Source organism: Leucopleurus acutus (assembly GCF_964270905.1).
Source record: "Leucopleurus acutus genome assembly, chromosome: 2".
NCBI classification, from domain to species: domain Eukaryota; kingdom Metazoa; phylum Chordata; class Mammalia; order Artiodactyla; family Delphinidae; genus Leucopleurus; species Leucopleurus acutus.
The window spans coordinates 129,749,327-130,037,684 of NC_139143.1; the positions used below are offsets into that span (position 1 = coordinate 129,749,327).

The 288,358-nt window shown below is 35.5% G+C and overlaps 1 long non-coding RNA gene across 1 annotated transcript; it reads left to right on the top strand.

Moving 5' to 3' along the window:
• Positions 1 to 6,710: 6,710 nt before the first annotated feature.
• On the top strand, positions 6,711 to 239,002 carry LOC309977361. The gene is made up of 2 exons (XR_014327048.1): positions 6,711 to 6,870; positions 238,614 to 239,002. It is a non-coding gene; the product is annotated as an uncharacterized lncRNA (long non-coding RNA).
• Positions 239,003 to 288,358: the final 49,356 nt, after the last annotated feature.

Consider the following 288,358-nt stretch of genomic DNA (forward strand, 5'->3'; position numbering starts at 1 on the left):
TGTGCTAAAATAAGTATGCACAATCCAGGACTGAGAAATTCCATAATATCCAGGCCCTCAGAACTTAAAGACCATAAAATAATGCATTTTTATAATAATTTAAAAAACAAAGTCACAGACTTTGCAAAGCTAGTTGATTTCCTGGAAGCTTATTAGCTAGCAATTATTTATAATTTAATCTAATTTCAAACATACTTCTGAGCTTTTTTTTTTTTTTTGGACAGGGGAGGTAGACACGTGAAGAGAGAGGAGGGACTGGAGTTATGCTGCCACAAACCAAGGAACACCAGGGGGTTTACCAGGAACTGGGGGAGGTGAGGACGGCTACTCCTTGAGCGACTTCAGGGGGATCATGGCCCTGCCAACATCTTGATTTCAGACTTCTAGCCTCCAGAACCATGAGACAATACATTTCTGTTTAGCCCTGGTTTGTGGGTACTTTGTTCTGGCAGTCCTAGGAAACTAATAACCCTCCCCTCTTCTCCTCTCCCCTCTCATCCCTCCTCCTCTTTTCCCTTCTTTTCTCTTTTCTTCCCTAATCCCTGGATAACAACATCCACCCCATGACTTCCATTATCACCTATATTCTGACAACTCTCAGGTCTCCTGAACTCCAAAACCAAATTTATAATTTCCTATTTATCTTCTTCATCTGGGTGTTCTGCCGATATTTGAAAGTCAACAAATTTAAAACGGAACTCATATTTGCTCTTTATTCTATGTTCTTGGGGCAGGTTGTATTTTCCTAAGATGACTGCACAATGTATCTCACTGTGACAGCGTAATGTGACATTGTAACTCTGTTCATCCAGAGTTGAGGGTCTCTGTTCCCTCCCTGAACCTGGGTGGACCTTTGTGACAAACTTGACCAGTGAAGTGACTAGTAGCAGAAGTGACTTCATGTAACTTTAAGACCAAGTCATAAAAATTCCATTCACTTCCACCTGATTTTCTTTTTTCCTTTTTTTTTTTTTACATCTTTATTGGAGTATAATTGCTTTACAATTGTGTTTTAGTTTCTGCTTTATAACAAAGTGAATCAGTTATACATATACATATGTTCCTATATCTCTTCCCTCTTGAGTCTCCCTCCCTCCCGCCCTCCCTATCCCATCCCTCCAGGCGGTCACAAAGTACAGAGCTGATCTCCCTGTGCTATGCGGCTGCTTCCCACTAGCTATCTACCTTACATTTGGTAGTGTATATATGTCCATGCCTTTCCCGTGCTTTGTCACAGCTTACCCTTCCCCCTTCCCATATCCTCAAGTCCATTCTGTAGAAGGTCTGTGTCTTTATCCCTGTCTTACCCCTAGGTTCTTCATGACATTTTTTTTTCTTAAATTCCATATATATGTGTTAGCATACAGTATTTCTCTTTCTCTTCCTCACTTACTTCACTCTGTATGACAGAGTCTAGGTCTATCCACCTCATTACAAATAGTTCAATTTCGTTTCTTTTTATGGCTGAGTAATATTCCATTGTATATATGTGCCACATCTTTATGCATTCATCTGGTGATGGACACTTAGGATGTTTACATCCCCGGGCTATTGTAAATAGAGCTGCAATGAATATTTTGGTACATGTCTCTTTTTGAATTATGGTTTTCTCAGGGTATATGACCAGTAGAGGGATTGCTGGGTCATATGGTAGTTCTATTTGTAGTTTTTAAGGAACTTCCATACTGTTCTCCACAGTGGCTGTATCAATTTACATTCACACCAACAGTGCAAGAAGGTTCCCTTTTCTCCACACTCTCTCCAGCATTTATTGTTTCTAGATTTTTTGATCATGGCCATTCTGACTGGTATGAGATGATATCTCATTGTAGTTTTGATTTGCATTTCTCTAATGATTAATGATGTTGAGCATTCTTTCATGTGTTTGTTGGCAGTCTGTATTTCTTCTTTGGAGAAATGTCTATTGAGGTTTTCTGCCCATTTTTGGATTGGGTTATTTGTTTTTTTGTTATTGAGCTGCATGAGCTGCTTATAAATTGTAGAGATTAATCCTTTGTCAGTTGCTTCATTTGCAAATATTTTCTCCCATTCTGAGGGTTGTCTTTTGGTCTTGTTTATGGTTTCCTTTGCTGTGCAAAAGCTTTGAAGTTTCATTAGATCTCATTTGTTTATTTTTATTTCCATTTCTCTAGGAGGTGGGTCAAAAGGATCTTGCTGTGATTTATGTCATAGAGTGTTCTGCCTATGTTTTCCTCTAAGAGTTTGATAGTTTCTGGCCTTACAATTAGGTCTTTAATCCATTTTGAGCCTATTTTTGTGTATGGTGTTAGGGAGTGATCTAATCTCATACTTTTACATATACCTGTCCAGTTTTCCCAGCACCACTTATTGAAGAGGCTGTCCTTTCTCCACTGTACATTCCTGCCTCCTTTATCAAAGATAAGGTGACCACATGTGCGTGGGTTTATCTCAGGGCTTTCTATCCTGTTCCATTGATCTATCTTTCTGTTTTTGTGCCAGTACCATACTGTCTTGATTACTGTAGCTTTGTAGTATAGTCTGAAGTCAGGGAGCCTGATTCCTCCAGCTCCATTTTTCGTTCTCAAGATTGCTTTGGCTATTCGGGGTCTTTTGTGTTTCCATACAAATTGTGAAATTTTTTGCTCTAGTTCTGTGAAAAATGCCAGTGGTAGTTTGATAGGGATTGCATTGAATCTGTAGATTGCTTTGGGTAGTAGAGTCATTTTCACAATGTTGATTCTTCCAATCCAAGAACATGGTATATATTTCCATCTATTTGTATCATCTTTAATTTCTTTCATCAGTGTCTTATAATTTTCTGCATACAGGTCTTTTGTCTCCTTAGGTAGGTTTATTCCTAGATATTTTATTCTTTTTGTTGCAATGGTAAATGGGAGTGTTTTCTTGATTTCACTTTCAGATTTTTCATCATTAGTGTATAGGAATGCCAGAGATTTCTGTGCATTAATTTTGTATTCTGCAACTTTACCGAATTCATTGATTAGCTCTAGTAGTTTTCTGGTAGCATCTTTAGGATTCTCGATGTATAGTATCATGTCATCTGCAAAGAGTGACAACTTTACTTCTTCTTTTCTGATTTGGATTCCTTTTATTTCCTTTTCTTCTCTGATTGCTGTGGCTAAGACTTCCAAAACTATGTTGAATAAGAGTGGTGAGAGTGGGCAACCTTGTCTTGTTCCTGATCTTAGTGGAAATGGTTTCAGTTTTTAACCATTTAGGATGATGTTGGCTGTGGGTTTGTCATATATGACCTTTATTATGTTGAGGAAAATTCCCTCTATGCCTACTTTCTGCAGGGTTTTTATCATAAATGGGTGTTGAATTTTGTTGAAAGCTTTCTCTGCATCTATTGAGAAGATCACACGGTTTTTCTCCTTCAATTTGTTAATATGGTGTATCATGTTGATTGATTTGTGTATATTGAAGAATCCTTGCATTCCTGGAATAAACCCCACTTGATCATGGTGTATGATCCTTTTAATGTGCTGTTGGTTTCTGTTTGCTAGTATTTTGTTGAGGATTTTTGCATCTATGTTCAACAGTGATATTGGCCTGTAGTTTTCTTTCTTTGTGACATCCTTGTCTGGTTTTGGTATCAAGGTGGTGGTGGCCTTGTAGAATGAGTTTGGGAGTGTTCCTCCCTCTGCTATATTTTGGAAGAGTTTGAGAAGGATAGATTTTAGCTCTTCTCTAAATGTTGATAGAATTCGTCTGTGAAGCCATCTGGTCCTGGGCTTTTGCTTGTTGGAAGATTTTTAATCACAGTTTCAATTTCAGTGCTTGTGATTGGTCTGTTCATATTTTCTATTTCTTCCTGATTCAGTCTTGGCAGGTTGTGCATTTCTAAGAATTTGTCCATTTCTTCCAAGTTGTCCATTTTATTGGCATAGAGTTGCTTGTAGTAATCTCTCATGATCCTTTGTATTTCTGCAGTGTCAGTTGCTACTTCTCCTTTTTCATTTCTAATTCTATCGATTTGAGTGTTCTCCCTTTTTTTCTTGATGAGTCTGGCTAACGGTTTATCTATTTTGTTTATCTTCTCAAAGAACCAGCTTTTAGTTTTATTGATCTTTGCTATCGTTTCCTTCATTTCTTTTTCCTTTATTTCTGATCTGATTTTTATGATTTCTTTCCGTCCGCTAACTTTGGGTTCTTTTTGTTCCTCTTTCTCTTATTGCTTTACGTGCAAGATTAGGTTGTTATTCGAGATGTTTCCTGTTTCTTAAGGTAGGATTGTATTGCTGTAAACTTCCCTCTTAGAACTGCTTTTGCAGCATCCCATAGATTTTGGGTCATCGTTTCTCCATTGTCATTTGTTTCAAGGGATTTATTTATTTCCTCTTTGATTTTTTCAGTGATCACTTCGTTATTAAGTAGTGTATTGTTTAGCTTCCATGTGTTTGTATTTTTTACAGGTCATATCCTGTAATTGATATCTAGTCTCATAGTGTTGGGGTTGGAAAAGATACTTGAAACAATTTCAATTTTCTTAATTTTACCAAGGCTTGACTTGTGACCCAAGATATGATCTGTCCTGGAGAATTTTGCATGAGCACTTGAGAAAAATGTGTATTCTGTTGTTTCTGGATGGAATGTCCTATAAATATCAATTAAGTCCATCTTGTTTAATGTATCATTTAAAGCTTGTGTTTCCTTATTTATTTTCATGTTGGATGATCTGTCCATTGTTGAAAGTGGGGTGTTAAAGTCCCCTACTATAAATATGTTACTGTTGATTTCCCCTTTTTATGCATTTCTTTTTTTTTTTTTTTTTTTTTTGTGGTACGTTGGCCTCTCACTGCTGTGTCCTCTCCCATTAAGGAGCACAGGCTCTGGACGTGCAGGCTCAGCAGCCATGGCTCACGGACCCAGCTGCTTCGTGGCATGTGGGATCTTCCAGGACTGGGGCATGAACCCATGTCCCCTGCATCGGCAGGCAGACTCTCAACCACTGTGCCACCAGGGAAACCTTCGATTTCCCCTTTTATGGCTGTTAGTATTTGCCTTATGTATTGAGGTGCTCCTATGTTGGGTGCATAAATATTTACAATTGTTATATCTTCTTCTTGGTTTGATCCCTTGATCATTATGTACTGTCCTTCTTTGTCTCTTCTAATAGTTTTATTTTAAAGTCTATTTTGTCTGATATGAGATTTGCTACTCCAGCTTTCTTTTGGTTTCCATTTGCATGAGATATCTTTTTCCATCCCTTCACTTTCAGTTTGTATGTGTCTGTAGGTCTGAAGTGGGTCTCTTGTAGACAGCAAATATATGGGTCTTGTTTTTGTATCCATTCAGCCAATCTGTGTCTTTTGGTGGGAGCATTTCGTCCATTTACATTTAAGGTAATTGTCATTATGTATGTCCCTATTCCCATTTTCTTAATTGTTTTGGGTTGTTATTGTAGGTCTTTTCCTTCTCTTGTGTTTCTTGTCTAGAGAAGTTCCTTTAGCATTTGTTGTAAAGCTGGTTTGGTGGTGCTGAACTCTCTCAGCTTTTGCTTGTCTGTAAAGGTTTTAATTTCTCTATCAAATCTGAATGAGATCCTTGCTGGGTAGAGTAATCTTGGTTGTAGGTTTTTCTCCTTCATCACTTTAAATACGTCCTGCCAGTCCCTTCTGGCTTGCAGAGTTTCTGCTGAGAGATCAGCTGTTAACCTTATGGGGATTCCCTTGTGTGTTATTTGTTGTTTTTCCCTTGCTGCTTTTAATATGTTTTCTTTGTATTTAATTTTTGACAGTTTGATTTATATATGTCTTGGCGTATTTCTCCTTGGATTTATCCTGTACGGGACTCTCTGTGCTTCCTGGACTTGATTAACTATTTCCTTTCCCATATTAGGGAATTTTTAAACTATAATCTCTTCAAATATTTTCTCAGTCCCTTTCTTTTTCTCTTCTCTGGAACCCCTATAATTCGAACATTGGTGTGTTTAATGTTGTCCCAGAGGTCTCTGAGATGGTCCTGAGTTCTTTTCATTCTTTTTTCTTTATTCTGCTCTGCAGTTGTTATTTCCACTATTTTATCTTCCAGGTCACTTATCTGTTCTTCTGCCTCAGTTATTCTGCTATTGATCCCATCTAGAGTATTTTTTATTTCATTTATTGTGTTGTTCATCATTGTTTGTTTCATCTTTAGTTCTTCTAGGTCCCTGTTAAATGTTTCTTGCATTTTGTCTATTCTATTTCCAAGATTTTGGATCATCTTTACTATCATTATTCTGAATTCTTTTTCAGGTAGACTACCTATTTCCTCTTCATTTGTTAGGTCTGGTGGGTTTTTATCTTGCTCCTTCATCTGCTCTGTGTTTTTCTGTCTTCGCATTTTGCTTATCTTACTGTGTTTGGGGTCTCCTTTTTGCAGGCAGCAGGTTTGTAGTTCCTGTTGCTTTTGGTGTCTATCCCCAGTGGCTAAGGTTGTTTCAGTGGGTTGTGTAGGCATCCTCGTGGAAGGGACTAGTGTCTGTGTTCTGGTGGATGAGGCTGGATCTTGTCTTTTTGGTGGGCAGGTCCAAGTCTGGAGGTGTGTTTTGGGGTGTCTGTGGACTTATTATGATTTTAGGCAGCCTCTCTGCTAATTGGTGGTGTTGTGTTCCTGTCTTGCTAGTTGTTTGGCATAGGACGTCCAGCACTGTAGCTTGCTGGTTGTTGAGTGAAGCTGGGTGCTGGTGTTAAGATGGAGATCTCTGGGAGATTTTCGCCATTTGATATTATGTGGAGCTGGGAGGCCTCTTGTGGACCAGTGTCCTGAAGTTTGCTCTCCCACCTCAGAGGCACAGCACTGACTCCTGGCTGCAACACCAAGAGCCTTTCATCCACACGTCTCAGAATAAAAGGGAGAAAAAGTAGAAAGAAAGAGGTAGTAGAAGTAGAAAGAAAGAAAGGAGGGAGAGAGGGAGGAAGGAAGGAAGGAGGGAAGGAAGGAAAAAATGAAAGAAAGAAGGTAATGTAAAATAAAAAAAGTAAGATAAAATATAATAAAGTTATTAAAATAAAAAAATAATTATTAGGAGAAAAAAAGAAACTAAATTAAAAAACAACAACAACAACATAAACGGATGAATAGAACCCTAGGACAAATGGTGGAAGCAAAGCTATACAGACAAAATCTCACACAGAGGCATACACATACACACTCACAAAAAGAGGAAAAGGGGAAAAAATCATAAATCTTGCTCTCAGAGTCCATCTCCTCAATTTGGGATGATTCGTTGTCTAAAGGAGGGAAAGAAGGAAAGAAAGCAAGAAAGAAGATAAAGTAAAATAAAATAAGGTTATTAAAATAAAAAATAATTATTAAGAAAAAAAAATTAAACAAACAAAAAAACAGACAGATAGAACCCTAAGACAAATGGTGGAAGCAAAGCTATACAGACGAAATCACACACAGAAGCATTCACATACACACTCACAAAAAGAGGAAAAAGGGAATAAATCTTGCTCTCAAAGTCCACCTTCTTAATTTGGGATGTTTCGTTGTCTATTCATGTATTCCACAGATGTAGGGTACATTAAGTTGATTGTGGCGCTTTAATCCGCTGCTTCTGAGGCTTCTGGGAGAGATTTCCCTTTCTCTTCTTTGTTCTCACAGCTCCCAGGGGCTCAGCTTTGGATTTGTCCCCGTCTCTGCGTGTAGGTCGTTGGAGGGCATCTGTTCTTCGCTCAGACAGGACGGGGTTAAAGAAGCCGCTGATTCCGGGGCTCTGGCTCACTCAGGCCGGGGAGAGGGAGGGGCACGGAGTGTGGGGCTAGCCTGCGGCGGCAGAGGCTGGCGTGACATTGCACCAGCTTGAAGCGTGCCGTGCGTTCACCCGGGGGAGTTGTCCCTGGATCCCGGGACCCCGGCAGTGGCGGGCGGCACAGGCTCCCCGGAAGGGGGGTGTGAATAGTGACCTGTGCTCGCACACAGGCTTCTTGGTGGTGGCAGCAGCAGCCTTATCGTCTGCCACCCGTCTCTGGGGTCCGTGCTTTTAGCTGCGGCTTGCACCCGTCTGTTGAGCTCCTTTAAGCAGCGCTCTTAATCCCCTCTCCTAGTGCACCAGGAAACAAAGAGGGAAGAAAAAGTCTCTTGCCTCTTCGGCAGGTCCAGACTTTTCCCCAGAATCCCTCCCGGCTAGCCGTGGTGCACTAAGCCCCTGCAGGATGTGTTCACGCCGCCAAGCCAGTCCTCTTCTGGCGCTCCGACCCAAGCCCGAGCCTCAGCTCCCAGCCCCGCCCGCCCCGGTGGGGAACAGACAAGCCTCTCGGGCTGGTGAGTGCTGGTCGGCCCTGATCCTCTGTGTGGGAATCTCTACGCTTTTCCCTCCGCACTCCTGTTGCTGTGCTCTCCTCCGCAGCTCCGGAGCTTTCCCCACTGCCACCCGTAGTCTCCGCCCGCGAAGGGGCTTCCTAGTGTATGGAAACCTTTCCTCCTTCACAGCTCCCTCCCACTGGTGCAGGTCCCGTCCCTATCCTTTTGTCTCTGTTTATTCTTTTTTCTTTTGCCCTACCCAGGTACGTGGGGAGTTTCTTGCCTTTTGGAAGGTCTGAGGTCTTCTGCCAGCGTTCAGTAGGTGTTCTGTAGGAGTTGTTCCACGTGTAGATGTATTTCTGACGTATCTGTGGGGAGGAAGGTGATCTCCGCGTCTTACTCTTCTGCCATCTTCCCGGAAGCCTCAACCAAGTCTTCTGAGAATTTTAAACGTATTAACTCAATGAATTCTCCCAACAACTCCATAAAAATAGTAATATAGTACCTCCATTTTACAGATAAAGAAACTGAAGCATATAAAGTTTACAAAACTTGTTCAAAGTCAGGAAGCTAATAAGTGACAGGGGTAGCTTTCATACCCAAGTAATGTGATTTCATACCTTATACTCTACTGTTGTTCAAGGAGATAAAATCTATCGTATGGAAAATATCTATGTTTGAAAGAAAAGGTATTGATGAACTTTAAAAAATGTGTATGTTCATATATATATATATATATATATATATATATATATATATGAATGATGATAACAAGCATATATGTAATGGTTACCATAGTTCTAACACCTGCTTATTTGGTCTTTAATAAGCCCAAGTCTTATAGTGGTACTTTTTCCAGACGGCTTACTAGGTCTGACCCTGAGTTTGTGGACACTGAAATCCTAAATTTTGATACATTTAATGCACAGTGGAAAAGAGAGATTGAGATGGAAAGTGGGTGGATGCCTGGGAAGTGTTGTAGATGCCTGCAGCTAGAATAAAGCAAGAATATAGCAACAGACTCTGGTTTGCTCTGGGAATGGGAGCCTTAACAGCAACAGAAGAGTTAGTGAGCAGAAGAAGTGGTGTTGGAAGCTACTCTCAATGTGGTCCTCTCATTTCTAAAGTGATTTTTAATAGGTTGTCTATGTCTATTTAGTACGTTGTTGCTCACTGGATGTGGTCTATTACCCATACTTCATTCATAAATATTAAGACAAAGTTTGAAGACATTCTTGCTTTCTGTTCATGCTGTTTTGCTCTTCTGTTCTCCCCATTTACATAACCTATATTCCAATTACCTGCTGGAATTTTACATCCTTGTGTTGCTCCTTTGCTTAGCCTACTGAAAAAAATAAGCAGCTTTAACTCAGTTAATATTAGTGAGCTTAGGGTGTGCCATATTTGCTTTCCAGATTTAGATACTTTTCACTGTACAGGGAAGATACTGTAACCTTTTATCCTGAGGCTCTGTCTGTATGAAGCAAGGCAACAGTAAATTGATTCTTTCAAAAACTGGTTAATTTAAGAAAGATAATACCTGCCATATAATTTTAGACTGAGTTTGCTTAAGCTTTTTCCACTTCATGCCAGTGGGCAGACTCTGTAGCTTTATAAATTCAGAAATATTAACAACATTCATTAAATGTTATTAATGAACATTATTATATAATGTTCATTATATAATAATTAAATAATATATTTAATTAATTTAATATATGTATTAATATATTGATTAAATGATATTTATTAGTGGTTTGCAATTTATCAGATACCATATTATGCTGAGATACGTTTCCCTTAAGGAGGTCCCAGGTTAATAGGAAATAAAGGTAATGCTCACTAGAATTTGTTTAGAGTGTATGTGCCATGCAAACTGCTGGGGACTTTACATGCATTATTTCATTTGGTCCTCTTAGCGAGGAAAAAATAATTTCCTCTACCCTTCCAGGTTCTTTTGGTTAGTTTAGTAATTAAATTGACATAAGAAAGATTAAAAGGAGAAAATCAGATTTTAATTGTGTATGTACAATGTGAGACTCAAAGAAATCACCCAAACAGGCAGCATTTATGCCTTTTAGTCAAAGATATAATAAATTTGTGAAGAACTGACAAGACAAATAAACTTAAGCTTGGGTACTAATTAGTGAAGAAATTTAGCAGAGTTTATTTACATAGTTTTCTCAACCCTGAATTCCCTATCTCTGGAGATAAGGTTGCCTCTCTACCTCCTCATGCAGAAAGGGTACCTTTCACATAAGAGACTTATTTCTTGCTTTCAGGGGGACAAAGGAGTGTCAGAGTGTCATTCTTGCACCAGCTTTTTCTCAAGTAACTTTAATTCAAAATAATCAATATGTGGCATATTTATGGGCAGCCTGCTTTAAACCCCATCTGTCCTCACAACAATTCCAGAGTTTGGGCATTATAATTAAAGATGGCTGACATCTATCTTGTGCCTCCCTGTGCATGCATGTAACTCCTGAATGAAAAATTGAGTCTTTTTTCCTCCAACCCCTTGAATCTGCCCTCATTTGTGACTGCTCTGCCAGTTCCAAGTCTAGCCTCTAAGAGCCTTGGCAGGTTTTGCTCCCTGCCTCTGGGAGACTTGAACACCATGTAAGCAGTCCAGGCTACACTACTGGAGATAGAAGCTGCTGGAGGGGTGTGTGGAACCAGACATGTTCAGGAAGAGGTCAACTTGGAATGCTGCTCAGTCTAGCCTTCAAATGATTCCAGTTTATTCCAGCCATTATCTAACCACAATCTCAGAAGAGACCCCAAACAAGAACCATCCTACTGAGCCAGTCAATTCACAGACTATAAGAGATAAATTATTTGAAAACCACTAAGTTTTGGATTGGTGGGCTACTTCACGGTAGATAACTGGGACCCACAGTTACTAACAGAAACTCCTCTCATAGGACTTTAAACTGTCACACGTCATCATTAGAAGTTTTGCATGCCCCCCCATTTATATTTAATTTGTGTCATAAGCAGTATTTTAGGGGATAAATGCAACAGCCCTCTATATACACTCCTCAACCCTTAGAATTTATCTTCAGTGAAGCAGTTAGAGTAGTGTTTTTAAAACATAACTTTCCGCTGAAAGCCCTACAATTGCTCCCCTTTTGACTCAAAGTGAAAATTCGTCTTTACCACACTCTTCCTCTTGTCATTCTCACATATTCCTCTTTACCTTCCTCATGCTGTTTCAGCCACTCTGACCTTGCTCTTCCTTGATCCCACCAGGTTCCTGACGTAGAGTCTCTGACTGACTGCTGCTTGTACCAGGAAAGCTTTGCCTGTGTATCACCGTGGCTGTCTCCCTCACCTTCTTCAATGGGGTCTATCTACCCTAATCACTGTGTTACACACCACTGCCATCCTTTACCCGGATCTGCGTTTTCTTTGTGTCAAAGCAATTATGGCATTGTAACATACTATATGTAATGATGTATTTATGTGTCATATGCTTGTTTTCCCCCTCTCTTTTCCAATATTACCACCATGAGGACAGGGATATTTTTGATTATCCCTCTACCTTAGGTACCTTAAAGATGCCTGATTCATATGATGCACTTGGTTATATTTGTCAAATGAAGGGCTAAATGAGTGGTTCAAGGGGAAAGTATGGATGATTTAAAGTGCTGTTTAAAATAAAAAATAAAAAGTCACCTAATAGAATGATGTCATCAGCTTTAAACTTCTCCTAAACAAATCAATGTACCCAAAGCTTTTCTAAATTTTACAAGAAGTAAAGATAGAATAAGTTGAATTTTCACTTAATCTTTGTGATAGCCTGCCAAATAGTTTGCAATCAAATATTTGGGAATATTGCATTTTATATTCTGTATGTTCATCGTAAAATATAATGAAACCCTCAATCTGAAATACAATGTTAAACATTTACATCTATTTTATGACACTTGAAATATTTTTAGTAATTGAAGATTATAAATATTGTATATTTGTATTTTTATCATACATTGCTGGCCATTTCTCTGGTTTATTTTATGATTACTAATCAGTAAGTAATTCCTTGCTCCTGATAGATTGGATATAAAGTATGGGAGAAAAGAGAGTAATCCTGGGTGAACCCCAGGTTTTTGACCAGAGCAACTGGGCAGATGAAATGGCCATCAGCTAAAATGCAGAAAAGCTATGGATGGGGAAATTTGAGGAGGTGGGTCATTAGGAACTTTGGGATATACTGATTTTGATATATCTACTTAACATCTAAGTTTATCTATCCAGACACTCCTGTTGCAGCGTCTAAATTCCTGAAGTCATCATTAGAAAAGCTAGCTGTGGATTGCTGGCAAATGCTGTTTGCAAAACTGTTTATCTTTTTTTTACTTCTAATATGAGAAGACAAATATCAACCTTTTAGGTTTGTTGTGAGGATTAAATATGCTATGAATATTAATATTCTATGCAAGGTACTTCACAAAGTACCTTGTGTAGAATAATATGTTAGTTTTTATTACATCATATGTAAAATGGACTTCTCCTAATAATTATTTCCTCATTATTCCAAAGTGCAGAGAATGGTAATTTTAACTAGATGTGATAACAAAATATCAGATGTCTTTGTTCAAGTGCATATAGTCTAATAATTTTAGATAGCACAGACATATTAAATCACAAACCAAGGAGACTCAAATGAGGATCATTTCCTTTATGCATGCATAAGCATTTCTTTCACTTTTCCAAAGCTTAGGAATGAGAGATAATGTTAGAAATTTGTGGAAAAATGGAAAGATTTAGGTCTGGTCACATACTGATCACAAACTTCTAGAAAACACAGTGTAAGGAATGGCCTTCTCTTGTTCTGGGGACCTAGTAATTGTGCAGACTTTTCTTCCATAACTTCTGTGAATACAAATGAAGTGTTCAGGTGAAATTTCCATAATAGGTAACTGCAGCTATCTTATCATGAACTTGACTTTTTTTTGCATAACTACACATTGCAAATTCCTTCAGTGCATAATATATATAAACTGGTAGATTTTATAATTTAGGTTTTGAAACAGCTTTCGACTAATTTCATCTAAAAACTGTCCTGACGGGCTTCCCTGGTGGCGCAGTGGTTGAGAGTCCGCCTGCCGATGCAGGGAACATGGGTTCGTGCCCCGGTCCGGGAAGATCCCACATGCCGCGGAGCGCATGGGCCTGTGAGCCATGGCCGCTGAGCCTGCGCGTCCGGAGCCTGTGCTCCGCAGCGGGAGAGGCCACAACAGTGAGAGGCCCGCATACGGCAAAAAACCAGAAACAAAACCAAAAACACAACAACAACAAAAAAACTGTCTTGACCCGTTAAAAGTAAATTTGTTTCATTTTTCTTCCCGTTGGTTGCTGCAGAACAGATGAATACTTTCAAATGATGGAGAATGCCCAGTGCTTTTAAATTTTATACTTAGAAAACTAATTTTGTGTCCAAAGGTAGTATTACTATGAGGTAGAGGTCACAAATATATTTTTAGCAAAATATGGACAATGTGTTCTAAATATTTGCTTTACCTCAACTCCAAGTATGTAACGGAGTCTGTAAGACTACTCACTTAGTCAAAGAGTAAAAGTTAAAGAAAATTTGTTGCTCTGTTAATTTCTCTAATTCAAGAGGAAAATACTGGAAAACCAACCTACTATGTTAATTATTTGCATTTGGGGCACAATATTCTACTTGCCCATTACAGTATCCCCTCTTATCAGTATTTGTCCATTCACTGCATTGATAGCCAAGATAAGGGCCCATGACATAGGCTTAGGACAATCTGAAATCCTGTACAGGAGTTTTGGCTTGGAGTGACAGATGTGGGTATGAAGAGTGGTTAGGATTCACATGTGTCATGGTGGTGGTGTGCTGATACCACATGTGCTGAAGCAGACTGTGGTGTCAGTAACAGCTGGTGGTGATATTAGAACCTTGGCTATGTTGCTCTTACATCCAGAAAAAAATTAGAATAAAAGCAAATAAGCAGAATAATTTTATGTAAGAATAAGTACTCTAAACAGAATTAAGTGATAAAAAGCCATGTGTATGTGATGGGAGTGTGATTTAAATAGAATGGTCAAAGAATAATTCCCTGAGAAAGTGTCTTTTGAGGTGATATTTGAATCACAAGATGATAAAAGCCATGAGAATAATTTGGGGTCAAGTGAATCAGATGGAAGATATGCCAAGTGCAAAGAGTCTAAGAAGGAAATGAGATTGGTGTGATCCAGAGAAGAAAAAAAAAAAAAAAAAGACCAATGCATAGTAAGAGTGAAGCTGAATGGCATGAAATAAGTTTTACTTGCTGTGTAGTGTAAGAAAAATTATTGTATTAACAACAGTCATCAGAATTGTTCTTAAAGAAAAGAAAATTCTCTTGATCTATTAAAATATCCATCAATCTTCTTGGAAAGGTTAGGTTAGAAGTTGAGAGTATATTTGGAGGAAGGCAAAGAAGAAACGACCAAAAATCTCGTCATGAGGAATAAACGTAAATTTGGAAGAAAAGGGAATAATAATAATATTATTATTATCATTATTAGTTTATTAGGGCATAATTGACAAACAACATCTTAATTTCAGGTGTAGGACATAATCATTTGATATTTGTATATATTGCAAAATGATCACCACTAATCATTTATTATTAAAGAAATTCTACTAAACTGTAGAGTCCAGAATCAGAAGGATAGAGCGTTGAATGGGGCTATTTGCTTTCACCTAACCATTACATCTTAGTTTCCATTAAAATTCTACTACATACAGCTGCCTGTGTGGGCATGGAGATAAGAAAAACAGCTGTAGGATATAAAATGGAGACTAAGAATTCCACAAAAGCCAGAAATGGAAGTGAGATAGAGTAAAGAAACACTGGCATTCACAGAAATCTTAGTTCCAGAAAATCTTGCAGATACCTTAAGAAGCAGGGGGGCAAAAAGACTCTCTCTGCTATTACACAATCTCCCCCTCCACCCCCATAAAATACCTCCTTTTATCCTAGAAACAATGAGAATTAAACTTTGTAAAATCAGACCCTCCCTACACTGATGATGTATTGGTATTGGCCAATCATTGACGATGACTGCTATTGGCATAGTTCACATGGGGCAATCCTAAAACAAACAAACAAACAAAAAGCTCTCCAAATCAAATTGAAGATCAGAAAAACACACTAAAAGTAATAATCTTGAAGAGATACTAAAGCCCTGTGAAATTACATGAGAATCAAAATTGCTGAGAACTCTGTTTACATATCTTTGCATTCGGGTGACTGCTAAAGATAAAATCAACTCTACGGTTATAAAAAATAATATCATTGCATGCACTGGCCTCTGGATAAAAAACAAAAATACAGAGTCAAGACTTGACTGGTATTTTTCATGAAAATGAATATATTGGTTCCTAATCTTAAAATCAGTTTGCTTGTTCTTAGGAGGTGGGAGCAGATAAAAACAAAGCTGTCAACTCCACACTATGTTGAAGGTGACATCTGCAAATTCAGGTTTCATTCTTCCATTGTCTGTCACTTTAATCGTTCATATTTGTAGCTGTTTGAGAGGATGCTTTATTCCCATCCTTTTCCTGGGGGCAGAGAAATGGAACTGTCTATTCATTTAGTCCACTTAGAAAAAGCCCAAACCATGTATTCCGAGATACTGAGCCTATCTTTTTGGAGTTGCAGCTGTTTTCTAGCACCGGTTCTTTTATGCTTCCAAGAAGGAAAAGAAATGGCTTTATTTATTGCTTAGACAAAATGAATCTTCTTGAATTTGCTGCAATTAGATTTCTAAAATTGAATGCATTGAACTTGTATCACTATGGGGTTAAGAAAAAATAAGGCATGTGTTTGATTACTGAAAAGGCTTTTTTTCCCCATATCTCATATATTTAAAATTTATTCAAGAATCATCATTATTATTTTCATCACTTTCATTCCCATTTGGTATTCCAGACACTGTAAGGTCAGCACAGTGGTTGTGGAGAGACTGTACTGTGCTCCCTGGGACCTGGCCATATTGTCTTGATTTCTCTCTTTTTAGTATGGAGCAAGTTGTAGATAGAAATATCCAATAAATGCTGTGGTGATTTCAAAAGGTATGAAGAACAAAAAAAATATTATACAGATGTTGTAGACAGATTTGTGACTTAATAGAGGGAAAGGCTATAGAACTGATTATAGAATTACCAAGAAGTCAGAGGCATTAGGTAAGCATCTGCATATATAATAAGGGGAACAATGGTAAACTGTCTTGCAGGCTCATTGGCTTCAGGAACTCTATGTGACAAAGTTATATCATATTTCTTGTGTCCTTGACATTCTTAGGACAGAAGATTGACAGGAAGAGTATGAAGGGATTTAAAGCAAACTTGTTGGGTGTGGGTAGTATGAGAGCACCCTTTCATTCGCTCCCGAAAAGAGGTGGCTTACAATTTACTAAACAATCATGAATATTTCATTGTAATCTTATATTCCTTGACTATCAATTCATTTATTTATTCATTCATTCATTCATTCATATTAAATGTTCACTACTAGCAGAACACCTAAGAAAGAGCAGAAATTACCAGAAGAAGCAAACATTGTAAGGAAAAGTACCATACCAATGTAATTAAGAATATGAAACACGGTTATTTTTCATAATCAACATCCTAAGTGGCTTCTAATGTTAGAAGAATTAGATATTAAAAATCATTAATTAACAGTTTTGTTGAATAATTGCTAAATGCCACGCTAACCAGTGTACTTGAACAGATTGAATTCAGTAAAGATATAAGTGTGAAATATTTTTATGTTTTGCCAATCAATGCTTTCATCCATATACTGCCAGACCTGTCTTCCTAGGCCATTAATGATACCTCAGGCAGATCTCATAGCTTCCCAGTCATTTTTAGTCATGTTTACTTTACTCTGGTTGGAAACTTCAATCATATATACAGTTTAGTGGTAACTTCATCCCATTCCCCAGACCAGCCCAGGTTTCCACTTGCGGGACTGGATGTAGTAAGCTAGTAAGAAAGCCTCAGTGAAGAAAATTTTCAGGGCTTCCAGCAAGGGTGAGCTTTCACTGCTGTGCAAAACACTTGAGACTAGGTACCTTCGTGGACCACTGAACTCCAGTCTTCTGTTATCATGGGAAGTGAGCTATGACTTTAGTTTTTCTCCCTTCCCTCTGGGCTCTTTTGCCCGCTGGTGCTTTGGGATGTGCTTCATCAGAGCTGTTTTTGTCCTCAGTTTGTTCTGCTGACATCTCCCAGACCTCTTTATAGCAAGCAACCAAATCCTCTGGGACACATGTGTGAGCTCTTTAAAATTTCGGGGGTCTCTGTACAATGTCTCAACTCAATGTCTTCAAGAGCCCACCCCAGTCAATCCACTCCACTTTCTCTAGCTGCCAGGGTCTTCTTTTTCAGGGGTGGAGTATTGACAAGATGGCTGAGTACTTTGCATGGTGTTTACTTGATGCATGTGAAACTCATGTGTCCATGTTATGCCAAACTGTGGGAGTGCAAGCTTCTCCACTGAGGACTCCCTCCGTCCACCTCCATATTATCTGCATTCTCATCTACCATTATTTATATAAATACAAAAGGTAGATCAGAGAGGATGCTACATAATCACACCTTTATTCAGTGTTTGAGATACCAGTCTTGCTATCTTATAGTCAACAGTCTTTATATGGAATTCTCCTGGAGCTCCCTTCACTTGGTTTGGCACTTCCCCACTGGACTGAAAATTTCCCCTGATCGCTTGTCCTCATGCATTTATATAACCTAGGGGTCAGATAGGGTCTGGGATGATGGTTGGGGTAATGTAGCCACACAAGACTTGAAACAATTTTCTTCCCAGCTTTAAGTTCAAGTAGCCATTTGCAGAACAACACAAAAAGTGCCACAGAACTTTCAAGGGTTTCAAAAAATAGTTTGTATTATTTCTATAATTAATCCAGCAGATAAAATAAGTAAGACCGTATTTGGCTCTATGCAGAGGTAGTGTAAAGTGTTAATCATATGGATGCTGTGTCAGAAATTTCTGTTGGAAGAATTCCTTTGCATTCACAAACTTTCTCCCTAACCTCTTGACCCAATATATACCCACTCTGACATAGTTTGCCAAGAGTGAGATTACGGGAGGTCACAGATCACAGCCAAGGTTTTCCTTTGGCGGACATCAAAGTTAAACATGAAGAAATTCACAAGTAATAAGCTAGCAGCAAATTTGCCCTGGAAGAAGGCAGCACAACATCTTTATTTTTACCATTATTTCTTCATTTATCAAATAGTTACTGAGCACTTACTTTGTGTCATGCACTGAGACACAACATTTATTTCGGGATATACATTTTCTACCCTCATGGAACAACATAAAATATATGTGTAGTCATAGTCTAAGGTTTTATGTGCTATGGTAAAAGTATGTTTCAATGAATTCCATGTTACAAAATTACTGTAAAAAGACAAAGAAGGACTTGAAGGTGGGGGCAGAAACATGGAGGCATTTGTGAGTTTGAGCAAGGGAGCAAGATGATTGTGTTTATGTTCTGCCATTTATAATTTGGAGAGCAATATGAAGGATGGGCAAGATGAGGTTTGAGAGTGAAATAAAAATCAGTTGGGAGGTTATGGCAAAGATTTGTTTTTTAAACACTTAGCATACCCCAAGGTAGTACTTTACTAACATATGGTTTTGGAGATATCAAGGTATAAGACATGATTCCTAACATGAAGGAGCCTGTACTCTTACGGTAAATAAGACGTGCGCGTGTGTGTGTCTGTGTGTGTGTGTGCCTATAAAGGAAATAGATGTCAAATGAAATGATTGACAATTTCTGGCTACTTAGCTGCATGGCCTGTAAATTCTTAATGTCATAGTGAGCTATGGGGAACAGTAGTTCTGGAGTATTTTCTACTTATTTTCATTCACTTAGCACTGAATTACATTTTTCCATCCATTATATGGCAGAAATAGTGTGAGGTAATACAATATAATAAATCATATTATATTGTGTATTTAAATTATAATTAAAAATTCAATATAGTGTCCAAAATAAATTAATATAAATTAAAATACCCTATTTGGGGACTTAAATTTTGCCTCACTCTATTGCCCTGAGGAAACAAACCACTTAACCTCAACCTTGGTTTCCTCAAACTGGGAGCTTACAATTATTTACTTACCTCATAAGAGTGTGAGGATTAATTAGTTAATGTTTATAAAGTGCTTTAAAGTGGAAGGAGCTGAATAAGTAGTGCTATTAATAGTACAGCCACTTAATTTGATTTTAGTGTTTGAGAACAATGCACGTCTAATTCAGCAGTTGCTACACACCCATGGTTGCTATGCCTTTAGAATGAATTCATCATACGTTCTTGATTTCTGAAAGAATAGTACCTTATAAAGCAACTACTATAATACTAAAATAATATGTCAAATATAATTTCAGAAGACTACTGGTTACATGGACCTAGAGACATGGAACTAAAGCCCAGAGAGCCTTCATTTAACAAAAATTGCATGGAGGATGGAAAGCATGGTACACAATTTCTATGTAAATGATAGCTAGCATTTATTCAGCTCTTGCCTCTTTGCAAGCACAGTTCTAACTGCCTTATATAGATTATCTCATGTAATCCTGACAACAACCCTATAAGGTAGGTACTCTATTTATTCCATTTTACATGTGGGGTATTGAGTTAAGTAATGATCTAAAATTCAAAGCTGTTTATTGATAGAGACAGGATTTAATCAAAGTCTGACATCTTTGTGGTTAACTATTGAGGTTGATTGCCTCCTAAGAATGAACATAGAAATTTAAAGAACTTTGTGGTTAGTCACATGCCCCAAACCCCCATAACAGGAATCTTATAGTTCCCCACTGTGGTGTCTCTTCATGTCCACATTTACCAGTAGAACCTCTGTATTTATGACTATCTCTTTCATCTTTAAGCATTGACCTCATTTCTCTCTCTTAAGGTAACTACAAACAGGTTGTAGAGACTCAGGTACATTGATAATGTAGGGATTAACCTACCACTAAGGTTCATAGTAGAGACTCCACACACTATGGCCAGACTTTAATATTTCTATGCCATCTCCTACCTTCTACACATCTGCCTTCTGTGCTCTATTTTGGGTTAGTGTATGGATTTACGAATTCAGTTTTCACTAACTCCAAGACCCTTCCAACTTCTCTCTCTGAGTCCTTTAATTCAACGTCCTTGCTCTCTGATAGTACTACATTTATTGTTTATCACCTCTTCTTCATCCAAAGTCTTGACTTCCTAATTTTCCAACCCAACAATTTCTGGTGTATTAAAAGTAATCAGTAAATATTTTCAGAAGTGAACAAAATTCTGTCTAGGAAACTTGACAACAACTCACAACTGCTTCCCTGGAGGAGTCACCTTCATGATCTCAACTAAGAACTTTAAGGGCTCTTTCCCTAATCCATCCAAAAGTACTTATGAAGAAGCGTCCAAGAATCGTGACTAACCATGCTTATGGGATCATTGTCACTCTACTAGATGAAAGTAACTCATTTAATTTGTAATGGAGTACTTTCAAGGCAGTAGCCGGAACTCTGAGGAGGGAATTTCAGATACCTCTATCTTTGGGATCCATGAGATTGGCATGTGACCATGGCCAACTGCAGAAACCAAGAGAATATATCCTAAATATATATAACAGATTTTTTTCAAATTAGAGACTGAAGTGATGATTTATTAGAAATATGCAAAGAATATTATGTAACATATAATTAAACTAGATGACATCTACTCCCTTCTAGTTTTAAAATTCTATGATTCTGTTTTCTATTGTTATAACAATGATAAGACCATACACATTTCAGAAATGCTTAATAGCTTAGGGTCATTGTGCCATGTGTTTTGTCATCCTTTAGATATGCTGTAAAACATTGATGTGGTAGTTATGTATTGCTCATTAACAACTTGTGGTAGACAAATGACATGTGAACTGAAGTGTTGTAAGCCTCTTAACTAGAGCACTTTCATATTTTACAGTGAAGGAAACCAGTGACAACAGAGCTTAAAATACCTATTTCAGGTTTTACAGTTATGACAATAGTACATTACAATTAGCAACAAAGTCGCTTACCACCATAATCACACATTTCTTTTCCTGTGTGCCTTTACCCTTTTTTACATCACCATCCTCTTCATAAAACAGCTCAAATGACTTATATGCAGATTTGCCACATAACGTTACAGGATGCTAGGACTGGAAGGGAACCTAAGGGTACTTTAATTTTACAGATGAGGAAATTGAAGATGAAATTTACACCAGTTTGAGCCCAAATGTCAGAGTCTGAGTCCAGTGACCTTTCACCACACCATCAAAGTAGTATTCTGGAGGAGAAAACTCAAACGTTTGAAAAAAATCTGATTTTATTAATGTTATAAAATGCAGTCAGTGTCTCGGTCTGCTAGAGTGTGTTTTTTAAGAGCTGCTGATCATGCTGCCTCATTTGGCTATATGATAACCAAACAGACAATTACAAAATAGGAAGCTAGAAAGTACCTTAAAGTAGAGTATGCCATGGCTTTGTACATTCTACATAAAGAAACCCAATGAGTAACTAACAGAAAACAAATATAGGCCAGAAGACTTAAAGCTAAAATTCACCTTTCTTCATTCTCACTGCTAAATACTTCTGGTGAGATAAGGAGTACAGGCTCATCTTTAGATTATATGAATTCCATTAAAAAGCTAATAATCACAGACATGCTTTAAACAATGAATTAGACAAGCATTTTAGACAAAAAATGCATAAGCTTTTTTCACTCACTTTCACAGATATCGAGTCATTAAAAATTCCAGCATTATACTTGATGGTTGATATTGCAATTTCTTGATTTTGTAATAATCTTTGTAACTTGATAATGAATCTTTTGCATGTTCTATATGTAACCTTGTCTTTTGAATGCTAATATAAATGTTTCCATCTCATTATTATCATTACCCTGCATTATGGGAGAATTTGCCTTGTAGATTGTTGTTTCCCATGTCCATTTCAATGAAGGTCTGTCAATGAACTTGGAATCAGGTGTTTATGTCTATCAGCTCACTGTCAAAGAGAAAATGCTAGGGGAAATGTAAAAGCACTGGCTGAAGAATTTGGCTAAGGTCACTTTGTTTTGTGTGCTACAAGCAGCTTACCAAAAAACCTACAATTTCCTTTGGGAATATGCTTGCTTAGAGTAGCTCACCTTCACATTTTCTCCTTCTTTTTCTGAAGATTTATATTTAAGTATTTTTCCTTCCTGTTTTGTAGAAGTCACTCTCTGAATTATGAAATGACTGATGAAGCCTTCATCACTGACTCTCTTTTGTCCTGCTGAGAGCATTTCTCTATTGCTCCCTTCTTCTGACCCTGTTATACTCTTCTTTTAAAAGTAGCTGTCATTTTTTGTTTTTGATAGGGAGGGTGGGAGGGAGGCTCAAGAGGGAGGGGATAAGGGGATATATGTATGCACATGGCTGATTCACTTTGTTGTACAACAGAAACTAACACAGCATTGTGAAGCAATTATACTCCAATAAAGATGTATCAAAACAAAACAAAAAACAAACAGAAAAACAAACAAACAAACAAAAAGTAGCTGTCATTTCTAATCATCTAATTGTATTTGGGATAATATTATGTTAACATTACGTTGGTTGAAGTAATGCAGCTCCAGGTGGGCTGTCAATTTGGGAAGATTATCAGAATGGTAGCTTTATCTATAGACTATATTATCATTATGATTTATTGGCTGCTTATATAAAGGTTAAAAAATACACTGGAAAGATGAAAGAAGGTTTTCCCAGGGGATATACAATTTATATCATATAAAAGGGCTAGATGCTAATGTTTGATGTTGTATTTTTATTTTTCCTGGCTTCTGTTGCATACCATCCCAAGAAACTTTCTTCTAATGGTTGTCTTTAGGTGTGGGGAAAGTAAAGTAAAGATTATGCCTTCTGTTTATGGATGCTGATTGAACTTTAAGAATCAGAAGTCAGGACCTTTAAATAAATTATGTAACAGTACAACAACTGACAAATATTCTCAATGGCCATAGCTGCCCAAGCAATGAAAAACAATAGAATGCTAGGTACAGAATATGAGACAAGGGACAGTCATGTCAAGATGAGTACACTGTGTCACTGCCTTTATCTTAAGGAAGATTAAGCCAAAATAAATCCAAAATGAAAATGTTTTTAAATGAAAAGCCTTGCCTCATTAGTCAAATCAGACATCTCAATTGGGAAAGGATAAATCCTGTCACATTTTGGACTTGTTAAATGTCTGGAAATCTTTTCAAATGAAAGATCTTTCTAAAATTCAATGCAACAATATGTCAGTCACTTTTATCTTTAATTTTAAAATACGGAGTAGTGTAGACATAAAACTTATTCCTATGTTTTCAGATTATTTTAAAGTCATCTGATTAAAACTTTGTTTCTGGGACATTTTCAAGTAGCTTTAAAAGGTTTCAAAATCAATTAAATAAACAGTGAATTTATTTTGAAAATTTTCTACCCAAGGCTACATCGGTCATCATGTATCCAACTGTTTCATTTTTCTTATGAATATTTATCTGAAGCTACCAATGACATGTGATGCAAACATTTTAGCATATGTTACAAAGTCAAATGAAGGATGTTATAGGACATACTCTTTTGTGATAATAAAAATTAAACAATCTGGTAACTGATAATGATCTTGCTAAAATACCAGGTATTTTATTTTTAATAATCCTGTTTGATGTAGTCTAATTGGGAAGGCAATTATTGATATTATCCATTGGAATATGTGATAAGGAAGATAGAGAAATTGATTAAGCATTTTTACATGCTAACAGCATTCTCAATTCTTTTAACATATTATAGCCCATTGATTTTTTTATTGAATGAAGCTTTATAATCCCTGTTTGTTCTTCTGGTGTACTGTGTTTAATTTTTATGTTTAAAATAGATTTTAATGATTACAAGCAAGTTTTTTGAGCCATATTTAGAATCTGGGTCTGCCTTTTAATGTAGTTATGTTGGTGGACATTCTTCCAGCGCTCTGGTATTTTTCATTCTGTCTTAGTTTCTATAATTTCTTTTTAGCTATTTATGATTTTTTTTTTTTGTATATGAGTGAGAAATTGGTAGTGCTTCAATAAGAGCTGCAAGATAACCTCATACTGTACCAGTAGTGTCGGAATATTCTTCTGGGACTTACTTGGGTACATTTGCAAGAACATGAAGAACTGAGAACTAATGTTGGGGAATGGCATGGGGCTTAGTATAATTAGAACAACATGTTTATACTCTGTAGAACTTATTTTTAATTTCAATATTTATGTTTTTAAACAGGAAAATTCACACAGTTGAACAATTAATATTTACACAGTTCAAAAACTGAGTTATGTAGTGAAGCATTCCCTCTTCACCATTGCCTCATCAACCCATTTTGTCACCTGATCATACAGGTAGCTCTTTGTTTTGATATCCTGAATATTCTTCCAAAGCTTTTAAAACATATATACAAGAAAATACAAAGATGCCTTTTTTACTCTTGCTTTCTTAACACAAACAGTTGTATACCTCTGTTTTAAAATTGGCTTCTCTACTTGGCAATTTTTGCATATTACATATAAAGAACTTTCTTATTCTTCATTTACTTTCATGAAACTTATTTAACCCACTTTATCTGATCAATGTCCATTTAAAAAGTTGTAAATATTTTTCTATTACAGACAATGCTTTAATGAATATACTTTACACTTGAATATGCATAAGTTTGTGCACTTACTAGAATATCTGAAGTATATATTCCTAGAAATGGAGTCACTGAGGCAAAGGGCACACAAATTTATAATTTGTATAGATCTTGCTAAACTTTCCTCTATAAGGATTGTATTTATATGTGTTCTTACTGGCCTTTAATGGGACTGTTTTCCCACACCCTTGACAATAAAGTTGCTATCAAACTGTCAGATCTTTACTGAACCCCTATATATTTGGATTTTGCTGTTCAGTTATTGTGCATATTTTCACATTTAAAAACCCTTTGTTTCTCCTTTACAATGAATTATTTATATCATTTGCCCATAATTTCTACTGGTCATATTCATACCCACTTACAGGCACACATATTAGGGAGATTAATCATTTTTTCTACTCAGTGAATTGTAAAATTTTTCCCACTTTGTCTTTTGCCTTTTGAGTTTATTTACCATAGTTTTTGCACTATGATTAGAGTTTAGATTGTGTGATATAATTTATAAATCTTTTATTCCAAATCTTTCGGAATTTGTGTCATGGTTAAAAACTTCCTCACTCTGAAATATAAAATAATATCCCTAAATTTTCTTCTAGTATTCTTTGTTTTTTTTTAACATCTTTATTGGAGTATAATTGCTTTACAATGGTGTGTTAATTTCTGCTTTATAAAAAAGTGAATCAGCTCTACATATACATATATCCCCATATCTCCTCCCCCTTTCGTTTCCCTCCCACATTCCCTATCCCACCACTCTAGGTGGTCACAAAGCTGATCTCCCTGTGCTATGTGGTTGCTTCCCACTACCTATCTATTTTACATTTGGTAAAGTATATATGTCCATGCCACCCTCTCACGTCATCCCAGATTACCCTTCCCACTCCCTGAGTCCTCAAGTCCATTCTCTACATCTGTGTCTTTATTCCTGTCTTGCCCCTGGGTTTTTCAGAACCATTCTCTCTTTTTCTTTTTAGATTCCGTATATATGTGTTAACATACGGTATTTGTTTTTCTCTTTCTGACTTACTTCACTCTGTATGACAGACTGTAGGTCCACCCACCTAACTACAAGAACACAATTTTGTTTCTTTTTATGGCTGAGTAATATTCCATTGTATATATGTGCCACATCTTCTTCATCCATTCATCTGTTGATGGACACTTAGGTTGCTTCCATGTCCTGGCTATTGTAAATAGAGCTGCAGTGAACATTGTGGTACATGAGTCTTCTTGTTTTTGTTTTTGTTTTGTTTGCGGTACGTGGGCCTCTCTTCCCTGCTGTGGCCTCTCCCGTCGCGGAGCACAGGCTCCGGACGCGCAGGCTCAGCGGCCATGGCTAACGGGCCCAGCCGCTCCGCGGCATGTAAGATCTTCCCGGACTGGGGCACGAACCCACATCCCCTGCATCGGCAGGCGGACTCTCAACCACTGCGCCACCAGGGAAGCCCTCATGATTCTTTTTGAATTATGATTTTCTCAGGGTATATGCCCAGTAGTGGGATTGCTGGGTCATATGGTAGTTTTATTTTTAGTTTTTAAATGAACCTCCATACTGTTCTTCATAGTGGCTATATCAGTTTACATTCCCACCCACAGTGCAAAAGTGTTCCCTTTACTCCACACCCTCTCCAGCATTTATGGTTTCTAGATTTTTTGATGATGGCCATTCTGACTGGTGCAAGGTGATACCTCACTGTAGTTTTGATGTGCATTTCTTTAATGATTAGTGACGTTGACCATCCTTGCATGTGTTTGTTGGCAATCTGTATATCTTCTTTGGTGAAATGTCTATTTAGGTCTTCTGCCCATTTTTGGATTGGGTTTTTATTGAGCTGAATAAGCTGCTTGTAAATTTTGGAGATTAATCCTTTGTCACTTGCATCATTTGCAAATATTTTCTCCCATTCTGAGGGTTCTATTTTCGTCTTGTTTATGGTTTCCTTTGCCATGCAAAAGCTTTTAAGTTTCATTAGGTCCAATTTGTTCAATTTTGTTTTTATTTCCATTTCTCTAGGAGGTGGGTCAAAAAGGATCTTGCTCTGATTTATGTCATAGAGTGTTCTGCCTATGTTTTCCTCTAAGAGTTTTCGAGTGTCTGGTCTTACATTTAGACTTTAATCCATTCTGAGTTTATTTTTGTCTATGGTGTTAGGAAGTGTTCTGATTTCATTCTTTTACATGTAGTTGTCCAGTTTTCTGGGCACCATTTATTGAAGAGGCTGTCTTTTCTCCATTGTATATTCTTTCTGCCTTTGTCAAAGATAAGGTGACCAGAGGTGCGTGGGTTTATCTCTGGGCTTTCTATTCTGTTCCATTGATCTGTATTTCTGTTTCTGTGCCAGTATCATACTGTCTTGATTACTGTAGCTTTATAGTATAGTCCTAAGTCTGGGAGCCTGATTCCTCCAGCTCCGTTTTTCTTTCTCAAGGTTGCTTTGGCTATTCAGGGTCTTTTGTGTTTCCATAGAAATTGTGAAAATTTTTGTTGTAGTCCTGTGAAAAATGCCAGTGGTAATTTGATAGGGATTGCATTGAATTTGTAGATTGCTTTGGGTAGTATAGTCAGTTTCACAATGTTGATTCTTCCAATCCAAGAACATGGTATATCTCTCCATCTGTTTGTAACATCTTTAATTTGTTTCATCAGTGTCTTACAGTTTTCTGCATACAGGTCTTTCATCTCCTTGGTAGGTTTATTCCCAGGTATTTTATTCTTTTTATTGCAATGGTAAATGGGAGTGTTTCCTTAATTTCTCTTTCAGATATTTCATCATGAGTGTATAGGAATGCAAGAGATTTCTGTGCATTAATTTTGTATCCTGCTACTTTACCAAATGCATTGATTAGCTCTAGTAGTTTTCTGGTAGCATCTTGAGGATTCTCTATTTATAGTATAATGTCATCTTCAAACACTGGCAGCTTTACTTCTTCTTTTCTGATTTGGAATCCTTGTATTTGTTTTTCTTCTCTGATTGCTGTGGCTAAAACTTCCAAAACTATGTTGAATAATAGTGGTCAGAGTGGGCAACCTTGTCTTCTTCCAGATCTTAGAGGAAATGGTTTCAGTTTTTCACCATTAAGAACAATGTTGGCTGTGGGTTTCTTATATATGGCCTTTATTATGTTGAGGTAAGTTCCTTCTATGCCTATTTTCTGGAGTGTTTTTATCATAAAGGGGTGTTGAAATTTGTCAAAAGTTTTTTTTTCGCATTTATTGAGATGATTATGTTGTATTTTCTACTTCAAGTGGTTAATATGCTTTATCACACTGATTGATTTGTATATATTGAAGAATCCTTCCATTCCTGGGATAAACCCCACTTGATCATGGTGTATGATCCTTTTAATGTGCTGTTGGATTCTGTTTGCTAGTATTTTGTTGAGGATTTTTAAATCTATGATCATCAGTGATATTGGCCTGTAGTTTTCTTTCTTTGTGACATCTTTGTCTGGTTTTGGTATCAGGGTGATGGTGGCCTCGTAGAATCAGTTTGGAAGAGTTCCTCCCTCTGCTAAATTTTGGAAGAGTTTGAGAGGAATAGGTGTTAGCTCTTCTCTAAATGTTTGATAGAATTCATCTGTGAAGCCGTCTGGTCCCGGGCTTTTGTTTTTTGGAAGATTTTTAATCGCAGTCTCAATTTCAGTGCTTATTATTGGTCTGTTCATAATTTTATATTTCTTCGTGATTCAGTCTCAGAAGGTTGTGCTTTTCTAAGAATTTGTCCATTCCTTCCAGGTTGTCCATTTTATTGGCATACAGTTACTTGTAGTAATCTCTCATGATCCTTTGTATTTCTGCAGTGTCATTTGTTACTTCACCTTTTTCATTTCTAATTCCACTGATTTGAATCTTCTCCCTATTTTGCTTGATGAGTCTGGCTAATGGTTTATCAATTTTGTTTATCTTCTCAAAGAAAAAGCTTTTAGTTTTATTGATTTTTGCTATCATTTCTTTAACTTCTTTTTCATTTATTTCTGATCTGACATTTATGACCTCTTTCCTTTTGCTAACTTTGGGGTATTTTTGTTCATCTTTCTCTAATTGCTTTAGGTGTAAGTGTAGATTTTTTATTTGAGATGTTTCTAGCTTCTTGAGGTAGGATTGTATTGCTATAAACTTCCCTCTTAGAACTGCCTTCACTGCATCCCATAGGTTTTGGGTCATCGTGTTTTCATTGTCATTTGTTTCTACATATTTATTGATTTCCTCTTTGATTTCTTCAGTGATATCTTGGTTATTTAGTAGTGTATTGTTTAGCCTCCATGTGTTTGTATTTTTTACAGATTTTTTTTCCTGTAGTTGATAGCTAGTCTCATAGCACTGTGGTCAGAAAAGATACTTGATATGATTTCAATTTTCTTAAATTTACCAAGGCTTGATTTGTACTCAAGATATGATCTATCCTGGAGAATGTTCCATGAGCACTTGAGAAGAAAGTGTATTCTGTTGTTTTTGGGTGGAATGTCATATAAATATCAATAAGTCCATCTTATTTAATGTATCATTTAAAGCTTGTGTTTCCTTATTTATTTTCATTTTGGATTATCTGTCCATTGGTAAAACTGGGGTGTTAAAGTCCCCTACTATGGTTGTTTAACTGTCTATCTCCCCTTTTATGGCTGTTAGCATTTGCCTTATGTATTGAGGTGCTCCTATGTTGGGTGCATAAATATATACAATTGTTATATCTTATTCTTGGATTGATCCCTTGATCATTATGTAGTGTCCTTCTTTTCCTCTTGTAAGAGTCTTTATTTTAAAGTCCACTTTGCCTGATATAAGAATTGCTACTCCAGCTTTCTTTTGATTTCCATTTGCATGGAATATCTTTTTTCCACCTCCTTGCTTTCAGTCTGTATGTGTCCCTAGGTCTGAAGTGGTCTCTTGTAGACAACATACATATGGGTTCTGTTTTTGTATCCATTCAGCCAGTCTATGTCTTTTGGTTGGAGCATTTAATCCATTTATCTTTAATGTAATTATCAATATGTATGTTCCTAATACCATTTTCTTAATTGTTTTGGGTTTGTTTTGTAGGTCTTTTTCTTGTCTTGTGTTTCCTGCCTAGAGCAGTCTTTTTTTTTTTTTTAATTTTCAAATTTTTCTTTATTTAGAATGACATTAAATAAAAAATAAAAGACACCAGAACAAGTTGAAAGAGACCATGGAAGAAAAGGGCACACATATTTTCATACCTTTAATAACACTTTTCCCCTACTCTTTTGAACAAGGAATCCTGCATTTTCATTTTGCACTGGGTCCCAAAATTTATGTAGCCAGACCTGCATAATACTTTCATTACTAGCTTGTAATTGTCTATTTACTAGCTTAGTTCCTACTAGATTGGCCCACTGATGAACACATAGTAGGCCAGAAGGAAATGTCAAACAAAAAGAGATCTGGACATAGGTAAGAAGAGACATTATTTAAAAGGATTCTTGTGACTGGAGGAAGGGCACTCTTGCAGTAGAGAATGCTCTGACCATAGGATCTGTAAGCATCTCAGTGGTCTTTATAAGAAGAGGAAATCTGGACACAAGCTTTTAGCATTTGTTGTAAAGCTGGTTTGGTAGTGCTGAATTCTCTTAGCTTTTGCTTGCCTGTAAAACTTTGATTTCTCCATCAAATCTGAATGAGATCCTTGCTGGTAGAGTAATCTTGGTTGTAGGTTTTCCCTTTCATCATTTTAAGTATACCCTGCCACTCCTTTCTGGCTTGCAGAGTTTCTGCTGAAAGATCAGCTGTTAACCTAATGAGGATTCCCTTGTATGTTACTTTTTGTTTTTCCTTTGCTGCTTTTAATTTTTTCCTTTGTATTTAATTTTTGATAGTTTGATTAATATGTGTCTTGGCGTGTTTCTCCTTGGATTTATCCTGTATGTGACTCTCTGCACTTCCAGGACTTGATTGACTATTTCCTTTCCATATTAGGGAAGTTTTCAACTATAATCTCTTCAAATATTTTCTCAGTCCCTTTCGTTTTCTCTTCTTCTTCTGGGACCCCTATAATTCGAATGTTGGTGTGTTTAATATTGTCCCAGAGGTCTCTGAGACTGTCCTCCATTCTTTTCATTCTTTTTCTTTATTCTGCTCTGTGGTAGTTATTTCCACTATTGAATCTTCCAGGTCACTTTTCCATTCTTCTACCTCAGTTATTGTGCTATTGATTCCTTCTAGAGAATTTTTAATTTCACTTATTGTGTTGTTCATCACTGTTTGTTTGCTCTTTAGTTTTTCTAGGTCCTTGTTAAACTTTTATTGTATTTTCTCCATTGTATTTCCAAGATTTTAGATCATATCTACTATCATTACTCTGAATTCTTTTTCAGGTAGACTGCCTATTTTCTCTTTGTTTGTTTGGTCGGGTGGGTTTTTACCTTGCTCCATCATCTGCTCTGTGTTTCTCTGTCTTCTCATTTTGCTTAACTTACTGTTTTTGGGGTCTCCTTTTCCCAGGCTTCAGGTTTGTAGTTCCTGTTGTTTTTGGTGTCTTCCCCCACCAGTGGCTAAGGTTGGTTTAGTGGGTTGTGCAGGCTTCCTGGTGGAGGGTACTGGTGCCTGTGTTCTGCTGAATGAGACTGGATCTTGTCTTTCTGGTGGGCAGGACCATGTCCGGTGGTGTGTTTTGGGGTGTCTGTGACTTTGTTATGATTTTAGGCAGCCTCTCTGCTAATGGGTGGGTTTGTGTTCCTGTCTTGCTGGTTGTTTGTCATAGGGTGTTCAGCACTGTAGCTTGCTGGTCGTTAACTGGAGGTGGGTCTTAGCGTTGAGATGGAGATCTCTGGGAGAGTTTTGCTTTTGTTATTACATGGATCCAGGAGGTCTCTGGTGGACCTATGTCCTGAACTCGGCTCTCCCACCTCAGAGGCACAGGCCTGACACCCAGCCAGAACACCAAGACCCTGTCAGCCACACAGGCTCAGAAGAAAAGGGAGAAAAAAGGAAAGAAAGAAAAAATAAATAAAATAAAATAAATTTATTAAAATAAAAAGTAAAAAAAAATATTAAAAAGAAAATTAAAACATAATTAAAAGAAATGGACAGACAGAACCCTAGGACAAATAGTAAAAGCAAAGCTATACTGACAAAGTCACACAAAGAAGCATACACATACACACTCACAAAAAGAGAAAAAGGAAACAAAAATGTTTATATATAAAAAAACAAAAGAAAGAGAGCAACCAAATCAATAAACAAATCAACCAATGATAATAAACTCTAAATAGTAAACTAATATAAACATAAAACCAGAAACAAATTAGATGCAGAAAGCAAACCCCATGTCTACAGTTGCTCCCAAAGCCCACTACCTCAATTTTGGGATGATTTGTTGTCTATTCAGGTATTCCAGAGATGCAAGATACATCAAGGTGATTGTGGAGATTTAATCCACTGCTCCTGAGGCTGCTGGGAGAGATTTCACTTTCTCTTCTTTGTTAGCAGAGCTCCTGGGATTCAGCTTTGGATTTGGCCCCGCCTCTGCGTGTAAGTCTACTGAAGGCATCTGTTCCCTGCTCAGACAAGACTGAGTTAAAGTAGCAGCTGATTAGGGGGCTCTGGCTCACTCAGGCTGGGCGGAGGGAAGGGTATGGAGTGCAGGGCGAGCCTGCGGCGGCAGAGGCACACATGACTTTGCATCAGCCTGAAGCAAGCTGTGTGTTCTCCCAGGGCAGTTGTCCCTGCATCACAGGACCCTGGCCATGCAGGCTGCACAGGCTCCCAGGAGGGGAGGTGTGGAGAGTGACCTGTGCTTGCACACAGGCTTCTTGGTGGCTGCAACAGCAGCCTTAGTGTTTCATGTCTGTCTCTGGTGTCCATGCTGATAGCCACGGCTAGCGCCCATCTCTGGAGCTCTTTTAGGCGGTGCTCTGAATCTCATCTCCTTGTACACCCTGAAACAATGGTCTCTTGCCTCTTCAGCAGCTCCAGACTTTTTTCTGGACTCCCTCCTGGCTAGCTGAGGTGCACTAGCCCCCTTCAGGCTCCATTCACGCAGCCAACCCCAGTCTTCTCCCTGGGATCTGACCTCTGAAGCCCGAGCCTCAGCTCCCAGCCCCCGCCCGCCCTGGCAGGTGAGCAGACAAGCCTCTCGAGCTGGTGAGTGCTGGTCAGCACCGATCCTCTGTGCGGGAATCTCTCCACTTTGCCCTCTGCAGCCCTGTTGCTGCGCTATCCTCTGTGGCTCTGAAGCTTCCCCTCCGCCACCACTCCCTCTCTGTCTCCACCAGTGAAGGGGCTTCCTACTGTGTGGATACTTTTCTTCCTTCACAGCTCCCTCCCAGAGGTGCAGGTCCCATCCTTATTCTTTTGTCTCTGTTTTTTCTTTTTTCTTTTGCCCTACCCAGGTACGTGGGGAGTTTCTTTTCTTTTGGGAAGTCTGAGGTCTTCTGCCAGCGTTCAGTAGGTGTTCTGTAGGAGTTGTTCCACATGTAGATGTATTTCTGATGTATTTGTGGGGAGGAAGGTGATCTCCAAGTCTTACTCCTCCGCCATCTTGAAGGTCTCCCTTGTATGATTTTTTTTTGTTCCATATTTATATCTTTGACTTTTAGATATTGTCATGTTATAAGGTGTAAAGTATAGATACAATTTTATTTTTCTGAAACAGCTGTGGTGCTGTTCCAATATCATTTATTTCTCTGTGATTTGAGATGCTGCCTTTTGTTTATTAACTCAGTTAATTCAACAAATAATTAACAAGCTCTGTGTCAGATATGGCTCTAGAAACTGGTAATTCATCAGGGCATAAAACATGCAAAACTCTGCCCTCAGAGAGCTTATATTTTAAAGGAGGAGATAGACCCCAAAATTGGAAAGTAACACATAATGTGAATTCTCAAACACTAAGGAGAAAATAAAACAAGAAAATAGGATAGATTTCTGAGGGAGAAGTGCTGGTGCCTTTTAAAATAGAGTGAAATATTTTGTGGCAAAATGGAATTTGAGAAACAAAAAACCTCAAGGAGTAAGAAAGTGAGGTTTGGGAGTTTAAGAGATAAGAGGAAACCCAGGAGGAAGAAACAGCAGAAAGCTCTGAACCTGGAGCTCACCAGGTACATTCTGTTCATTCTCTTTAATATAAGAAGACTTATATGACTGAAGCAGAATAAACAAAGGGAGAACAGTAGGAAATAACGTCTGACACTTGATTAGGTACCAGGTTGTGAGATCTCTGTGTAAGAATCTTGCATTTTACTGAGTGAGATGGGAAGTCAGAGAGGGTTTTGAGCAGATAAGTGAGATGATCAGACTTATATATATATATATTTTTTTTTCTCTCTTTGCGGTACACGGGCCTCTCACTGTTGTGGCCTCTCCCGCTGCGGAGCACAGGCTCCGGACGCGCAGCCTCAGCGGCCATGGCTCACGGGCCCAGCCGCTCCGCGGCATGTGGGATCTTCCTGGACCAGGGCACGAACCCGTGTCCCCTGCATCGGCAGGCAGACTCTCAACCACTGCGCCACCAGGGAAGCCCCAGACTTATATTTTAAAAGATCACACTGGATGCTGAATGGAGAATAGATTGTAAGAAAGCAAGGCAAAGCAGGGAGACAATTTAGGAAAATATTGCAATAATTTGGGTGAGAACTAATTTGGAATAGAGTTGTAGTTAGCTCTGAGTTCAGTGTTAAGAAATAACAGAGAAGATTCCAGGACTGAACTTATTTTGTTATTGTCTGTACTGCTTTCAAAGTTTCTTGCTGTAAGGACTTCCATGTAAATTTGACCATATGTCTGTTGACTTGACATAGAGGTTGTTATAGAATTCCAAGGAGTAAGATGTGTTGTCTGTAATAACCAAAGTGACTAATCAGGAGTTGGACCTCCTGAGTAGCTTTAACAGGTTGCCTTTAATATTCTTGGGTTATAGTTTAGCTAGCTCCCAAGGTAAACACTTGGGTGGTGGTGTCCTAGATTATGTCCTCCAACAAGGTCCGTTCATCTTTATTTAGTTGTATTTAGATAACATTCAATGCAATGTAAGCAGTTTTCTCAGCAGAGGCTGTTGTCATAAAGTCATCTTCATACGGATTGTACATCCACCTACAGTTCACATTTGTACTAGAATTTATCTAACTCATTGATACCCTGTAATAAAGGAAAATTGATTTTGTTTTCCTCTCCATAAGCATGTAAAAAAAGTCCAAGCCTCAGTGCTAAGTGTCAGTAGTGGTAGCACATTCAGTCACTGTTAACATGCCAGGTGAAAGAGAACAACAGAACTATTTTCTTTTTTAAGTCTCTATGGCCCACAGTAAGGCTCCAAGCACCAATGTCTTCCACTAGTCAGTCAGGATATTAAATTTAGAAATGACTTTGAGTAACACAACTGCCTGAACTAGCTATCCTCTGAGAAAACCAAGTAGTTTTTTATCTCTTAGTCTGAGTTATTGTTTCAACTGTACAATCTGGGTAACATACACACCACTTTTGGCCATGCATTCCATTGAATCCAAAGAATAACCATATCTAATCAACTTGTTCATGCATGTGGTAAACAGAATCCTAAGATGTCCTGAAGATTTCCAAATCTTAGGAATCTAAGAGGAGTACTAACACCACCTCTCAGTTACTCAGTCAAACATTAATCTAGGTACCTCTCTGGAGGGATTTTGAAGATGTAATTAAGGTGACAAACCAGTTGACCTTAAGATAGAGAGGTAATATCTGGGTGGGCCTGACCTAATCACATGAGCCTTTTTTTTTTTTTGAAGATGTTGGGGGTAGGAGTTTATTAATTAATTTATTTATTTTTGCTGTGTTGGGTCTTTGTTTCTGTGCGAAGGCTTTCTCCAGTTGTGGCAAGCGGGGACCACTCTTCATCACGGCGTGTGGGCCTCTCAGTATCGCAACGTCTCTTGTTGCAGAGCACAGGCTCCAGACGCGCAGGCTCAGTAGTTGTGGCTCACGGGCCTAGTTGCTCTGCGGCATGTGGGATCTTCCGAGACCAGGGCTGGAACCTGTGTCCCCTGAATTAGCAGGCAGATTCTCAACCACTGAGCCACCAGGGAAGCCCACCACATGAGCCTTTTAAAAGTAGAGAGTTTTTTCCTATCTGGTGGTAGAAGAAGTCAGAGATTTGAAACATGAAAAAAATTCTAAATAGGGGAATTCTCTTTGCTCACTTGGAAGTTGGAAGGGGCCGTGTGGATAGGGACTGAGAATGCCCTCTAAGAACTTGCTTGACAGTAAATAAGAGAACAGGGATTTGATCCTACATCTGCAAAGAACTGATGTCTGTCCACAGCCTGAATGAGCTTGGAAGAGGGCTCAGAGCTCCATATGAGAACATAACTTGCAGACACCTTGATTTCAGTCTTGTGAGACACTCAGAGGAGAATCCAGCCAGGCTGTGACTGAACTTCTGACTTATAGAACTTGGAGCTAATAAATGAGTGTTGTTTTAAGCTTCTATGTTTGTAGTAACTTTTATGCAACATTAGAAAACTAATATAGCACTCAAGTACTCAGAGCATCCTTATCAAAATGAAAGATCAGGGTGGCAAAAAGCTAGCAAGTATATTTCATACAGAAAAATAAAACATAATACTAGCCATGTAAACCAGTATCCAGCAAGTTCAAGAATGTTTGGAATGTTCACCTGGGAGAGGAGTGCAAGCTCAGGCCCCAGACCTGGTCCTTGTCCCTATTCTTCTCATCTTCTTAATGTTTTGAAATTCAGTGTAAGTTTTAGTATTGGCCCATGTTCTCTATTGCTATTAAGAGCATATCAGCTAGTCTCACTGGTCTTTGTAATTTTATCAGTTTCCCAGCCTTCAGAAATAATGCATATATGTTTTAGCATCTCCTCAAAGAACTTGGCCTCTTATTTTCCACCTATCAAAAGTATCACCATCTGGGTTTTTTATTTTGTGGTATATCCTCACGTCTTTTAGATAGTCTGCTTATGTGGGGGTTTTAGTCCCTTTCAGTTTCCAGCTATGGCTCCATCTCCTCTGGGTTGTGAAGCAGGTATCTCCAACATCTTGCTGCATCCTGGACCAATGAACAATCATGGCTGCTCATTCCTCTTCCGAGATCGAAACAAATGATGCCCCAGTAGCCACTCTAGAACATTCTGGGCTAATGGACACTATGGCCACTCTTGGGTCATTAGGCTTACTGATGAACATTTGTTTGTTGTCCCTAGGTAGAAAAGCTTTCAAACTCTGGGGTGGCCCAGTTAAATTCTATAACTCCATAAACATGAAACCCCACATTGTCCACAAACTCTCATGCAGATATAACAAAGGTCTTGTCAGGGAAAAACTTAGCTAGAGAAGTAGCAGAGTGCAGAATGTTCCTGAATTCTTGTTATTCCTCACCATAAATGTTCTTCATGCACCATGGCCAACTTAGCTACAGAGCAGAGTTTGCCTTTGCTAGTAGACAGGACTGGAATCAGAAGCCCACGTGAGCAAGAACATGCCCTGCATCCCTGCTGTGATTCATATTTATGGGTGAGCATAAGAGGGGCTAGGGAACACCATCATCATCATCCTCTTCTAAATAACAAGAAATTGATCAAGAGATCTCTGCATCCAGGGGCTTCATTAGAAAGAATGCAAACCAAGCACCAAGGGCAGCATACAGGGGGCCCTGAGAGCTGCCTTGTTTGTTAGGATTGATGACTTCACAGAAAGATGATGGTGCCTCTGCAGATGAACTCATTTCAGCTGTGCCAGTTCTTTGCTGAGCTATCGCCCAAACAGAAGTAAGAAGTATATTTCAGGGATAATTTGTCTTACTGAATTTCAGAGTTTGTGTATCCAGATATGTCTTTCATCACATTGATGCTCATGTGTAGTATGTGTATTCACATTATTTTCTAGATATTCTGTAACTTGTATTTGGTTTCACTCTTCTTAAAAAAGAGATGTTTAAAAAAGAGTTTTAAATTCCTGTTGGTAAAACTTTTTGTTTTATGTTTTAACCATTAATCTCTAGTTTTACTCCATTTTGTTTAGAGACTATTTTGTGTGTGTGTGTGTGTGTGTGTGTGTGTGTGCTATTTCTACTTTGGAAGATTTTCTTTGATACCTAGTAAATGAAAATTTTTAATATCTGTTACATAGAAAATTGAAAAGAAGGCCCATTTTATTTCAGGATATAGATTTCCTTTACTTGATTTTTCAGCTGAAAATGACTTTTAAATACTTAGTTTTATCAGGTAATGCAACCAGTTATCTTATTTTATCTCCCACCTTCTCTTCCCTTATCTTATCCATTTTTACTTATATAATTTCTACATTATTTCTACATTGTTAGGGCATATAACATTTACATTCTATCACTCTGATAAATTTGTTTACTCTTGAATTCAAGCGTTGAATACAGTGTTTACCACTAGTCTTTTTGCCTGTTTCTTATTTTAGATATTATATATGTGTTTGATCCTTCTTTATTAATCATCATTGAATGAATTGAGTTTTCATGACAGGAAATTAATTGGTAATAAATTTATGATGAGATTCGGGGAGGGGTGACGGGATAAGAAAGAGCCAGAATAGTATTCCAGACTAGTTGTCTCTTTTAACTCAAAGGTCCCTTCTGCTCTGCTGCCAGAGAAGCAGACTATTTCTTGCAAATATTTTTTGTGTGTGTGATTCTGAATTTACCTCCCCTGTTTCATTGAACCAAAGTGAACTGAAGAAAACTTCTGAAGCCAGCTGGTTCATCCACTTCCTAAAGTTGCCTTAAAAAGATTTAAAGGTATGCTTTACTCTTCAAGTGTGGTCCTCATCTTCAGGGGCTGTGAACCCTATAATTAGGTCTTTCTTATTATTATTTAGAACTGCATCCTAATGTACTACATCCTAATTAATGTTTTGCCTATGTAACCTGTACTAGATTATGAGAACTTAGCTGTGACTTAAAATCTCCCATTTCAAGTTTGTTTTGTTTATTTCTTCTCTAATTTTCTGTGTTTTCAGCTTTGCAAATGTTGCTATATTATAAAAAGTCATATATGTTGTTAACTCTTATGTCTTCATTTTGAGTTGCATCTTTTAGCATTTTAAGGTTCTCTGCTTTTCCCATGATGCTCTTTTGCACCGATTTCCACCATGTCCAAAAGTAATAATTGCCCTTGCTTTTCTCTGTGTTTGTGTATACTTTTGCCCATCTGTTTGTTTTCAAAACTTCTTGAACATTTTGACATAACATTTATTTATTACAAAGCTGTGGTATACTTTGTGATATAATCAGATATGTTTTTTAAAATGTGAGCTAAACTCATTTATATTTATTAATTTGAAAATGAATCAGGGCTTCCCTGGTGGCTCAGTGGTTGAGAGTCCGCCTGCCAATGCAGGGGACACGGGTTTGTGCCCCGGTCCGGGAAGATCCCACATGCCTCGGAGTGGCTGGGCCCGTGATCCATGGCCGCTGAGCCTGCGCGTCCGGAGCCTGTGCTCCGCAACGGGAGAGGCCGCGACAGTGAGAGGCCCGCGTACCGCAAAAAAATAAAATAAAATAAAATAAAAAAATCAATTGTTTCCCTTACCTTTATGAAGCATCCTGGTTGGTACTCTCTGAAATCTGCTGTTTTTGCCACTTGTGAAACCTCTTCCAAGGAGATGTCTGTCCTCTTCCTCTCACTTTGCTCCTGCCCCATTGGTAGCCCTTAACAATATATAGCAATTATAATTAGCTCCTAGTTTAATCAAAATGAAGTTTGTGTTTTGTTTTTACACAGGTTTGAACCTATTTTCTTTTATTTTAAAATAAGTGATATATGCATGTGATGGAAAATTCAAAAGTTTTACAACTTTTCACATTATTCCTTGCAGTCCTAATAGTACAGAGATTCCATATATCTTTTATCTAGTTTCTCCCAATGATAACATTTTCAAAACTATAGTATATCACAACCAGGATATTGACATGCATACAGTTCATATACAGAACATTTCCATCAATATATTTAACCCTTGAATTGCCATTTTATAGTCACACCTACTTCCCTCCCACCCCCCATCCCTGCTTAACCCCTGGAAATCACTAATCTGTTTTCCATTTCTAAAATTTTTTCAGTTCGAAAAGTCATTTAAATGGCATTATACAGTAATTGACCTGTTGAGATTGGCTTTTCTTCACTCAGCCAGTTCTTGCAGCATATTTCTCTGGAGATCTATCCCAGTTTTGCCTGTATCAATATTTTGTTGCTGAGTAATGTTCTTTGGTATGGGCATACCAAAGTTTCATGCTTTTTTTTTTTTTTTTTTTTTTTTTTCAGGCAAGGACTTGGGCCTCAGCCACACGTTTCATGCTTTTAGGGAAATCTGAGCTGTTTCCAGTTTGGGGCTGTTACAAATAAAGCTGCTATAAACATTTGTGTGCAACTTCTTCTGAACATGTCTTTATTTCTTTGGAATAAATGCCCAGGAGTGTAATCATTGGGTTGGACAGTAGTTACTTGTTTAATTCTTGATGAAGCTGTCAAACTGTTTCCCAGAATTGGCTGTACCACTTTATATTCTCACCAGCATTTCATGATTATCCAGTTTCTCTGCATCCTCCAGCATTGGTATTGCCACATTTTTTTTTTTTTTAGTCATTCTGGTAAGGGTATAGTGACATCTTATGTCTCTACTTACACCTCAGGGAGGAGGGTTTATTACTGGTTGATGAGAAAGAAAATTTTGGCTTTACTTGGAGTTCTCTGTTACCACCCAAGTGGAGATGTTGGATCACCTTGTTACAGCCTCTTGAAGTGCAAGTATAGGCTCTCTACTTTCCCTTGGCTAACAAAAGATGGGCTGGACCACAGTTTGTTTGTTTTCTGTGTGTTTTTTTTCTTGGGGGGGGGCGCTACACTTTAATGGCTATTGTCTAAAATATCTCTATCTTTCTGGGCTGCTCCTTAATGAGTTCTCTGCTATAGAGAACAATATTGGTTGTGTATTTTCTCTTCTGTTCCTATATGACTTTCAAGGATGCCACCTTATTCAGCTCCTAGTCTAAGATCTATGAGGCAAAAAGAAAACTCAGGAAAATCACCACCATGTCATTCCTTGGGTCCCAAGTTCATAGCCTGTCTATCTTCTCTTTGCCTTTCAGAGATTTTTTTGTTCGTTTTATAAATTTTATTCAATGTTTTATTTGTTTTTAATGGGAGAAATGAGGAGAAGTATATCTATTACATCTTCTGGTAGCACATCGATTTTTTAAATCGTTAAAATAACAAATTATATTTTATTATTTTTTTTATTAAATTGTATTTGATGTATAATATCATGTTAGTTTCAGGTGTACAACATAGTGATTCAACATTTAAATACATTAAAAAAATCACCATGATAAGTCTAGTTACCACTTGTCCTCATACAAAGTTACTACAATATTATTGACCATATTCCTTATGTTGTATATTACATCTCCATGACTTATTTATTTTATAACTCCCTCTGTACTGGGACCCAGAGTGTGTGAGATATTACATTCACTTTTTAGAGCAGAGGCTCTATTTCCTATAGCCCTCTTGTTCTCCTGAAATTAAACCCCACTGTTTTTCAAAGTCAGACATCACGGGGGCTCATTTCCTGGTACAGAACCCCAGGGCTGGGAAGCCCAATATGGGGCTCAGACTCCTTGCTCCTTGGGGAGGACCTCTACTGTTGTGATATTCCTCCCATTTGTGGGTTGCCGACCTGGGGGGTATGCATTCTGACTAGACTGTGTCTTCACCCCTCCTTCTGTTCTCACTGTGGCTCTTTCTTTATATCTTCTGTTGTGTAAAATCTTTTCTGCTAGTCTTCAAGTCATTCTCATAGACAGTTGCTCTGTAAGTAGTTGTAATTTTGGTGTCCCTGTGGGAGAAGATGAGTTCAGGTGCCATCTTGATTCCACCCCCCTATATATGTTTATTATTTCTGAAACAGATTCCTTTATGTATTTCTAGGTTTTACAGTTATCTATCTGGTATCATATCCCTAAGGAACTTTGTTATACATTTCTTGTTGTGCTGTTTTGATAGTGACAAATTCTCTTACCTTTTTATTTATCTGAAAATGTCTTTATTTTGCCTTTATATTTGAAAAGTAGTGTTACTGGGTAAGGAATATTAAGTTAACTTCCCCCCCACAGCAATGTGAAGGACTCGTTCATTTGTTTTAGCGTTTGTGTTGTCTTTGATAAGAAGTTAATGGGCATTCTTATTACTCTCTTCAATATGCAATGTTTCTTTTTATTCTTTGTCTCTTTTTAAAATTTTCTTTTTAAATTTGGTTTGAGCAATTGACTACATTACGCTTATGTGTGTTGTTCATTGTGTTGACCCCAGTTTTGTTTCATTCAAATTCTTAAGTATTTAGATTTATGGCTTCCATCAAATTTGTAAAATTTGGGGCTGTTATATATGTTTAAATATTTGTTTTGCCAAAATGTCTCTCTCTCATTCCTATCTTTCTAGAACTTCAGTTGTTAGTTATGCTGTTTGATATTATCCCTCAGATTACTGAGGTTCTTTCCAATTTATTTTCAGTCTTTATTTCTGTTTATGCCTCAGTTTGGATAAATTTTTTTTGCTTTGCCTTCTGTTAATTTATTTTTTGTTCTTTAGTGCTTATTCTTCTGTAAGCCCTTCCATTAATTTTTATTAAATATCAGATTTTATATCTTTCAAATGTAGAATTTCCATTTCATTACCTTTTTTGTATTGTTTTTCCATCTCTCTATTGAGATTAACTATCCATTCACTCATTATTTGAATGTATTGATAGCCCACAATTTAATGACTTTGATAATTTCCAACATTTGTGTTAGCTAGGAATGTTTTTATTTTTCTGAAGGAAAGAGTAAGACATAACTAGAACAGAGAAGTAAGCCTGTGACATCAAGATTAGTGTCTGGCCACAGTTAATTGAAGCTATACATATTTCTGTGTCTCCTTTTCTAAGTATCTCCCTGTTTTCTGTACTCTGCCTTGAAAATTCATGCCACCTCCACAGCACTGAGATCTAACCTTTGTTTTTTTCTAAATAGCAAGATCCATAATCCCTGAGCTCCATTTCTCTGTGCTTAGCTTGGAAAGTGCTGCCAGGCAGAAAGTCATTACACTTATGGGGCAAAACTCATGTGTTTTCTTCTTGCAAGGTTTATGGGATAAAAACTGTGCACAGTCTGTTATTAATTTCCTGAACACAATAGTTTCATATATTTTGTCCTGTGTTTAGTTGCTTATGAAAGAAGATAAATCAGATATCTATTAATTCACCATGACCAGAACAAAAAGGTGACCCCACTCTGGAGGTTGTAATTTAACTTTAAATCCATTTTAATCCATTTTATTTTATGATGATTTCCTGAAAGGGAATAAGGAAAATACAGATCTTTGCAAAAATATTTGTTCCAGAAGTCTTAGTAATTTCTTAATTTTTTAATTTAAAAATATTTATTGGGGCTTCCCTGGTGGCACAATGGTTGAGAGTCCACCTGCCGATGCAGGGGACACGGGTTCATGTCCCGGTCCAGGAAGATCCCACGTGCCGTGGAGCGGCTGGGCCCGTGAGCCATGGCCGCTGAGCCTGCGTGTCTGGAGACTGTGCTCCGCAACGGGAGAGGCCACAACAGTGAGAGGCCCACGTACCGCAAAAAATAAAATAAAATAAAAAATAAAATAAAAATTGGGTACTTGGCATGTTCCATCAATATCTCATGTGATGGAGAAGTAATGAAGAATAATCCAGTTATGTTCACCTCCCCATTGAGTTTTGGAAAATATCAAGAGATGTTGCTAGAAATATAGGCAAAAAATGAAATAATCTGTATGCTTTGGAAAGGCTATACTTAACAATCTTAAAGTTATAGATAGGCAATGGAGACATTTGAGACCATATTCACATGGGAGGGTGGAAAGTTCTATGGTCAATAGAAGACTGTATTGATACACATAAGTAGCAGGTATCATGTGTTTTCTTCCTTTTATCCTGTTTTGAAGAAATGGTTGGGCCTTGGGCAAAGCTAAAGGAACAGAGGGTAATTGGATAGTACCAAGGGGGTCCAGGTTCTGTGTACTGACATGGGATAGGACTGAGAGTATCTGTGCTATGGATAAAAATAAGAAATATAAATCAAGACCAGCTAAATTTAGAATGGGGGCCTGGATCTAGTAAATATGTGATCCTTATGCTGAGTCATTGATGCCAAGAAAGGTCCAGGGCTATGGGTATGCATATGGTGGGCCTGGAAATAAATTGGTAGGGGATCATACTAACTTAATTTAGTCATCACTCACTTATGATATTTTCCCCCATCTCTCTGCTCCTTACTCTTCTGTGAAGGTTGGGGCATGGCATAGCATGCTCATTTCAAGAGTGTGCATACTGTGGAATGGACTTTGACAATGGAATTATTAGTTGGACCTCCAGGGGTGGGACCATGGGAGTTAGGGGAAGGTTATGTAAGTGGCAGTGAAAGTATGATCATCTCATCCTGCTTACTCTTTTTTGCAAGATACCCAGGGATTATGTTCAAATCCAGAAAGGAGTGCCTGGGCAGGAAACCTTTGAAAGTAGTACAGATGAAAGATGTGCAGAAACAAGTAGTCATTTTCAAACTGGTGCAGAATTCCAAACAAACTATTGTGAAAGCTAAAGTAGGAATGGGGCAGAAGGGATATGGAGAACAAGAATGGCTTGGAGTATAAACTGAAAAGATGTGTTGAATGATTGAATTTGGAGAGTGATAAAGGAGTAGACACTCAAACTTGAACGTCTGACTGATGTAATTTATTAAAATTAACGTATATAGGCAAAAGCCAAAGTTTGGTACTAATATATGGAGTTCCATTTAGAACGTGTTTAGTGCAGTTGTGAGATAGTTAAATGAAAATGTTCAGAAAATGACATTGAAGAGAATCTCTTGATTTAGCAATAAAGATTTGAATGTCATCAGCATGTGTATGTCACAGACTTTAAGGAGAGGACCATGAATGAAATCCTGCAGGAAACTGATTTTCAAAAGTTAGGTGGAGGAAGATAACACTACATAGGAAATTTAGAGTAAGGTAATAAAGTGAGGCAAATATTTTAAGAACAAGAAAACAAAAGCTGAGGGAGTTCATCAACACTAAACCTGTCTTACAGAAATGTTGAAAGGAGCTCTTCTACCAGAAACAAAAAGGCCAAAATATACAAAACTATGAGTGAGGTGATAAGTAGACACAAACAGAAAATTGCAAATTTATATCAGAAAAGGTTTTTAAACACTTTATTACAGAATAAATGTTAAAGGGATAAATAAAAGAAAACAAAGTTACAGAATCAGAGAACAAACAGATGGCTGCCAGAGGGAAGGGGGTCAGAGGAGGAAAGAAATAGGTGAAGGAGATAAGAGCTACAAGCTTCCAGTTGCAAAATCCATGAGTCACGGGTATAAAATGTACAGTGTGGGGAATGTAGTCAATAACTCTGTAATATCTCTGTATGGTGACATATTATAACTAGACTTACGGTGGTGATCGTTTAAAACTGTACAGAAGTATCAAGTCACTATATTGTATAACACGAACTAGCATAGTGTTGTAGGTCAATTATACTTCAAAAACAAAGAGAAAGAAAACAGTTAACAATGTCAATATTGCAGAGGAATCAAATATGATGAGAACTTAAAAGTTTCCGTTATAATTTGTAATTAGTGTGTCACGTTTAACCCTGCTACAGCAGTTTCACTGATGGGTGGGAAAAAACAACCAGATTACAGTGAATTGAAGACTAAATGAATGGTAATAAAAAGGGTAAAGATGACTATAGACACTTTTGTCGTCTCACTTCATTATTAATTAGGTAATGGTTCTTTGCTGCTTTTTTAACTGGTGTTAATTTTTAACTGGTGTTAAGATCAAAGATACTTAAATGTGTTTATATCTTCAAGAATCAGTAGAGGGGAAGAATGTAAGGAAATAGGAAGACAGGTCTCTGAAAAGGTACATCCAGAGTGAAGAATAACACCTCTTTTACTGAAATAGGAGGAAAAATAAAATAGAGTGATTTTTTTTTTTTTTTTTTTTGCGGTACGCGGACCTCTCACTGTTGCGGCCTCTCCCGTTGCGGAGCACAGGCTCCGGACATGCAGGCTCAGCGACCATGGCTCACGGTCCCAGCCGCTCCGCGGCATGTGGGATCTTCCCGGACCAGGGCGTGAACCCGTGTCCCCTGCATCGGCAGGCGGACTCTCAACCACTGCGCCACCAGGGAAGCCCTAGAGTGATTTTTGATGTATATCAAAAAATATGTATGTATGCATGTATATATGTATGTGTGTGTGTGTGTGTGTATATATATATATATACATATATGTGGTAGAAAAAAAGATTGATGGGATTCTTGTCATCTTAGATGACAGAAAACTCACCTTTTTTTCTGAAGTAAAAGTTAAAGGTATCTGCTGAAAGTGAAACTGAGGTGTGAGTTTCTTAAGGAGACTGGGGAAAGTTTGGTATGGCTTCAGCAGGAATTAAAGAGGAAGCAGAACAGAGGTGCATGGACAGGATTGATGGTCATAACCAAGGTCCCAACTGAAGCTGGGGACTACAATCCTACAGAAGTTTTAATCCACTCAGTTGTCTTTTATTTTTTTCTCAATGTTCCTTATACTAGGTAAAGAAGGAAATAGGTAGGCAGTTGGTATGATAAAGGGTTTCGATTTTTGTTGTGGAAATTTGGGAAGGGATTAAAATGTGAAAAGATAATTTATGGAAATTCTTAATGATGTCAAATGCTACAGAAACATCATGGCACACGAGAGTTTGCAACAGCCTTTCTACTGACCCAACCCATGAGACTTTAAAACGTTCATGTTCCCCAAAATGACAGCAGAATCTTTATTATAGCATGCTGCTTACTGCCTGTCTTCCCAATAGCAATAACACAGTGTCTTTTTTTATATCTTTTTATTGATATTCATAACTAAAAATGGGAAATTACTTTCATTTAGACATTTTAGTCTGAAAATGAAAGAGAAATATTTTATATACTGTTATTAATCTTATCTTAGCTCTGGTTCTGATAATTTAAATTTAATCTTCATTTCTCTTTATATTTGTAAGTAACACTTACTTTATTATCTTGTTATTTTCACCTCAGCTGAATATGCTCACAAGGCTGTCTTAAAAACTATAAGATTTATGTTTTGATGGTCCACACTCTATATTGAAATTTTCACTTATGTTACTTAGTATGCTCATTACAACAGCTCTTAGAAGTATTTATTACTTTATGGATGGATAAGCAGTCTCACAGGCTTAATAACTTGTCTAGGATTGCAGCATTTTTAAATAATAATGGCAGTAATCAAGCCCAATCTTTTCGTTGCTGAAGTCAATGATCTTTCAACTGTATCTTACCCACTGCCCTTCATTTTGCATTGTCATCATGTATTATCTTTTAATAACAATAAGTGGTTTGGAAAATCCTTACCACATATTTCTCTCCAAGACTCTTCTTAACATTTGGTTTCTGTGTTGAGTGCTTCAGTCCTCCTGCATATGAATCACCCCCTTCCTAATTCCTATTCCCCAATTCCTGGTGGCAGGTATTGAGGCAACACCATTGAGACGCATAACTCTATAAACAAAAGTTTTAGAATACACTTTAGAATAAAAGTGATAATTTTTCACAAACATGTCAAAATTTGGGATTATAAACATTTACGACCATTTCACCTTAAAAATGCAATACATTTGAATTTTAAAGATTAAGTCATTTTAAAAAACAATTTGGATCTCCTTATTTGAAATTCTCTTCTAAGCCTCCAATACATAGTTTTAATTCCCTTCAGTGGTGGCATATCAGTATTTTTCTTTTAGGGGAGGGGTTATTTTTGAAAGGGTCACTCTTTCAGATATAATAGCTTATATTTATTGAGGTCATACTATTTGTCAAACAGAATGCTCAGCACTTGACATTTTTTGAACTTCAAAAAATTTAATCCTCACCACAATCTAGATATCAACACTATTACTGTGGACTTCCTTTTACAGTTCGACAACAGACATAGAGAGATTAAGTAATTTTTCACAAAGCTACTGACACAATGAAACTAGAACTTAAACTCAGGCCTCTCCAGTTAAAAACCCTAGACTTTTTGTTCATTCTGCATGCCATCTCTCAGAATGGAAATCTTTTAGAGCAGTCCCAAAATGTTTTCAGACTGATAACACTTTGAGATAAGTGCAGGTTCTGAAGTAACTACTCCAGAGAAGGATATATTCTTGTATGTAAATATTTCAGTGGATTTAAAAAAAAATATCGACATAGATCCTTTACAAAGATATTCATTTTGCTTTTAGTATTTACCAGCTATGAGAAGGCTTACAATTCCAAAGTTAATAAATCAAGAGCTAAGGAAATGAGTTGGATTTGATGGGTTTGGGGGATTGTGAGGGAGGTATTTATTTCTCCCCTTATTAGGTTACTAGCTGTGATAGGTTTATAACTGTACTACAATAGAAAAAAATACTTTATAAGAAATAATTGCCATTATTGAGGGATTAATCTATTTTAAAATATAAATTAGAATGTTTTCCAGAAAGGCCTGCTTTCTTTTGTTAAAAGGTTGAAAGGCTAACAAATATTTAGAAAATATCTATATTTGCAAATAATGTATTTGGTAAGCTTCACTCTTAAGCAATGGGAAGAAAAAAGTACCTGATGTAAGCTAAATAAGAATGTCCTATTACAGACAATTAATTATTTTCTCTAATCTTTAAGGTCAAAGGAAACAAAATTTAGATGGAAGGCTATTAAGTAAATTGCTTATAGTTAATTGATACAGCTGTCAAGGTAAATCATTTTAGTCTTTGTGTTATCATATTTTAAAAAGGTAGCTGTAATGGTTACATATTTTTATTTTAAAACAATACAATAAATCTTGATAATGTAAAAGTATAAGCAAAGGGACTCCATTAAAATTCTTTTCCGATTGGAGAATACTTAATTGGGCACTGTCTTTGCCTAAAAGCTTTGTGATAATTCTAAACACAAGATTTTATTATGATTATTTTTATTCTATAAGTGCCTGAAAGTGTAGTGGTTGCCAATGCAGAAACAGAGCTCTAAGATTACAAAGGAAAGCTATTTTTTTAAAAAAATTGTACTGGGGGAGGTAAATTTCGAATAGAAGAAAAATTACTGAATATGTCAATAAACGTCATTCTACAGTGAGCTCAAATGATAGCTTTAGCCATGCAGAAGGCAACCTGATGCCAAACTCAGTGTGCGATTTTTATTTGCAGTGTGCAATTATCTGGATTTTCCATCTCTGTCTTAACTGGAAATGATTGTATGTATAAAATATGTCACAGATTATGATGATTTAATTTTGTTTTTAAATTTTGTTAGAATAAATACTGTGTACTTTAGCTAATATAGAGTCATTCAAACTCCTTGAGGCATATAATACACATACCCTTAATGAAACAAAAAATGAAATTATAGGGCAACGTTTTCTTAAACATTTATGAAGGCTGTTTAAACAAAAATAACAAGTTGGTCTACTGTGGAGCTGTAGTTTGTATCTCCACATCTTAAACCATGAACAATCATTGTTAGATAGCAGTATTTGAAAGTTAGGGAAAAATTCTTATTTGTTTCTTTTGAATTTCTTTTCTTTAATGAGTTAGTAGTGTCTGCAGTACCCATGGCTGATGTAAACCTGACAGAATTCTCAACTCATTTAGATACTGTCTCAATAGGCAAACAATGCCTGCTGGGAGTGATGATTAAAAAGTAACAACAGAAGTGCAACAGACATGGACAAACCAAATTTATAATGGGAACTGTCCTGATGTTGGGCTCTTCTGTCCTTTCAGAGAACATAGTACTTTAATTATACTGTATCTTTGTTTGAGTGATAGCCTTACTAGAGAGGCAGCACAGATGAAGGAGTGGTGAACAAATCTCCCTCTCATCATGTGCCCACAGCAGCAACTGTAAGAGATACAGTCCTGAGAATGAATAGTATGAACCATGCCTCTCAAGCTGTTAGGTGTTATTTATAAGGAAAGAAGGAGGTGATTACCTCATATACACTGATAGGAAGTGGTACAGTGAAGGAGGAGAGTTATCCCTATAATACACAATTATTTTATGACTTTCAGATACCTAATTCCATGGATTTTGTAATCAATGAGAAAATTAAACCTGGGGTTGCCCCTGAGATAGAGTCTGTATTTTGGAATTCATCTCAGAAACAAAGAATTACTGATTTTATTTTTACTTCCCAAGATACATTGACATCAGAGCCATGATTTAAAAAATATATTACAGATAGAAAAAATAAATTTTCAGTTTGGGGCTGATTCCGTTATTCCAGAAGTGGACTGTCTGGAGTAACCAGCATTTCTGTTGAAAATCATCGAAGAATATATGGGTGTTTTTCCCAAGAAGAAAAAGAAAAATGAAGTTTTAGGATCAAAAACATGATTTACAAAGAGATCCTCACAATACATAGAAGACAAATAATAACTTTTGACTAAATGCACTTGAAGTGTGTGAATGTCAACATCTTTTCCTGAACATTGAGAAATACAAATTTATGAACATTTTAGAAAAAGCACTTTTCTTTTTTTCTGTGAAGCTTAGAATAACTACCTCTTTATTAAGATACTGTATCAATAAACTTTAACACAATTATACTATTATGTTTACCTTCCTGACCTTAGTAAATTCATAGTGATTTATATTAAGAAACATGTAAAATTTTTATAATATCAAAGGATATCTCTAATCTATTCAGCTCAAATTCAAACCCTCTCACTGAGTAAAGGATACACAGAGAAAATATGTAAAATAATGTCACTTCGACATGATTGAATTAGGTTTACAATTATAATCTGAGGATCAAAAAGCAAAATAAAACATGTACACCCTTTTTCATATGACAGAAACAGGTCTGTTCTTGCACAAACAAGACAAAAATGGTTTCTGTAGGAAAAAGACATCATGTGAAAGCTCTCAAAACAGATCCCCCTTCCAGAGAGTTTCTTTCTGAGCCTCTGTTTGTAGATAAGCTTTCATGGAAAATCAGCCATTGCCTCTCTCAAAGCTGACAGGTAAACTCAAGCAGGTAGAGAAAGATGCCAACAGGTAACAGCATATGCATCACTCAGGGATGCTTCTATGTCAGAAATGATTTGTGTCAATCTGTTCCCAAACTCAACAACCTTTAAGTACAATTGTACTTTAAAAAGAAAAAAAATGATGAAAAGAAAATATCTTTGAGCTTTGTCTTCAGCAATACATGTAAGACATGGGGTGGGGGAGGATTCTGAGACAAACACTCCTGAGTACTTATTTGAAAGGTTTTCACTAAAACAAAAGTAGGAAGGCTCTGCATGGTGGCTGACGACCATTGTGGGTGGCAGGAGTCTTTTGAGTGAAATAAAATCTAGCTGGTGGGATAAATGGGGATTTTATAGTTCCTTAACTGTAGGGAAGTTAGTGGACATTCGTCAAGCTAGGTTAATGGTTGGTGACTGGAAAATGGTTTAAGGTAATTTCCTAAATGGCAAGCTAAAGTAGGTGTAGATTTGTATAAATTACAAAATGAATTAAGGGGCTCCTTTTTGGGGCCATGTGCATATTTTCTCACGATTTGTTTCGAATCCCTTAGAAAATCAGTAGCTGCAAAATTATATCCATTCAGTGTGGACCCTGGGAAATACTTGGGAAGAGCAGTAGAATTAAATGGACTTCTGTAGTTAAGCTAGATTGGGCAGTGCCTTTATTTTCTCGTGTCTAATTTGTCTGTTTGCCATAAGGTCAAAAGCACAATACATTTGGGAAAAAAGATATATCAGAAATGACAGTAGAAGAGAAACAGTTTAAGGTAAAGTAAGGTGATGTGGTGTGGATTTAGATTAGATATACAGCATCCTATTTTATACTTGACATTAACTGATCTAAGAGAGCTATGAGGGTGGGGCTGGGGGTGGTAGAGTGCCAGGCAGTAAGAGAGGGTTTGATTGACATGCAGTCCCACATGCATGTACACTGCTGGATTTCAAATCAACAGCTCAACACAGTAGAAATAGGTATTATTTTGCTATCTACCAGAGAAAAATTATGACATTCAAACTAGCTAGGAGATATAACAATCATTAATATCCAATGTTAAATATTTTAAAAATAAATAGATCTGAATAATAGTTATTTATAAAATCACATATTCTTTTATCTTTCTATGTATGCCTGAAATCAATAGCAAGTGTCTTCTATTTATATATCAATTAGACTAATAGTGCTTCTACTGATAAAGGTAATACTATAAATATAATTGAGTCTTTATTAAATGTGAACTCCATTGGTATAGGTAATTTTTTTTTCTCTTTTTTCTTTACTTGCAGTTTCCTAAGCACCTACAAAAGGCCTGGTACAGGATGTTTCATTGAGTATTTACTAATTAATTAACTAGACATAAAACATGACTCTACACATTCCTGAAATAAGTGCTACTATCATTTTCATCTTGCATTTAGTATTGTTTCTTTCCTATTTCTACCACATGTAGAAATTTGTGTGACATGTGGCTGTGTAAGTATAGACAGCCTTCTGTGACTGGGTTTGGTTGTTGCTACTGTTATGTTCCCAAAGGCAGAGACAGGCATGGATTAACTTTTCTTTGGATCTCCAGTTTCTAATAAAGTATATCCTATAGTCAGCACTTAATAAACGAATGTATTGAGTATTACAAGTATGTATTTCTTTTTGTTTTTAAAATAAATTTATTTATTTATTTATTTTTGGTTGCGTTGGGTCTTCGTTGCTGAGTGCGGGCTTTCCCTAGTTGCGGTGAGCGGGGGCTGCTCTTCACTGCAGTGTGCGGGCTTCTCATTGCAGTGGCTTCTCTTGTTGCGGAGCACGGGCTCTAGGTGGGCAAGCTTCAGTAGCTGTGGCACGTGGGCTCAGTAGTTGTGGCACATGGGCTTAGTTGCTCCGTGGCATGTGGGATCTTTCCGGACCAGGGCTTGAACCATGTCCCCTGCGCTGGCAAGCGGATTCCCAAAAACTGTGCCACCAGGGAAGCCCCTACAAGTATGTATTTCTGATTCCAAAGTAGAATATAATCTTTTAGAATTCAGATGGTGTATATTAAAAAAAATAGTGGCTAAGAATATAGACTTTGAGGTCAAATGAGAGTATTCACAGTCAGGTTTTTGCCACTTAGTAGATGGGTAGCATTGAGCAAGTTAATTACACTATTAAGTCTTCATTTTTTAATCTAAATAATTGGATTATAATAATATCTATATAAAAATCTTGTAGAGGAATAAATAAGGTAATATATGTAAAATGCATAGGCTACTGCCTGGCAAGTAGTAAGTGTTCAATTCCTATTAGTTTACATAATACCTGTGCTCAGATGGATCTGGCATCAAATCTACAACATTACTTCTTATTAGTTGCATGAATTTAGAGAGGTTACTGAGCCCCTCTGAGCCTGTTTTCCCCTTTGTAAAATAATCAATAGTAAAGAAAAATTATCAGTAGTGAAGAAAATATTCTATTATATTTTAGGTCTGCAATGCATTGTAGCTGTCATGCTGAGTGCCTGTATCTCCTTTACTTTTCTCTTTGACCGTAGAGCATGCCAGTATTTTTTCCTGTTTGTTCTTGCTGCCTTCTTAGGACGAGATAACCTCAGAGAGCATTTCAGATTCTCAACTCAAAGGTGACCTTTGTGTTAGAGGTGTAACATGTTTGTCATTCAAGCTTCTACAGCTTTGTTGAATGCTGGGTTTATTGTTTTTTCCTATTCTTTTCCTTGTTTCGTTAAAGTCGAGAGTGTTGGTCATGTTTAGGATCAAACAAGGGAAGCCAAGTGAGGACTGCTAATTTAGTGTACACTGAACTGAGTACCTCAAACTACAGTTACTGCCCCAGCCAAAGAAACAAACAACAACAGTGCAGGTATTACTGAACTATATCAATGGTTAACAAATACACTATATATCAGAATATTTAAATAAATATTTTCATGTGGTTGATTAGTTCATGTGTTTGCATACCGCATAGGCCTAGAATATGTTAAAGGAACAAAGTACTCTCATGAATTTTCCTGCTTAATTAATTGATGGATGGATATGGTGGTATATGGTTGAGAATCTATTCCTTACAGTTATCATGCCTTCTCTTAGAGCCAAAACTACTGCTAAGATCATGATAGGACTCATTTCTTCATGATATTAGTGCCTGATATATTTTCATTATAAACCAAGTATTTCAAACATACCTGACCAGGAGTCAAGGTGTTGCCTGCTTGAGAAGATCATGGAGGATGTGCCTTCTCCCTTCCCCCAGTTATGTCTGGTTCCAGCAAGCATTCAAAGATCCATACTATTATTTTCATGGGTATAATTATTGAACACAGCTATACCAGGTTTCCAAAATCTCAAGTCACCCCTTGGTACAAAGATTTAGACTGGTTAACCTTTCAGAAACTTAAAGCATCAAAGAATCTTCTTAATGCAGCAATGGATGCTCAAAAGCAAACAGAGGGGAAAAATGTAGCAATGAGCAGCCCTGTAGGAAATTCACAGAGCGGAACATAAGCAATATTAGATATTGGTGACTCAAAGTAGAAGCATTCAGTCTCAAGTCATATCCTGAAAACAAACAAACCAGTAAAAACTAGCTTTAGCACATACATGAGGAGCAATTCAGAGAAGAAGGATTATTCGAAAATAAAATTAACATAAAACTTGGAAGAATCTGACTTCCCCATTTTACAGATCAAGTAACAGAGTTACCACTTCATGATTTTGTCAAAGGTTCAGATCTAATTTACCAGTGAGGATTTAACTAGATTTCAGTTCTTTTGTTACCTATATTCTTAGTGAATTAGGAAAAGGGAAAGAAACGGACAAGAGATTAACAGAATTATCACAAGGCCTGACTGCATTCAATAAGCTCTATCCCTTCTTAAATGTGTCAGTTCTTCCTTTTGACCATGGCCAGCTTGCAGAAACCCAGTTCACAGAAACTGTCTTTGAAGCAATTCATTCCACCTCACAGCTGGCGCACTAAACTGTTTTTCTTTAAGCAAAGTTTATTGATATAATTTATAATTGAGTGCCCTATTTCTCTAACTGCTTTGAAGTCAAAGACATAAAGGGACAAACAGATTCAGATTGCTTCTTAAGGACTGCTACTCAAATTTCTAGTTTATTCTTTGGCTCCCTTCTAGTGGATGACCACTTTTATGTATATATAGTCTTGTTAGGAAGAATCATTTGACTCTATTTTGTGGGAAAAGTATTTGCCTGCCTCATTTTTTATTGCTAGATTTTTATGTCCATTAAAGAGAAGCACAGTTTTGCTATAACCACAACCTCTTAAACAATACTTCAATTTAAATGTGCCAAGCTTAATTTTTAATGTTGTCTTTTAACATTCAGGAAAAGAAAAATTATGCTCTCACACATGCTTGTTTAAAAAATCATGATATTGTCTTAATTTTCAATTTTCTTCAGCGTTATTCATTTTCTGGTAAGACTGCTAATATTGCATCACTTTTGCATTCTGCTCTACATCTTATGAAGTTCCTTCATATAATATATGATTTAAGTTTTATAATGGTATGCCAAGGTAAACAGACAGCTGCCGTCATCCACATTGTAGTTAAAGAAACCAAATTTAAGAGTTGGGGCTTTCTAAAAGTCACATAGCCAATGAAAAGGATAAAGTGTTCAAAATTAGGTCTTTGGATTTTATGCCTTATTTATTTTAAGCACATAGTTCTAAAATAACAAAGGAGATGACACAGATGCCTTTTAAAAAAATCCTCCAATGGTTTATTTTTTAACCCTGTAGTTACCTTCTTAAGAAAACTGACATCATAACTGGTTATGTGTGATGTATCTTTGCTAAAGCTTGTCTTTTGATGTTATGGGGTTTCTTCCTCTAAAAGGAGAGGAGAGACTCATAAAATGTGGGTAATGCTCATTGTGGTTGAAAGGCAAAGTTTATAAATCAAATAAAAATAGCATGCAAAATTATCTTACATTGAGAATAATAAGGGATGAGCTTAACTGTTGCAGAATTACCACAACAGCAATAAATTGGAAAGATTATAGGAAGAACCAGTTTCCTGTTCTCATGAATAAATTGCTTTTTTGAATAGTTTGTTTGGTGCCTAGAAAGGAGTGTGGAAGCATCCAGTTAGTTTCATGATGTGTAATATTGAGTAATGGATGATAGCATGGTAGTTTTCACTGTGATTATGAAAGAAGAGATTTCTTCCACAGTGGAGTGCTATTCCATGAGGGAGGTGGATGAGTCATTTTCTTATACCTAGTGATGAACAACGGACTTAAAAATGAGACTCTTTGCTCTTAGAGGAATAATTAACAACAATATGAAGTACAGTTGAAGCAACTTTGGAAAAGAGAATCAGCCTCAGTTTATTCAACAACAGTGGATTAGAAGGTTTATATGTTATATTTATTAATGATTTGGAAGAGGGAGTAGATATTAAGTTGGTAAAATTTGCCCATTATACTAAGTTGTCTCTGAGAGTAAACACTTTGAATGATTGTGAGAAACTTCAGATGGAGTATTAGATAGCATGCTCCCAGAAAATATTAGATGGGCCGAAAATAATGTGTGTCATTAAAAAAATAGCCTCATTTATATATGCAGACACTTTCAACCTTCTGACCGTTCAATCAGTCCCTGTGGGAGCTAGAGTCAAGTAGGTGTTTAAAGTGTGACAATAATGAAAAACAACAATACTTTGTAAGAAATTTATAATTCAGATGACAGCTGCCATAATTCTATGATCTCACCTCTCAAAAGGAGTACCCTTTTTTATATGTGATTATTTCATCTGAGAAAAACCAGAGAGAGTAGGTGTTTCAAGTTAAGAGAAACACATAATGTTAAAAGGTGGTTGCAAGCCAATTATAAACCATTTGTAAATATCATACTCATTTGGTGATAGCAAATATTCTTGATTGAGATATTGTGTTCAATACTATAAAAAAACAATGTGAGCAAATTCTTATCATATTGTCCTTAATATTTAATCAAAGGACTACTTAATTCAAACTAAAATTAAATTATTAGACTAAAAAAACTGTCTCCTCTTACCATGAAATAAAATTTTGAGGGGGAATTGGCACCCCACAATGATGAACTACATTTATTTTTTAAACATTTAATCAGATGACCAACTGTTTGAAAGTATCAGTCAAAAGTGAGTTTAAGAAAGGTCTCTCTCATACACACAGAATTACAATTAGTACATTGACTCATTATATTTTCACTTGCCTGCCCTGTCTTAGGTTTTTAAACAATCTCGTCTGGATAGATTACCATTTAACTGTGTACACAGGTTTAGGTAAGGATGAATTCTACAAGCAGTATTGAGAATATGGTGTGTGTCAGAAACTGCTTTGTTCTCGGAATACAAGACTATGTCTTGCTCTCTGAGAAATCTTCAGACCATAAGATGCTAATCATATTTCAAGGTAATACAATAAGGACTCCAAGATACACAGATGTTTTAGGATACTTTGGGAACCCAGGGACGATACTACTTAACTCATTCTAAAGGAAGGTATGGGAAGATATTTGGAGAGAGTAAAAATGAAGTTAAAATTTGAAATATGGGTTGGATATTTCAAGTTAAATGTGGGTAAATATATTCTATGTGAACTTCATGAGGTGAAGAACAATGCAGTGTGTTATATAACTTCAAATGGAATTTATATTTATTTATATATTTATTATATTATGAGTGTATGTAATGTACATCTGTGTATGCATGTGTGCGTATTTTTAGATTTGTAGAGGTGTGAGTGGGTGTGTGATATATGAACTTGAGTGGGGATTGAGAGAGGCTTCTAAGATACATTTTTGTCATTTGTGAAGGGGAAAACACTTAAAATACTTTGGACCCTTCATGATAAATGTTCTCTCCTCTCAACACACTCTTGTAAATTTGAATCCAGAGAGCCTTTTTTTTTTTTAACATCTATTGGAGTATAATTGCTTTACAATGGTGTGTTAGTTTCTGCTTTATAACAAAGTGAATCAGTTATACATATGTTCCCATATATCTTCCCTCTTGCGTCTCCCTCCCTCCCGCCTCCCCTATCCCACCCCTCTAGGTGGTCACAAAGCACCGAGTTGACCTCCCTGTGCTATGCTGCTGCTTCCCACTAGCTATCTACCTTACGTTTGGTAGTGTATATAAGTCCATGCCTCTCTCTCGCTTTGTCACAGCTCACCCTTCCCCCTCCCCATATCCTCAAGTCTGTTCTCTAGTAGGTCTGTGTCTTTACTCCTGTCTTACCCCTAGGTTCTTTACAACATTTTTTTTTCTTAAATACAATATATATGTGTTAGCATACAGTATTCGTCATTCTCTTTCTGACTTACTTCACTCTGTATGACAGACTCTAGGTCTATCCACCTCATTATAAACAGCTCAATTCCATTTCTTTTTATGGCTGAGTAATATTCCACTGTATATATGTGCCACATCTTCTTTATCCATTCATCCGATGATGGACACTTAAGTTGTTTCCATCTCCGGGCTATTATAAATAGAGCTGCAATGAACACTTTGGTACATGACTCTTTTTGAATTATGGTCTTCTCAGGGTATATGCCCAGTAGTGGGATTGCTGGGTCATATGGTAGTTCTATTTGTAGTTTTTTAAGGAACCTCCATACTGTTCTCGGTAGTGGCTGTACCAATTCACATTCCCACCAGCAGTGCAAGAGGGTTCCCTTTTCTCCACACCCTCTCCAGCATTTATTGTTTCTAGATTTTTTGATGATGGCAATTCTGACTGGTGTGAGATGATATCTCATTATAGTTTTGATGTGCATTTCTCTAATGATTAGTGATGTTGAGCATTCTTTCATGTGTTTGTTGGCACTCTGTATATCTTCTTTGGAGAAATGTCTATTTAGTTCTTCTGCCCATTTTTGGATTGGGTTGTTTGTTTTTTTCTTACTGAGTTGCATGAGCTGCTTGTAAATTTTGGAAATTAATCCTCTGGCAGTTGCTTCATTTGCAAATATTTTCTCCCATTCTGAGGGTTGTCTTTTGGTCTTGTTTATGGTTTCCTTTGCTGAGCAAAAGCTTTGAAGTTTCATTAGGTCCCATTTGTTTATTTTTGTTTTTATTTCCTTTTCTCTAGGAGGTGGGTCAGAAAGGATCTTGCTGTGATTTATGTCATAGAGTGTTCTGCCTATGTTTTCCTCTAAAAGTTTGATAGTTTCTGGCCTTACATTTAGGTCTTTAATCCATTTTGAGCTTATTTTTGTGTATGGTGTTAAGGAGTGATCTAATCTCATACTTTTGCATGTAGCTGTCCAGTTTTCCCAGCACCACTTATTGAAGAGGCTGTCCTTTCTCCACTGTACATTCCTGCCTCCTTTATCAAAGATAAGGTGACGATATGTGCATGGGTTTATCTCTGGGCTTTCTATCCTGTTCCATTGATCTATATTTCTGTTTTTGTGCCAGTACCATACTGTCTTGATTACTGTAGCTTTGTAGTATAGTCTGAAGTCAGGGAGCCTGATTCCTCCAGCTCTGTTTTTCGTTCTCAAGATTGCTTTGGCTATTCGGGGTCTTTTGTTTATCCATACAAATTGTGAAATTTTTTGTTCTAGTTCTGTGAAAAATGCCATCAGTGATCTTGACCTGTAGTTTTCTTTCTTTGTGACATCCTTGTCTGGTTTTGGTATCAAGGTGGTGGTGGTCTCGTAGAATGAGTTTGGGACTGTTCCTCCTCTGATATATTTTGGAAGCGTTTGAGAAGGATAGGTGTTAGCTCTTCTCTAAGTGTTTGATACAATTCAACTGTGAAACCATCTGGTCCTTGGCTTTTGTTTGTTGGAAGATTTTTAATCACAGTTTCAATTTCAGTGCTTGTGATTGGTCTGTTCATATTTTCTATTTCTTCCTGATTCAGTCTTGGCAGGTTGTGCATTTCTAAGAGTTTGTCCATTTCTTCCAGGTTGTCCATTTTATTGGCATAGTGTTGCTTGTAGTAATTTCTCCTGATCTTTTGTATTTCTGCACTGTCAGTTGTTACTTCTCCTTTTTCATTTCTAATTCTATTGATTTGAATCTTCTCCCTTTTTTTCTTGATGAGTCTGGCTAATGGTTTATCAATTTTGTTTATCTTCTCAAAGAACCAGCTTTTAGATTTATTGATCTTTGCTATCATTTCCTTCATTTCTTTTTCCTTTATTTCTGATCTGATTTTTATGATTTCTTTCCTTCTGCTAACTTTGGGTTTTTTTGTTCTTCTTTCTCTAATTGCTTGAGGTGCAAGGTTAGGTTGTCTATTCGAGATGTTTCCTGTTTCTTAAGGTAGGATTGTATTGCTATAAATTTCCCTCTTAGAACTGCTTTTGCTGCATTCCATAGGTTTTGGGTCGTCGTGTCTCCATTGTCATATGTTTCTAGGTATTTTTTAATTTCCTCTTTGATTTCTTCTGTGATCACTTCGTTATTAAGTATTGTATTGTTTAGCCTCATGTGTTTGTATTTTTTCATATGTTTTCCTGTAATCAATGTCTAGTCTCATAACGTTGTGGTCGGAAAAGGTACTTGATACGATTTCAATTTTCTTAAATTTACCAAGGCTTGATTTGTGACCCAAGATATGATCTATCCTGGAGAATGTTCCATGAGCACTTGAGAAAAATGTGTATTCTGTTGTTATTGGTTGAAGTGTCCTATAAATATCAATCAAGTCCATCTTGTTTAATGTATCGTTTAAAATTTGTGTTTCCTTATTTATTTTCATGTTGGATGATCTGTCCATTGTTGAAAGTGGGGTGTTAAAGCCCCCTACTATGAATGTGTTACTGTCAATTTCCCCTTTTATGGATGTTAATATTTGCCTTATGTATTGAGGTGCTTCAATGTTGGGTGCATTAATATTTACAATTGTTATATCTCCTTCTTGGTTCATTATGTACTGTCCTTCTTTGTCTCTTCTAATAGTCTTTATTTTAAAGCCTATTTTGTCTGATATGAGAATAGCTACTCTAGCTTTCTTTTGGTTTCCATTTGCATGGAATATCTTTTTCCATCCCCTTATTTTCAGTCTGTATTTGTCTCTAGGTCTGAAGTGGGTCTCTTGTAGACAGCATATATATGGGTCTTGTTTTTGTATCCATTCAGCCAATCTGTGTCTTTTGGTGGAAGCATTTAGTCCATTTACATTTGTTTTATCTGATTTGACTGCTGTGAAATAGTCTCGGACCTGAAACATGGAATATATCAAAAAGCCTCTTTTGTTCATTTCAGGATGAACGTCACATCTGTATTAATTGCCCTTATAGTGAAGCCTTCCTAGAGGTCACCTGTTAGAACATCTGGAGCTTGTGTTACTGCTGCTTCCAAAACGGCACCATTTCCAGCTCTACCCTGACTTCAAAGATCTATCAAGGTTGATGGTAATGATCTGGGAAGGGACATGGCAGAGATTTACTGACCCAGGCTCAGTTCTCTCCTAGAATTCTAAAGTTACTTTTTCTGTTTCCGGACCTAGCAAAAGACAGGTCATTTAAATTTGATATTTTCCAAAATACCACAGATACTTACTAAAAAAAGAATATTAATAGATTTTCCAGGTTTCCCCTTAGGTTTTAGATTGAACATGAATCCAAATGATCTGTTTTACATATAAGTGAAGTAAACAGCATCACTTCAAGGATATCAATGCACATTTGGGTTAAGTTTGAATATTGTGACCTTCATCTTTTTTTGAATTAAAGGGAAGAAAAGAAATATTACATATAGGATGTCATTGGGCATTATCGGTCCCCATCCAGAATCCAAACTCAGACCTAGCAAGTGGAAGTATCTGGTGATATACCTGTGAGACTGAATCTCTCAGGGTTGGGTCACATTTTTATAGCTTTAATCTGTGGGGAACAACAGCTTAAGTTACTGACAAAGAAAAGGGTTTCAAAGTCACTACTGATATATTTTTCATTGGAGTTCCCCCAAAGGATTTAATTCCTTTCCTACTTGGTTAAACCTGCTATTCTTAATTCTTGTTTACTTATTTCAAACTTGTTGTGAACGCATGTGGTGTAGGGAAGAAGAATTAGTCATTGATGAAATAAGTGTGGAAAACAAGGGGTATTCAGGTTAAGAGGTTTCTTTGCATAAAGATTTCTCATAGTGTTTGATGTGTTAATACACAAAGAAAACCTTAAAGAGAGGTGTGGTTTGGAGGAATAGTTACTGATCATATTTTCTTACCCTATCTGATTTTTTATTTGTATTTTTTCTTTGTTTTTGTTTTCCAAAGCATTTCATAGAACATGCTTTAGGAAATGCTGGCCTAGGCTATGATATTCAAATAGATTATTTTCATATGGCTCTCAGTACCTGTTAGCATCCTGCTGGAGACAGCCTCATCAATGAGTCTACCTCCACACAAGACCAGTCCTGACCCCTTTTTGTGAACCCTATCTTGGCCCATATTTTTTCTTTTTTACAGCCTTGCCTAAACCCTGGACCAGCAGTCTGCCTGTGGTCTAAGTTTCTCACTGACTCAGGTATTCTACTTGTATTACATTGGGTGAGGAGACAGATAATAAATGGATAGAATAGTATGCTGAATTGTGATCACTGCTATAGAGAAAAAATAAAGAAGAGTAAGTAGTAAAAGAAATGAGGGATGAGTTATTATTTTATGTAAGGAGGCCAGAAATGGCTTCTCTATTTAGGTGATATTTGGACAGAGACCAACTAGGGGTACATAAGTGAACTGATGATAACAGTGAAAGTAGATTAGATGGGACTGATGGTAACTTTGAGTGCAACGTTTTTTTTTTGTTTGTTTGTTTGTTTTGTTTTTTCCAGAACCACCATTACTCTCCATTTGAAAATCCCTAGCAGTAAGGTATATCATTATTTTCATAGTTCAAGTTCATTTATTTGGAAAGGTATGGATATGTTTTTCCCTCTTTAAAAATGCATCAAGCCATTAAAAAAATGCTAGTTGGTATCATTCTGATTTTTTTCAATAGAGCTTTAAGTCTAAACTTAAGCTATTCATAAAAGGAAGAATTTCTTAGCTCAGTGTATGCTTTTCTAAGCACTCATAACTCTAAGAATAGTTGCAGTCCAATTGCATAGTTTCTATTACATAAAAGATTTCTTCTCTGAATCAGCATCACCTTTATATCTTGTGAACTGACATATGCATTCTTGAAGAAAATTTGATCTTCCCCTAGTTTTCCTCTTAAGAAAACCAGAGTCCACCTGTTTATTATTACTAATTTCTCCTATTTTGAACATTCTCATATCTTAAAATAATAATAATAACAGCTCAGTTTACAGGTCTCATTACAATTTTATGTAACGTTTCATAAAATTAACTTCTACAACAAGCTTATAATTAATATATTTTTGAACAATTACTCTGAGCTGGTGCTGTCCAAGGTGCTGAGTATACAGAGCAATGCAGCTAGGACTTTCAAGGTGTTTGCATCCTAGAGTAGAAAATAAGCAAACCACATGAGGTACTATTGATTTTTCTGTTCTATAGGTGAAGAGACTAAGGCAGGTTGAACTTAGGTTTACCTCACTTTAGATCCTGTGCTTTCCATAGTTGTCATTTCTGCATTTTATCAAGGGAAATAGGGAAACTCATCAATAAAGACAGTTCAATGAAGTATTGGTCCATATTTTGTGGCTGAAGGCATGATGCCAAATTCTGGAATCAACATTTCTCATTTCTCATAAGTTTACTCTCCAGCATTAGCTTGGAAAAAAAAACCACTTTGGGTACTGTTTAAAAGAAAGATTTTTCAACTCTGTCTTCAGACAGTAGGTCTGTGATAATCTGCATTTTTAACAATTTCTTGAGTGAGTCTATGCAGATGACTTGTGAGCCCAGCTTTGTGAAATGTATTTGATAGTAGTAAGGTCTGCAAAATGTTAAGGGAGACAGTCAGTAATTAAGCTAATGGGTCCATCAGATGAGACAGGAATGAACAGGGCCAAGAAAGTGCAGCATCAAAGAGAGCTCTTGATGAGTTAGAACACTGAAAAGGTAAGGATGCAACCTTGACCTTGACATTTTTTAAATCTCAGACAGTGCTAGTTGATTTGTGTCTGTTGATCTATGTCCAAAGTCCAGTCACTGGGCTCAGGACTCCATTGGATTTCATCACTCAGGGGAGCCTCAGTTCCCTGCTCATCAGAGGCACACTCATCATAAGCCTTGAACAAACCTCTTCCTAAACCTGGAGAAGAGGTCATGACCACATTACTTTTAATGTCAATGACCACAGACTAATTTTAAATAAAGTGTAAGCACCCTGTTTTTATCCAATTCTAAGGGTTAGAAATTTTCAAGCATCACAGGATTTGAAGAAGATGGAATACACAAAAATAAGAGAAACATTCAGGATTAAAAAAAAACATTATAATGATCTCTTTGAATTCACTTGAGACATAATCCATAAACCTAAATATAGTATTTAGTATATTATATTGAATGAAAATACTGTTTTTGCTTATCTTTGTTGACTTCATTCTAAATGGAAAAAGTCAGAAGAAAAAGTATTAAAAACAATTTGAAAGATTTGTGCTGCTCTAAAGTCTCTTTTGTAGATAAGTAGTAACTTATTCATAACTTCAAGGTTTTATATCAGGCCAGAGCAAATTCTTTGTGTAAATTTTAAATGACATTTAATTACACTGTTTTTTGGAGGCAAGTGGATTTTTAAATTCAAGAGTTTACTTTATTGGTCTTTTGTCTTTGTATAGTTTGAGGAAAAGGAGAGGTCCATTTTTTTTTTCCTGTCTCTTGAGAGGGAATGATTTCTAGAAACTATTTATTTCAAAGATCTTTCGTCATGCTTCTACTGCAGTTAAGTCTTGAGAACTCCTTTTAAAGACACCAGGGAAGAGTGTTGAAGAGGAATCTACTGACAATCCAAAAGCTCGCTGAAGTCACCTTTTCTAGCATCAATGTCTGAAGGGTCTGATCTAGCAACAAGTTAATTGAAATAAATGAATCCTGCTAGTGAATTAATGTGCTTTTAACTGGGATTCACTCGTTTTAAATAATGTTGCTGCTTCTGTGGCCTAATAACTTAAGTCAAATTATGAGAATTACAAATTTTGGCAGACCAGCAGGTGTTTTAGGGAAACCCCCAAATCTCATCCCATAGTTGAAATCTCATTTAACTTATGGCAAGATTAAGAAGTGATTTTGAATATGTCAGTGTGTCCACTGGTGTTTCTTAAGAGTTTTAGAAAAACTTAAGCATATATTTTCAGTGATTTATAGGGGAGGAATAAGTGCTCATAATTTCATTTCATCTCATCTATGATTCTCTTATTCTTTGAAAAAACAAAAAACAAGTATTTCTCCTATATTCTGGTAGTTATATGCTTAGTATTTTTCTCTCCTACTCTGTCTATCAATTATGAATTTCTTGGGGCTTTTGTCACAGTACTTACTTCATAGATGCTTAACAGATATTTGCTGAAGGGATTGATGGATGAATTAATAGGAAATTTAGTTTGTGATTGAATAGAAATAATTTGTCTATGGAAGGAAGGAGGCAAAGAGGAGAAATGCACAGTAAAGGACTTCTTGGGGGCTTCCCTGGTGGCGCAGTGGTTGGGAATCTGCCTGCCAATGCAGGGGACACGGATTTGAGCTCTGGTCTGGGAAGATCCCACATGCCACGGGGCAACTGGGTCCGTGAGCCAAAATTACTGAGCCTGCATGTCTGGAGCCTGTGCTCCGCAACAAGAGAGGCCACGATAGTGAGAGGCCCATGCACCACGATGAAGAGTGGCCCCTGCTTGCCACAACTAGAGAAAGCCCTCGCACAGAAATGAAGACCCAACACAGCCATATATAAATAAATAAATAAATAAATATATATATATATATATATATAAATAAATAAATAAAAAGACTTCTTGGGACACATAATCTGGAAACAGGGTGAAAGCACGTGTAATCACCAGCCCCTGCTTTCATCGCATGTGGAGTGGCCAGGTAGAAAAATCCCCCACATGTGCCATCATGAGGCCAGGGGTGCAGTTTGCAGGTCTTACACTTAATAACTGTTTGACCTTGGAAAAGACACTTTAATTCCTATTCCTCATTTTAAATATAGGTCTTTGTATAAAGTTACTTTCACAGACTCATGATAATGAAAGGCACGTACAATTCTGTTTGAACCTTTTAGTCCTTCTTCCCAAATAGCCAGCTGCCCTATATCCTGTGCTTTGGGAGGAGGGTAATGATTTTATTTTAAAACTTTGCAGACATATTTCCTGAGTATCTGTCTGGAAGGCCTGTGATTCACTCAGGCTTAACTTACAAAGTGGCAGATCTCTCCCTTCAGGGCAAACACATCCACTGGCTGCTGTGTTTACAAAAACAGTGAAGACATATTCCTCTTTCTCCTTTAAAGTTTATTCATGCCTCCATGTGCTCAAGGAGGCATGACTAAGCTGCATGGCATGAGGAAGTCTCAGGAAGTAGAAGTCTTTTAATAGCTATAGAGCCTAGTTCTAGCAATACAGATTGATTAAAGTAGCACAGCTCTTATCATTTACTTTGTGCATATAAAGGTAATTTTTACATATAAAAATGGAACCTCCCTCTATCAGGCAGCATCCAGGCACATTTTCACATTATTTAGCTGCATAAGTACTGAACTGAGAATCAGGAACTATGGGTTGGGTTTATGTCTCTGACTTGTTTTTTTGACTTTGACTTAGCCCGTGACTGACTATGAGGGAAAAAAAGCATAACAAAAACTCTGTATGCTTAATAGTGATCAAGTATGTACCACTTCCAATTCCATCAAAAATAAAAGAAAAAAAAATCCCACAATCTCTGAATTCATTTTACTCCTTTAGCAGTTTTTACTCAATTTAAAACTTCAAAAGCCAAAAGGGTAATATTTTTTAAACATAAATTTGACCATGCTTAAAAGTCTCTGATAATTCTGACACTGCATTGCCTATCGGAATAACTCCTAAACCCCATAGAATGGCATTCAAAGCCCTTCACAAATTTTGCCTCAGGCTACCTCAGAACTGAGCAAACATGGACAGAGCAGGGTCATTCTCTTTCTTCCCTCATCTCTTAACGCCCTGCCTTTCTCTCCTTTACCCTCTGTACTTGTTACGTTGAACTACTCCCTGTCCAGGAAACATTTCAAGCATTTCCTTCATACTTTCTTTGCTGATGCTGTTCCTTCAGCTTAGAATGTTCTTCCCTTTTATACCCCCTTTTTTACAGATGACCCAGAAAAACTCTTCCCTATAGCTTTCTCTTACATTTCTCTCCTTCCCCAGAAATACATACTCCCTCAGTCATTTGTAAGCTGCCATAATAGTGTGTATATAACTACATTGTTGTATTTAATGCACTTTAATGTAATTTTTACCTGTGTGTTTCCCTTGCTAGACTTTGAGATCTCTAAGATCAAGGAATATTTCTTGTTTATTTTTAATTTTCTTGTGCCTTCCAGAGTTCTTATTTGTACTAAGTGACCACTCAATATTTAATGGATGGTACTGAATTTCTGGTAATTATTTTAATGTTGTTTTTGTTTGTTTTTAGCAGAATTGAGACAATGGAACTGATTTGAGACAATCATGATTCCAGCAAAAAATCACAATTTAATTGGTACTTTTCAGTATGAGGTAAGCATAGTATTAATACTAAAAACTACCTTTCTTGAATGCTCACTATGTACTTGGCACTATGCTAATGATTTTAGTATTATTTAACTCAATCCATTTATTATATCTGAAAGTGAGTATTGTCTCAATTTATGGTTGAGGAAAATGAAGCTAAGAGGGGACAAATTGGTTGATCAAGATATCGGAGTTAATTAATGGTACAGCCTGGGTTGGAATTCAAGCTTTTTTGGTTCCAATCTGTATGAGTCCTCCTCAATTCCTCTCTGTTCTTTACTCTCCACATCCAATGCATTGGCAAGTCTTGTTGATACTACCTCTCCGGATAGAGTCCCAAGTCCATGTGTTTTTCCCCATCTCTATTTTAGTCCTAACTACCATCATTTCTTACCTGGACTATGGTAGTAACCTCATCACTCATCTACCTGTACTTACTCTTGCACCTTACTCCACACCTTATTCTTTACTCATTCCTACAGTCTTTAAAACACACACACACACACACACACACACACACACACACATTCCCATGTTACCTTCTGCTTAAAGCCTTCCAGTGGTTTTCTACTGATTACAATAAAATACAAGGCCTATGTAAACTGGCCCCAGCCTTTGTCCCTGACGTCATGTCTTGCTCTTACACAGAATTCTCCAGTTGCACGGGCCTCCTGCTCAAATCTTTGTTTCTCAGATATTTCAGCCGTGTTCTTATCTCAGGGCATTTGTATTTGCTGTGCCCTCTGCTTGCAAAGTTCTTCCTCTAGGAAACTCCATGGTTGGATCTTACTAATCATTTAGGTGTCAGAGAGGCTTCTCAGATAACGATTCTACAACCTCCATTACTTTCTGTCATGTTACTGTGTTTTCATCTTTTGGGCACTTATTGCTTTTTGAAATCATCTAATTTATTTACTCTTTCTTCCCATAAGAATCAAATCTCAGGATGGTAGAGATTTTGCTAGTACTCTTCACTGCTCTAACCCCAAACCTAGTCAACAAACATATTTCAAATTATTTCATGCCATTGATAGGTAGAGTTATAGAAAAACACACACGATTTCCAGTTGCAATTTTCAAGCTGATTTGGATGTCTGAATCATTTTCTTCTATCTATGCTATATTGGAAAAGGAAGTTAAACAGGCCTGATATAAAATTCTAGTTCCATCATTTACTGAGTTTGTGATGTTGGGATCTTTGACTCAATTTCTTTATCAGAAGACTTCCTAAAACACAGTATGACAATCTGACAAATGACTGTCATACTGTCTGGCACTCAATATTACAGAGCTATTTTTATGTGTAATATCACAAAAGAGATTCAAAGAAGTACCAAATCCTAGTCCTGGAAAGATAGCCAAGGAAGGCTCAGTGGTAAAGTAAAGGTACAAATTGGGTTGAAAGGATTTCTATAGAGAATAGAATAATAAATTTTAAGCAGTGAGAACTGTGCTATTAAGGACACATGTGTGGAAAATGAAAGACTTCTTTGGTGTATTAAGGGTAAAAAACTTTTAATAGATTAGAAGACTTTATTTAGAGTAGTGACTTAAAAGATATTTATGGGAAATATGGCAAAAAAAGAGACAGAAATCAGGGAGATTTTTAATTCTTATGCTAATCTACCTACAACTTGGAGTTTGCTAATATGCTTTATTTTATAAAAGATAATAATAACCTGAATTTTTCAAATTACTATATCCATATATTAATTTAGTTTCTGCATTCACCTGAATATACTAAATTGTATTATCATTGCCATGGTAGTAAATAACTAATTTTGTTATAAGTATTATAAATAAATTCTAATCACTAAAAAATATTATATATATCATATATAAAATATGTATTATGTGGTTGTTTGTATACATATACATGTATACTAGCCATGAATAAATGATGAGTTATAGTTGTTGGGGGAACATAAATCTTGAATCTGCAAATTCAAGACTGAATCTCTTGAATAAATATTCAGATTCAATTGTACTTAATTCATTGTTAACTGGAATATCAGTTCATACAGTTTCCATGGCTACTGTTTCATTTTTTGACTCAAATCAGGTACTGTTAAACACAATTTATGAATTGTTTATATTTTAAGGAAAAATTATTAATTAATAAGATCTGTTGCTTTATATTTTTATGTCTTTTTCCCCCTCCTTAAGAAATAGAATAGATACAACAATTTTAGTTGCAGTATTTTTAAAGAAAATATTTGATTAAATTTTTGTTAATCAGGTTGGGGAGTAGAGAAAGGGAAAAAAGGGATTAACTAGATTATAGGGTCTCTCTAGGTGCCAGATACTGTGCCAGGTATTTTCACACATTATTTTAATTCAGTTTTATAGCTCTGATGATATGAACACAATTATAAGCTTAAAAAGATAATGAGTGTCTGAATTCAGAGGCAAGGATCCATATAAGGCTTTCAGGCTGTGTTGTTTTGTTTTGTTTTGTTTTCCTGAATGATCATTTCAGGCAACGTACTAGTACTGTTTCATACAGTCTTAGAAAAAGACTTAGAAAACATTAGATATTGATACTGAGACAGGTGGTTATTCCAAATGTATCAGAGACATAAAAATATCTGGGTTTAAATATCCCTAGGAAAAAGACATTGAGGAGTGCTGAGGAATATAATCAGAATACCTGGAGATAACTGCTGATTCTGCCTCTGATGTTAGTCAAGTCACTGCATCGGAGGCTCAGTATCTTGATTTAGAATAAAGGTTTATTAGGTAGGATAATGGCTAAATTGCTGCAAAAGCACCTATAAATATAGTGGTTGCAGTGCAATAGAAATTTATTTCTCATCCTAAAAATTTTGCCAGGGACCTGCATTTCTTACACACTTTTGCTCCACTATCACCTAAGGGATTTTTCACACCTTCTTGGTTGTAGTTATGTTCTTATGTTGATACCATGTCTGAGCTCCAGCCTGTGAAACAAAAAGGGGGTGGGGGGAATGGAGTCAAGGGCAAACCATTTCCCTTTCAAGCATCTGAGGTGTCCTTTGCATTCATAATTTCTTTTTTCATTCCATTGGTGAGAACTTAGTCATTTGACCATACTGAGTTACTAAAGAGACTAGGAATTGTTAGACTAATTGGATGGTCATATGTCCCAATAAAACTTAATAGTTATAGAAGAAGGGACTAATTGACTTGGGGTGACAATATGCAGTCTACCACTACAGAGCTGATATTTCTTTCATTGACTTGTAAAGGCAAGGAATTTCTAGCAGGCACCAAGAACAAATGCCTAACTATTTCTTGCTTTTTAGGAGGCAAGACACTTCTGCCTCAAGACATTTCTGGGGTATATATATATATATATATATATACTATTTTAAAATCTCTTTTATTTTAGAAAAATCATTTCACTAAAAAGGATTTGTCCTCTTCGCCCTCTCTACATCCAAGGTCATACTTTACAGTTGTATGACTCCTGGTAGACAGTGTACTGCAATGGTTCTGTAGTATTTGCAGAGCTGTGGCAAATTTCCCCAACATTATCTGATATGTGTTGGCAACTGTCCTCATTCCTACCCCCAATTTCTTACACAGTGAAGTTACAGTTGGCTAATTACTTTCATTTAGCCAATTGTTTTTGTAAAGCCTGAGTTAGAGACATAAAACCTGTAGGTTTCCTCCTGATGGATAAAATTTTGCTTTTGATAATGCTTATTAATTATATTGAAAAACAATCTCAAATATTAAATATGACTTTATTCCAATTTCTGAAATTTTCTACTTATATAATAATTCTATCTAAGTAATCATACATAACACTAGTACATGTATTAGGCATGTACTCTGCAGTTTTTCAGCTTTCATAGTCATTTTATATGTGGTCAACTCTAAATTTTAGTGTAATCAAGTTTTCTTCTAAAATATATATTAAAATAAATGTGACACATGAAATTTAACCAATACAAATATAATGCAATGGAAAAGACTTTTGTTACCCCAGACTTCAGCAGTACAGCTCAAAGATAGATAAATTTAATAGTTTGGTGGTTTCCAATACAGAAATGTTTCATGCTTAGATATGCATTTCACTCATCTTCAAGGAACGTGGAGGAATATACCACTGGCATTGTTCCATACTTTGTTGCTTTTTTTCATTTAATCACACATATTCTAGTGCAACAAGATCTAATCCAGTTTACCTGAAGGGCTACATTATTTCATTGTATAGATGTACCATCATCTATGTAATTAGTCTGTATTAATATGCTTCTAGATTGTTTCCAGATGTTTGCTATTATGCATAGACCTACCATTTACATCCTTGTGCATAAATATTTTCTACATGTACAAATATACTTGTAGGAGAGATTCTTAGCAGATTTATTGTTACAAAGTTTCATTTTACTCTCTGAATTTTTGTTTTGTTTTGTTTTCGTTGTTTGCTTAAAATTTGAGAGGAGTGGTAAAAATACAAAGTAATATAATAAGATATAATACAACATTGCATGTGTGTGCAAATCTATTTATCTATGTAGGTATACCCATATTTACATAATTTTTATCGCTTTGTCTTTATCTACCTCCTGTAAATTCTAGTACAGAGGGTTTCTACCACCACCTCACCCCTAACTTGGTAAACCATTGCTTATGGCTGATTGCTCCCAGGTGGATAGTTTCCATCTAGGAATTCCTTTATGCAGTCACCCATTCCTGAAACACTCAACTGTTTACATTTTTCTCTGCCTGCCCCAGGACCTAGCCTCACTCTTCAAGTTTGGCTGGGTTAGCAACCTTTTAACGGTCCTCTTCATTCTCCAAGATATTCTTCTCTTTTAAATAAGAGAGAGAATGAGAATAAGTCCTTTATAATTCTTCAGTATGATCCTATTTTTACCTTAAAAAAATTATTGCATTCTTTCTTAGTTTTCAGCAAGTATTCAGATTTTTCATCTTTTTTTATATATATTTGCTGGTCACTTCCTTGGGAACCTGAAAATGAATCACATTCTATAGTGATTTTAAAGAGAGAAACCAGTTTCTAACTCTCCTGGTGACTACATTTAATTTTAAAGTGAATGTGACCAATGTATATCAAATAATCACGTTGTACACTTTAAATATCATATTATACCTCAATAAATCTGGAAAAAAAAGTGAATGTGTCCAATTCAACATAGTTCCCTAGTTACCAAAGCAAAAAAAAATAATAATTACTTTTTACTCATATCCATGTAGAATAGTTTATTTGATATACTCTTCTGTGACTCTCCACAAAATTCTCAGATTTTTAACCTATAAATCCAAATTATTCTATTTTTTTAACATCTTTATTGGAGTATACTTACTTTAAAATGGTGTGTTTCTGCTGTGTCACAAAGTGAATCAGCTATACATATACATACATCCCCAATATCCCCTCCATCTTGCCTCTCTTTCCACCACCCACCCCATCCCACCCCTCTAGGTGGTCACAAAGCACTGAGCTGATCTCCTTGTGCTATTTTATATTTGGTAGTGTGTATATGTCCATGCCACTCCCTCACTTCATCCCAGTTTACCCATCCCCCTCCCCATGTCCACAAGTCCATTCTCTACATCTGCGTCTTTATCCCTGTCCTGCCCCTAGGTTCTTCAGAACCATTTTTTTTTGATTCCATATACATATGTGTTAGCATATGGTATTTGGTTTTTCTCTTTCTGACTTACTTCACTCTATATGACAGATTCTAGGTCCATCCACCTCACTACAAATAACTCAATTTCGTTTCTTTTTATGGCTGAGTAATATTCCATTGTATATATGTGCCACATCTTCTTTATCCATTCATCTGTTGATGGACACTTAGGTTGCTTCCATTTACTGGCTATTGTAAATAGAGCTGCAATGAATATTTTGGTACATGACTCTTTTTGAATTATGGTCTTCTCAGGGGATATGCCCAGTAGAGGGATTGCTGGGTCTTAAGGTAGTTTTATTTTTAGTTTTTTAAGGAACCTCCATACTGTTCTCCATAGTGGTTGTATCAATTTACCTTCCCACCAACAGTGCAAGAGGGTTCCCTTTTCTCCACACCCTCTCCAGCATTTATTGTTTGTAGATTTTTTCATGATGGCCATTCTGACCGGTGTGAGATGATATCTCATTGTAGTTTTGATTTGCATTTCTCTAATGATTAATGATGTTGAGCATTCTTTCATGTGTTTCTTGGCAATCTGTATATCTTCTTTGGAGAAATGTCTATTTAGGTCTACAGCCCATTTTTGGATTAGGTTCTTTGTTTTTCAGACATTGAGCTGCATGAGCTGCTTGTAAATTTTGGAGATTAATCCTTTGTCAGTTGCTTCACTTGCAAATATTTTCTCCCATTCTGAGGGTTGTCTTTTGGTCTTGTTTATGGTTTCCTTTGCTGTGCAAAAGCCTTGAAGTTTCATTAGGTCCCATTTGTTTATTTTTGATTTTATTTCCATTTCTCTAGGAGGTGGGTCAAAAAGGATCTTGCTGTGATTTATGTCATAGAGTGTTCTGCCTATGTTTTCCTCTAAAAGTTTGATAATGTCTGGCCTTATATTTAGGTCTTTAATCCATTTTGAGTTTATTTTTGTGTATGGTGTTAGGAAGTATTCTAATTTCATACTTTTACATGTACTTGTCCAGTTTTCCCAGCACCACTTATTGAAGAGGCTATCTTTTCTCCACTATATATTCTTGCATCCTTTATCAAAGATAAGGTGACCATATGTGTGTGGGTTTATCACTGGGCTTTCTATCCTCTTCCATTGATCTATATTTCTGTTTTTGTGCCAGTACCATACTGTCTTGATTACTGTAGCTTTGTAGTATAGTCTGAAGTCAGGGAGCCTGATTCCTCCAGCTCTATTTTTCTTTCTCAAGATTGCTTTGGCTATTCGGGGTCTTTTGTGTTTCCATACAAATTGTGAAATATTTTGTTCTAGCTCTGTGAAAAATGCCAGTGGTAGTTTGAAAGGGATTGCATTGAATCTGTGGATTGCTTTGGGTAGTAGAACCATTTTCACAATGTTGATTCTTCTAATCCAAGGACATGGTATATCTTTCCATCTATTTGTATCATCTTTAATTTCTTTCATCAATGTCTTATAATTTTCTGCATACAGGTCTTTTGTCTCCTTAGGTAGGTTTATTCCTAGATATTTTATTCTTATTGTTGCAGTGGTAAATGGGAGTGTTTTCTTGATTTCACTTTCAGCTTTTTCATCATTAGTGTATAGGAATGTAAGAGATTTCTGTGCATTAATTTTATATCCTGCTACTTTACTAAAGTCATTGATTAGCTGTAGTAGTTTTCTGGTAGCATCTTTAGGTTTCTCCATGTATAGTATCATTTCATCTGCAAACAGTGACAGCTTTACTTCTTCTTTTCCAATTTGCATCCGTTTTATTTCTTTTTCTTCTCTGATTGCTGTCACTGTCACAAAAACTTCCAAAACTTTGTTGACGAATAGTGGTGAGAGTGGGCAACCTTGTCTTTTTCCTGAACTTAGTGGAAATGGTTTCAGTTTTCACCTTTGAGGATGATATTGGCTGTGAGTTTGTCCTAATGACCTTTATTATGTTGAGGAAAGTTCCCTCTATGCCTACTTTCTGCAAGGATTTTATCATAAATAGGTGTTGATTTTTGTCAAAAGCTTTCTCTGCATTGATTGAGATGATCATATGGTTTTTCTCCTTCAACTTGTTAATATTGTGCATCACATTGATTGATTTGTGTATACTGAAGAATCCTTACATTCCTGGGATAAACCCCGTTGATCATGGTGTATGCTCCTTTTAATGTGCTGTTGGTTTCTGTTTGGTAGTACTTTGTTGAGAATTTTTGCATCTATATTTATCAGTGTTATTGGCCTGTAGTTTTCTTTCTTTGTGCCATCTTTGGTTTTGGTATCATGTTGATGGTGGCCTTATAGAATGAGTTTGGGACTGTTCCTCCCTCTGCTATATTTTGGAAAAGTTTGAGAAGGATAGGTGTTAGGTCTTCTCTAAATGTTTGATAGAATTCGCCTTTGAAGCCATCTAGTCCTGGGCTTTAGTTTGTTGGAAGATTTTTAATCACAGTTTCAATTTCAGTGCTTGTGATTGGTCTGTTCATATTTTCTATTTCTTCCTGTCTCAGTCTCAGAAGGTTGTGCATTGCTAAGAATTTTTTCATTTCTTCCAGGTTGTCCATTTTATTGGCATAGAGTTGCTTGTAGTAATCTCTCGTGATCCTTTGTATTTCTGCAGTGTCAGTTGTTATTTCTCCTTTTCATTTCTAATTCTATTGATTTGAGTCTTCTCCCTTTTTCTCTTGATAAGTCTGGCTAATGGTTTATCCATTTTTTTTATCTTCTCAAAGAACCAGCTTTTAGTTTTATTGATCTTTGTTATTGTTTGCTTCATTTCTTTTTCATTTATTACTGATCTGAACTTTATGATTTCTTTCCTTCTGCTAACTTTGGGGTTTTTTCTTCTTCTTTCTCTAATTGCTTTAAGTGTAAGGTTAGGTTTTTTATTTGAGATGTTTCTTGTTTCTTAAGGTAGGATTGTATTGTTATAAACTTCCCTCTTAAAACTGCTTTTGCTGTATCCCATAGGTTTTGGGTCGTTGTGTTTTCATTGTCATTTGTTTCTAGGTATTTTTAAATTTCCTCTTTGATTTCTTCAGCAATCTCTTGGTTATTAAGTAGTGTATTGTTTAGTCTCCATGTGCTTGTATTTTTTACAGATGTTTTCCTGTAATTGATATCTAGTCTCATAGTGTTGTGGTTAGAAAAGATACTTGATACGATTTCAAATTTCTTAAGTTTACCAAGGCTTCATTTGTGACCCAAGATATGATCTATCCTGGAGAATGTTCCATGAGCACTTGAGAAGAATGTGTATTCTGTTGTTTTTGGATGGAAGTTCTTATAAATATCAATTAAGTCCATTTTGTTTAATGTATCATTTAAAGTTTGTGTTTCCTTATTTATTTTCATTTTGGATGATCTGTCTATTGGTAAAAGTGCGGTGTTAAAGTCTCCTACTATGATTGTGTTACTGTTGATTTCCCCTTTTATGGCTGTTAGTATTTGCCTATGTATTGAGGTGCTCTTATGTTGGGTGCATAAATATTTACAATTGTTATATCTTCTTAGATCAATCCCTTGATCATTATGTAGTGTCCTTCTTTGTCTCTTGCAGTAGTCTATTTTAAAGTCTATTTTGTCTGATATGAGAATTGCTACTCCAGCTTTCTTTTGATTTCCATTTGCATGGAATATCTTTTTCCATCCCCTCACTTTCAGTCTGTATGTGTCTCTAGGTCTGAAGTGGGTCTCTTGTAGACAGCATATATATGGGTCTTGTGTTTTTATCCATTTAGCCACTCTATATCTTATGGTGGGAGCATTTAATCCATTTACAGTTAAGGTAGTTATTGATATGTATGTTCCTATTCCCATTTTCTTAATTGTTTTGTGTTTGTTATTGTAGGTCTTTTCCTTCTCTTGTGTTTCCTGTCTAGAGAAGTTCCTTTAGCATTTGTTGTAAAGTTGGTTTGGTGGTGCTGACCTCTTTCAGCTTTTGCTTGTCTGTAATGTTTTAAATTTCTCCATCAAATCTGAATGAGATCCTTGCTGGGTAGAGTAATCTTTGTTGCAGGTTTTTCTCCTTCATCACTTTAAATATGTCCTGCCAGTCCCTTCTGGCTTGCAGAGTTTCTGCTGAAAGATCAGCTGTTAACCTTATGGGGATTCACTTGTGTGTTATTTGTTGTTTTTCCCTTGCTGCTTTTAATATTTTTCTTTGTATTTTATTTTTGATAGTTTGATTAATACGTCTTGTTGTGTTTCTCCCTGGATTTATCCTGTACGGAACTCTCTGTGTTTCCTGGACCTGATTAACTATTCCTTTTCCCATATTAGGGAAGTTTTCAACTATAATCTCTCCAAATATATTCTCAGTCCCTTTCTTTTACTCTTCTTCTTTTTGGATACCTATAATTTGAATGTTGGTGCATTTAATGTTGTCCCAGAGGTCTCTGAGACTGTCCTCAGTTGTTTTCATTCTTTTATCTTTTTTCTGCTCTGCAGTAGTTATTTCCATTATTTTATCTTCCAGGTCACTTATGCGTTCTTCTGCCTCAGTTATTCTGCTATTGATCACTTCTAGAGAATTTTTAATTTCATTTATTTGGTTGTTCGCCATTGTTTGTTTGCTCTTTAGTTCTTCTAGGTGTTTGTTAAATGTTTCTTGTATTTTCTCTATTCTATTTCTAAGATTTTGGATCATCTTTACTATCATTATTCTGAATTCTTTTTCAGGTAGCCTTCCTATTTCCTCTTCATTTTTTAAGTCTGGTGGGTTTTTACCTTGCTCCTTCATCTGCTGTGTGTTTCTCTGCCTTCTCATTTTGCATAACTTACTGTGTTTGTGTTCTCCTTTTCACATGCTGCAGGTTTTAGTTCCCATTGTTTTTGGTGTCTGCTCCCAGTGGCTAAGGTTGGTCATTGGGTTGTGTAGGTTTCCTGGTGGAGGGAACTAGTGCCTGTGTTCTGGTGGATGAGACTGGATCTTGTCTTTCTGTTGGGCAAGTCCATGTCTGGTGGTGTGTTTTGGAGCGTCTGTGGCTTTATTATGATTTTAGGCAGCCTCTCTGCTAATGGATGGGGTTGTGGTCCTGTCTTGCTAGTTGTTTGGCATAGGGTGTCCAGCACTGTAGCTTGCTGGTCATTGAATGAAGCTGGGTCTTAGCACTGAGATGGAGATCTCTGGGAGATTTTCGCCATTTGATATTATGTGGAGATGGGAGGTCTCTGGTGGACTAATGTCCTGAACTTGGTTCTCCCACCTCAGAGGCACAGCCCTGATGCCTGGGTGGAGCACCAAGAGCCTTTCATCCACATGGCTCGGAATAAAATGGAGAAAAAATTAAAGAAAGAAAGAAAGAAACAAACAAACAAAGAAACAAATAAACAAAGAAACAAAGAAACAAAGAAAGAGAAAGGAAGGAAGGAAGGAAGAAAAGAAAGAAAGAAAAAGGAAGGAAGGAAGGAAGGAAAAAGGGAAAGAAAGAAAGAGAAATAAATAAATAAATAAACAATAATAAGTTATTAAAATAAAAAATAAATATTAAGAAAAACATTTAAAAAACAAAAAACAAATAACGGATGGACAGAACCCTAGTACAAATGGTAAAAGCAAAGCTATATAGACAAAATCACACACAGAAGCATACACATACACACTCACAAAAAGAGAAAAAGGGAAAAAATATATATATATATATATCTTTGTTCCCAAAGTCCACCTCCTCAATTTGGGATGATTCATTGTCTATTCAGGTATTCCACAGATGCAGGGTACATCAAGTTGATTGTGGAGATTTAATCTGCTACTCCTGAGGCTGCTGGGAGAGATTTCCCTTTCTCTTCTTTGTTCACACAGCTCCTGGGGTTCAGCTTTGGACTTGGCCCCACCACTGTGTGTAGGTCACCTGAGGGCGTCTGTTCTTCACTCAGAAAGGACGTGGTTAAAGAAGCAGCTGATTCAGGGGCTCTGGCTCACTCAGGCCGGGAGGAGGGAAAGGCATGGAATGCAGGGTGAGCCTGTGGTGGCAGAGGCCAGCATGATGATGCACCAGCCTGAGGCACACTGTGCGTTCTCCCGGGGACGTTGTTCCTAGATCACGGGACCCTGGCAGTAGCGGGCTGCACAGGCTCCCGGGAAGGGAGGTTTGGAGAGTGACCTATGCTTGCACACAGGCTTCTTGGTGGTGGCAGCAGCAGCCTTAGCATCCCATGACCGTCTCTGGAGCTCCTTTAAGAGGAGCTCTTAATTCCCTCTCCTCAGGCACCAGGAAACAAAGAGGGAAGAAAAAGTCTCTTGCCTCTTAGCCAGGTCCAGACTTTTCCTAGACACCCTCCCGGCTAGCTGTGGAGCACTAGCCCCCTTCAGGCTGTGTTCACGCAGCCAACCCCCATCCTGTCCCTGGGATCCGACCGAAGCCCGAGCCTCAGCTCCCAGCCCCCGCCCACCCCAGTGGGTGAGCAGACAAGCCTCTTGGGCTGGTGAGTGCTGGTCGGCACCGATCCTCTGTGCGGGGATCTCTCCACTTTGCCCTCTGCACCCCTGTTGCTGCACTCTCCTCCATGGCTCCAAAGCTTCCCCCCCTGCCTATCCCCCATCTCCACCAGTGAAGGGGCTTCCTACTGTTTGGAAACCTTTCCTCCTTCACAGCTCCCACACAGATATGCAGATCCCATCCCTATTCTTTTGTCTCGGTTTTTTTTCTTTTTTGCCCTACCCAGGTATGTGGGGAGTTTCTTGCCTTTTGGGAAGTCTGAGGTCTTCTGCCAGCACTCAGTAGGTGTTTTATAGGAGTTGTTCCACCTGTAGATGTATTTCTGATGTATTTGTGGAGAGGAAGGTGATCTCCGTGTCTTCCGCCATCTTGAAACTCCTCCCTTTCCCTTATATTTTATAATGCATCATACGTTTTTTCCTCTCACTGCTGAAAGCTTTCCATTGGAAATATCAATTAGATGTACCATATTTTCTTCTTTCAATTTATTTGTTTTTTGTTGTTGTTGTTTTTCAGCGGTTCTCTTATAAGCCATTTCTGGGCAAGACACAAAATAGGGTATGGGATTATACTCCTCTGGTTAACTTGGTGGATGGAAAGAACATTTTTTTTTATATTCCAAGAGTGCTTCTACTACTGTTACTTTAGGCTAAACCACTCACTATTTGTTGTAGATAAACTCCCTTACCCACACTCCAGCAATAGCCTTGCTCAGTATTTTTAAAATTTCAGGCATTGTACTCATACAGGGAGAGTCATGTTACAGCTGCTGAAACTACATGATTTGGGCCATGAGTAATGGCTAGACACTAGCCAACTGGTCTGCACCTATTGGTGTTTCCTGACCACTCTTCCCATGCACCCCCTCTTGTTTGCCTACTGCCTGTTTTGCTGTTACTGCTTTACTCCTATATCAGGTAAGGTGGACATCTATTGTGTCGAGGGTTGAGGAGAGCTGCTAGTGCTTCTGATTCATGGTTATGACCTTTTGGGTAGCTATTTAATAATGCTCCCCAACACTAGCACCATTTGGAGAGCTCTAGTCTGGAAAATATGAGCTGAATGCTTACCTTTAATGGCAAGGATGCCCACTAAAGAACCTTTCCAAATTACATTGCTACTCCCTGGACAACCTAAAGCAGTGAGAGAATAAGGAAAAGAGATGGTTAAAATTCGCAACTGCTACCAGTCAATCATCTTTGGCCCTTTTTTGTGCCTGGTTGGGTACCTGCTAACGTTCCTTCTTAAGCTTCCTAAACTTTCTAAGCTTAGATTTCTCAGTTTTTATGGCCATATCTGAGTATGAATATGCATTAACTAAACTTGCTATATTATTTTTGAACTCAGTGGTTTGTTGAAGTTAGAAGACTGCAGCTGATACTCAGTGCATTATTTTTCCTTGATGCCAATAAATCTCAGATAGTGCCCTGTCTGGGTATCTTTTTCTGGTTCTACCTGCCCTACCCAACCTAGGACAGAGTTTCCTGTTTTCGCCATATACACTATGCTTATCTCAAAATTAACATTTAAAACACTGAATGTTTCTGTCTCTTGAAATGGGTAGTACGGTTCTTGATGGAACAAAACAGTACCTCTCAAGTGTATACATAGCATCAACCAAATTTCCCAACAAAAGTTGGCTAAATGATTTCCCTACCAAACATCTCCAGGAAGATAAATGGCAAATTATCACAGGAAAAATAGATGTCAACCATTTTATGAAAAACTCTGAAACAGAGAATTTATTTTTTTTCAAATCTATGATTTTGAGAGCTGGAAAATATTCTCTTTTCTTAATTTTCAAGTTGCATAACTTATATCTGTTAAGGAAGTAGCACAGCATATACTTACTTATCTTTGCTTCTAAAGGCTTATCTGAAAATCATGCTGCTAAGAATGGGAAGTGTGGTTAATGGCTGTTTCCAACAGGGATAAACTAAACCTAGTTGGAAGAAACAGAATAAAAATAAACAGATTTAACAGATACTGTTCCTGAGAGGAAAATTTAAAGTAAACTTTATTAAAATCAACTCTTGTTGTTAAAACTGGAGAATTATTATATATAAAGTTGAGAAGGAATAGAAAGCTATGAAAAGGAAACAAAACCATGCAATGTTCAGGGATGTATTTACTCACCTCAGTATAAATTGCCAAGGAAGGAGAGGAAATAAGAATTTTAAAATTGCAATCTTCAACTTGGCAAGTCTCCATGTGAATTTTGACTAAATTTGTTCTGAAAGTAGAACAAACTGATTTTTCCAGGTGTATTTGATTTTTGTCTGTGTAATACAAATCCCATCCTTGTCCAGCTTCATAAGATATAAGGGAAATAAAGCTATTAAAAAGTGTTAGGTATCTAAAGCCTATAGCATTAGCTTATACATGGTTCAATAAATTATGTAAAATAAATACTTTTCTAAACAATATTATCTGACAATGACAATAATGATCTCTAACATGACTGGAAAGTCAATTTTTTCAGAAGCTAATCGATCGCTTTCAAATCCATGAATAAACTGCAACCACTTTTTTTCTGTGATAAAGTAAGTAAATCAGCCAGATGTAGCTTTAGTTGTTGAACTAATGCTTTGATTTTGTTTGAATAAAGTACTGCTGAAATTTTTAGGAGAAAGAAAATTATATAAATGAATGTAATATCTAGCCTGCAGCAGCAATGTATATTAATGGAGATGATTATACAATTCACACTTCTCATTTCAGAGCATTGGTGCCTTAACAAAGCCCATCTAAGATGCTTACTGAAAAGGTAAAGCTGCAGATTTCTCTATTTGCTATATTCTTCTATTGCCAGCACAAGTTTTGTTCTCTTTATTCTGCCCTCTCTGTTTATATTCAGAAGTGATAAATTTTCCCTGTTTTATATTTTATATTTGGTTTATCTATTTATTTGTATTCATTTTGCATGTACAAGGGGATAAGTCTATAGAATAATGCAGCTGATATTGATTTTATATTGCTATTGGGCATATACTGCATATGAAGATTGTCTGATCTCTAACTTAATCACAGGGAACTATTGTTAAAGGGAAAGCTTTCTTCATAACAAGGAGAGACCTATGTCTTTGTGAAATTTATTTAACTATAAACCCATTATATAGCATTAATATATAATTTTCTTATTTTCTGCCAAAGTTAGATGAGATTTATTGTATATAGCTATTGAATTTGAGCAAAAGTGAATATATAAGTAAAGAAGCTTTTATGTGATATGACTTAAGCATATCTAGGTAAGCTATCAATGTCTTGATAATGTTGTGGATACACAGAAAATAAAGAAACCATATTTCAGAGGAATAAATTTTTATGCTATTTAAAATTAAAGTTATGGAAATAAAATAGCATTATGTGTTAGTTCCACCACCTGATGTAGTAGTTTGTTGAAGGCAGATGGAAAAACTCTATGTTGAAAGCTCACAAGAAAACTTCCTGCAACATTCCATGAATCTATGGCTATATTTATCTTCTTTTGTGCTTAATCTAGGCCTATAAAAAGAGATATATCATTTTCTCATTATAATGCCATATTCGAAGTACTCCATTTATATTTGTAACGTCTTTCATATCTATTTCTGTATGTAGTTTAATTGCATACTTGGGCTTTGTAGGCCAAGAAAAAGAAATAATTAAGGACAATAGAGTGCCCTACTGCTGACTGTCTGTGTTTGAAATAGGACAGTTAGCATAGAAAACAATAGGTTTTTATGAAAAGACCTACAAGTGTAGTATATTCCTTTCCTTATTATTTAAACTAAACTTAAGATGGTATTTGCTCCTACTAATTGAGTTAAATAGATCTACTCCAAATCGACTTTAAGATAAGTGATCAACTTTATTTTCCTTCTGGGATCACTTCTTGCCCATCTTTTATATAAAAAGTTGCCATGGCATATTTTAATATTACCTGCTTTAAATAGCCAAAAAATCTGGGATCTTGTTTTACTCATCTTGCTACATTTTCACAACTTAGCTGAAGTTGCAGTATAGTCATGTATCAAAAAATGCTATACATTCACCTTTGCACATAAAGATGCCACTTATTGCAAAAATTTGACCACATTTTTTTTACATTCACTGAAATATTAACCAAGAAAGAATTTACTGAAGAGAAAAAATATTGAAGCAGCACTTTGTAATTATTGCCTCTTATGAAACTTTTCCAAAAAATGGTAATTTATCATCATATATTTTGTTTTTTTAAAAATTAAGCATAGTAATTTCTCTGGTAAGCCAATTAAGTCATTTTATTTCCCCCCACAAAACTGTAAATGAATATTTTCTAGTTTAAAAAAAGGAGTTTTGTCAGTAAATACAGAAGAAAGACCAACTATAGAAGAATCATTCAAAGTTGCACTCCACATATAGCATCAATTGACATGATATAAATTACTGCCAAGAGTCTTAGAAAACTAGACAAATATGCTCAGAGAGAAAACAGAATTAGCAGTTGGCAGAATTCCTCTATCAAATGTCACTTTGTCATCATGTACTATCAGTGGCATATAATATAGAAGAAAAATTAATAGCCCATATGTGTCTTAATAGATATATTAAATTAGGGTTGTCTAAAACAACTAATATCAAAAATATGAATCAGCCCTAGGCATATGTTTGGGACCTATATAAGGTTTATTTTTTAACTTTTTATTTTGAAAGAATTTTAGATGTATAGAAGGTTTGCAAAGATTGTACAGGGAGCTCCCCTATATCTCAGTTTCCATCTCATATAACTGTAATAAATTTATCAAAATTAGGAAAATCTTATTAGAAAGTGATATTAACTAAATTATACTTTATTCATATTTCAGCCTTTTTTTTTATTCCTGTCCCTTTTTATGTCCCAGCATACAATCCAGTTTACCATGTTGCTTTAAATCATAATTTCATCTTAGTTTCCTTGAATCTGTGAAAGTTTCTCGGTCTTTACTTGTCCTTCACAACATTGACAGCTTTGAAGATTATTGGTCAGGTATTTTGTAGAACGTCTCTCAGTTTGGGTCTGTTTGATGTTTTCCTATAATTAAACTGAGGTTAAAATTTGGGGGAAGATTACAATAGAGGAGAAATGTCCTTCTCATTGCATGAGTATATGATTTCAACATGACTTTTGCTGGTCATTTTAACCTTGTGGATAAGGTTAAGGTGATGTCTGCCAAATTTCTCCACTGTAATGTTATTACTTTTTCCTTTCCATATTCTATTTCTTAGAAGCCAGTCACTCATTTTATTCCACATTTAATGAGAGGGGAATTAAGCTCCACCTCTTGGAGGGAGAAATATCAAAAATTTATGGATACAGGTTAAACAACCATAGTAATTAAGAAATATTTGCAGGGAGATACTCTGAGGTTATGAAACTATTCTGTTTTTCCTTAAAGTTTACTTGCTATTTATATCATTCATTTTCGGAATTTGCCTGAAGCGATTATTACTGTGGTATTTTAATGGTGATTTTTCTATTTCTCTCATTTCTTCTACATTTATTACTTGGAACTCATCTGTAAAGAAGATTTTTCCCTTTCCTCTATTTTTTATTCAATAATTTATTTATATCAGTACGCACTTATGTACAATTGACCTTTGAACAAAATGAGTTCGAATTGTGCAGGTCCATTTACAGGAAGATTTTTTTCAGTAATAAATACTATAGTAGTACTACACTATCCCCGGTTGGTTGAATCTGCAGATGTGGAACCTCAGATACCAAGAAACCATGAATATGTAGGGCCAACTATAAGTTATATGCAGATTTTCAATTTAGAGCTGGTGTCCCTAAGCCCCTAGTTGTTCTAGGGTAATTGTATATTTATTTTATTCTTTGAATTATAATGCAATACTATAATGAGTTATTTTGCTCATTAGATATTCCAGCTTTGGACATTGGGAGCCATTTTAGGTTGACTGCTACATCATTTTGAAATGTACTCAGTTTTTTTCTTTCTTTTTCAGTATTTTCTTATTCTTGGCACTACAGGACAGGAGGCTGCGTTCATCTTGTATATTGCAAGTCACTGCCTTAGAATCAGCCATTGCTCTAAAGAGCTCTGCTCCTTTTATTGGCAATTGGAATTTTAGAATCCAAGGTCTTGGCACTAAGTGCACTCACTTCACTTGGGGAGTCACAGGTTCTAGATCTCTCAGATAGACCTAAGAAATATATGCATGTATTCTAACCTATGTATACACTTAGATATATATGTATATGTATATACATATATATTTAATTCTGCATCTGTTTATCTCTTAGTGTATTAAAATAAACATGAGTTCATACTGATATATCCAACTCTAGTCCATTACCAAAGATAGGGTTCATTCATGCTTTCCACCTTGCTTATATATGTATTTATATAACTTTTTTCTCTGATTATGAGAAAACTAGTCCCCATCATTTACAATTTATTTATCTATTTGTTCAACCCTAGTATATATGTAAATTAATTTCAGAATTGGTAAATGAATCCCTGTGAGTAACAAATTTACCAACTAAAGTATACTGTTATTATAGAGTTTTATTTCTTTTTACTCTTCAGCCTTTATCTTATCAAAACACTGTTTTCTAAAGTTACTTAGGTCATCCATCTCCCCCTTACCTTCTTGGAAGCTATGGACCAATTTGTAATGGAGTTAGATTCCTTTGTCACATCTTACATTCCATACAGTGATTGATATATCATGTTTGATTTTCCTTATAATTTACATAAATTTCATTGTTTGTGTTGTACTGCTCTATCAGTTTTAAAATGCATAGAGTCATGTATCCAGAACTAAAGTATCATACAAAACAGTCCCATCCTCTAAAAATTCTCTGGTGTGGCCCTCTTTTACTCAGTTACTCCCCAGTAAACCTCTGACAATCACTGATCAGTCTTCCACCCTATTGTTTTGCCTTTTATAGAATTCCATGTAAGTGGAATGATACATTATGTAGCCTTGGAGTCTAGCTTCTTTCAAATAGCAAAATGCATTTAAGTTTAATTCATGTTGTTGTATGAACCAGTAGATCATTTTCTTAAGCCTGAGTAGTAATCCATTTTATAAATGTACAACAGTTTATTCATTCACCTCATTCACCTGTTGAAAGACACCTTGTGAGCCTCAGGCTTTGGGCATTATCAATAAAACTGCTATAAATATTCACATGCAGGTTTTATATTAACAGAAGGTTTCAATTCACTTAGGTAAATATCTAGGAGTGAGATTGTCAGACTGTTTGGTAAGTGTATGCTTAACATCACAGTGTAAAACTGTGAAGCCATTTTCTAAAGCGCCTGTATCAGTTTGCAATCCCACCAGCAATGAATAAAAATTCCTGATACTCTGCACTGTATTTTACCCAGAATTTCATATTGGTAGTTTTCTCCTTAAAATTTTTTTTGTCCTTTTAAAGGTATGCTGTGATATATCATCATGGCTTTAATTTGCATTTCCTAATGAGCAATAACATTGAGCATTTTTTCGTATGCTTATTGTTCATCTGTGTATCTCTTAGAGCAGTGTTTATTCAGATATTTTGCCTATTATTTCCCTTAAGGTGTGTGTGTGTGTGTGTGTGTGTGTGTGTGTGTGTGTGTGTTTCATTTTTATTGTTGAGTTGTATGCTCTTTTGGACTTCTGGATATAAGTCCTTTAGAATACAGGTGATTGGCAAATACATTCTCCCAATATGTGAGCTGTAGTTTTATTTGCTTACAAGTTTATTTTGCAAAGCAAAAGATTAGTCCAAGCTATTGATATTTTCTCTGTGGATTGTGCTTTTTCTGGTATACCTAAACACTAATTATCAAATCCAGAGTCATGGCAGATTTTCTTCTATCTTTTCTTCTAGAAGTTGTATAGTTTTACATTTTATATTGAGGGCTAATGATCTATTTTGAGTTAACATTTGTATAAAGTATGAGACATGTATTGACGTTCACTACTTTGCATATGAACATTTGTTGGCTCACAACATTTGTTGAAAAGACTATCCTTCCTCCATCAAATTGCTTGTGTATTTTGGTCAAAAATCAGTTGCCTATCTAAAAATATTGTCTTACTAACAAACATTTTAAAAATACATCAAACAAGGCTCATCTGAGGAGAAGTCTGAAAAATATATGACCAGTACTCCTCCAAATTGTTAATGTCATTATAAACAAGGAAAATTTGAGGAATTGTTACAGCCAAGAGAATCCTAAGAAGACATGACAACTAAATGTACTTGGGATCCTGGAACAGAAATAGGACATATGGTAAGAACTATGGAAAACTGAATAAACTATGGACTGCAGATAATAATAATATCTAACAATACTGGTTCATGAATTGTGACAAATGTACCATTTAAGATGTTAATAACTGAGGAAACTGTGTGGGGAATAAATGGGAACTTTTAAATTATCTTTGTGATATTAAAATTGTTCTAAAATTAAAAGCTTATTTTAAATATGTAAAAGAAAATCAGTTGCCAATTTTTTTTTCTTCTCTTGAAAGATGATTTTTTAGAGAAGTTTTAGGTTTACAAAAAAATTGAGAGGAATGTTACAGAGATTTCCGAAATACCCCTTGCTCCCTCACATGGTTAGCCTCACCTATTATCAACATCACTCACCAGAATGGTACACTTTTTTACAAAGGATGAACCTACCCTGACATCTCATAAAAAGCCAGAGTTTAAGTTTACCTGAGGGCTCACTCTTGGTGATATGAATTCTATGGGTTTGGATAAATGTTTAAATATATATATATATATATATATATATAATATCATAGAGTATTTTTATTGCCCTAAAAATACTCTGTTCTCTGTCTATTCATTTCTTCCTGTCCCAACCCTGGTAACCACTGGTCTTTTTATTGTTTCTGTAGTTTTGCCTTTTCCAGAATATCATAGAGTTGGAATCACAGAGTATGTAGCTTTTTCAGATTGGCTTCTTTCTCTTAGTCATACGTATTTAAGTATCTTCTATGTCTTTTCATGGTTTGATAGATCATTTCTTTCTAGCACTGAATAATATTTCATTGTATGGCTGTAAGACTATTTATGCATTCATCAGAAGTGAATGAAGAATATCTTGGATGTTTCCAAGTTTGGAAATTATGAATAAAGCTGCTGTAAACATTCATGTGCAGGATTTTGTGTGGACATAAGTTTTCAATTCCTTAGGGTCAATACCAAGAAGCACAAACACTGGATGCTATGGTAAAATTATGTCTGGTTTTGTAAGAAAACACCAAACTGTATTCCAAAGTGGCTGCACCATTATGCATACATTCCCACCAGCCATGTATGAGAATTCTTGTTGCTCTACATTCTCGTAAGCATTTGCCATTGTTAGTGTTCTTGATCTGGACATTCTAATAGCTGTGTAGTAGTATCTCATTGTTCCTTTAATTTGCATTGCCCTGATGACTTACAATGCAGAATACCTTTTCATATCCTTATTTGCCATATGCATTACTTTTTTCTTGAGGTGTATATTAAGGTTATTGAACCATTTTCAGTAGAGTTGTTTGTCTTCTTATTGTTGAGCTTTAAGAGTTCTTTGTATATTTTTGAATAACAGTCTTTTATCCCATGAGTCTTCTGCAAATATTTTCTCCCAGTCTGTGCCTTGTTTTCTATTTATCTCGATATTGTCTTTTGCAGACCAGAAGTTTTAATTTTAATGAAGTCCAGATTATCAATTATTTCTTTCATGGATCCTACCTTTTGTGTTGTATCTAAAAAGGCATTTTTAGTAAGCCTATGCTTCCGGACTGTAAATATTACAAATGTTTCTCAGTATTTTTCTCTCCCCTTAAGTGGGACAGAGTGGCTAGAATGGGCTGGAGTTGGGTGTTTCTCTTCCTCCAAGTCAGTTATGCTCTGATAATACCCCAGAAGGTTAGGTTCTGCTTAACTAGTTACCCCTGAGGGTTGGCCTTGTCACAAAGAACAGAGTGCTCTCTGATCAAAATGGTTCCTTTTCCCTTTCTCCTGCCAGAAGCCCAAGCTCCTAGATGTAAATTCCACAATATTGTCCTGCTGGAGTTTTTAACTCTCAACATTATTCACACTGAGCTTCCAGCAATTCATCAATTCCAGTTCAGGTTTTCCTATCCCAACACTGGTTCCTGTGGTGGTTCCAGCTCATGAATCTGATCCAGTGAGCCGTGACTCATTCTATTCCCCTGCCTGTTTCTCAGTTCTTGGGGACAGCAGTTTGTCAGGTGTTCTTCTCTCTTGTGGATCCAGGAACAGTTGTTACTTTTTTAGTCTGTTCAGCTTTTTACTTGTCTTTCAGATGGAGTGGCAGCTTCCAAATATTTTACACATGGAGCCAGAAAATGGCAGTTCTGCCTATGTTTTCATGAGTCTATTCGTGACTTTTTTATTCTGTTCCATTGATCTATGTGTCTATACTTTCACCAAGACCATATCTTGATTACTTGATTACTGTAGCTTTATATTACATATTGAAATCAGATAATGTGAATCCTCCAAAATGTTCCTCACTGTCAAAATTGTTCTAGTTTTTCTACTTCTTTCACATTTCCATATAAATTTTAGCATCCTCCTGTACATAAGTAACAAACTTCTAGCAAGGATTTTGTTTGGGATTGTGTTGAATATATGGATCAAAGTGAGGGAGAATTGGAATCTTAATAACACTAAGTTTTCTGATCCATGAACATTGTATGAATCTCCATTTATTTAGCTTTCCTTTGATTTCTTTCAGTAGTGTTTTGTTATTTTCAACACACTGATCTACCACATGTTGTGTTAGTTATATCTAACTCCTTCATTCTTTGGTGCTATTATAAATGGAGTTTTAAAAATATCAAACTCCATTTGTTCATTGCTGTCATCTAGAAATACAATTGTTCTTTGTATATTGACTTTATATCTTATGGCCTTGCTAAACTCATAGTTATAGGAGATTTTTTATAAGAGTTTTTGGGATTTTTCTACATAGGCAATCAAGTCCTTTGTAAGTAGAGACAATATTAATTCTTCATTTTTAACCTGTATACCTTTTTATTCTTGGCTAATTTCATGGATAGAGCTTCCATTATGATGTTGAATATGAGTAAAGAGAAAGGAAATCTTTAATTTGGAGGGAAAGCATTCAGTATATTACCATTAAATATGCTGTTACCTGTAGGTTTGTGGATGTCTTTTACCAAGTTAAAGAAGTTCCCTTGATTCTTAGAATTTGGAGAATTAAATTTTTTTGTCATAAATAAGCATGGATTTTCCTAATGGTTTTTCTGTCCCTAATGAGATGATCATAAGCACTTAATTTTTTAATTTAGTCTGCTAATATGGTGAATTACATGGTGTATTAGTTTGCTAAGTCTGCCATAACAAAATACCACAGGTTTAAACAACATAATTTTATTTTCTCACAGTTCCAGAGGCTGCAAGGTCAAGATCAAGGTACTGACAAAGTTGGTTTCTCCTGATGCCTCTTTCCTTAATTTTCTTTTAAAAAATTGTTTTTTATACTGCAGGTTCTTATTAGTCATCAATTTTATACACATCAGTGTATACATGTCAATCCCAATCCCCCACTTCAGCACACCACCATACCCACTCCATCGTGGTATTCCCCCCTTGGTGTGCCTACGTTTGTTCTCTACATCTGTGTATCAACTTCTGCCCTGCAAACCCTTTCATCTGTACCATTTTTCTAGGTGCCACATACATGTGTTAATATATGATATTTGTTTTTCTCTTTCTGACTTACTTCACTCTGTATGACAGTCTTTAGATCCATCCACGTCTCAACAAATGACTCAATTTCGTTCCATTTTATGGCGGAGTAATATTCCATTGTATATATTTACCATATCTTCTTTATCCATTCGTCTGTCAATAGGTATTTAGGTAGCTTCCATGACCTGGCTATTGTAAATAGTGCAGCAATGAATATTGCGGTACATGTGTCTTTTTGAATTGTGGTTTTCTCTGGGTATATGCCCAGCAGTGGGATTGCTGGATCATATGGAAATTCTATTTTTAGTTTTTTAAGGAACATCCATACTGTTCTCCATAGTGGCTGTATCAATTTACATTCCCACCAGCAGTGCAAGAGGTTTTCCTTTTCTCCACACCCTCTCCAGCATTTGTTGTTTGTAGATTTTCTGATGATGCCCATTCTAAATGGTGTGAGGTGATACCTCGTTGTAGTTTTGATTTGCATTTCTCTAATAATCAGTGATGTTGAGCAGCTTTTCATGTACTTCTTGGCCATCTGTATGTCTTCTTTGGAGAAATGTCTATTTAGGTCTTCTGCCCATTTTTGGATTGGGTTGTTTGTTTCTTTAATATTGAGCTGCATGAGCTGTTTATATATTTTGGAGATTAATCATTTGTCCATTGATTCATTTGTAAATATTTTCTCCCATTCTGAGGGTTGCCTTTTGGTCTTGTTTACGGTTTCCTTTGCTGTGCAAAAGCTTTTAAGTTTCATTAGGTCCCATTTGTTTATTTTTGTTTTTATTACCATTACTCTAGGAGGTGGATCAAAAAAGATCTTGCTGTGATTTATGTCAAAGAGTGTTCTTCCAATGTTTTCCTCTAAGAGTTTTATAGTGTCTGGTCTTACATTTAGGTCTCTAATCCATTTTGAGTTTATTTTTGTGTATGGTGTTAAGGAATGTTCTAATTTCATTCTTTTACATGTACCTGTCCAGTTTTGCCAGCACCACTTATTGAAGAGATTGTCTTTTCTCCATTGTATATCTTTGCCTCCTTTGTCATAGATTAGTTGACCATAGGTGTGTGGGTTTATCTCTGGGCTTTCTATCTTGTTCCATTGACCTATGTTTCTGATTTTGTGCCAGTACCATATTGTTTTGATTACTGTAGCTTTGTAGTATAGTTTGAAGTCAGGGAACCTTATTCCTCCAGCACTGTTTTTTTTCCTTCAAGAGTGCTTCAGCTATTCTGGATCTTTTGTGTCTCCATACAAATTTTAAGATGATTTGTTCTAGTTCCATAAAAAATGCCATTGGTAATTTGATAGGGATTGCAATGAATCTGCAGATTGCTTTGGGTAGTATAGTCATTTTCACAATATTGATTCTTCCAATCCAAGAACATGGTATATATCTCCATCTGTTGGTATCATCTTTAATTTCTTTCACCAGTGTCTTATAGTTTTAATTTTTAATTTCTGCATGCAGGTCTTTTGTCTCCCGAGGTAGGTTTGTTCCTAGGTGTTTTATTCTTTTTGTTGCAATGGTAAATGGGAGTGTTTTCTTAATTTCACTTTCAGATTTTTCATCATTAGTTTATAGGAATGCAAGAGATTTCTGTGCATTAATTTTGTATCCTGGAACTTCCAAATTCACTGATTAGCTCTAGTAGTTTTCTGGTGGCATTTTTAGGATTCTCTATGTATAGTACCATGTCATCTGCAAACAGTGACAGTTTTATTTCTTCTTTTGAAATTTGTATTCCTTTTATTTCTTTTTCTTCTCTGATTGTTGTGGCTAGGACTTCCAAAACTATGTTGAATAATAGTGGTGAGAGTGGACATTCTTGTCTTGTTCCTGATCTTAGAGGAAATGCTTTCAGTTTTTCACCATTGAGAATAATGTTTGCTGTTGGTTTGTAATATATGACCTTTACTATGTTGAGGTAGGTTCCCTCTATGCCCACTTTCTGGAGAGTTTTTATCATAAATCGGTGTTGAATTTTGTCAAAAGCTTTTTCTGTACCTTTTGAGATGATCATATGTTTTTTAATTTTTCAATTTGTTAATATGGTGTATCACAATGATTGATTTGCATATATTGAAGAATCCTTGTATCCCTGGGATACATGGTGTATCCCAGGTGTATGACCATACACCATGACCATGGTGTATGATCCTTTTAATGTGTTGTTGGATTCTGTTTGCTAGTATTTTGTTGAGGATTTTTGCAACTACATCCATCAGTGATATTGGTCTGTAATTTTCTCTTTTTATAGTATCTTTGTCTGTTTTTTTTTTTGCAAGAGTTTGAGAATGATGGGTGTTAGCTCTTCTCTAAATGTTTGATAGAATTCACCTGTGAAGCCATCTTGTCCTGGACTTTTGTTTGTTGGAAGACTTTTAATCACAGTTTCAATTTCATTACTTGTGATTGTTCTGTTCATATTTTCTGTTTCTTCCTGGTTCAGTCTTGGAAGGTTATACCTTTCTAAGAATTTGTCCATTTCTTCCAGATTGTCCATTTTATTGGCATAGAGTTGTTTTTAGTAGTCTCTTAGGATGCTTTGTATTTCTGCAGTGTCTGTTGCAACTTCTCCTTTTTCATTTCTAATTTTATTGTTTTGAGTCCTCTCCCTCTTTTTCTTGATGAGGCTGGCTAATGGTTTATCAATTTTGTTTATCTTCTCAAAGAACCAGATTTTAGTTTAATTGATCTTTGCTATTGTTTTCTTTGTTTCTATTTCATTTATTTCTGCTCTGATCTTTATGATTTCTTTCCTTCTGCTAACTTTGGGTTTTGTTTGTTCTTCTTTCTCTAGTTCCTTTAGGTGTAAGGTTGGATTGTTTACCTGAGATTTTTCTTGTTTCTTGAGGTAGGCTTGTATAGGTATAAAGTTTCCTCTTAAAATTGATTTTGCTGCATCCCATAGGTTTTGGATCATCGTGTTTTCATTGTCATTTGTCTCTAGGTATGTTTTGATTTCCTCTTTGATTTATTCTGTGATCTCTTGGTTATTTAGTAACGTATTGTTTAGCATCCATGTGTTTGTGTTTTTTATGGTTTTTTCCCTGTAATTGATTTCTAATCTCATAGTATTGTAGTCAGAAAAGATACTTGTTATGATTTCAATTTTCTTAAATTTACTGAGGCTTGATTTGTGACCCAAGATGTGATCTATCCTGGAGAATGTTCCGTGAGCACTTGAGAAGAAAGTGTAATCTGCTGTTTTTGGATGGAATGTCCTATAAATATCAATTAAATCTATCTGGTATATTGTGTCATTTAAAGCTTCTGTTTCCTTATTAATTTTCTGTTTGGATGATCTGTCGATTGGTGTAGTGAGGTGTTAAAGTCCCCCACTATTACTGTGTTACTTTCGATTTCCTCTTTTATTGCTGTTAGCAGTTGCCTTATGTATTGAGGTTCTCCTATGTTGGGTGCATATATATTTATAATTCTTATTTCTTCTTCTTGGATTAATCCATTGCTCATTATGCAGTGTCCTTCCTTGTCTCTTATAAAATTCTTTATTTTAAAGTCTATTTTATCTGATATGAGTATAGCTACTCCAGCTTTCTTCTGATTTCCATTTGCATGAAATATCTTTTTCCATCCCCTCACTTCAGTCTGTATGTGTCCCTAGGTCTGAAGTGAGTCTCTTGTAGACAGCATATATATGGGTCTTGTTTTTTTTTTTTTTTTTTTTTTGTGGTACACGGACCTCTCACTGTTGTGGACTCTCCCATTGCAGAGCACAGGTTCTGGACATGCAGGCTCAGTGGCCATGGCTCACGGGCCCAGCTGCTCCGTGGCATGTGGGATCCTCCTGGACTGAGGCTGAACCCATGTCCCCTGCATCGGCAGGTGGATTCTTAACCACTGCGCCACCACGGAAGCCCCATGGGTCTTGTTTTTGTATCCATTCAGCAAGCTTGTGTCTTTGGTTGGAGCATTTAATCCATTCACGTTTAAGGTAATTATCGATATGTATGTTCCTGTGACCATTTTCTTAGTTGTTTGTGTTTGTTTTTGTATGTCCTTTACTCCTCTTGTATTTCCCACTTAGAGAAGTTCCTTTAGCATTTGTTGTAGAGCTGGTTTGGTGGTGCTGAATTTTCTTAGCTTTTCCTTGTCTGTAAAGCTTTTGATTTCTCTATCAAACCTGACTGAGATCTTTGCCGGGTAGAGTAATCTTGCTTGTAGGTTCTTCCCTTTCATCACTTTAAGTATATTGTGCCTCTCCCTTCTGGGTTGTAGAGTTTCTGCTGAGAAATCAGCTGTTAACCTTATGGGAGTTCCCTTGTATGTTGTCATTTTTCCCTTGCTGCTTTCAATAATTTTTCTTTGTCTTTAATTTTTGCCAATTTGATTATTATGTGTCTCGGCATGTTTCTCCTTTGGTTTATCCTGTATGGGACTCCCTGCATTTCCTGGACTTGGGTGGCTATTTCCTTTCCCATGTTAGGGAAGTTTTCAACTACAGTCTCTTCAAATATTTTCTTGGGTCCTTTCTCTCTCCCTTCTCCTTCTGGGACCCCTATAATGCAAATGTTGTTGAATTTAATGTTGCCCCAGAGGTCTCTTAGGCTGTCTTCATTTCTTTTCATTCTGTTTTCTTTATTCTGTTCCACAGCAGTGAATTCCACCATTCTGTCTTCCAGGTCACTTATCTGTTCTTCTGCCTCAGTTATTCTGCTATTGCTTCCTTCTAGTGTAGTGTTCATTTCAGTTACTGTATTGTTCATCTCTGTTTGTTTGTTCTTTAATTCTTCTAGGTCTTTGCTAAACATTTCTTGCATCTTCTCGATCTTTGCCTCCATTCTTTTTCCGAGGTCCTGGATCATCTTCACTATCATTATTATGAATTCTTTTTCTGGAAGGTTGCCTATCTCCACTTCATTGAGTTGTTTTTCTGGGGTTTTATCTTGTTCCTTCATCTGGTACATAGCCCTCTGCCTTTTCATCTTGTCTATCTTTCTGTGAATGTGTTTTTTTTTCCCACAGGCTGCAGAATTGTAGTTCTTGCTTCTGTTCTCTTCCCTCTGGTGGATGAGGCTATCTAAGAGGCTTGATGAGAGCGACTGGTGGTGGGTAGAGCTCTTTCCTTAATTTTCAAATAGGCAACTTCTCTCTGTGTCCTCACATACCCTTCTCTCTGTACATGCACATCTCTGATATGTCTTCCTTTTCTTTTAAGGAAACCAGTCATATTGAATTAGGGATCCATCATTATGACCTCATTTAACCTTAATTACTTCTTAAAGGTCCTATCTCCAAATACAGTTACATAGAGGACTAAGACTTCAATACATTAATTGTGGGGACACCCAATTCAGTCCACAACCCATGACTTGGTTTATAAATATCAAATTAGCCTTGCTTTCCTGTGCTGAACTCCACTGAATTGTAATTTCTTTTACCTTTCTTAATATATTGCTGAATTGGATTTGCTTATATATTGTTGTGAATTTTTGTATCTATGTACATGAGGGTTATTGTTTTATAGTTCTTGTCTTTGTCTGATTTGGGTAGTAGGGTGAATCTGACCTTATAAAATGAGTTGGCAAGTATTCCCACCTCTTTTCCATTCAGGAAGAGACTTGTATAATTGATATTATTTATTATGTAAACGTTGAGTAGAATTCACCAGTGAAAGTATATGGTTCTTAATTTTCTTTTTCTTTTTCTTTTTTTTGGAAAGTGTTTAATTAAATGGCTTCTTTATATATGACTGTTCAGATGATCTATTTCTTCTGGAATTTCTGGTAATTTGTGTTTTTCATGTAAATTGTTGATTTTACAGTGCTAGAGTCATCTATAATATCCACTTACTATGCTTTTAATGTTTGTGGGATCAGTAGTAAAGTCTCATCTTTTCTTCCTGGTATTGGTAATTTGAATCTACTTGTTCTTTTCTGGGTTAACCTGGCCAGAAGTTTATTAACTTTATTGATCTTCTCAAATAATCAGCCTTTGGTTTTATTGAGTTACTCTATTGTTTCTCTGTTTTATTTTTATTGAGATATAATTGACATATAACATTGCATTAGTTTCAAGTGTACAACATAATGATTCAATATATGTAAATATTGTGACACAACAAACACAGTAAGTCTTGTTAACATCTGTTGCCACATGTAGTTACAATATTTTTTTCTTGTGGTAAGGATTTTTAAGATCTCTCTTAGCAACTTTCAAATATATAATACAGTATGATTAACTATAGTCACCATGTTGTACATAATATCCCCAGGACCTACTTATTTTATAATTGGAAGTTTGTACCTTTTGACAACCTTCACCTATTTCATGCCCCTCCCATCCCCCACCTCTGGCAATCGCCAATCTGTTCTTTCTCTCTATCTATGAGTACAGGGTTTGGTTTAGTTTCTTTTTGTTGTTGTTGTTGTTGTTGTTTTTTAGATTCCACAAATAAGTGAGATCATACAGTGTTTGTTTGATTTATTTGACTTAGCATAATACACTTAGAGTCATTTCATGTTGTCACAAATGGCAGGATTCCCTTACTTCTTATGGCTAAATAATATTCCATTGTGTATATTATATATAGAATTTTGCATGGTATTTCCTTATCTATTCATCTATTGATGTACCTTTATGTTGTTTCCACGTCCATGCCTTGACTATTGTGAATAATACAGCAATAAACACAGTTGTAGATATCATTTTGATTTAGTGTTTTCATTTCCTTTGGATAAATACCCAAAAGTGGAATTTTGAGATCATATGCTAGTCTATTTTTAATTTTTTTAGAGACCAAATAGCTTTGGTTATTTGGAGTCTTTTATGGTTCCATACAAATTTTAGGATTGTTTGTGAAAAATACTATGGGAATTTCTGTGAAAAATGACATTGGAAATTTGATAGAGCTCGAATTGAATCTCTAGATTTCCTTGGGTAGTATAGACATTTTAAAAGTATTAATTCTTCCAGTCCATGAGCATGGACTATTTTTTCATTCATTTGTGTTTTCTGGTAGTATCTTCTTATTATGCCAAATTTCTTGCATTAACGTCTTTTAGTTTTCAGTGTGATGAGTTTTCAACTCCTTGGTTCAGCTTATTCCTAGATATTTTATTCTCTTTGATGCAGCTATAAATGTGATTGTTTTCTTAACTTCTCTCTGATAGTTCTTTATTAGAGTATAGAAATGCAACAGATTTCTGTATATTGATTTTGTGTCCTGCAAATTTACTGAATTTGTTAATCCATTCTTACAGTTTTTTGGTGGAGTCTTTAGGATTTTCTATATATAATGTCACGTTATCCACAAACAGAGGCAGTTTTACTTCTTCTTTTTTGATTTGGTTGTCTTTTATTTCTTTGTTTTGCCTAATTGTTCTGGCTAGCACTTCCAGTACTATGTTGAGTAAAAGTGGCAAGAGTGGGTACTCTTGTCTTGTTCCTGATCTTCACCACTGAGTATGATATAAGCTGTGAACTTGTCATATATGGCCCTTATTATGTTGATATACATTCCCTGTACACATAATTTGTTGTTGTTATCATAAATGTATGTTGAATACTGTCAAATGATTTTTCTCATCTATTGAGATCATATGATTTTTAGCTTTCATTTTGTTAACATGGTAATTTTTAGGGGGAAAATTATAGATTCCCAGGATGTTTTATTATTAGTATGGAAATGTTCATTCATCCAATTTCCAACATGGTCACATCTCATGTAACTATAATAAATATTAAAACCAGGAAATTGACTTTGATATAATGTATATAGTACATACAGTGCATGCTATGTCATTTTTATCACAAGTATAGATTCATATAGCCATTATAGCAATAGATAGAAAATAGTTAATGACCACCACAGAAATCTCTTTTGTGCAACTCCTTCCTGTATACTCAAATCTGCACCCTGTCCTGCAACATCCCTAACCCCTGACAACTGCTAATCTGTTCTCCATCTGTATAATTTTATCATTTTCAGAATGTTATATAAATAAAATCATACAGTATATAACCTTTGAGATTTTTCTTTCACTCAACATAATATGCATGAGATCATTATATTTGAGGTGAGTTTCTTGTAAACAGCATTTGGTTGGATGACTTATTTTTGAAAAATCTACTTTGACAATCTCTCTCTTTTTTTTTTTTTTTTTTTGATGTGGACCATTTTTAAAGTGTATATTGAATTTGTTACAATATTGCTTTTTATGTTTTGTTTTTCTGGCCCTGAGGTATGTGGGATCTTAGCTCCTCAACAAGTGATTGAACTCTCACTCCCTGCATTGGAAGGTGAAGTCTTAACCACTGGACTGCCAGGGAAGTCCCCACAATCTCTTTTAATTCGTGCACTTAAACCATGTATATTTAATGTAATTATTGACATGTTAGAACTTAATTTAGCCATTTATGTTGTTTGTTTGTTTTTCCTATCTTCTGTTGGTTACTTAAATATATTTTAGTACTTTATTTTTACTTATCTATAGTGTTTTTCAGTGTATCTCCTTGTATAGATTATTTAATAGTTGCTCTAATCGTTACTCTATTTGATCTATATCAAATTTCACATATAATATATAATATCACAGTCTACTGGTGTCAAAATCTTACCAGTTCAAATTACGTTTGGAAATCTTACCTCCTTTTCTGCCCCTTGACTTTCTCTTATTTATAATTGTCTTATTATATTTCCTCTACATACTTAGCCATAACACAGAGTACTGGAATTTTGTTTTAAATGTCAAACATTTTAGTAAACTAAAGCAGAGAAGGATAGTCCATATGTTTTCTCTTTACACTGGTCTTCCTGACATGCCAAGATGTCTTTCTTTATTTCCTTTGGGTTTAGAGAAATTATTTTATTTATCATTTTAGGTTAGGTCTGCTGGCAACAAATTCTTTTGAATTTGAAGTGTATTGATTCCCCCTTCTTTCCTGGAGGATATTTTAGTAAATATAGAATTCGAGATTGACAGCTATTTTCTTTTAGCACTTGAGAGATGTTGTGTCCTTCCTTCTGACCTTTATGGATTCTGATGAGAACTGAGCTGTCATTTGAATTGTTTTTCCCCTCTAGGTAATACTTTATTTCTCTCTAGCTGCTTTCAAGATTTTTCTTTGTAGTTTTAAAAAATTTGATAAAGACATGCCTTGGTATATATTTCTTTGGGTTTTTCTTTTTAGGAACTCAATCAGCTTTTTTAAACTCTAGGTTATACTCTTTGCCAAATTTGGGAAATTTTTAACATTAGTTTTTAAAATAATTTTTCAGTAACACCTACTCCTACTCTTCAACACTTACCCCTACTCATCCTCTCCTCTGAGACTTTTATGACATGTATGTTAAATTGCTTGCTGTCATTGATTCCCTCTAGAGAATTTTTAATTTTATTTATTGTGTTGTTCATCACTCTTTGTACCTCTTTAGATCTTCTAGGTCCTTGTTAAAAGTTTCTTATATTTTTTCCATTCTATTTCCAAGATTTTGGATCATCTCTACTATCATTACTCTGAATTCTTTTTCAGATAGACTGCCTATTTCCTCTTCATTTGTTTGGTCTGTTGGGTTTTTACCTTACTCTTTCATCTGCTGTGTGTTTCTCTGTCTTTTCATTTTGTTAAACTTACTATGTGTGCAGTCTCTTTTCATAGGCTGCAGGTTTGTAGTTCCCATAGTTTTTTGTGTCTGCCCCTAGTGGCTAAGGTTCATTCAGTGGGTTGTGTAGGTTTCCTGGTAGAGGGGAATGATCTGGTGATCTGTTGGATGAAGCTGGATCTTGTCTTTCTGGTGGGCAGGAACACATGCGGTGTTGTATTTTAGGGTGTCTATGACCTTATTATGATTTTAGGCAGCCTCTCTGCTAATGGTTGGGGTTGTGTTCCTGTCTTGCTAGTTGTTTGGCATAAGGTCTCCAGCACTGTAGCTTGCTGGTTGTTGAGTGGAGCTAGATCTAAGCGTGGAGATGGAGATCTCTGGGAGAGCTTTTGCCATTTGATATTATGTGGAGCCAGGAGGTCTCTGGTGGACCAATGTCCTGAACTTGTCTCTCCCACCTCAGAGGCACAGGCCTGACACTGGACTGGAGCACCAAGACCCTGTCAACCACATGGCTCAGCCAAAAATAGTGAGGCAGAAGAACAGATAAGTGACCTGGGAGAAAAAATAGTGGAAATAACTACCACAGAGCAGAATAAAGAAAAAATAATGAAAATAATTCGGGACAGTCTCAGAGACCTCTGGGACAACATTAAACGCACCAACATTCAAATTACAGGGGTCCTAGAAGAAGAACAGATTTAAAAAAAGGGACTGAGAAAATATTTGAAGAGATTATAGTGGAAAACTTGCCTAATATGGGAAAGGAAATAGTCAAACAAGTCCAGGAAGTGCAGAGTCTCATACAGGATAAATCCAAGGAGAAACACACAAAGACCCATATTAATCAAACTATCAAAAAATAAATACAAACAAAAAATATGAAAAGCAGCAAGGGGAAAACAATAAATAACATAAAAAGGAACCCCCCATAAGGTTAAAAGCTGAACTTTCAGCAGAAACTCTACAAGCCGGAAGGGAGTGGCAGGATGTATTTAAAGTGGTGAAAGGAAAAAACTACAACCAAGATTATTCTACCCAGCAAGGATCTCATTCAGATTCGATGGAGAAATTAAAACACTTAGGGACAAGCAAAAGCTAAGAGACTTCAGCACCACCAAACCAGCTTTACAACAAATGCTACAGGAACTAGTCTAGACAGAAAACACCAGAGAAGGAACAGAACTACAATGAGAAAAGCAAAACAATTAAGAAAATGATAATAACAATATACATATAGATAATTAACTTATATGTAAATGGATTAAATGCTCCAACCAAAAGACATAGACTGGCTAAATGGATACAAAAACAAGAATGGTATATACACTGTCTATCAGAGACCCACTTGAGACCCATGGACACATACAGAGTGAAAGTGAGGGGACGGAAAAAGATATTCCATGCAAGTGGAAACCAAAAGAAAGCTGGAGTAGCAATTGTCATATCAGATAAAATAAACTTTAAAATAAAGACTATTACAAGAGACAAAGAAGGACACAACATAATGATCAAGGGATCAATCCAAGAAGAAAATATAACAATTGTAAATATTTATGCACCCAATATAGGAGCACATCAATACATAGGGCAAATGCTAACATCCATAAAAGGGGAAATCAAAAGTAACATCATCATAGTAGGGGACTTTAACACCCCACTTTCACCAACAGACAGATCATCCAAAATGAAAATAAGTAAGGAAACACAAGCTTTAAATGATGTATTAAACAAGATGGACTTAATTGTTATTTATAGGACATTCCATCCAAAAACAGCAGATTTCACTTTCTTCTCAAGTGCTCATGGAACATTCTCCAATATAGATCATATCTTGGGTCACAAATCAAGCTGTGGTAAATTTATGAAAATTGAAATCATATCAAGCACGTTTTCTGACAACAACACTATGAGACTGGATATCAATAACAGGAAAAAATCTGTAAAAAATACAAACACATGGAGGCAAAACAATACACTGCTAAATAACCAAGAGTTCACTGAAGAAATCAAAGAGGAAATCAATAAATACCTAGAAACAAATGACAATGAAAACATGACAACCCAAAACCTATGGGATGCATCAAAAGTTGTTCTAAGATGGAAGTTTATAGCAATACAATCCTACCTCAAGAAACATCTCAGATAAAGATAAACAACCTATCGTTACACCTAAAGCAATTAGAGAAAGAACAAAAAAAACCCCCAAAGTTAGCAGAAGGAAAGAAATCATAAAGATCAGATCAGAAATAAAAAAGGAATGAAGGAAATGATAGCAAATATCAATAAAACTAAAACCTTGTTCTTTGAGAAGATAAAAAAAAATGATAAACCATTATCCAGACTCATTGAGAAAAAAAGGGAGAAGATTCAAATCAATAGAATTAGAAATGAAAAAGGACAAGTAACAACTGACAGTGAAGAAATACAAAGGATCATGAGTGATAACTACAAGCAACTATATGCCAATAAAATGGACAACCTGGAAGAAATGTACAAATTCTTAGAAAAACACAACCTTCCAAGACTGAACCAGGAAGAAATAGAAAACAGACCAATAAACAGAATAAATAAACAGACCAATCAGAAGCACTGAAATAGAGATTGTGATTAAAACTCCTCTAACAAACAAAAGTCCCAGAGCATATGGCTTCACAGGTGAATTCTATCAAACACTTAAAGAAGTGCTAACACCTACCATTCTCAAACTGTTTCAAAATAGAGCAGAGGGAGGAACACTCCCAAACTCATTCGACAAGGCCACCATCACCCTGATAACAAAACCAGACAAAGATGTCACAAAGAAAGAAAACTACAGGCCAATATCACTGATGAACATAGATGCAAAAATCCTCAACAAAATAAAAGCAAAGAGAATCCAACAGCACATTAAAAGTATCATACACCATGATCAAGTTGGGTTTATCTCAGGAGTGCAAGGATTCTTCAATATACACAAATCAATCAATGTGATAAACCATATTAACAAATTGAAAGAGAAAAACCATAGATCATCTCAATAGATGCAGAAAAAGCTTTCAACAAAATGCACCACCCATTTATGATAAAATCCCTCCAGAAAGTAGACATAGAGGGAACTTAACTCAACATAATAAAGTCCATATATAACAAACCCACAGCCAACATTGTTCTCAATGGTGAAACACTGAAACCATTTCCTCTAAGATCAGGAACAAGACAATGTTGTCCACTCTCACCAGTATTATTCAACCTAGTTTTGGCAATTTGAGCTACAGCAGTCAGAGAAAAAAAAGAAATACAAGGAATCTAAATCAGAAAAGAAGAATTAAAGCTGTCACTGTTTGCATATGACATGATACTATATGTAGAGAATCCTAAAGATGCTACCAGAAAATGACTAAAGCTAATCAATGCATTTGGTAAAATAGCAGGATAGAAAATTAATGCACAGAAATCTCTTATATTCCTATACACTAATGATGAAAAATCTGTGAAATAAATTAAGGAAACACTCCCATTTACCACTGCAACAAAAAGAATAAAATACCTAGGAATAGACCTACCTAAGGAGACAAAAAACCTGTATGCAGAAAACTATGACACTGATGAAAGAAATTAAAGACGTTACAAACAGATATACCATGGAGAGATATGTTCTTTGATTGGAAGAATCAACATTGTGAAAATGACTATACTACTCAAAGCAATCTACAGATTCAGTTCAATCCCTATCAAACTACCAATGGTATTTTTCACAGAACTAGAACAAAAAAATTCACAATTTATATGGAAACACAAAAGACCATGAAGAGTCAAAGCAATCTTGAAAAAGAAAAATGGAGCTGGAGGAATCAGGCTACTGGACTTCAGACTCTACTACAAAGCTACAGTAATTAAGACAGTATGGTGGCACAAAAACAGAAACATAGATCAATGGAACAGAATAGAAAGCCCAGAGATAAACCCATGCACCTATGGTCACCTTATCTTTGATAAAGGTGGCAAAAATATACAATGGAGAAAAGACAGCCTCTTCAATAAGTGGTGCTGGGAATACTGGACAGGTACATGTAAAAGAATGAAATTAGAACACTCCCTAACACCATATTCAAAAATAAACTCAAAATGGATTAAAGACCTAAATATAAGGCCAGACACTATAAAACTCTTAGAGGAAAACATAGGCAGAACACTCTATGATATAAATCACAGCAAGATCCTTTTTCACCCACCTCCTAGAGAAATGGAAATAAAAACAAAAATAAACAAATGGGACCTAATGAAACTTAAAACTTTGGCTCAGCAAAGGAAAACATAAACAAGACAAAAAGACAATCCTCATAGTGGGAGAAAATATTTGCCAACAAAGCAACTGACAAAGGATTAATCTACAAGCAAAATCTACAAGCAAAATTTACAAGCAGCTCATGCAGCTCAATATCAAAAAAACAAGCAAGCCAATCCAAAATTGGGCAGAAGACCTAAACAGACATTTCTCCAAAGAAGATATACAGATTGCCAAGAAACATGTGAAGGAATGCTCAACATCATTAATCATTAGAGACATGGAAATCAAAACTACAGTGAGATATCATCTCACACCGGTCAGAAGGGCCATCATCAAAAAATCTAGAAACAATAAATGCTGGAGAGGGTGTGGAGAAAAGGGAACCCTCTTGTCCTGTTGTTTGGAATGTAAATTGATACAGCCATTATGGAGAACAGTATGGAGGTTCCTTAAAAATCTAAAAATAGAACTACTATACAACCCAGCAATCCAACTACTGGGCATAAACCCTAAGAAAACCATAATTCAAAAAGAGTCATGTACCAAAATGTCCATTACAGCTCTATTTCCAAAAGCCAGGACATGGAAGCAACCTAAGTATCCATCAACAGCTGAATGGATAAAGAAGATGTGGCAAATATATATAATGGAATATTACTCAGTCATAAAAAGAAACAAAATTGAGTTATTTGTAGTGAGGTGGATGGACCTAGAGTCTGTCATACAGAGTGAAGTAAGTCAGAAAGAGAAAAACAAATACCATATGCTAATAAATATATATGGTATCAAACACAACAAAAATGGTTCTGAAGAACCTAGGGGCATAACAGGAATAAAGATGCAGACGTAGAGAATGGACTTGAGGACGTGGGGAGGGGGAAGGGTAAGCTGGGAGAAAGATAATGGCATGTACATATATACACTACCAAATGTAAAATAGATAGCTAGTGGGAAGCAGCTGCATAGCACAGGGAGATCAGCTTGGTGCTTTGTGACCACCTAGAGGGGTGGGACCACCTAGAGGGAGGGAGGGAGGGAGATGCAAGGAGGAGGAAATATGGGGATATATGTTTATGTATAGCTCATTCACTTTGTTATAAAGCAGAAACTAACTCACCATTATAAAGCAATTATATTCCAGTAAAAATGTTAAAAAATATATTGTTTGCTGTCAAACCATATGCTCTTAAGAGTTATTTCTTGCAGTTTCTTTTTCCCTGTCATTCAGAAAGAGTGTAATATTGGTATTGGCATCTATTAATTGTCCTTTCTCATTCAAGTTGAGATTTTCCTTGTTTTGGTATGATGAGCAATTTTTTATTGAAACCTGAAAATTTGAATAGTATGTCATGATGTTCTAGATCTTATTTGAATCTTTGGTTTTAGCAGGATTCCTCTCACAATTCTGGCAAAGGAAATGACTCTACCTCATAACTGCTAGGAGACAATGTTCCCAATACAGCTTCCATTGTCATTGGGAGGGGGTCTTCTTACCACTGGGTGGTGAAAGTCCTGATTCTTCACTAGGCCTCTTCTGACATTATCCCAGCAGGGAGAGGGAGAAGTACCTTATTCCTGCCAAATGATGGAAATCCACACTTCCCAAGTAGTTTCTGTGGATATCATGTAAGGTGGGGAGTTTCATCATCACTAGATAGGGATGAAAATTCTGGCTCTCCACTCAGTCTTCTTTGACACTATGCTGGCTGAAGCTTGGCATACTTCCTTAGAGTCTAGCAAGAATGGAAGTCTAAGTTTCCCACTTGACCTTTGATGATGTGGCTGTAAATGAGGCCACAGTTTTCTCTGAGGTATATGGCTAGAGTAGAGTGGTTATTTTCTAACACGTTTATATTTTGCTAGACAACTCCCTTTCAGGGCCTTTATTTAGCACAGTAGGTTTTTCTTGTGGTTTTTTATTGTCTAGACTCTTTGGCATTTCCAGGTGCCTACTTTTCCTGCACTCAGTCTGAATATGTGAGGCAAAAAGAAAATCCAGGGAAAACATTGCCATTTTGTTTCTTGTGTCCTGAGGTTGCTAGCCAGTCTTCCTTCTTATCTCCACATTTCTGAATCTTATTTATGTTTGTTTTATACAGAATATCCATAGTTTTTAGCCATATTTAACAAGAGGAATAGGGAAAAGTAGTCTGCACCATCATTTTAAAGCCCAGTGTCCATGTTTTTAATCTGCCTTTTATCCTCTCAGTGAAGTCATGTACATAAAGTTTTTGCTCAATAAATGATAATATAAGAATTTGCTAAATCTCCTTACCTACATTTGTAAAATTGGTATAATAATATTTACAGCCCAAGATTGCTATGAATAATAAATCACATGCATTACGTAAAGATTTTGGCAGAGTGCCTGGAGTTTAATAAGTATTCAGTAAACTGTAGCTCTACATATAGGAATTGCAACGTCAAAAGATTTCAGTAGAAAAAACTGGAAGAGAGCAAGAGCAAAAACTAATGTCAAGAATAAAACTAGATGGGAATCCAACCAATAATAATGATCCTTATTCTTTTCAACTACCAGTTTATGTTCCAGTGTTTAAAATTGTTTATGTTAAATTCTGAATATCATCTTATGAAGCAGGTAATATTATCGTGTTATTTCATACATGAAAACACTCAGGAAAAGAGAGGTAAGTCTAACTACCCAGCTTTCAAAGAAGATAATATGTGGACAGAGGTTGTAAATTTGTCTAGGCAATATCCCTCCAGAGGGATCTGAATCAGCAATGTCTCAAAAATTTCATACTGAACTCTTCAAATTATACCATGTTAAGTATATACTCATGACTTTTGGAATTGCATGAACAAAATGACATAGAGCCTTTTGAATTCATCCAAATAAAAGTGTAAATATAAAATCCATATCCTATGCACTGAAATTAAATTAGCTCTTTACATTTGTTCCACAGAAAATATGATACAGGAGAATAAATTGAATTATTTAAAATATAGTAGAACAAAAAATAATGGCTATAATCCTTAAAATGAAAAACAAAAACAACATTATTTGAAAAGCAGAAAAATAATCACTACTCTATGACAAATTAGATAATTGCAGTATCTTGCAAAAAAAAAGTTGTAGATTTATCATTGCTATAGATATTCAAGTTGAGGCATAAACTATGCTAATGCTTTGAGACTACAAATTCCCTCCCACAGTAATTCTAAAGGAAAGATAAATTGAGACCAAAAATACCCTCCTACTCTAATTCCTCTCAGCTGTGGACCGTATGATTCACTGTTGATGTTACCTCTCTAACCTCAAAGTAAAACTCCCTGTTAGTGTCTTAAACCTTATTCTATTTGTTTTCTTCCTTACTTAAGATGTTGGGGAAGGAAGGCAGGGAATGAGAGATTAGAGAATGCATGCAATTCTACTGAAACCTCATGTCCAGTAAAGAACAGTGTTTGCCAAAGTGTGGTCTCTAGATAAGCAGCAACTGCACAACCTAGAAAATTGCTTAAAATTCCAGTTCTCAGCTTCACCTCAAACCTGGCTGAATCAGAGAATCTGGGAGTGGAGCCTCCAAATCTGTTTCAACAAATCTATGTAATCTTATATATGCTAAAATTTGAAAACCCCTGGTGTAAAAAGTATGCACCAGCTTCCTATCCTCAATTTCTATCAGGTGATGCCATTAATTTCAACATGTCAGTTCAAATCTGTGCAATTTTAAAACCAGTTCTATCAAGGAAGAGACAAAATAGGTGTGTCCTGTAGTAAGTCTTATTGCATGGACCTGAAATATGATTTCCCTTCCATGAGCACTGGACATTCCCTTTCCCACTACCTCATTCCTTGTCAGTGACCTTCACCACCACCTTCATCAGTGCTTTCGCTTAGCCCACTACTGAGATATATCTCAGTTTCCTCCACTGACAATCAATTCTTCTTTTGAACTTTCCTTCTTTCTTGAAACACTATTCCTTCCTTGAATCTCAGCCATATTGACTGCTACTGTATTTGATATTCTGTCAAGACCCAACCAATCTTGGAAACAGGGTAGACTCCTGCCTTTTATCGATTGTCCATTACATGCCAGTCATTGAGATTACAAAGATAAACAAAATATTCAAATTTTATATGTTCCTAGTGTTTGTAATTTAGAGTTGATGACAAATATTGATGGAGAAATTTTAAGTGTGAACTTTTATAAAGAAGAAGTTTATGAAATAGGAAGATGTCCTAGGAGAATAACACGTTCCAGATTGGAGAGTCACGGAAGGTTACTCTGATAAAGTGCATTTATGTATCACCCTAGAGCAGGAGGAGCAAAAATTATCTAGATAAAGGGTATACGAGGAGGAACAAGTGTGAATTTCCTAATGGAGTAGGATGGGGTATTTAAGCATTTGAAATAAGTGTAGTTGGAAGAGAGTAACATGGGGAGGAGGTGGGGAAGAATATGTAGTTGTACTGTACTCAGCTTGAGAGTTAGGTACTCAAGACCTTGTATGCAAGCTAAAAGCTACTGAACTGAATTCTAAAGGCAATTAAAACAACAACAACAACAAAACATTGAATATGAGTGGTATTAGGGCATTTGACATTAAGAAATATTGCTCAGAAGACTGCAGATAATGAATTTAAGGAGAATAAGAGCAGATGTGAGGAAAGGAGCCAAAAATCTATTGGGGTTGGGTGAGGGAGAGATGAGGATGCCTTGGACTAGAGTAATGGTATTGGAGATAGAGTGTTGCAGATGGATTTGAGAGATGATTAATTGTTGGCAGGGGGGAGTCAAGAATAAACTCTGGTTTCTATTATATGTGAATTGACAATATCAGTATTCTTTCTTCAATTTTTTTGTCATCCATTTATTTCTGGATGTATTTTTCAAATTCATTTGCAACATTTCAAATTCATATATATATATTCTCAGTATACCTCATTTAATCAAGGAGTGAGAAAAGCACAAATTCTTAGGAAAGAATTAAACTCTTTCTGATTGTCATTTGCATCAGAATCAGTATTCTTTAGAAACACAGATATTCTCAGCAGTATGCATAACGATATTTTGGACTTGAAGTGAAAGGTTTAGATTCTTTAAACTATGAATGTATCAGGGCTGAATAATGCATTCTTATTTTAAACATTATTCAGTCATGGGAAAGAAGAAAATCATGCCATTTGTGACAACATGGATGGACCTTGAGGGAATTTTACTAAATGAAGTCAGACAGGGAAAGACAAACACCATACGATATCACTTATATGTGGAATCTAAAAATTTGAACTTGTAAAAACAGAGAGTAGGATAGTGGCTATCAGAGGCTGGGGCTGGGGGAATCGGGAATATGCTGTTTAAGGGTACAAAGTTAGAACTAGTAGATAAATAAGTTCTGGAGAGCTAAAACACAACATAGTAATTATAGCTAATAATACAGTATTATTCAAAGATGCCAAGAGACTAGATCTTAATTGTTTCCAGTGCAAAAAAGAAATGATAATTATGTGATGTGACAGAGGTGTTATCTCAGCTACGATGGTAATCATTTTGCAATATATGTATCAGATCAACTTAGTGTACACCTTAAACTTATACAATGTTGTGTATCAATTATATTTCAATAAAAATAATAAAATAAAAAACAAATCAGCATATATCACATTGGAAAAGTATTTCTTCATTTTTGTTGCCTATTTCCTCACACAGCACACTGAGAAGTAACCCTAGTGGCCACTGTTTATATTTTACAACTACACAATAATATAGTTAAAACTGACTCAACTCAGGAGGTATGGTTTTGACCACCAATTGTTTTCCATAACTAACTTTAACTCATAAGATCAATTATCCTCATTGCTGCTGTATAAATGTTATTCCATAAGTACCAGTGCCTATGAATTTTTTGCATTCTATTCACAAACAACCAACTAAATGGAAATCTTTTGTTTTGTGGCAAGGATTTTGAGTATTAAACTGAACAATAAATCGATTGTTCAGTTTCAGTTTCAGCTTTGAGACATAGATAGCTGAAAGAGCATTGCTTCCGCACTTATTACGAGAATGTGAGTGAACAAACCGTAATTTAACATTTTCTTGATCCTATTAGGGAATTGAGATTTCAGAGCAAATGAATAATCCCAGAATATGGTGAGAGACAGGAACCTGCAGGGAGAAACAAGACTTAAACATGTGCTTACCTAAATCAGAAGACACAGACCATCACAGAACCTAGAGAAAAGTTTCAGCTAGGAATCTGAAGAAACTGTTAAGGTTGAGTGGGCTAGCATGAGAATGTGAAAAGCTTACAAGTTTCAGACAGGAAATTTACATCCTCTTTCAGGCTTTTTTCTTTAGTAATCCTCTAAGAGGTCACACGCTCACATGAGAGAGAAAAGAGAATCCAGAGAAAGCTTTCTTTGAGGTGTTAATGGGAGGAAGTGGAAGAAAACTTTGTTGAAACTTCACCCATGACCATCTCCCTATGTTTCCTAAGGAATAAGAGCTTTAATATATAGTGGAAGAACCAAAAAACCTTAAACAAACAAAACCCCAAACCCCAAATCTCTAGTGTGAGTGCACTGGTGGAAACCTACTGCAGCTTGGAGATGGCAACAGGGAAAAAGAAAGAGTTCTATCTTTAGGAAATTGACAGGAATATATGCCAGCATTACATCTGGAAGAAGATAGAAACATTTGTGAAGGCCAAAACTAAGAATCAGGTTTACAGTGTCTGCCTAAAACTGTGGCCTAATCAAAGAATGTCATTCCATGCCCACCCACCCCCAGCACAATAAAAACTATTATACAAAACTAAAGTGGAATACAGGAGAGCTACAAAAGAATTTTCTCTGGGAAACAGTACAAAGGGAAGATCCAAAGTCAAGTGAGCAGCAAATTCATCAAAGGAATCTGAGGCCTCAGGTGCACTGAGGATAACCATAGCAACAATAAGCTTCAAACCCAAAGCAACTTCTCAGTTGGAGAAAAAAAAACCCCTACACTAAAGGCCTAGTAGAAAGAAAGGTACAGTCAACTCCAAGTATAAAAATATTTCCCTTAGTATCTACTATCCTACATAACATGTACAGCTTTCAACAAAGAACAGAAAATACAAATTTGAGGCATAAAAAAAGCACAGTCTGAAAAGATAAAGCAATCATCAGAATGAGATTCAAATATGGTACAAATGTAGGAACTGTCAGGCAAATGTATAAAATAATGACAAATATGTTAAAGGCTCTAGAGACAAGGTAGACAATATGATAGATAAGTAATTTCAGCAGAGAGAAGGAAGCTATAAGAAAAGTCAACTGGAAATATTAGAAATATAAAACACAGTAAGAGAGATAAAGAATGCCTTCAATACACTCATCTTGACTTTATCCAAGCAAGGAAAGAATCAGTGAATCTGAAGATAGGTCAGTAAAAATCAGCCAACTGAAATGCAAGAAGAAAAAGAGGAGAAACAAGCAAGCAAAAAAAGAGAACAAAAAAGCCAAAAAAAAAAAAAAGCTGGAGGCGTCACACTTACTGATTTCAAACTATTTACAAAGCTATAGCAATAAAAACAGTATAGTATTGGCATAAAAACAGACACATAGATCAATGGAACAGAATAGAGAGCTTAGAAATAAGCCCATACATATATGTTCAATTAATTAATGGCAAAGGATCCAAGACTATACAATGAGGAAAAGATAGTTCTTCAATAAATTGTATTGGGAAAACTGTACAGACACATGCAAAAGAATGAAACTTGACCACTATCTTACACTATATAAAAAAATCAACTCAGAATGAATTAAAGACTTGAATGTAATACTTGAAACCATAAAACTAGAAGAAAACATAAGGGTTAAGCTTCTTGACATCACTCTTGGTGATGATTTGAGGCAACAAAAGCAAGTGGGACCACAATAAACTAAAAGGCTTCTGCACAGCAAAGGAAACCATCAGCAAAAAGAAAAAGCAACCTATGGAATGGGAGAAAATATTTGCACATCATGTATCTGACAAGGGGTTAATATCTAAAATATATAAAAATATCACACAACTCAATAGCAAACAAACTAAAAACAACAACAAAAAATGTGCAAACGGTTCAGTTGAAAAATGGGCAGAGGAACTGAAGAGACAATTTTCCAAAGAAGATACACTTATGGCCAACAGGCACATGAAAAGGTGCTCAACATCACTCACAACTATTAGGATGGCTATCATCAAAAGGAGAAGGGATGACAAGTGTTGATAAGGATGTGGCATAAAGGGAGCCTTTGTACGTAGTTGATTGTAATGTAAGTTGGTACAGCCCCTGTGGAAAACAGCATGGAGATTCCTTAAAAAGTTAAAAATTAAACTATAATATAATCTAACAAGTCCACTTCTGAGTATTTATTCAAAGGAAATAAAATCACTATCTTGAAGAGAAATCAGCACTCCCATGTTTATTGTAGCATTATTCACAATAGCTCAGATAGGGAAACAACCCAAATGTTCACCCACAGATGAAAGGATATTATATGTATAATGGAATATTATTCTGCCTTAAAAAGAAAGGAAATCTTACTTTTTTGACAACATGGATGAGCCTGGAAGACATTATTGTAAGTAAAATAAGCCAGTCACAGAAGGACAAATGCTACATGATTCCACTTATATAAGATATACAAAATAGTCTAACTTATGAAAAAAGAAAATAGAATAATAGTTTTCAGGGACTGGAGGAAGGGGAAAATGCAGAGTCATTTGTCAATGTATAAATTTCCAGTTATGCAGAATGAAGTTCTAGAGATTTACTGTACAAACTAGTGCCTATAGTTAACAATGTGGTATTGTGCACTTAAAATTTATGAGGCTGTTTATCTCACGTTAAGTGTTCTTACACACACACACACACACACACACACACACACAAAGGGACACAAAAAAACTTTTGGAGATGTTTGATACATTTATTATCTTGACTTTGGGGATGGTATCACAGTGTATGTGTATATCCAAACTCATCAAATTATATGCATTAAATATGTACAGTTTTCATATATCAGTTATACCTCAGTAAAGCTATAAAAAAATAGAAATCATCCGTGATGAAAGAAGATAAATGATATAACCAAAAAAACTTAATTACAAAAAATGCAAATGGACTAACTGCTCTAGTTAAAAAAAGAAAGATTTTCAGAATAAAAAGTATCGTTAAAGTGGTTGAAAGAAAAATAATGGGAAAGGTCATATTAAGCCAATCCTAACAAACATTAGTTAATTCTGTGCTATTAACATTAGAGAAAATAGATTTAGAGCCAAATGCATTACTATAGAAAATTAGCATCTTATTCTAAAGTAAAAACAACATTCACCACAAGGTTATAATAATTTTACTTTAGTATGCAAGTAATGACATATCCTCCTTGAAACAGAGTAAATGAAAATAAATTTTAAAAAGTGGATCATAAGAGGAAGAAAAAGCCTGCATTTATTTGAATATAATATTATTAAAATATTAAATGTGACAAATTGCAAGTTTACAAACTACAAGACGAGTGAAGAAAAAATCTATGTCTTTCTGTATACCATTTAAAAAGAGTTGGGAAACAAAATTTTATAAAATATATCATTTTAATACCATCAGAATATGAATTCAATAAGAAAAATTCTAATATGTGTGCAAGTCTTTTACAACAAAGATAGTGAAGCCTTTGGAAAACATTAAAGAAAACCTAAATCAATGTTAGTGTGTCCAATGTTCACAACTTGGATGACTAATGTTATAAAGACATCAATACTCCCCAAATTGACACACAGATGCAAGTAATCCCAATTAAAAGTTAACATTCATGTACAAAAATTGACAAACTGATTACAATATATATTTTAAATGTCTAGGACCAAAATAGACAAAATATCTGTAGAACAAAGTAGGTTTACATACCTATTAGAAATCATAACTCTTTTTAGAACTTATTAATCCTGTTGATGTATTACTCCTTCAGTAATAGGCAAATAATCCAATGCAACAGAATATAGAGCCTAGTAAAAAGCCTACACATTTTTTAATATCTGCTATCCATTTCTTAATGGTGCTGGGAAAATTTAGAATCCATATTTATAATGAAAAAAAATTAGAATCTTACCTCCTACTTCACACAAACATCAGCTGTAAGTAAAGGAAAACATCCCAAATGTGAAAGGCAAAACTATAAAGCCTTAACAATATAATATAGGATAATATCTTCTTAAGAAAGACAGCATAAGCATAGACAAATAATATGTTAATAAATAATGGTATATTAAAAATAAGAACTTACATTTACTAATAGATAGCATAAGAGTGGAAAACAGAAACAAAATCCAGAGTGAAAGAAATTACTTGTAACACAAATAAATGGCAGAGGATTGGTACCTATATTGCATTTGTAAAATTTATGTGATTCAAAAAACCTAACAGACAAATGAGAAAATCATTTTGAGTGATTAGATATTTCACAAATAAAAAAATCTAAATGGGCCATAAATATATAAAATATGGGACATAAATACATAAAAACACCCTCCACCAAATTAGTAATCAAGGAAATTGATAACAAAATTTTTTTAAATGTCACATCCATCAGACTGGCAAACATTAAAAATTCTAACGGTTTCAGGTCTTACTATGAATGTGCAATAATGGAAACTCCCATACATCATCAGAGTTCGTATAAACTGGAGCAACAAATTTGAAAGAAAGCTTGATATAATCTAATAAAAGTGAACATGTACAAATTTTTTGGCCAGCAATTTCACTTAGGTTTTTACCTTAGAAAAATACTTGCTTTTATGCCCCAGAAAAAAGTGCATATATGTTCATAACAGCTGAGTTCATAATAGTGAAATACATTTAATAATCCAAATGCCCATTAACTGTAGATAGGATAAATGAATTTTAGTAGATTCCTAGAGTGTAATACAACACAGCAATGAAAACTAGTAAACTACAGTCACATGTGGCAATATTATGACTCTCATACTCATTACGAAAAAAGAATAAGAGCAATTAATATGGTACATTTTTTTGCTTAAATTTCAAAAACCAGAATATATTAGGCAATATAATAAGTGACCTACAAAAATAACAATTTTATATGATTTGTCTTAATATGAATGGCAGTAAATCTATAAAATGACTGAAGAAATTATTATTATAAATATTAGTATAGTGTTACTTCTGGGATGGAGAAAGAGGGATGCAGGGCCAGCTGGTTGTGCAACCTGACAACTTCACAGGGTCCTGTGTTCAGAAGAGCCTTTTTAGTTTAGTGATCTGTTATTGATAACTTGAAAGTCACAGTAATTTTTAAATGAGAGACCCCAAATTTTCATTTTAAACTGGGCCCCACAAATTATGTAGCCACTCCTGAGAAGATCCCATTATGGAAAAGCATGGCAGAAGTTTCTGACATATTGACATTATTCATTTTGATCATTGAGTAATGGACTCTCAAGTACTTATCATTTATTTTTGTCTACATGCTACATATAATTCTCTTGGGTATACTATTATTTGTAAATAAAAAGAGACAAAGATAGTATTTTATTACACACTGTTCAAATATTTATTTATAGTAAAGCTCCACATACATCACATTCAAGTTTGACTACTTCACTAAAAGTAAGACACTATCATTATGAAACAATTTCTAACAGCAATGATAAATTTTTTTCTTGTTTAAAATTTAATTTATCTTTTAGCCATGTATTTAATATTTGTTACATAATTACTTTACAAAAAAAGCATTAACTACGACCTGACAAATATTTATGTACTCTTTGTTTTTCTCCCTGATTCCCAACTGAAATATAAGCATCATGAGATCATAGACTTAATCTGTTTGGTTTACTTCCACACTCTCAGAGCACAGATTAGTCATCGGCATGTACTACAAATACTGTGAATCTTTGCGGAAAATGTAAAACATAAATCAAGAAGATATATATATACACACACACACACACACACACACACATATATATATATATATATATATATATAAAGGAGTTTTGACATAAAGAGAAGCAGAGAAAAAAGATGGTAGCTAAAAGGGGATGGGGGTGTGAGAAGGTTTGATTAGAAATGGGTGTAAAAATGTATTTGTTTGCTAATGTATGATTCTGTAGAGAGGGAAAATTTGAGAATTAAGAGTCTGGATAAGTACAGAAACAAATCTTTGAGAAACAGAGATGGGATTGATTATGGTACTGTCAGGGGGGAGACGTGGTCTTAGAGATGCATGCAGAAAACTTTCTCCATCAAAACAGGAAGTAACTTAGATACAGGTACCCATAAACTTCAAGTTATTTTCATTTTGTGAATAAATTAATAAATGGCTCCCATGTCTAAATAATGCTACCCCGTGCTCACCCTCCTGTTGAGTCTTGTTTTCCTATCCAAATTAAATACTGTGGTACTAAATAAAATGCTTTCTGTTGCTGCTAGCTATTCCACACCTTGTCCTCCCATTTTACCTACTCTGTAGACTCTCATCCTGGATCAAACTATTTGACTTTTCTCCTACATCCTGGCTTCTAAAGATTGTTGAAGAAAATATATCATGGTAGAAGATCACCAGTGGTAGCTTAATTGGGAACCTTTCTAATCTACTATTTGGTTTCTTTACTTTTACCTTGTTAGCTATTCATGACATTCACCTCTCTCCTCAAACACCTGATCTACAGTGTTTTCTTTTGATCTTACTAGAAAACTGCCCTTTTTTTCTCTAGATAATTAAGGATTTTAGTGAAGAAGTAACATGACTTCTTTTTGTGATGCACACACATACACTTTTATTTGCATTTATTCTTTTCTTCTTCTTCAGCATCAGAGGTGTTACTTCCTCCAACTATGCTTTAGATTCTAATAATGATATCTCTAAACTCTGCTGCTCCTGTTAAATATTCAGGAATTTTTAAGAAGTGAAAACCTCCATAGTGGGAACATTCATATTACCAAAATCAGCAAATGGTAAAGATTGGGGTCTTTATTTATTTATTTTAAAGCCATCAATGGCTATTTATTTTTAATATGTAAACATGTTAAATATCTACCATGCTTAAGAAATAATTCTTTCTTAAACTCCGTATCTCTTTTCAGCTACAGATCTCTCTCCTTTCCATTATAGCCAAATTTCCTTTAATTCTCACCTATTTCTTACACATCAATGAATTTATTATACTTTGCCCTTTTTCTCCCCTTTTTCTTATTTTCTTATTCTTCATATTTTATCATTCCACTTACATAGTTCTCTTCTAGCCCCTTTGCAAACACTGCTTTAATCTACAATTAATCTATAGGTAAATATGTTAAATGCTCACCCACAATCATTTTGCTAAAGTCTTCTGCATATATCCCTTAGGTGGATGAAGTTCATTCTCCAACAGATTTTTCAGGAAAGATTCTGAAGTTCAGGATGTATTGAATTTTTGCATGCTTAAACTGCAGTCTTGAAATAGTCTTCTATAGTCTTGAAATATACTGAATGTATAAAAGGTTGGTCTTACACTTTCCTTGAGTTTCTTGAAAATTCTGTTTACCTTCTAACTTTTTGAATTGTTGGTTTTGAGTTATTATTCTAGTCTTATTTATGTACTATTACTAAAAAATTATCTTTTCTCTTTAGAGGCTCTGAAGAATTTTTTCCCTGTCTTTAAAGTCTAAGTTGATTATGGGATGTGTTTGTAGTGACTGTTCTGGTCAATTATCTCAGATACATAATGGATCATTTCAATATTTAGATTTGATTTTTCTCTTATTTTTGGGTAATCTTTAAAAATTGTAGCTTAAATATTATTTCTGGGTTTTTTGTTTGTTTTCTCCTCTGCTTTAGTGACTCCAATTTTATGTCTGCTTGATCTTTGTTTGACTTATTCAAATATTTTCTTTCTAATTCTTTCAACTTATGTTTATCACTCTTTATTCAATGACCTTATTAAATTTTTAGTCAAATATATTCTGGTTTGGATATCTTGTATTTTATCCTTTAGCATTAATGTTGTTTTGCATTTACAAAAAGTTCTACCTTACTTTGAGATGATCACATTTCATCTATTTCTTTTTTTATCCATTCCTGTTCTTATTCTTGGAATATCTAATTCAACATTTTTTCCTAGCATTTATAATTTTTAAATTTGTGTTCAATTTTGTTTGGAGAGCTATGTTACAGTTTCTTACCTTTATATTTGGTTTTGTGGAGTGGATTGTTTATCAGCTGAAAATGATACTTCCTCCTTTCAGTTTTATTCTACCCCAAAACTGATGCCTCTCTGAGACTGCTGTTTAGTCCTTTGCATATTTTTATTATCTTCCTGTAGTCAATGTTGTATATTACCAAATTCCAGAACTGTATTCAGTATTTTAGCACTTTGATAAACTTTATCTTCCTGGAGGTTTTATCTTTGCTTAGCTGTCCTTCAGTTCCATGATCCTATTTTCCATGGCAAAGTCTTTCATACACACTCTCTTTCCATCCCCTGCTGTACATTCATGTAGTGACTGCACAAGCTCTATGGATAGAAGTGTTGGTGTGTTTATTTCTCAACTTTTTGTGTATTGAAATTCATGTGTTCTTTCTCCTTGGAATAGGGAAAGTGTGGATTATATGTGATTTTATTTGCATACTTCATTGATAGTATAGATTTGGGGGAGAAGGTGAGAAAAAGATTTACATTTAGGCAACCACCATTATCCTAAGGCCAAGTGGGAGCTCCTACAATTAAAATTGTAAATCTAGAATGTGGAAAATTTTTCATTAGCAAAAAATAACCAACTGCTCTTATATACCAAGATTTGCTTCATCATTTATGTAAATTCCTCATGTGTTTAAAATTTATCACTATGTGTCAATAACTACATTGGACCTGGGAGATAAATTCATAAATTATTAATCCAGTTTGGTTAAAATATAGGTTATAAGTATAGGGGTATGAAAATAAAAATGAAATAGAAGTTTGAGGTAAGTAAATGCATGGTCTTGAATTTTAGAACCAAGCTTTATCTACTTAAATATAATAGACAAGGCAGAGCCTTTCAAGACACTTTAACTTTTGAGACCTAAATAAGTTAGGGTAGACAATTTAATATAAATGATGAAAGTGGGATACTTTAAAACAAGTTTGGCCTCTTTTGATATTCTTTATTCTCATAAATATTTCCTGATCTTTTTACACATAGTTTGCTCCAAATCTCTAGATAAATTAAAGTAACATGAACTGTATATACTTTATAATAATTAAGGACATGAGACTGTTATAAAGACATATACAGACCAAAAAAGGGTCTTGAAAAAATAAAATGTTTGGGTTTTTAAAATAAATTTATTTATTTATTTTTGGCTGTGTTGGGTCTTCATTGCTGCACGCAGGCTTTCTCTAGTTGTGACGAGTGGGGACTACTCTTCATTGTGGTGCATGGGCTTCTCATTATGGTGTCCTCTCTTGATATGGAGCACCGGCTCCAGGTGCGTGGGCTTCAGTAGTTGTGGCTCACGGGCTTAGCTGCTCTACAGCATGTGAGATCTTCCCAGATCAGGGCTCAAACCCATGTCCCCTGCATTGGCAGGTGGATTCTTAACCACTGTGCCAACAGGGAAGTCTACAATGGTTTTATTATAAGGAAAAAGAGAACAAGTAGGTATTACCTAGCCTCAAACTTACCAATAAAATTAGCCAGAATTAGACTACATCAGCTAAATATGGAGCATATATTACTAGTGACGGAATGAGAATCATGAAAACAGCTAAGGCAAAGAAAGTTTTGGTTAATTTTCAAAGTGTAATTCAAATTCATTCCCCCATGTTTCCCCTCCTTAGGAGCAGGAGATCAAGAGCTTAACACTTATAGTTTGTTTGTTTGTTTTTTGACAATCTATTCAAGACATTTTTTCCCTCTGACTTTCTCCTCCTCCATCAAAAACCTGAAAAAACAAAATAAATAAAATAAAGCTCCCAAAGTCACTTCACTAAAATGAAACTGAAAGCAAAAAATAGAAAAATTGGATACTAGCCAATGTCATTCTTGGGGTTGAAAATTCCTAGTGCTTTTTGTCAAGTAAATCATAAACAAATTCAGCAACCCATAATGCATTGTCATTTACACATTCATAAATTCTATCTTAGTAACTACATGTCATTTTTTACAAAGAATATCTACATAATGCTAAGAGTATCTTATTCACATACCCATGTATCTTACTGGTTTGGTTTGGTTGGATACATACTTTTTGTTTGTTTGAGAGATCTATAAAATGTGTGTGCATTTTAATTCCTGCTTGCCATATCTGCAGTGATTTTACAGGTATTTTACAGTAGTAAATAAAATTAAGCAACTATACAATTTATGATGAAAGGATAAATGCATTTACTTGCATGAGTTTTAATAAATCAGTCCTTATTGACATTTAAAATACAAGAAACTGAACATTATATTATTCAAGGAGGAATATAGTTTACAAGACTCTGTCTTTGCCTTGTAAGATTATATTACATAGAGTGTAGGAAATCATCAAACTTTGGAAAAAAAAATAAAAAGGACACCATACCTATTTAAAAATAATATTCATTCCTCTCAAGAGGGAGTGTTTTTATTGTAAAAATTCAACAATATATGTATTTTACCCTCAAAGTATTCAAAGTCTTATTCTCACACTCATTCTCTTTCTGTTTCCCATGTGTCATAATAACATCATCTTTATGTGTTAGTAGATGTCATGAAAAACTATATATTACAATCTGCAAGTGCTAAAAGAGCAAAGCTTAAAGCTAGAACTATATTTTTCCTATCTAAAAGTCACTGACACAAAAGAAGAGGATGAACAAAGAGCAATGAATATATGCATTGGATGGGAGCTTCTGGAAGTTATATGTTATTTTGTTCAAAAGCACAAACCACAAAAAATTCTTAATGTCACCCCTATTGAGAGGTCAGTGCTGGTTTGGCAGTCACTCAGCCTTGATTTAAACCTATATAGGTACAGAGAGAAAGTTCAAGCTAGAGTAACTTGGCATTGATGTGCACTATTTCTGAAAGAAAAGAATCTTTTGAGAATATGGTCTTATTCTGACATTATCTGTTGCTCAGTTTGCACAAGCTAACAGGTTTAATAATTTAAGCTAAGAAAACTAAAATATGGAGTAAGCTAAGTACGCTAAAATATATCATACACCTGTAGAGGTACTTGATAATATGCATTTATTATTTGCATTCAATTAACACTTCTATTTAACATATGGCATGGCAATATTCAGCATGTCTTCTTGAAAGTAATGATGCAATGGTGTGAAATGTTTTTAATCCATAGTTTATCATTCTGTATCCAGACATCAATCCTGTATTTCTTTATATTAAAAGGAGAACTATTAAGAGGATCCATGTACAGAAATGAATAAGCATGATAAAGAAATATTTGTTAAGGCTCTACTATCTTAATGGACATGGAAATTTAGTTTTTCTTATAAAAATAAATAAAATGAACTGTGTAAATATCAAACTTGTTAGAAAAGTTCACTGCTGATTTGATAATATGAAGTTTCACGTTCTTTGAGGAGTTTTGCTGATTATAAAAAACTTACCTCCTTTTTAATGAAAATTATTTAGGGGCAAGTTTTCACCCTTCATAATCATGAGCTTATTCAGTGAATAGCTTAACCATTTGGAAAATTAAGAAACCCATTTAGAAAGACAGTATTTACTGCAGTATTTGTCCTGTGAATAGCTAGTGATTAAACACTAGATGTGGGTCTCTGAATATATTCTAAGAAATATATTTTTATACATATATTTTATATAAAAATTATATTTTTCTGAAGCCCCATGGTTATGCGAGCTATAGGAGGTGTGGGATGCCTTCTCATTCTATATGAAACAGTAACGCTTTAGGCTCTATAATGTTTATAGCTTAAGAAGGGTGTTTTCTAACACTATCAGGAACAAGCTTCATTTAGGGAGAAGAGGAAAGGTAAAATAATGTTCTTAAAAGTTCTGTCTTCAAATCAGCTAATACCTAAAACTGGAACCCATACCACTGTCCATTTTTTGTTTCTCATTGGAAAATGTGACAAATTTTCATGCAAACTTTATAACTTAGCTTAATTAAAACTAAAACATTAACTAAAAAATAAACTAATTAAAACCTATTCTCATGCACTTTTTTTATTTTGGCCACTCCTCGCGCCTTTCGAGATTATAGCTCCCGACCAGCGACTGAACCCAGGCCCCCTCAGTGAAAGCACCAAGTCCTAACTACTGGACCACCAGGGAATTCCCCTCATTCACTTCTTATTAATAGATTTTAAACAACTACAAAAATGTTAGCAATACAAGTGTATGAAAACTTAACATATCACGTTCTGAACGTATGGTTCTTAGATGATGGTGAGATGTGGCTGTGAAAGAAACCTACCAAAGAAAAAGTCAAGTCATAACTAGATGTATTCAGAAAGTACCATGATATTTAAAAATCAAATTGTTTTCATTAAAGTACACCTCATATATTAATAAATGAAATTTAGTTAGTCCAGACGATATCAAACCTATCATAATCTTAACTACTGGCAACATCTGTTTCAATGACAACTGTTTCACTGAATGCATTTAAATGCAAATAAGTACAGTTTTTATGAAAGCAAATTTTAGAGGTTTCCAATAGAATCCCTATATTGGATAAACCTTTTGGAACATGAAAGTAGTAAAAAAAAAAAAAGAAAAGAAAAGGAAGATAGATATTCTCAAGATATTTATTAAAATAATTTTTAAATGTTGATGAAACAATAGCTCAAAAGTGGTCCTCACAAAACTTAATGTAAAATCCCTCAGGAAAATAAATAAATAAATAAATAATAATTCATGTTCTATTTTTCACATTGTGAGGAAACAGATTGAAAACATCCAATCAAGAATTAAACACACACACACACACACACACACACATACACACACTAAAGCTGTAGAGAGAATATTAAAATTATTTTTGTTAAAGAATCATTGACCTGGCACAAGATAAGAGAATATTTCAGGGCTTCCCCGGTGGCACAGTGGTTGAGAGTCCGCCTGCCGATGCAGGGAACACGGGTTCGTGCCCCGGTCCGGGAAGATCCCACATGCTGCAGAGCGGCTGGGCCCGTGAACCATGGCTGCTGAGCCTGCACGTCCAGAGCCTGTGCTCTGCAACGGGAGAGGCCACAACAGTGAGAGGCCCGCGTACCGGTAAGGAAAAAAAAAAGACAGAATATTTCAATCCTCAAAACCATGGGAAAGCAAGGGATGTGAGAGTGAGATTCACAGCTTGCCTTCAACCTGAAATTTTGTGATGAATCCAGGTTACCAGAGGTTCCACACTGGAAGCTTCATGATATGCGAAGAACTGAGGATAAAGTCAAAGGTCAGTTCAAGGTGAAGAATCTAAAAGTAGAATCCCCACATAAAGCTGAAAATTAAAAATGATACACATATTACAAAATTCAATGTGAAATAAGCCCTAGTATTTAGGAAATGACATTGGGAAACTTGCTTGTCTTAACTCTGACATGGAAAGAAGCAGAAAATATGTCCTTTGACGTTTGAAACCACAAATCCTCACTGGTAGTTGGAGTTTGAATTCATAACTCTCTTTTGATCTAGACAAACAATCAAATAAAGATCAAGCAGGCAATTTTTTTTTGAAAATTTCTTAGGTTGCCTGCAGGCCAGAAAGGAGCAGAAAAAAATTCCACAAATCCTCTCTGGAGAAGCTCAACTTCAAATCCAGATCTGAAAAAAAATTATCACATTAAGTTTGAGAAAAATGAGTAGTTTTCAATCAAAAAATCACCAAAGACATTAAAAAAAAGAGCCATATATGAGAACCAAAACCAAAAACAGACAAAGAATAAGCATATGAAGCCTTCATATGTTGGAAATCTACATATGGACTCTTTGTACTGATAGTATAGAACACCAAAGACAAATATATTTTAAAGTTAGCTAAAGAAAAAAAGACAAATCACATTTGAAAGAAAAAGTAATTTAGCTGAAAGCTAAATCCTCAGCTGTAATAAAGAGAATCCAGAAGAACTAAAATAATAGATTAAAATGTTTAGGAAGAAATAAAAATGATCAAACTAGAGTTTTATATCTGGATAATACGTCTATCAAGAATGATGAAAAGACATTTTCAGATTTAAAAGAAACTAATATATTTTATCATGAAAAAATTTAGAAAAATTAACCTCAGATAAAAAAAATGCAGATATCAAAAAATGCAGATATCTTTTTGTAGAAAGCCCTACAAAATCTTAACAAATTATCACCATAACTGTTTTATCACATCTCTTATGAATGGGTACATAAAAGTGACCAATAAAAAAAGCAATGAGAACATAGAAATTTTCACCTCCTCAAGTAATACAAATTGCTTGCTGCACAATTCTATAAATGTATCTAAAATTGCATCTAATAGAGAATACACATTCTTTTAAAAAATATTTTAAAATATTTATAAAAATAGACCACATATTAGCCCACAAACCTATCTTCAAAATATTAAGAATTGGTTCACACAAGCCATGATAATAAAAGTAATTAGAAAAAATCCATGTTCAAATTACAAAGGTCTAAACGACCCCTGGGACAAAATACCCACCATAATACAAATTAGAAAACAATTAATATTTGAAAAATATGAAAAAAAACAGCAAATCAAATTTGTGGGATACAAATAAATCAATATAGAGAAGAGTATTTTAAAATATATGTTCTTAGATTAGAAAAGAATAAAAGCCCAAAGTTAGTCAAGCCACCATTTTAAGTAGTAATAGAAAGTTCCCCTATGGTATCCCTTTTGTTAATTCATTTGTTTTCCATTCCAGAGGAGCATAGAAAACTGGGCTTGGTTAATAATACAAACAGTGAACATCTATTGAGTTCGTGGAATGTTCCAAGCAATATTATAAGATTTAGATTATTCACAGCATCACATTTTTCTAACCACCTGTAAATGATCATAAGCAGCTGTCTCAAATCAAGCCTAACAGGATTATCTCAAGAAGAGGTGCTTTATCTTTTGATTGACTTAAACTTGGTAGGAAACAAACAAAGAAAACAAACAAACAAACCTCTTTCTCGATGATAAGGAGTCTCCACATGGATCCTGAGAATGCGGCAAACATAAAGGAATGCAAAGCCTAGGGTTGAGAAATAGGTGCTGATAATATTATTTGAGCTTCTAAATCACATGATTAGTTAGCCTTTACTGTACATAAGCCAACGCATTACTTTTTTTGAAGAAAAAGATTTTATTGAAATTGTTACAATATTGCTTCTGCTTTATGTTTTGGTTTTTTGGCCCTGAGGCATGTGGGATCTTAGCTCCCTGACCAGAGATCGAACCCTCATCCCTGCACTGGAAGGTGAAGCCTCAACCACTGGACTGCCAGGGAAGTCCCCAATGCATTATTTTTTAATTTAAACCAGCTTGAGTTGAATTTTCTCTCTTTGTAAAGAAATGTCATAATAGATAAAACTTATTGTAAATGGCATCAAGTCTCTTGGTTAGTTGAGTTCTACTGCAGAACACTAGGAAATTTTGTGATATTTCTGGATACTAGTTATCTTTAATTAGGAAAAAGATTCATTTCTTTTTCAAGCTATTGAGAGGTGGGCCTAGAATTTAATATAGAAAAAGTGATATATTTTATGGTGATAGTTTTATATTAAATATCTTTTTCAAATATATATGGTTTTAAAAGTGAGAACTAAGCCAAGTGAGTATAGTGTAATGGAATCCTTTTAAATAGCCAAAGAGGTATGAAGGTAGAAAATATTGCCTTTATTGAGGCATTAAAGGAAAGGTTAAAGAGCCATTTTGCAGGAATATTGCTCAGGTTATGCAAGTGTAAGTTGAATGATTGGAACTTATGTCCTTTAAATTCCTTCTGTCCCTGTAATTTTAAGAATTTACTGAAAAAAAATTTATTACAGTTCTAAACAACATTTGGGTAAATCACATTTTATTTGAAGTTAATACTTTCTATAATTTAAAGAGGTTATATATGTAATAATAATTATGAACATATGTTAATATGCAATTATGTGAAAGGACAAAAATACTAACCATGAAACAAAACAAGCAAATGTTCCTCACTGATATTTTGAAAGACTCTATTAAGGGAGGAGGTGTAAGCAATGTAAAAAATCCATGTTTTAAAGAGAAACCATCAATAACTCAATAATAACACTTCTAATGTAACATGCAGAGCATCTGATTACTCTAGAAAAACAGCATATTAAACATACTACTTTGATAAAAGGTCACTCAAATGTAGTACAGTTGAGAGTGTAAATAGCTGATATTTTAAGCCAATGTTATCATATCTTGTAGGAGATAACAAATCTAGCACTTTAGGAGCCTTGTATCTATAGAATCTTGATAGTTATATGTATGGAAATTATATTATGGTATCATATATCATTCAGAATGTCAACAAATCTATCAAAACCTTAAGTGAATGTTTATCAGTAATCTTACACTTTTGTTTGTCTATTGCCCTATAAGACTTAAATTCAATGAATAACTATACATATATATTTTATGATATGTTCTGTTTAAGAAACTCCAGGATTAAAGAAAAAACACTTAATATGTTACTCTGCTATATATGATCCAATAAACATTCTAATAAAAATGTATTTGAGTGAATATGTACAGATCATAAAGTGTACATATCACAAAGTGAGGGCAGATGTACAAAAAAGTGAATGAATGAAAAAAAAAGTGAATATGTACAGATCATAAAGTGTACATATCACAAAGTGAGGGCAGAGTACAAATGGAAAGATTTCAGTTTAAGAGTCAAATTTGGGAAGTCTTTTCCTTTGAGTGAACATTGAAGAATTTGCTTTTTGCTTAGAACATCAGGCAGAATACAGTACCAATTAAGATTACAAAAGTGGAATGAGACAGCATGGTTTAACCTATACTAGTGGTGCTATACTGGTCAAGTTACTTATACCTCTGTGTTTGGTTTACTTATCCATAAAATGGGACTAAAGCCTACTTCACAGTTACAGGAAATAGTAGCTATTATCATTTATTATTGAAGCTAATCTTTCCTTAGGCAACGAAGATAAAAGACCATTAAAGTACGTATTCCTCAGTGACTTTACCTAAAATAAACATTATAAGTAAAATTCCATAATATTTTAAATAAAAATCTATGTTTTGGGGAAGGCCACCTTCACTAACACATTTCAAAGAAAGATCAAAACCTCAGTAAAATCCAAATATTTAACAGAAACCTATACCATCTCTCCTCTTAGCATATACAGAATAGTGAATGCAATTCTCTTTAAATTGTGGGTACATCAACAAGCTAGTTTCATAAGTAATTTTACATCCATTGTAATCATTGATAATTGATTAGGGTTTTATAAAATATCTAGTGTCGAGATCACAACTAACATGACCCGATTTTGGCAATTCATGTTTCAGCAACTTCAGGTTTCAGTAATGTATGTGCAAAACTTGAATAAAAAAGCACACAACTTATAAGCTTTGTGATATTACAATTTTTATGATGTAGTAGTTTTGACCTTTGGAGTATATAAAAAATTCAGAGATAACATATTTATCTTCTCAGCATGGCACATGTTGTTTTAGTGTCTCATAATTAGAATATTATTTGGTGATCATTTTGGAGTTGGCACATTAATTTTATGTGTACAATAACTACACTTCCATATGCAAACAAACTCTTCTTTATTAAATATAACATACCATTATTTAGCTTTGGTTTGGGGAATGTAATTGATACTATGTGTTATTAATAGCTCTGTGTTTTAGCTTATTCTGTAGAGAAGGAATCCTTCACTAACTTTTACCAACATTTATTTTAAAATGTTGAAATCTGGGCTTCCCTGGTGTCGCAGTGGTTGAGAGTCCGCCTGCCGATACAGGGGACACGGGTTCGTGCCCCGGTCCGGGAAGATCATACATGCTGCGGAGCGGCTAGACCCGTGAGCCATGGCCGCTGAGCCTGCGCGTCCGGAGCCTGTGCTCCACAACGGGAGAGGCCACAACAGTGAGAGGCCCGCGTACCACACACAAAAAAAATAAAATAAAATGTTGAAATCTATGCCTTAATTTTTTTTAATTAATATCAAAATTAGATCTTAATCCTATACTTTTGCTTTTCTCAGGTTGTCATATAAATGGAATCATATAGTAATTAGACTTTTGTGTATGGTTTCTTTCACTTAGCATAATGCTTTCAAGATGCATCCACCTTATTGAATGTATCAACTGGTACATTATTTTCACTGCTAAATAGTATCCCAACGTGTGGATATGCCATAATTTATCCATTTATCAGATAATGAACATGTGAGTTGTTCTAGTTTTGGCAGTGATAGATAAAACTGCTATAAATATCATGCTTAAGTTTTTGTGTGGATATATATCTTTTTTCTCTTGGGCAAATACTAGATATGAGATTTCTGGTCATATTGTAAGATATTTTTATTTTAAATTATTTTAAATGACTGTACCAGAATTTTTATTATATTCAAGCTTTGCAATAATGATATTTGCATATTTTTTAAATTTTTCTATGGAATTTTGAAAAAGTACCAAAACCTGGAAAAATATCCTTTATTCCTGCAATGATTTTTACATTCTCTATTCTACAAAATGAGGAGGTAATTTACTTTCCCCTAAATCCACTGTTTCATTTGTTTACAAATAACTCTGAGACAGTTCATTAAAATATCCTGGCATTTTATGACATAGATTCCCAATGTTATTCTGAACTATGCAGAAAATATGTATTATTGTGCCACTCTATGAGATAGCCATGATCTTTTGTTGGAATACAATGTCAGAGAGATGTCCAATAGGATGGCATCATTTCTCCTCTTTTATGGATATCTGTCAAATTTGGTAGCCAAAAAAAATCCTTTCTCTTCAATGTAGAACATTGATCTTCACTTTGGATTCATACCTTATCCTTGTAGCCAGGGAATTGTACTCTAGCCCTAAACTAATCATTTTTATGAGTCGTTTCTTGCAGAAGCTCCAAGTTGAATTGAATTTTAAAATGTATTTAAGTCTCAAATGGTTTTAACCTAATTCTTGTAGACTTACGTCTTTTGGAAAAATACTGAGATATAATGAAATCAAATAGTTTCTTCAAGATAATATGTTAGCCAGCTTCAGTTACTTTGATGGATTTTGTTATTTTTCTTTGAATATCTTATGGCCAATTTATATTTTCCACCGATATAGCAAAGAATTTTCCCTTTCTTAGTTTCTTCAGGAACTTATTACTGGCCATGAAGCTAATTTACCTAATTGTGGAAGTGAGGAGTATTCTTCCTGGAAAGTCTGAGAAGCATTGTGTGTTGTCTGTGGGGTGACAGTGTGGTGCTGGTGGTAATGGTGATGGTTGTAAAGCTCAGTGATGGAGGGTAGAGGAGCTTAGCCCAGTGTTTTCACACAGTTTTATTGGAAATGATGAAACAAGGTGAATGTAGCAGAGTCTCAATAGCTTTAATTTCTTTACGTACATTCCAGAAGTCTGAGGGAGGAACAAACTATCTGAAAACAATGTAGATGGCCTCCTGCTAAACATTATGAACAGTGTAACTCCTAAAAAAAATGTTCCAGACTATGGGAGAACATTTTATTAAAAGGACAGCATAGTGATTGTAGAATACCACAGAAGTGAAACTGTATTAAAGGTTATGCCAACATGGAGGAAAAACATATATTCACTAGAGGGAATTTAGAGAAATATAAACATCATTAAAGGGTGAATGATGACTTAAAAAGGAAAGGATAACATAACCAAATTTTGCTCATTAAAGTCTTTAGAGGAAAAGGTAGAGAAAGAGAGCTTTGGTCTTTTAAATGCCCTTTTTGTGTCCATTGATCAGGATGAACTTGTCTTCAATTCTTCATAACATGCTGCTTTAAAATATATGATCTAGAAACATATTGGCTCTCATCCCCACCAAAACATGTTGCCAAATGACATTAAGTTGTTTTCCAGATCTCAAGAAGTATATGTGAACTTGATTTGCTCATGCCAAAACTTGTTACAACTACTGAGAAACCACAATAGTAAAGCTAAAGATTTCAAACACTTTTAACTGGAATGTTACACTTGGTTTTTAGAGTTAAGTATTATTTTCCCTGGTCAGTCGTTGTCCACATATGACAAGCAAGCATATAACATTTGGAGAGATGCCACTAACATAGAAGGCACTTCCTGATTGTACATTCAGGAGAATCTCTAAGCTCCAGTTTCCAATTGCAATGAATGTCCTGTAATACACTCTTACAGTCCCCGTGTCAGTTATGCAATTGACTTTGAATGTAGAAGAAGAATTTGCCTACTGACAAATGTTGCTTAAAAGGAACAGTTAGTTTCAATTCCTCAATGTGGCATTAGAGGAAAAGATTCAACTCTAGGTTCAAAAAAATCAAGATTTTAGGCAACATTTATTGGCAGGAAACAGTGAGACTATATTTGATCTCTTTCTGTCACTAAAAATGCTGTCTGAAAACTAATATTCATGTGTTCAAATACTGAAAATTCAACTAACAATTGAACAAGTATATGATGACTTTGTTCTCATATTTAGTTCAAAACTTCAAGATTTTTATCTCCCAAATACCCAGTAAAAGTGATTCTTCTTCTTTTTACCCATCTCTTACAAATAAAAGCACCATGCAGTTGAAGTTCTGGATACAATTATTTGTCAGACTATGCAATATTAAGGTTGTTCAACAAAATTTATAATGAACTTAATTTAAGTTTTATTCCCTCCTCAATGTTTTTCTCAATTAATGAAGGGTTTACCAACTTATGAGAACATATGTTCTATTTCAGAATAGATGAAATCTAATTTCTTATGTGACTGTTGTTTGCAATGAAGATAAATCCACAAACGACTATGACAAGGTATCAGATTATGCAAAATTCTGCTAAATATATTTACAGCAATTTTATGTGACCTACTTCAATTATATTCTTCAGCTCATAAACTAGCAATTTATTTTGTTTTATAACTAAAAGAGAAAATTATGAAAGAAGAGTAGAAAAGGTCATCTTTTTATCATAGATTTAAGAAAAACTAACTTAGAATATGAATGTTATTGTACCTAATAGTTTAGCTTAGTACCACTTGAAAATCACTTTTATTAATAGAGTTCACCACACTTATCAATATATATATCTGAATCACTTTGCTGTTCACCTGAAGCTAACATAACATTGTAAATCAACTATACTTCAATAAAAAAAATCACTTTTAATTCAAAAATTAAAAAAAGAATAAATGACTATGTGTTCTTCAATCTTATAAAATTGGGTCTCAAGTTTTCTGACTTTCAAGGTTCTCTATCACTTCTTTCTTTGTTTCTTCTATTTTTTCAAAGTCATTTCTTATTGTTTCTGAAGAATAACTGTTTTTCTCCCATAAACTGCAAGATTTTTCCATTTCTCTTGCTTTGTTTAGTTGCAGTTATCATTTTGTTTTTTTCCTATTTAATGTGTCTTTAATGTTTAAGAACTTACACCAGGGATGGTCAGACTTTTTTTCTGTTAAGGGGCAGAGAGTAAATATTCTAGGCTTTGTGCTCAATACCGTCTCAGTTACAGTTACTCAGTTCTGCTATAGACAAGCCAAGTTTTTTAAATTTTAATTTTTAATGCAATTATTTTTGTTTATGTGTTATAGCAGGTAGCATTAGCCCACTTACTATAGTATAGGCACCTAACCCAGTATTGCAGGCTTCTTTGAGAAGGTGACATCTTTGATGAATTATCATGCAAAGTGATTGTTACATAAATAAACATGAGTGTAAGTATCTCTTGCATGGGTTCTTGCTGGAAGCTGGAGATCAAAACCAGGACCAACCCAGTGGAGGCCAGTCTAAGAACATCTTCTTGGTGGGCTCCTCCTGCTAGCCTGGTCTTGTGACTCACATCTTTCTTATTATTATAGAGACTCAGCAACAAACAGCACCATCTTCTAACATGGGGTTAGAACCTGAATAAAAAAGCAATAGACAGAATGTAAACTATAAGAATGCAAGCCTTTTTGATATCTCCCCACCATATTGCTATCATTCTTTACCAACATAAAGTTTAGAGAAGGTAAACATATGCATTGTTTCAAATACTTTTGATCTCTTCCTATTTCCCTCCTTTTCTCTTCTTGTTCTTCATCTTTCTAAATCAGTTTTGAAAACTCCTACAACATATATTCAAGGTATATGTGCCTTCTCCCTTCAGTCAAATTGTAAGAAATTCTATACAGGAAACCAGTTTCTGTCTTACCTAGAACCGGTAACTAACTATCTTCTTTCTAGACTCCATAAGCTTTCTCTTACACTAAATTGACCCTTTGCACTACACAAATCAAAACGAGGTACATAGTATTTGTTGTTATTGAGTAAAGTGTGTCTGGATCTTGACTTTTTATGCCAGATGAGTTTCAACTTGTTTTCCAAATCTCACATATCAGGGTACAAGACAAATTCCAAATCACAAGAAAATATTAAGAAACTTTACTGGGAATTTACAGAGGTCAAAGGTCAGCAGGAGAAGGCATGGGTGATCTTGATTTTCTCCTCATCTCCTAGAGAGTATATAGTTAGGGACAGGGACCAGCAGAGTTTATGTTCCAGGGGAAGGACTTTACTGCATTGGGTTGTCTAATCTTTAATACGGATTGCTGTATGGTATATACATAGGAGTGGAATTTCTAGGTTGTAGGGTCTGTGCATCTTCAACTATTATGCTAAGTGTCTGTAATAATTTGTCTCCCCACAAGCAGAATATTAATTAGAGTTCCTATTTCTTCATATTTTTGCTAATGCTTGGTATTTCCCTCACTTTTACTTTAGAGTCATTTGGTGGATATTTTTTTTAAACCAATCTCTTAATAATTTTGTAGTATTAAATTAAGTCCATAGTAACCTGAGAAAGAAAACAACAGGCACTAAGAGAATGCACAACAATTTATGATATTTTTAAAACCTTTACACAATTATAAATACTTACATAAAAATATTCTTAACAGTTGATGCAATGCAATACAGATTTTGAGGATAGGAACCTTAATTCCTCTTTGATATTTCAAAGTTGATGGTTGTCACATCCATCACAATAGATTATTGGCATATGTTTCCACTCCTGTTGAGTTTGATTTGTGTTAACTAAAGCGACAGAAAACTGTATGTACTCCTTCTTGACCAGCTCTTTCCACATCTGTTTGTTACCTTTGAGAAAGACACATTAACAACTTGCCCTGAGCAGCAGATTTTGTCAGTGACTTGCTGCCAATTGGGTATTAAAGGGAATTGGGAACACATGTTTTGTTTTAAAAATTCCTAACATTTTGGACTGGTTGCCTTTGGACTGGACTAATTGACAGTCATCGTCATGCTGCCTCGCCCATGTGTGATAGTCATTTGGGGAACAATGGTTTGCAAGTTGCACTTCATGGCTTTGGATCTGAATGGCAGTATCAAAGTAAGTGCTGCCATCTGACCTATTTCACAATAGAGTAGGAAATGCAGCACTTATTGAAAATCTCCTAACTGTACTAATTTATATTCATCTGATAACCCATTAAGGGGAAAATGGGAATAAGCTGTCAGGTGGCCTTTCAGATATAAAGGGCACATGGCAAACTGGTTGTTTGTTGCTTACTCACACTGGAATACTAAAGATATCACAGAGTATGCATATTTCTAGAATTTTGTTTTTTTAAATTCTGATCAGCACTCTATTCACAATCTAAAAATCATAATTTAGAAATTGCCTTACATAAGTGAGACTCATTTGTGTGTATTTAATACATTTATGAACATAACATATGGTTCGTTCTTAACAGCTCATGTTAAAATTAGAGCTAGGATTACCATATTATCATTTATGCAGTTTTAATGCATACAAAATTTTGTGGGATTTTTTTCCCAGCTTAATGAATGAAGTCTAAGCCACTTATTTTTCTTTAGGCACTAGATCTAATGTTTTCTCATAATGCTGGCACAAAATGACTGAAAAAATATCCTTTTGAAGCAAGAATTTGGAAAGATATTCTTGAGAACACATTTAGATCAAAGTGAGAAAATATTTTTTTAAATCTGAAAATTCGAATGACCAAGTGTCTCTCTTTTATTATATGTTCATACACACACACACACACACACACACACACACACACCTTAGTCAAATAGTTCCAAATAAAAATAGTACACTATTAGGCCTTTAATCTTTAGAGATTATTGTTGGATTACAACCAAAGTTTGAGATATTTCCTTTGTTTTTATTTTTTAGAATTATAATGATCTGATAAAATAGAAATAATCTTTATTGACTCTTCAAGGTGTACTTTCTTCAATTTCTACAAGTCAGTCTGTGAAGAAACTCTGTTTAATTGATGAGTTGTTTTCCTAATTAATTTAAACCAATTCTATACTTAAAGTAACCATTGAAAGTGTCAACATCTTAATTTTTAAAAATTCAGACTTATTCATCTGCTTCTAATACATACCTAATAATTTGATTGATCTTTTAAAAATACAATATGACTTTCTATGGGCCAATATTGATATACTCAGGTAGCCTATCTTAGAGAAATTGCAATTTTATTTTTAAATATTAAAAGATTCAAGGTTAATAATTAATGCAAAATATAAAAAGAAAAAAAAGGAAAAACAACTTCAAATCTCTCAATCAGAGGTATAATATGTTCTAGTAGTGCTGGAGAAATGACATTAAACAGGAAGAAGCATATAAAGTAACAAATTAGATTAGGAGAATTTGAAAATTAAACATAGCAATAAGGGCAATTGTTTAAATTTTACTGTGTCCCTGGAACTCTACTAATCCTCTTACATGCTTATCTCATTCAGTCCTTGGAAGAACTCTGCAAAGTAAGTTTTATTATTTATGTTTTATGTATATTTGTATAACTGTACATTACTCAGGTATATAGAAATAGTTCTATACATAAATATTTATATTTTACAGATACAACTGTGGGCAACTAACTTGCTCACAGTCACACGGTTGACGAAGAACTGGGGTTTGTCTAACTTCAAAGCCCAGATTCCATCTTGTTTCATTGTCAATGATCTGACTGCTACTGAGGGGAAGTTTGTTGTGAATATAGACTGAAAGACCCTAAAATGGTTGTAGAAATGAGAATTTCTGGACTGCTCAGAACTGTTTGGACAACAAAAAGGATATTTATAAATAAAATAAGACTAAATTTATGCTTTTTCTCCTGAAATAAAAATCTCAGAGTAAGAAACAGCACGAGCTTACTTTTTGTAATAATCTAAGGCTGTTCTAGGAAACGACATAAAATTGATCATCTCATAATATTAAAGTCATTTTGAACTTATTAGTAAGTCCATTATTTTAACCTTACTCTAACTACTTTGGTCACTTTAAGAAATTGCATTGCTTGTGGTTGGAAAGAAAGACTATATATGAACCATAAAGTTTTCAGGTAACAGGTGTTCAACTCACATTTGTTGAAAATTGAATGAATGAATGAATGAAGATAACTGAATCAGTTATTTAGTAATGCATTTTACAAAACAATCATAAAATCATTCATGATCCATTTTCCTTCTATTATCTGACCCTGATATTATCTTTGCCAGTTGTTTTAATTACTATGTGTATTCATGTTTCATGCATATAAAATATTTGAATTTCCATACTTCTGTGCTGCAAGACAATTTTGCATTGGACACAGATTTTTAAATTGTAAAAAACAGAAGTACATTTCACACAGTATCACTTGGACACTATGATTACTGAATACAAATTTCCTGAGGAAGAATGCAACATAGCAACAGATTAAACAGAATTACTTACATTTTTAGTATATGTTTATGAATATATATAACTTTAGTGCAAATAACTTTAGTGCAAATGTTTGGTACAAGGACTATTCTAAGACTTACATTTATTTTCTACTTCTTAAAAGAAACTGGTCTATAAAACTGCTTACCATTTAAAATACACAATTAACATCCTTGTATCACACTCCTCAACTCTTCCCTTACCCTCTCCCCAACCTTGAACCTTTCCTTTTGCCCAGACCTTTTCCTTAAATTAAAAATGTAATAAGAAATTAGCAAAGATGAATATTCCTGAAATTGAAAAGACCATATTAAAAAGTCCTATTATGACAGTAAGTGGTCTGGCTAAAGTAAAAGCTATAGATAGAAGAGAATTGAAAAAAATAAGATGCAATAACTAGAATAGACTTTATCGGTGTAGATTTTGGAACAGTAATATGATTAAAATAATATTTCAGGGTAAGAACTATGGCAATAACAGTAGAATGAATTTGGAATGTAGTCCATCGCTGATGTGGATATCTCTTGGGAGGTCCTGGTAGAATCCACAAATAATTAAACCTGGACAGAGTGGTGGATGTTAAAATTGAGAAAGGACACATGTGAAATATATTTCATGAAGACAGTAGGAGAGGAAGAAAAAAAGAAAGAAGATGATCATTTGAATTACAAATATTAAAACTATTAATAAAAAATAGTGAAGTTAAGAAAAACAATTATTTTTTAATGAAGATAATGATTTTAGTTTTTTTCTTTTTTTTTGTGGTACGCGGGCCTCTCACTGTTGTGGCCTCTCCCATTGCGGAGCACAGGCTCCGGACGCGCAGGCTCAGCGGCCATGGTTCACGGGCCCAGCCGCTCCGCGGCATGTGAGATCTTCCTGGACCGGGGCACAGGCCCGTGTCCCCTGCATCGGCAGGCGGACTCTCAACCACTGCGCCACCAGGGAAGCCCCATGATTTTAGTTTTGAATGTTTGAAGTTTATGTTAGGAGAGCTGTGTACTGATTTTTCATGTGTATTGCCATTGTTAAAATTTATGACAGCTATTCTTCCAAAAAAAGGATTTAATTTTTAAAAAATACCTCAAAATAAATCAGTTAAAATATTACCAACTGTGGCTTCCCTGGTGGCGCAGTGGTTGAGAGTCCGCCTGCCGATGCAGGGGATGCGGGTTCGTGCCCCCGTCCGGGAAGATCCCACATGCCGCGGAGCGGCTGGGCCCGTGAGCCATGGCCGCTGAGCCTGCGCGTCCGGAGCCTGTGCTCTGCAACAGGAGAGGCCACAACAGTGAGAGGTCCGTGTACCTCAAAAAAAAAAAAAAAGTATATATATATATATATATATATATATATATATATATATATATAACCAACTACAAAATGTAAAAACAGATATGAAATGTTTGACTTTATCTAGGAAGAGGGAGAATTACAGCTGGAAGGTATTACTTTTAGTAATTAAAAATTGACTAAATTTGGTCCTAAAATAAAATATTTTATTAATCAATATAATACCTAAAATATATTCTGGTTTTAAAAAGTCTGTCTTCAAACTTTGTTTTCCAAGAATATACTTAGAGAAGTGACCATATTACCATTATGCAAGTTGCATAATGCATGCCCTCTCCAGCCATGATTTTTTGATAGATAAGCAAACACATTACAAATTATTATTTTACCCTTTATAAATATAATTTAAATTACCCTTCTTTAAAAAATATAAAGCTGAGGCCATATCATCAAATTACAATTCAGGGATAGGAAAGGTAAGATAACGTACCTAAAATACATTGCATATGTGATTTAATTTAATACAAGGATAGGGTTTACTGAATATGCTCTTCTCTAAAAGCTATTGGGGTCTCAGCTGAGCTTTTGGCAAGTGTTATGTCAATTTAATTGCAAATACATTGGCAAGAGACTAGAGCAGTGGTATTCTTCACTGTTGGTTGAAGAGTTACCCATATGTTTTAGATTCTAAACATGCAGGTAGAAAAGCTAACTTTCTATTATGGCATTTAGGAAGCCTTAGCTGTATTCTTATCCTGATTATGGACTTATTTTTAAGCGAGTTGGTGGTACAGAAATAAAATGTAGGTAAGAGTTCGAACCAGCAAAAACAGACTTGAGAGTGGGATGGATAAGGAACACAAAGCAAATAGGCGACGTGATTATTTTTAACGTGTCAGAAGGTGGTATAAATGAAGGATGAGAGAGGCACTACTGGAGACAGAGAAAAGACTATTGCATTGTGATAATAGAGGGAATGCACCGTCTGAGTATATATGAGAGGGAGAAATATTTTGGAGATCTTAGGAGAGATAATCAAGAGATTTAATGATTATCTAAATGGATATGATGGAGAAGGAAGGATCTGAGATAACTCCAAAGATCCCAGCTTGGCAACATACTATAGGTTTGTTATTAATAAGAAGAGAATTGGAAAAATAGACACATCAAAGTTATGGAATATGTCTTTAACAAGAAATCAGCAAGAGTCAGTGGATGGGCAAACGATTCAAAGAAAAAAATATATATATAGTGTCTAGATAGAAAGATATGTTTATTAAATAATTTTAGATAACATATGATGATTAAGGGATAAACAAGTTATTGTATAGCCACAAAAGTAGGAATAATCATTTTTACATAGGCAATTAGAATGGTTTAGCTGTGGCATTTGAGGAAAGATTGTGGTGAAAATAAGGAAAGTTTTACACAGGAAGTTGCTCTGCGCGTGCGTGCACGCGCGCACGCGCGTGTGTGTGTATGTGTATGTATAAGAATGTAGCATTACAAATGTTAAATGGTTAAATGCTATAAAATATATGAGTAGGATATTCATTACATGTAAGGATCTTTGAAATTTAAACCTCTAAAAATATTTTTTCTTAAAATTACATTATATTTTCCTTCTGTCTCATGAATATATTCTCATGGTTTCAAGTGCTGAATCAGTATTATCATAGCTCACAAGAAGCTGAACTTATAACTGTGCTTAAGAAACTAGACCAATGCTAAATGAAAATAATAATAAAAAAGTAGTCAAATGTAGTGAAATCTTGCTGGTCCAAGGATAGGAGATATAGAGTATGTACATTTGTAATTAAATGAGAATTTGCCAGAATAATGTATTTAGACTAGATGTTCATTTTAGCTTCTGTTTTTTCTATTCCTACTTTAAAATGTGTATAGTCTAGGAAGGAATTTTTTTTTCTTGACTTGAAGAGTTCTGTGTAGAGAAATATATAAGATTCAAAACTGGTCTTTATGGCATATAGTAGGAGACAGGAAATTCCAGGTTCAGCAGCAAATACTTCTTTCCAGATGGTATTAGGGACTTGACTGTGCTTTCTGCACCCTTTACCTCTACCCTAACCCCCTGGAGAACTTTGTTCATTAAACATATTATTTACTAAAAGAGGATCTTATTTAACTCTTAAGGAGGAGATGCTTCTATGAAGGTACTGCTGCCCATTGGAATTATCATTTACTTTTTTATTGCAAAGTTTAATCTGGGATCCCCTGGATCAGTATATTCCAGAGTTCTTATTAAAATGAAAGTCCCTGATGTCTATCTCAGTCCTACTGATTTAGACTCTCTGATGGTCAAACTCTGGGATCTGATTTCACAAACCATCCAGGTGATTCTTATACACATGAAAGTTTGCGAGTCACTGTTCTAGGGTAGAAAAATTTAGTTGCTTTCCTTTTTATCACGTGTAGGAAACTCCGTTTAATAAGTAACAAATTATTTCAAGGTAGGCATTGTTATTAAATAAATCCTATTCAATTTAATCATATGTATTGATTAGGGCTGTGCAAAGTACTTGAACTGTGGAGGCACAGAGATGCATAAAATGTGGTACCACCTAAAGCACTCTGTGAGTTCAGGGGTGGGAGTGATTAACGTCACCTGGAGAGGATGGAGGTAAATTTCTCAGAGTGCCTTTGAGATGAGAATTGAAATATGAGGCAGAATTTAATAAACAGAGAAAAGGAGAAGGATTCTGAGTGAGAGTATGACTTAAGTCAAAGGAAGAGAAGTATTAATGAGATATAATTTGTTCTGGAAACTGAGATAGGTGTTTCATGGGACTAGAACTTAGCAAGGAGTGTAAGGGGCTTTCTTCATCAGTCCTTGGCAGCTTTCTCCTAGTGCATGACTCCTGTTCCTCCTTAACTGAATACTTGTTGAGTGGAACTGAATAAAATCGTAAATGTCTAACTGTATGTTCACTTTTTACACAACTGTAACCTACTAACTTAATTGACTGCTGTGGAGCTCACAAGTTCAAGGTGTGCATTCAAGCCTCATTTCAGCCAGTGAGCCATGTTCTGTGCATGGTTGCAGATCATTCCTATCGAAGAAGGACCTGCTGAAAAGCTGCAGTTGACACACATGTCTACCTAATTCCACAGATGAAGGGGGGTTTAAAGTATGTATGCCATTCAAAATTGTTTGGCAGCATCCCTTTCATATCTAAAGGACACCTAAATGTATTTTGTGAACATCATTATCATAGGTATGTCGAGTCCTTTTCAGTTTTTCTTTTTGTCTCTTCTTTATCTCCTGTCTTTTTTGATGTCCTTGAAACTGAATTCCTCCCTTCTCTGTAGCGATATACCTACATAAGACTATTTAACATATAGTTTGTGGTAGACAGAATGTCTGCCCCCATCCCTCTGTCAAAGGTTTACTCATCCTAATTACTGGAACCTTTGAATATGTTACCTTATGGCAAAAATGACTTAAGGATCTTGAGACGGGAAGATCATTCTGAATAATCTAGGTGGTCCAATGTAATCAGAAGGAACCTTATAAGAGAAGGCAGGAGGGTCACAGAGAGATTGTAACAATGGGAGAACAAGTTGGAGTGATGCACTTTGAAGTTGGAGGAAGGAGCTAGGAGGCAAGGACTTCAGAAAGCCTCTAGCAGCTGGAAAAGGCAAGAAAGTGCATTCCCCTAGAGCCTCAGAAAGGAATGCAGCTCTGCTGTCACCTCGAATTTAGCACATAAAATCCATGTCAGACTTCTGACCTCCAGAACTATAACAAATGTGTGTTGTTTTAGCCACTAAATTTGTGATGATATTTTTTACATTAGCAATAGAAAACGAATACATCATTCAAGTCAAGTAAGCATTTTGGGAGGGAGAGATCTCAAAGTAGCATTCATCCCATCCAAAATATGGCTATCTCCTTCCCTTAGGTGAAGTTGCTTGGATGCAGACCTGTTCAAGAGTGCACTTAGGGCTGAGTGATTGAGATCCACTGATTTTGCTTGCTTTGGCTGCCAGACTGGCCTGGAAGCTGTCTCACCCAAGATGCCCTGGAAGACTGTGGAGGGTCAAGGTCCTGGTATCTCTTTTGCAAAGTCAATTGCAAATTTTCTTGTTTGTTGGAAAGATCAGTGTAGTACAGATGGCCTATCTATGCAGAAGCTGTTCTCTTTGTCCCACAGCATCTAATTCATTTTGCTGAGGATAGCTTGCCCTTAGGATTTCCAGCAATTAAAACTGCCATTCTCTCTTTTGAATACTCTCTTCTGTCTGGATTGTAACAGCAGCTGTTTTCCAACTCTTGACTGGGCAGCAATGTTTATAAGTGCTGGGTGCCTGTATCTTTTTTTATTGAAGGTGTATTTTAAAAAGTAAACTATGTGATTGAGTTCTCATACTATGCATCCTAGCTGATTAATAGTCTCTCATTCTCTCCCCAGTACCCTACAGAAATATTTTCTCATGGCTAACCATGTATTCACGAGGCACTTTGGATTTGTTTCTACTAACTCTCCACTGGTAGCCTCAAAGCTTTTTTATGTTCCTGTTGGCACACACATTATGATTCACCAACCATAGGAAAAGACCTGATTGTGGTTTTGTAGCTCATAGTTCTCATTAAGCCAATGCCATCTCTCTTCACAACAGTGACAATTAGAAACAGAAGAGTCCCTTAAATTCACCCGGCCTGCAAGCCCAGACAGGCTTAATTACAAGTCAATGTCAATCTTCAAGTTGAGAAGCAGAAATTGTAGCAACACAGAATTGATGGTAAGACTAAATTTGAAAGCCATCTCTAGGAAATCATAGGGTCTCACTGCCTTGTTAGGACTTTTTTTCATTGAATTTACTTGCTATATGTCATGTATAGCTGCTCTACTAGAAAAATTGATAACTGATTTATAGAATAATTATTTCATAAAGAAATAACCATGCTGTAACCTGGAACATTCCCATACTGTGAGCTTTCTAATAAATTACAGAGGAACAATAGTTGAACGTGGAACTCTTGTTTTGGATTGTAGGATGGGTATTTGGTTTGCTCTATTGTTATTTGTGTGGCAGGATGGGATATTATATCCACTTAATCCTTTTCTTTCTTCTTCTTCTCAGTCTTGGTTGAAGTCAAGGGAGATGGTCTTTGGAAAGAAAAAGTAAGGAATTTGTTAGCCATAATGGCTCATCAGGTGTATTTAACATTCAGTAAATATTAGTGGAGGTTGGTAGGTGGGGCACGTGGTAGGCTTTGTTAGTCTTATAGATTATGTTCTGAAAAATCTGAAAGATTCTTCCTTAAAATTACACAGTAAGGACTGACTATTGTCTAGTCAATAGGACTTTAAGAAACTCAGGAAGAACCATAAGAATAGGTGACAGGACTAGGAAGATAAAAGAGAAAGAGCAGGAAGAAGATGCCCATAAAAGGCTGGCTGTAGGTGAACCGCAAAATGACCATGATCAGAGAGCTGAACTATTTTGCACCAACTCTTTTTTAAAAAAGTTAACTATCACTGAGTGAGCTACATGAAATAGACTTTGCTCTAGTGCTATCAGATTTGTGGTACTGATCAACTTAGTAAATACACTACAATTCATCCCATTCACTCAAACTTCTATAGAAAAGACTTCTATAAAGCTAAAATAGGGACTTTTAAAAAGGTAATAATAAATAGAACTCTTAGAGAGCATATTAAGGAGAAGAAGAGGTATATTATAATGACCTGAAGAACCATGTCTTGTCTCACTCTTACCTTCCCTACCATCCCTTCTGATATACCCTATGGAAACATGTGAACTAGTCAGTTTGAGAACACTACACGAGTGAAGGTTATTCCTCTCTTCCACCTCTCTTGAGAACCCCTGTATCTGAAACATTAAACAATTATAAAGCAGTGGAATAGTATTTTTCTACGGGTTTAATCTTGGTCTCTTCATCCTTGCTCTCTCCCTGGAGTACAAGATAATGCGACGGCAAAGGAGTAACAATTATAAAGGAGTCTGTAAATTCTAATTTTTGATATCCAGTAGCTAGTTTCAGAGCTAACAGCTGCACATAAGTATCTTAAAGGAATACATTTACTAATCTCAGAATTAATTTACTAAAATTAATTTACTTATTGAGGATCTGTTATACAGTAAGTTCTTTGCTAGATTACTTATGTGTACCACTTTATTTAACCCTCAACATAGTCATTTGCATTAGGTGGTGTAACTACTTAAAATGATGTTCCCTTTATTCTTAATGTAAAAGTAATTCATAACCATAATAAAATTTTGGAAAATACAGAAGAATGTAACAAAGAATATAAAAATAATCCATAACGTTATCATCCTGTAATAACTACCAATAACATCTGGCTTATTTTTATATGTGTGTGTATATTTGTATTTTAACACATATAAAAGTGTAAATACAATGCAAGTACAATAATTATGAACCGTAAATGTAACGTAAAGCACTTAACAAAATACAGCCAAATGTTTCCACATATAAAGACAATGGATTATTGTACCAGTATCACATTTTCTTCCGGAATTTTCCTTTAATGATTATGGAAACTGGACTCTAGTTGGAACATTTTGCTTATAGAGTCACCCCCTCTCTCTTTCAACCTTTTCCTAACATTTTCATTTCTGCAAACAGTATGCTGCAAAACTGAGCATAGTACAGTTTACCCTAATTTTTACCAGGTGTTTTTAAATAATTTGAATTAATATTAGTTGGAGGGCAGGAATTTACATACTATTATATATTCATGAGGTATGGTTTGTAGCACTTGCAAAGTATCTCATTTTCAAGACATCTGATCATTTATTTACCTACTCCCACATTGTTAGTCTGTTTCCAACTTTTCAACATCGTTAATAGTACTGTTATATACATACTTTTGCAAAAATCTTCATCTGCATATCAGATTTTATCTCAGGATAGATTTCTGGACTTATTTCTCTTAGCATAATTCTAAGTATATTCTAATTCTTAGCATATTTTATGGCTCTTAATGTAGATTTGATCATTGTTTATAGAAGTGTATCAGTGCATAAATCCACCAAGAATTAATGACAGAGATTATTTTATTGCACTAGTTAACACACAACGTCAGTAAAAAAGTGCTCATTTTCTGGGGACTTCCCTGCTGGTCCAGTGGTAAAGAATCCGCCTTCCAATGCAGGGTATCTAGGCTTGATCCCTGGTCCAGGAAGTAAGGTCTCACATGCCATGTGCCGCAAACTACAGAGCCCAAGCAGCCTGGAGCCCGTGTGTGCGCATGCCACAACTAGAAAAAAGCCTGTGCACCACAACAAAAGATCCCGCATGCTTCAACAAAGGTCCCGAGTGCTGCAACTAAGACCTGACGCAGCCAAATAAGTAAATAAAATATTTTAAAAAGTGCTCATATTCTAATTAGTCAACAAAGAGTAAATGCTTATAAGAGGTTTAGTGGTTATTGCTAGACTCTGAAATTAACCAGATTTGGAGTTGGGAAGACTTGGAAAATTCTAGGTATCATTTCTTCTTTAAATAGGGAAATATACTTACCTCATAATGCTGATGCATGGAAACCATTGATTTGTTTATGTAAATAATCTCATTTATTAGATAAAAGTATGAGCTCCATAAGTGATAATTGTTATAATGAACTTATTATATTATTGAATTATGTATATAAATTTTTGCATTACATGAATTACCAGTGAGTTTTAACTGCACTTATTAGTAATAAGGTTGAACATTCTCGATAAGCTTAGCAGGTATGACATGTCAATTGCCTGCTTTCTTTCACAATCTTTATTTTTTAATTCCAATTTTAACAAAGTCTTTATATATCAAGGTTGTAAACTCATTGTTAATCTGGAAATAGTTTACCATTTTTATTACCTTTTTGCATTATTAATATGCAGAGTTTTGAATTTTATGTAATCAAATATTCTAATTTTTTCTTTGAAGTTTATTCTATTGCTTTTATGTTAAAGAGACCAGTATCTCTTTTACAAGATTAGATGAAACTTAACGTTTTGTTTTGTTTTGTTTTGTTTTTTGTGGTACACGGGCCTCTCATTGTTGTGGCCTCTCCCGTTGCGGAGCACAGGCTCCGGACGCGCAGGCTCAGTGGCCGTGGCTCACGGGCCTAGCCGCGCCGCGGCATGTGGGATCTTCCCGGACCAGGGCACGAACCCGTGTCCCCTGCATCGGCAGGCGGACTCTCAACTACTGCGCCACCAGGGAAGCCCTGTTTTGTCTTTTTTTTAAGTTAACATCTGTGGATTTATTCTGTAGAAACCCTTCTACAGAAGTGAGGGTTCAGTGAGGCAGAACTTGGTATTAATTTGTCTCTTTCCCATCTTTCTTTCTGAGAGTGGGTATCACTGAAAATGTGCTATGCATATCCTTATCCCAAAATGGAGACATCAGAGTAATTTTGTACGTATCTGTACTTTAGGAAAGAATCACTTAATAGGCTTTCTTAGTGTTATAAATGGAAGGACACCAATTGTCCTTGGAGAATACAACAACAAGATATTTTTTGACTAGACAATGGAGTATATAAGCAAGTTTACATAGAATTTTTGAGGTGTAATATTGTTAGAGCCTCTGTTAGGAATCAACATGTACTTCTGAGATCAAATAATGGAAAGAACACCAAGTTTTCCCATAAGGAAACTCTTAATTGAGGAAGAGAGTTCTCTAAAGGTGATCAGGCTCGTTGCCAGAGACTCGTGCCCAGGGTGGAGCGGTTGGCCATTTGAGGTTCAGAATGTGCTGAAGCTTGGGTCAGCTCTTGAGAAAGCTACCTTAGCATTATGAACACACATTGGGAACAATGACTATGAATATAGGGGAAAAAAAGGAAAGAAAAGATTGAAGCACATGGGAAACATTATTATCAATAAAGAAGAGTTTGTTGGTACAAAGCCAAGCACACACAAAATTTCAGATAATGGAATTACCATATTCAGATGATAACATATGTATGTTTCCTGTGTTTAAAGAAATAAAATAGGTTTTACAAAATTATGATTTTATATATATGTATATAACTTTTAAATAACTTATAGAACCAGAAATAATTTTAAAAATTAATAAATGTATACAACAAAAACTACTAAAATATTTCATAGCAAACATTTGAATTATGGTGTAGGCGATACTTATATCAATTTAACATTTTAATTACTATCACTTCATAACATATTTTTATTATATTGTGAAGCAAATTTTATTTTACAAATCTTTATTTTTAGAGTGGCTATGCTTTATTTTTCTTGAAAAGTATTTGTCTTTCTATTCTAAAAAACTGAGGAATCAAACACAAAATTGTTAAAAAATTATGAGCAGGAGAAGAGAAAAATAAGTAAAGTAACAAAAATAAAAGTAAAATTACCACTGTAGATAAGTATGGAGATTAAAATTTCATAGCACATAAGGAAAGCTACCTTGGTGAATTCTAGCCATCACACATGTGTGCATGTACACACACATTATTCAGAGAATTTACTTAACAGATAATGGAAACAATAGATATCTTCAAAAGATAAACTAAATTATAGGCTCCTTCATTCTTCTCTATTTATTTCAAAATACTTTCGGTTGGAGCCAAATAATATGCTGGGATGTCCAGAGATAGTTTGGTTGATTTGAAGAAATGGTCCACATAACCAGGAGGTTAACTATATATATAGGAGGAACTCTCAAATAAGTAAATATATTGAAGACAAGGTGGGGGGGGGACAGCTTTCTTAATATTGGAAATTTCAAGTAAAAAAAGAGAAAAGCTAGAATAAAACTTATGGTGTTGAATTGGGATTGAAAATACTAGTGAAAATGTGAGGTTTTTACAGTATGTAGATAGATGTCTGTAGAAATAGGTGTTTGTGTGTGTGTGTGTGTGTGTGTGTACATGAGAGAGAGAGAGAGAGAGAGAGAGATGTACATATTTTTCCTAGCTTTCTCCATTGAGAGGTTACAAAAACAATCATAACTCTCTATCACTATATAGAACTTTGTTGTTTTGAGATACTATTTCCTCTAAAATCAAAAATCAATCAGCACCTCTTGGAGAAATAGCTTAGTCCAGGGCTGAAAACAGGGAAATCCATCAATCCTCATTTATATAAATTAATGAATGAATAAATGAATCAATCAGTTAATCAAGGAGAAGGGAAAGCTCTGCATTATAGCAGTGTACTATCTCATGAATGGAAAAGGAATGATGGAATTAAGTAAAATCCTATTTAGTGACCATCAAAAGAATGATTGATTCAAGCAAAAATCTTTAACGGATGTTAAAACTGATGGCTGGAAGTTTGATAGGGGACGGAATATTTTTAAAACTGCTATTTTAAAAAAGTCTCTCCCTACAAAGTACTTATGAATTGTATAAATAAAATTATACTTATTAATGAGTTATTAATTAAGACATTAATAATCATTTATTAATACGTTAAAATATTATTAAATTTCACTAGAAAAACCTGACAGAAATGACACCATTTTAAGGAATTGCTAAAAGTTAACGTTACTGGCAATGGGACAAATTGATGATATATGTTTCCTGTTGGGAATTCACTGAGAATAACTCAACATAACTTTTTGGTATTTCTCCTGAAAATATAAAACTTGTGAGGAAACATCAGACAAACTGAAGTTGATAAACAATGTACAAAGCAATTTCCTTTTTACTGCAAAATACTAAGATTATGAAAGATGAGAAAAGACTTAGGAACAATTTCAGAATATGTAAAAAGAGGTGAAGATACATAGCAACTAAGTATGTGTGATCTTGGATTGGATCTTGGATCTACAAAGAAAATTACTGGGGAAGTGCACGATTTGAATAAATGTCTGGATTGGGGGTAATGTATCAATGTTAATTTCTTGTTTCTTATATTTTACTCTGGTAAAGTAGGGGAATATTCTTGTTTTAAAGAGACAGGTGGTTAGGACAACTGGGACATCATGTCTGCAATTTAGTCTCAAACAAATCAGACATTTGAAAGAGATAGAGTGAGAAAGATAGGAAACATGCTAAAATTTTATAATTGGGAAACATAGTTGAAGGACATATAATAGCTCTTTGTGTTATTTGAGAAAATTTTCTTTAAAGTTGAAATTATTTCAAAGAGGCTGACAAGAATGACAAGCTTGTGAAGAATCTGGTGATCCTGCTGTACAAAATGGCTCTCCTGTCTTCCGGCTTCAGTCTGGAGGATCCCCAGACACATGCTAACAGGATCTATAGGATGATCAAACTTGGTCTTGATATTGATGAAGATGACCCCACTGCTGACAGCAGCAGTGCTGCTGTAACTGAGGAGATGCCTCACCTCAAAGGAGATGATGATACGTCCCTCATGGAAGAAGCAGACTGAGCTCTGCCTGAGGATTACGTGGCTGCGTGTTCAACACTCTACCTTCATTTCCTCTAATAATGTTTTCAAGCATTTCTTTATTTTTGTTAACATTTAAAAACCTGTATGGCATGACAACTACTTATGGGGAAGATAAGATTTCTTTCTACTAAGTGCGATACTGTGATACTTTAGGCACTAAAAGCAGATCTAGTTTTTCTTTTCTAGTTTCATGTTGGCTTACTTTAACAGACAGAAGTAGTGTTTGCTGTAAGGTGTATGTAACCTATGTTAACTTCATGGTCTGAAGTGTTTAGCTATCAAGTGGATTTTTTAGTAGAACAAATCTTCTGTCACTGAAGTGTTCTGAAGTATATACCTTGATGTTTCAAATAAAAATACTTGTTAAAGCAACTTTCATCCTCTGGGATTTACTTTTTAAACCTTCCATCGCCTGTAGTTATTGACTGCATGTGCCAGGCCTCTAGAAATTAGTATGTTCAACTGAACCAAATTGATGGGAGTCACTGTCCATACATAGGGCTTGTTTTCCAAAGAAAAGTATTGTTGAGAGCAGCAAAATTATAAAATTATATCTAGACATGTTTTAAAGCCATTTGAAAAGTTACTGGGAGCAAGTTTTGTGAATGGAGATGTAGCGCTCAAGTCACATTCTGCTTTAAAAAAGTTGTAACAAATACAGATGAATTAAAAAGAAAAAAAAAGATTTTTAAAAAGCACAATACAGTATCACCATACACCTCCTTGAACTGTTAAAATTAAAAAGACTGAAAACACCAAATGTGGATTAACATGAGAAGCAAAAGGAACACTCAGAGTTTGTTTATGAAAATATAAAATTATGTAACAACTCTGGGAATTGATAGCTTTTAAATAAAGTTAAACATAGATATTTGCCTAAGAGAAATAAAAACATATTTACAAAAAGACAAGAGTACAAGAATGTTTGTACTAGCTTTATACGTAAAAATCAATGCTAACTTGTCAATCCAGAACTGTGAAGGGTTTTGGATTTTTCACTATCTGTTAGTTAAATAGTCTTCTACAGTTTCATTGGTACTGGAAAGAAGACATGAGGTCCCTTGATTAGAGACAAAAGATAGTTCATTACTTATAGTAATAGCATTAGTCAGAATAATATCTTGGCACATATTTCAGAATCAGTTCCCTCAGGGTGACATGGTGATGGGGCCAGATGTTGCCTACACATGAAATGGAATGCATTACAAGGGAAATCCCTTGAGATTAGGAGTCCCTGATCTTATATAGAGGCTGCTAGCAAACCTGTCCACCTTCCTCTCTGAAAAAGACATTATCTTCATTATCCTTCAATGTAAGCAAGACTGCCCCAAGAAAAAAGTGAGATATCTCCATATTTGTTACTCTGGAAAGTAAATGAATCTGTTCCAAAGGAAATCAATGTCTCTTTTCCCCAATGGCTGTTTAACTATACAAACATTTTTGAAAGTCCAAAATAAATTGACCATTAATGACTAGGTATATGAAAAGGAGAGTGATTCATGGATAATTACACCCCAATATCTCAAACCTTGAAATAAGTTAAATGCCCATCAATGGGAGAACGGATTAAAAATATATTTATACCATGCATGATATTAATACATTAGACAGCTACTCAACAATAGAAAGGAACACATTTATGATACATATAAAAATGAATGGGTCTCAAACACAGTATTCTAAATGAAATATGTTAGACATAAATAACTCTATTTACATGAAGTTATAGAACAGGAAAAATTCCATGATACAAATCAAAGCATTGGTTACCTCTTTAGGATCAGGAATGAGAAAACTTTCTGGGATAGTGGAAATATTCTGAATCATGGTAGGCGTGTGTATGAATTTTAGTGTATGTATTTGTCAAAACACCCCGAATAGTAGTTCTTAAGATCTGTGCATTTTATACTATGAAAATTATGTCAGTAAGAATAAAAGTGTGTTTTACTCAATTAAAATAGCATTCATATAAAATAGGCATCTATGAAACAAAAATAATCAATTGTAAATCATGAAAAAGCAAATTATGGTCACAAATTTATAAATTCAATAGTTGAAATAAATGCCAAAGTGAACACATTAGAGAATAGAATTAGGAAAGTGGAAGATGGTGCTATAGAAACCTTCTTAAGTAGAGCATAGAGAGATGAACAGAATATTTTAAAGATAAGTTATGAAACATAAAGAATTAGTTGAAAAGCACAACCTTAAACTCAGATATCTCCAAGTTAGAAAAATTAGAGAAAAGTACAAAATAAATATTTAATGAAATAATGATTGTGAAATTCCCATAATTGCAGAAAGACACAGTATTTAAACTGAATGCAAACAAAACAGTAAATGAACTATATAAAAGGCAGGAAAGAAGCAAGCAAGAAAGAAAGGTATGAAAGAAGGGATCTTATGCTTTTGTACGTCACGATAAAACTTCAGAAAAATGAGTTTACAGAAATATCCCTTATATTTCACTTAAAAGTAAAAAAATAGCCTTATAAAGGTTTCTATTCAGCAGTAATAGATGCCAAAGATAATGGAATCTTATCTTCGAAGTGCTAAGGGGAAATAACTGTCAACAAAGAATTCTCCATATAGATGAATTACTATTTAATAATGAGAATAAAGTTAATAATTTTTCAATTGTACAAAAACTAAGAAAATAACCACTCATACATTCTCACTGCAATAATTTAAAAAGTGAGTACTTTACATGTAGGGAAAATAAAATCTCAGGTATGGAGAAGGAAATAAGAAGGGATAAGGCACATAGGAAAATGACTCAAATAAGTTAGTAGAGCTAATTAACACTTATATGTATATATGCATGTTTTAAAATTGAAACAAAAAGTTTAGATTGTAATATAGAAAATGGGGGAAGGATTTTGGAAATGGTCATATATTCAAAGGTTATTATTTTGTTCATAAAAGACGAGATGGTGAATAACTTTAGAATGTGTTAGAAAAAAGATAAAATTAACTATATACGCAAAAAAAATTTATAACAACCAAACAACAACAACAAAAAAAACTAGAATGTAAACCTTTTAGGTCATCAGGAAAGTTTTTCAGGCAAACATAAGACAACATTGGGGGAAACTGAAGGGTAGATGGGACCTATCATATTTTTTTTTTTTTTTGCAATTTCTCATAACTCTATGTCCAAAAAAGTTAATATAATTTGTATATAAGTAACTACATATCTAATGTCCTTGTCAAATACAATGAGAAAAGATTAAAATAAATCAGAGAATTAATATGGAAAGGAAGATATAAAATTATATTATTTACACCATGGGAATGTCTACTATGTCAACTACTAGAAATATATTGAAACCACTGTATACCAAAAAGACAAGGAAAGGATATAAACATCAACTACAAACAATAGATTACTTGTGTAGGCATAATAATTAGACTCATTGCTTACATAGTTATTATAATTAGACTAAATGTTGATTTCAACAGTCACAATGGAAGCCCGAAGAAAATGGAATAATACCTTCACTGTGATGAAAGAAAATACCTATTAATGAAGAATTCTGTACCCAGTAAAACTGTTAGGAGGAAAAGAGTAATAAAGACAATTTCAGATAAACAAAACAGAGGAAGTCTAACAAAAACAGATTTAAAAAAAAAATCCAAGGAATATATTTTAGATAGAAAGAAAATAAGACAATGAAACAAGATGGGAGAACTGAAATTTGATGAAAAATATAAGTCCAAAGATTGGTTAAAAACAACAAAAAAAGGTAAAATAAAATGAATATTGGTGATATAAAATAATAATGACACTGTTTTACAATGAGAATTAAAAATATATCTATCTATACTGTAAAATAGTGCATAATTTGGGTAGGTCTTTATGGGTTCAATTATTGTTTTGTGTGAATAAAGACCAGCATGAGAAAAAGAAGTATTTCATTTCTACGGTCTTCCTTCTCACAGATAGCTTTAGTTTCATCACTGCCTACAAAGTATGAAGGGGCCTTTTATTATGTTACACTGCACATGTGCATTAACTGACTGTTCATTTGTTGGAATGAATAAATGCACTCCACACACACCACACATACACACACGAATATCAGAGGCAATGATGCAAGAACTACTCATCATTTAAAATTACACATCAATCCCTCATCTGCTGAATGACAGTCTCTTTTTAAGTATATTTCTTTCTTATTAATCTCACATTTAACATAGAGCCACTTATCATGGATTGACAAACACTTAAAAAAAACTGTATTCTTAAGCCTGATCAAAAATACACCTTAAGAAATTAAGTGTAACCAAAGCAGCCAATGATAATGTATTTTCTAACCTACTTCCATTGTTAGTAAAAATCACTGTAAACAAGTTCACTAGTACCTCTCTAAGTGTAGTTGCTACACTTTGATTAACATTTAGAGGCCTTTAAAGTTGCATACTTTTTGAAAGATTCAAACTGCATTTACTTTCATTATCACATTTGGGCCTAATAATAAGACATGTGAAAACCAAAAGTAAAGTTTTTAGTCCCATTATGTTGTTGAGGATGAGTTAAGGAGAGTTTTAGGGACCTGCTTGAAGTCACCGAACAAGAATGCAGCCAATCTGCATCTGGAGTCCATATGATCTAAATCTTGACTAAGAAATAGACTGCATTGTTTTTACCTTGGTTTGCTTTCCTTTACACATTGCTGCTTTGACAATACTACTTCAAATAGTCTGTAAAATTGGCAAATGATATACTTCTCAGAGACACTACCAAAAAAAACACTTATTTCTAAAATTACATATATAATTATTTTTGCTTTCTATAATGTTTATAGCATACCCATTAGAAGAAAGATACTAGCTCTAAAGTTAATACATTTATCTTTTTTGATAATATGTTATATAATCTTGTTCAAGGTTCTTCAAAAAAAAAACACATCAGTCTTTAGAATGAATGTTAAGAAAAATTATTTACTAGTAGTTAGTGAGAATAAACATAAAATCCGTACTTTGAGATACTGTGTCTTTGTGTAATGAATTAAATATATTTTGCAGCCTGTTATGACAATATCCCCCAAATTTCTGTGCCTCACCACATGGTTGTAGCAATCACAATTAATTCACTAGCCAATAACTTTTATTGAGAACTGTGATGTCCCAGTTCTATGTCAAGTGCTGGAAAACAGAGACACATAAGGCAGAGTCACTGTTCTCTATGAGCTTGCATATCAATGGGAAATAAAGGAACAGGGACAAATACATGCTGCATTCTTATTAAATGCCTTACTATATCACATGTTCTGAGACAAATTATTGCATCAAATTAATGATTTCATAATTAATCCCATTATCCAGATGAAGAAATGAAAGCTGAGATAGTGTATATAATTTGCTCAAAAATTCACATCTAATAGTTAGAGGAATTACATTTCATAACTGTCTGTTTTTCTCAAAAATCCACCATAGTACAGTGCTTCTCCAAGGAAGCCTACCAACAATTAAACTGAAATGTGATCAGTTCAGTATGCTACAGTAATCACTGAGGGGAAGGCATGCTAAAGTGTTGGGTGAGGGTGAAGGTAGAGATATTACTCTAGGAATACATAGGAGATGGTCACATGTATTACAAGAAAAAAAAAGACATACTAGCATTTCAAGAAATAAGAACATATGTGAAAAGTTTCAGAGACATGAATGCATGGTTTATTTCAAACAAGGTAAGCAGTGTACCATGCCTAGTACATAAGACGCATGCTGGGAGGAAGGGTGGATAAAGCTGAGAAAGAAGAAAAGAGCCAGACTAAGAAGAGCCTTGGGGGGGGGCACTCTAGATTGATCCTGGTGAATCAATGACGTGTTTTAGGCAGTGAAGGGTGGAGATCAATTTGTTACTGATTTAACTTTTATTTTAGAAGAAAATCAACTCTCCTTTACATCCTCCCATTCCATTGCATCTTTGGTTTTGATATAACAATCATGGTATAGGGGATTTGTATATAATAGCACATATATATGTATATAATTCATGTTTTTTACTACCCTTTGTCAATGCTTAGCACAGTTAATAAAGTAGGGTGAGAGATAAATAAGTGTTTCTTGAAGAAATCTTGGGGTCATTTTGCGATTTTTAAGAAATACAGTTTAGCTATAGCATAGTCAAGAGGCTGTTGAAAATGTTCTGATGAGAGAGGTACAAGTCTCAGGTACAATGTTCTGATGAGAGAGGTACAAGAGAAAGTCAAAACAAGAAATATACCTATGTCTTTTTTTAGCTCTTGTAAATTGGAGGAATAATTTTCTCTGGAGTTCCTGTGGTATTGCCTTAATCCCATTTGCCTCATGCTGAATGACGTATATTAGTGCCAGTGAAGGATTCTGAAATTGTCTTCTTTATTGACCTCATTTTCAAGCACTGGTTTTTCTTGAGTTCTTTTCCTCCCAAGAAAAGTATATTTCAAAAACACAATTGTTGTCTTGAGATTGTTACCACAGGGCTTGAAAAATTATCATCTTAAAGCAAGTATGAGTAGCTTATATGAAATAGAAAGTGTAGGTTACTGTAGAGAATAGTGTTGTGTTTTAAATCTTCCCTGGATTTTATTCTGTCAATTTTCCTTTCTCTCTTTTATATATTCAGCCTATCCTCATATATATAGGCTGCTTCCCAACAGCAATGAAAATGCAAAACTCTCTTATTTTACAAAAAAATACAAACCAACAAAAGTCCTTCATCCACAACCCCATCAGGCACTGCTCTCATTCATCCATTAATTCATTTATTCAATAAAAAATTTGTAAATGCCAGCACTGTGCAATATACTCGGATTATAACAGTAAATAAAACAAAGCCCCTGCCCTTATGGAACTTCATTCTGGTGGGGAGACCAACAACCAAGAGATAATTAGAATAGTGGAATAAAAACTCTAAGAAGAATAAACAGGGTAGCATTTGAAGAAGTGTCTTTTGAGCTGAGATGGGAATGACCAAGAAGAAGTTAGTAGGGAACATTAAGTTCAAAGACAAAAACAGAAACAAGCTTGAGGTATTTTTCGAACTGAGAGAAGGTCATTGTGGCTGGAGTGGAGCAAACAAAAGGAAGCCTGGTACAGGTGAGTTGGGAGAGTTAGGGAGGGGCTAGGTTATCAGGCCCTTTTTTAGCCTGCAGGATTTTCTTCCAACTATGGTGGAAACCCACTGGGAAGTTTTAAGCTGACTTTTTTTAAGATATCATTTATATATTTAAAAGACAATACTTTGCCCTTAGCAAATGAGCTTTTGTGGATTGGGAGGATATTTTTTTTTCTCATTTTTCTATTGGTGGCTGAAAGGCTTAGGAATATGTTTGCATTTTGAGAATTTAATGTAAACAGTAGAAAAATCCTTGGAACATTTATTACAGATATATAATTAAGATATATTAGGTATAAAGAGCTGTTTAAATCAATAAGGAGATAAATCCTCTAAAACAGAAATGTGAAAACCTTTTCTTTTAAAGAGGAAAAAGCAATATTAAAGACCTAACATAGTAAAGAGTTTCTTGTTTTATAGAGATGCAGAGATCAGTTAGAAGCACTCTAAGTACAAGGCAGTAGTTTAGGATGAGTTTGGGGAGACCGTAATAAAGAGAGAATATTTTATTTCATGTGTAATGGAAATCTACCAAATTTTTAAGAAGAAAAATGATTAATATGTGTCTTTAAATTTAAAAAATCAATCTGGTTGTTATAACATACTCTGCAATCTAGAGCAACCCTACTTCTACTTTCATCACTTTACTGAAACAACCTTTCCCTATGTCAGCAATATTTTCCCCGTTATCATTTCTAATGGACAGAATTCACTCCTTATCTCATTTTCCTTTCACTGACATTTGAGAAGAGTGACAGTCTTCTCTTCCTAGAACACAGTAATTTCTGGACTTCCAGGAAGCCAGTGTCTCTTAGTGCATCTCCAATCTCCTGTGAAGCCTCCTTTCCTCTGCACTCAAGAATTTTACCTTTTTCTGAGATTATCTCATTCTGTACACTCTCCTTGAGTGAAGTCATCCACTCTCATGGTTCCCATTTCCATAATGGCAGCTTCAAAATTCCATCTGCAGTCCAGAATATCTCGTATACTTCAGTTCTGAATACACAGAGATCTTCCAGTTATCTCAATTCTGAATACCCACCCCAGACACACCTCAGGTATCTCAGACACAACAGGTACAAATGTGGAGTTATAATATTTGTCACCATATTTTCTCCTCAGCCTGTGTTCTCCTAGTGACAACTCCCTATGTTTCTCCCTCCTGCTCTGTGTCCATTTTAAAAATGTGTATTCAAATTTGTCAGTTCTATTTTCTAACTATATCTCAAATTTCTCCTCTGTCTACTTCTCTCTAATCTCACTGCTGCTACTATTCTGGTTCTAGGAAAATGTCATTTATATTCTCCCATGATATTCTGTGGCTATTTCTCATATTGCTGATTAAAATTTTAACTATTGCATAAACATATGAATGTATGACTATACTTTAAGCTTTGTAAGGCTACAAACATATCTCTTTGGTTTCTGTCATTACAGAGTTTGACACATCCTGTGGACTTAATAAATATTTGTTGAATAAATTGAATAAATATGAATACATGAAGAAATAGAGTTGTGAATTATTCCTAGACCAAGATGAAAAATGACAAAGAACCTGGAAAGAGATTTTTGCTTAGGTGATGATTTCCAAAGCTGTACCTGAATGCAGCCTATGTGCCCATGCTACATTGTTATTTTACCTGTGCAATCCTTACTTCTTAAGATAAGGGTTTATTATTAAAACCAAGTATTTAGCCTGGTAACTCAGAGTATGGAGGGATAGAGAAAAGGGCAGTATTATCCTTAAAGTTATTATTACCAGGAAATTATTTTTAGTAATAGCAAGAAGTCAGTGATCAGTAGGGACATAACAAAACAGTTCTCTCTAGAAGATTTATTGTAGACATTCTTTGAATACAACCCCTTCCTGAGCATACACTTTTTATGAAAATATTTTGTGTATCAGTTGCTAATTGTAATTAGTTTATAATTAAAGATACATTTTAGGAATATTTTATTAAAGGTATATTTTAAATTGCAATGACAGTTAATAAAAAGGCAAAAGCTTTAGTAAAATATTGGCTTGGAAATATATCCTTCTGACACTAAAATAGAAAAATAATTTGTAGGTGCTTAGAATATAATTCATACTTAGTGAGTGAGGGCTCTCTCTGCACCATCTTGCAAGAAAAAAGTAATTGAAATGCCTGTACCCATTCAGTAACTCATTCAGGATTCAAGAATTCATTATAAATATCAAAGCTTTATTACTTTTTTAGTAGCTAAGGTGGAATTTATTTGAAAGTACTGGGTGATATAAAGTGTACTTGTATAATGTGACACCCTTAGTCAGAAAATATGGAGCCTTGCTATGGCACCATTATGTTCAGATTATAGTTTGTCTGCTCTTCCTATTAGAAAAAAAAAAACCCTGAATTTTGACTGTAATTTTCACCAAGGGGCCACCTTGATATTTTTATCCTTTAAAAAAGGTTAAATCTGTAATTTAGAATGCATTGTGCACAATTACTAAACAGTTTACACATGTATTAAAAATTTTAAGTTCTGGTACAAAGGCTAGCTAGTTCAATAACAACAACAATAAATATATGTCTCTGTTAACATTTTAATTACTTGACTCTGTGTTAGGAAATGTGTACGTTTTTAAAAATATGTTTCATTTAACTTCATTATAATACTAAACAACTTATTCAACTATGACTCAGAGAAATTGACTCTCCAGTCCTGTCTAAATCTTTTCTTTGTTTGTTTTGGTTCTCAGTTCCTAACAATTGTCTTTGTGTACACGATAGTCTAAGTCTTAAGCTGGTCTGAATACAGACACAGAAAAATCTTACTTTGCTAATATATTCATTTCAAAGAACTATAAGGTTCTTGCTGCAACTGTCAGATGTCTAGACTTAAAATGCAGAAACATCAACTATGGAAATATTTCTAACTAGTTTGTTTCTACCAGCTATTCTACAAATGTAGGAAGACTATATTTTTGTATCAGAAATGGTACAGAATCCTGTACCAAAATTTTAAATGGCTTTTTTTGTTGTTGTTTTTTGGTTTTAGCCGTTATGTGTTTATTTTACCACCAAACACTTTACAAGCTACCCAGGAAAGTACCTTTCCTATCTACATTCTTTCTCCTCACTGTGGTTCAATGCTGTGCTGTCTCTAATTTTTGTTTTTACAGTTTTATTGAGATATATTTCACATGACATAAGATTCATCCATGTAAAATGTACAGTTCATTCTCTCTTAGTATATTCACAGAGTTGTAAAACCACCCCCATAATAGAACTTTAGAATATTTTCTCTTTTTTTTTCAGAGTTTCTTACATTTCTTTCTTTCTTTTTTTTTAAACATCTTTATTGGAGTATAATTGCTTTACAATGGTGTGTTAGTTTCTGCTTTATAACAAAGTGAATCAGCTATACATATACATATATCCCCATAACCCCTCCCTCTTGTGTCTCCCTCCCACCCTCCCTATCCCACCCCTCTATGTGGTCACAAAGCATTGAGCTGATCTCCCTGTGCTATGCGGCTTCTTCCCACTAGCTATTTTATATTTGGTAGTATATATTAGTTCATGCTACTCTCTCACACATCCCAGCCTACCCTTCCCCCTCCCAGTATCCTCAAGTCCATTCTCTACATCTGCGTCTTTATTTCTGTCCTGCCCCTAGGTTCTTCAGAACCATTTCTTTTTTACTCCATATATATGTTTTAGCATATGGTATTTGTTTTTCTCTTTCTGACTTACTTCACTCTATATGACAGACTCTAGGTCCATCCACCTCACTACAAATAACGCAATTTCGTTTCTTTTTATGGCTGAGTAATATTCCATTGTATATATGTGCCACATCTTCTTTATCCATTCATCTGTTGATGGACACTTAGGTTGCTTCCATGCCTTGGCTGTTGTAAATACAGTTGCAATGAACATTGTGGTACATGACTCATTTTGAATTATAGTTTTCTCAGAGTATATGCCCAGTAGTGGGATTGCTGGGCTGTATGGGAGTTATATTTTTAGATTTTTAAGGAACCTCCATGGAGTTCTCCATAGTGGCTATATCAATTTACATTCCCACCAACAGTGCAAGAGTGTTCCCTTTTCTCCACACCCTCTCCAGCATTTATTGTTTGTAGATTTTTTGATGATGGCCCTTCTGACTGGTGCAAGGTGATACCTCATTGTAGTTTTGATGTGCATTTCTCTAATGATTAGTGATGTTGAGCATTCTTTCATGTGTTTGCTGGCTATCTGTATATCATCTTTGGAGAAATGTCTATTTACGTCTTCTGCCCATTCTTGGATTGTGTTGTTTGACTTTTTGATATTGAGCTGCATGAGCTGCTTGTATATTTTGGACATTGATCCTTTGTCAGTTGATTCATTTGGAAATATTTTCTCCCGTTCTGAGGGTTGTCTTTTGCTCTTGTTTATGGTTTCCTTTGCTGTGCAAAAGCTTTTAACTTTCATCAGGTCCCATTTGTTTATTTTTGTTTTTATTTCCATTTCTCTAGCAGGTGGATCAAAAAGGATCTCACTGTGATTTATGTCATAGAATGTTCTGCCTATGTTTTCCTCTAAGACTTTTGTAGTGTCTGGCCTTCAATTTAGTACTTTAATCCATTTTGAATTTATTTTTGTGTTTGGTGTTAGGGAGTGTTCAAATTTCATTCTTTTACATGTAGCTACACCGTTTTCCCAGCACCACTTATTGAAAAAGTTGTCTTTTCTCCATTGTATATTCTTGCCTCCTTTCTCAAAAATAAGGTGACTATAGGTGCATGGATTTATCCCTGGGTTTCTATCCTATTCCATTGAACTATATTTCTATTTTTGTGCCGGGATCATACTGTCTTAATTACCGTAGCTATGTAGTGTAGTCTGAAGTCCGGGAGCCTGATTCCTCTACCTCCATCTTTCTTTCTCAAGATTGCTTTTGCTATTCGGGGTCTTTTTTGTTTCTGTACAAATTGTGATTTTTTTTTCTAGTTCTGTGAAAGACTGCCATTGGTAGTTTGATAGGGATTGCATTGAATCTGTAGATTGCTTTGGGTAGTAGAATCATTTTCACAATGTTGATTCTTCCAGTCCAAGAACATGGTATATCTCTCTATCTGTTTGTATCATATTTTATTTCATTCATCTGTGTCTTATAGTTTTCTGCATACAGGTCTTTTGTCTCCTTAGGTAGGTTTATTCCTAGATATTTTATTCTTTTTGTTGCAATGGTAAATTGGAATGTTTCTTTAATTTGTCTTTCAGATTTTTCATCATTAGTGTATAGGAATATTAGAGATTTCTGTGCATTAATTTTGTATCCTGCTACTTTACCAAATATATTAATTAGGTGTAGTAGTTTTCTGGTAGCATCTTTAGGATTCTCTATGTATAGTATCATGTGATCTGCAAACAGTGACAGCTTTACTTCTTCTTTTCCGATTTGGATTCCTTTTATTTCTTTTTCTTCTCTGATTGCTGTGGCTAAAACTTCCAAAATACCTTGAATAAGACTGGTAAGAGTGGGCAAACTTGTCTTGCTCCTGATCTTAGTGGAATTGGTTTCAGTTTTCCACAATTGAGAACAATGTTGGCTGTGGGTTTGTCATATATAGCCTTTATTATGTTGAGGTAACTTCCCTCTATGTCTACTTTCTCGAGGGTTTTTTATCATAAATGGTGTTGAAATTTGCCAAAAGCTTTTTCTGCATCTATTGTGATGATCATATGGTTTTTCTTCTTCAATTTGTTAATATGGTGTATTACATTGATTGATTGGCATATATTGAAGAATCCTTGCATTCCTGAGACAAACCCCACTTGATCATGGTGTATGATCCTTTTAATGTGCTGTTGGATTCTGTTTGCTAGTATTTTGCTAAGGATTTTTTCATCTATATTCAACAGTGATATTGGCCTGTAGTGTTCTTTGTTTGTGACATCTGTTTCAGGTTTTGGTATCAGGGTGATGGTGGCCTCGTACAATGAGTTTGGGATTTTTCCTCCCTCTGCTATATTTTGGAAGAGTTTGAGAAGGATAGGTGTTAGCTCTTCTCTAAATTTTTGAGGAATTCGCCTGTGTAGTCATCTGGTCCTGGGTTTTTGTCTGTTGGAAGATTTTTAATCACAGTCTCAGTTTCACTGTTTCTGATTTGTCTGTTTATGTTTTCTATTTCTTCCTGGTTCAGTCTTGGAAGGTTGTGCTTTTCTAAGAATTTGTCCATTTCTTCCAGGTTGTCCATTTTATTGGCATAGAGTTGCTTATAGTAATCTCTCATGATCCTTTTTATTTCTGCAATGTCAGTTGGTACATCTCATTTTTATTTATAATTCTATTGATTTGAATATTCTCCCTTTTTTTCTTGATGAGTCTGGCTACTGATTTATCAATTTTGTTTATCTTGTCAAAGAATGAGCTTTTAGTTTTATTGATCTTTGCTATTGTTTCCTTCATTTCTTTTTCATTTATTTCTGATTTTATCTTTATGATTTCTTTCCTGCTGCTGACGTAGGGTTTCTTTTGTTCTTCTTTCTCTAATTGCTGTAGGTTTAAGGTTAGGTTGTTTATTTGAGATGTTTCTTGTTTCTTGAGGTAGGATTGTATTGCTATAAACTTCCTTCTTAAAACTGCTTTTGCTGTATCCCAAAGGTTTTGGGTCATCATGTTTTCATTGCCATTTGTTCCTAGGTATTTTTTGATTTCCTCTTTGATTTATTCAGTGATCTCTTGTTATTAAGTAGTGCATTTTTTAGCCTCCATATATTTATATATTTTACAGATTTTTTTCCTGTAATGGATATCTAGTCTCATAGCATTGTGGTCAGAAAAGATACTTGATATGATTTCAATTTTTGTAGATTTACCAAGGCTTGATTTGTGACTCAAGATATAATCTATCTTGGAGAATGTTCCATGAGCACTTGAGAAGTAAGTGTGATCTCTTGTTTTTGGATGGAATGTCCTATAAAAGTCAATTAAGTCCATCTTATTTAATGTGTTATTTAAAGCTTGCGTTTCCTTATTTATATTCATTTTGGATGATCTGTCCATTGGTGAAAGTGGGGTGTTAAATTCCCCTACTATAATAATGTTACTGTCAATTTCCCGTTTTATGGCTGTTAACATTTACCTTATGTATTGAGGTGCTCCTATGTTGGGTGCATAAATATTTACCATTGTTATATCTTCTTCTTAGTTTGCTCCCTTGATCATTATGTAGTGTCCTTCTTTGTCTCTTGTAATAATCTTTATTTTAAAGTCTATGTTGTCTGATATGAGACTTCCTACTCCAGCTTTCTTTTGGTTTCCATTTGCATGGAATGTCTTTTTCCATCCCTTCACTTTCAGTCTTTTTTTGTCCCTATGTCTGAAGTGGGTCTCCTGTAGACAGCATATATATAGGTCTTGTTTCTGTATCCATTCAGCCAGTCTATGTCTTCTGGTGGGAACATTTAACCCATTTACATTTAAGGTAATTAACAATGTGTATGTTCCTATTATCATTTTCTTAATTGTTTTGGGTCTGTTATTGTAGGTCTTTTGCTTCACTTGTGTTTCCTATCCAGAGAAGTTCCTTTAGCATTTGTTGTAAAGCTGGTTTGGTGGTGCTGAATTCTCTTAGCTTTTGCTTGTCTGTAAAGGATTTAATTTCTCCCTCGAGTCTGAATGAGATCCTTGCTGGGTAGAGCAATCTTGTTTGTAAGTTATTCCCTTTCATCACTTTAAATATGTCCTGCCAGTCCCTTCTGGCTGGCAGAGTTTCTGCTGAAAGATCACCTGTTAACCTTATGGGGATTCCCTTGTATGTTATTTGTTGTTTTTCCCTTGCTGCTTTTAATATTTTTTATTTGTATTTAATTTTTGATAGTTTGATTAATATTTGTCTTGGCGTGTTTCTTCTTGGAATTATATTATTTGAGACTCTGCGCTTCCTGGACTTGATTAACTCCTTCCTCTCCCATATTAGGGAAGTTTTCAAGTATAATCTTTTCAAATATTTTCTCAGTCCCTTTCTTTCTCTCTTCTTCTTCTGAGACCCCTATAATTAGAATGTTGGTGCATTTAATATTGTCCCAGAGGTCTCTGAGTCTGTCCTCAATTCTTTTCATTCTTTTTTCTTTATTCACCTCTGCAATAGTTATTTTCACTATTTTATCTTCCAGGTCACTTATCCATTCTTATGCCTCAGTTATTCTGTAGCTGATTACTTCTAGAGTTTTAAAATTTCATTTATTGTGTTGTTTATCATTGTTTGTTTGCTCTTTAGTTCTTCTAGGTCTTTGTTAAATGTAGCTTGTATTTCCTCCATTCTATTTCCAGGATTTTGGATCATCTTTACTATCATTATTCTGAATTCTTTGTCAGGTAGACTGCCTATTTCCTCTTCATTTGTTTGGTCTGGTAGGTTTTTACCTTGTTCCTTCATCTGCTGTGTGTTTCTCTGTCTTCTCATTTTGCTTAACTTACTGTGTTTGGGGTCTCCTTTGCGCAGGCTGCACTTTCGTAGTTCCCGTTGTTTTTGGTGTCTGCCCCTAGTGGCTAAGGTTGGTTCAGTGGTTTGTGTAGGCTTCCTGGTGGAGGGAGACTAGTGCCTGTGTTCTGGTGCCTGAGGCTGGGTCTTGTCTTTCTGTTGTACTGGTCTGAGTGCGGTGTTGTGTTTAGTGGTGTCTGTGACCTTATTATGATTTTAGGCAGTCTCTCTGCTAATAGGTGGGGTTGTGTTCCTGTCTTGCTAGTTGTTTGGCATAGGGTGTCCAACACTGTAGCTTGCTGGTCGTTTAGTGGAGCTGGGTCTTAGCATTGAGATGGAGATCTCTGCGAGAGCTTTTGCTGTTTAATATTATGTGGAGCCAGGAGGTCTCTGGTGGACCAATATCCTGAACTCAGCTCTCCCACCCCAGAGGCACAGGCCTGACACCCGGCCATAGCACCAAGACCCTGTCAGCCACACAGCTCAGAAGAAAAGGGAGAAAAAAAGAAAGAAAGAAAAAAGTTATTAAAATAAAAATAAAACATAGTTATTAAAAATTAAAAAAAAATAAAAAGTAATAAAAAAAAAAGAAGAGAGCAACCAAACCAAAAAACAAATCCACCAATAATAACAAGCATTAAAATCTATACTAAAGAGCTTCGCTGGTAGCACAGTGATTGAGAGTCCGCCTGCTGATGCAGGGGACACGGGTTCATGCCCCGGTCCAGGAAGATCCCATATGCTGCGGAGCGGCTGCGCCTGTGAGCCATGGCCGCTGAGCCTGCACATCTGGAGCCTGGGGTCTGCAACGGGATAAGCCACAACAGTGAGAGGCCCGTGTACCGCAAAAAAAAAAAAAAAAAAAAAAAAAAAAACAAAAACCCTATCCTGAAATATCCCAAAACAAAAACAAAACAAACAAAAAAACCCCAGAGAGACAGAACCCTAGGACAAATGGTAAAAGCAGAGCTCTACAGACAAAATCACACAAAGAAGCATACACATATGCACTCACAAAAAGTGAAAGAGGAAAAAATATATATATATATCTTTTCTCCCTAAGTCCACTCCCTCAATTTTGGGATGATTCTGTTGTCTATTCAGGTATTCCACAGATTCTGGGTACATCAGATTGATTGTGGAGGTTTAATTCACTGCTCCTGAGGCTGCTGGGAGAGATTTCCCTTTGTCTTCTTTTTTTGTACAGCTCCTGGGGTTCAGCTTTGGATTTGGCCCTGCCTCTGTGTATAGGTTGCCTGAGGCTGTCTGTTCTTCGCTCTGACAGGGCAGGGTTAAAGTAGCAGCTGATTAGGGGGCTCTGGGTCACTCAGGCCACGGGGAGGGAGAGGTATGGAATGCAGGGTTGAACCTGTGTTGGGAGAGGCCGATGTGATGTTTCAACAGCTGGAGGAGCGCGTGTGTTCTCCCTGGGAAGTTGTCCCTAGATCACGGGACTCTGGCAGTGGCAGGCTGCACAGGCTCCCAGGAAAGGAGGTGTGGATAGTGACCTGTGCTTGCACACAGGCTTCTTGGTGTCTGCAGCAGCAATCTTAGCATCTCATACCTGTCTCTGGGGTCCATACTGATAGCCGCAGCTCGCACCTGTCTCTGGAGCTCGTTTAGGTGGTGCTCTACATCCCCTCTTCCTGCACACCCCAAATCAATGGTCTCTTGACTTTTAAGCAGGTCCAGAATTTTTCCCGGACACCCTCTCAGCTAGCTGTAGTGCACTAGCCCCCTTCAGGCTGTGTTTATGCAGTCAACCCCAGTCCTCTTCCTGGGATCCGACCTCCGAAGCTGGAGCCGCAGCTCCCAGCCCACACCCGTCCTGGCGGGTGAGCAGACAAGCCTCTCAAGCTGGTGAGTGCTGGTTGGCACCGATCCTCTGTGCGGGAATCTCTCTGCTTTGCCCTCCGCACCCTTGTTGCTGCGCTTTCCTCCGTGGCTCCAGAGCTTCCCCCCTCTGCCACCCACAGTCTCCGCCCACGAAGGGTCTTCCTAGTGTGTGGAAACCTTTCCTCCTTCACAGCTCCCTCCCAGTGGTGCAGGTCCTGTCCCTATTCTTTTGTCTCTGTTTTATCATTTTCTTTTGCCCTACCCAGGTACGTGGGGAGTTTCTTGCTTTTTGGGAAGTCTGAGGTCTTCTGCCAAAACACTCAGTAGGTGTTTTATAGGAGTTGTTCCACATGTAGATGTATTTCTGATGTATCTGTGGGGAGGAAGGTGATCTGCACGTCTCACTCCTCTGCCATCTTGAAGGTCTCCCCTTTCAATTCTTGAAGATATTCAAGAATTTTAGAATATTTTCAACAGCCAACAAGAAACATTGAACTATAAGCAATCACTCTCCATTACTGCCAATCCTGCCAGCAAATGGCGACCACTATTCTACTATCTGTCTCTATTGATCTGCCTATTCTAGACTTTTCATATAAATGGAATTATACAGTATTGTGGTATTTTCTTATCTGACTTCTTTCAATATGCATGATGTTTTCAAGCTTCAACCATATTGTAGTATGTGTCAGCATTTTATTTTTTTATTGCCAAATAATATTCTTCTGCATGGATAGACCACATTTCATTCACCCATTAATTGTTAGATCTTTAAACCCTTTCCAATTTTGGATGTTATGAATAGTACTCTTATGAACATTCATGTCTAAGTTCTTTTTTTGGACATGTCTTCATTTCACTTAACCCTATACTAAGAAGTAAAATTACTAGGTCATATTGTGAAACTTTATTTAGTATTTTTAGAAGTTCTTAACTTTTTAAATAAAATGATAATACATTTTCCATTCCACCAGTAATGTGTGGGATTCAAACTTCTCCACATCTAGCCAATGCTCATTATTGTCTGCCTTTTTGTTTTTAACCATTCTAATAGGTGTGAAGGGATCAAATGCTTTTCCTGTCTATTGAAATTATAAAGTGTTTTTTAAATTTTTTTATTTGATTAATAGGGTGTATTTCTTTGATTAATTTTTATATGTTTGTCCAACTGTGCATTTCTGGGATGAATCCCACTTAGCCATGATGTGTAGCCATTTTTATATGTTGCTGAATTCAATTTGCTGGTATTTTGTAGAGGATTTTTAGGCTATATGCATAAGAGATATTGGTTTGTAGTTTTCTTTCCTTGTGATGTCTTTGTCTGTTTTTTGCTTTTGTTTTGTAATAGAGGTAATACTGGGCTTATAGAAGAGGTTGGGAAGAGTTAGCTTCTCTTCTGCTTTTTGGAAGCATTTATAAAGGATTGACATTATTTATTTATTTTTTTTAATGTTTGCTAGAAATCATCAGTGAAGCCATCTGGAGTTAGAATTTCTTTGTGGGAAGCTTTAAAATTAGGATTCCAATGCTTTTGCTAGTCAGAGACCTATTTAGATTATCTGTTCTTAGTTTCAGAAATTTGTGTTTTTCTAAGAATTTATCTGTACAACTAAGCTAATTTAAGCACATAGTTTTCTATAGCATTCCCTTATAATCTTTTTCATTTTTATAGTAATAGTAGTGATACCTGTATTTCCCTCCTGATTTTACTAATTTGAGTCTACTTTTGGAGAGGAAGAAGTAGAGTAGCCTAAGATTCCTAATTTTGTTGATCTTTTAAAAACATCAACTTTTGGTTTCATTGATTTTTCCCTATTGTTTTAATATTCTCTATTTCTTTTACTTCTGCTCTATTCTTGATTATTTTCTTCTGTTTTGGGATTAGTTTGCTCTTGTTTTCATTGTTTATTAAGGTGTAATATTAACTTATTGGTTTGTCATCTTTCTTCTTTTTTAATATAGGAAATTATATATTTTAAATTTGTCTCTAAGGTTCAGCTACATCCTACAACATTTTGTGTCTTTGCTTTCTTTCCTCTTAAAGAATTTTCTAATATTTTTGTGATACCTTTTTGATGCTTTGTTTACTTAGTAGTGCATTAATTTCCACATATTTGTGAATTTGGGTATTTGTGACTTTTCCACATTTTCTTCTGTTGTTGACTTCTAATTAACTTCCATTCCACCCACAAAAGAGCATACTTTAACACATTTTGTATGATTCCAAGAAATATTTTAGAGTAGTTTTAGGTTCACAGCAAGTTGAGAGGAAGGTACAAAGATTTACAATGTACCTCTTGTACCCATACATATGCATAACTTCTCCCATTATCAACATCCTCCACCAGTGGTACATTGTTACATTGATAAACCTACTTTGACACATCACAGTCAACCAAAGCCAATAGTTTACCTAAGGTCTCACTTCTGGTGTTGTATACTCTATGGACTTAGACAAATGTATAATGATATGTATCCATTATAATGTCATACAGAGTATTTTCACCACCCTAAAAATCCTTTGCATGATTTCCAGTTTCTGTTTCAGAATATAAGGAGCTTGGAAGTTGCCACTAAATTCTAACAACTGGTAAAATGCTTAAGGGACTGAAAAATCAACTCTAGGGTCCATAAGAGAAGTAAGGACACAGAGCAGACCACTGCCCCCAAGATTGGAGAGATTGACAGGAGAACACAGAGAATAATAACTTACCAGAGCAGAGACTCAAGAGCAGAAACCATCTCAGGAACCAGAGCAGGGGTAGGAAAACCAGAACTATAATTGACACATTGCTGGAGGCTAAGTATGGACAACTCTGAGAGTTAAAAAATCCAAGGGGTCTTAATCATAGGGATTCCCAATTTTGTGTGATTTACCTCCAGGAGGTTGAGCAGGTTCCCACAGCAAATGTCAGAGAAAAATCCACTCTTGCCTCTGTCTGGGGGAGGGGTGGAGAAAAATCAGTTGAAATATACAGAGCTTTAGTTAAAACTGGTTAACAAGAACCTAACCTGCTTGGGTATTATCAGAGCCTAACTGACCTAGGGGAAGGGAAATACTCAATTTTAGCCCATTCTAGCCATCTTCTTTCTCATAAAGAGTGACTGAAAAAAAAATTGAAACAATTGTGAAGTTCATTGTCCAGAGGCAAAGGCTCACTAAAAGACTGAGACCTAATCATAGGACCATAGAACTCTTCCCTTCCTCAACACTTCGTCACCACATTACTAAAGGCCTATTTACAGCAATTCCTTTTACCTGGTATATCACATCTGGCTATCAAAAAATTACCAAAAGACAAGAAACACAATTTGAAGAGACAGAGATAACATGAGAATCATACATGGCAGGGATGTTGAAATTATCACACCAGGAATTTAAAACAACTATCATTAATATGCTAAAGGCTCTAGTAAATAAAGTAGACAGCAAGCAAGAGCAAATGGGCAATCTAAACAGAGATGGAGATCCTAAGAAAGAACCAAAATGAAATGCTATAGATCAGAAACATTGTAACAAAATGAAGAATGCCTCTGATGGGCTGAGGAAAGAATCTCTGAGTTGGAGGTATCTCAATAGAATCCTCCAAAAATAGAATCTCCAAAGACAGCTAAGACTGAAAAAAACAGGACTGACTATCCAAGGACTGTGAGGCTATCCAAGGTATAATATATGTGTAATAGGAATAACAGAAGAGGAAAAACAGAAAGGAACAGAAGAAATATTTGAAATAATAATGACTGAGAATTTCTACAAATTAATGTCAGGCACTAAACCACAGATCCAGGAAGCTCAGAGAACACCAAGCAGTATAAATACCCCCAAAAAACTATACATTGCCATATTATATTTAAACTATAGAAAATCAAAAATAAAGAAAAAATCCTGGAAAAGTCCAGAGGATAAGGGGAGGGGGACACCTCACCTATAGAGGAACAAAGATACGAATTACATCTAACTTCTCAGAAAACAGTTCTAAGGAACAGAGTATCGATTAATCATTAAGGAATATAAAGAGAGTGAAGGCAAATATGAGAAGGGATCTCAATTATCTCCTTTTGTGAAACCCTGAAATTTTAATTAAAGTAGACTTTATTTTATCTCAGTGACCAAAGATCCATATTAATCCATCTGATGCAGCACATTTTGACCATTAGCTCTTTCTCTCTCTGTGACCCAGGTGTGTTAGTCAAATTGTTGTTTTCATATCAAGTCAGAAGTTTACGTAGTGATTTTATATTTGCACAATATTTCCTTTTGCCACTTCTAAGACTTAATTGTACAGTGACTAAAAATGGTGCTGTATTTTACAATATGCCTGGGAAAGACACTTCATACTGACACAGAAAAATCATGATAGATCCTGTTCAGCAAGCACTGAAACAATAAACACACGTGATTCGGCCATGCCACACTATTCTTAGGGTGTTGGATCCACTGTCACCAATTGCCAGACTAGAACAAAGACCTTGGAAAGTAAGGCATTCATTGATCTGTTTCTGAAGCTTTGATTACATGTCATGAGCCTGGGTGAGTTTGGTGAAAGGAAAGATGCAAAATGCAGCATGTTCTGGGCAAGTTGCTGACAGGAGCTGAGGTGGATGCTTTGGGAAAGATTGCTCAGTGAGCTGTGACTTGTGAGCTCAAGCATTTGTCCACATGCTTTTTGTTATGTGACTGTTTATCTTCTGTCTCAGAGGTTGATTTATGAAGTTTGACATGCACTATATAAATGCAACACTATGCTACTTGGAAAACAAGAGAAAATGATATATTAAATCACAGTGGCCCAATTGTTTTGAGATCTTAAATCTCATGCCATAGCAAGACAAATGAAAACTCATTAGAATATCACTGTCCTTCATACTTGAAAATGGCCTTTTGAGCAACTGCCAGGAAGATTTCTGCAGACTCTGAGAAGTCCTGATATACTGTGCATAAGTATTCCCTACTTATGCTAACTGACACTCTAATGCTATATTGTATTTTATTTTCTGATAATCCAATCAATCCATCTAAAAAATAGATTGAAACTTAACATGGATTTTCATAAAGTTACACATGGAAGTAAGTGAGAGAATTCAATTTAGCACATTCCCAATTATATGTACAAGCTAGTTTATCTAACAATGAGAATAACTCTTTAAACTGATCTTGTGGTAGGCTGTGATAAGGGTTTCCAAATCTGATATCAGAACTATGACTTTATCTGTTGAAAAAATGTGGAAAAAATTTGTAATTACATTGATTTTGGATGCATATTCACCTGATACAAATCTAAGCAAGAAACTCAGATAGAAAAAAAGTTACATTCTTTCCAGTATTAAATGAAAATTATTTTTTGAAGTCTTATTCCAATAAGAGAAAGACTTTTAATATCCATCAATTTAGTATCTTACCTAACCACTCTCTTTCCCAGGATTGTGTCTTTGGTCCTATGGAACTCAAGGAATGGTGCATGATGGGTAGAGGAGTGTCTCCAGCCTCCAATCACACAACCATGTTGTCATCTGCTAAAATATGCTCTTTCAGATGTGAGTATTTTTGCAATGCCTGAAATCAGACGCAAGTCGTCTCCTGGTCCAGTTTGTTCTCTCAGCTATGTCCTTACCCCACTCTGGCACATGGGAAACATTTGCTATTTCCACATGCTAGGGGACAGAAAAATTGGGCATCTTCAATTTTCCATGGATCTAGTTAAGAATATAACAGATTTTTCTGCTTTCCATTATCACTGAGGTTATCTAAGATTTCCTCATTCACCCCTCACTTTTAAACTCTGCCTTAAGGAAAGGTGGGAAGGCCATACATTTATTGAAATTGTCTTGCATCCTGCCACCCTTGTAGGATGGAGACTTGAAATAGAATTCAAATTCCATTATAGAGAAAATAAATTTGCATTTTCTGTTCCCGAAGTTTATAGTCCAAAATGTATAGTCCATATTTGCTACATTTAATTCTTCTCTGGATATAAGTGGAGTAGTTATGATATATTTAACAAATTATACCTTCCAGCCTTCATACTAAGCATTCTCAATGCACTATATATTTAAACCTCAAGCCAGCAATAAATAGCTTCTTCATAACCACTTATGAAGCAGTAAAATGATTATTCTATTTTACTAACAAGTATATTGAAGCTCTGTAACAGTATCCACTACTATGTCAAAGTTATACAGCTAGTAATTGGTGGAGTCAGGATTTTAACAGAGGTAAATTAACATTGAAATTTATACTCTTAACCTCTATTTTAGATATAAGGAGTTTACAACATGGGGATGCATATACACGCAAATAGATCCTTACTTTAGATTCCTATAACCTATCATATCACCAGAGTGTTCTAGGGATATAGTATACAAAGAGAAATAATTCTGCTACAGTGAGTTATTATTTGTTTTCTCATCTTATATTTACCAACTATAGTTTGAAATAATTGGAGTAGAAACTATTACATGAAAATACTTTGATGCAGTGGGTTTATAGTCAATGTAGTAGCTAGTCTACAATTCCCCCCAGTTAACCCCATCTCTAAGTATTCATGCCCTTATGTATATCTCCTCCACACAATATCTGGGCTGGTCCTCTATAACCATAAAATATAGTGGAAGTGACAGTGCTTAAGTTCCAAGGCTGGATCACAAATGAACTTGTAGTGTCCTCCTTGGTCTTTTGGAACTCTTGCTTTTGGGAATCTTTCTCTTGGAAAACAATTATCATATTATGTGAAGCCCAAGCAATGTGGAGGAACAGTGTGTAGACATCCTATTTAACAGTCTAAGTTGAATGACCAGTCAATACACAACATTAGCTCTGCTATGTAGGAGAGCCACCTTTGATATTCCAGCCCAAGCATCCACCAGATAATGGTAGCACTAGCTGATGTGAAGTGGAACATCTGATGCCAGTCAATGTACCAACTCATGAAAAATGAAACAGTTGTTCTTTTAAGTAATGGAATTCTGTTGTTTACGTCAGGTTGTTAGGCAGAGATAAATAACCAGAATAGACAATCTGATTCTGTCTCTAACTCTCTATGTGTCCTTAAAAAAATCACTAAACCTATGTAAGCTTCTTTATTTTAAATCTTTAAAATAGAGAAAATAATAGTATTTGAACAAGAGTGGAATAAGATATCATGTGAGTGTATTTTTGAAAACTCTACAGCAAACTCTAAGTACATATTAACTATTTTTTGGTTTTTATGTGGTTTTCCTGATAAGGCGCCATATACAGAAAGATTAAATGACTTTTCCAAGACCACCAGCTAGTAAGTAAGCAAAATGGAACTTAAATCCAATGGCTTCTAGAGCAATACTCTTTCTATTTCTTTATGTGTCCAGTAATAACTTCTATTTGTAAATAGATGTTTTATAAATTTTATGATGCCCTTCACACACAGTGCATTTCTTCATAGATAATGGAAAGCCATTTTCTTTGTCAAGGAAGAGATAAGTATGTCATTTTGAAATGCATGCCTTTTGGCACATTACACTGATGGTCATTGAATATAATTTTGTCTAAAGCAAAAGCAAAATATCTCTTTGTCAGTGTACAACAATAATATTGATCATAATATTTTCAGTCAAAACTTCACACCATCACTGCATATTTATATTATGTTTTCACATATTAGTGTATAGATAAAAATTTATTTCTTGGCTTAGAATTACATGGTCAAGTTATCATAGATAGTCTTTAGGAAAAAAATAATAAATTTAAAAGGGCTTTGAAGAATATGTTTATCTTGCATATTTAAAAACATAAAATGAAGCAATTATGTTAAAGTATGATTTTTTCATATAACACATGGAACTCTGCTTTTTGTTTTTACTTTTAGTGAATTTTACCCTTTGTAATAGTTTAAGGAGCATTATGAACTTTTTGTAAATGCAGAGCTGATCATCAGGCTTGGTACTTTTGTGGTTTTTATAGCTAAAATCAAGTATAACCATTATATTGAAAGTATAGGTTTCTATGGTGCTCAAAGAGAGCATTTTTTCATTTAAAATCTAAATCTGTAGACTCCGTCTTTGCATCTTGGGTGAAATATCAGTCTGCTATAAATTTTTAGTTATTCCTATATATCAAAACTTATTCTGATCACTTTAGCCAAATGAACAGCCACAGTTTAGCTATTACAATACCCACCAGTAAGGAAACTCTGAACATCATGTGAAGTTGTATCTTCTCACTTCCCCGAACTTGGAAGAGCTTGGGTCTGGGGAACCTGCAATGGAGAGTAAGATGATTCCTCTGGCTCCCTACAAAGTGGCCCACATCTGGTTCATGTGTCTTGCCTATGTTCCCCATGCATTGCTTCTGCCCAGTGTAGCCACCTCTCCTCCCTCTGCCACTACACTGGCCTTTCCAGTCCCAGGTTGTTATCTTAGTCTTTTGGATGTTGACCAATTACCATTCTTTTCAGTTCTTTCATCCTATCACCTTTCCCAAAAAACACTCCAGGTGATAAATATAAAATTTTCATGTGGCCCTCGAAAGTTTCTTTCACTAGACTTGAGAAGAACTGAAAGACTCCCTTCACACAACCCTGAGACCCTCACGTTCTTCATGGCAGGGTCATGGGAGGGTCAAAGGAAAAATTCATCTAGAAAATTATTTTGTCCAGGTTTCAACTTTTTTAGATATTCAAGTTCAGAGTTGTGTTAAGTGTCACAAATTTTTCTTACATTCTCAGTAGATCCAGCAGCAGTGGTCTGGCACCACCCTTTGTATTGAAAGAATACTTGCCACTTGGTATTTAGTTCTCTAGCTACTGTGCCTTGGTCAAAGCTGACAGATAATGTTCATAATAACATCCTGTGACACAAACATTTGTAAAAGCAGAATGTAAACAATTCTTCCTATCCCTTTTCAAGAATCGTCACCAAAAAGAGTAAGGAACATGACAGGTAAGGATCCTACAGCCTGAAAAATTTACCAAAATCAACATTACAAAGTATTCATGATGGTAATAAATATTTATAAGTAAGGTTGTTCATCACAATGTTAAAATTGAAAAGGTAAGAATCAACTAAATATATGTCACGTATGACATAGTTTAACATATTGTGGTACATCTGTATAATTAAATACTGTAATGACACTATCAGAATTCAGGGGATAAAAACAGGTCTTATATTCATATTATAGGAATAATGAATTTATTACAAGAGTTTGACATAACAAATATGGGAACACTGAGGCAGTGAAGATCTGGAAGTTGGGAGTGGGAGATCAGAGAAACAGTCAATAACTAGTGCGTCTAAAGCAAGAAGCCAAGTACATTTGGACACCAGAGAAGGACTATGAAGAGGGACCTTCCACAAAGCTCTGTTGAAACTGTCACGTCTGAGGAATTGATCTCTGTGTTTAGCTATCACTTCTGCAGATTCTCAGCCAAGCCCTTAATGATGAGTCACTCTTGACTGATGACTCTGCCTGTCACTTTGGCTGGTTGTGACAATTTTTTGAGAATAATGATTTCTGATTTCCTTCTGTCAAATCTCATGCACTGTCCTCCTTTGGCCAACTCTTACCCATTAGTGTACAGGAAAAATGACTGGAAAACAGTGTTCAGCCTTATCCAGTTTGACATAACATGATCCAGTACCCTCTATTTATTTATTTATTTATTTATTTATTTATTTATTTTTTAAAATTCTTTTGGCCAAGACACACTCCATGTGGGATCTTAGTTCCCTAGCCAGGGATCAAACCCATGACCCCTGAAGTGAAAGCTTGGAGTCTTAACCACTGGACCACCAGGCAAATCCCAAGTACATTCTCTTTAAACCTAACTTCAAATACAACTCAACAATAAGAATAAGTTTATAACTAAGCAGCTTAACTTTTCAAAAGTTAATTGATTATCTACTATGTGCTAATCACTGTGTTTATGTGTTCAGATATGTGTAAAAAATGGATTCTATCCTCACAGGATCTATAATCTAGTAGAGGGGAGGAACAAAAATAAAGATGAAATCCCAATGTAAAAAGCACAGTGATAGGAGAAATATGAGTAGATCTCAAAGTACATAAAAACTGCATCTAATCCAGACATAGGGATCAGAGAATGCTTTCCAGATGCAGTGACTTTTAAACTTGGAATTGAGTAATAAATAGAATGTATCAAAAGCATTTGTGAGAGTCTATATCAGGGGACTATTTCAGGGATAGTATTTGGAGCAAATGACACAGTGTTTCATAAAGAACAAGTATTTTAACAGTTGCAAATACCTGTACCAGATGCTATAATATCCTATTTTATGCACCCATGAGTGTCAGCCTGAAGGTTTTCTGCCTGTAAGAGCATGTTTATCTTAATGCCATATTATGACTTCGGTGGGCCCTAGACTAATTGGTTCTCATAGTCCTCCAGAAAATGTATTAAATATTATAGTTAATGACTGTGTTGACATAAAGACAAGTATAATTTGTACTGTATTATATTTATTTTTTCTTAGAAGTTTAAAAGAAATTAAAACTTCTTTGAAGGCCTCTAAAATTATCATTGGTTATAGGTATTACTTAATGTGTAAGTCAGCTTGGTTTGGCCCACAATCAGGCCAGGCCAGAGTTAGTTGCCCAGGAGCCTGTTGCTTCTAAAGCCCAGAAGCTTCCCTGGTGTAATCTGACACCTACCTGTACATGCAAAGGGCAAGAAGAGACCAGAGAAAGAGGCAGACCACTCCAGATGTAGGTAGGAGGTTTAACAAGCAAGGGAACTTACTAGACTTGTCTTAGGAGGCTGAAAGCCAAATAGATCTCTGCATCTGCCTGCCAAACCTAAAAGTTTATATAGAAGCCTTAACTGGGTTCAGTCACATATACCATCCAGATAGTCTCAACACCACATTGCTATCTCAAGGCAGTATCCTTAGGGCAGTTTCTGGGAACAAGGAAGGCAAGTGAAATATACATTCCAAGGATGGGGAGTGGGTAGGGAGCCCAAGTCCAGATCATGGATCAACCAATGCTCACATCTTCTCAGTGACTCCCTCAATACTCTACCCCTCTTGACTGACTCTTACAATATCACACATGCCCCCTTCTGCAATGTTCCCTGAGCAGTCCGCAAGGGGTTTCAGTAGCATGAGGTGGCTCATTTAGCAGATATCTGGTGGTATCTGAGGCAGATGTTACAGCAAAAATACAGGAACATGCAAGAGAAAACATAGGTTAGGACAATAATTTCCAAAATCAGTGACAACTTTTTCCACCAAAGCCCCATAGTCCAAACCACTGATTTACTAAGTCACCTAGGCTAGGGTATTCACTCAGGCTATTCACGTGTATCTTTATGTTATTTAATGAAGTTGACACATTAACAGACTCATCAGGTATAAGCACACAACATTTTGTTTGGATAGTGGCACAGATGCCTTCTTGTGGGGCAATAATAATGTCTAAGGCTATACTATTTTGGAGGATAGCTTTTCTTATTAGGGACATTCCTGTGTTCAGTAAGGGCAAAGTTTGTTGGTTCTCATGTGGGGCTTGCTGGGAGAATTTAGTATGGGCTGTAATGTCTTCTAAGCCAATGGAAGAAACACAGATGGCAGCCAAGTGATTGTATCAGCAGGAGACAGAATGTGCCCACTTGGCCTTAAGAAGAGGGAGATTGACAGCTTTAGGAAATTGACCTGGTTGTACATACAATATATGTTGTCCAGGGGAGGCAACCCTGTCAGGTGTGAGGAGATGGACTGGGGGCAGGATGTGCCAGACCAGAACCCCAGCTTCCTCCTCTCTTTTGATGCTATGTTCCATTCCAGGTGTGATGCATTTCAACAGGTCTGGCTCACAGCAGGATAATGGGATGCCAGTGGCTATTGAATAGTTCCTCCTTAACCAGGAAAGTGAAGTAACTCACCCATCTTGGAGCAACATCCCATTGCAAATTCTAGTAGATAACTCCTTTCCTGTTGTGATGGGGCTTGGTGTTCTCAGCAGCATAGCACGTTGATACATGGTGACGGTCATAACAATGGCCATTTCCTGCGACTTCCATAACTGTGTCTCAGCAGAGATCTCCAGTCTGGCTTGTGAGGTGATAGACCCTACTGGTTGATTAGTCAAATGTATTAAAGCCTGAGTCAATACTTTACTCCCCCTGGCCAACCTGGATTTACCTTTAATAACTTAATCTGCTGCTTTCATATTTCTTTTTTTTTTTTTTTTTCTGTCTACCAACATTGCAGCCTGCAGGTTATGGAAGAGATGGAACTTCCACTCAATGCCAGGGTCTTTTGCCCCGTCTTGCACATCATGACCTTAGAAATGTGACCCCAAATTGCTATCTATTCATTGAGGGTATCCATACATGATACTCAATTTCTCTAGTCCCTTAATAATAACAGACTGTTTTGCACAGTGACAGGAGAGAAAATTGGATGAAACCAGACTCAGCGTCCACACAAACCAGGAAAAATTTAGAACCCTCACTCGCAGGGAGGAGGCCAATATAGTCAATTTGTCAATCTTTCACCAGTTGGGAACTCCAGTTAGTGGGCCTAGACTGCTTTGGCAGTTGCCTTGGACGTTGCTTAGAACACACAGGACATACTGTTAGTGCATTAACCAAGTCAATATATTTCAAGGGCAATCTGACAGTCTTGGCAATATTCCATCTCATCTGGATACTTCAGTGTCCACTCTTTCTATACACTCAATATGCTATATCTACAGAATCATTGGTTGCTAGGGTTCATATCTGAGCCAGGGCATCAGCTTCCTGATTGTCCGGGGGTATCAGGGCCTTATGAACAAGACCATGGAAAACAGTGAGGACTGGCCCAGGATCTTGCAGCTAAACCCAAATATCTTCATATACCCTGACCCCACAGGGCTCATTCATGGTCATCTACCTCTCAGCTTTCCATTGTCCAAGTCATAGGGTTAATCTCTTTAGAACAGCCCAACTATCAGTGCAAAGGTTTAAAGACCAAGGTTCATGAGTGATCATCTGCCAAAGTGCTCTGAGTTCAGCCCATTGGCTGCTGCTGTTTTTTACTTTCTGAAAAGCTTCACTAGGAGGATTGCTGTGCACTGCTAGAAAGTTGCTCTATGGGGGTATATTGGGATTCTGTCCCCTTCCAGGACTGGAAGTGACATCCTAGGGTCACTTCCCCTTTCTGTTGTCTCTGCTATAGGCCCTGACCCATACCTTCTGGAGTCACAGACACAGCTAACTCAAACGGTAGCTGTGCTTGGGAGATGTCCAGAGCTTTATTCTGCTTCATTAGTATTTTTTTTTCCTTTGCAAAGGTGGCTTGCTGCTCTGACACTCAGTCCCACACCTGCCCTTTCTTTACCAGGGGACATAAGGAGTTGAAAGCACTGTGCCAAACGGGGAATAAAAATGCTCTAAAATCCCCAAATCCCTATGAAGGCTTGTAACTCCTTTACATTCTTAGGGGTTAGATAGGTTTGCATCTTATGAAACACAAATTCTGGGACAACACACATCTTACCTGACCAAATGACTCCCCAGAACTTACAGCAGTACCTGGACCTTGAATTTACTCTTGTTTCACACTCAGTCTTCTCCCTCAAAGATGTTCCAGCAAAGCCTTGTACAGCATCCTGAAACAGAGGCAAGTCATCACATGTTAACATATCATCAATGTAATGGGCCCATTCTATTGATGTGGAGAAGGAGAACAGGGACAAGTCTCAGGCTACCATCTTTATTGTGGGGCTATGAAGGTAGCCTTGGAGAAGCACTTGAAAGATTCATTGTTTTCCCTCCCAAACAAAGGCAAATTGATCTTATCAGAAACCTCTACTTGTCAAAGTACAGTAAGTCCCCTACATATGAACCTTCAAGTTGCGAACTTTCAAAGACTTGAATGTGCATTCACCTGTCCAATCAAGTAAATTAGTTCACGCATCTGGCATACATTGTCATGTTTGTGCATCCTCTACAAGTGGTTGTGCTTTTGTGTAATTTACTGTACAACACTGTATAGAGTACAGTAGTACAGTATCTATTTGAAGCCCAGGATGTCCAGAAGCAAGAGTAAAAGCAGTAGTGATGTAGGTGGTACTGCTAAGAAGCTCCAGGAATTGGAGGCCCAGAGAAAGGACTAAGAGAGACAAAAGGAAAAAGAAGTAACTGAAGAACCGAAGATTCACGATGCAGGAAATGGCAGGGGATTTTCTTTATTTGAGGAGGCACTGTTAGTTTTTGAGGCACAGGACCTGAACATAAAACGGTACACGAAGGATGCAGCAGCCATTCAGAATGCAATCCAGTGCTACCATGTCATCTATGACAAGAAAAATAGAGCTACTACCCACATGTCACTGGATTGTTTTTTTCAAGAGGGTAGGAAGAATTGAATCCAGCAAGGAACTAGAACGTGTGCCATCAATGTCAGCCATGAGTGAAGTGGCAGCTTGCCCTCCATTTCCTATTGCTGATGACCCTTCAGCTCTACCATCTTACACCTCCTCTCCCTCCTCCAGTCAGTAACTCTTCTTGCCTGTTCATTCGATGCCAACCCCTGTATGCCAGCTCTTGTACAGTACTACTGTACTTTTCAAGGTACTGTACTGCAAGATTAAAAATGTTTTCTTTATTTTTTGTGTTTGTTTTTTATACATTATTTCTGCAAAAAGTATTATAATCCTATTACAGTACAGTACTGTATAGCCAATTGTGTTAGTTGTGTCCAACTTTGTTGGACCCTACAAACAAAATGGACTTATGAACACACTCTCAAAATGGAACTCATTTGTATGTAGGGGACTTACTGTATTTTCTATGCATCTCCTTGAAGATGAAGCACTTTTTCAAGAACACATTTTGCCAAAGCACATGAGTAAAACAATAATTATCTGAAAATGACAAAAGACTTAAAAAAGCCATTGTTAAAGATTTGATAAGAGTTTGTTATAATGCAATTGAAAGGGAATTTGATTATTTCTGTGACATATATTTTAAAATTATGACTGATAACATATACCAGGACATATCAAATTTCTAGGATTTTCATACAAATATACCCTAAAGAAAGTTTAGTATCGTTTCTTAGACAATGAAATTTAACAAATAGAAAAAGTTACATAGTTGTAAAAAACTTAGCTCTTTTATTGGAGAAGACTCAGTTTTCTTAAATAATTGCTAACAACAGCAAAAAACAACCTGATAAAGGCAAAACATGGAATTTCTGTTCTTAGCAGATTACATTAAAAGTAAAGAAAAAACTTTGTCTACAATTTCCTTTTAAGAGCACACCAATAATCTAAGAAAACTAAGAGAGAAAACCAAATTCTAATATTGCACTGGAGTACTTTTTGATATTAAGATTCTCCTCTTTTTTCTTTTTAATTTCAATAAGCCCATTCCAATTTTAGTTTGACTACACATAAAATTCCTTTCTCAATATTCTTTATTCACAAACCTTGTCTTTTTTAAATCTGCTTTACATATATAGTCATTTTCTTTCAGCTTTAGTATTTCTAGTAGTTTTGTAAAATGCTTACCTTTTGGTAATACACACTGAATGTAGAAAAACATCACATATATACACCATACATCTTCAGACATACATAAACAGGTATCGACAGACACAAACAGAAGCCGCATAGCTTTTATTCCAAAACTTTAGCCATGAATCAGCCACTCACCTGGCTAAAGCTTTTTACTGATATTTGTGATTTCATGGAGGTTATGGACTAGATTTCTGGGCAAGGGAACTTCTATAGCAATCTATATTTTAAAAAGCCTCTCCCTCCTGCCTTTTTTTTTCCTTTAATCTCTTTGGGCAATGTTTTGGTTATTTCCTGGGGCGTGTACATTTTAAAGACTTGATAAGATTTACCACTTCAAGAGACAGAGAAATAATACAAATTTTCTTGTAGGCATTTTGAAGTAATCACTATTTAAAGTTTTCCCTTGTATTAGGGGTGGGACTGCAAGGGACGTGTCCTCTGTTTTCTCAACAATCATCACAACATCCTCTTCTGCATTCTCATCACTTTCCCAGAGATCTCACCTCTTAGCATACTAATCAGGTTTTGTCACAAGTGCCTGGATCTTAATCCACAGCATTTTGTGACCCCCAGCTTTGCAAAAGATCCCGCTAAAGTCTCAAATTTATAATCCTGCTCTTCCACCTTGTCTGCTAGCTCAGAAGCTAGCAGAGTAGTGGACAATTGCATGTCCTTCTCTAATCTCAGGTCTCTTAACTTTCTAACTTGAGTTTCAACCTCTAGTTGGGTGTGTGTCCAGTCAAACTGCCTGTGGTAGAGGTCAACTCACTGCAGCAATCACTTGTTTCACTTCTTTATCACAGGGTGCAATGCACAGTTCCTCAAAGAGATGCATTATAGCAGTTGGCATCTTCAAGACATGCCTATACTCACAAAACAGTTCACAAGCACTAACATAAGATCCACCCCCTCCATACAGAAGTCAATGGCCAACTCAGGATTTCCCCCAAGGATGCCTCTATCCCATATCTCATGTTTTTGGTCTCTTGGTTGGCTCACCAATTGTTGCTTTGCAACCCCGGGAGCTCCCTAGGTGTAATTTGAAACCAGCCCCCATACTCAGAAGGCAAAGAAAGGCCAAAAAAAGAGGAAGATCACTCCAAATGGTAGGTGGCAGATTTAATTAGCAAGGGAACTTACTTATGAGGCTTGTCTTGGGTGACCACAAGATGAGTAGATCTCCGCAACCACATGCCAAATCATAAAAATGTATATACAGGACTTAACTGGGTTCTACCATATATACCATCCAGATAGTATCAACATCATATTTCTATCTTAAGGCTGTATCCTTGGGGAAACTTCTGGAAGTGGGTAGTAAAGTTGCAATGCGAATTCCAAGGAGAGGGAAAGGGGTAGGAAGCTTCCAATTGTCCAGGACCAGCCCTTGGGTCACTGGTGGTCATGTCTTCTTGATGACCTCCCCCAACAGAGCCCTATAAGCAGTTCACAAAAATAAGGATGGGAAATGGCAGATAAATACCCCAGCTCCTCCCCACTCAGGTGAGAATACTTAGAGCGTATATTACACAGTCATCCAGAAGTCCTGGTCTGTTGCTCATCATAGTAACCTACTCATTAACTCAACTGAATTGGTTGCCTGGGATCACTTCAAAAATAAACCATTTATATTCAAATTATTTTCTCAAGATCTTTTATTTTTTTCTGGAAGAATACAGATGATAAAAATAATGGCACATCTGAGGAAATGAAAGATACCCTGTGGGTTTGGGATGTAAAGCAGAAGGGAGAATATTGGGCAAAATTATCCTGGCGAAAGCAGGGCAAGATCTCGAAGGTCTTATAACCACTTTGAAATGTTTGGATTTTATTCTAAGGACAAGAGAAAACCACATGAAGCTTTTATAAAAGAGGTCAGCCTGATCAGAATTGTTTGAAGAAGCTAATACTTAATGTAAGGTGGTATAATTGAGAACACTGAAACGAGAAGGAGGGAGTCACGTTTGGAAGTTGTTGAATTAATCCAGGCAGAAATGGGGACCTGGACTCAGTTCATGACAATAAGCTTGAGAGAAATTAAATAAAAATTGGAAAATGTTTTAGAAGATAGAGATGGCATGATTTGATAACAAGCAGGGAGAATAGAGTAAGGAGGACATATAAGGGTGGCATTAAAGTTTCCAACCTATTAATCAGAAAGTAAGGATGGGGGAAAATAATAAAATATTGCAATAGTATAATTACAAATTTATATATAGTTGTTTGTTTACTTTCTTTTTTTTCGATTTTTATACAGGTTCATACCTATAAAATTTTTAATTAGAGTTTTGTTTTTTGATAAATGTGCGTGGAATAGTAAAGAAAGCCTAATGTTAATTGAAATGAGGTCATTTAAGGTGAAGAGTTTTGTTTGAGGATAATTAACAATCCAAACCCGCAAGTGGCTCATTTATTTTGGACTCATATATCAAATGTAATGTGTAATTTGTAATATCTACTTCACATTTTTACTGTTTAACCATATTTTGAAATCTGGTTCCAAATTAGTGATTGAGACCTAAATATTTTCTTTGAGTATTCTTCTTTAGTTATATAGCCACTTTTCAGATAGGACTATGGAAGCTTGTGTAATGGAGACTAGTAATCATTTAGCTAATTTGATCACCAATAATGACTAATTTGATTCCTATGCCCCAAACAGAGAAATCTATGGTATTTTAACCTTATGGATAAGCTATCCACAATGGACTAGTTACCCAAATAATGAAAAACAGTCACTGTTTGAATCATTCCTTAGGAATTTACCGTTTCATTTATCCAGCTGAAATTCAATATTTTAAAGTATATCTTAAGAAAATGATAAACTAAGATTGTGTTTGTAACAAATTAATCAAATATTTAATGTTCTTAATAAATAATACCTTATAAATCAATAACATATATACATACACACAATGACAACAGCAATAACAACTAACTTGATTTAAAAATATGCATGGGTAAGTCATTTGTGAAATATTAGATATAAATTGCCAATAAACATGGCACAATATAAATCTCAGCAGTGAAAATATACTGTACATTAAAATAAAAATCTATTTTTCTTCAATCAGCCAAAACCTATTTTTTAGAAAGGTAGTAGCTAATGAAGTTATTCATGTATAATAGTTTAAAGAACGTTCTTCCACTTGACTCTTGCCTTTAGCCAGGAACTCAGCTAATCAGGATTCTTTGCCCAGGAAGTTGTTCAGTGTTTCATTCTTGAATGGTCCAGGACGCTAGTGTTTCATCTTTCATGGTGTTCTTTAATACATAATAACCTTGAGCTTTAAAAAAAAACATTCTTCCATTCCACTGTTTTTAGTATATCCTTTCTGAAAGCAATTTGGCAAAGTATATCAATAAACTTACCATACATATCCTTTGAGACTCTAGGATTTCTAGGAAAATAATCATAAATTTGTTAACTTTTTATATAAAGGATACTCAATGTTTTTTTCAGTAAAGAATAAAAAAAAAAGCAAAAAAGAAACAACCTAATATTCAACAATATTTGTTTGTTTAAAACTTATTGGTATATGCATATTATATAATATTAGGTGGCCATGAATATTTTCAAAGACCATTTGACAATATAAAAGAATCTGTAAAACAGTTGTATGTTTCAGTCACATTACTATGATTTGTATAATATTAAAGTAAATATGATCTTCTAAATTATGGGAGTGGAGAGGTACCAGGACTCCTGTAGCATATATTGTAGATGAATTTGGCTTCGAACGACCTTCTATAAATAATTAACTACTCAGATGCCCATATCTGGTTATCAGTTTTAGTATGCCCCTGTGCTTTCCTTTATAAGGTATAAGCTGACTAACTTATGGGAAGGGCCAGTTCGCAGGGTACTTTTTGACCTTTTTTTTTGCGGTATGCGGGCCTCTCACTGTTGGGGCCTCTCCCGTTGGGGAGCACAGGCTCCGGACGCGCAGGCTCAGCAGCCATGTCTCACGGGCCCAGCCACTCCGTGGCATGTGGGATCCTCCCGGACCGGGGCAAGAACCCGTGTCCCCTGCAACAGCAGGCGGACTCTCAACCACTGCGCCACCTGGGAAGCCCTTTTCTTTTTTTTTTTTTTTTTTTTTTGCTTTTTGATCTTTATTCACAGAACTTATCCACAATAAAGGTTCCAAGAAAGTCGTCTGAGATATTTAATATTGTTGAAGATTTTCCAAGAGAATCAGCCAAATGTATTGCAAATTTGTCGTTCCACCACCCAAAGCAACTAGATTATTTATTTCTACTCATAAATTCTGAAGTTAGTTAATAGAAATGATCACTGAGTAATTTACAGCTCCTGATCTTTTAGTGCCACTTGATACTCCAGATAATTTATCTGACATTGCTTGAAAGGGGTAGTTCATTTAGAAGGACATATATACAAATAATTTTTGCCATCTATTTTATGTAACTATAATTCTCTGGCATTCTTTTTCTTTCTTTTATATTTTTATTCATTTGTTTATTTTTGGCTTGTTTTATTGATTTATTTTATTGAGGTATAGTTAATTTATAATATTATATTAGTTTCAGGTGTCCAACATAGTGATTTAGTAACTTTATAGGTTTTACTCCAGTAAAAGTTATTACAAAATAATGGCTATAATTCCCTCTGCTGTACAATATATCCTTGTTGCTTACATTTTATACAAGGTTGTTTGTGTCTCTCTTTTTTTTTTTTTTTAAATTGGAGTATAGTTGCTTTACACTGTTGGGTCAATTTCTGCTGTACAGCAAAATGAATAAGTTATATGTATACATATATCCACTCATTTTTGGATTTCCTTCATATTTGTGTCACCACAGAGCACCAAGTATAGTTCCCTGTGCTATATAGTAGGTTCTCATTAGTTATCTATTTTATACATAGTAGTGTATATATGTCAATCCCAATCTCCCAGTTCATCCCTCCCCCTCTTTGGTGTCCATATGTTTGTTCTCTACGTCTGTGTCTCTATTACTGCTTTGCAAATAAGTTCATCTATACCATTTTTCTAGATTACACATATATGTGTTAATACATGATATTTGTTTTTCTCTTTCTGACTTACTTCATTCTGTATGACAGTCTCTAGGTCAATCCATGTCTCTGCAAATGATGCAATTTTGTTCTTTTTTATGGCTGAGTAATATTCCATTGTATATAGGTACCCCTTCTTTTTTATCCATTCCTCTGTTGATGGATGTTTAGGTTGCATCCATGTCTTGGCTATTGTAAATAGTGCTGCGATGAACATTGGGGTGCATGTATCTTTTTGAATTATGGTTTTCTCAGAGTATATGCCTAGTAGTGGGATTGCTGGGTTGTATGGTAGTTCTATTGTTAGTTTTTTTAAGGAACTGCCATACTGTTATCCAAAGTGTCAGTATCAATTTACATTCCCAGTGCAAGAGGATTCCCTTTTCTCCATACCCTCTATAGCATTTATTGTTTGCCGATTTTTAATGATGGTCATTCCCACTGGTGTGAGGTGATACCTCATTGTAGTTTTGATTTGCATTTCTCTAATAATTGGTGATGTTGAACAACTTTTCATATGCCTCTTGGCCATCTGTACATCTTCTTTGGTGAAATGTCTATTTAGGTCTTTCCCCCATTTTTGGATGGGATTGTTTTTTCTTTTCTTTTTTTTTTTTTTTGATATTGAGCTGCATGAGCACTTTGTATATTTTGGAGATTAATGCTTTGTCCAATGTTTCATTTGCAAATATCTTCTCCCATCTGTGGGCTGTCTTTTCATCTTGTTTATGGTTTCCTTTGCTGTGCAAAAGCTTTGAAGTTTAATTAGGTCCCATTTGCTTATGGGACCTAATTAAACTTATTTGCATATGACCCACCATGAAGTGGGTCATAAAAGATCTTTCTATGATTTATGTAAAAGAGTGTTTTTTCCTATGTTTTCCTCTAAGAGTTTTGTAATGTCCGGTCTTACATTTAGATCTTTAATCCAGTTGGAGTTTAGTTTTGTGTATTGTGTTAAGTAGTGTTCTAATTTCATTCTTCTACATGTAGCTGTCCAGTTTTCCCAGCACCACTTATTGAAGAGGCTGTCTTTTCTCCATTGTATAATCTTGAATCCTTTGTCATAGATTAGGTGACCATAGGTGCATGGGTTTATCTTTGGGCTTTCCATCCTGATATGTTTATCTATATTTCTGTTTTTGTGCCAGTACCATACTGTCTTGATTACTGTAGCTTTGTAGTATAGTCTGAAGTCTGGGAGTCTGATTCCTGCAGCTCCATTTTTCTTTCTCAAGATTGCTTTGGCTATTAGGGATCTTTTGTGTTTCCATACAAACTGTAAAATTTTTTGTTCTAATTCTGTGAAAAATGCCATTGGTAATTTGATAGGGATTGCATTAAAAATGTAGATTGCTTTGGGTAGTATGGTCATTTTCACAATATTGATTCTTTCAATCCAGGAGCATGGCATATCTCTCTATCAGTTTGTGTCATCTTTAAATTCTTTCATCAGTGTTTTATAGCTTTCCAAGTATAGGTCTTTTGCTTCCTTAGGTAGGTTTATTCCTAGGGATTTTATTCTCTTTGTTGCAATGGTAAATGGGATAGTTTCCTTAATTTCTCTTTCTGATCTTTCTTTGTTAGTGCATAGGAATGCAAGAAATTTCTGTGCATTAATTTTGTATCCTGCAACCTTACCAAATTCATTGATTAGTTCTAGTAGATTTCTGGTGGCATTTTTAGGATTTTTTATGCCTAGAATCATATCATCTGTAAACTGTGACAGTTTTACCTCTTCTTTTCCAATTTGGTTTCCCTTTATTTCTTTTTCTTCTCTGATTGCCATGGCTACAACTTCCAATACTATGTTGAATAATAGTGTTGAGAGTGGACATCCTTGCCTTGTTCCTGATCTTAGAGGAAATGCTTTCAGTTTTTCATCATTGAGAATGATGTTTGCTGTGGGTCTGTCATATATTGCCTTTATTATCTTAAGGTAGGTTCCCTCTATACCTACTTCCTGAAGAATTTTTATCATAAATGGGTGTTTTTTCTCCATCTATTGAGAAGACCATATAATTTTTAATCTTCAATATGTTAGTGTGGTGTATCACATTAGTTAGTGTGGTGTATCTGATTGATTGATTTGCATATATTGAAGAATCCTTGCATCCTTAGGGTAAATCTCAGTCCTCATGGTGTATAATCCTTTTAATGTGTTGTTGGATTCTGTTTGCTCATATTTTGTTGAGGATTTTTCGTCTATGTTCATCAGTGATATTGGTCTGTAATTTCCTTTGTTCATGATACCTTTGTCTGATTTTGGCATGACATTGATGGTGGCCTCATAGAACAAGTCTGGGAGTGTTCTTCCCTCTGCAATTTTTGGAAGAGTTTGAGAAGGATAGGTGTTAACTTCTCTGAATGTTTGATAGAATTCGCCTGTGAAGTTATCTGGTCCTGGACTTTTGTTTGTTGGAAGACTTTTAATTACAGTTTCAATTACATTACCTTTGATTGGAAAGTTGTACCTTTCCAAGAATTTGTCCATTTCTTCCAGGTTGTCCATTTTATTGACATATAGTTGCTTGTAGTAGTCTCTTATGATCCTTTGTATTTCTGTGGTGTCAGTCATAACTTCTCCTTTTTCATTTCTAATTTTATTGATTTGAGCCCTCTCCCTTTTTTTCTTGATGAGTCTAGATAAAGTTCATCAATTTTGTTTATATTCTCAAATAACAAGCTTTTAGTTTCATTGATCTTTGCTATAGTTTTCTTCATTTCTATTTCATCTATTTCTGATTTGATCATTATGAGTTCTTTCCTTCTACTAACTTTGGGTTATCCTTGTTCTTCTTTCTCTAGTTGTTTTAGGTGTAATGTTATTTGAGATTTTTCTTATTTCTTGAGGTAGGATTGTATTGCTATAAACTTCCCTCTTATAACTACTTTTGCTGCATCACATAGGTTTTGGGTTATCGTGTTTTTGTTGTCATTTGTTTCCAGGTATTTTTTGATTTCCTCTTTGATTTCTTTGGTGATCTCTTGGTTATTTAGTACCATATTGTTTAGTCTGCATGTGTTTGTGTTTTTTACATTTTTCTCTTGTAATTGATTTCTAATCTCATAGCATTGTAGTCAGAAAAGATGCTTGATATGATCTCAATTTTCTTAAATTTACCAAGGCTTGATTTGTGACCCAAAATGTGATTTATCCTCAAGAATGTTCCATGTGCACTTGAGAAGAAATTGTATTCATCTGCTTTTGGAGGGAATGTCCTATAAATATCAGGTCTATCTTGTTTAATGCATCATTAAAGGCTTGTGTTTCCTTACTAATTTTATGTCTGGATAATCTATCCATTCGTGTAAGTGGTGTGTTAAAGCCCCACACTGTTATTGTGTTACTGTTCATTTCCCCTTTTATGGCTGTTAGCATTTGCCTTATTTATTGAAGTGCTCCTCTGTTAGGTGTATAAATATTTACAATTGTTATATCTTCTTCTTGGATTGATCCCCTGATCATTATGTAGTGTTGTTCTTTGTCTCTTACAATAGTCTTTATTGTAAAGTGTATTTTGTCTGGTATGAGAATTGCTACTCCAGCTTTCTTTTGATTTCCATTTGTATGGAATATCTTTTTCCATTCCCTCACTTTCAGTCTGTGTGTGTCCCTAGGTCTGAAGTGTGTTTCTTGTAGACAATATATATATGGGTCTTGTTTTTGTATCCATTTAGCCAGTCTGTGTCTTTTAGTTGGAGCATTTAATCCATTTACATTCAAGATTATTATAGACATATATGTTCCCATTACCATTTTCTTATATGTTTTGTGTTTGTTTTTGTAGGTTTTTTCTCTCTTGTGTTTTCCATCTAGAAGAGTTCCTTTAGCATTTGTTGTAAAGCTGGTTTGGTGGTGCTGAATTCTCTTAGCTTTTGCTTGTCTGTAAAGCTTTTTATTTCTCCATCGAACCTGTATGAGATACTTGCTGAGTAGAATAATCTTGGTTATAGGTTTTCCCTTTCATCACGTTAACTATATCCTGCACTCCCTTCTGGCCTGCAGATTTTCTGCTGAAGAATCAGCTGATAACCTTATGTGGAGTCCCTTGTATGTTATTTGTTGCTTTTCCCTTGCTGCTTTTAATATTTTTTCTTTAAATTTAATTTTTGTTAGTTTGATTAATATGTGTCTTGGTGTGTTTCTCCTTGGACTTATCTTGTATGGGACTCTGCATTTCTTGAACTTGATTGACTATTTCCTTTCCCATGTTAAGGAAGTTTTCGACTATAATCTCTTCTAATATTTTCTCAGACATTTTCTCTTTCCTTCTTCTTCTGGGACCTCTATAATTGGAATGTTGGTGTGTTTAGTGTTGTCCCAGAGGTCTCTGTTCTCATTTCTTTTCATTCTTTTTTCTTTATTGTGTTCTGTGACAGTTATTTCCACCATTCTATCTTCCTGCTCACTTATCTGCTCTTCTGCCTCTGTTATTCTGCTACTGATTCCTTCTACAGTATTCTTCATTTCAGTTATTGTGTTGTTCATCACAGATTGTTTGTTCTTTAGTTCTTCTAAGTCCTTGTTAAACATTTTTTTATCTTCTTGATTTATGCCATCATTCTACTTCCAAAATCTTGGATCATCTTTACTATCATTTCTCTGAATTATTTTTCAGGTAGATTACCCATTTCCTCTTCATTTATTTGGTCTTGTGGTTTTTACCTTGCTCCTTCATCTGCACCATATTTCTCTGTCATCTCATTTTGTCTAACTTACTGTATTTAATGTTCTCCTTTCTACAGACTGCAGGCTTGTAGTTCCTCTTGTCTGCCCCCTCATGGGTGAGCTTGGTGCATGGGTTTGTGTAGGCTTCCTGGTGTGAGGGACTGGTGCCTGTGCTCTGGTGGGTGGAGCTGAGTCTTTTCACTCTGGTGGGCAGGACTGTGCTTTGCTGGTGTGTTTTGGGGTGTCTGTGAGCTTAGTATGACATTAGGCAGCTTGTCTGCTGATGGGTGAGACTGTGTTCCTGTCTTACTGGTTGTTTGGTGTGAGGTGTCTAGCACTGGAGCCTGCAGACAGTTGGCTGGAGCCAGGTCTTGGTATTGAGATGGATACCTCCAAGAAAACACACACTGATTAATATTCCCTGTGCCCAAGAATTCTCTGGCAGTCCAGTGTCCTGGACTCAGGAATCCCACCCTGGAGGCCCAGGCCCAACACTTTGCTGGGGGACAAAGAGCCCACAAACTTCTCAGTGCAGCCAGAGGAAAGAAAAATACTCTGGCAGGCAGTTGCAACAGACTAGGGTGTACTCGCTCTGGTGGGAGTCCCTCCCAGTGCCCTTGGAGGCAGGTGCTGGCATGTGGGGGTGGCAGTGGCCCCACCCCTTGTGCGCCACTCAACAATGGTGCCTCATTTCCTAGGCAGACCCAAGGAAGACCCAAGGAGATCCAATGAGGATTTGTGATGGTCTGTGCTCAGGACCCCAGGGCTTACGTGGGCAGAGGAGACCTTAGCTTGAGGGGCAGGTGAGATTGCTCAGATGGGTGCCTCTTCCAGTGCCCATGGAGGCTGAAGTAGGCAGGTGGGGAAGGGGCTGCAATGGTGGCTCTGCTTCTTGCACACCACTCAACAGTGACATCTTCCTTCTAGGTGTCCCAGGCTTTTTCCACAAATTTTTCCATTTGTGGAGCTCCTTACTCCTGTCTCTTCAGGCTGTTTATTTTCAAAGCAAACAGCTGTCCCCTCCCTGGTGCCAAACCCACTTTCCAGCACCCAGCCTCACTCTGCAACAGGAGACACACAACTCAGGCTGGGGTATGCAAGCCTGTAGCACAGAAAGTGCAAGCAGTTCTGACGGTGTCCTGCCTTCCACAGACCAATGGCTGCATTCTCCTTCAATCTTCCAAAGTTCTTTTTCTGTCCCAGTTGATTTCCCCACCATGAAGGGTTTTTCTGAGTTCAGGAACCTCTCCTCACCTTCAGCTTCCCACTAGGGTTGCTGTTTCCTTTTTTGATTCCCTTTTTTCTTCCTTTTGTCCTACCCAGTTGTGAGGGGATTTTTCATGTAATTTAGGTGTCCAAATTCTTCTGCTAATATTCAACAGGTGCTCTGTGAGAATTGTTCCATTTGTAAATGTGTACTTGTGAGGAGAGATGAATTCCATGCCCTCCTATTCCACCATTTTGACCCCTCTCTGGCATTCTTAATCTCTTTGTGATAAACTTTATTTTACCTTGGTTTTTGTTTTTTTGTTTGTTTTTGCTTATGTTCAAGAGATAGAATCAATTTCCATGAACATAACATTTTTATGGAAAAAATACACCCCCCTCATAAAGATACTCAAAGCTCTGAAATAGTTTTTATTAATTGGAATTATTGGGTTGGCCAAAATTTTCCTTTGTTTTCTAAGTAAAAATAAAAGACACATTTTTCATTTTCACCAAGAACTTTATGTTCCAGGTGTCTTTTACAGTCTTTCAGGGAATTGAAATTTTTCCATTAAGAGAATTTTGTAAAGACCGAAAATAAATGGAAATCCAAAAGTACAATGTCTGGTGAATATGGCAGATGAATCAGAACTTCCCAGACAAGCTGTCACAGTTTTTGCCTGGTCATCAAAGAAACATGCAGTCTTGCTTTATCCTGATGGAAAATTATGCATTTTCTGTTGATTAATTCCTGATGTTTTTCACTGAGTGCTGCTTTCCTTTGGTCTAACTGGGAGCAGTACTTGTTGGAATTAATCATTTGGTTTTCCAGAAGGAGCTCATAATAGAAGACTCCCTTCGAATCCCACCGTATACACATCATCTTCTTTGGATGAAGACTGGCCTTTGGTGTGGTTGGTGGTGGTTTATTTTGCTTGCCCAACAATCTCTTCCATTCCACATTATTGTACTGTATCCATTTTTCATTCCTGTCACAATTTGTTTTAAAAATGGAATGTTTTCTTTACATTTAAGTAGAGAATCTCATGTGGAAATACAGTTAAGAAGGTTTTTTTCGCTTAACTTATGTGGAACCCAAACATCAAAGCGATTAACATAACCAAGCTGGTGCAAATGATTTTCAACACTTGATTTGGATATTTTGAGTATTGTCGGCTATCTCCTGTGTGGTATAACATTGATTGTTCTAAATTAATGTCTCAATTTCATCGCTGTCATCTTCAACTGGTCTACCCAACAGTGGAGCCTCGTCTAGTGAGAAATCTCCAGCAAGAAATTTCTCAAACCATTTTTGACACGTCTGATCAGTCATAGTACCTTCTCCATACAATGCACAAATCTTTTCTTGCGTTTCTGTTGCGTTTTTACCTTTCTTGAAATAATAAAGCATAATATGCCAAAAATGTTGCCTTTTTTCTTCCATCTTCAGTATTAAAATGGCTATTCAAAAATTCACCAATTTTGATAAGCTTTTTAATGCATTATATATGAAAACTGTCACAATACAATCCAGCAAAATTGTTTCGAATGAAGTTAAAGACAACTAAGAGCTACTAGAGCCATCCTATGGAAAAAACAAATGAAATTTTTGGCCAACCCAGTATCTCAGTCACTTTTAAATCACAATGATCACCTTCTTTTTCAAGTTCTCCAAAGACTTTTTTTTTTTTTTTTTTTGCGGTACACGGGCCTCTCACTGTCGTGGCCTCTCCCGTTGTGGAGCACAGGCTCCGGACGTGCAGGCTCAACGGCCATGGCTCACGGGCCTAGCCGCTCCGTGGCATGTGGGATCCTCCCAGACCGGGGCACGAACCCGTGTCCCCTGCATCAGCAGGCGGACTCTCAACCACTGCGCCACCAGGGAAGCCCATCCAAAGACTTTTATATGCTAAATCAACTTCCCAATCAATATTCAATGGAGGAAAAAATGGCTCATTCACTCATTCATTCATCCAACAAGTATTTATGGCTTACTTTTCATGATATACTCCAATGAAAAAGAGTATTTGCCTTCATGTAGTTGAATAACTAAAAGGAAAACTAAACATTTCAATAATTTTTAAAGTATTCATTAATTACTATTAATACATAATCATAATTATATTGATATCAGTTATGTATCAATAGCAATTAATTCAAAATTATCTGATGTATTAATTAACATAATCTCTGAACTTCTGTGACTGCACAGACAAATTCACTCTTCACTTATCTTTCTATTTAAGAAAGAAAGAAAATGAATTGTGTAAATACTTCTTAAAAGGGTTCTTAGTAAGGCAAAGTCATTCCAATTTTTCAGGTTGTATATAATCAAATCTCAACTGCTTTTAAAGGAAGGCCCAGCACAAACACTATGTGTCTTATGACTCCCTAATTGACTTCCCATCCAGAAGTGTTTCTCTTTCTCAAACTAGCAATAGCACTTCATTTGGAAATTTCTTCTAAGGAGTATAAACTTTTTTTTTTAAAGATACAGTTGTATGCATCTATTCCACTTATTAGAGGGTAATATTTTGAAATTTTAGACCATAATATTTAAATTTTAATGTTCAATATTTTGCTGTAACATGTACCCAGTAAATGTTGTTGAATTAACAGATGCATTAAAATGCATAATTTTAAGCTGAGTATTTGTGTGTGTATGTGTATGTGTGACAGCAAAAGATAGGCAGAAATTTTATACTGACCCAGAAACATCTGTTTCTATCAAGTCTCTAACTCAACATACCCCCTGATAGAGCAGAATATTGAAATAAGACTCTTTTCTCTGACTCTCATATTTGTCACTCTGAATGTTAATTCTCTCTAGCCCTGTTTTCATGAGTATTCAGGTTTTTTAATCTAGTAATCCAGCTTTCCACCCTGGAGACAAGGGACTTACTAGCAACCTGAACTCTGGAATATCTTATTCAGAGACCATAGTATTACTAAAGCCCTAGGGAAAGCAAATTCAGAGCATCACAGATGAAAAGTCCTAAGTTTTTTCTAACTTAGGGTCATCGTGGTATAGTTCAAAGAACTTGAACTTTAGCATTGATATAGGGAAGGTAGAGAAGACAATATTGAAGCAACTCTTGAGGTTGTATAAGATTTAACAAGGTGAATAAAATGAGAAATATATTCTAGGCAGAGTCAGTGTTGCATGCAAAAATAAAGAAATGAGAAAAATTCTAGTGATTACAAAAAACTACAGTTATTTAGTATTGCTAGAACTTAAAGTGCAAAGGAGGTAGTGGTAGAAGTTGAATTTGGAGAGGAATAGATGAATGAAGTCATGAAGGGTCAACTATAGCACATCTAAAAATTTGGACTTTATTCTGTTAGTGACATGGAGGCACTGAGGGTTTGGTAACATGAAATATCACTCTAGGTATATAATAGTATAATTGTGAAGTGAACTAAGAGGCTAGAGCAATAGATAAGGCATCTATATCAATGTAGAAGTTACTCAAGATCACTCAGGTCTTATCATAGAAAGATACTGTGGTCACATGTCAAAACAATAAATAAGGAAATTGACTCTAAGTTTGGCAACAGAGAAGGGGAGAAGATGGTTCCAAAAGAAGTCATAAACCTTAAAAAATAAGATTGTTTACTTGTTTGTGTGTTTGTTCTGAAAAATGTGGGTCTGTAATGATCTGGCAGCATCCATGAAGAATGAGAAGTTCAGCAAGTACCAGCCATGCTCTTGGTGAATGGAACTTTTCTGATCAAAGATAAAGAGTTCTTGAAACTAACAATGGTTGAGGATTTGGGGAAGGGAAAGTGGAGTCTGTACTTACTTAAAAGATAAAATTGGAAGCATTTAGGTATTATTTGGTTGTGGGTAGTAGAGAAAAGGGAGAAGTTGAAGGCACTATCCCATTTATGGGCTTGGTTTTGGATGATTATTTGATCATAATAAGACTGAAATGTTTAGAGGTTAACTGAACTGGTTTTTGATCCTGGGCTCATTACCTATCATCTACATTCTCCAAGATACATTACCTAATTTTGAAACTTAATTTTCTCGACTGCAAAATGAAAATGTTACCTACTTAATATGGTTGTGTATTAAATAACAGTATACCTGTAAAACACCTACCACAGATCCTAATAGACAGCATCAGACACTGTAAACATTAGTTCTTATCCAATTTCTACCCTTACTTTTCCCAGGCCATTTATAGAGAGACAGTATGGCTTAGTGGATAAGAGTTTGGACTTTGAATTAGACAAAATGAGCTTAAATCTTTGTTCTGCCAAGCACTATTTGATAATGGTGAGTTAGTTAACCTTTCTAAGCTTCAGTATCCTAATCTGTAACATGGGGATAGAAATACCAACATATCAGTGTTGTCCCAGGGGTTAAGTGGGAAAATATATTTAATTTGTATTGCCAAGTGCAAGTCATATTGTACTTAAACTCCATAAAAAATAATTATTCTTAAATTGCTCTGAGAGGACATTTTAAGAGAGTCCCCATACTGGATCCAAAGCTTTCCTCTTTGATGCCTGTAATTATTTGTTGTGCCTTCCTATTGAGTAGACATATTTACTTTCCAAGAGCAATACATTTCAAGTATCAATGACCAAGATGTTGTATAGCCCCACTCATGATGCATAATGCAAGGGAAATGCCATTCCATTGAATTATTAGATTTTGGCTTAAATGTCAGAACCGAGAGCAATTAGTCTCGAACCATGTTCCTCCCTGTGTTTGAAATGTGATATGCCAGTTTGAAGCACATATGCAGTTCATGTGACTGCTGGTTCACCTGTCACTTGCACTATAAAAATTATTCTATTTGCTTCAAGTTCTGAGTAACACTTTTAAATTTTTGGAAAGCTTGATTAGCTAAAACAAGTCTGCCTGACATGGAATATGGCAGGGTTGCACAAATTCTGTCAGGATATATTTTTTTAAAGATTGTGGGAAAAACCTGCCAAATCTGATCCATCTGTTCACATATGAGTTCTTCAATATTAATAGGCTGGGCAATTGGGAGAATTATTTAATTAATCTCCATGGCTAGTACATCAGGTAACAACAATTATCTTTACTCTTATCACAGCAGTGTTGCTGTTTAAAATGAGTTCAATTTGTGTTCAGAACATGATTTTAACTGATATTGGTACCCTGACAAATAAACAGTATCATGATGTTACCACTCACCGTGAAGCAAGCAAATCAATAAAAGAGAAAGTCAGAAATAGTGTGAGTGAGAACTGTCTGACCAACAAACATTTCTGCCAACCTTGGTCTTGGAGTCATTTCTATAGGATTGGATTTATGTAGATTGCTTTAGTTCCTGGAAGTTACATGGTAAGAAATGAGGTCAGTGAAAGTAAAGAGTCATGAGTTCTGACTGTCTTTACTATTTCCTACCTGTCTGACATGGATAAAATATTTAATTTTTTTGTAAAATGAGAATAAAAACTACTATAAAAGGCCATTGAACATGGACCTATAATTGGCCTAGCACATAGTATATACTCAATAAATATTTGTTGAATTGTCAAATAAAATGATGTATATTATTTATGCCTTCCCTGCACAGTGCTTCATACATGGAATCAGTACTATATGAATATAGTTTTATTTCTCTTTTTTAGGTAGATGACAGTAGGAAAATGGATAAATAGATATACAGATAAATAGAGGGAAAGTACTGAAAAAGCAGATCCCTCTTTCTTCAAGGTATTTCCTCCAGTTACTAACATTAAAAATTCACCAATAGAAATTGTTTCACTTGAGTTTTGAAATAATTTTGGCAATTGTATATGCTTCAAGGGAAAAAGAATTAGCATTTATTGGGTACCTATTTGTATGGCACATACTGAAAAGGGCACATTTCCTAACTTTTTGCACTTCAGTTTTACAACTTTTTTTATGAAGTAGTTATTATTACACTACTTTACAGATTAAAAAAAATAGAACACTGAAATTTACTGTCTTGCCCATGGTTATCCAGATATGCCACAAGAATTGTGAGAACCTAAAGTAGAAATAAGAACTGACTCCAAATATGTATGTACCTTCTTATTCTATCATGCTATTCCATGATGACAACAAAATCATTTTGAAATGGTGAGTCTTCATCTATTGTCAGTGGACACTTTGGTAGCACTAACTCAAGAAGAGAAGATAAAAATAATAGACTAGAAGAGTGGATTGTGGAAAAGAAATAGAACACTTCACAAATTTTTCTTTGGGCTAAATAGTTTTCCTTGTCACTATTTCTTCACTCCTCAACTGGAGCTTTTTAAAGTTTCAGTGAGCACTGTTTGGGTTTATACTCTCACTTTACTATTTAGATACACTGGTTCAATTTATATGTCAACTTGGTAGGCCACAGTACTTCAGTGTTGCTGAATAGGTAGGTATTTTTTAGATGAGATTAATATTTAAATTGGTAGACTTTGAGTAAAGCAAATTACCCTCCTTCGTGTGGGTGGAATTCATCCAATTAGTGGAAGGTCTTAAGAGAAAATGACTGAGGTCCCCCAAGGAAGAGTGAATTCTGCCTCCAGACTGCATTGGACTCAATCTGTAACATCAGCTCTTCCCCGAGTCTCCAGTTTCTCAACCTGCCCTGCAGGTTTTGGACTTGCCAGTACCCACATTTGTATAGCAACTGTATGACACATACTGCATATATGTACACACATCCTGTTGGTTCTGTTTCTCTGGAGAAACATGAATAATACACTAGGTCCATGACTTTGGACAAGTTATTAAACCATTCTTTGCCTCAGTTCACTCATCTATCAAATAGAATAATCATATGGACTTTATTGGTATTAAATAAGCTTGTATATCTTCAGCATATCGAGAACAGAGGAAGGCACATTTTAAGAGTTTGCTATTATTTCAAAGTGTTTGGGACATGCTTTCTGTTCCACACTGCTTGCTTAACAGTTTCCTCCAGAGAAATCCTACCACATTAAAACATGAGTCATTGTTTTGCTGAAGACATGGATCTTGAAATCAGAAGTCCTTGGTGCTAAATAAGGACTGACAAATTGCATTCATTTTTTTTTTTTTGTATATCCCAATCCCCGTAAGCATTGTCTTGTTTGTTCCCCTTCCTGAGATGTTCTATATGCCAGGTAGGTATTTGTACACTGATATGTGGGCAAGGGCATGGAGAAAGGGGAGTTCTCTGAGGCCCAAGAGGACGTGGCCACCCTGGAGAAGGATTCTGAAGAAGTGGGCACAGAGTATATGGATAGCAAAGATGAGAGTGAGGAGTTCTAGGGGGTTCTGTCACCTGCAATGCCTGGTCTTTTTCCCTAGTTTTTTATTTCTCATTCCAGTTTTCCTTAACCCCCTACAAATACAATCCAGATTGTATGTGAAAATCAAACAACCAATCAAGTTATAGATTCTCAACACAAACAGGCTACCTGATTCTTGAAAACCTGAAATTTCTTATCTTCCCTAGCTGTACGCAGGGCCACAGGTCAGGGTAAACACCATATTAAAATTAGATGCACACACTGATTTTATTTCCAGATGAAAAAGTATGACACAGTTTGAAGCACTTTGAAGTAAATAATGGTTTACTAGAGCACTTAGTAAAGAGACTAAGATCCCTGAGTTAGTTCTCTAACACTTTTGAAAAGTCTATTAAAGATCAAGAAATGAAAAAATGTCTTGGGTTACATTTAGCCCCAAGTGAGTCATACTACCTACTTCTTTTAAAATCAGAAAATTGATTTTATCGTGGCTAAACAGTCCTTTATTGTAGTCTTTCAAATCATCCATTTTAAAGATCATCTATTGGCATGATTTTTTGCTTATTCTGGAAACTTGGATATAAAAAAGTTGTTTCTGACCATACTTTTCCACTTTTTTTGAACTTATGCCAAAGTTATATGAGTTCAAAAAATTTTAATATATAAAGTGAGTTTGTATATATTTTCTTTTAAATAAAAATTGTATGTGTTTCAGATGTACAGCATGACCATTTAATATACATATACATAGTGAAATGATTATGTAGTCAAGCTAATTAACATATTATCTTCTTAAATAGTTACCATTTTTTGTGTGTGATGAGAGCACCTGAAGTCTACTCTCTAGTATATTTCTAATATTCTATATAATATTATTAACCATAGTCATCATGCTGTACATTAGATTTCTAGCCTTATTTTCTCTACAGAACTGCAACTTTATACCTATTAACTAACATCTCCCCACTTCCCCCACCATCTCAGACTCTGGTAACTATTATTCTAATCTGTTTCTATAAGCTCAAGATTTTTAGATTTGACATATCAGTAGGATAATGCAGTATTTGTATTTCTGTGCCTTTTTTTTCACTTAGCATAATGTTTTCATATTGTTGGTTAGCATCCTTTCATTCCAACTTGAAGAATTCCTTTTAGTATTTCTTCTAAGGCAGGTATAGTGGTGATGAACTACCACAGCTTGCTTTTTTGGGAAATTTTAAAAATCTCCTTCCTTTCTAAATAACAGCCTTGCCAAGTGTAGTATTCTTGAAGATCAGGATTTTTTTCTCTCAGAACTGTAAATATATTATCCTAATCTCTCCTGACTATGAGGTTTCTGCTGACAAATCTAATATGTACTTATGGGGATCCCTTTATATCTGAAGAGTTGTTTTTCTTTTTCTGCTTTCAGAATTCTCTGTTTTTGAATTTTGAAAATTTATTAAAATGTGTCCCATTTAAGATCTCTTTACATTTATTGTATTTGAAATTCTTTAGGCTACTTGGATCTGGATGTTTAGTTCTTTCTCCAGATTAGGGAAGTTTTCTCTAATTATTTCTTTAAGTATGGTTTCTGCTCCTTTTTCTTTCTCTGCTTCTTCTAGGACTATATAATGCATATATTGCTTTGTTTAGTGGTATCCCATAAGTCCTGTAGACTTTCTTCACTCTAGTTCACTCTTATTTCTTTGTGTCTTCTGACTGGGTAATATCAAATGCCTTATTCAAGCTCACTGATCCTTTCTTCTGCTTCATTGAGTATGCTGTTGAAGTTCTCAATGGAAATTTCTAGTTCAGTCATTGTGTTCTTCAGCTCTTTAGAATTCTAGAATTCTATAGAATCAGTTCTGTTTGATTCTTTTTATGCTGTTTATATCTCTGTTGAAATTCTCATGATGTTCATGTATTGTTTTACTGATTTTGTTTAGTTGTCTGTCTTCTCTTGCAGTTCGCTATGCTTCAAGATAATTATTTTGAATTTTTTATCAGGCAATTCATAAATCTCTGTTGTTTTGTGATTGGTTTTTGGTGCTTAATTTTGTATCCATGATGGTATTATGTTTCCCTGATTATTCATAATTCTTGGGGCCTTGTATTGGTGTCTACAAATTTGAAGAAGTAGGTACTTCTTTAAGTCTTTACTAACTGGGTTTAGCAGCTAAAGCCTTTCACCAATCATTTTGAGCAGAGATTCTGGAAGGGTCATTTTGTTGGGTCTGTGGGCAGACTCATCTGGTGCCTGGGTCAGCAGGTGGGCAGGCCTGGTGTCTGAGTTCATGGGAATGGGCCTGAAGCCTGGGTCCACATGGACATATATGTACTTGGGTCCAAAATACAGGCTTGTAAGCAGAGTCCACAGTGACAGTCCTGGGACATATGTTCATGTGATAGGCCCTGGATCCTGGGTCTGTGGGTGCCTACCTGGCACCAGGGACCACCAGTGTAAATTATGACTGGCTCCACTCTATCAAGCCTGGAGACCAGATCTGCAGGGGCTAACCTGGTTCTGGGAAGGGCCTTGAGTCTGAGTCTATGTAAATTGCCCTGGCACTTGGGTGGGCCTTTTGCCTTGGTCCATCATGATGAGCTGCGTCCTGAGTGCACAGGTGCTGACCTGCTACTGAGGTTCACTGAGGCAGGTTTAGTGCTGGAGTTCATGGTGAAGTCTGGTGCTCACTTCATTCTCCTTCCCCATGGAGAGGGTATCTTTCTTGGAACTGGACTACCCAGGTTTGAGGAAGGGGTGAGATTGTCCATCATACCCTCTTCCATGCATCTTTTCTTATTTCTGTGTTCTACTCAGTTGCTATAATCTCTCACCTGGAATCCTTAGCTCTTGTAAAGGTATTTTTTTGGTGTGGATAGTTGTTCAAATTGATGTTTCTTTGAGGGGACAAACACTGAAACCTCTTATTCCACCACTTTACTGATGTTCTCCTCTGATATGAGGCTTTAATGGAGCTAATATACCATGTCTAGGATAGAAAGAAATTACTTAGGGCTTTCCTGGTGGCTCAGTGGTTGAGAGTCCGCCTGCCGATGCAGGGGACACGGGTTCGTGCCCCGGTCCGGGAAGATCCCACATGCCGCGGAGTGGCTGGACCCGTGAACCATGGCTGCTGAGCCTGCGCATTTGGAGCCTGTGCTCTGCAACAGGAGAGGCCACAGAAGTGAGAGGCCCGCATACCGCAAAAAAAAAAAAAAAGAAATTACTTAAATATATGCCTAGTTTCTAAGTATGGTCAAATTTTATATGTTCTTTCTGATTTAGGAGTGATGTCAAAATCAAGTTCTGCTTAAATGAGATAGAAATGAGAAGGTATAGGTTTCTAAAGATTAAAAAAAAATGCAGTTCTCTTAGCCTTTGTTAACAGCTATATTTTCCAGTTGTCTAGGTTACCCTTCCAGACATCTCATCTACATGTCCTATATAAAACCTCAAAATTCATATGTTCACAAGTGAAATCATCATTGTCTCCCCAGATTCACATGGAAATTTATTGTTTTATCATATCCCAATCTCTTTTTTTTTCTAAAATTTTTATTGGAGTATAGTTGATTTAAAATATTGTGGTAGTTTCAGGTGTACAGCAAAGTGAATCAGTTATACCTATACACATATCCACTCTTTTTTAGATTTTTTTTCCCTTACAGGTCATTACAGAGTATTGAGAAACATTCCCTGTGTTATACAATAAGTCCTTATTAATTATCTATTTTATATATAGTAATGTGTATATGTCAAGCCCAATCTCCCAATTTATCCCTTTCCCCGTACCAAATTTCTCAAGCTATAAATTCCCATACCTCTTTCTTTTCTCAAACCTGATAGCTTTCAAATCATGTTAATTCTAATTTTAAAGATGTTTTCCCAAACTAGTCACTGTTGTACATCTTTATTGCAGCTGCCTTAATAGATGATAGTAAATAGGTGCAAAAAATGTCTGGTACAATGGCTAGTGGAAACTTGCCATCCACATCATGAAAATTTATTAATCTATCTTATATTCTTCTCATTAAGAAAATTGTTCCCCAGATATCTACTTCTAATTACTGAGATTCTGAACAGGATGACGGAGAAGCAGTAATTAACTCTATTTACCCTGCTCAAATTCTGGATGAATTGAGAAATGGGCACTTTATTAATAATGTAGGTAGGAGAAACTGGCTTAGATGTGTGGGAACAATGAATTTCCTAGTACTAAATCTCAGAAGCAGACACATTACCACATTAGAAATCTGTTAAGTTATCCTCCCCATTGCAGCCAGCCCAATACAATTTAAGTGGAGAGCACTAAACCAGCATGCTTGTTTCCTGCAAGAAGCTGTCTCTGAAGAAAAAGAGGAAAGAGAAAGTAGGTTGAGTTACAGGCCCTGTTTCTCTCCCTAGGTATTTAGATTACCTTATTCCACTCCCTGGACAGTAATAAGGCATAATATAAAGAAGTCAATGTTATTTAGAAGAGTAGGGAGGAAGTGTTCCACTAACATCCCTAGAGGTCTTTGGTCAAAAGACCAAATTTATTTCCCATCCCTAATCCAGACTACCTGGAGTTAGCCAAACTATGAAGTTAAGTTCACAATCCTCCATACTGTCACATTTACCCAAGACTTCTAACCCCAAATGCAAACAGTTAGGGTCCAATTACAAAGTTAGAAAGAAGCATCCACACAAGACGATCCTAATTTCTGACATCAACTGCAAGTTTGAGGATTTCTCAAAACCATCCTCAGGTTTAATAATTCAATAAAAAGGCTCACAGAACTTATTGAAACCTATTATACTCGTGGTTATAATTTTTACTGAAGAGGATACAGAAAACTAGTCAGAGGAAGAGACACACTGGGTGGAATCTGGGAACATTCCAAATGAAAGACTCCTGTTGTCCTCAGGATGGGTTGCCCTACCAACATCAATGTATGATAATATACACAGAGTGTTGCCAATTCTGGGAGTTTACCCAAGCTTTAGTGATCACAGTTTTCATTGAAACTTTATTGTGTAGACATGATTGATTGATCCATTGCCTATGTTGAACTTAAAAAGATGCTTGTTTTATTAAATATTTTTTATTGTGGTAAAATCACATAATATAAAATGTACTATTTTAACCATACTTAACTGTACAGTTCAGTGTCACTAAGTACATTGACATTGTTATGCAACTCTCACCATCATCCATCTCCCGAATTTTTCACCTTCCTAAACTGAAACTCTGTCCCCTTTAAACAGTAACTCCCCATTCTCCCTTCCCAGCCTCCCATCCCTGGCCCCTGGCATCTACCAATGCACTTTCTGACTCTATGAACTTGACTATTCTAGGTAGCATGTATAAGTGGAATTTAAATTGGACTCAGTCTCTACATTGACTGATGTTGCATCATCCAAAGCCTCTACCCTATATTATATGGTTGGGGTTTATGATATAGCCAGCCCCTACCTAAGACTATAAGGTGTGTGGCTTCTCTCACCCTGAATCATTTCTTTAGAGTAAACTAACAAAAGATGTCCAAGGGGTCTACAATGAAAAACAAATATACTCATATCACACAGAAAATTGCAAGGATTTAGAGATTACCATCCAGGAGCTGGGGTCAAAGTCCAGACTTCTCTTTGGACAAGGACCTAATCATATACACAAGCCCTATCATATCACTTCTGAACTGCATTGGTGGTGTTCTAATTGACTTCACAGCCACCCACCCAGTGTCTCTCACTTTAAGACCATTAAACTATCAGGAGTAATCTGCCTTCAAAAAAGGAAAAAGAAAAAGAGAAAGAAAGGGATGGTGGAAGGAAACTAGACCTACTCATGTCATTTGTTTTTTTCTCTTTAAAAAAACTTTTTTTTTGCTGATTTTCATTTCCTTTGTGGTATATAAAGCTCTCTAAAATCTAAGTTACTGTTCCATTTTCTGACATTCACCTAAGGCCTCACAGTGCACTCCTGCGGGATGACATAAAATTCTTCACTGATGGCCACTGTTCTCTGAATATTCTACTATTTTTTATGACTTAATCTGTTGGTGTTGCTTATTTCTATAATTTCCTTCAACCCTTCTTTGTCTTAACTGTTGAATCTCCAATATATGGACTGTATATAGTAATGATAGTGTATGAGGGTAGACCAATGGTTATAATAAATAGCCCCAAAAGCTCAGTGGTTAAACATAATACAAAAGATATATTTCACACCAGTGGGTATTTGGCCAGCTGCCTTCCACACAGTAATTCAGGGACCCAGGCTCCTTTTAGTTCAACAATGTGATTTTCTAAGGTATACTTTCAGAGTCCTCCACTGGATCCGCTATATTCAATTAAGTGTTGAAAGAATAAAGATCTTTAGAGAGGTTTCTAAAGGCTACTACTGGTAATGGTATATGTCATTTCTGTTTCCACTAGTGAGAAGTAATCACATGGTCTCATCTAGATGCAAAGGCCCAGGAAATGCAGCCTAGCAGGAAAATTCAATGGAGAAACTATGGAAAAATTGGTAAACACCTAGAGAATTTTTTGCCAAAACAGTTTGAATGTTACCACCTCAATGTTTCCTTCAAAATGTCTGTCAGACAGAAATATTTATTCTGTTCTTGATAATGGCACAGTTTTTGTTCCTGTAGTGCCATATGCCACATTGATTGCAATTTATTTATTTGTATATCTACTTCCTTCAGGGAACTATGAGCTCTTAGAGAGACGTGGCTATGTTTCATTTATCTTTTTATCTCCAGAAATTATTATAAATATCTGACATATAGTAGGTATATGATAAATACTTGTGAGTGGTATAATTAATGAATGTCATTCAAATATATTGCATTTAATTATAGGAAATTTATCTGGCTACTATCAGAATCATTAAGTAGAATTTGAAACAAGTTTTGTGACTTAGAACTTTAGAAATGGGGGAGGCTGCACTATCAAAGGAGGAGAAAGAAAGGGAGAAAAATAAATGGTAATGAAATATTAAAGGAAGTAAAATGGAATTTTAAAAAATCGTTTTATTTCTCTTACAATGTATATAAGTACTACTGCACCACAGGGGTTGACTTTGGTTAATAGAAGGAAGGAAGATCACCTGTGATTATAGAAAGCTGAAAAATTTGCACTCTGATGAAGACAGGGAAGAATCTAAATTTTAAAACCAACCAACAATAATCTTGAATGTAGTGTCTGGTCAGAAGTCCTTTATTGGTGGTCACTGGGCAGAAATACACTTTTTTATCCAAGAGTTACTACTAACAAACATTTAAAATACTGAAATATGGCCATATAGTGTTTCTATGTATAATCTAGAGATCTACCCATTGCCATATTATTTTTATCACAGCATGTAACTATTAATGTAAATGTGCATCCATGTAAGGAATGTACTTGTAAAGTAGTTCAATTAAAAAAAAAAAAAACTTGGATACACAAGGTTAGGTCAATTAACTGAATAAGAAAGAAAGAAAGAAAGAAACCAAAATGGTGACCTGGGTTTTTGGGTAACCTGATTATCCCTGTAGATAATTGGAATGAAGATTATGGGTGTAATTTTAGATGGATATATACATAGCATTCTAAGTAAAAATAATCTTGTATTAATTTCCTAGGGCTGCCATAACAAATTACTACAAGCTGAGTGGCTTAAAACAAACAAACAAACAAACTGAAATTTATTCTGTCACAATTCTGAAGGCTAGAAGACTGAAATCATGGTGTTGGAGCTGCTATCCTCTTTCCAAAGGCCTCTAGGGGAGGACTCATCCTTGCCTCTTCTAGTTTCTGACTGTTCCCATCTATTCTTGGTGCTCCTTAGCTTGTAGAAGCATCACTCCAATCTCTGCCTCTGTTGTCACATGGCATCTATATGGATGTCTGTGTGTTTGTCCTAGTTCCCCTCTTCTTCACAAGTCATATGGGATTAAGGTTCATCCTAATGCCCTCATCTTAACTTGATTAAATCTGTGGAGACCCTGTTTACAAATAAGATTGTATTTACAGGTACTTGGTGTTAAGACTTCAATATATCCTTTGGGAGAAGACACAATTTAACCCATAACTAATCTATAGGGGAAACCAAATCCAGGTGCTTAGTTTATCTCTTTTTTGCTTTCTATGCTTTCCAGTTCTAGATTTTATAGTTGTTTACTGTGATTTATATGGATAAGAAAATAACATTTTACATTTCTTCAACTTCTTGAAAGGCACTAGCAACCCATCCTGGAAGATGTCAGCAGTTTTACTTCTTCTCTTTGTGCCTAATGAGACCAGCTGGTGTTCACACACTAAGTTCCCAAACAAAGCTATGATTCCAAAAAGTGCTAGTAATTTCCATAGTCCCATTGGCTACTGAGCTTCTTGAAGTTAGTCTCTCAGGCTCAATTTTAGCACAGTCATTGGCAAGTTGTTGAGATGTCTCTTCTATCTCTAGCCTACTAGGCATATTTAGTAGATAAAATTTTGACCTGAAATTTAAAAACTGCCAGATATTCCTCCAGCAAAGATGGGTTTATTTAGGATCAGCAGAGAATTGCTATTCCACCTCTACAGCAATGGCAAACAACATGCAAGTCCCCACACAACAAGGGAAAAAGCATGCTTTTGTGGAGAGGAAAAGGGAGTTGGGAGGACTAGAGTAAAAAACGAGTCCATGGTTTCTGAAATAAAAATAGGGTTGTGGTTGTTACGGTTGACTAAAATATAAAGTGATTTGTCCATAAGAAATTTGGAATCCAATTTCGGCAATAACCATCTAGCCCAAGAAAACCTCACAGTTAACACTTAGTGTGGGGTTTTGGGAAACTTAGGACACCACGAAGTTTATCTGGATCTAGGTGTAGTGCTTATTCCAATATCAGATGCCCTAAATATTGAATTTAGGTTTGGCAAACTGCAATTTTTCTTGAGTGACCTTATGGCCCTTTAAGGCTAAAAGCTTTAGCAAATTGATGTGGTCTTCCTGTGAGGAGGTTTGAGAAGAGCAAAGAAGAAAATCACCCATATATTGCAACAAAGTAGAACCTCTAGGGAACTTTATATCATCCAGATCAGCCTTCAGTATTTGCAAGAAATAAGGACTCTCAGTAAAACCCCGAAGCATTACTGTCAAGGTAAATTGTTTTTCTTCCCAAGTGAAGGTAAAAAGGTATTGGCTAGATTCATCAGCTGAATACTAAAGAATGCACTGCATGAGTCTACTACAGTAAAGAATTTATCGGTACTTCCAATGGGAGTGAATTTCATGATGTATTAGGGTTAGGAAAAACAGGGTGTTGAGGGATAGCAATGTTGTTTATTGCTTAGAAATCCTGGAAAAACCTCTACCCTTAGCCCTTAGATTTTCTTACCAGTAACATGGGTGTGTTGCAGAGGCCAGTACAAAGGATAATAAGGCACTGAGCCTTGTAATCTTCTATTATGGGCTCTATGCTTTGAAGGTCTTCTCTACTTACAAGGTATTGATTAATTCTGGGAAGAGATTTTGAGAGGTCTGTTTGAATTTTGATTCAATGGATCTCTAACATCCATTGGAGATTTTGCCCATAAGGAAAGTGGTAGCTGATTCAACAGGGACAAATTGATCTGTGTTTCTAGAATCTACTCAAGTACTGTCAGAGATGGCTCAAATAAAAGATGTCAAAGACTCATTTAGTTTACCTGGTAGTTTACTTTGATGACTACTGTCAATGTCTTTAATTATGTCCCCATATTAGGAGAAAGAAATACCAGCATGATACTTCTCTAAGAAGTCTTGGCCCAATAAATGGATGGGAGGAGAAGTTAAGGAGAAAAGTGTGTGTATCTCACATAGGGCCAAAACAAAGGAGAAAACGTTCAGAGGAAGAAACATCTTGTGGTTCATTAGAGATCCCCACTATTTGAACTGTTTTAATACTCCGTCCTAGGGAGGAATTGTTTTATAATAGTGGGTTGAGCACCGAGAGTGTGGCTCTGGTATCAGTTAGGACTGGAAGAGATTAATCCTCAATCTGGAGAAATATTTCCTCAAGCTGATTAAGAGGGAGGATTGGGAAGACACCCCCCCCCTTCACGAAAGATCCTCAGAACTCTGTCTTTGAGAATTGGGAGGATGCTGGAAAGGCTGCTTAGAGGTCTGAAGGTAACCAGAGTGCTTAAATTTGTAATAGTCTCTTCTCCTGTGCCCCAAATCTTTGTAATAACAGCAGAAACTAGGAGGGTTTTGGTTTCATTTAGGAGCCTTCATTTAATGGAGTTATCAAGAATTTTGGCAGTATTCCTTTAAGTTAACTCATCTAGAGTGTGTGAGAGCTGGTTTGCCAATGTAACTAAATCTGGAGTGGGCAGAGTTTCCCATTCCATCCTGGTCCTTTTTACTAGAAGGGAAAGGTTCTGGTTCAACCCATTAGTAAACAGAATTAAAAGTTACCTGAGTGGAATCAACATCTGAAGTAAGACCAAAATTTCCTTTAAAAACATTCTGAAGTGGATTGTAAAAATCATGAAGAGGTTCAGCAGACTTTTGTGTGCAAGCCTGAATTTTGTTCCAATCAACAGTCTTTGGAAAACCAAGAAGATTTGCTTAATGAAATTGCCTAGTGATTGCTGGAGTCTGACCATATAACAAGTTAGCAGGCTAGTCTCCCAGTTGTAATTTTGGAGATTTTTCAGGATTTTCACATTTAGTACTTTTTGTTCATTGCTGGACCTGGCCTTCACTGACAAGCATATGAATTTAGCTGATAAAAGTCAGAGAAACCAAGTTGATAAGTTTGAGTGACTAAATTCCTCAGCAAAATTCTGAGGATCATTGGTTACTTTGGGGAAATATTTAGCTGAAAAAATAAAAACAAAAAACTACCTGGCCCCATGGCCCCCACTTCACCTTTAATCCAGGGAATATAAGAATTAAAAGTTTAGCCTCTGGATCCTCAGAAGCCTTAATTTTAAAGAGACAAGTTCTGACAAGAATAGAGAGTGGGGAGAGTTTCAGAGGAAAGGAGAAGTTTGGCAAGAGAATTAGCATGGGAGAAATCAAGGTATAGAGGTAGATGGTATAGAAAGGAAGGAGAAAGATTACAGCAGAGGTGGAATCTGATATTGAGGATCCAAGGGAGAGACAAGATGGCATCAGGGGCAGAGCCTGAGACAAAGAAGTCAGGAAGACTAGATTGAGGCTTCAGGAGTCATTTTATCTCTCTTTCTTTCTTTGCCTCAGTTAACCTTAAAATCTTATTTGGTAGAGAGGCAATTTTAGACTCCTAATAACGTTGGGAAGCCTCAAAATACCAATCAAAATAAGCATTCTATTCAGTTCTAGAACTTTTTGAGCTATTATAGTCCAATTCAGTTTTATGGAAAGTAAGCCTGGAGATTTCAAAAGTTACTTGTAATGGTCATGGGTATTCTAAATTACTTTTGGTAAAGATGGTCTATTTAAGTTAGAAATGCACATGCAGAAGGACTGAAGTTCTTAAACATAAAATAGGTGAGCGTCCCTGTTAGGTATGGGCTCCCTCAAGACACTTAGATAACAGATCTCATTTCTCAGAGGTTTTTCCTCTAGAGTAAAAAAACAACTTTCAAACAGCTCAAAGAGCTTATAGAACAAAGAGTTCAATTCGAACAGATTGCAAGCTAATACCAGCTAGTCCTAAGGAGACATCTTGGTCCTGGAGGAGTCAGCCTGAAGACTTTTTTAGCCAATCTCCAGAGGACAGACCCTTCCAAAGGAACAGGACAAAGTCTGAAAAGCTGGCACTGTTTCAGAGAAACAACCCTTGTTCCTGAAGGAATGGGTTGAAAGCTAGCTAGTTTCAGGAGAAACAGTCCCTGTTCTTAAGAGAATAAGCCAAAGCCTTCTCAGCAAGTTTCAATGAAACAGTCTGATCTCAGAATCAGACTGAATGGCGAACACATTTGCAAATGAATCAGTGGACAAAGGATTAATCTCCAAAGTATATAAACAGCTCATGCAACTCAATATTAAAAAAAAAAATCATAAAATGGGCAGAAGACCTAAATAGACATTTCTCCAAAGAAGACATACAGATGGCCAAGAAGCACATGAAAATCTCCTCAACATCACTAATTATTAGAGAAATGCAAATCAAAACTACAATGAGGTATCACCTCACACTGGTAAGAATGGCCATCATCAAAAAATCTATAAACAGTAGATGCTGGAGAGAGTGTGGAGAAAGGGGAACCCTCTTACACTGTTGGTGGGAATGTAAATTGATACTGCCACTATGGAGAACAGTATGGAGGTTCCTTAAGAAACTAAAAATAGAACTAGCATATGACCCAGCAATCTCACTGCTGGGCATATACCCAGAGAAAACCATAATTCAAAAAGTGTCATGTACAAAATATTCATTGCAGCACTATTTACAATAGCCAGGTTATGGAAGCAACCTAAATGCCCATCGACAGACGAATGGATAAAGAAGATGTGGTACATATATACAATGGAATATTACTCAGCCGTAAAAAGAAATGAAATTGGGTCATTTGTAGTGACGTGGTTGGATCTAGAGACTGTCACACAGAGTGAAGTAAGTCAGAAAGAGAAAAACAAATATTGTTTATTAACGCATATATGTGGAACCTAAAAAATGGTACAGATGAACAGGTTTCCAAGGCAGAAATAGAGACACAGATACAGAGAACAAATGTCTGGACACCAAGGGTAGAAAGTGGCAGGGGGTGGTCATGGGGGGATGAATTGGGAGATTGGGATTGACATATATACATTAATATGTATAAAATAGATAACTAATAAGAACCTGCTGTATAAAAATAAAAAATTCAGACTGAAGAGCCAAAAGAGTACTGACATACAGAACAAGGTCCTAACAAGAGAGATAAAATCTTTGAATAGATCTTGAGTAAAGTCTGGAGAGCTTCAAATACAAGGAGGATTTGAGCTCAGATCCAAGAGAAAGTTGTACCTTCCAACTTCAGTCTTGGTGAATGACAATGGAGTCAATTGCGGGTATGGGACTCATTTGCTCATCAGCCCTGGAGCCATCTTAGGTTTTCTGTGGTCCCTGTATGTGCCACCAAAGTGGTAGTCTGAAATAAATAGACTACCAGATATTTCTCTAGCAAAGATGGGTTTATTCAGGTTCAGCAGAGAACTGCAATTCATGGCCTGAAACCATAGGGAGCCATGTGTAAGTCCCTGCACAGCAATGAAAGGAAAACACTTTTTTTTTTTTTCAGTACACAGGCCTCTCACTGTTGTGGCCTCTCCCGTTGCAGAGCACAGGCTCCGGACGCGCAGGCTCAGTGGCCATGGCTCACGGGCCCAGCCGCGCCGCGGCATGTGGGATCTACCCAGACTGGGGCACCAACCCGGCAGGCGCACTCTCAACCACTGCACCACCAGGGAAGCCCAGGATAACACTTTTTTAAAGAGTAAAAGGAAGTTGGGAGGGCTATCTTAAGCAAAGAGTATACGGCTTTTCATTGGCTGAGTCCGCATGGGAAAGAAGAGGAGTCTTTTTTCTTGTTGGGCTCTGCTGTTATCACAGGGCATGAGAGCTTCCCCTGCTGGTCTCCCAACTCTATTTAATTTGTTTCTATTATTATTATTATTATTTTTACAGAATCCACTGGACATAGAGTTGAAGAAGGTAAACCATAGCTCATAAACCTAACTATACCCAAATACAGCAGATGTAACACAATCAAAGTCACCTCCCAAATACATTGGTATTAAAATCAAACATCAGAGTGGAATTTTCCCTGCAAACTTTGTTTCAAAGACAAGTTAAATGTGAATTTTGTCTTTTTTCTGCTGAAATGTTGAGGAACACATTTAAAGCTTTCTCTTGACTCTTTGTTTCCTGCAGTAAAAAGAATCAAATAGTTCAATAAAAACTCTTAACAACAAAAAGAGGAAAGAAGAAAGCTGTATATTGCCAGGAAATGAAACAATACTATACCTGGAAGGGATTACACTAGGATAGCTAATTAAACATTTGAAATCTTGGATGTATGAACTTATAATATTTGCTTCAAGCTTGGTTGCTTTTCTGGCTCTCTTTAATGTAATTCACCAGAATTAAGGTAATATGAAGTTAATACATTAAACACACATGCATGAACACACACCATGGTTCCACAAAGATAACAACATAGGCTGTATTGAATTTGGAGAACAAGTGTTGAAGAGGTGTAGATTTTAAACTCTTGCAGACAAGAGGTTTTTTTTTTTTTTTTTTTTAAATACACAGACTCCGGGAAAATATAATTTCTATGTAAGATATGTTCCCCAATGACAATCTATTCAACAAAATTTTTTAGCACTTACTACATGCAAAACTCCATGTTAAGTGCTCTCAGGGACAGAAGTGTGGCATTAGAGGGGAAAAATTATACTGTTTGAAAATGTGATGAAGACATTAAAGGTAAATAAAATTAGCTATGTAAATTGTGAAACATTAGTTTCATCACTCCATAGCTTCAGTGAAAGTATAAAAATTCTACCATTTCACAAGACAGAAAATAAACAAAAAGAAATACATTTATCTTGTCCAAATAATCTATCCTACTAAGTCTACTATCTGTTCTATTGCCAATATATACAGTATTATCATCATACTATACTGTTATGAAGAATCTAAAGGCAAATTAGACATAGACTGATCTTTAGCTCCCGCGCAAGTTTGGGAGTTCACAGAAACCTTTAGTTTCAAAGTTTTGTTTTTGTTTGTTCTTGTTTTGGTTTGTTTGTTTTTGTAAATTTCAACAAAGGAGTTTCCACCTTCTTTAAAAGCATTAGTGTTAAATCTGGAATAATATTCCATCTGAACATTTATGGTAAGAAGTTGATTATTGAAAATGAAGACTGAAAGGTATATATGTTAGTTATAAATATTTTTTCTGGAACATCAAACTAAAATTCTGTAAATGTTTCAAAATCCCACCGAACTACAATACATTTGCTTCTGTAGCCCTTTTCCTCATCTTCCTATCCTAAATAATCAAGAAATTCTTGATCTTGATAACCCCTTGATCTTCTATAGAACTCAGGACTTAGCTACTCCTTTTAGTAATATGCTCTATTGCCTTTCTCCTCTGCCCCTCCATTTGAGGTGCCAAAGACAGGGAAAATATCCTTCCATTTTGTTATGCAAAGATTGCATAAAAATAAGAATGTTTATTTGCTTTAGTGTTAGCAGTTAAAAGTTTTTTTTTTTTTTTAGATACTGGCATTGCTTGCTTATATATCTATTTTGGATATAGTTTTAATAGCTTGATCAAATATGGCTCATTGCAACTTTGATCTGTGTTCTTTCACCTTAGATTGATATATGCTTTAATAGGGTGATGGTGCCAGTTGCTGCATGCCTCACTACTTATATTCAGGAAAAAGGAAAGCAGTAGTTGTTATAGAGTAACAAAGATCAGGAAAAATGTTTGTCATATTTCCAAGAAGGAATAGAAGAGCTCTGTACCTGTGAGTCCCCAAACCAATTTTAGAAAATTCAGGATATTTAACAATACGTGGCATAAAAAGATGAAAAAAGATAAAGCAGGACCAGCAATAGTCAGTAACAAAATATTCAGGATCATAGGACATGAAGAAAGGGCAGTATGAAGAAGACCTATATGCTCAACTAAGAGAGATAACAGTGAGAAAAGATGTATGAGGAAGTTCACACAGTATCTCATGGACGATAAACCAGGTTGGAGATGGGGGGAAAAGAAAATTGAAATTCACACAAATCTTCACAACTGAAATATATGGATAAGGTTGGAGTTAAACATCTGAAAATGAACATTAAAATTTATTTTTGTTTGAAGTTAAAGAGAATTACTTAGGAGTAATGTGATAAACACATACACGGGAAGCTTTTGTTTGTTTAGTGGCAATACTCAAAGTTCTCCCATAGGCTACAAGATAGAAGGAGGGCATGCTTAATGTCATTATGTTTATTCTAAATACAATCTTACTAAAGCTACTTAGAAAAACGTCTTGCATTTGCACGAATTGAATTAATGGGTCACTTTCTTGTTCACCATTCTTGTGGAAGAAAATAACTGAAGATTACATTATGGCAGAAAAACATGATCTCAGGATGCACTTCCCAGGAGAGCTGTGTACAAGACCAAATAGAAGAGGGGGTTTGAACAGGAAGGCAGGTTTTAATTACAAGATCACAAGTGGCTATAAATTGCTTTCTTCAGAATGAGACATTTAGTGTATACATTCGAAGGGTAACATATCAAGTAAAAGAATATTAGAAAAATGTAAATTAATCTGAATGCTCTCTAGTGGGAGAGAACATTTTAAACAGGACAGGAAATCCGGAAACCACAAAAAGACTGACAGATTTGACTATACACAAGTTAAAATGCCTGAATGACAAATAAACCCAAACAAAATAAAAAGACAAACAACTGATTGAGAAAATATAGTTGATTGATATAAATGGACACTTTGTGTTTTTTTTTTTAACATCTTTATTGGGGTATAATTGCTTTACAATGGTGTGTTAGTTTCTGCTTTATAACAAAGTGAATCAGTTATACATATACATATGTTTGCATATCTCTTAGCTCTTGCGTCCCTCTCTCCCACCCTCCCTATCCCATCCCTCCAGGCTGTCACAAAGCACCTAGCTGATCTCCCTGTGCTATGTGGCTGCTTCCCACTAGCTATCTACCTTACGTTTGGTAGTGTATATATGTCCATGCCTTGCTCTCGCTTTGTCACAGCTCACCCTTCCCCCTCCCCATATCCTCAAGTCCGTTCTCCAGTAGGTTTGTGTCTTTATACGTGTCTTACCCCTAGGTTCTTCATGACATTTTTTTTTTCTTAAATTCCATATATATGTGTTAGCATATGGTATTTGTCATTCTCTTTCTGACTTACTTCACTCTGTATGACAGACTCTAGGTCTATCCACCTCATTACAAATAGCTCAATTTCATTTCTTTTTATGAATGAGTAATATTCCACTGTATATATGTGCCACTTCTTCTTTATCCATTCATCCAATGATGAGCATTTAGGTTGTTTCCATCTCAAGGCTATTGTAAACAGAGCTGCAATGAACATTATGGTACATGAATCTTTTTGAATTATGGTTTTCTCAGGGTATATGCCCAGTAGTGGTATTGCTGGGTCATACGATAGTTCTATTTGTAGTTCCTTAAGGAAGCTCCATACTGTTCTCCATAGTAGCTGTACCAATTCACATTCACACCAGAAGTACAAGAGTGTTCCCTTTTCTCCACACCCTCTCCAGCATTTATTGTTTCTAGATTTTTTGATGATGGCCATTCTGACTGGTGTGAGATGACATCTCATTGTAGTTTTGATTTGCATTTCTCTAATGATTAATGATGTTGACCATTCTTTCATGTGTTTGTTGGCAGTCTGTATATCTTCTTTGGAGAAATGTCTGTTTAGATCTGCCCATTTTTGGATTGGGTTGTTTGTTATTTTCTTATTGAGCTGCATGAGCTGCTTGTAAATTTTGGAAATTAATCCTTTGTCAGTTGCTTAATTTGCAAATATTTTCTCCCATTCTGAGGGTTGTCTTTTGGTCTTGTTTATGGTTTCCTTTGCTGAGCAAAAGCGTTGAAGTTTCCTTAGGTCCCATTTGTTTACTTTTGTTTTTATTTCCATTCCTCTAGGAGGTGGGTCAGAAAGGATCTTGCTGTGATTTATGTCATAGAGTGGTCTGCCTATGTTTTCCTCTAAGAGTTTGATAGTTTCTGGCCTTACATTTAGTTCTTTAATCCATTTTGAGCTTATTTTTGTGTATGGTGGTAGGGAGTGATCTAATCTCATACTTTATATGTACCTGTCCAGTTTTTCCAGCACCTCTTATTGAAGAGGCTGTGCTTTCTCCACTGTATATTCCTGCCTCCTTTATCAAAGACAAGGTGACCATATGTGCGTGGGTTTATCTCTGGGCTTTCTATCCTGTTCCATTGATATATCTTTCTGTTTTTGTGCCAGTACCATACTGTCTTGATTACTGTAGCTTTGTAGTATAGTCTGAAGTCAGGGAGCCTGATTCCTCCAGCTCCATGTTTCGTTCTCAAGATTGCTTTGGTTACTCGGGGTCTTTTGTGTTTCCATACAAATTGTGAAACTTTTTGTTCGAGTTCTGTGAAAAATGCCAGTGGTAGTTTGATAGGGATTGCATTGAATCTGTAGATTGCTTTGGGTAGTGGAGTCATTTTCACAATGTTGATTCTTCCAATCCAAGAACATAGTATATCTCTCCATCTATTTGTATCATCTTTAATTACTTTCATCAGTGTCTTATAATTTTCTGCATACAGGTCTTTTGTTTCCTTAGGTAGGTTTATTCCTATATATTGTATTCTTTTTGTTGCAATGGTTAATGGGAGTGTTTTCTTGATTTCACTTTCAGATTTTTCATTATTAGTGTATAGGAATGCCAGCGATTTCTGTGCATTAATTTTGTATCCTGCAACTTTACCAAATTCATTGATTAGCTCTAGTAGTTTTCTGGTAGCATCTTTAGGATTCTCTAGGTAGAGTATCATGTCATCTGCAAACAGTGACAGTTTTGCTTCTTCTTTTCCAATTTGGATTCCTTTTATTTCCTTTTCTTCTCTGATTGCTGTGGCTAAAACTTCCAAAACTATGCTGAATAAGTGTGTTGAGAGTGGGCAACCTTGTCTTGCTCCTGATCTTAGTGGAAATGGTTTCAGTTTTTCACCATTGAGGATGATGTTGGCTGTGGCTTTTTCATATATGGCCTTTATTATGTTGAGGAAAGATCCCTCTATGCCTACTTTCTGCAGGGTTTTTATCATAAATTGGTGTTGAATTTTGTCGAAAGCTTTCTCTGCATCTATTGAGATGATCATATGGATTTTCTCCTTCAATTTGTTAATATGGTTCATCACATTGATTTGCATATACTGAAGAATCCTTGCATTCCTGGAATAAACCCCCCTTGATCATGGTGTATGATCCTTTTAATATGCTGTTGGATTCTGCTTCCTAGTATTTTGTTGATGATTTTTGCATGTATGTTCAACAGTGATATTGGCTTGAGTTTTCTTTATTTGTTACATCCTTTTCTGGTTTTGGTATCAAGGTGATGGTGGCCTCGTAGAATTAATTTGGGAGTGTTCCTCCCTCTGCTATATTTTGGAAGCGTTTGAGAAGGATAGGTTTTAGCTCTTCTCTAAATGTTTGATAGAATTCGCCTGTGAAGCCATCTGGTCCTGGGCTTTTGTTTGTTGGAAGACTTTTAATCACAGTTTCAATTTCAGTGCTTCTGATTGGTCTGTTCATATTTTCTATTTCTTCCTGATTCAGTCTTGGCAGTTTGTGCATTTCTAAGAATTTGTCCATTTCTACCAAGTTGTCCATTTTATTGGCATAGAGTTGCTTGTAGTAATTTCTCATGATCTTTTGTATTTCTGCACTGTCAGTTAGTTGTTACTTCTCCTTTTTCATTTCTAATTCTATTGATTTGAGTCTTCTCTCTTTTTTTTGTGATGAGTCTGGCTAATGGTTTATCTATTTTGTTTATCTTCTCAAAGAACCAGCTTTTAGTTTTATTGATCTTTGCTACAGTTTCCTTCATTTCTTTTTTGTTTATTTCTGATTTGATTTTTTATCATCTCTTTCCTTCTGCTAACATTGGGGTTTTTTGTTCTTCTTTCTCTAATTGCTTTAGGTGCAAGGTTAGGTTGTTTATTCGAGATGTTTCCTGTTTCTTAAGGTAGGATTGTATTGCTATAATCTTCCCTATTAGAACTGCTTTTGCTGCATCCCATAGGTTTTGGGTCATCGTGCCTCCATTCTCATTTGTTTCTAGGTATTTTTAAATTTCCTGTTTGATTTCTTCAGTGATCTCTTCCTTATTAAGTAGTGTATTGTTTAACCTCCATGTGTTTGTATTTTTTACAGGTCTTTTCCTGTAATTGATATCTAGTCTCATAGCATTCTGGTCGGAAAAGATACTTGACACGATTTCAATTTTCTTAAATTTACCAAGGCTTGATTTGTGACCCAAGACATGATCTATCCTGGAGAATGCTCCATGAGCACTTGAGAAAAATGTGTATCCTGTTGTTTTTGGATGGAGTGTCCTATAAATATCAATTAAATCCATCTTGTTTAATGTATCATTTAAAACTTGTGTTTCCTTATTTATTTTCATTTTGGATGATCTGTCCATTGGTGAAAGTGAGGTGTTAAAGTCCCCTACTATGAATGTGTGACTGTCGATTTCCCCTTTTATGGCTGTTAGTATTTGCCTTGTGTATTGAGGTGCTCTTATGTTGGGTGCATAAATATTTACAATTGTTATATCTTCTTCTTGGATCGATTCCTTGTTCATTATGTAGTGTCCTTCTTTGTCTCTTTTAATAGTCCTTATTTTAAAGTCTATTTTGTCTGATATGAGATTTGCTACTCCAGCTTTCTTTTGGTTTCCATTTGCATGAGATATCTTTTTCCATCCCTTCACTTTCAGTTTGTATGTGTCTGTAGGTCTGAAGTGGGTCTCTTGTAGACAGCATATATATGGGTCTTGTTTTTGTATCCATTCAACCAATCTGTGTCTTTTGGTGGGAGCATTTAGTCCATTTACATTTAAGGTAATTATCAATATGTATGTTCCTATTCCCATTTTCTTAATTGTTTTGGGTTCGTTATTGTAGGTGTTTTCCTTCTCTTGTGTTTATTGCCTAGAAGTTCCTTTAGCATTTGTTGTAAAGCTGGTTTTGTGGTGCTGAACTCTCTCAGCTTTTGCTTGTCTGTAAAGGTTTTAATTTCTCCATCAAATCTGAATAAGATCCTTGCTGGCTTGAGTAATCTTGGTCGCAGGTTTTTCTCCTTCATCACTTTAAATATGTCCTGCCAGTCCCTTCTGGCTTGCAGAGTTTCTGCTGAAAGATCAGCTGTTAACCTTATGGGGAGTCCCTTGTGTGTTATTTGTTGTTTTTCCCTTGCTGCTTTTAATATGCTTTCTTTGTTTTTAATTTTGACAGTTTGATTAATATGTGTCTTGGCATATTTCTCCTTGGATTTATCCTGTATGGGACTCTCTGTGCTTCTTGGACTTGATTAACTATTTCCTTTCCCATATTATGGAATTTTTAAACTATAATCTCTTCAAATATTTTCTCAGTCCCTTTCTTTTTCTCTTCTTCTTCTGGAACCCCTATAATTTGAATGTTGGTGCATTTAATGTTGTCCCAGAAGTCTCTGAGACTGTCCTTAGTTCTTTTCATTCTTTTTTCTTTATTCTGTTCTGCAGTAGTTATTTTCATTATTTTATCTTCCAGGTCACTTATCCATTCTTCTGCCTCAGTTATTCTGCTATTGATCCCATCTAGAGTATTTTTTATTTCATTTATTGTGTTGTTCATCGTTGTTTGTTTCCTCTTTATTTCTTCTAGGTCTTTGTTAAATGTACCTTGTATTCCCTCCATTCTATTTCCAAGATTTTGGATCATCTTTACTATCATTATTCTGAATTCTTTTCCAGGTAGACTGCCTATTTCCTCTTCATCTGTTAGGTCTGGTGGGTTTTTATCTTGCTCCATTATCTGTGGTGTGTTTTTCTGTCTTCTCATTTTGCTTATATTACTGTGTTTGGGGTCTCCTTTTTCCAGGCTGCAGGTTCATAGTTCCCTTTTTTTTTGGTGTCTGTCCCCAGTGGTTAAGGTTGGTTCAGTGGGTTGTGTAGTCTTCCTGGTGGAGGGGAATAGTGCCTGTGTTCTGGTGGACGAGGCTGGATCTTGTCTCTCTGGTGGGCAGGTCCACGTCTGGTGGTGCGTTTTGGGGTGTCTGTGGGCTTATTATGAATTTTGGCATCCTCTCTGCTAATGGGTGGGGTTGTGTTTCTGTTTTGCTAGTTGTTTGGCATAGGGTGTCCAGCACTGTAGCTTGCTGGTCGTTGAGTGAAGCTGGGTGCTGGCATTGAGATGGAGATCTCTGGGAGATTTTCGCTGTTTGATATTATGTGGAGCTTGGAGGTCTCTTGTGGACCAGTGTCCTGAAGTTGGCTCTCCCACCTCAGAGGCACAGCACTGACTCCTGGCTGCAGAACCAAGAGCCTTTCATCCACATGGCTCAGAATAAAAGGGAGAAAAAGTAGAGAGAAAGAATTAGTAGAAGTAGGAAGAAAGAAAGAAAGAAAGAAAGAAAGAAGATAAAGTAAAATAAAATAAGATATAATAAAGTTATTAAATTAAAAAATTAATTATTAAGAAAAAATATTTTTAAAAAACGGATGGATAGAACATTAAGACAAATGGTGGAAGCAAAGTTATACAGACAAAAATCTCATACAGAAGCATACACATACACACTCACAAAAAGAGGAAAAGGGGAAAAAATCATAAATCTTGCTCTCAAAGTCTACCTCCTCAATTTGGGATGATTCGTTTTCTATTCATGTATTCCACAGATGCAGGGTACATCAAGTTGATTGTGGAGCTTTAATCCACTGCTTCTGAGGCTGCTGGGAGAGATTTCCCTTTCTCTTCTTTGTTCTCAGCTCCCAGGCCTCAGCTTTGGATTTGGCCCCGCCTTTGGGTGTAGGTCGCCGGATGGCATCTGTTTTTTCACTCAGACAGGACGGAGTTAAATGAGCCGCTGTTTCGGGGGCTCTGGCTCACTCAGGCCTGGGGGAGGGAGGGACACGGAGTGCGGGGCGAGCCTGCGGTGGCAGAGGCTGGCATGACGTTGCACCAGCCTGAGGCTCACCATGCGTTCTCCTGGGGAAGTTGTTCCTGGATCCCGGGAGTCTGGCAGTGGCGGGCTGCACAGTTTCCCTGGAAGGGGGTGTGTGGATAGTGACCTGTGCTCGCACACAGATTTCTTGGTGGTGGCCGCAACAGCCTTAGAGTCTTACGGCCATCTCTGGGGTCCGCACTTTTAGCCGTGGCTGGCGCCTGTCTCTGGAGCTCCTTTAAGCAGCGCTCTTAATCCCCTCTCCTCGTGCACCAGGAAACAAAGAGGGAAGAAAAAGTCTCTTGCCTCTTCAACAGGTCCAGACCTTTTCCGGGACTCCCTCCCGGCTAGCCGTGGTGCACTAACCCCTTCAGGCTGTGTTCACGCCACCAACCCCAGTCCTCTCCTTGAGCTCCAACCAAAGCCTGAGTCTCAGCTCGCAGCCCTGCCTGCCCCAGCGGGTGAGCAGACAAGCCTCTCGGGCTGGTGAGTGCTGGTTGGCTCCGATCCTCTGTGCAGGAATCTCCCCGCTTTTCCCTCTGCACCCCTGTTGCTGCGCTCTCCTCTGTGGCTCCGAAGCTCCCCCCTCCACCACCCACAGTCTCCGCCCGCGAAGGGGCTTCCTAGTGTGTGGAAACGTTTCCTCCTTCACAGCTCCCTCCCACTGGTGCAGGTCCCATCCCTATTCTTTTGTCTCTGTTCTTTCTTTTTTTCTTTTGCCCTGCCCAGGTACGTGGGGAGTTCCTTGCCTTTTGGGAGGTCTGAGGTCTTCTGCCAGCGTTCAGTAGGTGTTCTGTAGGAGTTGTTCCACGTGTAGATGTATTTCTGGTGTATCTGTGGGGAGAAAGGTGATCTCTGCGCCTTACTCTTCCGCCGTCTTCCCCTTGTCCTCTGACACTTTGTGTTTTTAACATTTGATAGCCTTCTGTAAATTGATTTTAAAAAAGATAAAACCAAGAGGAAACAATATCAAATATTATAACTAGGCTATTCACAAAGAGGAAGTTCAATTGGCCAACAACCAAATGTAAAGAAGCCTCTGTTTAATTATGTGACAGGAAAGTACAATAAAAAAACAAGGAAATAGAGTCCTTACTCATCAAATTTGAAATTAAAAAAAAATATCAAAGTCGTCTACTCTGTCAACAATGTACAGAACTGGGCTATCTCACAGGTCACTCTGGGAAGGTGAGTTTCTACAAGCTTGCTAGAAAATAATGTGGTAACAGAATCTTTATCACATATACAAAGCATCTCTATATAAGGACACACAAACAGGAAATTTTTCATTACAATAATTGTTTATAATGGGGAAAAACTATAAAAACCTGAATATCAGTTTGCTGCAAATAATATATTGATTTTGGTATAAGAGGAAAATTTAATATGTATAAAGATTAAAGATAGAGGATCAGGACAGGGGAACAAAGGTTGGTACCCAAGCCAGCTAAGGCACGTTGTGGCATTGTGCTCAACCGAGGAATGTGTTATGTGAGATACAAAAACTTTGTCTAGGACCAATTTAAAGAAGAAAATGAGACACAATAAGCTAAAATGGAAATTGGGGGATTTCGAGTTTAAGATACTAGTTTTCAAAATCTAGCTCATCTCTCTGATTCTCTTTTTTCTCATCTGAACAATGGAGCTAAAATACTTATATCACAGGGCTGTTGTGAAAATGAAAACAGATAATTTTAAATCACTCAGTGTAGCTCCTGTTAGAGTATAAGTACTCGATTTAGGGAAAGAACGCTGTAGGTATCTAAAGATTCCCCCAGTACCAGCTTCACTAGGGCCCATCTCCATACTGAGACCAGAGACTGGCACAGCATAAGGAGAAAAAGCCTGACTCATTGCTCATGCCAAACATGTAGATGAAGAAAAGTGTTATTTTGAGTTTAGTTGCTTTAAAATATTATTGTTGTTTTTCAGACACTTCCTGAGCACATAAATATTCATGAGTGCAAATCAAATATTGTAGTTATCATCCAAATTAAAAGATGTGACACCCCTTAAGAGGAAAAGATGCTTTAAAAAAGTACTTTTTAAAGTTTAGTACCTCCAGTGTAAAGTGTAAAGCTTCAAAAGGGTATTGAAATTTATGGAGCTTAATTTTGTTTCAACAGAGAACAAAGAACTTAAGGCTGGTTCTAAATGTCCCTATTTCCTACAAAGGAATAATAAAAGTTGCTTCTGTCATCATTTTAGGAAAGCCTTTTTGCAAATACCCATTCCTACCCCAAAACCACAACCATTAAAAAACCTGTAGTTGAAATTTATGCAAAGAGTGTATGAGACAAAATCACAAAAGAAATACTGACTCACACACATATTCTTGCTTTACATAGGAAGGGAGGTAAGTCCATGCAACTTCCGTGAGTTCTTCTCCATGATTTTCCTATGAAAGTTAATGGATATATAGAGTTGAGTGATGGCTGGTACATGGCAAATGTAGGAATATTCTTTATCCATTTTAACTGTTCTTTGGCCCTTTTTAAAAAAATTCCAGGTAAACATCCATAATACCTTTTAGGTGCAGATTTAGAATGGTTTTTATAGTAGAGTTTCATTTTACAGCTTAAATATGATACTCTACAAGTTTATAAAGGTGCATTACATTTGAGGGAGCAATCCCTAAAGTCAATCCTAAAGCATGAGTTAACCATATAAGAGTTAAACTATAAAGATATTCATCATAGCCTTTTTTGTATATGTGAAAATAAGGAATCAACATGTGTTCTGTGATAGATTAGCTTAATAAATCATCAGAAACCTATTAAACATAATGCTATTGTCATAAAAAATGTTGTAAACTAAATTTATTACTTTGAGATGATATTTACAGTAACTTGATAAGTGAAAAAAGGTTCCTTAATGTATGAAATAAGTCATATATGTTTTAAACACATGCATATACAGACCCAAGCAAAAACACACTGGATAATTATCTACAAGAATCTAAGTAAAAATATTGTTCACAGTAATTATCTTGGGGGATATTTTATATTTTAACAAATATTTTGCTTATCAACATGCTCTCATTGTTTCTAAAATCAATAAATATTTCTTTTTAGTCACACAAAATAGGATCATAAAAGTTATAGCTGCTAACATTTATTGATTGCTTACTATGTGCCAAGACATATTCAAAGCATGTGCTGTATGTCTTTTCATTAATACTTTCAACAACCTTGTTACATTAGTACTAGTTTTTTAAAGATTACTTTATAGGTGAAATAACTTGGGTATAGAGCATGGCCATAGCAGAGGTAAGAGTGTTTACCCAGGCAGCCTGACTTCAGAGATAATTTAGAAATTTAGCTTAATTAAATACATAATGTACACCACTTTAATGATCATGTGAAGTGTGTGTGTGTGTGTGTGTGTGTGTGTGTGTGTGTGTGTGTGTGTGTATGGTAGCCTCTTGTTTAGCTACTCCAAGCCTGGTTTAGATGTTCCCTCCCATCCTCTATGTTCCTATGGTATACACAGCAAACCTTTGTCATTGTAATCAACATTCGTTATGCTGTTGATTTACTTATTTGTTTTGCCTTTAGACTTTGAAAGTTACTTAATATGAGATTGCATTTTTATATCCCCAGCATACAGGAAAATGCTCATCAAATGGAAGATCCTAAATAAATATTTGTTGAATGAATGAATGAATGAATGAGTGAATGAATATAATTCAAACCTGTCCCTAAGATGTATAAAATTACATTATTCGACATGATTCACACATCTCTGTGAGTACGGTATTTCAAAATAATTCATGCAAGCCTTTCAAATGAGAGGAGAAGAAAGCATGTCTTTGCTTCTCTGTATTCTATCCCCACTCAAGACAATTGTAAAATAAAATCAGCAGGCACACACATATTAATTTTAAGAGAGGAAGTCTTTCAAATGAAGCACAAAAATACAAGTCTGTCTGAGAGGAAAATTCAGGGGGATGAAGAAAGAAATATATCTCTTATATTTTTACCAAAGAGAAATGACTCCATTCAAAACTTTATTTTAATTTTAAAGAAGGGAAAATATATATGAAGTGAGAATGAATTGTGCCAATTCAATGAACACTTTCATGGCCAAGTCTTTGGTAGATTTCAATCAGGTGATGCTTCAATCATGATGAATTTCTGTTTTCATTGATTTGTTATTGTAGTCCCACTTCATAATGTAATTAACAAGTAAGGAAAGATACAAGGTCAAGGTAACTAGAAAATTGAAAATTTAGACAATGTTTTGATCATGGATCTATAATAATAACACCTCTCACCCCCAATTTGACTTTCTCTAACAAATCTCAGTTGAGAAGTTGCGAGCACAGAAAAGCAAACATTTTCATTCATCTAGGATAAGAAGTACAAGACAATTGTTTAAATTTTTTATTGAAGTTATATAAACTAATGTGAATAAAGATGAAGAATCATATAATGATCAAATTTCAGATGACAATCAAATTTCTCTTTAAACAGTGGGGAGATTTACCATTGGTGGTAATGTTTTGATTCCGGTTTGAATGAACATATGGATGTAATGAATAACTGTTCGTCTGCTTTATAACAGGGAAGGAAGTTGAAAATTAACTGTCTTTAGTTTTGTCATTTTAATTCTTAAAACAGCATAATATGACATGCATAGATGGGTTTATTCAGGATCAGCATAGAAAGATAAAAGGTTGCATTCACAAAATACAAATTCTAATATAGGGATTAAGAAATGTCAAATAGATTTTGGCCATCAAGGCAAATAAGTGTAGAGAACCTTCAATATCGGCTGGTATATCAGTTTAGTACAAGTTACTTTTAGGTATTCTTAAAGTTCTTTGTGTCCTCTTCTTCAAAAATTGGTTTATAACTATACTTTTCTTTTAATTATGATGTGTGTGATGCCTTTGTTTAGTAGACTCTTTTGCTGAATGTCAAACTGACCTGTCTACCAACTTTGTTTCCAGAAATTTCAGGGACTGTTCTTGGATCCCTTTCAGTATCAATCAAGTGATGACTCATCCCACCCAGACTGTAGTTCCTCTGCTTAGAAACCACAGCATGGGAATCCATGGCATTCATTGGTGGCCTTCATGTTCCCTACAAGGTGTAGAGACAACTTAATTCTGGTATGTAAGGGAAATATGATCACTCTCTTTGTTTTAATGCTAGCAGCTTGAAGCAGTCATTTCATATGCTCTGAAGCAAAAGCTATCTGAACTCTTATGTTAAATAAGGATCATAAAAATAGTACTAGTAAATGTCACAAAGAGGGCCATTTTGTTAAATTTCATGGGTTTGCTTTAATCAATTCTACAGTGTAATAAGATTTATTAGTGGGCTGTGAGCTCCACTAAAACTGGCCAATTCAGGAGAGGTCCATGATGAGTCATTTCAGAAGCTTATTGTATGCTCTCATTCACCCTTGGAAGGAGATCAAGGAACATGCCATTTGAGATACATGACTTGCTGTCCTAAAAGAAAATCTTTATGGCAGGAGTAAGATGGAAAATGGAAGTGTTTAGGCAGTGCCCCAAAGATCCATCTAGCAAAGGCCAACATCAAAGTTTTACATTTCCCAGCCCACTGTAAGACTTTAATGTCTAAAGGAAGTACAGGTCTGTATAGCCTGTAAGTGAAAGCAAAAAGTTGGATATGTAGGCATACCCACACATTCAATATGAGAACAAAACAAACTAACAAGCTCTGGCAATGGTGTCCAAGTATGTCATTTTCTCATGAAAAGAAATGTACATTGGTATTCCTTGGTCGACTGGAACATCAGTGTAAGTTTTTCAACTTCAGCAGGAATTTTTGAACATAGTGTGCATCAGTTATATACCCTTAAAATGTTGGCCACAAATGCAAACCAAAAGACAGACACATATTTGTATTTAATCTACATAATGGGCTGTTGGATGTTCATTATTTTAGCCATGCCTGGACATTGAGATTCCCTCCATTCACCTTGGATACTAAAGTTTTCTAAAGTAAAAAGGTTTAAGAAAAGTGTTTGTATAACTCAAAACTTAATCATATTATAGAGTCTAGCTAAATTTCCATGCTATAAATAACATCTAAGTGGGATAAATCAAGTAGTTTAATATCTTGGGCTTCTTTTGTGTCCCATACCCAATGTTTTCTTCCCCAATTATGACTGTTCCAGTATGAAAATAAAATAGATGAAACCAAAACATTTTTGTTGTTAGCTGAAAGGTGTCCGTGATTTTTAAAGAGCATTTAAGTCTTAAATAAAACATCAAAATTTCTCTGAATTTAGCTATGAAAATGCTTTATATATATATATATATATATATATATATATATATATACTATAATCTCAGTTATCTTTAGTAGTATTTCAGGCCATAATCTTTACTATTTATGTTTAGAGAATTGCCTTATTTACAGTGACTATTCAGGAGAAGAAGTGGGAGATTTATAATATAGATAGTAATTTTTTCCTTTTTTGAATTTTCTACGAACATGTGATTTTTTATACAACATGGCTTGCTGAGTCTGAGAATTGAGGGATTTAATTTTATTGATAGAAGAAGAGAGAATAGAGTGTTTTATGTGGATAATTTATTTTATTTTACCATGCTGCATGTTTTTATAAGAAAAACTTTAAAGAAAATTAAACTCAGTAAAAAAGCACATAAAATGTTTTTGCAACAAAACAAGTAAGGAAGTTTGCCTCTCCAAAGTGATGGGTAATGTTCTAGGACAAAAAGGGTAAAATTGCCTTCTGTTTGGAAACTGTGTGCTATCTCTTGAGGTTTAATAAGAAATGGATGTTTGGGATTAATATGAATATTCGGAGTCCTCTGTTACTTATAAATTACTAAGAATTTACTACAAATTTTAAAGTTAGAACCAATTCAAGTAAATTGCTCTATCAATAATTTTTCTGTAGTCTGTCCCTGAAATTAAGCAAAAATATTTAAAACTAAAGCATAACAATTAAAACTCAGAGATTACCTTCTATTACTTATGAAGATACAACCAGGGTAGAAGGTATATATTAACTAACTTTAATTAAGAGTATTCACCAAAAATAAAACATAAATGGTTTCAGAAAGTTCTTTTAATGTCTCCATACTATTCTCCAAACTGTATTAAGCACATATAGTTTATGTCTATTTACATTTAATCAGAAATAATATTAATATTCATGGAGAAAAGAACAGAATCAAGACAGAGCATGGCATGTGTGAGCAATTACATGAAGGTTTTTATTGCTGAAATTTAAATGGTGAAGAATGAAGGGGTAATACAGATGAAGCTGATGACAAATAGAGAGGCCAGGAAATGAAACTTTGACCAGTTATGCTAAAGAATTTATACATCATCTCATAGGAAACATCATTCCAATGAAGAAATTTAATCCTAAAATAGATATGGTCAAATTAGCATGGATTGTTTTAATACATTTTTACAGAATGGATTTGAGGAAAACAACAGCTACTAAGGAGACTAGTTATGAGACTATTACAGTGATATAGAATTGTAATGAGTACAGCCTGAACTAAGACCATAGTAATAAGAATAAAAGGGAGACTGAATTAAAAATATACATAAAAAGTAAAATTGGAAGGATGTAATCATGGGATAAGGGAAGCAGAAGATTCCAAATTTCTATTTTGGTGGAGAAGAGAATTCTGGAAATATCAGTTGAGAAAATGAGAGTAAATTAAAAATGATACTTAAGCAAATAAGATATATTAAAATACTTTATAAATATTTTCTTAAATTTTTCATTTAGTTTTTTTCAAAAAATCTTGGTTGGTGAGGTTGAGGATCAACATCTCACCTCTCCTTGAGGATTACTTTGGCTCAAGACAGAAGGCTCACCAAAGGTCAGGCCTCTTTCCAGCAGAGCCTGCATTTAATGCTTAATCAGCTCTAATGTATGAAAGTCCAGAGTCGTCACCTCAACTTGGGAACTCTGAAAAGGCTATTCCATTTCCAAAGCTACCTATGGGTCAGAAGATGCATTCATGTTCCTGCATTGAAGCCCAATTTCACCCTGTGTCCAATCCTGTCATAGATATGAATATACCTCATATTATCAATGAAATACTGGAAACTCCTTCCTTCTGATACTTTGTTATATAGAAAAATTAAATTTTATAAAGGTAAAGCCACTGTTTTTAGGTTCTTTTTTACTTGTAGCCAAAATTATACTACATTACATTGTGGTGAGAATGTATATGTATGTTGATACTGAAGGTCTAGTATGGGAATTGATTTCCCTCTGTATTTTTTTTTTCCTGCGGTACGCTGGCCTCTCACTGTTGTGGCCTCTCTCGTTGCGGAGCCCAGACTCCGGACACGCAGGCTCAGCGGCCATGGCTCACGGGCCCAGCCTCTCCGCGGCATGTGGGATCTTCCCGGACTGGGGCACGAACCCGTGTCCCCTGCATTGGCAGGTGGACTCTCAACCACTGCACCACCAGGGAAGCCCTCCCTCTGTGTTTTGAATGTCGTGTTTAATGAACCACCTTGATAAGGGCCTCAGAGACTTAATCTTAGTATTTGTTGATTGTTATCATGGTGTATCACTAATATATTTTTTTAAATCTTGGCAATAGTTTTTTTTTTCTTCCATATTTGTATGCTGTGACTTATTTCAGTCTTCTGTGATAGTTAAATTTATGTGTCAATTGGCCAGACCATGAGATGCCCAGGTACTTCTATCTATATAAACATTACTACTGTGGATCTGTGAGGGCATTTCCAGAAGAGATTAGCATATGAATTGGTGGACTGAGCAAAGCAGTTGCCCTCCAAAATGTGGGTGGGCATTATCTTATTCTGTTGAGGACTAGAATATAACAAAAAGGCAAAGGAAAGTTGAATTTGTTCTCTGCCTGACTGTTGAGCTGGAGCATCAATCTTCACCTGCCCTTGGATTCCTGGTTCTCAGGCCTTCAAACTTGGCTGGAATTTATAACATTGACTCTTCAGCTCTCAGACCTTCTAACTATACTACTGACTTTCCTGGGTCTCCAGCTTGCAGATGACAGATTGGACTACTCAGATTCCATAATCATGTAAGCCAGTTCCTTAAAATGAATCTCATTATATATAGAAAGAATTATTATATACAATGTATATTATAATTGTAATATATTTGATTATATGTAAGTTAATGTGTTATATATAAATCTATAAATATACAAATATATATATATGTCAGATTTAGTTCTCTCTATATATGTATATTTTATATATAAATATCTATCTCTTCCTATATATATATATATATATATATATATATATATATATTCTTTTGATTCTGTTTCTCTGGAGAACAATGAATAATAAGCTTTTTAAAAAAATCCATTAATATTATGTTTAATATATATATATATATTACGTCTTTATTGGAGTATAATTGCTTTACAATAGTGTGTTAGTTTCTGCTTCATAACAAAGTAAATCAGTTATACATATATATATGTTCCCATATCTCTTCCCTCTTGCATCTCCCTCCTTCCCACCCTCCCTATCTTACCCCTTTAGGTGGTCACAAAGAACCGAGTTGATCTCCCTGTGCTATGCGGCTGCTTCCCACTAGCTATCTACCTTATGTTTGATAGTATATATATGTCCAGGCCACTCTCTCGCTTTGTCACAGCTCACCCTTCCCCCTCCCCATATCCTCAAGTCCGTTCTCTAGTTGGTCTGTATCTTTAATCCTGTCTTACCCCTAGGATCTTCATGACATTTTTTTTTCTTAAATTCCATATATATGTGTTAGCATACGATATTTATCTTTCTCTTTCTGACTTACTTCACTCTGTATGACAGACTCTAGGTCTATCCACCTCATTACAAATAGCTCAATTCCGTTTCTATGTATGGCTTAGTAATATTCCACAGTATATATGTGCCACATCTTCTTTATCCATTCATCCAATGATGAGCATTTAGGTTGTTTCCATCTCCAGGCTATTGTAAATAGAGCTGCAATGAACATTTTGGTACATGAATCTTTTTGAATTATGGTTTTCTCAGGGTATATGCCCAGTAGTGGTATTGCTGGGTCATATGATAGTTCTATTTGTAGTTTTTTAAGGAACCTCCATACTGTTCTCCATAGTGACTGTAGCAATTCACATTCCCACCAGCAGTGCAAGAGTGTTCCCTTATCTCCACATCCTCTCCAGCATTTATTGTTTCTAGATATTTTGATGATGGCCATTCTGACTGGTGAGAGATGATATCTCATTGTAGTTTTGATTTGCATTTCTCTAATGATTAATGATGTTGAGCATTCTTTCATGTGTTTGTTGGCAGCCTGTATATCTTCTTTGGAAAAATGTCTATTTAGGTCTTCTGCCCATTTTTGGATTGGGTTGTTTGTTTTTTTGTTACTTAGCTGCATAAGCTGCTTATAAATTTTGGAGATTAATCCTATGTCAGTTGCTTCATTTGCAAATATTTTCTCCCATTCTGAGTCTAGTCTTTTGGTCTTGTTTATGGTTTCCTTTGCTGTGCAAAAGCTTTGAAGTTTCATTAGGTCCCATTTGTTTATTTTTGTTTTTATTTACATTTCTCTAGGAGGTGGGTCAAAAAGGATCTTGCTGTGATTTATGTCATAGAGTGTTCTGCCTATGTTTTCCTCTAAGAGTTTGAGAGTTTCTTGCCTTACATTTAGGTCTTTAATCCATTTTGAGCTTATTTTTGTGTATGGTGTTAGGGAATGATCTAATCTCATACTTTTACATGTACCTGTCCAGTTTTCCCAGCACCATTTATTGAAGAGGCTGTCCTTTCTCCACTGTATATTCTATCAAAGATAAGGTGACCATATGTGCGTGGGTTTATCTTTGGACTTTCTTCCTGTTTCATTGGTTTATCTTTCTGTTTTTGTGCCAGTCCCATACTGTCTTGATTACTGTAGCTTTGTAGTATAGTCTGAAGCCAGGGAGCCTGATTCCTCCAGCTCCATTTTTCGTTCTCAAGATTGCTTTGGCTATTTGGCATCTTTTGTGTTTCCATACAAATTGTGAAATTTTTTGTTCTAGTTCTGTGAAAAATGCCAGTGGTAATTTGATAGGGATTGCATTGAATCTGTAGATTGCTTTGGGTAATAGAGTCATTTTCACAATGTTGATTCTTCCAATCCAAGAACATGGTCTACCTCTCCATCTATTTGTATCATATTTAATTTCTTTCATCAGTGTCTTATAATTTTCTGCATACAGGTCTTTTGTCTCCTTAGGTAGTTTTATTCCTAGATATTTTATTCTTTTTGTTGCAGTGGCAAATGGGAGTGTTTTCTTGATTTCACTTTCAGATTTTTCATCATTAGTGTATAGGAATGCCAGAGATTTCTGTGCATTAATTTTTTATCCTGCTACTTTATCAAATTCATTGATTAGTTCTAGTAGTTTTCTGGTAGCATCTTTAGGATTTTCTATGTATAGTATCATGTGATCTGCAAACAGTGACAACTTTACTTCTTCTTTCTCATTTGGATACTTTTATTTCCTTTTCTTCTCTGATTGCTGTGGATAAAACTTCCAAAACTATGTTGAATAAGAGTGGTGAGAGTGGGCAACCTTGTCTTGTTCCTGATCTTAGTGACAATGCTTTCAGTTTTCCACCACTGAGGACGATGTTGGCTGTGGGTTTGTCATATATGGCCTTTATTATGTTGAGGAAAGTTCCCTCTTTGCCTACTTTCTGCAGGGTTTTTATCATAAATTGGTGTTGAATTTTGTCGAAAGCTTTCTCTGCATCTATTGAGATGATCATATGGTTTTTCTCCTGCAATTGGTTAATATGGTGTATCACATTGATTGATTTGAGTATATTGAAGACTCCTTGCATTCCTGGAATAAACTCCACTTGATCATGGTGTATGATCCTTTTAATGTGCTGTTGGATTCTGTTCGCTATTATTTTGTTGAGGATTTTTGCATCTATGTTCAACAGTGATATTGGCCTGTCGTTTTCTTTCTTTGTGACATCCTTCTCTGGTTTTGGTATCAAGGTGATGGTGGCCTCATAGAATGAGTTTGGGAGTGGTCCTCCCTCTGCTATATTTTGGAAGAGTTTGAGAAGGATAGGTGTTAGCTCTTCTCTAAATGTTTGATAGAATTCGCCTGTGAAGCCATCTGGTCCTGGGCTTTTGTTTGTTGGAAGATTTTTAATCACAGTTTCAATTTCAGTGCTTCTGATTGGTCTGTTCATATTTTCAATTTTTCCTGATTCAGTCCCAGCAGGTTGTGCATTTCTAAGAATTTGACCATTTCTTCCAGGTTGTCCAGTTTATTGGCATAGTGTTGCTTGTAGTAATCTCTCATGATCTTTTGTATTTCTACAATGTCAGTTGTTACTTCTCCTTTTTCATTTCTAATTCTATTGATTTGAGTCTTCTCCCTTTTTTTCTTGATGTGTCTGGCTAATGGTTTATAAACTTTGTTTACCTTCTCAAAGAACCAGCTTTTAGTTTTATTGATCTTTGCTATCATTTCTTTATCATTTATTTCTGATCTGATATTTATGATTTTTTTCCTTCTGCTAACTTTGGATTTTTTTGTTCTTCTTTCTCTAATTGCTTTTGGTGCAAGGTTAGGTTGTTTATTTGAGATGTTTCCTGTTCTTAAGTTAGGATTGTATTGTTATAAACTTCCCTCTTAGAACTGCTATTGCTGCATCCCATAGGTTTTGGGTTGTCGTGTCTCCATTGTCATTTATTTGTAAGTATTTTTTTTAAATTTCCTCTTTGATTTCTTCAGTGATCACTTCGTTATAAAGTAGTGTATTGTTTAGCCTCCTTGTGTTTGCATTTGTTATAGATCTTTTCCTGTAATTGATATCTAGTCTCATAGCATTGTGGTCGTAAAATATACTTGGTACAATTTCAATTTTCTTAAATTTACCAAGGCTTGATCTGTGACCCAAGACATGATCTATCCTGGAGAATGCTCCATGAGCACTTGAGAAAAATGTGTATTCTGTTGTTTTTGGATGGAATGTCCAATAAATATCAATTAAGTCCATCTTGTTTAATGTATCATTTAAAGCTTGTGTTTCCTTATTTATTTTCATTTTGGATGATCTGTCCATTGGCGAAAGTGAGGTGTTAAAGTCCCCTACTATGAATGTGTGACTGTCAATTTCCCCTATTATGGCTGTTAGTATTTGTCTTATGTATTGAGGTGCTCCTATGTTGGGTGCATAAATATTTACAACTGTTATATCTTCTTCTTGGATCGATCCCTTGATCATTATGTAGTGTCCTTCTTTGTCTCTTCTAATAGTCTTTATTTTAAATTCTATTTTGTCTGATATGAGAATTGCTCCTCCAGCTTTCTTTCGGTTTCCATTTGCATGGAATATCTTTTTCCATCCCCTTACTTTCAGTCTCTATGTGTCTCTAGGTCTGAAGTGGGTCTCTTGTAGACAGCATATATATGGGTCTTGTTTTTGTATCCATTCAGCCAATCTGTGTCTTTTGGTGGGAGCATTTAGTCCATTTACATTTAAGGTAATTATCAATATATATGTTCCTATTCCCATTTTCTTAATTGTTTTGGGTTCGTTATTGTAGGTGTTTTCCTTCTCTTGTGTTTATTGCCTAGAGAAGTTCCTTTAGCAGTTGTTGTAAAGCTGGTTTTGTTGTGCTGAACTCTCTCAGCTTTTCCTTGTCTGTAAAGGTTTTAATTTCTCCATCAAATCTGAATGAGATCCTTGCTGGGTAGATTAATCTTTGTTGCAGGTTTTTCTCCTTCATCACTTTAGATATGTCCTGCCAGTCCCTTCTTACTTGCAGAGTTTCTGCTGAAAGATCAGCTTTTAACCTTATGGGGATTCCCTTTTGTGCTATTTGTTGTTTTTCCCTTGCTGCTTTTAATATGTTTTCTTTGTATTTAATTTTGACAGTTTTATTAATATGTGTCTTGACATATTTCTCCTTGGATTTATCCTGTATGGGACTCTCTGTGCTTCTTGGACTTGATTAACTATTTCCTTTCCGATATTAGGGAGATTTTCATCTATAATCTCTTCAAATATTTTCTCAGTCCGTTTCTTTTTCTCTTCTTCTTCTGGAACCCCTCTAATTCGAATGTTGGTGCATTTAATGTTGTCCCAGAGGTTTCTGAGACTGTCCTCAGTTCTTTTCATTCCTCTTTCTTTATTCTGCTATGCAGTAGTTATTTCCACTATTTTATCTTCCAGGTCACATATCCGTTCTTCTGCTTCAGTTATTCTGCTATTGATCCCATGTAGAGTATTTTCAATTTCATTTATTTGTTGTTCATCATTGCTTGTTTTAACTTTAGTTCTTCTAGGTTTTTGTTAAATATATCTTGTATTTCCTCCATTCTATTTCCAAGATTTTGGATCATCTTACTATCATTATTCTGAATTCTTTTTCAGGCAGACTGCCTATTTCCTCTTCATCTGTTAGGTCTGGTGGGTTTTTATCTTGCTCCATTATCTGTGGTGTGTTTTTCTGTCTTCTCATTTTGCTTATCTTACTGTGTTTGGGGTCTCCTTTTTGCAGGCTGCAGGTTCATAGTTCCTGTTGTTTTTGGTGTCTGTCCCTAGTGGCTAAGGTTGGTTCTGTGGGTTGTGTAGTCTTCCTGGTGGAGGGGAATAGTGCCTGTGTTCTGGTAGATGAGGCTGGATCTTGCCTTTCTGGTGAGTAAGTCCATGCCTGTTGGTGTGTTTTGGGGTGTCTGTGGACTTATTATGATTTTAGGCATCCTCTCTGCTAATAGGTGGGGTTGTGTTCCTGTCTTGCTAGCTGTTTGGCATAGGTTGTCCAGCACTGTACCTTGCTGGTCATTGAGTGAAGCTGGCTGCTGGTGTTGAGATCAAGATCTCTGGGAGATTTTCGCCATTTGATATTATGTGGAGCTTGGAGGTCTCTTGTGGACCAGTGTCCTGAAGTTGGCAATCCCACCTCAGAGGCACAGCAGTGACTCCTGACTGCAGCACCAAGAGCCTTTCATCCACACTGCTCAGAATAAAAGGGAGAAAAATTAGAAAGAAAGAATTAGTAGAAGTAGAAAGAAAGAAAGAAAGAAAGAAAGGAAGGAGGGAGGAAGGGAGGGAGGGAGGGAGGGAGGGAGGAAGGAAGGAAGGAGGGAAGGAAGGATAAAAAGAAAGAAAGAAGATAAAGTAAAATAGAATAAAATAAGATAAAATAAAGTTATTAAAATGAAAAATAATTATTAAGAAAAAATAGAAATAAAATTAAAAAAAAAGGACGGATGGAACCCTAGGACAAATGGTGTAAGCAAAGCTATACAGACAAAATCTCACACAGAAGCATACACATACACACTCACAAAAAGAGGAAAAGGGGAAAAAAAATCATAAATCTTGCTGTCAAAGTTCACCTCCTCAATTTGGGATGATTCGTTGTCTAAAGGAAGGAAGGAAGGAAGGAAGGAAAGAAAGAAAGAAAGAAAGAAAGAAAGAAAGAAAGAAAGAAAGAAAGATGATAAAGTAAAATAAAATAAAGTAAGATAAAATAAAGGTATTAACATAAAAAATAATTATTAAGAAAAAAAACCAAAAACAAACAAACAAAAATGAACGGATAGAACTCTAGGACAAATGGTGGAAGCAAAGCTCTACAGACAAAATCACACACAGAATATACATACACACTCACAAAAAGAGGAAAAGGGGAAAATATAATAAATCTTGCACTCAAAGTCCACCTCCTCAATTTGGGATGATTCGTTGTCTATTTATGTATTCCACAGATGCAGGGTACATCACGTTGATTGTGGAGCTTTAATCCTCTGCTTCTGAGGCTGCTGGGAGAGATTTCCCTTTCTCTTCTTTGTTCTCACAGCTCCGAGGGGCTCAGCTTTGGATTTGCCCGCGCCTCTGCATGTAGGTCGCTGGAGGGCGTCTGTTCTTCACTCAGAGTGGACGGGGTTAAAGGAGCAGCTGCTTCAGGGACTCTGGCTCACTCAGGCCTGGGGGAGGGAGTGGCACTAGTGTGGAGTGAGCCTGCAACAGCAGAGGCCAGCAGGACATTGCACCAGCCTGAAGCGCGCCATGCTTTCTCCTGGGGAAGTTGTTCCTGGATCCCGGGACCCTGGCAGTGGCGGGCTGCACAGGCTCCCTGGAAGGGGGTGTGTGGATAGTGACCTGTGCTCGCACACAGGTTTCTTGGCGGTGGCCGCAACAGCCTTAGAGTCTTATGGCCGTCTCTGGGGTCCGCGCTTTTAGCCGTGGCTGGCGCCCATCTCTGGAGCTCCTTTAAGCAGCGCTCTTAATCCCCTCTCCCCACGCACCAGGAAACAAAGAGGGAAGAAAATGTCTCTTGCCTCTTCAGCAGGTCCAGACTTTTCCCCGGACTCCCTCCCAGCTAGCCGTGGTGCACTAACACCCTGCAGGCTGTGTTCACGCTGCCAGCCTCAGTCCTCTCCCTGGACTCCGACAGAAGCCCGAGCCTCAGCTCGTAGTGCCGCCCACTCCAGCGGGTGAGCAGACAAGCCTCTTGGGCTGGTGAGTGCCGGTTGGCACAGATCCTCTGTGCGGGAATCTCTCCGCTTTGCTCTCCGCACCCCTGTAGCTTAGCTCTCCTCCACGGTTCCGAAGCTTCCCCCCTCTGCCACCCACAATATCTGCCCGTGAAGGGGCTTCCTAGTGTGTGGAAATCTTTCCTCCTTCACAGCTCCCTCCCACTGGTGCAGGTCCAATCCCTATTCTTTTGTCTCTGTTTTTTTCTTTTTTCTTTTGCCCTACGCAGGTACATGGGGGAGTTTCTTGCCTTTTGGGAGGTCTGAGGTCTTCTCCCAGCGTTCAGTAGGTATTCTGTAGGAGTTGTTCCACATGAAGAGGTATTTCTGGTGTATCTGTGGGGAGGAAGGTGTACCCCGCATCTTACTCTTCTGCCATCTTCCCGGAACTCCCCTGTTTATTATATTCTTTATTCCTTCAATGGTTTTATACAGCTGATGGTACTCTTTCTGTTTTTTCTTTTTCCTTTCAGTGCTGTCATGGATTTATAATATTTTAAGTATATTGTTCTGCTATTTAAGATGATACATACAAAGATTAAAGAGAGAACTCATGATTTTGGAACTATTGTAAATGTATAGAGGTCAAGCCTGCATGGTTTTGATTTATAGTTACAAAAATATAACAAAGCAACAGAACAGAAAGCTCATAACTAGACACATACATAATATGGTTAATTTATTTTCAATAAAAGTGGTCATGTAATTTGATGAGGAAAGTCTTTTCATGATGGAAAAATTGCACATAAACTGACAAAAGAAAATAATGAATCTCAACCCTTACCTTAAATAATATACAGTACAATAATTAACTGAAAAGGGATTATAGTTTTGAATGGAAGAGCTAAAACTACACAATGTCAAGAATAAGCCTTAAGTTAAATATTTGGGAACTTAGGTTAAACAATAATTTATCAGCTAAGACACAAAAGCATATACTGCATTAGAAAAAAAATATAGGTTGGATGGACTTGGTCAAAATTAAAACCTTCTGCTTTTTGAGATATACTGCTAACAAATAAGGTAAGCCATACACTTTAGTTTACAGAATACTTTTCTGATAAAGACCTTGGTTCCAGATTATATGAAGAATTATTACAAAACAATAAGAAGTCAAGACACTCAGTAACAATAAGCAAAAATAATTGAACAAAAACTTCTCCAAATAAGATATAGAGCTAACGAATAACAATGTGAAAAGATGCTTAATACCATTAATCATTAAGGAAATGCAAATTAATGAAACAATGCAATATCACTAAATCCTTTCTGAATGATTTAAAATTAAAAATACTGACGATACCAAATGCTGTTGAGGATGTGCAATAATTGAAACTCCCATCCATTTCTAGTAGCAATGCAAAATGGCATAGCAACTTCGGAAAATAGTATGGAAGTTTCTTATGAAGTTAAATGTATCACTTACCATTCAATCCAGCATGCCCACTTCTGGTTTTTATTCAAAAAATGAAAAAATATGCCTACAAAAAGACCTCTGTACTAATGCTCACAGCAGCTTTATTAATTATAGCCAAAACTGGAAGCAATTCAAATGAATATCAATTGGATATTTGAGAAACAAAATATTACATATCTATATATCTCAAAAACATTATGTTAAGGCTACACATTGTATAATTCTATTTATATGCCTCTATAGAATAGGCAAAAATAAAAAAAAATAAAAACTATTGGCAGAAAATGAATGGTTACTAGAGACTGTGGAGATAGAGAAGGGACTGACTGTACAAAGAGTCACAAGGTAACTTTTGGGGGTGATAAAAATATTTTATATTTTAATGTAATATTAACTTACAACTGGATACATTTTTCAAAACTTATAAAACTGTACATTTTAGGATCACACTCACCATGCGATAAATTCATATATATGATAGTTTTAAAATAAATTGCATATTTTTCATAAGTTATCAGTTGCTTTTAAAACATATCTATTTAATAAGTACTTAATACTTTTTCAAGAATCAAGGAGAAAGATTAAATTCTTTTTTTCTTCAAAAAGTCTTTTGTTAGAAGAAAATTACATGGTAATTAGTCAATCTTAAATAATAACTGTTTATACAATGATTCTACTTTCTGCTTTTAGAATGTATTTCTATTGAATAATTCCAAAGTGTGGGAAGCTAAGAACAATGCATATACACATTTACTTTGGTAACATCTATGAAGTTTGGTCTTGTATCAGTTTTAATATGCTCATGAGGTATGTCTGGTTGTAGGCCTATGTATTCCTAAAAACTCAGGCAAAGTAGAGAAGCCTCTGCACCCAGCAAAGGGATCAAATGCACTTCAATTCCCCTCTGACTCCTGACAGAATTTTCAGAGTGCAAGTCTGAAACTTCATGTCTTCATTTCCTAATTAAGTGGAAATCACCTATTATGGGATCCCTGTAATGAAGGGAAACAAAGCATAACAGCAAAACAAAACAAAAAATGTTCATTTTGTTAAAAAAAATTTAAGAAATGACAATGCCTAAATAAATGTAAAGAAATTAAAATGGTAAATAAATATGAAAAGCATTTTGGGAGACATAACTTCGTTTTTATTTTGGATTTGCAACTGATTTTCCTGCATCATTTCCTAAAACGTATGCAACTGTTTACCTCCTCCACAGATACTTATATTTCCATATGGATTATTTTTAAACAACCCAGTTTCTAGATCATTGGAAAGGACTAGTTCTACAAAAAATATTATATTGCAAACACAATGAAGTTTAATCAAATAGAAGGAATTTTTACTTATGGAATTATATTCCTGTTCCATCTATTAAAGTTAATTTATAAAATAATGTAAAAACTGGGGATACTGGTTTAAAAGAATTTATCAAATAAAGAATATTTACAAAATATTTTCTTCAGAGTGTTTCAATGTGCATGTACATTATCTCATATTTGATAATGCAGAGCAAACAATATCATATTAAAATTAAGGCTAGGATTAAAAAGGAGCACCCTTGGGAAGTTAAGGAGGCTGTAGAATATGATAAAACCATATTTTTAAAGACTTCTCATTTTACCGAATATTAGCTTGGAATCCTCATCAGTTTGCTCAGAGGAAAATATTACTCCATAGCTCTGAGATTAAAAAGAGATCTGCTGAATAAGAAATAATATATTTATTCTCTACATTCATTTTGCGATACAGAAGACACATTACATTACGCTTATATTAGACTTAAATAAATTTCATTATAAAAACAAGATTAGAAGAGGGCTTTGTAATTTAAAATCATACATTACTTATATGAATTTTTACAATAAAACACTTTCTGGGTGACAATGTTTCTATGCTTCTAGATAATTAAATATCAAAGTACACAGAAATAGATTTTAGTCTGGTTTTGTAAGTTTAAATCAGGAGAATTTAGAATTAAATCCCCAAAACATCTGTAATCTATTCTGCTATCTACAATGCTTGTCACTGATTACCTCTATTTATAGTAGGTGTGCAAATGTTTGCTAAACATAAAAATGAGAGTGGCAAGTGTGCAGCTTGATAGTAGTGAGTGCTCTAATTTCACCATAACTAGTAGGGTAAAGCTGTATAAAATCAAAGTGCATCAGAAAAATATTAAAAGAAATATTCATATTGTAGTCACTTTTCATCCAGTATATAAAAAATTATTTATTTAAATGTAGTAGTTTTACTGCAATTATTATTATTTTTTGCCAACCACTACACTAATTCATCATTTCATAAAGCAAAAATCTGAACAGTCAAACCAATATGGATATTTCCCTTCCTGTACATGACTGCTTATTACTCTTTGAATGCATAATTACTTTGATGTAAATTTAGTAAAACTTTTCATTTTTCTTGTAGCCCTTCAGACTAAAATGAATATCTCATGCTAGATCCAACTCTAATTTAATACCAAGGTAGAATTATTTCCATTTTAACAGTGCTACCCTCAATCCTATGAGCCAACTAATTTCCTAAGTAATTCCATGAAATAATTTTTTATTGACTATTAGATAATATTAATACAGATGGATAATTAAGAGATACTTTAAAATGGTTTTGTAGCACTCTAAACTATTGAGATGCTATTTGGAAAGATTGCATGGTGAAATATATTACCCTCCTGACTATTCACTGGAAGCTCCAGAACTTTATGCTTAATTTTGTTTGATCCGGGATTTCTAAAAGTCAAAAAAATAATTACTGAAATGTATAGAACACACTGAGAAAACTTGTTTTTTTTTCCAGTTTTTTAAAAAAAATATATTGAAGTATAGTTAATTTACAATGTGTTAGTTTCAGGTGTACAGCAAATTGATTCAGTTATACATTACATATATTTATTCTTTTCTAGATTTTTTTTTTCTCATATAGGTTATCACAGAATACTGGGTTGAGTCCCCTGTGCTATACAGTAGGTCCTTGTTGGTTATCTATCTTATGTATAGTAGTGTGTATATGTTCATTACAAGATCCTGATTTATCCCTCCTCCCCATGTTTCTCCTTTGATAACCACAGGTTGTTGTTGTTTTCTTTTAATTTATTTATTTTTATTTATTTTTGGCTGCGTCGGGTCTTCATTGCTCTGTGCGGGCCTTCTCTAGTTGCGGCAAGCGGAGGCTTCTCTTCATCACGGTGCATTGGCTTCTCATTGCCATGGCTTTTCTTGTTGCAGAGCATGGGTTCTAGGCACGTGGGCTTCAGTAGTTGTGGCATACGGTCTCAGTAGGTGTGGCTTGTGGGCTCTAGAGCACAGGCTCAGTAGTTGTGGCACAGGCGCTTAGTTGCTCTGCGTCATGTAGGATCTTCCCGGACCAGGGCTCAAATCCGTATCTCCTGCATTGGCAGGCGAATTCTTAACCTGTGTCTCCTGAATTGGCAGGTGAATTATTAACCTCTGTGCCACCAGGGAAGCCCAGAAGTTTGTTTTTTGATATCTGTAAGTCTGTTTCTGTTTTGTAAATAAGTTCACTTGTATCATTTTTAAAATTAGATTCCCCATATGAGCGATATCATATGATATTTGTCTTTCTCTGTCTGACTTTCTTCACTTAGTATGATAATCTCTAGGTCCATCCATGTTGCTGCAAATGGCATTATTCATTCCTTTTTATGTCTGAGTAATATTCCATTGTATATATGTACCACATCTTCTTTAACTACTCTTCTGTCAATGGACATTTAGATTGCTTTCATGTCTTGGCTATTGTAAATAGTGCTGCAATGAACATTGGGGTACATGTATCTTTTTGAATTATGGTTATCTCCAGATATATGCCCAGAAGTGGAATTGCTGGATCATATGGTAGTTCTATTTTTAGTTTTCTAAGGAACCTCCACCCTGTTCTCCATAATGGTAGTACCAATTTACATTTTCACCAACAGTGTAGAAAGGTTCCTTTTTCTCTACACCCTCTCCAGCACTTATTGTTTGTGAACTTTTTGATGATCGTCATTCTGACCAGTGTGAGGTGATACCTTATTGTAGTTTTGATTTGCACTTCTCTGATAATTAGTGATGTTGAGCATATTTTCATGTGCTTTTTAGCCATCTGCATGTGTTGAGAAAACTTGTTTTGAAGGATAACTTATTATGTCTAGAAAATTTATAAATAAATCTAATGCATAGGACAAATACACATCTTTTTTTATTTCCTGTACATAATACATTTGATAATAGTAGTGATGGGGTAAACAATATAATTTATATTTATTTGTATAGTGATATTAAATTTCTATTTTTGAAAATGGTTTGGCATAAAATCAAATTAGATTAACTATTTGTGTTTATTTCAATCAAAGTTACACACGCATGCATTTTAAGCAACCATTTAAATGATTCTAGCTAAAATTAAATAAGTCTACTATAGCCTATCTCTCCTGCTGATTAGAACAGAAAACTCTGAACAAAATACAAAAAGCAATTACCCAACAGAGAAGATTCTGTTGGAGAAGAACATGGTGTTGTAAGAAGCATTGGAATCTGTCTCCCCACCTAGACAACAATCACATTGGCAGAATCTGAAAAAGGCCTATTGACAGATCTATGACAAAAATACTTTAAAGCAACTGTCTTAATGATGTTTAAAGAACTAAAAGAAGATGTGAACGAAGTTAGAGAATGATTAATAAGCAAAATGGAAATATCAATAAAGACAGAAAATATTTTTTAAAAATATTCTGGATGTGAAAAATACAATTTCTGAAATGAAAATTTTACTGGAGGGATTTGGAGACAGATTTATCAATGCAGAAGAAATAATCAGTGAACTTGAAGATAGGACAATAATTATTCATTATAAAGAACATAAAGAAAAAAGACTGAAAAAAGTAATCAGAGCCTTAGGAATTCATGGGGCACAATCAAACAGATCCAGATATTCACTGTGGGAGTTCCAGAAAGTAAAGAGAGAGAGATAAATTAATGGCTGTAAACTTCCCAGATTTAATCAAAGACATAACTAAAAACACCAAAGAAGTTCAACAAACTCCAAATAAGATTAACCCCAAAAGGCACATGCCTAGACATTTTAATCAACCTTTAGAAATTGAAAGAAAAAGAAAGAATCTTGTAATCAGCCAGAGAGAATTGACTTTTTACATGCAAGGAATCCTCAAAAGATTATTAGCAGATTTTTCACCAAAAAATGTGGAGGCTAGAGAGCAGTGGACCAGTATATTCAAAGAGCTAAAAAAAAAAAAAAGTTAACCCAGAATCCTATATCCACCAAAAATGTTCTTTAAGAGTGAGGGAGAATATATGATTATCCCGTTAAATAAAAGTTGAAGGTTTCTTACCACCAGACCTGACCTATAAAAATGGTCATGAGAGTCCTTCAGGATGATATAAAATGACACTAGACAATAACTTGAAGTCATGTGAATAAATAAAGAACTTGATAATTTAAAAAACATGGACAGTACTTTAAATTCATAAAATACATAAAGCTAGTAATATTGTAATAATGGTTTTTAACTCCACTATGTTTTGCATGTGATTTCAGAGACTAATACAATTTTTTAAAAATTATCTAAATGCTAATAATCCATATTTTGTTTTCTGCATAATTTAAGAGATTAACATTAAAAAAAATTATAAGTTTATGTTTTGGGACACACAATGTATAAAGACATAATATTGTGACATCAAAAAACAAAAGGGGTGTGGGTAGAGCTGTAAAGGAGTAAAGGTTTTGTATGTTATTGAAGTTAAGATAGTAATAATTCAAATTAATGTGTTATAAATTTAGGATGTTAGATATAGTCTCCATGGAAACCCCAAAATAGCTGTAGAATATATACAGAAGGAAATAAAGAAATTTAAACATTTTCCTACAAAAAAAATTAAACTCAAAAAAGTCAATAATGCAGGAAATGGGGAACAAAATGTATAAGGCATACAAAAAATAAATAGCAAAATGACAGAAGTAAGTCTCTCCTTACTGGTGATCACTTTAAATGTTAAAGGATTAAACTCTCCAATGAAAGACAGAGAATGGTAAAATGGATGAAAACCTGATCCAATTTTATGCTATCTACAAGAGACTCTAGATCCAAATACAAATATATTGAAAATAAAGAGATGGTAAATGATATTCTATGCAATAGTTCCATGCAAAAGAGAACAGCAGTGGCTATACCAGTATCAGAAAAAAATAGGCTTTAAATCAAAATTAAAAGAGACAAAGACAATAGATATTAATAAAAGGTTTAATACAGCCAGAAGATTTAATAATTATAAATATTTATGCATCTAATAACACACCATCAAAATATATAAAGCAAAAAATAAATATGAGAGAACTTAAAGGACAAGTAGAAAATTCAGCGAAAATGGTTGAAAATTTCAATACCCCACTCTCAATAATGTATGCAACAACAATACAGAAGATAAGTAAGGAAACAGAGGAATTAAACAATATAAGAAACCAACTAGATCTAACAAACATATAGAGAACACTCTACCCAATAACAAAAGCATACAAATTCTTCTCAAGAGAACATGAGACATTTTTCAGGATAGACATATGTCAGGCTACAAATTAGAATCTCAGTAGACCTCAAAAAGATATTGAACAAAGTAACTTCCAAACTACAATTGGAGAAAGCTAGAAATCAATAATAGCAATAAAACCAGAAAATTCACAAATTGTTGGAAATTAAGCAACACACTATTAAACAATCAATGGATGAAAGAAAAAGTCACAAGGGAAATTAGAAGATACAAGGAGATTAGTGAAAATGAAAACACAGCACACCAAAACATAGGAAGCACGGTGAACAAGTATAAGGGGAAATTTTAGAGTTATAAATGCTTACATTAAAAAAGAAAAAAGATATCAAATCAACAACCTAACTTTACAATTTAAAGAACTAGCAAAAAAAGTATAAACTAAATCCAGGGCTTCCCTGGTGGCACAGTGGTTGAGAGTCCGCCTGCTGATACAGGGGACACGGGTTCGTGCCCCGGTCTGGGAAGATCCCACATGCCGAGGAGCGGTTGGGCCTGTAAGCCATGGCCGCTGAGCCTGCGTGTCTGGAGCCTGTGCTCCACAACGGGAGAGACCACAACAGTAAGAGGCCCGCATACCGCAAAAAAAAAAAAAAAAAAGTATAAACTAAATCCAAAAGTAGCAGAAGGAAGGAATAATAAAAATTAGACCTGAAATAGAGAATAAAAAACAGTAGAAAATCAATAAAACTAATAGTTGATTCTTTGAAAAGATCAACATATTTACAAATATTTAGTTAGTGAGAACAAGGGAAAAAGAGAAGATTCAAATTACTAAAATTAGAAATTGAAGTGGGCCGTTAATACTGATTATGTAGAAATAAAAATGATTACAAGAGTGTACTATGATTAATTGTACACAAACATTGGACAACCTACATAAAATAGAGAAATTTGTAACAACACCAACCCACAAAAATTAAATCATGAAGAAATTGAAAATTTGAATAGACCTATAACAAGTAAGAAGATTGAATCAATAATCAAAAATCTGCCAAAATGAAAAACCCTGGACCTGATTGTTTTATTGGTGAATTCTACCAAACATATAAAGAAGAACTACCACGAATCCCTCTCAAACTTTTCCAAAATATTGAAGAGAAGGAAACACTTCCCAACTTATTCTATGAGGCCAGCATTATTCTGATAACAAATCCAGGCCAAAATACTGAAAAAAAAAACGAATACTATATGTCAATATCCCTGATAAGCATTGATACAAAATTCCTTAATAAAATACCAAAAAAACAAATTCAGCAGCATATTAAAGGAATTAGATAACAAGACCAAGTACAAACTATTCCTGGAAAGCAACAGTTGTTCAACCTGCAAAACCAATCAGTAATACACTACATTTACTAAATGAAAGGAAAAAAAACACGTAATCATATTATTTGATGGAGAAAAAGCATTTGACAAAATTCAACACATTTTTATGATAAAAAAAAAACACTTAAAATAGGAATAGAAGGAAACTACCTCAACATAATGAAAGCCATATATGAAATATCCACAGTGAACTATACTCAATGGTGGAAAACTGAAAGGTTTTCCTTTAAGATCAGGAAAAAGGTAGGGATGCTTACTTTCATCACTTTTATTCAACACAGTACTGGAAGTTCTAACAAGAGAAATTAGGCAAGACAAATAAATAAAAGTCATCCAAATTAGAAGGGAAGTAAAATTGTCTCTGTTTAAAATTTATACAATTTTATATGTATAATCTCTAAAGAGTGCACACACACAAAAATGGTTAGAACAAATAAATTAGGCTAATAAATTTTGTCAAATAGTTTTTCTCCATCAAATGAGATGATCATGGTTTTTTCTCCCTTTATTTGGTTAGAACTAATAAAAGTTAGAACTAGTAAAGTAGAAGGATACAAAGTCAAAAGACAAAGGCAGTTGCATTTCTGTACACTAAAAATAAACAATCTGAAAAGGAAATTAAGAAAACTATCCCATTTATAATAACATCCAAAAGAATAAATACTTAGGAAGAATAAATACTTAGGTGTAAGTTTTGTACCATGATACAAAACATTGCTTAAAGAAATTAAAGGAGACATAAATAAATAAAACATCACATGTTCATGTATAGGAAGACTTAATGCTGTTAACATGCCAATACTATGTGAAGTGATCCACAGATTCAATGTAATCTATCAAAATTCCAATGATTTTTTGTAGAAATAGAAGATCCTATTCAAAAATTTATATGGACTCTCAAGGCATGCTGACTAGCCAAAACAATCTTAGAAAACAAAGTGGGAGGACTCACATTTCCTGATTTCAAAACCTGTTACAAAACTAATCAAGAGTGTGGTACTGGTATAAAGATAGACATATAGACCATTAGAATAGACAAATGAGAAATAAACCTTTACATATATGTTCAAATGATTTTCAACAAGGGTGCCAATACCATTTAATGGGGAAAGGACAATATTTTCAATAAATGCTGCTGGGAAAACATTATATCCACATGCAAAAGAATGAATTTGGACTCTTACCTAGCACCGTATATAAAAATTAACCCAAAATGGACCAAAGACCTAAATATAAGAGCTAAAACAGCAAAACTCTTAGAAGAAAACATAGAGGAAAAGCTTCACAACATTACATTTGGCAATAATTTCTTGGATATATCACTAAAGGCACAGGTAACAAAAGAAAAAAATGGACAAATCAGACTTCATGAAAATTTTGTTTTTAATTTGTTCATCAAAAGTTACTATTGACAGTAAAAATACAGTCCATAGGATGAGAGAAAATATTTGCAAATTGTATATCTGGTAAGGGATTAATATCTAGAATATATAACTAACCCAAACTAAACAACAAGAAAACAAACAGCCCAGTTTAAAAATGGGCAAAGGACTGGAATAGACATTTTTTCCAAAGATGATAAGCAAATGGTCGATAAGGATCTGAAATGATACTCAACATCATTAATTCCTGGGAAAATGCAAATCAAAATTATGAGATACCACCTCACACTCACTGAGATGGCTAGCATAACAAAAAACAAAACAAAGACAAAACTAAAACAAGTGTTAGTAAAGATGGGAATCCTCCATGGGAACACACACTTCTTTACTTTTGTCTAGCTGTAGCCACCTCCTTGTGGAACATTTGTGCATTGTTGGTGGGAATGTAAAGTTGTGCAGCTGCTATGGAAAATAATATGGCAGTTCCTTAAAAAAATTTATAGAATTATCATATGATCCATCAATTCCTCTTCTGGTTATACACCAAAACATATTGAAAGCAGGTCTTGAAGAGATGTTTGTACACTCATGATCATAGTAACATTATTCAAAATAGCTGAAATGTGAAAGCAACAAAATAGTCTATCAACAGATAAATGGATAAGTAGAATATGGTACATATGTGCAATGGAATATTATTCTGTCCTAAAAAGGAAGGAAATTCTGACATATGCTACAACATGGATGAACACTGAGGATATTATTCTAGGTGAAATAATTTAGTCACAAAAATACAAATACTTTATTATTTTACTTATTTGAAGTACTTAGAGTAGTCAAAATCATAGAGACAGAAAGAGGAGCTATGGTTGCCCTTGGCTGGGTATTGGGGGAAATAGAAAGTTATTAATTAATTGGTATAGAGTTTTAGTTTTACAAACTGAAAAATTCAGAGATATATGGTGGTGATGGTTGCACAATATTTTTAATATATTTAATACCACTGAATTGTACACATAAAAATTAAGATGGTAAATTTTACATTATATGTACTTTATCACAATAAAAACATTAAAAAAAATTACCTGAGGACTATTAAAAGTAATCAAGGGGGGGACCTTGAAGATGGCAGAAGAGTAAGACGCGGAGATCACCTTCCTCCCCACAGATACACCAGAAATACATCTACACGTGGAACAACTCCTACAGAACACCTACTGAAGGCTGGCAGAAGACCTCAGACCTCCCAAAAGGCAAGAAACTCCCCACGTACCTGGGTAGGGCAAAAGAAAGAAAAAACAGAGACAAAAGAATAGGGACGGCACCTGCACCAGTGGGAGGGAGCTGTGAAGGAGGAAAAGTTTCCACACACTAGGAAGCACCTTCGCCGGCGGAGACTGCGGGAGGCGGAGGGGGGAGCTTCGAAGCCGCGGAGGAGTGCACAGCAACGGGTGTGGAGGGCAAAGCGGAAAGATTCCCGCAGAGAGGCTCGGTGCGGACCGGCACTTACCAGCCTGAGAGGCTTGTCTGCTCACCCGCCGGGGCGGGCAGGGCTGCGAGCTGAGGCACGGGTTTCGGTTTCGGACGGAGCGCAGGGAGAGGACTGGGGTTGGCTGCTTGAACATAGCCTGAAGGGGTTAGTGCACCACGGCTAGCCGGGAGGGAGTCCGGGAAAAAGTCTGCACCTGCCGAAGAGGCAAGAGACTTTTTCTTCCCTCGTTTCGTGGTGCACGAGGAGAGGGGTTTAAGAGCGCTGCTTAAAGGAACTCCAGAGACGGGCACGAGCCGCGGCTAAAAGCACGGACCCCAGGGACGGGCGGGAGACACTAAGGCTGCTGCTGCCACCACCAAGGGGTCTGTGTGCGAGCACAGGTCACTCTCCACACCCCTCTTCCGCGGAGCCTGTGCAGCCCGCCACTGCCAGGTTCCCGGGATCCAGGGACAACTTCCCCGGGAGAACGCACGGCGGGCCTCAGGCTGGTGCAACGTCACACCGGCCTCTGCCGCCGCAGGGCCGCCCCGCACACATGCCCCTCCCTCCCCCTCCTCCCCCCGGCCTGAGTGCGCCAGGGCCCCCGAATCAGTGGCTCCTTTAACCCCATCCTGTCTGAGCAAAAAACAGACGCCCTCCAGCGACCTACACGCAGAGGCAGGGCCAAATCCAAAGCTGAGCCCCTGTGAGCTGTGAGAACAAAGAAGAGAAAGGGAAATCTCTCCCAGCAGCCTCAGAAGCAGCAGATTAAAGCTCCACAATCAACTTGATGTACCCTGCATCTGTGGAATACATGAGTAGACAACGAGTCATCCCAAATTGAGGAGGTGGGCTTCGAGAGCAAGATCTATGATTTTTTCCCGTTTTCCTCTTTTTGTGAATGTGTATGTGTATGCTTCTGTGTGAGCTCTTGTCTGTGTAGTTTTGCTTCCACCATTTGTCCTAGGGTTCTATCCGTCCATGTTTTTTTAAAAAAATTTTTCCTTAATAATTAATTTTAATAACTTTATTATACTTTACCTTCGTTCTTTCTTTCTTTCTTTCCTTCCTTCCTTCCCTCCTTTAGACAACGAATATCCCAAATTGAGGAGGTGGTCTCTGAGAGCAAGATTTATTATTTTTTCCCCTTTACCTCTTTTTGTGAGGGTGCATGTGTATGCTTCTGTGTAAGATTTTGTCTGTATAGCTTTGCTTCCAGCATTTGTCCTAAGGTTCTATCCGTCCCTTTCTTTTTTTTTCTAAATAAGTATTTTTTAATTCAATAACTTTATTATACTTTATTTTACTGTATCTTCTTTCTTTCTGTCTTTTTTCCTTCTTTACCTCCTTCCTTCCTCCCTCCTTCCCTCCCTCCCTCCTTTCTTTCCTTCTTGCCTTCTTTGCTTCTTCCTTTCCTTCTTTCTTCCTTCCTTCCTTTCTTTCTTTCTTTCTTTCTTTCTTTCTTTCTTTCTTTCCTTCCTTCCTTCCTTCTTTCTTTCTTTCTTTCTTTCTTTCTTTCTTTCTTTCTTTCTTTCTTTCTTTCTTTCTTCCTTCCTTCCTTCCTTCCTTCCTTCCTTTCCTTCTTTCTTTCTTCATACTTCTACTAATTCTCTCTACTTTTTCTCCCTTTTATTCTGAGTCGTGTGGATGAAAGGCTCTTGGTTCTGCAGCCAGGAGTCAGGGCTCTGCCTCTGAGGTAGGAGAGCCAACTTCAGGACACTGGTCAACAAGAGAACTCCCAGCTCCACATAATATCAAACAGCGAAAATCTGCCAGAGACTTCCATCTTAACACCAGCACACAGCTTCACTCAACGACCAGCAAGCTACAGTGCTGGACAACCTATGCCAAACAACTAGCAAAACAGGAACACAGCCCTACCCATTAGCAGAGAGACTGCCTAAAATCATAATAAGACCACAGACACCCCAAAACACACCACCAGACGTGAACCTGCCCACCAGAGAGACAAGATCCACCCTCATCCGCCACAACACAGGCACTAGTCCCCTCCACCAGGAAGCCTACACAACCCACTGAACCAACCTTAGCCACTAGAGACAGACATCAAAAAAAGCGGGAACTATGAACCTGCAGCCTGCAAAAAGGAGACCCCAAACACAGTAAGATAAGCAAAATGAGAAGACAGAAAAACACACAGCAGATAAAGGAGCAAGATAAAAATGCACCAGACCTAACAAATGAAGAGGAAGTAGGTAGTCTACCTGAAAAAGAATTCAGAATAATGATAGTAAGGATGATCTGAAATCTTGGAAATAGAATGGACAAAATGCAAGAAACAGTTAACAAGGACCTAGAAGAAATGAAGTTAAAACAAACAATGATGAACAACACAAGAAATGAAATTAAAAATACTCTAGATGGGATCAATAGCAGAATAACTGAGGCAGAAGAACGGATAAGTGACCTGGAAGATAAAATAGTGGAAATAACTACTGCAGAGCAGAATAAAGAAAAAAGAATGAAAAGAACTGAGGACAGTCTCAGAGACCTCTGGGACAACATGAAATGCACCAACATATGAATTATAGGGGTTCCAGAAAAAGAAGAGAAAAAGAAAGGAACTGAGAAAATATTTGAAGAGATTATAGTCGAAAAATTCCATAATATGGGAAAGGAAATAGTTAATCAAGTCCAGGAAACACAGAGTCCCATACAGGATAAATCCAAGGAGAAATACACCAAGACACATATTAATCAAACTGTCAAAATTAAATACAAAGAAAGCATATTAAAAGCAGCAAGGGAAAAACAACAAATAACTCACAAGGGAATCCCCATAAGGTTAACAGCTGATCTCTCAGCAGAAACTCTACAAGCCAGAAGGAGTGGCAGGGCACACTGAAAGTGATGAAGGAGAAAAAGCTGCAACCAAGATTACTCTACCTAGCAAGGATCTCATTCAGATTTGATGGAGAAATTAAAACCTTTACAGACAAGCAAAAGCTGAGAGAGTTCAGCACCACAAAACCAGCTTTACAGCAAATGCTAAAGGAACTTCTCTAGACAAGAAACACAAGAGAAGGAAAAGACCTATAATAACGAACTGAAAACAATTTAGAAAATGGGAATAGGAACGTACATATCGATAATTACCTTAAATGTAATGGACTAAATGCTCCCACCAAAAGACACAGATTGGCTGAATGGATACAAAAACAAGACCCTTATATATGCTGTCTATAAGAGACCCTCTTCAGACCTAGAGACACATACAGACTGAAAGTAAGGGGATGGAAAAAGATATTCCTTGCAAATGGAAACCAAAAGAAAGCTGGAGTAGCAATTCTCATATCAGACAAAATAGACTTTAAAATAAGGACTATTAAAAGAGACAAAGAAGGACACTACATAATGATCAAGGGATCGATCCAAGAAGAAGATATAACAATTGTAAATATTTATGCACCCAACATAGGAGCACCTCAATACATAAGGCAAATACTAACAGCCATAAAAGGGGAAATCGACAGTAACACATTCATAGTAGGGGACTTAAACACCCCACTTTCACCCATGGACAGATCATCCAAAATGAAAATAAATAAGGAAACACAAGCTTTAAGTGATACATTAAACAAGATGGACTTAATTGATATTTATAGGACATTCCATCCAAAAACAACAGGATACACATTTTTCTCAAGTGCTCATGGAGCATTCTCCAGGATAGATTATGTCTTGGGTCACAAATCAAGCCTTGGTAAATTTAAGAAAATTGAAATTGTATCAACTATCTTTTACGACCACAACGCCATGAGACTAGATATCAATTACAGGAAAAGATCTGTAAAAAATACAAACACATGGAGGCTAAACAATACACTACTTAAAAAATGAAGTGATCATTGAAGAAATCAAAGAGAAAATAAAAAAATACCTAGAAACAAATGACAATGGAGACACAACGACCCAAAACCTATGGGATGCAGAAAAAGCTGTTAAGGGGGAAGTTTATAGCAATACAAGCCCACCTTAAGAAGCAGGAACATCTTGAATAAACAACCTAAACTTGCACCTCAAGCAATTAGAGAAAGAAAAACAAAAAAACCCCAGAGAGCAGAAGGAAAGAAATCATAAAAATCAGATCAAAAATAAATGAAAAAGAAATGAAGGAAACAATAGCAAAGATCAATAAAACTGAAAGCTGGTTCTTTGAGAAGATAAACGAAATAGATAAACCACTAGCCACACTCATCAAGAAATAAAGGGAGAAGACTCAAATCAATAGAATTAGAAATGAAAAAGGAGAAGTAAAAACTGACACTGGAGAAATAAAAAGGATCATGAGAGATTACTACAAGCAACTCTATGCCAATAAAATGGACAATCTGGAAGAAATGGACAAATTCTTGGAAATGCACAACCTGCCAAGATTGATTCAGGAAGAAATAGAGAATATGAACAGACCAATCACAAGAACTGAAATTGAAACTGTGATTAAAAATCTTCCAACAAACAAACGCCCAGGACCAGATGGCTTCACAGGCGAATTCTATCAAACATTTAGAGAAGAGCTAACACCTATCCTTCTCAAACTCTTCCAAAATATAGCAGAGGGAGGAACACTCCGAAATTCCTTCTACGAGGCCACCATCACCTTGATACCAAAACCAGAGAAGTATGTAACAAAGAAAGAAAACTCAGGCCAATATCACTGTTGAACATACATGCAAAAATCGTCAACAAAATACTAGCAAACAGAATCCAACAGCACATTAAAAGGATCATACACCATGATCAAGTGGGGTTTATTCCAGGAATGCAAGGATTCTTCAATATACGCAAATCTATCAATGTGATAAACCATATTAACAAATTGAAGGAGAAAACCCATATGATCATCTCAATAGATGCAGAGAAAGCTTTTGACAATATTCAACACCCATTTATGATAAAAACCCTCAGAAAGTAGGCATAGAGGGAACTTTCCTCAACATAATAAAGGCCATATATGACAAGCCCACAGCCAACATCATCCTCAATGGTGAAAAACTGAAAGCATTTCCACTAAGATCAGGAACAAGACAAGCTTACCCACTCTCACCACTCCTGTTCAACATAGTTTTGGAAGTTTTAGCCACAGCAATCAGAGAAAAAAAGGAAATAAAAGGAATCCAAATCGGAAAAGAAGAAGTAAAGCTGTCACTGTTTGCAGATGACATGATACTATACATAGAAAATCCTAAAGATGCTACCAGAAAACTACTAGAACTAATCAATGAATTTGGTAAAGTTGCAGGATACAAAATTAATGCACAGAAATCTCTGGCATTCCTATATACTAATGATGAAAAATCTGAAACTGAAATCAAGAAAACACTCCCATTTACGATTGCAACAAAAAGAATAAAATATCTAGGAATAAACCTACCTAAGGAGACAAAAGACCTGTATGCAGAAAATTATTAGACACTGATGAAAGAAATTAAAGATGATACAAATAGATGGAGAGATATACCATGTTCTTGGATTGGAAGAATCAACATTGTGAAAATGACTCTACTACCCAAAGCAATCTATAGATTCAATGCAATCCCTATCAAACTACCACTGGCATTTTTCACAGAACTAGAACAAAAAATTTCGCAATTTGTATGGAAACACAAAAGACCCCGAATAGCCAAAGCAATCTTGAGAATGAAAAAAAGGAGCTGGATGGGTCTTCCCTGGTGGCGCAGTGGTTGAGAATCTGCCTGCTAATGCAGAGGACACGGGTTCAAGTCCTGGTCTGGGAAGATCCCACATGCCGCGGAGCAACTGGGCCCATGAGCCACAACTACTGAGCCTGCGCGTCTGGAGCTCATGCTCCACAACAAAAGAGGCTGCAACAGTGAGAGGTCCACGCACCGCAATGAAGAGTAGCCCCCGCTTGCCACAACTAGAGAAAGCCCTCACACAGAAACGAAGATGCAACACAGACAATATAAATAAATAAATAAATAAATTTATAAAAAAAAAAAGAAAAAAGGAGCTGGAGGAATCAGGCTCCCTGACTTCAGACTATACTACAAAGCTACAGTAATCAAGACAGTATGGTACTGGCACAGGAACAGAAATATAGATCAATGGAACAGGATAGAAAGACCAGAGATAAACCCACGCACATATGGACACCTTATCTTTGATAAAGTTGGCAGGAATGTACAGTGGAGAAAGGACAGCCTCTTCAATAAGTGGTGCTGGGAAAACTGGACAGATACATGTAAAAGTATGAGATTAGATAACTCCCTAACACCATACACAAAGATAAGCTCAAAATGGATTAAAGACCTAAATGTAAGGCAAGAAACTCTCAAACTCTTAGAGGAAAACATAGACAGAACACTCTATGACATAAATCACAGCAAGATCCTTTTTGACCCACCTCCCAGAGAAATGGAAATAAAAACAAAAATAAACAAATGGGACCTAATGAAACTTCAAATCCTTTGCACAGCAAAGGGAACCATAAACAAGACCAAAAGACAATCCTCAGAATGGGAGAAAATATTTGCAAATGAAGCAACTGACAAAGGATTAATCTCCAAAATTTACAAGCAGCTCATGCTGCTCAATATCAAAAAAACAAACAATGCAATGCAAAAATGAGCAGAAGACCTAAATAGACATTTCTCCAAAGAGGATATATAGATTACCAACAAACACATGAAAGAATGCTCAACATCATTAATCATTAGAGAAATGCAAATGAAAACTACAATGAGATATCATCTCACACCAGTCAGAATGGCCATCATCAAAAAATCTAGAAACAGTAAATGCTAGAGAGGGTGTGGAGAAAAGCGAACACTCTTGCACTGTTGGTGGGAATGTGAATTGGTTCAGCCACTATGGAGAACATTATGGAGGTTCCTTAAAAAAACTACAAATAGAACTACCATATGACCCAGCAATCCCACTACTGGGCATATACCCTGAGAAAACCAAAATTCAAAAAAAGTCATGTACCAAAATGTTCATTGCAGCTCTATTTACAATAGCCCAGAGATGGAAACAACCTAAGTGCCCATCATCAGATGAATGGATAAAGAAGATGTGGCACATATATACAATGGAATATTACTCAGCCATAAAAAGAAACGAAATTGAGCTATTTGTAATGAGGTGGATAGACCTAGAGTCGGTCATACAGAGTGAAGTAAGTCAGAAAGAGAAAGACAAATACCGTATGCTAACACATATATATGGAATTTAAGAAGAAAAAAATATGTCATGAAGAACCTAGGGGTAAGACAGGAATAAAGCCACAGACCTACTGGAAAACGGACTTGAGGATATGGGGAGGGGGAACGGTGAGCTGTGACAAAGCGAGAGAGAGTCATGGACATATACACACTAACAAACGTAAGGTAGATAGCTAGTGGGAAGCAGCCGCATGGCACAGGGATATCGGCTTGGTGTTTTGTGACCGCCTGGAGGGGTGAGATAGGGTGGTTGGGAGGGAGGGAGACGCAAGAGGGAAGAGATATGGGAACATATGTATATGTATAACTGATTCACTTTGTTATAAAGCAGAAACTAACACACCATTGTAGAGCAATTATACCCGAATAAAGATGTTAAAAACAAACAAACAAACAAACAAACAAAAAAAGTAATCAAAAACATATGAATCATGAAGGGTTGTCAAAACTTGGAGAAACAATTACCGTAGAATCAAAATTCCTTCTGTTGCCCCTACCCTTCTTTTTCTCTCGTGGCTTTGACCCAAGGCCAGGCCCCAGTCATGTTGCTTCTTGGTGAAGCAGTAGTTTGAGTGGCTAACTCTCTAATGTAGAACAAATTTTCTAGCCAGAGAGAATGAAAAGACAGTCCCTTCAAGGCAAAGACTGTGGGGGAAACTCTAAGAGAAAGAGAGATGAAAAAGATCTTTTAATTCTGTATATAAATCTATACATCTTTTCTTGGCTTATATCAGAGCTATTTCTTATAAAAAATGATGAAGACCAGAAATTAAGGCTTAATAAAGTCTATAATAAAGGAAAACTAAGAAAATTTTCTTCCATTGAGATTGTTCTAAAGAAACACTAAAGAAAGTACTTTAGTATGAAGGGAAAAATACCAGAGGTTAATTTGGAAATCTGAGAGTGATGGAAGAGCAACAGAAACAGTAAGTCTCTGGGTACATATAAAATAATATTTTAAAATACTTTAAAATAAATATGACTCTGAATGTTAAAGTTATAGCATTATTTATTGGGGTTTTGAGGATATGTAATACAAATTATCACAATATCATAAAGTTCAATGAGGAAGGATAAAGGAACTACCTATATGATTGCAAGACTTCCATATTTTATATGAATTACAGTATTTAAGTAGGCTATGAAATGTTAGATATGCATATCGTAATCCTAAAAATACCTCCAAAAATAATGAGTACTTGTAGCCAAAATCCAATGGGTAAATAAAATTCAGTACCTAAAAAAATATTCATATAATCAAAAATAAGCCACAAATGCAGGACCAAAGGAAAAACACAACAGAGTGGACAAACAGAAAAGGTAAAATGGTAGCACTATATCCAACCATATCAAAAACTAAACTAAATCTAAATGATCTAAAAAAATTGAAAGACAAAAATTGTCAGATTGTGTTTTAGAAAACATCACCCAACCACCTGATGTCTATAAGAAATTCACTTTAAATAAAAAGTTTAAATAAAATGAAAATAAAAAGTTTAAATAAAATTAAAAAAAATTATATTGCATTAATATAAGATAATGTATATTTCAGTAAAAAGAATATAACCAAGAACAAAGATGATATAATAATTCTAAATGTGTGTACAACAAAGCTCCAAAATACATGAAGCAAACACTGACAATGCTGAAAGGTGAAGCAGATAAACCCACAAATATAGTTGGAGACTTCAACTGTCTCTCTCAGTAATAAACAAAACAAATAATTAGAAAACGAGTAAAGATATCCAAGACCTGAATAACACTTTCAACAAAATTTATCGAATTCACAATTAGAGAGACTACTTCACCCACCTATAAAAGAATACACATTCTTTTCTTTTGTAGAGCACATGAAACACACACACACACACACAAACCCTAGACAATAAAACAAACCGCAACAGATTGAACATAATTAAAATAATAAATAAAAAAAGAATATTATCTGACCACAATGGAATTAAAATGGCATGTAGAAAAAGCCATATTTGTTGGGATAAACAGTGAGTGGGAAGGAAGAAAACGGAGGCAGTAGTTTCCTAGATTTCTTTCTCAATACATTTTTCTGCTGGTGTGAGAAAGAAATAGGGAACACCCAGTGTGATATTAAGAGAAGATCCTTACTTCCTTATTTCCTTCCTTCTTTCCTTACTCATTTACTTATTTATTTACTCTGTGCTTACTTATTTTTAAAAATGAGAGATACTAGGCCCCTTCCTGTCTCCCAATCCAGCTCTGTATACAGAGCATAATAATTATTCAAGCTGAGAAGGGATGGCAAAAGTAAACAAACATATGACATTTTATGTGTAATTTCTTGAGAAGGCTTTTACCAGAATGTAGAGCATCTGGTTTAATCAAGCTTTGATTTTTTTAAGATTAGATGCATATGATTTTCTCAGTTTTTAGGTGTACTGTTCTATGAATTTTGAAAAATGCACACAGTTATGCAAGCACCACCACAATCAAGATACAGAACAGTTTGATAAACCAAAAATGTTTGTTGTGTTCCGTTGCAGTCAGTTCTTCCCATCACAACCCCTGGCAAACACTGATCTATTTTACATATGGGGACAGATAGCTTTGTTTTTATTTATTTATTCATTTATTTTCTAATTTATTCACTTTTTATTTTATATTGGAGCATAGTTGATTAACAATGTTGTGATAGTTTCTGATGTAGAGCAAAATGATTCCGTTATACATGGATCTATTTATTTTTCAAGTTCTTTTTCTATTTAGGTTATTACAGAATATTGAACAGAGTGTCCTGTGCTAAACAGTACGTCCTTGTTATCTATTTTAAATATAGTAGTGTGTACATGTCAACCCAAACTACCAATCAACACTTCCCCTCACTCTTCCCCCCTTGGTAACCATAAGTTCATTCTCTAAGTCATGAGTCTGTTTCTGTCTTGTAAGTAAGTTCCTTTGCATATATCTTTTTTGCTTTTTTAGATTCCACATATAAGAAATATCATATTTGTCTTTCTCTGTCTGACTTACTTCACTTAGTATGATAATCTCTAGGTCCATCCATGTTTCTGCAAATGTCATTATTTCATTATTTTAATGGCGAATAATATTCCATTGTATATATGTACCATATCTTCTTTATCCATTCATCTGATCAGAGCAGAAATAAATAAAATAGAAATGAAGAAAACAATAGAAAAATCATGAAACTAAAAGACTTTTCTTTGAAAAATATAGACAAAATTGATAAATCTTTAGCCAGGCTCACCAAGAAAAAAAAGAGGGCTCAAATCAATAAAATTAGAAATGAAAAAGGAGAAGTTACAGTGGACACCACAGAAATACAAAAGATCATAAGAGACCATATGCTAATAAAATGGACAACATGGAAGAAATGGAAAAATTCTTAGAAAGGTACAACGTCTCAAGACTGAACCATGAAGAAATAGAAAATATGAACAGAATAATCACAAGTACTAAATTGAAACTGTTGTTAAAAACTCCCAACAAACAGAAGTCCAGGACCAGATGGCTTCACAGGCAAATTCTATCAAACATTTAGAGAGGAGTTAACATCTATGCTTCTGAAACTCTTCCAAAATATTGCAGAGGAAGGAACACTCCCAAACTCACTCTATGAGGCCATCATCACCCTGAAACCAAAACAAGACAAAGGTACCACAAAAATATAAAATAAAATAAAATTACAGGCCAATATCACTGATGAACATAGATGCTAAAATCCTCAACAAAATACTAGCAATCCAAATCCAAAAATACATTAAAAGGATCATACACCATGATCAAGTGGGATTTACCCCAAAGATGCAAGAATTTTTCAATATCAGCAAATCAACCAGTGTGATACACCACATCAACTAATTGAAGAGTAAAAAACATATGATCATTTCAATAGATGCAGAGAAAACTTGTGACAAATTTCAACACCTATTTATGATAAAATCTCTCCAGAAAGTGGGCACAGAGGGAACTTACCTCAACATAATAAAGGCCATAAACAACAAACCTACAGTTAACATCATACTCAATGGTGGTGAAAAGCTGAAAGCATTTCCTCTAAATCAGGAACAAGACAAAGGAGTCCGTTCTCACCACTTTTATTCAACATAGTTTTGGAAGTCTTAGACACAGCAATCAGAGAAGAAAAAGAAATGAAATGATTTCAAATAGGAAAAGAAGAAGTAAAGCTGTCACTGTTTGCAGATGACATGATACTAAACATAGAAAATACTACAGATGCTACCAGAAAACTACTAGAGCTCATCAATGAATTTGGTAACGTTTCAGGATACAAAATTTATACACAGAGATCTCTTGTATTCCTATATACTAACAATGAAAGATCAGAAAGAGAAATTAAAGAACAATCCCATTTACCATCACATAAAAAAGAATAAAATACCTAGGAATAAACCTACCTAAAGAGAGAAATGACCTGTTTTTAAAACTAGAATTCACTATTCAAAGATAATCTCTTAAGAAGCCCCAATGAGGTCTTTTGCTGAATATTGTAATCAATCAATGTAAAGAATGAACACTCACTGCCTTCACACTATATGATCAGCTTTGTAGAAATAAATCTCTGTGCCTTATTCCATACTTTGGTTGAGTGCTCCTGGTTTGCAAACTGTCTTTCTGTGTGTGCACAATCAACTTTTACTAATTACTACTTAAGTGGATCATTGGCTTTACTTTTTTTTAACTTTTGACACTGTTAATGATTTTGACAATTTTGTGCATCTTCTCTTGTGTCATGGATCATTTATATATCCTCTTTTTGAAGTTTTCCCATTACATTACTTCGAACCTTATAAAATCTATTAGATGTATAATTCTGAATCTATTTCTAGACTGTCTCTTTCTTTCCATTTGTCTATATGCTCATTCTTGTGAAAACATCACCCTGTCTTGATTAGTGTAGCTTTATAGTAAGACTTTACTTTGGATAGAGTTCTTTTTCAAGATTGCTTTGGCTATTCTAGATGTGTTGAATTTCTATATGAATATTAGAATCAGTTTGTCAATTTCTAGCAAAAGGTGTACTGGATATTGATTGGCACTAAATTGAATTTATAGATTAATTTGAGCATAATGACTCTCTTAATATTGAGTTTCCCAATCCATAATCATGTTATGGCTTTCTATTCATTTATATATTCTTAGATTATTGACTTTAAGCCTGTCTTCTTTTCTAAAATAAGCATTTAAATGTATAGATTTACTCTTAAGCATTATTTTCACTAAACTCCACAAATACTGATAGATTTTTAAATTACTGTTCCTATGAATCTTACACACATATGCACATACACAAATATCCATTTCTTTGTGATTTTTATTTGATACTTGAATTATTTAGAATTGGGTTAGTTACTTTCTAAGTATTTAGGACTTTTTCTAGCTATGCTAATGGTATTTATTTCTACGTTAGTTCTATTGTGGTTAGAGAGCATATTCAGTAAAGTTTCAAACTGTTAACGTATTTTGCAAATGGTTTCGTGGCTTAAAATAAGATTTATATGAATGTTATATGTACATTGTCTTGTTAAGAGGTGTAGTGTTCTGTTAACTTCTATTAGATCTCATTGGATAATAGTGTCATTCAAATCTGCGTTTTGGCTTATTTGTCTATCACCTACTAAAAGATATGTTAACATTTGCAACTATGAATGTGAATTTTTCTATTTATATTTGTATTTCTGAAAATTTTTCTTCCATGTATCTGAATTTCAATTATAGTTGCTACACATTTAATAAGACTGTTGAATTTTCTTTATTAATATGTTCTTTCATCATTATAAAATGGCTCACAACTACTGGCAATACTCCTTTTCTTGAAGCCTATATTACACCAGCTTGCTTGTGCTTAGTGTTTGAATCTTTTAATATCCTTTGACTTTCCATCATTTATCTGCCTTTTATTTTTCCCTAGCTTGAAAGTATCTGCCTTTAAATGTTGAGTGTTTAATCCATTTACATTTATAGCATTTGTGGGGGGTATGTTTTAGTTAGAATCTTTTTGTCCCCTCTGTTCTTTCCATTTTTCTGTCTTCATTCGTGTCATTCCAGTCCTTTTTTATGCCTATTTCTCTGTTCTGTAGGTTTATTATCCATAGCTCTTTTTGTCGTCATTGATTTTTTTCATGGACATAGCCAGTTTATTTAGTAACTGTTTACTTTTCATATATTCACAAGGATGATATGTGTCAAAAATCAGTCTGAATGATAATTTTTTAATAATTATGAAATACAAACTTGCAGTGATATCATTGTGTTAATTTTAATTGTTGCCCTTGAGGTTACAGTATGCATTTTTAAATTATCACAGACTACTTAAAATTAAAATTGTGTCCATGTATGATTGTCATTATAATATCCATTTCTTGGTATATGCTGAGATTTCTAGATCTGTGGGTTGGTCACTGTGTTCAAATTTCAGTTATGCCTGTATTTATAGGGTAAATTCCTTAGTTCATGCACATGGTCTTTTCTTATTACATGCGATCTTCTGGGGATTATAATGGAAAGTCTCTGGTGTTAGCAAACCTCATTAATTTGGTGGGACTTAAACTCCAACCTCTCTTTGTTAAAATAGGCAGCTGCAGTTAGCTGTGCTTGAATTTTTAGCCTTCTACCTGTGGTTTCCCCTTGATATCTTGGATTCTTGCCTAAAATAAGCATAATTTAGTGGTCTGTGAAGAATTTTAGGGGATTTTCTATGCACATTTTGGAGATCTTACTCTGTGGTTCCTATAATTCTGATATTTTCTCTCTCAATTTCCAGCCCCTGTTGGAGCCCCAAATTATATCTCTTGACTCCTAAAGAAATAAGTCTTTAGCTTTCTATTTGAGTTCTATCTGGTGGCCACGTGATTGAGGAGTGTTTTCAGGGGAAAACTATATAACTGTGGACTTACCCTCTCTATTGTCCTGTTTTCAAGGATTAAATCTCATCCAGGGTCTGCCTGCTTTTGTTCATTCTACAATGCCTTCAATTAATTGTTTTCCATATTTTTTCCAGAGATTTCAATGTTTATCAGCAGGAGGGTTAATCTGATATAACCTACTTTGCCATTAGTGGATGCCAGAAATTTGTTTGTAGGTTTGTTTTGAAAACCTACATGGAAGTAATAGTCATTATACAATATTGTTGAAAATACACAAAGTGATAATGGAGAACATAAAAATAACTGTCATTACACTAAGTAGAAATAAATACTGTTGGTATTTATGCATTTTCCATATTTTTCTATGCACAGAAATACCTACATTTATAGTTAAAATCTGAAATACTATAGGTATCTTGTTATGCACTTAAAACCAAATTTTGTAAAGACATATTTTACTTAGCATAATATCTTTTTTCATAAATAACTTCTTAAAACATAGTTTGAATACCTTTTTATTGCATCACAAATTAACCATAATTTATTTCACTATTCTAATAAGTCATTTATAAGTATCTCATAAATAACTGCATATGTATCTTTGCATACAAATCTTTGTGTGCAAATTTCTCATTATTTCTTTAGGTTAGAATCCTAGAAATAGAGTACTAAGGTGAAGGGTATAAATATTTTGAAAATTCTTGATATTTTTCCCCAAAATATTTTTCCACCAGCACTGTGTGAGGACATCTCTTTTACAACACATTCAATCAGCAGTTTTTGATACTTGACTTTGCAATTTACCTAATTGATAAGGTTTACGTGTTTTTTATATGATATTGACCACTCATTATCTCACTTTATAATTATCTAGCCATATTCTTTACCCATTTTGTTGATTTGTATCAGTTCATTTTGTTATCTATATTACAATATAAACTTTCCAATATGATTGTTCTTAATTCAATTTTGAGTATAAATATTTGACTCCACTGTAGTGGCCTCTCTTGTTTGCTTTGTTTGTTTTGGTTTGTTTGGAGGTAAAACTCACATAGCATACAATTAACTATTTTGAAATGTACAATTCAGAAGCCTTGCATTCACATTGTTGCACCATCACCACTTCTATCTAGTTTCAAAAATATCTTATCATCCCAAAAGAACCTCTGAAACCCTTTAGCTCTTTGAGCATTTATAAGACAGTTAATTTAAAATCTTTCTCTAGGAGTCCAGTGTCTGGGCTTCTTCAAGGATGTTTCCTGTCATTTATATTCCTCCTATGAAATAGTCACACTCTTCTGTTTCTTTGTATGCATTGTGATTTCTGTTGATAACTGGACATTTAAAATATGGTAATGTGTGAACTCTAGGTAGAAGAATTCTCACAGGCTCCCAGGGATTATTGTTTTTTCATGTTGAGTGCTGCAGTTGTCCATTTGTTTAGTAACTTTTCCAAACTACTTTCATAAAGATTATATTCCTTGTCATCTGTAGACACAAAGTCTTTCTTCCTCTGTCACCATAATTACCAGTGACCTGAGAGGTTTCTCTGAGTATCTGAATACAATTTTAAAAAAAAGAAAGAAAGAAAGAAAAAAGAAGTTCTGTCTCCTTAAATTCCATTGAGAATTGCCCCTTGGGAGACTGCTTCAGTCAAATAATGTCCAAAAAATATTCAGCCTCTGTGCCAGTCCCTCAGTGACCTATTGGTCAGATCAAAATACACCAGAATTTTTGGAGGATAGTGTCCTTATTGCAAGCTGCAAGATGAAACCAGGCCTTTTCCTTGGCTACCTGCTGTGAGGCTGAAGGATAATAGCTGCCATTCTAAACATTGAAATTCACTGAAAGTTACCAGCCTCTTTCTTCACCAGGTATTCTCCTGGATGTTGTAGGCTTACAAAGTTCCATAGTTCTTGCCAGCTCAATAGTTGGGGGGACTGATTCCTGGAGCTTCATACTCTCACATCTTCCATGATATCACCTGGATACTAGGTTTTTGACTGTGGTCCAAAATTATGTTTATTTTTGCCACCGAATTTTCCAGTGAAAGCCTAGGCAAGCTTATCCCAAATTGCCTACTCAGAGCTGTCTCCTTGATATAACAATAATTCCTAAGTATATACTTTTTAAATTTATTAACACAATTTTCACAGAATTATCTCACTGGAAGCAGTATTACATTATAGAAAATTGAAGTTTGCAAAGTTTGGGAACATTGCCCCAAGAATGAAATCTACATGCTTTGACATCTTGTTTATTGTTTCTTTATGGTACCCCACAAAGTTAGCTAATGTCAGGAGTGGGGTGTGGAAAGGGCTGGAAAAATTGCCAGGAAAATCACAGGGGAAACTTAATCCGCATTTGATTCATTCAAGAAGAATGAAGAAGGATTGAAAAAGGACTGTGAAAGATTGGTATATTCTTTAAAATATGACATATAACTTTTTAATATAAGCATTTTCACTTTGACATTTTTAATGTGATAGTATTTAAATGTAACCAAATGAAAGAACATAAAACTACTCCTAAAATTTAACTTAGAAAATTATTCTTTTCATAAATACTACAACCACATTCTTTATTTCCTAAAGGTCTCTCTATGCAATATTAATACATATTCTTTTTATGCAAACTCATTTTGACAGCAATGGTGCAAGCATATTTTCCATTTAGATTCTTTACTTATTAAAAATAATTCAAGAAAAGAGTTCAACTAGCATAATTTATTAGGCAGTACATAGACATTCATATGATGCTTATAGTTCAAACTTGATTTAACATTTTAAAATAATTTATAAAGGAAAAGGAAAAAATACATTCATACTGACACATGTCTGGAAATTCAAAATATATGCTAGATATGAATAAATATCATACACTTTTCTCTATAATGATTTGCTCTGCATTGGAGACAGCACATTTTAAGAAATTTTCATTTGAATAAGAATGAAAAATTCTGAGCATTAAAACATGCTAAATTGATTTCAGTTAAAGGGTATTAATGCTATTGTAGCCCCCCATCCCTTCCATATCCATTGTCTAAGAATTGAAGTGATTTCAGTGCATTATCGTGACTTTTACTTCTAAGTGGAAGTATAATATATATGTGAGATTGATATGAGCTAAAAGGAATTGCTAGGCCAAAGCATTGTATAAGGCAATACTGTGAAATCAATAGCAAATGGGAAGAATAACATTGGCACTGAGATAGTAAAGTCATATAAAAAATGAATTATTTAGTTGTTTCATACCATACATAGCAGATTCGTCTCAGTTACCGTGATAATCTAAGGAAAAGTTATTTGGAAAATTATCTCTCTCCTCTATTTTACTTTGGATTAATCTGAATAACACTAATATTGGAAAAATGAGATAACTTATTAGTTCATTAATCTATGCAATCTTTATTGAGAGCCTCTGTGAAGCTGGTATTCTGTGCTCGAGTTTCAAAAAAAGATTCATATGTCTATTTTAAGGATCTCACAGTCTAGTGACAGAGTCAGACAAAGTAACAAATACTTAAAGAACGGTGTGATTGGGGCTATGATACAGGAATACACAGAATGAGTTGGGGATATGGAAAATCACTTAACAGACAGAAAGGTAAGATTCTCACCTGGGTATAAAAGGAATTATTTTTGATGAAAACTCCCTCATTCATTTCATTCGATAACTCTTTTCAACTTTTACAGAACTCTGATGTTTTTGGTATTAAATAAAATTAAACTTAAATGACATTCTCACTGAGTAATCTCATATGCTTCCCTGGTATTAGTAATCATTTGTTCATTTAGGGTAGGTATGACTCAAACTTATATTGGAATAAATAATGTAACATGAATTTCTGTCTCATATATAAGTTCAGATAGGTAGGCAGCCCTTAGGCTGTCTATAATAGTTCTGCCCCAGAGCTACTCTGTTTTCTTCAATGAATGGCCTTAATTGCTATGGTCACTTTACTGTCTGAGATGGCTACTTCAGCCACAACTACTACATCTACATTTCAGAGGAGGAAGCACAAAAGGAGAAAGGGCAATGAGTACATCTCAGTATATTTTTTTAAGGTAGGTTTCCAGAAGCTGATGCAGGGCACTTCACTTTACATAACATTTGCAACTACTTAATCATATACCTACAACTAGCTGCCTGGGGAATGTAGTCATTCTAAGTTATCATTATTTTCATGGAAAGGTGACAGATATGTTTAGGAAACATCTCCTAAATTTAACCCTACTATCCATGTACTAATGACTATCAAATATATATCTCCTCTTCTTTACTGAGATTTCAGTGTATTTGTCCAACCATTTACTGGATTATCAATTTCAACAAATATATATTTAGCATGTACTGTGTGTTAGACATTGCGTAAAGTACCATGGATTAAATGGTAAATATAATAGTCTTTATCACGATCCTCAAATAGCTTATATATTGGTTTAGGGAGTCAATTAACATGTATTTCTGTCACAGTTTAATTAGTGGTAAGGTAGGGAAAATTTAGGGTGCTATAGGAAAAAACAGGAGGGCACTTAACTCGGGTTTAGGAGTCCCAAAAAATATCGTAGGTTGGCTGAGATCTAAGCTAATTTATCATAACTAAGAATGATCAAATGAACTCTAAGTGGAAGGTGGTTTCCACAAATTTCCAATGATATGAATATATTAAAGTAAGGCCAATTCAAAGAGCAGAAAGAGATTTCAGTATCACTATAACATTGTGGGAGTGTAGGATGCTGATGAAACAGAGATGATACTTTAAATGTCTTCAGTAGAGAGCTCATGATGAGCATTTTGCCAATTAAAGAAAGAATTTTGTATTTTTAGAGAAAGCAGCAAACCATTAAAGGGTTTAAGAGCATTTCTGCTACCAAAGAGCAGATAGGAGATTATGAGACATAGATCTCCCCATAATAATTTTTAAAAATAATGAGATAGTCTAAAACTCATTTTTTTTAAAGTTGTAGAAGATCTATGGTTGCACAGAAGTCTAAATAAACCTAAATTTCTGGGAAGAATGAGTTTTTCCTAAGTAAGCAGAGACTGGTGCGGGGAATATATATTTAGAAATTCATTATAAGTGTGGGGAGGTGGGGTGGGGGAGGGATGGACTGGCAGTTTGGGGTTAGTAGATACAAACTATTACATATAGAACTGACAAACAACAAGATATAGCACAGGGAACTATATTCAATATTCTGGGATAAACCATAATGGAAAAGAATATAAAAAAGAATGTATATATGTGTATAACTGAGTCCCTTTGTTGTTTGCCAGAAATTAACACAACATTGTAAATCAAATATACTTCAATAAAAAAATAAATTAAAAAAAAAACAAAGCCTGAAAATTTTAGCAGAGATCTGAAGCTACACAAACAGACATAGCACAATTGGAAAAGGACCAAACAGAAATTTTAGTTAGAAAAATATAATAAATGAAGTTAAGGTGTCAATAGTTGGGTTTAATAGCAGATTAGACATAGCTGAGGAGAAAATTGGTGGATTATAGAAACAGAACGAACCTTGGAAAAATAAGAGGATGGAAAATACAGAAAAGACGGTAAATTAGGCTAAATTATGTTTAATTGGATTCCTAGGAGAGGAGAGAAAGGGGAAAAAGCAATCTGAAGAAATAATGTCACAATTATCTATAATTGATGAAAACTATCAATTCACAGATTCAGGAACCCAATGCCCAAGCCCAACTTGTACTCTGCTCAAAGGCAAACGCAAAATGAAAATATTTTAAAGCAACAAAGGAATAAAGATGCTTTTTCCTCAAAGGAGCAACAGACTGCTACTTACATCTCAACAGCAAACCTGGAAGCCAAAAAAGTAGAATGCCATATTCCTTATGCTTAAAGAAGATAGCTGCCAATCTAGAATACAATGCCCTGTGAAAATATCTTTCAAAAATGAAAATAAAATAAAGACATTTTCAGACAAACAGAAACAGTCCCCCACCAGCAATCTCACATTAAGGGAAATTCCAAAGGATAATAATCTTCAATCATAATAAAAAGGAAAACAAAATAAAAGGAAGGAATGAAGAACAATAAAAGTGGTAAATGTGTATGTAAATAAATATTGACTATAAAACAAAAATGATAATGTTGCATGGTATTAAAATGTGTACACAGGGAATTAAAATGCGTGATACATCAACACAAGAGTCAGAAAAACAGTGGTAAATGGAGTTGGAGTATATATACTAAGGTCTTTGCATTGTGCTGGTATAAGGTAAAGTATCAGTTAATGTTAGACATTGGTACGACAAGGTTGAATGTTTTTGCTAAACTACTTAATAGAAAAACAATGTATAATTATCAAACTAATATAGGGGAAAAATAAAGTAAAAATTACCTTTCAAAAACAAGATAAGGGAATAAAATGTCAAGAAGTAAAAAAATAATTAGGGAGATAATTATTTTTTAATATGTCTCCAGTGATTTTTTTTTTTTTTTTTTTACCAAAAACAAGCTGAGGTATTTCTTTGATGAAAGAGTATAAGGTGGAGATAGTATAAGATGAACTCAGCACCTGAAGATGAGTACAGCCTCCTGCTGAAGAGCAAGGCCAATTCTGTCTCTTGCTGACTGTGTGACCCTGGGCAAGTCTCTTCAAACAGCTAATCCTCAATTACATTTATAAAATGTAGATAATAAAATATAGGACTGGAACTAGGGTTGACTTGTGTGCAAGTTTTAAGGGGGCACCTCCCACTTAAATGCATTAATCTAGATACCTAACATTTTAATACAATATTTTCTAAAAATCAAAATTATTGCAAAATATGAATGATGGGGCTTCCCTGGTGGCGCAGTGGTTGAGAGTCTGCCTGCCAATGCAGGGGACACGGGTTCGTGCCCCAGTCCGGGAAGATCCCACATGCCGTGGAGTGGCTGGGCCCGTGAGCCATGGCCGCTGAGCCTGTGCGTCCGGAGCCTGTGCTCCGCAATGCGAGAGGCCACAACAGTAAGAGGCCCGCGTACCACAAAAAAAAAAATATATATATATATATATATATATATATATATATATATATGAATGATGAACAAAATATGAAACTTCTACATAAACTTAAGATCTGACCCTATAATTACATGACTCAACTCAAGTACCTTACTTTAATCCTGGCCCTGATAAAATACCTACCTCACAAAGTTATTATAAGACTCAAAAAGTACACATAAAGCAGTTAAGTAAGAGCTCAATAAAACAAAATTATATCAATTATCTCGTTTCAATTTCAATTGTACATTAATTACTTTCTTAAGAGAAGCACTAACACTTGGCTCTAAATGTTTAATTCATTATCTTATTTCAGAAGTGGAAACATCACAATACAAAACTAACAATAAAGTCGGTGATACTAAGCAGAATTTCTACTGCATGAAATGGAACTGAAATTTTACATGAAAATGCAAGTGCTCAATTATGATCTTGTTACATACCAATTCAGCATTCCACTGCTATTTACTTTTTGGCATAGCTGCTCTAACAGATTAATGGTGCTTTCTCGCTTTTATTGTTTATTAAGAACAACAAATTAGCATATGAATGCTAATATAGAAGTTGGTGAAAGGTATGGTATAAGTGGAGAGAAGAAAGGGGCTTTTTAATCATTAAATAAAATATTATTTTGATTTCTTTCAACAATAATTTGATATAGTTTTCAAATTAAAACTAACAGCTGTATACAAAAGAATGGCCTGGAGATTAGCACTGGGGAAGAACTTCTCTTCCACATGCCAAACATAGAAAGGGTTTTAGAATTTCTTTAGAAACAAAGTTAATTTTTAGAGAAAATTTTCGACAAGACCTATGATGCCTAAAATTGTCATACTAGCACACGTTTTCACAAGTAGATACAGAAGTACTAATAATTCCATATTTGACAAAGCCTTTATTCGAAAACAAGTTATTGTTTAATTGAGGACAGATAGATTGAAAAAATATCTATATAATACCCAATATTAGTAGATTTTATATAGGAAAAGTTCATAAATGTTAATTAAGGAGACTGGTTGAAAATTGGCTACCTGTATTTAAGTCTCTACTCTGAAACTTAATTGCTGTGTAATGTTGTGTAATCTGCTTAAACTCTGTATGCTCAATATTTTCCATCTGTACAATGGAAATAAAAATATAACAGAGCTACTATATGTATAGCACTTATTAAAATGCATGTCACAAAGTGTGAAATAAATGTTAACTTTGATAATTATTAATCATTACCTCATTCATATACCCGGCAAACATTTTTTTGAGAGTATAGCATGTGCCAGACACAGGAACCCTCTTATTCTACAATATTGTCTTTGTTGCTGTTATTTTGCTCATTAATTTTTTTTTTTTTTTTTTTTTTTTTTTTGCGGTACGCGGGCCTCTCACTGCTGTGGCCTCTCCCGTTGCGGAGCACAGGCTCCGGACGCGCAGGCTCAGCGGCCATGGCTCACGGGCCCAGCCGCTCCGCAGCACATGGGATCTTCCCAGACCGGGGCACGAACCCGTGTCCCCTGCATCGGCAGGCAGACTCTCAACCACTGCGCCACCAGGGAAGCCCTGCTCATTAATTTTTGATTACTAATATGTCAGATACATGTTGCATAACTTGGAATACTCCCTTTTGCCCTCAACAATAGAAAATTAACACTCGTATTAAAATATCACCTGCTTTATGAGGGATATACTAAACTACAGTTGGCCTCTGTGCACCCATAACTTTATTTAAAAGAACTGTGTTATTATAAGTTGTGTATATTATTTTGTCTCCTCTCTACTGTTGCTTAAGGAAAGTGGATGTATCTTCATCTTTTTATGCAGGGTCTAGAGAGTACAGTTTTGAGAACACAGATCCACAGAAATCGTCATTTGAATTGAGGACTCAATAAGCACCTTCATTAGCTTGAACTATTTGGCAACTGCAATCTGTTCTCTCAAAATGGAGGAAAGATGGAAGGTCTATTACAAACTGTTTGGATTATCTTGTAAGTATAACTGTCATATGCAGAAGGGTGGGAATTATAATAATGAAGATTTCAAAGTTCATCATGGATCAGATATTCCTAATGATAAGCACTCATTAATATCTAACATTAGAAAAGAACCATTAGGCAAGAATTAAAGTTCTACTGGGGAGGTTAATAATTTAAGTGACAGAATATTATCCTCTATTTTAATAAGATGTTAGGATTTGCATTATGTGTTTCATCAGCTATAAATTTTGACAACTTCCATCTAACTCTTTGTAATGTAACAAAAGTATTTTATCTTATTTTTTTAACTAGGCTATTGTTACTATGCTGGAAAAAAATCAGAGTTGGTGAACTATTACCTGTATGGATTTTAAACAGAACTTGTTCATATTTCTTTCTTTCTGTGGACATTAGCTACTATTTTTTTTTTAGCCCTGGCTGAGACATATCGGTAAATTTTGTAACAAAAATAATTATAATCGTCTTGACTTCCCCTCTCTCATTGTCACTTTAATTTTCAATTCCCTTACAAATAGGTCAGGTGACAGCTCTATCACTCAAATACTTCAGCTGAGACAATACTTTTCTCATATCAGCACCACTTGCCTGTGGCCATGGTGATCTGGGACAGATTTATTATTTATTTCTGACAGATTATGTGTGACACCTTATTATATTTAAATATGATACTAGGGCTAGGTCTTTCACTGCTACCTTATCTTCTCCTCTCTCCCACCTCCATGTTTAAAAAAAAGGCAAAATGGATGATGAGGTGTATTTTCTGATAAACAATGAGTGATATTTGAAAGATGTTTTGTATTGAAACAGGTGGTAACAAATTAACTAAATGAGGAGAGTATTTGTGAAAGAGAGATTGAGAGAGTGAGAAACACAGAATTGCCGTTGTTGCTTTTACTCTGGACAGAGGGGGTACATAGTGTGGCCCAGATTCCAGATGCTTTTTATACCATTTCACGTGCCCTGCAGCTGTTACTTCGGTTGTGATTGCTGCATCACCTCCCGTCATTGCCCACTTGAAAGTGAAGAAATGGATCTAACAAAATGAACAAAACAGCACTCTCTGTGATTTACTTTGTTTGTGTTCTTTGGTTGAAATAACACAAATCGCAGATCCCTTTTTTTTCACCCAGAAATGTGCCTCTCTTTGATATCTAATTATATGAGATTATAATTTCATCCAGAAGCTTTAAAATGCATTGCATATTATGAAAAGCAAGTACAGTTCATATTCAATTTGACTTCTTCATAAATTTTTAAATATCAAAATGATTAGGTTAGATTTAGGACCAATTCCCTGAGAAAGTTCATGATTAAAAGGCTCAGTTAGTCCCTGGCCATGAGATTATCAAGCAGTCAACACACCTTTAGAATTTTTTGAAGAAAGAGGAAAGAGGTCACTGCTCTCTGCCTTCTATATTGCCAAACTGATGTGTACATGGAGTTTGGGTAATATGATACATATTCGTGCTGACGGCTAATTTTCAGGCTAATGCAATTCAAAGCAGAAAAGATAATGAACCCTAAAAAAAACAGAATTTGTAAATGGAAATGCTGACAGACTCTTAACTCTAATAGCTGTGCTATTGGGCACCACAAAAATAACAAAGCTAATTTTAATGAAGATTTGAAAGTAGATGAGGCATTTATCTTTGGTAATTATGGTGCTTCTTTAGGACTAATATCTAAATGGAATTTAAACCATTTAAATGACCCAAGGGAAGGGACAATCGTAGGAATAATTCTCACTCAGTGTGATTCTATAAGGGTTATATGTATGGGTATATTTCAAGAACATTTTATCCCATATGGAACTAGGCACATTCCAATTATAAATACACTATTCCTTTCTAACTTTGATTTGAGGAAGTCTGTTTCCAAAACAAGTCTAGTTGAAATTTTCTTAAATGATATTTTAAAATTAATTTATTTAAAACATTGTTGATAAGGGGGAAGATGTGTTACAAGCCTTGCTATCTACATATTTAAGCTTTCGGTATGTTTTGCTAAACCTAGATCCAGCATCTTGGTTGACATCCTTATGAGACCTGCCCTCCTACTCTGGGGGTCAGTTATATTCACGTGTGCTATAAATATCTGTTAAGAGCGGTTCATGTACTAGAAAATATATTTAAATCTCTGGGAATGTCTGTAACATATTCAAATCCAAATACAGGTTTCCTCCTGTAGGAAATTTCAACCTAATCACAGAGGTGGAATACTACACAAAAGGAGAAAGAATCTCTATTACAAGCAAAGGCTACACTCTCTGTAAATGCTCTAGATCACTCGTGCTTATTTTTAAATAAAACTTTTATAAGTATTCTATTTGTGTGTGTGTGTGTGTGTACATGTATATCTAACAGACAGCATTTAGTGAACACTCTGGGTTCCAGGTTTTATGCTATTGGCTTTACATGAATTATTCCCTGTTGTCTTCTCAATAGTCTTAAAAAGAGTAGGTATTATTTTTATTTATTCAAAACACTACTGAACATTTACACATTCCTCTTTCCAATTAATGAGAGAATTAGTGAAAGTAGAAATTCACCTACTTAATAAAGTCTTCACCACTTTAAGAATAGGAATTTCAGACTTTTGTGTAGACATAGCATCATTAATACCATCTTGTAGATTACAGAATATCTCATTAAGAATTATTTCCTTCGAACCACTCAAAAATCTGAGTTACTCAACTAAGTTCTTATTTTTTACTTAAATATATATGAGGAAAATGAAGCATAGAGAATAAGTGAATTTCTAAATCATTCGATGGCTAAGAAGTAGAAATGGGAATTGAACTTTATCGTCTATCTTTTTAAATGAAAATTTTTATTTTAGAGCTATTACAAATTTATAGAAAAATTGTGAAGATAGCACATAGAGTTCCCATATGCCCTGTCCCCAATTTTCCTTATGATCAGCATCTTATATCACTATGGTACATTTGTGACAACAATGAGGTAGTATTTATGCACTATTATTAACTAAAGTCTATGTTCATATTTCCTTAGTATTTACCAGATGTGCTTTTTCTTTTCCAGGATCTCATTAAGGATACAACACTACATTATTTGTCATGTGTACCTAGGCTATGGCAACTTCTTATATTTTCTTTGTTTTTGATGAACTTGACAGCCAAAGAGTACTACTTAGATATTTTGTAGATCATCTTTTTTTAAAATTTAATTTAATTAATTTATTTTTTATACAGCAGGTTCTTATTAATTATCTATTTTGTACATATTAGTATATACATGTCAATCTCAATCTCCCAATTCATCCCACCACCACCCACTCCCCATTTCCCCCCCTTGGTGCCCATACATTTGTTCTCTACATCTGTGTCTCTAATTTCTGCCTTGCAAACAAGTTCATCTGTACCATTTTTCTAGATTCCACATGTATGCATTAATATACGATATTTTTTTTTCTGATTCTGGCTTGCTTCACTCTGTATGACAGTCTCTGTGTCCATCCACATCTCTACAAATGACCCAGTTTTGTTCCTTTTTATGGCTGAGTAATATTCCATTGTATATATGTACCATATCTTCTTTATCCATTCATCTGTCGATAGGCATTTAGGTTGTTTCCATGACCTGGCTATTGTAAATAGTGCTGCAATGAACATTGGGGTGCATGTGTCTTTTTGATAGATCATCTTTCAATTGAAATTTGCCTAATGATTTTCATAATTAGATTGGGTGTATGGATTTTGGAGGAGGAACATCAAAGAGGTCAAATGCCATTTTCATCATATCATATCAAGGGTACATACTATGGAGATGACATATTATCATTGATGTTGACCTTAATCACCTGGCTCAGGTAGTGTTTGGCAGGTGTCTCCACTGTAATTTCTTCTTTTTCCTCTGTTCCATACTATACTCTTTGAAACAAACTCACTATGTAAAGGTTACACATAGGGAGTGGGGAGTGAGATTCTACATCCTTGAGAGTAGAGTACCTATATCCTATATAAATTATTTGGAATTCTTCTGCATGAGAGAATAATTCTTCTACTCCATATGTTTATTCAATCACTTATTTATATCAGTATGGATTTAGGGATATTTGTTATATATTTTAGGTTATAATCCAGTACTACTTTATTTTGCTGCTCAAATTATTCCAAGTTTGGCCATTAAGAGCAATTTCACTTGCCTCTGGCATCCTTTGACATACCTCTATCAATGTAGTGTTGTTTTGTTTTATTGTTTTTGATTTGTTTAATTTGTTTGAGTAGACCCTCACTTTCTGGCACTACAGGATTTTCTAGGCTTATCTTGTATATGTTCTGCTCCAGTCATTGAATTAATCATTTTTTCAAGGATCCTTGGTTTTAGAACCCAATATCTGGGAGCTAGGTGTGCTTTTTGCTATCTTCTTATTTTTCATGTAGTCCAATTTCCATCAAACTGCATTTTGTGTAGCATATGAAGAGAGAGAACTATTGTATTATTACTGAGTTCCTCTGAAGAATGAGTCCATTATTCTGGCTTTTGAAACTTACTACTGCTGCATGCTATCTTTGCCTGCTATTCCTGATGCAATTTTGCACTATTACTTGATTGAACAATGCATTTGCATTTTGTGTCTCTACTTTACACATGAAAAAAAAAGTTCTTAATAATCTTAATAAATAATGTTTCTGAGGTCATATATATAGCTAATGGTTGAACATGAATTCAAACACAACACTATAGTACTATAGTACTACAATAGGTACTTCCTTGTTTGCAATTGAACTCATGCCACTATGGCTGCAATTAGTTTAAGAAATAAGTCTGGTTATAATCTGCCTTAGTTTCTGGTCTTAGTCAAAATGCTAGTCTTGCTTAGTCACAAGGCCAGTGAAAGCACTCCAGAGGAATGAGTTTATATTCCTAAATGAAAGTTAAATGAGAAGAGTCTAAATTCTTCATGTTTGCTGATAACATTAAAAGACTCAGCTTGGTCAATAAGTAGCTTAGTGGGATAATGCATTGCATATGTTCATTAAATAGATACTAAATCCTACTATGTGCTAGCAATGCAGTAAGTAATGTTGATCAATGACTTTAGTATTTTCTTCTATGTCTAAGGGGATTTATCTTTAGAAAGGAAAGAAATACATTTGAGCAAATAAACGAAAGTGAAGAAAAAATTAAATGTATATACAATTGAGTAATTCTTCTTAGACTTTAATGTGTCTAAGAATCATTATGGAACTTCATTAAAATATATATTCTGTTTCAGTAAATTGGAATCTATAAAAGCATCACTCAACTACACTGAGAAGCAATGGTGTGGAGAATAGAAGGGCACAAAGGAATGGTTAATTTTATGAGGAGAGGAGTCAGAAAGGTTACATAAGTGGAAAAGTGCATATTAGAGATAAAAAGAGTATCTGGATCAATGGAAAAAGAGGATCAGAGTTAGGAAAATAAAGCATTTAAAAGTAAAGTATTAATTACAAAAGAGTTCCACCTTTCATTTTGTGATATGAGATTTGGTTAGAGGATGTATATTTTTATTATATCATCTTCAAATTTGATATTCTAGATTATATTTTTTTCTTATTTTCTGACCAGATTTTTTTTAAAAAACACCAATTTCTTAAAAATCAAATGTCAAATCTTTTTTTCCCATGCCCTCACCAAAAGGTGAAGGGGTGTGTGTGTGTGTGTTTGTGTGTGCGTGTGAGTGTATGAGTGAGATGGGCTGTAGAAATCTCAAAATACATCTCTTCTGAAATAGGTTATGCCTCAATTCTTCAAGTTTATTTGATTGTATACAGATGAGTAGAGATTTGAAAGATCAAATTACTTTTTTTTTTTTTTTTTGTGGTACGGGGGCCTCTCACTGTTGTGGCCTCTTCCGTTGCGAAGCACAGGCTCCGGACGCGCAGGCTCAGCGGCCATGGCTCATGGGCCCAGCTGCTCCGTGGCATGTGGAATCTTCCCGGACCGGGGCACGAACCCGTGTCCCCTGCATCGGCAGGCAGACTCTCAACCACTGCACCATGAGGGAAGCCCCCAAATTACTTTTTGATGACAGATATGCTGTCTTTCTACAGCATGATATTATTACTTTTAATTATATTTTTAATTTCCTGAATTCTAGAAATAGTTTCCCAACTTATTTCCACAGCTCATTAATTAAAAATGTGCAAGGATTGGGCAGGAGTTTTTCTTTCTTTTTTGTTTTTTTTAAGGTGAGAAATGTTCTCTTTTCTTGGCAGCCAGATTTCATTAACCTTTTATCTTTTAACTGTTCTTTGATATGTGTTCTATAAAACAAGCCGAATATTCCTTTTGAGATGAATTATTCAGTCAAAACAGTTTTGTTACCATATAATGTAATAAAACAGCAAGGTATTGATTTGGCATTGCAAATGAACTAGCTTTATTTCTTTTTTCATATTGTAATTTACCATATTCTATTTGTATCTACGCATGGATCTTGCAAGCCAATAACAATTTAACTCACTTGAGCTAGAGTTCAGTTGAAATATATTAACTCAGAAAATTGAAAAGAAATATATCAGATAGGTTTAAATACATGTGGTCATTAGAGTTCCATAACATACAGATGAAGTATATCTAGGAGAGACTCCAGTCTTCCAGCTGTGACAGAAGATGAACAAGATACCTATAAACATAAAAAAGTCCAAAGTTAATTAAATGAAAACTCATGCAGCACTATGCTGGATGAATATCTTCAAAACCAAAAGAATGGTGAGCTGGATAAAGGTGGCTTCATTGTTCAATCACCTATACATACCTATTGATACTTGAAAGGAGATTGGAACTGATTCTCACTGCATGAAAATCTTTGCAGAATTCACCTGGATAAAAATCCATCTGCTTTTTTAAAAGCTTTTAAAATAAAATAACCCTGAAAAAAAAGTATATCATAATGAAGCCTCCCAATAATACTGTTTCATGGTCACTATTCACATTTACTAGAATCACACAAAAGAATGTCTTTTGTAACTTACTAAGGTTCACATAATACTTAAAGTATGAGATCCCAGACTCTAGAATCATAATTTGTTAGTTCAAAAATCAACTCCTTTAATATTATTGGACTAAGTGTTTAATTTCTACAAGCCTTGGCTTCTTCATTAAGTTAGGGAAATGAACACCTACTACACAGGGCTATTTTATGAGGAGACTGCATAGGATAAGTGAATATTGAGTTCTTAGCACAGTGCCTGGAATGTAGAGTTTTATTATTATCATTATTATGTTAATCCAATTGTTAGATGCCTTTGCTCAATTTTTGGAGTAAATGTTATCTGTTGATATTTCATTTCTGGCCTAAAGCTATTTCAGAAGGAATGAAAAATGTGGCTTCCAGTATCACAGAACATTTTATGTTTTCCATCTTGACCACTTCATAAAATCCCAAAGTTTCCTCTTGTTCATTTGCAAATCCTCCTTTGCTCCCCTCCCCACACTTCACCATCCCTGTCTTCATTATCACATAACCATGGATTTTATTTTTTGGTCACTCTACATTAGTTTGCATTTCTAAGAAACTTACATACATGGAAGCATACATAATATACTTCACTTTTCTGACTTCTTTCACACAGCATAATTATTTTGAGGTTCCTCCATGATGTAGCATGTATTTTATTGCTAAGCAGTATTTCAGTGTATAGATATACCATTGTTTGTATGCCCATTCAACTGTTGATGGACATTTGGGTGGTTTTCAGTTTGGGGCTATTATAAAAAAGGTGCTATGAACATTCATGTTCAAGTCTTTGTACAGACATATCTTTCATTTCTCTTTGGGAAACACACAAAAGTTAAATTGCTGGATCTTATTGTAGATGTGTGTTTAAATTGTTAATAAACTGCCAAATTGTTTTCCAGTGTAGTTCTTAGGTTGATGAAGTTCCCATCTATTTCTACTTTCCTGAGAGTTTGTACCAGGAATGGATGGTGAATTTTGTCAATTCTGAAAAACAGAAGAGCTAACTTAAGAAGGCAAGGAGTGAAATTCTGGGAGTGAAGTCCTAGGATGGCACTATGCAACAGACCTAGAGATTAATCCATTTAATCTGGTGTAGGAGGATGGAAGACCCTGCAAAAAAGTTATGTAGAAATATTTTTTTATATGTGAGAAGTTACATACATATTTTCATACACACACATATATGTGTGTATACATCTCAAATAATATAAAATAAGGCAGTTACAATCCAAGATAAATAAGTGGTATAAGAAAAAAATGTAATATCTTTGCTGTCTCTGCAGTGAACAATGTTTTCATATTCACCATGATATAAGCAATACCTACATTAAATTTGGTAAATGACCTACAGAAAACACACAGCAAATTTAAATTTAAATTTATGACTTAAGAAATATGTAAGAGTATTAGCCTTCACAATGCAAAAAATGAAAGTGCAGTCGAATTTGGGAGGGAAGAATTAGGTAGAATTGCTGAAAAGAAGGAACATATGAAAAGTGGGAGTGGTAAGAGATACTAACTATGGCTATTGAAACAGGAAGAAACATGTTCCTATACCCCTCAAAATTACAAACATAAGCAATATTAGAAATGAAGTTTGAAAGGTATGACTAGGGGTGATATATATTTTATGTATATATTATATATATATATATATATATATATATATACCATATAATTTCATTACATTCCTTATTAAACAGAACCTCATACAAGGATTAAATGCTAATAACACTTAATAACAGCAGAGACAGAGAAAAATGGCAGTGAATTCTAAGGATGGAAAGGAATTCAAGATAATGTATCTACATTATGTCCACTTTTTCACAATGATACAAAGAAATAGGAGAGATTGCTGAGAAAATAAAATTGCTTGACCTTGCAGGAAGAATTCTCTAGGCCTACTGACACTCAAACTCTTAACTTGGAACAGTCCATCCAAGAAATAAAGGGCGAGGAAGTTTATCCTCCTTTAACTGCCTCTCAAGTTTCACCCCATGGGAAGTTAACTTTCATTATTACAGGTTTAGTAACCGGATCCCCATGGTAGCTCCTCCATGAGCCAGATAATACATTCTCTGTTGTGTCATTTTCTGATATCAGATGTGGTGAAGGAGTTGGAGCTGGGTCTTGTGACTAGTCACATTCATGTGGCAAAACTCCGGAGGCCCACACAACATAGTTGGCTATGGTGGTGGTGACAGAGGGTTAAACAGCTGATGATCTAGGAGACATAGAAAACAGAGAATCTCTGTAGTCAGCCTTTGGAGATCTAGCAGAAACAGAGAGGGGAGAGTGTATACCTTGACACTGTTTTCTGTGGTGGCTCCCCTTGGACTCACTCAATTGGAAGTCAAAGATGAAGGAAGCCCACCGATGCAGTCCTGTGACATCAGAGTGAAGGGCAGGGAAAGCCTCTTGGGGCACAGAGCTGGGTGGGGGAGGAGGGAAAAAGGTGGATAGTGCATCTGATGGGGCAAATGGAAGATATCAAGAGCCGTTCTCATCATTTACTCATCACTGCTCTTTGATTCTTATACTATATTCATTGTATAATGAAGGTACCTGCAAAGGTTTTGTCGTTAACACTGACACCCTCAGAAATTGTCATTTGTTCTTCCACCAACCTTCTTCTTTTCAGAAAAAACAACATTAGACTGACTTTGCCTCACCTATAAAGAGCTTCTTTTTCTCCTTCACTATAATAATCCAACTTATTTTTTTAGCTAAGCATCAACAAGTTTTAAATGCATTTCCTTGATGAATACAAAATTATTTTAAGAAAAGACAATGAATAACAATATAATGTAGTATCCTGAGGTAGAGAATTCTGCAATTAAAATAATGAAAATAATATTTTCCTATGGGTTAGGACAATTTTGATGGGGGGGAAATCATGAAGGAGTATGTAAGGACCATTGTTTGGACTGAAATGAGTTTCACGATTTGTAATTGTTTTCTATATATATATTTTACCATAATATTTTAAATAATAAACTAAATAGTTAATTTTAGATCCCATTGATGTTAAACTATAACTTCAGTTAATGCATTTTATTAATATTGGCAGGAATAATATCATTGTAGATGTTGTTACTTAATAGACAGATCGTTTATATTCTGAACTACTTGTATGACTTTGGGCAAACAATTGATCTTTCTGAATCTTGTCTTCCATAATGGGTAATATCTACCTCACACAGCTGTAGGATGAACATATTTTCTGCTAGTCACTACACCAAGAACTAAAAATACAAAATTGAATGGTAAATACATCATTCAAATACAATATGGTAAGTGTGATATTATTCAACATAGAGGATAGTATGTGTAAAAACAGAAAAAAAAGGAAGGCATGGATAATATACCTGAGTGATCAGTCCTCCTAATATAGGATACATTCCTATTTGTACATAAAATGCTAAAAATTACGAGTATGTGGGATATAAATTTAGGCAGCCATATAATTTTTGCATACTTTTCTCTTATATAAGCATGTAGCATAATATGACCTCTGAAAAATTTATTTCATTTTTTCAGTCTCATGCTGCTAAAACAGTTCTTAACTATATATGGTTTTTGCATATTTCTTTATAATAATCTCATGGGAACATTTTCTGCATATTTCATTATAATAATCTCATGGAAAAATTTAATTGGTAAGAAAACAGTTGCAAGAAAAACAAAGCTGCATGATAGAACTATTGACCTACATTAGAAACTAGTTATTAAAATATGTGAGTCATGGGCAAAGATTTTACATGAACCTGACTTTTGATTTCTACAGTGAATTCTACTAAAAAATAAATGTGACGTATATGATTTCTTTTTTAATTGGAGTTAAAATTGCTTTACAATGATGTGTTAGTTTCTGTTCTACAATGAAGTGAATCAGCTATATGTATAACTATATTCCCTCACTCTTGGACGCCCCCCATCTCACCCATCTAGGTCATCACAGAGAACAGAGCTGAGCTCCCTGTGCTTTACAGCAGGTTCCCTCTAGCTATCTATTTTACACATGGCAGTGTATTTATGTCAAAACTAATTTCCCAATTCGTCTCACCCTACCCTTCCCTACCCTATATCCACATGTCTGTTCGCTACATCTATGTTTCTATTCCTGCCCTACAAATATGTTCACTTGTATCATTTTTCTAGATTCCACACATATGCATTAATATATGATATTTGTTTTCCTCTTTCTGGTTTACTTCATGTTGTATGATAGACTCTAGGTCCATCACCTCACTACAAATAACTCAGTTTTGTTTCTTTTTATGGCTGAGTAATATTCCATTATATATATGTACCACATCTCCTTTATTCATTCATCTATCACCGGACATTTAGGTTCTTTCCATGTCTTAGCTATTGTAAATAGTGCTGCAATGAACACTGGGATACATGTGTCCTTTTGAATTATGATTTTCTCAGGGTATATGCCCAACAGTGTGATTGCTGTGTCATATGGTAGTACTATTTTGTTTTCTAAGGAACCTCCATACTGTTCTCCATAGTGACTGTATCAATTTACATTCCCATCAACAGTGCAGGAGGGTTCCCTTTTCTCCACATCCTCTCCAGCATTTACTGTTTGTAGATTTTTTGATGATGGCCATTCTGACCAATGTGACTTATTGTAGTTTTGATTTGCATTTCTCTAATAATTAGTGATGTTGAGAATCTTTTCATGTGTCTCTTGACCATCTGTATGTCAGATCCAATGCAATCTCTATCAAACTACCAAATGGCATTCTTCACAGAATTAAAACAATTGGTTTTTATTTTTACAATTGGTATGGAATTTTACAATTGGTATGGAATTTTACAATTGGTATGGAATTTTACAATTGGTATGGAAACACAAAAGGCCCCAAATAGCCAAAGCCATCTTGAGAAAGAAAAATGGAGCTGGAAGAATCAGGCTCCCTGACTTCAAACGATACTACAAAGCTACAGTAATCAAGACAGTATGGTACTGACACAAAAACAGATGTATAGATCAACTGAACAGAATAGAAAGCCCAGAGATAAACCCACACACATATGGTCACCTTATATTTGATAAAGGAGGCAGGAATGGAGAAAATACAACCTCTTCAATGAGTGGTGCTTGGAAAACTGGACAACTACATGTAAAAGAATGAAATTAGAACACTCCTTAACATCATACACAAAAATAAACTAAAAATAGATTAAAGAGTAAATGTAAGACCCGACACTATAAAACTCCTAGAGGAAAATATAGGCAGAACTCTCCATGACATAAATCACAGCAAGATCCTTTTTGACCCACCTCCTAGAGAAATGGAAATAAAAACAAAAATAAACAAATGGACCTAATGGAACTTAAAAGCTTTTGCACAGCAAAGAAAACCATAAACAAGATGAAAAGACAACCCTTAGAATGGGAGAAAATATTTGCAAATGAAGTAACTGGCAAAGGTTTAATCTCCAAAATTTACAAGCAACTCAATATTAAAAAAAAACAAATAACCCAATCCAAAAATAGGAAGAAGGCCTAAAAAGACATTTCTCCAGAGAAGATATACTGATTGCCAACAAACACATGAAAGGATGCTCAACATCACTAATCAAATCAAAATTACAATGAGGTATCACCTCACACCAGTCAGAATGGCCATCATCAAAAAATCTACAAACAGGGTTTCCCTGGTGGTGCAGTGGTTGAGAGTCCGCCTGCCGATGCAGGGGACATGGGTTCGTGCCCCAGTCCAGGAAGATCCCACATGCCGTGGAGTGGCTGGGCTCGTGAGCCATGGCTGCTGAGCCTGTTCATCTGGAACCTGTGCTCCGTAATGGGAGAGGCCATGGCAGTGAGAGGCCCACATACCACACACACACACAAAAAATCTACAAACAGTAAATGCTGGAGAGGGTGTGGAGAAAAGGGAACCCTCTTGCACTCTTTGTGGGAATGTAAATTGATACATCCACTATGGAGAACAGTAAGGAAGTTCCTTAAAAAACTAAAAATAGAATTACCATATGACCCAGCAATCCCATTACTGGGCATATACCCTGAGAAAACCATAATTCAAAAAGACACATATACCCCAATTTTCATTGCAGCTCTATTTACAATA